This window comes from Maylandia zebra, linkage group LG9 (assembly GCF_041146795.1).
Source record: "Maylandia zebra isolate NMK-2024a linkage group LG9, Mzebra_GT3a, whole genome shotgun sequence".
NCBI classification, from domain to species: Eukaryota; Metazoa; Chordata; class Actinopteri; order Cichliformes; family Cichlidae; genus Maylandia; species Maylandia zebra.
Genome location: NC_135175.1, coordinates 13,378,219 through 13,666,576, shown reverse-complemented (window position 1 = coordinate 13,666,576; position 288,358 = coordinate 13,378,219). Strand labels below are relative to the sequence as shown.

Below are 288,358 nucleotides of genomic sequence, written 5' to 3'. Positions count from 1 at the left end.
GAACTTATAGAAGGGCTCTTTATTAAAGACTGCAGTTTTCCTTGAAGTGGACTCTTCAAGCAGTAACAGACACTTTATCCTTTCAGAAAAAATGCAAATAAATGAGAAGTGTGGTGATGCTGTGCAATTCATAGGCTTTTAGATCTATATTTTCAGAATACATAATAAAAATCTGTGTGTTTGATTTAATGTAGACTCACATTTCTGACCTCACTTTCTGTATCTGCCTTAGTTACTTGAAATGTGTTGTTGCAGTTCTTTAAACCAAAATACTATTACCAAGAATACTGCTAAGCATTTTTAATAATAAAAGCCACACCATGCATTTTTGTAGCTAATAAAACCAACTTAACATTCACCTATGTTGATGAATTGATTTTACACACTTTGGCATTGTCTTTGTTCATAATGGGCTACTTGGAAGGGTTGCATGTTTACTCAGCAAATGATTGGACGAGAAATTACTGTTAATGGAAACTATGGATCCTTCCCAACCTCATTCCTTGCATGCTCACAGTTTAAAGATCCACTTGTGTAGACAGTCACTGACAACAGCAGAATATGCAACATGTTGGAGTGTAGCCAAGGTGAGATTTGTGTAAAAGGATGAGTTTTGTGTGTGGATGTTCATGCAGCACTTTATACTGTAATACTACTGTCATTGATGTTTATGTGAATAATTTAGTAGTTATAACATTTTTTTACATTATTCACAAAGTAAAATGAAGCGCTGCTAACTTCAGAAGTGGACCAACATTGTCCTCTGCTTTCTAAATTCTTTCAGCTTGTTGCGGTGACAAGTGACAAAGATAAAGAACCCAGTACAACAGATTTGATTTTCTATGATCTTTAAATAATCCCAGAGAGCCTAATGATGCACAATGTGAAATTCTTTGTCTTTTAGAAAGCATTTAAACATTGGTTGTCGAACAGATGTGCAGACCATGTCTATATTGGGTCCATTGGACCGTCGCTCAATTCTGGACTTCTATACGACATCTGAACTTGATCCACAATTTGGACGTCCAACCATGACCAAACATGAACGTCAATATGATGATCGACATTTGAAATTCGGACTGGGTCTTTTTTTTATACATCATATGAACGTCTATGATAGGTGCAGGGAATTTACAGTGGGGCAAAAAAGTATTTAGTCAGCCACCAATTGTGCAAGTTCCCCCACTTAAAATGATGACAGAGGTCAGTAATTTGCACAGAGGTACACTTCAACTGTGAGAGACAGAATGTGAAAAAAAATCCATGAATCCACATGGTAGGATTTGTAAAGAATTTATTCGTAAATCAGGGTGGAAAATAAGTATTTGGTCACCTCAAACAAGGAAAATCTCTGGCTCTCACAGACCTGTAACGTCTTCCGTAAGAAGCTTTTCTGTCCCCCATTCGTTACCTGTATGAATGGCACCTGTTTGAACTCATCATCTGTATAAAAGACACCTGTCCACAGCCTCAAACAGTCAGACTCCAAACTCCGCCACGGCCAAGACCAAAGAGCTTTCGAAGGACACCAGGAAAAGTATTGTAGACCTGCACCAGACTGGGAAGAGTGAATCTACAATAGGCAAGCAGCTTGGTGTGAAAAAATCAACTGTGGGAGCAATCATCAGAAAATGGAAGACATACAAGACCACTGATAATCTCCCTCGATCTGGGGCTCCACGCAAGATCTCATCCCGTGGGGTCAAAATGATCATGAGAACGGTGAGCAAAGATCCCAGAACCACACAGGGGGACCTGGTGAATGACCTGCAGAGAGCTGGGACCAAAGTAACAAAGGTCACCATCAGTAACACACTACAACGGCAGGGAATCAAATCCCGCAGTGCCAGACGTGTTCCGCTGCTGAAGCCAGTGCATGTCCAGGCCCGTCTGAAGTTTGCCAGAGAGCACATGGATGATACGGCAGAGGATTGGGAGAATGTCATGTGGTCAGATGAAACCAAAGTAGAACCTTTTGGTATAAACTCAACTTGTCGTGTTTGGAGGAAGAAGAATACTGAGTTGCATCCCAAGAACACCATACCTACTGTGAAGCATGGGGGTGGAAACATCATGCTATGGGGCTGTTTTTCTGCCAAGGGGACAGGACGACTGATCCGTGTTAAGGACAGAATGAATGGGGCCATGTATCGTGAGATTTTGAGCCAAAACCTCCTTCCATCAGTGAGATGATTAATAAATCTGATATGTTTTAATCACAAATATCAACATTGTTGTTATCAACATTATACATATGAACAAGGATTATTTATAAACAAACTAATTATTATTTGCAACCAAGTTAAAACTATGATTTATTAAAATGTGTTGACATATTAAGAACGTTGAAATTCATGTTAAAATGTAAAATAATAATGGTTAAAGTATTTAGAAAAAATTGGGAATTCCCTTGTAGTGAGGCGTGGTCGGCGGTGCCGTGCAGACTCACGGGGACTCAGGGGTTGGTGATTGTGTTGTGGTGTGATGTGCGGCTGGCAGCTTGGGAGCTGCAGTCGATGTAATTAAATGGCTCATAATTACAACCTGTGGTCCCGCCGCACCTTATTCATACCACATCCTTTTAAAAGAAGTACAACGTGTTTAATAAGTTTAAAAGAGCATATGCTTTATATAGTTTAGCGAGGTTGGTATCCTGTTTTATTGCGTTGTAAGAGGATGCAAATGTGGTTGTGATCGTTAGCCTGCTATGAGAGAAGGTGGATGGAAAGTACGAGAAGTTTGTGCAAGTGTGAATGTATGAACTGGACTATCTGCTCGACAGCCTTTCTCAATGTGCACATTTTACAAACTGACTGTGAAAAGCTGGTGACATTTCTGCTCGAAATCCACCGTGCAGCTGCTCACTTTTGTTTTAGCATCAAGAGCCCACACCATCTTGAAGAAGTCGGCTGATCACTCTGCATTCCTTCACAGATAACTGTTTCTGTACAGAAAAGATGCCCTCCACCCTCTGGAAACATGGGACTACTGAGCCTATAGAAGCAGTATAAAAACAATGTCTATAATGAGTCTAAGTTTGACCTTGCAAAGACGTCCGCAACGTCCACATTTGGACTATAAAAAACCCGTACAGAGAAGTCGTACGGAGTCAACACTAGATGTTTAATAGAAGTTGAAAAAAAGACATTGCCTGGCGTTACAAAATCCCCTTCAGTGGAGCAAAATTATACAAAAATTACTTATAAAAGACGTCACCTTGTTACGTATGTAACGGCTAAGTTTCCGGTTGGGCCACAGATTAGTTTGTTTTAGATTTAAATAATAAATTCTGAGGTGTGTTTTATGGATACATAAGAATAGGAAATGAAAAATAAAACTCAACAACTTATTCATGTTGGAAAGATTCTTCATTTTGTTGACTCTTTTATTACATTACATCAAAAATATTAGGTAAGATTTTGAGTGATGACCTATTCTATGCAAGTTGTATGTTGCAGGTCTAAAGACATGTTCAGGCAACCTGGTGAAGTACAAACTAACACCTTCATGGAAGCTTGTTGTCTACACTAAATTTGAGTACAGTACGTCTGGTTTCAACACTCACTTATTATTTTCAGGGTCAGCATTTCACAGCATGAGTGAAAGAAAGGGAAAAACCCTTTACAAGTCCGCAGTCCATTGAAGCTCTAACACAGACATTCACATTCACACTCACATCCCCACCTAGGGGAAATTCACAGTTTCCAGTTCACCTAAGAAGACTGTAGCGCCCAGAGGATGCAAACACAAGATGCATAAATAAAAAATGCTGTGTGGCATTTCAGACAACGACAGAAATGCATCTTCCACAGGCAGGTAGATAGCAGATTACTCTCCACCCATGCTTCCCTTTGCATTATGTGAATGACTGTTTCTGGACAATTATGTCTAATTGCTGACTAAAAGAACACAGTTTAATGAGCAAGAGATAGTTGTGTGCAGCTGTTGCTGTTGGCCTTTAGTTAATATAGCAAGGGCTCACTGAAAAGCCTGTGAGAATGAAATGAGGGTGATTGCACCCTGCTGTATTGATGAAAAACATACACATTTGTATAGCCATATCTCAAGAACACTACAATGCATTATCTTTCAACAAGAGCGTATATTACCTCCTGACAGAATGTAACGTGTCACCTTTTAAAGCAGTGATAATTACTGGCTCAGTTATTCCTGGGTGACTGGTCAGTGTGCTTATAGGATGAAGAGAAGGCTCCTCATGAAGAATGTGAAAAAAAGCTTTTTTATTCATCCAGATACTCTGTAAAACATCAGATGGACTTTTAACAAATTGTCATTCTTTATGCAGCTCATATTAACTCAACTTTGTAAATGGGATGTCGTAATATAAATATGCTGCAGACAGTGCACAAACCAGAAAATAAATGTGTGAAACCTGAAAATGAAGAAGTGCCTGATGCTAACAAATTGGGCAGACTGTGAGACGTAACTGTCAGACTACTGAGAGGAAAAAATTTACACATACTGTTCACGGTAGTATAATAGCTTGTGCTGTTGGCCATGGTGTGATTCAGGATGTTGCAGTGGTGAGAAAGCATGGCGAGCACTGCTTGTAGTGATAGAATAGCACCACAGTAGTGTGGCTAACCAAGCTCTTTGAAAAGCTTGGTTAGCCACACTGTTGCTATAAACAAAGCTTTGATTTTATTGGTGGATTATCCTGGCACTATGTATGTTTTAAAGAAATGATAGGGTTACAACTATCACTCAGCGCCTTTACCGTCGCATCCAAATATGATACCGGCTACAAATCCAAACCAAATGTTGATGTCATGGTGTCTTCATTTACCTTATATAGTCTTTGGTTTACTCTCTTTTTCCCTTCTACTGTGCTTCAGTGTATCAGCAGAAATGCTGAAGGACAAACACCCATTTCAGAGATTTGAATTGCAAAAAACATGAATTGCAAAAGTTTTAATATACACTTGAAAAGTATGTTGCAACTTTAAAAGTTATTAGTCTCACAATTATTCAAAATCTCTTGTGCAATATTATTAAAAACTCAACTTAAGTATTCAGTCAGTGAGATATTAAGGTAGGATCAGTATAACACTATACAGGACACCTCTCTTGATGCACATTCAAGGAGAGTTGAAAGAACATGCCCATTTACTGACAGCAATTTAAGAAATACTAGCTTGTTGCAACAGCTGTCATTTTGTTCATTTTATTTTAACAATTATATCACCTGATTTTGCATGGTTATTGTAACTTATGTGGCTACTTTTTTGTTTTGTTTTGCTTTTGTTTCGTTTTTTTGTCTTTTTGGTAATTTGAAATTTCCATTAGATGTGAATGGTTGTCTGTTTCTCTTTGTTAGTCCTGTGTCAGATTGGAGACCTGTTCAGGGTGTACCTCCCACCCTTTAGAAGCTTCAGTCCTCCTGCAACAGTGATAAGGACAGAATGGCTGGATGTATCATTATTATTATCATCATCATCATCATTATTATTATTATTATTATTATTATTATTATTATTATTATTATTATTATTATTATTATTATTATTATTATTGCTCACTTGTGGGGTAATGGCTGAGGCAATGATGAGGGTGCAGCAGTAGTTCTGGTTGTGAATGGTTCCATTCAAGGCTGAAGAGGAAGTTTGGTGTGGATGTACAGAGCTAAGCATTCTCTAAAGGCGGAAGAAGTTACTCCAAGAGGAGGTTACAATAACAGGGTTACAATGGTATTAGCCAGGAGGGGTCTCGCCCCACCCACTCTGTGAAAAGAAGGCCACATGACGCTAGATATATTCATCATTTTCTTTCTGTTGAATTGACAGTTCAGTATATCACCTACATTTTGTACAATATTTGGATTTCTAAGAGTCAGGCAACCAGTACCAAATACTTGTTAAGAGGTAAAGACTGGGCTTTTAAAGGCCTCACAGTAAAACTTACCGATAATTTGGCACGTATCCATTCTCTTCCAATCTGGATTCCATTGGGAATACAAAGTAGGAAATTGGATTGCAGACAGCTTGAAGGCATTCAAATGGCACAATACGCATCTTGGAACTCTGGCATGAAAGGGTGAGATGATGGTGCACTCTGAGAGTGCCAGGTCTTGAAGGAGCCCTGTGTCTTGATCTAGCGCTAGAAGCAATGCCATGTGATGCCCTGTCTATAGTTTGAGACACTGTCTTGGTTTTGTCCTCCTTGTAAGTTATTTCCCATTGATTTAACATTACAAATGATACATTTTTTTTTGTCTTAGTTTGATTTGGCGCAGCCAGAACCTGTTCAATAGGTGTTGGGAGTGTCTTTACGAAATGAGAGGAATGCTCATTCTACTTAAATTAACAGCCTAAAATTTATAGCCTAAACAGACATAGAGTTGAAAGAGTGTTGATGGTCAATAACTCCAAAACTGACCGGGAGTCATTTTCCTTATGAAGTTCAAGTATCTTGAGGACTTGTTCATAAGTGAGGGTAAAGCAGATGGACAGGTGGACTGGTGCAGACTCATTAGTAATGTGAATGGTGTATAGGACTGTTTCGGGTAGAAGGAAGCTAAGCCAGAAGGCAGCGCTTTTGTTTTAGTAGTCGAGCCATTATCCAGTCCTCACGAATGGCTGTGGGCTTAGAGTAGAGATTTGAGCTTCCTCTATATAGTGGTTGTGCTTACTCTCAGAGGTGTGGTAAGAAGCTTAAACCTCTGGAGGAAGTTTGGAGAGGAGTCAGTGCTCCTTTCTATCTAAATAAGACAGTAGAAAGAAACTGGCATCTAAATAGACTGCCACATAGAAAATGCTGGTGAGAAAAGTCATATCTAGATAACTGAAAAGATTAATGGACAAAATAAATGATCAGAAGAGTCCAATATGACTGACAATCAAGGATGACATTGAATTAGTAATGTTAACTATTATTGCTGTTTAATCGTCCTTCTTTTAAATATTTTCTCTCCTTATTACTGGCAATAGTTTTCAATGTTTATTTCTTTGAACCATTGTATATTATTTTATCTTATGTTATATTATGTTATTTACCTAATTTTATACGTGTGCCTGCTATTATGTTTTTTTGTAGAACTAAATTCAGAATCAATGGAATTGAGCACTGTGATTGTTTTATCTCATTTGTTATATATCCATTAACTTTAGAAGACAAAATGATTACAAAAAACTAACAAATAAATTATAAGGCCAGGTGTCACGTGAAAAAAGATGTTGATAATCCTATTTTAATCTAATTAAAATAAAATACTTGGAGCAAGCACGTCAATCCCTTAAAGATTTTAAGACACTATTATGACTTTATTGAATGTAATATTTCCGTTTTTACATATTGTATGTGAAATCCAGCCATTTCCACTTGATGTGGTAAATTCAGTAGTCAATTTAAGAATGGAAGAAGACGTCTTTGTGGGTGAGACTTTCTTTCTCTCTGCCACTCCTCCACAGTTGTCACCATGAAGCTTTCCATCAGGCCCCTCTCTGTGGAAGCCAGAGATGAGAGCTGTTCAGAGGAACGGCCTCGGGCGCAAGGCTTTACGAATGCTCAGCTCAGCAACCATGGCTGCTTCAAGGGAGCATCTCTGTGCTTCAGAAGCTTTCTACGAATGGGAACCAAGTTGGCTTCCCATCATACGCAGCTTCCATAAAGACCTTTTCAGCTATTTGGCTTAAAATCAATATGAAAGGTTAGAACCACAAGCACACTTGGGATTAAGTGCAGAAAAGAAGTAGGATTTAAACTGACAAAAAGTGAAATTCCTCGATGCCTTTAACAACTGATATTTGGAATTGAATGAAGTTTGGGATTATATCGAATCTCCGGGGAGACCGAAAAAGCCCTATTGCATCAAATCAGAGCCTGACAGAAAGCAAACAGTTTGACAGAACGATACTGATCTCTGTGTGGCATTGTGCACTGAAACATGTGCTGTGCAGGATTTTTGCATCAACACAACCCAGAGAATTACCACAAAACAAATAACTTGGGGGGGAAATTAGAAAATTACATATAAATTTGCTGTATTTATGTGCTCGCTGTCAGTTGTGATTTGTCACTTTAATCACATAAATCATTGGACAATTTGAATTAGCCTGGAAACTGTCTAGAAATTTTATCCTGATGGATGATGGTGCTTAAATGTATGACAGGGTAATAACTTTGAGACAACTACGGCACACACAAAGGCACCACAACACACAGAGAAGCACATAAAAATTACAGGAGTATTATTTGTATCTAGCATAAAAATAGGAATTTACAAATGATTCAAATATTAGCGTTAGCTTAGGAACAATAACTAAAACAATGCCTTATTTTTCTACAGCAGTGCTCTAAGTGTACTCTCAGTGATACACACTGCACCTAAATAACATATTAAATTAGAATAATAAAGGTTGGTTTGTAACACAACCTCCTTTGCTCTCAGTTTCTTTAACTTGTTGGTTTTAATTTAGGAACAAACTAAAACCAGAATCCAGATATTTCTTTTTTTTTAATGTAAGCACTCAGACAAGTCAAAGACCACCTCTTATGGCAGACCAATGAACGACATTAGAGTTGACATAGTGTTTTATTACAGTCCTGGGCAATCGTCAGGATCATTCATCTGTACATTCAAACTCTTCACTCTTGCATTTTTCACCCAGTGGCCTGGCTCTGGGTTTGCTGGGTTATTGCAAGCTAGCATGTTGTTTGTGATCTATGGCACTATGATAAGCATCTGTGTACACAAAATATAGATCTCTCTTCAAGATATAATTTTAAATGTACACTGTTTGATGTGAATAGAAAAAAAAAACTGGTCATTCAACCAGTGAAAACCTAACAATTAAAATGTAAAGTTTATGTTATTGCATTTATATCACAAGTCTGTAAAGAAAATGTGTGGCTCGGGTTGAGAAAATGCTTTGAAGGAAACTTCAGTGTCTAAAAATGTTAGGTGTATGCTAAAACAGAAGCTCAACATTTCCCATGAAACTTCAGTGTGTTGTTGTTTATGTGAATGTAATTGTGTGTGTTCCTTCCCTATTGCACTTGAATTGGGGTAAAATGGCACTGATTGGAAGGCATAATCAAAAAAATCACCGAACTCTGGTGCAATTATTACTTATCGTGATTTTTTTAATACCATCGATGGGACAAAAATGATAGCTAAAAAAGGTTTCTACTGTAAAGCTAAAACAAGAGTGTGAAAAAGGTGAACGTATTGTGATTATCACTGGAGCACTTTAACATGCAAAAATTAGCCTTTAGGCCATGAGTCAGTGCAGTTTCACAGAACTCACACTACACTCTTAGTTTTGTTAGCTGTACATAATTTTAGGTTGTTGTGATGTGTTTAATGTGTACAACACAATATTGCCAGAGTTTCCTAAGAAACATATGGTAAGACCTTTAGATATGGCTTATATCAGATGGCAAAACTAATGTGACATTTAAGTCCATGCCTTAGAGTAGTATATATTGCAGGTACGACTAAACTATTATTATTGTTTGATGAAATGTATTTAAATTACCACCACATATCAAACTTTGCTGGCAGTGACATCTTTTTTATTCAGATATTTATACTAGAATGTGCACCACACAATATAAACACGATCCTTGAGAGAATCTCATAACTTTAGAGCAGTCCAAAAGCAGTTTAGCCAGTATTGAAGGTCAGTACAGTAATCTTTTTGCTATGAGCCAGTGAGAAACATTTTTAATATTTATGATAGAGGTTTAAAATGCCATATGAAGTTTTCCGAAGCTGAAATGATGGGAGTCATAAAATAAGTTTGTTGGTGTGTTGTTTTTTCTCACTAGTTACTGAATGTTAGCGGTGGTCATCCAGAAGAAGCCTTTGTCTTTTTGATAGCTTACTGGAGTTCAGGTTATGGAGTTTGAGGGAAGAGCAGGTTGACCACAGCCACCAGGAAGCATTATCAAGTGTAGAATATTCTGGTTTGTCCTACTTTAATGGAAGTTAGCTGCAATTCTCAATATATGATCTGCTCCTGCTGGCCATAAAATATTGATGGAAACCCTTCAGGTCTCAATAAAGTCCAAGGATCCACGAGGGTTTTTTTTATTATTATTATTATCACAATTTCTTCTTCTTCCTTTGCCTTTTTCAGCATGCTGCTTGTGTTAATGACGTCTTTTCACCTTTGGTCAAAAACAATGAAAAGCCTGGTTTCAAAAATAGTTCAATTTTTTTTGTGCAACACATTGACACAATGAAATGTGCTCTATATCTCTACAGAAATATTATGAAGTGTTTAGAAGTGAGTAAAAGTGGACTCTGACTAACGAGGTAATTACTACTGCCTTGACCAAGCCTTGTAAATCTGGCCCAGGGCATTGCCTTAAATCCCAAATCACAAACAGCCTGCTTATAAGGTAATATATCCGTGTAAGCAACAACTTAAAAGAAGGGTTTTATAAGAGGAGGAAATTATCTAATTAAATCTCCTTTTACAATAGAGATTTGCTTCTTTTGACACCTTCTCTATATCTCATAACACTTGCATTTCATTGCGTGTACAACATCAGGTTAAACTGGAAACAACTCACGCCACTAAGGTGGAACTGCTTGCATGGTATCCCTCACAAGTGTTTGTCTTTATTATGAACATGAAACTGAGTATGCACTGTCATACTCACAGTTATTTCGTAAATATTATGTGCCTCATTCACATTTAACTCGACTTTTGTTTCACCCATACTGTATGCCCTATCGGACCTCACCATGATCAGTCTGACGGGAACATATGCCCAGACAAATCCCCCGCAGCTTGACGGCGGGATATTCTCAATGTTGATGGAGGTATTGATCATGCTCACATTAAAATGATGTCGGAAGCAGTAAATGCAGATGGCGGAGAGGTCCATTAATCAGGAAATCAATGGGCTTGTCAATAAGCTACCCTGGCACTGACAATAGATGACAGCTTAGGGTTAGCTGTGCAGAAAGCTCCCCAGTTCTATTCTGGTCCAGTTTCACCACTAAAACTATCATTGTGTCCTTCATAACCCCCAGGCATGAGTTCATCATTTACTGAATCCTTTTAGGGACCGTTGAGCTCCACAGCTCATTCAAGGCCATGAGTTTGAGCGGGTCATGAGTCATGAACTGGTGGCATAAGAGTTCAGTGTCAGCCTTGCTATCACTTGTGCCCTAGAGAGAGTCACTTCCATGATTGATAGGCACACATAAGTGGAACGCCCCTTGCAGCTGTTAAAGTAAAACATCAGCCATGTAGTACAGGATAATATTATCACTAAATGTTCCAGCAGCAGTAAAAGGTTTCCATCTTTAAAAAAACACTAGCACGTGTTCTGTTTGACAGCATTTCTACTGGTCTGCATGGTACCTTTGTATTTGATATTTGGCACTCAAGACAATTACAGATTGCTTGTATTTATCATTGTCACACTGGTTGCTTGCAGGCTAATACAGAGTCCCTTATCGAGGATTCCCAATTCCTTTTCCCTGCTCCATGCAGTTTCACTGCTTTAATTTGTTGCACCAACAGGATTAGTTTCTATCCAACACAAGTACACCAATAATACAGATCCAGTTCTGGACACAGTAACATAATATTGGGCAGACATTGTTTAAAAGATATCTAACTTTTCCAAGTGATTTCCCAGGGATGGAATTTTGCATTAGATTCACGAATATTCACAGAATGACGTTCTGGAATAAAATTGCATCTATGACTAGCCGTAATCTGACCGTGTCCCTGGGCTGCTGAAAGAAAAACCCCATACCCTCCTAAGGTTGGGCGATGTGTAAAAATTTTCCAATCAACAATCATCAGTGCAATAACTGTCGCTGCCCGATCCGTGCCACGCATGCGCGAATCTTACTTCACTTCCTCTCTTTGCCAACATTGTGACAGTTAATATATTTGAATGACACAGTTAGCATCCACCTAGCATCTCTCGACAGCTCTGCCTCCTTCTCAACTGCCCGGGACATTTAAACAATGGTTACTTCCGTATACAAACCTATTGTCTATAAAAATAAAAGCTTGTAATATGTTTTTAAGTGTTTGCTGACAATTGATGGTGATAGCTGACATCATCATAACAATTCCAATAAATCCTTTTTTTTTAAATTAGTTTTCTTATTTATACAACATATACAACAAATTCAATTTAATCACCGTGAGGGGGAAAGCAAAACCAAATCGAACAACAACATAAGAGACAAACGGACCAAAACAAGACCAAACAAAACACAAGAACAAACAAACCAAGAAATACAATGACATTATACAAAATCGGGCCTCCCATTTTGTACATATTTCAACCATTTCAACCAATATTCATCAAATGCGTCCGCCTGGCATTTTAGCCTAAAAGTTATTCTTTCCATAACAAAAATATTATATATCACATCAATCCATTCATCTATGGTAGGAATATCCTCTTTAATCCAAAGGCGAGTTATGGCCTTTTTGCAAGCTACCGACAGCACACTGAACAAATATTTATCCGGTTTGCATAGATTAAGACTCTCTAAGTTGCCTAGGTACAATAATGCAAAATGAAATTGTATTTTCTTTTGAAAGATTGTTTCCATGACCTTATGTATTTCCTTCCAAAATGGAACCACACGGGGACATTCCCAAAAAATGTGAAAATGATTTGCTGTTGCATGTCCACAATGCCTCCAGCATGTTGTATTCTGAGAATAATTGAATTTTTTTGGGCTGGGGTAATAAAATAACGAATTACGTTCTTCCAGTTGAATTCCCTCCACGAGGGGGAGCTTGTTACTGACCACTGCTGCCTACAAATCCCATCCCATTCCTCTCCTGTTAAGAATAGATTGCTCTCTGTTTCCCATCTTCCTTTAACATATCTTGTATCATTACCCCGTAGATTGATCAGTGAACAATATAATTTGGAAATAATTTCTATATGCGTTCTCGAATATATTTATAATCTCTTCATTCCCAGTCGATAACTGAGAATTTTTTAGCTTTTTATTCAGGAAGTCCCTCAGTTGCAAATATCTAAAAAGATCTTGATTTTGCAACCCAAACTTTTTCTTAAGGTCTTGGAAACTCATCACTTTTCCATTTTTCAACAAGGTACTGTATGTGGTGAGACCTTTATTTGCCCATGTTTTGAATGTCGAGTCGAACTTACTAGGCAAAAATTCTGGGTCATATGCAAACCAATAAATCCTCTCCACACAGACAATCATAAACACACTCGACTATCGCTAAATTAAATTTAACACTCATACACAAACACGATTTGTAATGACGCTGGGGAGTAAACTGCCATTGAACGAAACAGAAGAAGAAGAGAACATCTGCACATGCGACCTGACCTGATCTGTACGGTCTGACTTTGCACATGCACAGTAAGGATCGGGGAGGTCTGATCCGCAACTCTTTCTTTATCCCCTTTCAGTTTTTAATCTCTAGATGTAAACCACCTTGTAAAAATGTGAAAAAAGTCTTTATTCACCACAACTTTCAATCCAGTATTTAAGCAGTTAAAGCATTTTTAATACACTAAGCCTGCTGGATACCTGGAATATCCTTTTCCAGTTGACCAATTGACAAATTAACAGCCATTTCTAAGTTTACAAGGTTAATATTAAATTCTTATTAAAATCCAATCTGGGTCATTAAATAAACACACAAATGTGCATAAAATGGAACTCCAGTGTGATATAATCACGCTGAGGAGAGAGACAGGTATTTAGCCTAATTTCAAACACTTTGAATGACACAAATGGAAAACACATTTAGACAACAGTCTATATCCGTCTGAAGTATTCAAAAGCAGCCTTGTAGTTTTCAAATAATTGCTGAAAAATATGTGGCTGTTCTTTTTTGAAACCATTCCTTTTGCCGTCAAGCATTACATGAATGGCAGTGAAAGAACTCTTCGCTCATGTCTAGACCAGAAATTGGCAGGCAATCTGGCATGAGTTTCACTCTTTGTGAATCCATCTTTTAACGAAAGCAGCAACTTGGAACATTCCTTTTTAGCAGCTTTTCCCCCTCCTCTTTTCGATAAGTGAATTGAATTGCAAAGACCTGGATATAATTTGACTTTAGACATAACCAATTTATCTCACACCCTAGTGCAATCCAGGACCCTGTAATGAAAAGCCAGGCTGAGAGTCTGGATTGGTGGAGAGTGACACCTGCTTCAGTTGGTTCAAATTAGAAATGCCAAAAGAAAGGAAGAAACTGTCAAATAGAAATGTGTCAGACATTTTACAGGTCTAATACTGTTGTAGGGAGAATGGCTGAGGTTTCAGTCGAAGGGTCTTTCAAAGGGTGTGATGTAAGGTGCACTGAGCACACAAACACGCAGAGATATACGACGCTTTTAAGGCCTGACAACCAAAAGTTAAAATATCCAACTTCCCGCCAGTAAAAAAAAGTAAAGAAATTCAATTTAAGTCAGTTTCATCAAATGAAAATAACTTTTAAACTGTGAACCATCTATAATGATATACTAAACACAGCCCCAAATTAAGTTTTAATGTTTCTTTTATCCTCACATTTTAATTGAATCAGGTTGTGCATTTTTGACTCAGTCATATCGATACTTTTTGCCTCAAAAACATTTTCACCCAGCTGTGTCTAATGTCTGGTGGAAAAATACAGCAGAGGTAAAAATCTATTTAAGTTTACCTTTCTGTTGTGTGTGGTTCTCTAGGGAGCTGGAAAAAAGTCCAGCTGGAGTGTTTGCTATTGCTTTTTTCTGTCAACTGTTACTAAAGGTCTCTGTCTCCAATCGACCAGTTTTAACTATTTAGCAGTTCAGTACAGGCCCCATCTGTCATCTAAGTGATTGAAAACCTCAAATTTGAGATGCATTAAGATTTCGTAGTGTGTTTAGATTTGTGTCTGGATTTAGAAGTACATACAGTTTGCTAACAACTCGAATAGTTTTATTTTCTAATTTAATGGGTGTGAATTTGTATCCGTGTCTCTTCTGACTGAGTTCACCTTCCGCTCACCAGCTCTCTCCACTTTTCAGATTCTCTCAAATTTAACCTCAAAACAGAAAGTTTTCCTGATTACACCAAATCACTGAAAGTTGTTATCGTTCGGGCCTCCCGGTGAGAGCAGCTGCTTGACTATCGCATTAATCCGTGTCGCTTATGCAAATATACACCCTTTTGAAAGGTTCTTCACAAATATGATGTTATTTAGGCTGCCAATCATTGTTTATATAATTGCGCCATTATATGTGCTCATGGAGTTTGATGAATGACACCTAGATCAACATCAGAAGGCTGTTGATCTGAGTGAGACTGACAGAGAGAGAAGATGTGCAAATGAAAAACTTTTTGTGCTTTGCCAAAAAATGTCAATACGTGGTATTAATAAACTGTAATTTAAGGTGTTAGCAGTAATGCATTCATGCCATCAATAAGACATGGATTCTACTGGCTGGGACAACATGCTGAGCAGACAAGTTGTAATTTGAATACCATCGCTCTTTGTTTTAAAACATGCAATTCTTATACCCCTATAATACTGGAAATACAGAATCAGGCCAGTTTAATGAAATGGTCCTACCTTTTAGGGGACTGTAATGTTAATAAAGCTCAGGTTTTTCAGAGGTAAATGAGCCGACAATCCAGCTTGGAGGAGAGGAGTTAACGTGAAGAGACAGGTGCCCCAGCATGCAGGTTCAATTGCTTTATTGATGAGGCAGGGGAAGCAGTCAACAGCTGATTGTGACTTTAATTAAGTGTACTTGTCAAGGACACAGCCTTCAGCGCTGCTGAGTCGAGAATATGTCCACTTCCTGAAAAGCCCATCGTGACAATGCTGCATTCTTATTGCTGCATGAATTCAGCACCAAGAAGAAGAGACATTTTTGGTATAGTCAGGCTTTAGCTTTCTTTCATTTCATCTTCCATTTCCTTCTTACTGTTTTTAAAGACCTGTTGGGGATCAGTTCTGCAGGCAGACTCTGAATTCCAGTTATATTAAGGCAATGTTTTTGTGCATGTGTGCATGTGTGTATTTTCTAGCATTATATTTAGACACAGTTAAGGGCATTTCTGATGTGTTCTGACTCTCGTTTGCATCATGTATGTCTGATAAATATATAATATTATAAAATCATTTCAAGTAAAGTGTTACAAAGCCCTATTGTTGTCACGTGTAGATTGTTATTTCTTAGCTTGCAAAGCCTTCTTACTGCTCGGCTTGACCAAGATTAGACTCATCTTGTTGTGGCCCCAGCAGAGATCAGAGCTATGTGTTTCACTTTCCTGCTGCATTCACTGAAGAAGTCTTGGTCTGGAGTCTGGCATATGTTCGAAGCATACTTCCTGCTAATGCCATGCAGATTCATCATGTGTATTTGGCAGGCTCTTGCACAGGCATTTATCTTGCATTTGGCACATTTGATAGATGACTTGCTATCTGTTTGGTTGTCTGAGTTTTGTCACGCACTATATATCCATGACTTCATTTATGCGTTGTATACCAGCTTTCCAGGTCACTGCTTGTGAGGGCTGTGAAAAGGCCTTAATTTTCAGAAGGCTTCACGCTGAACTATTGTGTTCAGCATCACAGTGGCTCTCTATTGAAATGAGGTTAACCTCACACTGTGGTGGATGTGTTTTTGTGGTGCAGCAGCGCCACAGCATCTAAGCCATAATAACTAAGCTAGTTTAAAATGTAAGTCAGTTTATATTTATCCATATTGAACTTCCTCCCATGTCTACTAGAGTCAGTTTGTTGTATTTGTCCACTTTCAGGCAGCTTGGGTGGAGATGCCGTGGATTAATGGCATTTATGTGCTGCAACTAATGGAGTGGGAGATCAGCGGTCAGTAAATGTGACTTACTCCAATCAAGTGTAACGCTTTCTAAGCTTTACCACTTCTTCCTCCAGAGCTATAAAAGCTGTTGTTTTATTTCGATCTCATCACCCAGTGACCTGCCTACACCGCCTGGTGTCAGCATTGGGCGTGGAGATTTACAGCAGAGGTCAGAGCACGGATGGATGTTCTGTAGACATGACAGACAGAGGATGGGAGGAAGGAAAGAAGGTAGATGATGTCGGGATTGTGGGGAAACAAGTGGAGACATAGAGCACCACTCGTTGTACGAATGCGTAACCATGAATTATTGAAGGCTTTCACCAGTGAAATTGTAATCACATGGGGGTCTTTTATCACCACTGGAAGGCAAGAGTCAAAACAGAGCAGTCTCATGCTGGGTGGAGGATGTGATACTGAGCCTGTGTTTATGTTTTATTTTCGAGAAAGATAAGGAGTGCTGGCTGAATGGAATATTTGGTGTTTATGCTGAGCTGTGTCTCCCAGCATGTGAATGGATCTGCCTATGGTGCACTACTTCCCTTTTATTAATCACTTCAAAATAAACAGCCCTTGATAGCAGTATCATTTACAAATTTAAGGCTGATTCACAGGCCCAGCATGCAGCCCCCCACCCCCCGAAGAATGAAAAGTGGTGTTATACAGAGATTGACTGTTGAACAACCAGAATAATTGTTACCTCTGTGGCAAGAACTGTCACCACTAATACTATTCAAAGTGCTCTGAGTGCTGTGTGCGTGCTCTTATTTGATCTAGTGCAAGAGGAGATTTTGAATGACCACAGGTTGCCATTAGAGCCATTGTTTGCCATGTTTCAGTGAATGTCAGTAAGCATGGTGGAAAATATGGGATTTTTGTGTACTTTTAACCAAGCATAAATCTTCCTGGCTTCCTTATGTAAGACCGTCTCAACAGCTTGTATTGTTAAGAAATCTATATTGAAATCAGTCAGGTGAGCAGAGTACGAGGCACATATCTAAGTGAAAGCTTTGTTTTGACTCAAAAAGCTGTAGACTGTGGACTGATACTGTAAATAAGAGGAAACATCTGTTTGTGAATCTTGGAATTCATCCTTGATTAATGTCCTTAAATTCTTCTTCTCTTGAGAAGCAGTTAAGTAGTTTACAGGTATTCTGTGATAGTTATTGATACAGTGAGTAATTAGGGAGAAGTACCTTTTAAGCATTCGTTCTAAATTGCATTAATATTCATTTGAACAGTACTTATCATCTGCCTTTGCTTTCAAGGCATGATCACATAGCTGAGGACGTCTTGCAACTTTAAGTTTTGGCCTTAAATTGAACTCAAGAAAATCCTTGCACGCACTTCTCCAGGCAACGTGTGCGTCAAGCTACTTCAGAACCTTAATTTCCCTGCCACCACTGTCATAGTTAAAGACAATGCAAATTCCTCCACTCTGACACTTGGGTTCTTTCAAAGCTTCGATACGTATTTTAATACCATTGCGGGCAAGGCGCCACAGATAAATCCGTTTGTATAAGTCTGATAAAGTATCTGCTCCAGCTGTCAACCTATTTCCATGACGGTCATGTCGTACCCAAGGCAAGCATTATATCATTCCAATCAATCAAATCTGACATGCTTTCACTCAAAATGAAGTCAAGTCCTTGAATGGCTTTAGTAATGTCATGGAAAACATGCAGGTTTAGAAGTTGAGTGCATGTTTAGCCCCTGAAGTGAAATCCTGCTTTCAGGAAACATTACATATTTCTCATTGTTGCTGATTTTCATTGTTTCCCCCATCCTTTATTTTCAGAGAAATCTTACAAAATAGATTGTTTAGCTGAGATGCAACCTCATCTTCAGCTTTAACTTGCTGCTTGATTGCATTTTCTATTTAGACCCAAGGTTTCCACGAAATACTTGTTTTCACTGTTGTCATAAACAATACACCACCGCTTTGTAGGGAAAAAATGTCCCATTCTGAGGCTTTTAACACATTGAAATCCTGGATTAGTTCAGGTGTGTCTGCATCTGCATTAATGCTCCTGTCCTCTTGAGAGATGAAGAAATTATTCATAAAGCCACGGGTGAGCTCGAGCTGTACTGCAAAAGTCAACAGATAAACTGATGTTAAACCGGGGGAGGTGCTGTTCCTGTTGACCTCCCAAGGCAGCAATTGATTGGCTGGGATTGTCACCAGACCTACACTCATCACAGCTTATACCTTGAAGTTGCACACGGGTAATTACCCAGGATCCTTAGTCATCAGGCTATGTAAATCTCTCACCAGCTCATTAGCGGGGTTTATTTGAAGAAGCCTTTTTTTCCCCATCTTCTATCTCCCAAGCCAAATTTTGCACCTTCGTGCTAAGCTCTGCTGAGCTGTTTATTTCCCATGTGTTTCACTGCAAAGCGCAAATGGTTAAGTCGCTGCAAAGGCCATAAAACACACAACATGTTTAAGGGGCAACAAACTCAGAATCAATTAAGATACGCCAAAAAAGAAAGATGCAAAACTAGCATTTCAAAAATAAAGACAATTCAATAATAATACTATGTATTTGCATTTTGAAGGGAATATTAAAAACATAATGATAATCCAAACTATTTTTGTCAGTTATTAAGCAATACCTTTCACTTTTCTCATTTCTGCATCATCTGCAGCACAACCGTCTTGTCAATATTATCAACCTCATATAATTATTCACCATTCTGTGTAACGAAAGCTGCTGCCCTGGTGGAAATGACTTTATTGATGAGCAGAGCAACACTATTGACTTTTCCAGTAAAGCATGAATTAAAAAGCAGCATTTCTCTTGTAGTCATGAGATCCGCCCCATCTCAATTTACCTCCAGTTTTAATATTGCACTGTAAATAAAGATCAAAATAAACAAATAAAAATGAATAAACCTTGAACTCATGCAGCTATAAGTTGTTAAAAACAAAACACTGAATACAAAGATCTTTTTAAAAAAGCAAAAAAACCCAACTATTCATCATAAGCATAGTGACACCTGTGTATGTGATGCCTGAGAAATGTCAGAAAAAATCTCTATAGATTAGAAAATGTAGTGCTAGATTTTTGAAGGCATTGTGCCCAGGTAAAAAAACAACTCTAAGTATTTACAAAGAGAGCAAGCATTGACATGATGGTGTGTGAGAGGTCAGAGTTTTGCAACTGACCCTGAAGTGTGTGTATTTTTGGGAGCTCCTTGTTTTCACAAAATATAAGAAGGAGAATATTTAAATCAAGCATGCTAATTAATTTATTTACATTTGCGACTGAAACTACTAATTACTGCAACAAACAGCAGAACTTTCCTTCATCACTCGTAACACTGAGAACACCTATGAGGGTTATTTGGGGATTGAGCTCACACTGCATGTTGTATCTGTAAAATAATAATAATAGAGCCAAGAGAGAAGATGAGCATGGACACTTAAGAATAAACAGAATTCTGTTAAAGTACGGAAATACTACGCTACATCTTAGCATATTTGCTAAATTAAGCATCACAGAAAATAGACATCTGATTTGAAATCAGCCCTAAACTCTCCCAAAACCAAACTTTCTATAACCAGAGAATAAGAGGACAAACTTTTCATGCTAGTCACCATCATTTAAATATTTCTGAAGACTCAAATAGCATCAAATCACTATTAACATAAATGGATCATGTGCTCTCATTCCACCCACAAATATTTTACATGTAAAACAGTTGTAGCATACGACACACCTCACCCAGTCAACTTGAAATCTGGACAGACAGGCGCCACGAATGTTGAATAAAGTTGCCCACCTGTCTGGCTCGGAGCTTTTGGGTTTAATGTCAGAACAGCAAGAGCTAGTGGACAGACAAACCCCCGAGAGTTCATGAAAGAGGCAGCCGGAGCAGCAGCTCATTTCACATGCAGTGCCTGCCGAGGGGAAGCTAACGCCCCATATGCACGCCAAGCCAGAGTCATTATGGAAATACATTTTGTCTGTGCTGGCTGCATTTTTATCTAGCAAGGCGAAAATTTACATTTTATATTCCTTCTTGCTTCCTCTCTGTTTAGAGGCCTCTAGAGATGATCTTTGTGCTGTGCGCGTGGTGTCTATGTGTCTTACGATGAGTGTGTTGCCATTATATCATCTCCTCAGCATGTTGGGACTGCATGCGCAAGTACATAGCCGCTGAGTGTTTTGCTTCAGTGAATGTGTGTCTTAATGTGGTGATGTGATTGTGCATGCACGTTTATGAATAAAGATATAATGGAGCGCCTTCACTTGAATAAAGCATTGTGTATGAATTTGCAGGTGTGCGTGTCCAGAGAATCTGGGTGTTTGTACTAAGATTGCTGTGTGAGTTCTTTCTTTTACTTAACGAAATAACTTATTTTTTACGCAGTGTGTTATGTTAAGAGTCAGATTTTGTACTGCTCTGGTGTCCTGCGCTGCCCTAAACAAACGATTTCAGCACACCTCTTCCTGCTCCACAGGGTTACATTTTCCTGTTAATAAAAATACACCAAAAATGTGGACTTGCAAACAATTCAAGACAAATAAATAAATGAATAACCCAAGAGACACAAAAGCAAAATAATAGAAATAATAAAGTGCAGAAAGTTCACATTTCCTCAGTTTCTTTTTTTTATTTTTGAGGGTTGGTTACACTGATCGTTCTGGGAAGTTAGGAGGACATGAAGGACATTTAAAGCTCTTCTTTGGACGTTGATTTCTTTTTGTTCTGCTCTCTGTCAAGATGATCCCACACTGCAGCAGTAATGTTGAAGTTCGGGCTCTGGGGAGGCCAATCCATGACCGACAGTGTTGATGAAGATCTGATGATACTTCTGCATTCATAATTCCATCAGTTTTGACAAGACCAACAGCCACCTCTGTATGGATCACTTCATGAGACCTGTTGCGGCTGATTTTCAGTTTCTGATAGCTGACACCTCGGCTCCTTTACTATCCATCCACTGTAGGATTTTGTAGTATTTTCACATGATTGTTACTGTCAGCAATACAATTTCATATATCAGTATTCAAGTCTGACAACAGAAAATATTTCAATTCAGCTTTTAGGATTTTCTTGTTTGTTTTTTTAGTTACATTTGAAAGCTCTTTGCATCACTGTTTACTGCCTGAGTAAAACAGCCACATATCACATATCATTAGTTAATATGTAATGACCAAAGTCAGAAAAACCTAGAAAATGCAAAAGAAAAACAAAGAACTTCAAGGAACAAAGCCTGAGGGAAGAAAAAGCATACACAAAATAACAAACAAAGCTCTTCTAGCTCTTCTTATTTTGGAATGATAATTATAGATCACATTTATGCTGAAAACTTTATGATGCCGCATTTCTTCGCCTTTTTTTCACAATGGACCAATCTGACCACATGCTGCTCCCTCTGAGTGAATTGTGAGGAACGGCTGTCCTTCAACAATTGGTTGCATCTGTGACTGAAAGCATTTATTTCCCCAGCCTATCAAGCATCCACTGGCCTCAGTCTGTTGTAATTGTGCTGACCGCAGGACATGTTGCCGAAAAATGCACAGGCTGCAAGAAAACAGGGCGAGAAAAAAAAGAAAAGAAAACCACATCGAGACACGTGAAGTTGGAAAAGGAATAAAGAGCTTCTATTCTGCTTCTTCTGTGTGAACTTCACAATGTGTTTGCTTCATTTTACTACACTGTGCAAGAAAATAGTCTTTTGACTCTATTAATTAAGAATATTAAAATTCCAGAGAGAGATGGGCAAACATCAGTAGCTCATCTTACTGCAATTTGATTCATCAACATGTTGCTTTTATTAAAAAAAATAAATAAATCAAAAAGAAATCTAATTACATAGAGAGGTATTGGGCTGCACGTCTTCATCTTTGAATTCAGGTGTTTTCAGGCCCATTATCATAGGTGTGTAAAATCAAGCACATAGACGTGCAGTCTACTCACTGGATCCCAGCATGGTACGGTAAAAGGATATCCGTGTTGCAACATGTAACCCCATATTTCCCCCTTCTTGGTATTCCATCAACTGTCAGTGGTGATTTTACAAAAGTAACAAGTAGCAGTTCATGTGACGATACAGAGTGGGTTGTACAAGCATAGAGCGTTGGTGTAAAAGTCACCAGCTAATAAAGTAGCTATTGCCGTTTTTGCCTTGCACAACATTGGTCAAAGGCTACAGCCAATGAAATGATTAGATTTAAATATTAAAATCTACTTAAAACACAAAAACAAACAAAAACACCAACTGAAAAATCAATAAGACAATAAGCTATATAGCACAGTCACCTCAAGGCTCTGTAAATGCCGAGTGTTAGTAGGGGGGAACATGCTAATGCAAATTATAGAAGAGTCACAATGTGGAGCAGTACCCCTTTCTGTGCACATCTTTGTGACTATAATCCCGGCACAAATCAAATTCCGCCACCATACTGAACCTGGATAATTGCAGACAGGGGTCTGATAAGCCCTTGTAATGGAACTCTGTCAATCAATTCATGCCATATACCCTCTCTCTCCTGGGTGTTTGCTCAAATTGAATGAAGAAATCCAGCAGCCACTGACATTTAGGTCTACTGCACTGCTGATTGTGGGAGGAATGTTCTGGTTTAATTTCATTAACTGAGAGAAAGTAAAAGCAAATTTGCCGTAAGAAAAGCAATTATGACGTTGCTGACTGGAGCTTTCATGCCGCGGAAAGGTCCTCCTCTCATTGTCTGCCAGAGTAGAGAAGACTTTGCATGATATAGTGCATGAAGTATTTATCATGCAAGCAAAACACAGGCCTCATAGTGGAAAATGATTTGGCCTCGGGGTCACTCTTATCCAAACGGAACACTGTCACGATGACTATCCAACTCAACTCATCCCCATTGTTGTTCATTTAGTGGAAATATAGATGATAGGATGCCTGTGACACTTACGTCAGGCTTTTACAAACTGAAAGAGCAAAAAAACAACCAAAAGAAATTCAGAGATCACTGTGTGTGCTACTTATAGTTTAACAGTAAGGATGTACAGATTGTAATACTGGCTGTTTAATACAACAGTAATATGTAAAAGTTCAGGTGTGATGGTTCAGTTGTAATTTTAGAAATAATTGTTTTATGCAATAGTTATTGGCATTTAAACTACTGTAAGATTTAGAGTAGTTCCTCCTTCAGTGAAACCTGCAGTTAATAGTCATTTATAACCATCATTTGTATTAATCAAAGAGAATTTATTGGCTAAATTGTCATCCATTCCCACAAGCTATTAAATAATTGAACATCTGCCATATACATGCATGTAGATGATTGAAGATGATTAAAGAAAGCTGACTGGGGAGAAAGAAAATGAGCCACGGGTGGAGGTTTGATATAACCAATAAGTTATTTCTTTAGATTTTTTTAAATAGCTGTGGATATTTTTAGATGGAGTAATTGGAAGACTCTGAATTGGTTACATCTTGTCTGTCGATTTTTCCGCTGTTAGCATCATTCTCAATCACAGATTACAGTATATACTGGCCAAAACACAAGAACTGGGAAAAGCAGCCTTTTGAACACTTTTGTTGAGCAACAGTATCCATTTCACATATTCTTATTATTGCAGAGAGGTGGGATACTCCACAATCAGAATGTGGATACTGGACTCTAATGCACATCATGTGTCCCCGCTTGGAGGAGTCTAAATGCTAATAGAAGCCAGAGGCAGAGACAGAAAACAGGTAGCGATCAGTGAGCATTTCATAATTGGGTTTGTTGGAAAGACGCTCTTAAATTATAAAGAACATCTGTTTGTCAGCCTCTTACTGGTGCAGACAGCTGGAGTCATTTTCTCCAAAAAGCAGCTCTGGCCATAGCTACAACATGGAGAAATTAGAATTTTAATTCACTCTGTACAGTGTTGGGAAGGTTACATTTTAAAATGTTTTCCATTACAGATTACAGAATACATGCCCCAAAATGTACTTAATGTATTACCATGCATTTACAACTACATGAATGCACTATTGCTGTGTGATTTAATAATATTAATGAAGGTTACTCGCCATACCAATACCAACTAGATTTTAAAATCTTAATATAAAATGAGTAACAGTAGGGTGGACATTAGGTAAGGCTGCACTTTTAGCAGTTATCTCATTTAGAAAACCATTTCTGTATCAGTAATATGTTTTCTTTTTGACTGTGCATGATTATTTGCAGCTAGCAGGTTGTTAATGCTATCATCAAGTCTAACAGTCGGCAGTCTATGAACTAACCTCAGCTAACGTCAGCTAACACGAGTAGCCTTTATTAAAAGTAATAAATCTCACAAATCACACAGTAATAGTACATCGAAGATACTGAAGTGGCACATAACCCAGGTAGCTACCACAACTAAAACAAGGTAGTTGCAGTAGGCTGACATTAGTTTTTTTTTAAAAAGAACTTACTTCCAGATGTTTCTTTAGGTTGGAGGTGGAGTCTATTGAAGCTGAGAGCAGCTTGGTTGCTGGCAAACAAAGTTTGCATTGCATGGTCAGATTTCGCCCATCCCTTTCTTCTTTAAATGTGAAGTGGTGTCAGAATTTCCAAGTAAGAAATGCATTCCTGCCCGTGCGCTGCTGGTTCTGTTGTGCTGGCTCCGGGTCCATTGTGTAACTGACGCCACCAACATTAACGGGACGCTTACATTAGATTACATTACATTACAATATAGTAATTTTCTATTCTATCAACCGAAAAAAATTTAAATATTTGGTAGACATGGTATGTAAGATTGTTTGTGGTTTTATTGTATTTATATGCAGAAATAGTTCCAGCCATGACATGAAGCATCTGACAATCTTAAAAAACTGTGTTGAATTTTTCAGTGTAGCCGAAAAGTTTTAAAGCGCAAGCTTACTTATCAGTGTGTGTTAGCTTTATAACACCGGGCTGTGCCTCTGGTGATGACAGGTGTATTTTGGTGGTGAGGACAAGCTGGGGCACACTCAATCTGTATTACTCAATTAAGTGTTTATAAACCCTGCTGTACTGAAAAGGTGCACAATGGATCACCTTGTGTTACATAACATGGTGTTAAAGTGCCATCAGTTCTGTTATAAAATGAATCTTCTGTCGCATTTTGTCATTGCTTATTGAAGCCTGATTTTTTTAATGATAGTGAGAAGAGTTGTGTGTCATTATACCCCGTGATCAGATGATGGAACAATGTCAAGAGGCAAAACAATAAGTAAAGATTTTCTGCATTAAATAGGAAGGGATCTTGCTAAAATCAATGACTTCAAGTTATGGGTTTTTTGTTTATTTACAAGCAAGATACAGCATATCTAAGTCTTTTGTGTATGCACATAATCTGGTGTCACTTTTGACTCTGTCACTTCTTTTCGCTTCTGCCCCAGTTAGTTTCAAGCTGATCATGTTTACAGCATCCCCTTATATGTCTCGCTAGACATCCCTGTCCGTGTCCAACACAGCTTTAATGTTGGATGTCTGCGTTACAGCGCTGTAACGCTGTCAGTTCTTCTTTTACTCTTTTACTCTTATGCTGTTTTGTGGATCACAAGGTTTAAAACTACTTATAAACACACACACAAAGTAACTCCACCAGAGTACCTATTTCGGGTCACTTTTGCCGGTCCAAGCCCGGGTAAAGGAGCAGGGTTGGAATTGTGACATTAAAAAAAAACAATAATTGCTAAAATAAATTTAATTTGTAGTTCTAAATAAACTCTAAATGCATTTAGGATGTTTGTTACTCACTTTATGTCTCTTCCACGATGTTATTTCTCTCTCCAACAAGGTAGGTTACAATTAGATTAGCATGACCAATTATGCAAATTAGGCAATGACATCATTTAGCGACTTCTAGCGACTTTTAGGACAACCAATAGCGATTTTCCTTACTGAGGAGTTGGCAACACTGCTCCAAACTATGTGAGTGTTTTACAAATGGCTGTAGACACTCACTGTTGTACTATATTACCTCTCTCTTGATCTCCTCCATACAGATTAATGATTATTTGAATCAAAAATGTAAAATGTAGCTCCATCGTTCCATAACACCTGCAGCCACTCATTTTCAGTCCGGTTCTTGTGAAATCTGGCATTCCTCCACTTTTTCTCTACGTCTCAAATCATTAAGAATGGCTCTTGATGGCCACCCTTCTACTGACACAGTTCTGATGAAGCTTTGTTGAACAGTAGATGGATCAGCTGAAGGGCCAGATGTGTCTCGCAGATGCTGTGATGGGTCTTTGCTGGAATTTTTCTTATTTCTTTAAGAAATGTTTTTGAGATATCGTTTATATGCTATAGATATTTTAGGCCTCTCCATTGGCCTCTTGTCCTTCAATTATCAGAATGAAATTCAAGGAATTGGAACAAATTATATTTTCCAACAGGTTAATAGTAACAAAGTGCTTAACCCTTTAAAGCCGGTCAGAGCGGGCAACTATTTTTAAATCCCTGTAGAACCGGAACCACGTAAGCTAGCGCAATAATTTTTTTTGCATAAGAAACCGGAGGAGTTGTACTTACATCTTATACCATCCGCTTGTCCTAGGTCACAGTTTCCTCCACATAAAGCTTTCCAAAAATTGCATAAAAAGTGCTTGCAGGAACAAAAACATAATATTCCAGAAACAGGCTTTGCCGATCTGATCAGCTGTTTGTAACACTTCCCACATTGAAACAGACGTCAGCGCGAACTATCGCATATCCGCCATTTCCTGCCTGAAACCGGAAGTGACGCGGAAAATGTAGTCTTTTACTTGTAGGCCTTAAAAGCCTATACTGGTGTTTTTATAAGTCATGTTTGACTTTATAGAATAGAATAAAATAGAATAGAATTCAACTTTATTGTCATTGCACATGCACAGGTACAGGGCAACGAAATGCAGTTTGCATCCATCCAGAAGTGCTTTAGTGATATAGATATATTACAATATATATTGGCAATAATATAGATATGTGAGTATATTACAGAAATGGGTCTATTATGGTATGTTATAATTAGAGATGGCACGATACCACTTTTTTATGTCCGATACCGATACCGATATCATAAATTTGGATATCTGCCGATACCGATATGAATCCGATATAGTGTTTTTTAATCAACAAAACCGTTTTTTTTTTAATATCTTGCTGCATTTTGTATAAGTTCATACTCAAGTTTAAAACAACAACTACACTAAAGCTATTCTGTTATACCTGTATGCAAAAAAAAAAAAATTTCATAGTTCAGCAATACTGATCAATCTAATAAACTTAAACCTACACCATCCTCCCTATTCTGGTATTTTAAAGAGTACTTAGCGTAAATATTAAGCAACCTAACTAATAGGGTTCCAACTCCCAGCAACAACAAAAATAAATAAATAAAAAATAGGGAACCACCCCTCACGCGCCACCTCATGATGCTTAATCGACGTAATCAACCTTCATTTGATGCAGTGTGAAAAAAAATGCACAGAAATCAATTATTTTTCAAGAAATATTAAATAGATTCAACATCTTTCTTCAACAAAATTGCAGACTGCACAGATGGTACCTTCCCAAAGGAAAAAGTACTATAGCTTACTAGGGTATATATATTAGACTTAATAGTCACTATATACAGTAATTGACTCCTATTCCTTTTACATCAAATTAAAACTTTGGGTGTCAGATAATTATTTATTAAAAGCTAGACATTTTAAATGAGAATAAGAAAGAAAAGTATGTCTTTGTGCCCCCTTTTCCCTGTTCATGCCCTATCGGCCCCCCTGGCTAAACTTTGCTAGATCCGCCCCTGCACAGTTACCAGCCGTCAGCTACGTAGAAAAAGATCCTTGAGTAGAAAGTAATATTAAATAAATTCTAACAACAGCTTATCAAGCTTAAACGTGCTGCTGTTGTTCAGCCGCTGGTTTCCTCTTTCTGGTGCAAAGTGGGCCAAAAACAAAGAAGAGAGACGGAGTCGCGACAGAAAAGCCGATCAGCTGATCATTAAGCAGTTTCACGATTGAAATAGCAGCCGGAGAGCGAGAGGCAGTCGCTTGTTAAGCTTAACGTGGGAATGCTTTACAAACATTCAGAGATGGACTTACACACTTGCTTTACTTCTCTCGGGGATAACTTTGTCGGAGATGAAATGCCGGGTTGCTAGCGAAGCTCCAAATGCTATCCAGACCACCGACAGGTCCCGCATGCCACAGCTGCTCTATCACGTGATGCATACTGCTCCGACGTGCTAACGTTCTGAGGCGAGTTACGGCGTGTTGCAAGTTTTGTGAGGTGCTTTCGTGATATTTAATGGATCGGATTACATTTTTTATTTTTCTCCGATATCCGATCCAGTAATTTAGGTCAGTATCGGACCGATACCGATACGTAATATCGGATCGGTCCATCTCTAGTTATAATGTACACTGTATGAAGTATGTTGTGAATATTCTATAACTATAAGTATGTACAGGCTGTAGTGAGTACAAGCTATGTACAGGATATGAACAGGATATAAATATGAAAAACTATACAGAATATGAAATAAATAACTTTACAGAAATCTGAGATATACAGCTATACAGAAATGGGAACTATGCAAGTTGTAAACAGTTGTAGGGTTAAAAATTATCGTATGTACAGAATGATTATTTACACAGAGCTATACAGTAGTGCAGTTAAGATAAGTGAGGGTGTGGATAGTTTCTACAGAGGCTATATAAAGTGCTAGTGGTTGTGAGTGGTGGTTCAGTCCATGTTATTATTGTGTGTTTGAGGGTACAGTTGTCCATTGTGTGTGTGTGTATGTTCAGTCCATGAGTTTAACGTGGGTCAGATGTCAGGAGGCAGAGTTCAGGAGTCTGATGGCTGTGGGGAAGTAGCTGTTCCGGTACCTGGTGGTCTTAGTCTCCTGTAGCGCCTCCCAGAGGGCAGGAGGGTGCAGAGTCCATGTGATGGGTGACTGGGATCTTTGATGATTTTCCCAGCCCTTTTCAGACACCGCTTCCTGTAGATGTCCTTTATGGCAGGAAGTGGTGCTCCGGCGATGCGCTGGGCAGTTTTCACGACCCTCTGCAACGCCTTCCGGTCCGAGGCAGAGCAGTTCCTGTACCAGACTGTTATACAGTTGGTCAGGATGCTCTCGATGGTGCAGCGATAGAAGTTCACCAGGATGTCTGAGGACAGGTGGTTCTTCCTCAGAGTCCTCAAGAAGAAGAGGCGCTGGTGAGCCTTCTTGACCAGCTTGGAGCAGTTGGTCGTCCAGATGAGATCCTCGGAGATGTGGACTCCCAGGAACTTGAAGCTGCTCACACGCTCCACAGCCGTCCCCTTAATGTGGATGGGTGGATGTGGGTCAGCATTCCTCCCATTCCTCCTCCTTTATGCTTTTCTGAATAGTTTCTGGGATGCTTAGAACTTGAATTGCACTGCTTTAAATTGTTTTTTTTTTGATGCACGTGCTGTTGTCTTTGCAAATTTGCATCATAGGATTGTTTTTCGTTTTTCCTGCAGTATATAAAAATTGGTGTATCTCTAAAATAAAACTATGAAGACACTCAAATTAAATTTCCTGTTGTTGTAAACTATTTTTTGGAACTTTTTTGTATTAAAGTTTTGAGGGATAAACCTCTTAATTTTAAATTTTTTTGTAGTTTATTGCACTTTTTTTGCAATTCATGTAGTTACTATGGACTTAATGCATACATATTATTAAAATATGGGCTATAACAGTTGTATTGATGTATAGCAACTTGAAATGCTCCCAAAAATGGCACTACAGCATGTAAAAATATAAAGTAAGCTCTGCCGGACTTGCTTCTATGGTAGGTCTTAAAGGGTTAAAGACTATTTAAAATTAGGTCTTTGTTAAGGTGTCTGTTATGTGTACACATAACACTCATCCATCCCTTTATTTAGGTGCTGTTTTTACATTTGAGTCTTTCTTAGTTACGTGGCTTAATTAAAAAAAAAAGCTAATCATCTGCAAACGGTCAGGTTCAAGGCCTCGACAGACAACGAGCTGAAAAAACATCCAAAGTCCAAAGCAAATGCGGCATTATAATGTTAGCACTGGGTATAAATGAACTTTGTAAGATATGTAGTTTAATTGTAATTTGAAGTTTTAACATCTGCAAGTCCTTTTCTGCCTCCATTGTCCTTGTGCCTAGGTGCATGCTCAATTTCCAACATTATGTCAAAACAATAGCTCTTCACCTCAAATTTCATTTTGTAGAAGTGGGAAAAGTCACTGGGTGGTAAATCTTGCTAGGGCAGGTGTTTTCAGTTTGCTGTGCGTGCACATGGTGCCAAGATTCACAATTCAGACCTTGTGAATATTAACAGAAAAAACCTAAAAACCATTTTTGGGCTTGGAAACTATGGAATCTAATGGGTCAAGCTGACGACCCAGTTCTCACAACAGTGATCCTCTCATTGGGTTTCAAGAAGCTTGATGTCCATGACCTGCAATGATGGACTTTAAAATAACAACTACAAATGGTGAAAGCAGTCCAGTGGTAGACAACAATAAGAGATTGAAGGAGAGTAGGGCCGAAGACCAATTCCCAGAGTTTTTTTTTCCCAGAACCTCAAAATCTGCTTTTAACAATCTGCCTACACAAACAAAAACCTGGATGGTGGACAGATTAAGTTTTTAAAAAGAAAGGTTTTTTTGTAGATATCATACGCTGACTCACAATCAGCTATGCACAGATAAGCAATACCGTTTCTGAGGAAAAATACCATGGTGATTAATATTCAAAGATAGCTCAGTGTACTTTCTCTGAGCTGCAGTGTCTTAATTGCAGGTGAATTAATTACGGTCACTCTGGCACAGCTGGCTGCCGGCTGAGCTCACGGGCACAACACTGCAACCCCCCCCCCGGCTTCTGCTCCGCGGCTGCTGAGTGACCCTTCATCTGGGACTCTCCTCAGCTCTTTCTGGGACAGTGGCGCTGCTGCCCCTCTGTTGGTCTTCCTTGGTCTCTTGAGTTCTGGGGGCCTCTGGATGTCTGGAGTTTTGATCTCCTCCATACCCGCTTCATGCCCTGGAGGACGGGGCTGTGGCTCCTCACACCTAGCAGATCATTACATGAAGGAACCTTTTAAATATAAGCGCGTTCATGCTCACACACGGGTGCTCACACACACAAACTACACCCTTTTTGGCTCCTACCTCAAAGCACACTGTGCGCTGTCGATCTTACGTGCTGCACAATAATGTTTAACACTTAGTATTTACTGTTATATTCCCATAGATCATCATGATGTTGTTTATCCCTTGTTAAATGCTTGTTTTCTTTTTTCTTTCTCAACAGGTGATCCAGGTGATTGATATATGTATTTTTGTCTGCTTATTTTGTTGGTTTTTGTTTTTTGCCCTTCTCTGCAGTTTTTTTCCTCTTTCTTTCTCCCTTTTCTTTTCCTCATTCAAGTCTGTCCCGTATCTTGCAAGTGAAAATAAAAAATAAAATAAACAATAAAAGGTGAATCAAATGACCATTACGGCAAGGGTGGGATGGTCAATTTGGTAAAGTAAATCCGTTGGGCATTTTTCTTTGCCTTTAGACAATAATTCTGATGGCAAAAGAGCCAAACGGGACAGGCAAAAAATAAAAAAATAAAAAAATAAATAAAATAAATAAATAAATAAATTACAGGTGAAACACTTATGAAACCAGACTACCAGCCCTCCATCACCACCTGCATCCACTGACTAAACACATACACACCTGCTTCTGAAAATATTAACAATGGTAGGAGAACGGGCCATTGCACTTTAAAAAGATCCACAACAAAGCTATGAAGTAAGATGAGAATTGAAAATTACAGAAAGACTGGAGAAAAATCAATTGTGGCCTTTATATCCACAGCTTCAACTCCAAAGTATCCTGCTGCTTGAGTGCCATGGGCTGTTTTCTTTTCTTTCGGTGAACATGCCCCCTCCGAAGTGGTAGAATGGCCTGACTGCATGGTAGAGGTCAAAACCTACCTACCGGTCTTTCTATTAGAGTCACAACAAGTCTGGCAACTCTCACTGTTACAGGAGAACATTGAGGGTTAAAATATGTTAGTCACACAGGTTGCTATCAGCACACGTAGGTGAAAGAGAGAGACCAGAAATCTCTAAATGGCTCCCTGTGGCTGCACTGTGTCCAGGGAAAATGTGTTGCCCTGAGCAGGCAATGTCAGAACACCAGGTGCAGAAATGCTTTTAGACTTCACAAAATGTCCTAAATAAAGCAAAGAATCAGGAGCAGACATGCCAACCTGGTTTCAGATACTGATAACAAGGTCATGGTGAATATCCTGTTTATTAACACAAGGGTTTTATTCCATGTCAGGATACAATGCACCAAATGCAGATGTTTTTAAGGTCTCTGCATTTCCTTCAGTACAGATTTTCTGAGTTGTGCCAGAAATATAAATTATAAAAGAAAATGTCTTCACCATCCAGTGGGTGAAAGGCAGAACCACACAAAGATTTCTAATTATACTTCACACACAATATAAGAGTCAAGACATTCTGAGCTGTCTAATTATCACCAGAGAAAAGATTCTTGCATGATATACATCCACTCGGTAGTATTTTGCATTGTAACCAAACAGAACAGAGAGGAAGTATATATTATTCAAAATTATCTTAAATTTCATCAATGTATGTCCATTTGTTGTTTAGTGATGCCCGTGGAGGTGAAGTGTAGCTACAGTCGACATCAAACACCCAAGTCTTTATACCACAATAACAACCCTCTCAACACTCTCAGCTCATCCACAGATTGTCTTAGTTGCTAAAGTCAACTCCTATTTAGAAATATGCAAACTGCTAACACTCACTAAGTTTTCAGAGCTAAGAGGCGTTATACTAGTAAAATGTATTCAGTCTTCAACTAACATAAAATCAATAGAGACATGTTGATTTTTTTTAAAAAGACCTAAGGTTTTACTAAATTATTCATTTTGTAGGTCTCCAACAGATCTTTATTGCTGATTTTTGTGTTGATTTTTAATCATTCTTCCAGTAACCTGCAGTGAGAGCAGTGAGGACTTTTAGTTTTATGTAATAAAACAGCAGCAGAATATTTCACAGGGATAAATGGGAATAAAGACCCAGTGAAAGGCCCCAGGGGCCAAACTCTGCCAGGTTGCTGGTGTCAGCACAGGCCTTCCTCGCCAAGCCTGTCTCATTAGTAAGGCAGGGAAATGTCACAGGATGGCTAGCTGAGTAAAAGAGGTTGACCCAGCGCACCAGTGGAACTGTTCTGGGAGTGTGCACCTAGAATAAAGTAATGGAGAAAGCTCTGAATATTGTTTCACACTTTATTCAAGCAGCCATGTGTGGGGCTTTGTCTAGTGATGTGCATGTGTGTCTGTGTGTGCGTGTGTGTGTACCTTGATAGAAGGCTGTGGTACTTCTGTGGCACTGGGAAGTGGAATAAGGAGGAAGTAAGGACTGGTAAAAAGTCCTTGAGAAAGATCGTAGAAATGTTGCATCACTATTTCTGTGTTTTAATAGTCCTTTGTGAAACATAATGAGGAGAGAAGAGAATTTAAAGGTGGCCATGATGAATGATGAGAGAGTGATAAAACATTCTGACAGAGGTCGAAATGAGATGCAGTGAGACCAGGACAAAGACAACCTCTAGGCAGACACAGCAAGACACTTTTTTGAGCCATTAATGTGACTTGCAGTCTTGTCTATCCAAAGGTTGAACTTTAATTACAATTAAACTTGACTGGATTGTGGATTGTAATGCTTTTTTTGGTAATGAACAATACATTGTATATTTAGCAATAATTAAGAACAATTAAATAACCTAACGTAGTGGTTTTAATAAAAAGTAGTACTAATATTTCATGTAAATATTTTAAACTGACAGGATATTTCATTTTGAAATTCTTCAGTTTTAAATTACGTGTGATTTCATTTTTGTTTTTTTTACATCTTAATGGTAATGAATCTGCTTGTGTTTCCCTTGTTTTCCCTTGTTTAATGATGAATTTCAAAATCCCCATCTTTAACAGTACTTAACAGTACTCATCACTGAGTTCTAAATGAGTTCATGAGTTCTAAATGCTGAACTCAGTACCATGTCTGGCCTTAACGTTTTTCTGCTAATGGTCTTCAGGTTAACTTTCAGTTACCAGTCTTGTGCCATTGCTAGCAGGCTGGAAGGAATGCTGCTGCCAAGTTTTTCCATCAGCCCTGACAAAGGCAATGGTCTTCTTCTCTGGGTGGAGGCAATTGGAGTGGCTAATGCCACTACACATTGTGTTTGCGTTCGCCTTCAAGATTGGTCATGGTGCCAGTGGTAGCATCCCACACCCAGGGCTTTCAAACAGCAGCTGAGGATGTGATCAAGAGTCCCTGTCTCTGAGCACAGCTGGCAAGCTCCTGACTCCACTTTCCCCCAGCAGAACAAATTGAATGGCCTTGGTAGAACATCGTAGACAGCCTGGATAAAGGATTTGATGCGCTGGGGCACAGCCTTCCACAGTGCAGTCTATGAGACCTTGTCTTCCACTGCTTGCTCCCATCTTGCCCAGGCTCCCTGCTTTCGCATTGCAACTGCCCTGCTGATTTGCTCATTTTCCACTGGTGCACACACCTGGAAACCCCCTTGTGTCTTGTTGTAGCAAGGTGATGTACTTGTGCCAATACCTGCTCTTCCTTGAGCTACCACTCCCATTAAGATTTGGTGCATCAGCCATGACTCCGCAGCATCACAGCCTCTGCTGCCTTCCACATATAGCCTGTCCTGACTTTGATGTCTGCCTGGAACAGTTTTTAGTCAGAAGATTCCTGGTACTTTAGTACCTCCCTTGTCAGGGCCATCCTGAACTCTTCATTCGGGCTGCTGAGGGGAAGCTTCACTTTGTTGCACTATCCATACAAGGCAATGTTAGTTAGGCTCTATGGCAGTCCCAGAAACCTGCTCACTCTTCTCTTGAAGCCCACAACTGTAGAGATCTTGTAGACTAAAAGAGGCCATAGAATTCTCAGGAGGATAGCATTTTGGTACAGCCAGGCCTTAAACCTACTAGGTAGGCCTGATTTATTGAATAGAGTTAGCCAGGTTTCCAGATCTTGGTTAGTGACTCAGATGGATGATGTGTCCCTCAGATTGCAGTTGAGTACCTTCCCGTGGCTCTTTACCAGTTTTTCTATGATTGGATGCACGCTACCAAGTGTGAAGCAGAACTTGTGGGAGGTTTTGCCTTTCTTTAGCACCAGAAATCTTGACTTTAATGGTTTGAAGCTCATGCAGGCCCAGGTAATTAGCTCCTTGAGGCCCTTCAGAATCCACCTACGTCCTGGGACACATGTTGTTGTCACCACTGGGTCCTGGTAAAGGATCCTCTACACTCAACCTCAGCAGCCTTTACCACCATGTTTATGGCAAGGGAGAAAAGTATTACAAACATGGTGCACACTGTGATGATCCCCTTCTCAAGCTTGCCATGCTGAGGTTGCTGTCCCAGACTGTCTGGCTTAAGTGGCGGTAATAGTTGAGAATGAGGTTTTTGCCTGTTATGTGGTAATAGATTACTACCTCTATGGGATATATCTTAAGCTAAATCCTTAGCTATGATTTAAATCCAGTGACAAAATTTAAATATGCAAAAACTGGTCCTACCAGTGGTCAAAACCAGTTCCATATTTATGGGACTGTTACAGTGGCCAAATGTTAGTTTTATCACAGATTCTGGTTTTATGACAGTTAAAATGTTTTTATTAAATAACCTGCAATGTTAGCATACACAAGGTTGATGTAGTATTCCAGAACTATTTTGGTGGAACACATAGAAAACCTAATCCAAAATCACTCCTTAAATTAAAAGTGAGATAAAAATATTTTAATGAAATAAGCAGGGGAATCAGCCACAACATGTATGATTAACAGTTAAGTGGAGATATCATCTGAATTTCAGGAGTGGGACCACTCCCCCTTCACGCCCCCTCTGGCCTCAGCCTATAAAAGCTCCCCTTCTCCAATACCCGCTGTTCTCATTTTCATGCGAACACTCCTCGTCGTCAGACACCTCACAAATTCTAGGAGCTTGATTCCTACTCACCCTTCGGCTCATCACCATGAATTCCCCGTCGCGCCGCCGTTCCCACGCTCTGGTGAGGTCTCCCGAAGCTTCTTTGCCCACGAATATCACCGACTTTACTGTCGCCCGTCTCCAACGAGCCCTGAAAGAGAGGGGCATTCACTTTCGTCGATCCGATAGCAAGGCTACATTATTCAGTTTCTTCTTAACTTCATAGTCATTCACCGAACGCAGTTAATTCTCTTCCGGACACAAACGAAGCTAGCGCTTCCATTAACAACGCTTCCTCGCTCCTTTCAGCCTCACCCAGCCAGCTACAGCCGCAGCTCGCCACCACTCCGCATGCTCCCTCCTCAGCTGCTCCTCCCACTCAGCGTGACACTCGTCTAGGGTTGCCAGTTCTGCGTGCCCCTATCCCCCCCTTCGCAGCTTGCCCCAACAAACCCTCTCAGCACCGAGTTGCCAGGCCCTCAGCCACACATTCCTCCATTGCTAAACTCTGCCACCAACCTCGGCACCGGGATGCCAAGTTTTCAGCCACCTTTTCCTCCTCTGCTAAACACCACAAGTAACGTCAGCACCGGGATGCTGGGTTCTCAGCCACTCATTCCTCCTCTTTTAAATGCCACAGCTAACACCTGCACAGTGTTGCCAGGTCCTCTCACCTCCGCTACTTCCCACTGTATTTCAGCTAACATTCCTACAACCAGCCGTCCGACTGCTCCTACCTCCTACCCAGCAGCTTTTCCTTCTCCCATCGGTGAAGTTCAGAGCTGCACCTGGCCTAGCCTTTTCGCCCAGGCTCCATTTCTCCAAGCTAACACCACCCAGTTTTCGATGGCCACAGCAATTCCTCCTCCCAACCCACTGGCCCCAAAGCCTTCTCCTGTATCTGCTAACCTTCGCCAGCTCATTCTTCCTCCTCCCACGCAACCTGCTCTTCCTAGGGTGCTAGATGGCCACGATGGTCCCATTATTATACATGGTGCAGCCCCTTCTCAGTTGAAAGAGCTCACCCCGGTCGAGATTGCTCTAGCCTTCTCGTTATACAGAGAGCTTCTCAGGCAGCTGCTCGCCTTCAGCAATTTAACCAAGACACCTTCTGGGGCAGTCTCGATCAGGAAATCTACTGCCACGTCTTCACTGCCCGTTCTTCCATCTCCTGCAAGTTGTGCGGCGCCCCGCCACATCCCGCTTCCGCCTGCATAGTCCCAGCCCAAAAGATTCGCAGCCCTTGTGCCGTCCTTCCGTTCCCTCCCGCTTGACCCCAGATCCCGTACCAGAACCTTCTAAACCCACAATCTTCACCCCCAGCATGCCTTTGCCTCACGATTCAGACAGGCGGGGCAGGCCCATCAAGCACCTTGGAGGCCGTACCATTTGCAATAACTTCAACGACTCCAGCTGTTCCTTGTCTCAACGCCGCTATCTTCACTGCTGCTCCTTTTGCGGCGGTAACCATTCCCGCCCCGCATGCCCCCACAACCCCACCAAGCCATGGCTAGCTCCGTCAGCCTCCACACCCATCCACATTCCAGCACTAAAAGTCGCCTTACAAAATCACCCTAACCCAGACTTCGTCAACTTCTTAATAAAAGGTTTCTCGGAGGGCTTCCACCCAGGGATCATCGCCCAGCCTTTGGTTTCTTGCACTTGCAATAACCTGCAGTCAGCACTCAAAGACCCAGAAACCGTCGACAGCCTGCTCGCCAAGGAAGTCAGGGAGGGTTTCATGATCGGACCCTTCCCCGAACCTCCCTTCCCTCTCTTTTGCATCAACCCTCTGGGCATCGCCACCAGGAAATATTCAGGAAAAAATCGCATAATCATCGATCTTTCTGCTTCCCATAGCAGTCAGATTCCAAGCATAAATAGCCTCATTCCCAGCGACGACTACTCTCTCAAGTACTCAACAGTGAACCATGCCATCTCTCTCATTAAACTCGCCGGCAGAGGCGCATGGCTCTCTAAAGCTGACATCACAAGGGCCTTCAAGGTCTTGCCGATTCACCCTGACTTCTGGCACCTGTTCGGAGTCAAGTGGAGGGATACCTACTATTTCGCCGTCAGACTGACCTTCGGTTGCAAAAGCAGCCCCAAGCTGTTTGATTCACTCTCCGAAGCTCTATGTTGGATCCTCTTTAACAACCATATGCTGCCTTTTTTGGTTCACCTCCTTGAACACTTCCTATTCATCTCCCCTCACCCGTCACCACCAGCTCACGGGTTATCCACTCTGAGGTTAGTCTTCTCCGAACTTGGCCTTCCTTTGTCGGAAGAGAAAACAGAGGGACCTTCGACATCCCTGGAGTTCCTCGGGATAACCCTCGACAGTGAACGTTTCCAGGCCTCCCTGCCCACCGAAAAGCTCAATCACATCACCCTTCTCCTCCAAAGCTTTCTCCTTGCTCCCACTTGCTCTAAATGACAGCTGCTCTCCCTGTTGGGACACTTAAACTTCGCTCTACGCATCATCCCTCAAGGCCGCTCCTTCATCTCTCACTTGCTTTCACTCGCTGCATCTAAACCGTCACTCCTCGACTCCATCACGCTGGACAGCTCTTCCAGGGCCGAACTGCATCTCTGGCAACTTCTGCTCGCCAACTGGAACGGCATCACCTTCTTCTACAATGATCGGCTGTCCCACCCCGATGGTGTTCAGCTCTTCACAGATGCCGCCCCTTCTGCCGGCTTTGGGGGCTATTATGGCCGAGGGTGGTTCTCTTCAGCTTGGCCACCCGAGTTCCGTAAATATATCCACGATCAGTTCCTGCCTTCATCAGCTGTTTACGAAATTTACCCGGTACTCATCGCAGCCTTACTGTGGGGCCACGAATGGTCAAAAAAAATCTATCCTCATTTGGTCCGACAACTTCGCTGTAGTCGACATTATCAACATCAGTATCAGTCACCCATCAGTTCCTATTCAGAGCGGAACACATTCCAGGCCACTTCAATTCCATTGCCGACTTCCTGTCTCATCTCTCCCTCCAGACATTCAGAGCCTTGGTTCCCCACGCAGAGGCAGCTCCAAACCCCTTTCCTTCATTTTCAGCCACGACGTTCGAGATCTAAACCCCAGCATCGCAGAACTTATCAGCATCTCCCAAGAAGCGATTTTAAATAGCCTCGTAGCAAGCTTCTGTTCATTGCATCAAAACTCCAACCTGCCCTTCTTGTCATTCGACATTGCAACAGTTTCCAGCTTCATATCCATGCCTTCGGGTTCCAGAGCATCACAATTCCCTCCATAAAGCGGCATCTATTTCCTTGCCAAACTGCTCACAGGTTCACCACGCCCAAACATTACTCATTGCTCTTGAAGACGTTATCATTGTCAAAGTCTCAGGAGATGCCTTGACTGTAAATACAGGTTGTACTCAAGAGCAGCAAGGCCAGATTAGACTTTGTTAGAAGACATCCAAATAAATAAATACATAATCTTGGACAGTTCAAACCAAGATTAACTTGTACTAGAATGACTGGAGGAGAAAAATATGGAAAAGGAAAGGAACGGCTCATTATCTGAAGCATACCGCATCATCTGCCAGACATGGAGACAGCGCTATGGCATTGGCATGCACAGCTGCCAATGGGATCAGGGCACTAGTGTTTATTGATGATGTGACTGCTAATACAAATAGCACAATGAATTCTGAAGTGTACAGGACTACACTCTCTTCTCAAATTAAGCCAAATACTACAAAAAAGATTAGATGGCGATACACAGTGCAAATCGATACTGACATAAAGCATAATATAAGAGCAACCAAAGAATTTCTCTAGACAATGAAACTGAATATTAGCAATATCAGTCTCCTGCTTTTCAGTTTAGACCATGCTTTTAGTTAACTCACTGTAACACAAAACTGAAGACAGAGAGACCCACAAACAAACACAAACACTACAGTACAGACCTAGCAGAGCATCTCAAGGGAGGAAATACAGCATTTGGTGTCCATGGGTTTTAGATTGCAGGTGGTCATTGAGTGCAACAGATTGCTTTGTAAGACAATTTTCAAACAGTAGCAATTATTTTCAAACATTATGCATCAAAGTATTACAAATAATTGGCATAATTATGAATATGTTATATTGTCCAGTTACCTTGCAGCCCAGGGAGATAATATATGTGTAAAAATTGACTTAAATAAACTCTTAATGTATTTTTTAATCAAATGTTATACCATATATTGTGCTCTTGGGGAAAAGTTGCCAGTGGCTTGCTGCACCAGAAATAGCAATAAGGTCAAGACAAGTGATTATTATGGAGATCTTGATGCCAGAATTGTGCTAAGTCTGATTGCTATCATTAGTGTTAATTACTCATTAGCCGTGAGAGCAACTGACAATAATATATGTTGATTTCTGACAATGACTCACTGGCGTTTTGAAAAGCAGTAAAGGCAGGTGGACAGAGAAACACTAACTTCCTAAATTTCACATTATTCAGATACAAGAAGTCTCTGAAATCTGTGCTGACTACTCATTGAATTATGTCGGATCTCCATCGAAGTCACAACTACAAGCAAACACGATTTGATTAAAGTGAAAACACACAAACAGTTGTACTTTTCAAGTCTTTATTGAACGCATTGAGTAAATGAATAAACATTTAAAATTCAGGCTGGAAGACGCAAATGTCCTCTGTGCTACTAAAACTTACTGAAGTCAGTTGTTGCATGTAAATTTAGGGTATATCTAAATACAAAAAATAATAAAACATAGTCATTCAGCATATTGAAATTCAAGACTAGACTAGTCTAGAATCTGTCTCTTCCTGATGAGCTGAGTAAAATTCGGTAGTATAAAAAGCTTTTCACCTGGAAAAAGAGTGCTAAAATGTCCTCGGAGACCAGAGGTCAGTGTGGTCCCATTTAAGGCCTTTATGAAGGCTTTAGACTAGAGCTTTCCCAAGCTGTAATTTATTAGTCATTCATAGCTGACTATTCATTAGTTCATGATAACAAAAATGGGGATAATACATTACTTTTGGCCGTCTCCATAGGAGAAATTGTGCAGAACTAAAAGAGCTGAAAAAGAGCTCAAGGTGAATGGTAATATAATTGCAGAGCTCGATAACCTCGTTTTTCTTTTCTTTTGTTTGTTTGTTTTTTTGAGCCCACTCTAAGAAAAGCATTGAATAAAAACTTGATGATACCATGAAAAAAAACTCACTAATCTCACCAAAATATTCTCCCAATATTCCATGGCCATATGAGGTACAAGCAGAAACTCCATGACAGAAATTCTCAATTTGAAGGAAAGAAAAGATACCACACACCAATTCCAAAAGATAATTTCAGCTGTGTGTGGAGGGAGGATGATGGTTTACGGGTTATTTGCTATCTCAGGGACTGGAAACCTTGCAGTCTTTAGTCAGCTAAAATGAGTTTAGTTGCTATGGGATAACCACAAGAGGGCTAATCAATCAAGAACCCTGTATTAAAGAGTTTTTTAGACGGGAATGGTATAAAATGACTCCTCAGTGGCTTTAGGAATAATATGAGGATGTCAGGGTCCTGGGACTGGGCGACCCAGGATCCCTGGGCAGTCATGGACCTGCGTATTATTATTATTATTATTATTATTATTATGTATTTTTGGTGTCGTTTCTCCTTCTCTGTGCGTGTACATATGTGTTTCTCTGTGCTGTGTTAGTCTGTGTCCCACTCATATGTTTAGGCGAGGTATGGGTGTGTATGTCTGCGGGTGTGCCTGGAGGATGGAGCTCGGCCACCTGCAGGCCTGAGGGGTGTGGCCCTGCGGAGGGACTGGCCACACCCGAAGCCACACACCTGCCGCTGATCAGGGCTCGTCGGGGGAGCTACTTAGGAGAGTCTTGGAGCTCCCACCGACGCGGGATCATTGAGTTATTTTACCAAGTCAGTGTGTGTTAGCGTAGGTCTGTGCTGTGCGTATATGTGCTGGTTAGTGTTGACGGCTGCGTCTCTGGTTTCCCTACAGGAGGAGGAGTGGTCCGGAGAGGCAGCACGCACGGGGGTGCGGAAACACAACAGCGGGGAGCACGAGCACAGATATCGGAGGGAAGCACGCGCACGGGGTTCGAGGGAGCAACGGGGAGTTATTGTGTTTACAGCTTTCCACTGTAAATAAAGAGCACTGTTTGCATCGCAGAGTCTGCGTTTTGGGTCCTCCTTTCCCCACATCCCCACGGTCTGCCAGCCAGACCGTGACAGAGGATGTTACCTCCAAAACTTTCACGGTTTACTAAATTCAGTGTTTTCAATTAGTATGTTAAAAGTACAGCTGTTCATTATTAGTGCATTATTAGTTTTGATATGTTGAGCCTCAGTATTCTTATGAAGATTGGATTTTATTTTATGGATACTAAATCAAGAAATCAATCTATTATTCAGAGATTAGCAAACTTTGACACACACACACAAAACTGCCATTTCTTTCTAATAGGGCAGCCTGAATAAAATTAGCCTTACATGCATGTGATTGTGACACCAGGTGAGAGTCATTGCTTTCTAGTTTATGTCAGCCAATGCAAGTCGAAGGTTTACATAGTGGACATGTAGAACATCTTCTCTAGCTTCGTGGAGAATTCAATAGCCTGCTACAATCAGCCATGTCAGCAGTTCGTACTTTTTTCTGAGGTTTTTGAACAGACGGGTGTTTAAAACAGAGTCAGTAGGTGTTCTAAAGTGTGTAAAACTTACGGCAACAGTTGTGAGCTGATCTCTATCTCCATTTTGCTCTTAAACTGGATGTTTTTGAAAATATATGCTACTCTAAAAGTCAGATATGGTTGGGACTGATACTTGTGTAAGACGTTGTATTAGTAGGGGCCAACTTGTCTGCGTGGAGTCTCAAAGGCAACAGCTGAGAAGAAGCCAGAAACAAGGCTAACTGACAGCAGGGAGTTTGAGGGCACATGTTTTACACTCATACAGCATGTGGAACAGCAAGTGGAAAAGATCAGGATCAGAGGAAAAAATAGAACAAGTACAAGTACATAACACAATCATGAGGGCAGATATATATGTGTGTATATATATATATATATATATATATATATATTTTTTTTTTTTTTTTCTCCATCTGTTTATCTGCTCATTTATCCTTAGAGATCATATCAGTCCTGTAGGGTTAAGGTTTTGTAACAGTTTCACAAAGTATTTTAAATGATTTCTCATGTTACTGTCATTAGTCAAGTCAAGTCAACGTTTATTTCCATAGCACATTTAAAAGACTAGTGTACATCAAAGTGCTTCACAATAAAACTCCAATGCTGGTTTTTATTATGTTACTGTTATTAGTTTAACCCAGAGGTGTGGACTCGAGTCACATGACTTGGACTCGAGTCAGACTCGAGTCATTAATTTTATGACTTTAGACTTGACTTGAAAAAATGTTGTAAGACTTGTGACTTGACTTGGACTTTTACACCAATGACTTGGGACTTGAATTGGACTTGAACCGGTTTACTTGAAAAGACTTGATATTTTACCCAAAATATAAAATTTAACATGCATATTATATAGAGATTGAAAATGTGACGTCATTCACGGGTAGAACCGCAAAGGATTCTGGGAACTCGTGGCAAGCGGTAGTAGCGCACGCAGGCTTTCAATTGAAATCAGTCACACAGCGATAAAAAGAAACACAAAAATGTCAAGAAGCTGTTGTATTATTAACTGCAATAGCCGGTCGCATGACAGCCACGGGAAGCCGACGGGTAAAGAGATCGGTTGTTATCGGATTACGTCGTTGAAGAGAAATTGTTCAAGCCATGTTTCCGAAGTAACAAAGACGCGACGGATGGCCTGGATTGCAGCCATTCAAAGATCAAATATAACGTCCCAGAACACTCCAGCTCACAGGTTAGTCTGCTCCAAGCATTTACACGAAGGTCAGTATTTTTTAGTAGTTAATACGTCATTTTCATAACATAATTGGTGATATAGGTTACAAGCAAGTCTGGCGCTGAACAGAAATTGTCGCTCCTTTGTTTATTGTGCATAAATAGTAAATTGTCCTGACACAATATTGCGTTTCGCTTCTGTTATTATGGTACATTGACAAAAACATATACTTTTATTCACAGGATAAAACAGGTTTTTTGTATCACTAATTGCCCAGTACGATTACAGCATACAGTATTGTTGTCACTGCTACATTTCTGTGATGCTACCAGAAATGATTTCCACTACTAATTAATTACCCTTGAGCTCAAAGGTCCTATTAATAAACGGTTAACGAATGTGTATTTATGACGACAATTTGTGAGACTGGTAAACTTATGATACGTACGATGGTCTTTACTTTCTACACGGTGCATTTCAAGGTCCTGCACCCATCCGTCGGTAAACTGTACCTGGGCTTGTTGCAGTGACCTGAAGTTACTAAACTTCATGAGTGTATGCACTCACTCCAAGAACCGTATGATTATAAATATGCATATAAATATGCTACGATGAGATAGCTGACTTCATCTAACTAGCAAATGTTTTCCAGGCTACGTTGGTGATGCAGTTCTTTTTAATGTGTATGATATTTTTGTCATGCGATTTTAAAGCCGGTCCTACAACCGCATCCAAGAATAACATGCAGCTTATCTCAGAACTGTCGGTGAAAATTATTCTTGGAGCTAGGTTTAATTGAGCTGCATTTTAAAGAGGTGCAATTTCACAATTTGTGTATATTTTCTAAGTTCACTATTTTGTCATGTGTTGAGAAAAACACAGATTTTAAAATTACATGGTCTAATATTTACATTTAGCATAACTGCAACATTATTTTTTCGTTGGTTTTTTTTTAAAGACTCGAAAGGACTTGAAATTCAAAGTTTCAGACTTGTGACTTGACTCGGACTTTTACACCAGTGACTTGAGACTCGACTCTGACTTGCCTGACATTACTTGAGACTTGACTTGAGACTTGAGGATAAAGACTTGAGACTTACTTGAGACTTGCAAAACAATGACTTGGTCCCACCTCTGGTTTAACCAATAGAGAACAAATGGTTAGAACTTTGTATGCGATGGCAGTTGACAGTGGTTTGGATGTGTGTGCATGTAAGTCTGTGTGTTTTCATGTGTCAAATGGATGCTGTGAGGATTATAAGCACAGTCTGTGTAAAACTCTAATGAGTAAAAATATCCCTTCTGCTAATCCAGTCATCTAATGTGGCCAGATGATGCAGTGTTGCAAAGTCACTTTAATCAGTTATAATGAAGTTTGAATAGAAATGATGCAGCCTGACCTCCCACCGCCTCTCCAGCTGTGCCTCCCAGCCTACATCAATAGGAACTCGATCATCTGTGGTGCTGATTCATCCAACGAGAGATGTAACTTTCACTTTGGTCACTTAGGTTAGTTTTCGTGTATGAATAGAGGCAATTAACGCTGTTTCTTCACAAGAAGATGCGGGTATCCTACCTTGAGCAGACATATTGCCGCTGGCTGTCTTCACCTAACACCTTCAACCGGATTAGGAGGAAATCATGATCAAAGGTGGGAAGATTATATTGGACGTTTGGGGCTGATTGGTCGGAGTAACATGTGGGCCACTGTGTACCTATGGTTCACAATAAGGGCTTGATCTAATTATAGAAGGTCGGATAAGGAGAGAGCTACTAGAAAAGTCAGAGAAAAGTAGTATTAATAGTATGTAGCTTTGGAAAAAAACCCAAACCCTTTGACACGACTTCACTGACATCAGTTTGATGTGCGAATATTACACAAAAAGGTCACCAGTCAAATAGTTCCAAATATACAGCTTATGGCCTATGATGCCAAATATTCAGATACATACAGAATAAGTGAAATGTGACCTTGAAAGACCTCCAGGGTTGTCCGAGGTACCTTTAAATAATGTGAATGGGTGACATGTCTGATCAGGATGACAAAATGTAATCGTCTTCAAAGTGGGATACAGGAAGAAGGCTTTTACTGTAATTCAAAATCAAAGGAATAGCTTTTTTTTGTGGCTGAAGCTTAGAGGAAGATTTTCCTGTAAAGCCCTGAAAACATTAAAACAATGTTGCTACTGTACCATCTCCAAATTAAAATGTTTCTGCCCTGACTATCCTCTCATCCGCCGAGAGAGATTAACTTAGCAGAGAAGAAATATGACCATAACTCACCTAAGCCAAACCCCATTTCATCACAGGACACGACACAGTTTTTCAGGATTGATAAAACTGTTTCTGAATAGAATCAAATAATGTATATTTTGAAGGCAATTTATTAGTAATTGCTTGAATTACATTGTTATCAATTGCCATTTGACTCAATGAAAATACTGCCTACACATTACAATAACAGCAAGATAAGGAAATCAGCACAATGGGTGTTTCTGGATTTTTGACAAAATCTGGAATGGAAAGTTGAAGAGAAAGTAGAATCTGCTGTTTTTCATGATGTAAGTTTTATTGTAAAAAACCTTAAGTGTAGCATAAAAACTGAAAAGCAATGTTAAACATTTAGACTACATTGCTTAAATGTTTGTTTGTTTGTTTGTTTTTAGTTTTTTTTTTACCATATTATACTTCTGTCACGTCTAGAGAGGCAGACGGCGGGGAGTGAGGAGAGTGTGGACCCAAAAGCAGACGCACAGAGCTGATGGATGCTAACAAAAAGTGAGACTTTTATTTGGATGAAAAAAAGGTATAAATAATTCTCTCCCCCTCCCTCTCCTGTTTCTACTTCAATCATGAAACTGATCAATGATCAGCTGATCGGCTTTTCTCTCTTGTTTATTTATCGCCTACTTTGCGCCAGAAAGAGGAAACCAGCGGATGTCGCATTAAACAGCAGCAGCACGTTCAAGCTTGATCAGCTGTTGTTAGAATTTTTTTAATATTACTTTCTAGTATCAGCTGATGTTTGCTGGAGCCACAGCTGTAAAAGCTGCTGGTCATGATATGGTTTGGTTATCTGGTGAGAGGGAAACATGAAGATGAAACCAGGAGATGTCCTTACTGGATCATCAGAACTGAACAGGTGATGGAGAAATAGGTTTACCTTTTAGGTGACATGAATGAGTTGAAGGGAAGTTATGAACTGTTTCTGAGAGACAAATAAAACCAGGATCCTTTTTCTACGTAGCTGACAGCTGGTAACTGTGCAGGGGCGGATCTAGCAAAGTTTTGCCAGGGGGGCAGGTAGGGCATTAACAGGTAAAGGGGGGCACAAAGAAATACTTTTCTTTCTTATTCTCATTTAAAATGTCTCACTTTTAAAAAAATAATTAACTGAATCTTACAACAAACGATTGATAGATCGATACATATATACCAGCAAAACAGTGTACATCACCGTCACAATAGTGTTTGTTTTCAACTTATATAGACTGTTGTAACTCTGACTCTGATCAGTCCTTACTTCATCACCTGCAAGATATTCAAAATGCAGCAGCTCGCCTTTAGACGCAAAAGAAATGGTACAATCACATTACAAGTAAACTGGCCTCCTTACACTGCCTTCTAGTCCATTTCAGGATTCTCTTTAAAATTTTATTGTCCGCTTTTAACAGTCTCAGTGGTTTGGTGTCACCTTACTTAACAAAACATTTTTTCAGAGATCTATGAAACAGCTGATAATGGAGATTCTGATATCCAGGTTTAAAAGCACAGTCGATAGAGCCTTTTCAGTGGCAGCTTCTAATCTTTGGAGCAACTTTTCACATAGGAGCTGCCCAGTTTTGCAATCATTTCAAAACAGTTTTCAAAAACTAGTTGTTCTTGTGTGTTTTCGTGTGTAGTTGAGCAGAATACCCTGTGTTTTTATTACGAAATCACTGTCCTATTTACTTGATTTAATTTTTAGTGTATATTTATTATTAATTTAAGTTTTGTATTATATAGTGGGCAGCACGGTGGCACGGTGGTTAGCACTGTTGCCGCACAGCAAGAAGGTCCTGAGTTCAATTCCAACATCAGGCCGGGGTCTTTCTGTGTGGAGTTTGTATGTTCTCCCCGTGTTTGCGTGGGTTCTCTCCGGGTACTCCGGGTTCCTCCCACTGTCCAAAGACATGCACTTAGTGGGGATAGGTTAATTGGTTAATCCAAATTGCCCATAGGTGTGAATGAGCGAGTGAATGTCAGTGTAAGTGGTTGTCTGTCTCTGTGTGTTGGCCCTGCGACAGACTGGCGACCTGTCCAGGGTGTACCCCATCTCTCGCCCTATGACGGCTGGGATAGGCTCCAGCGACCCTGAAAAGGATAAGCGGACCCGAATCGATGGATGGATATTATATAGTGTATATTTTGTATAACTTGTACAGCATGTTGGTCAATGGAGGTTGTTTTAAACCTGTTATATAAATAAACTTAACTTGACATTGCGTGCCACTGAAGAACTTACTAATTTAAGGTTACCCAGTGGGTAGGAGTTCTATTTGTTATAATGTATCAACAAAGCTAAATGACTAAACATTGGTAAATAACATTATCATTCCATTGTTTCCTAACAGTTGCTTAGGCTGCTGCCCCCGCGACCCGGCCCCGGACAAAGCGGATGAAGATGGATGGATGGATGTTTCCTAACAGTAATGTAATTATCTGCTAAAGCTGAATTCAGTTAGCAATTTATTAATGATGAAAATTGTAATGTGTTACCAATTTCAGAAAGCAGTGTTGTTCTGACATATGGACCTCTCACAACCACAATAGGAAAATGGATACAAAGTTGACTTCACATACTGATGGGATTTTGCATTCATGTCTGAGGGCAGCAGAATAGATTAATTCACAACTTAACCAGAATTGTGGCTGGTCCCTTGAATCATGGTGGCTGAAAAACGGTTGATCACAATGCAATATTAAACAGTCAACTGAGCACTGAAGTCTTTCTGTATCCAGAGAACTCACACAGGGCATTTGTCACAAAGCGTACCACCACATGATCAATAAAACATGGGCTGTGCATGAGATAGTGGCAGACTTACTCTGGAGGCTGCAATACTTTTGTCCGATGCTTTCGAAAATACTAAATTAACTGTTTTTGTTAAAGCTGAGATAAGGTGTACTTTGGAATACTCTTTTATTTAAGACAAAATTATACTTGACTTTTTTTCAAGGCCCCTGCCACTGAAACAATATTTTACTTCCAACAGCAAAACGACCAAAGAACTGCCATATGTATGTTCTTTTTTTTTATCTGTTCACAGAACAATGAAGGCCTGATTGATGAATTTCTGCATTGATGCTTGTTTTTGTTAAAGTCTTTTTTCATCTCTGCAGAGAAACAAGACTCTTAGTTCTTGGTTACCTCCCTCACAAGACCCGTGTTGCCTGGTTACAGAGTTTGACCAGACAGACAACTTTGAAAGTCTTGCTGTCTCTTAACATCAAACATTTCACAAAAATGTGCCTTGCTCAGTCCTATAAAACCTATCAGGTAAACAAAAGTACATTAGATTTATGCTGTTTTCTTACTTCTCTGTCTGTGAAGAGTTCATGTATATGATGTCTAAGCTATTTCATTTACATGAACTTTGTGAAACAGTTTTGATAACCTTTCTATTTACACTTGGCCTCCATTCCAGTCATGGAAAGCAACCTTGTGCCATAAAGTATATATGGCTTACATAAGAACATTATGTTTTGTTTAGATGGGAGGGTGGAGTTTTCAGCACAGACAGTATAAAACATTGATGTGATTTCTTAATCTGAAAAGTGAAGCTGGCACCTAAAGGGCCTTAAACATTTAACAGTTATTTTTAATTACAACCATGGCTGATAGTTATAGAATAAAACAGAATACAATAGAATTGCACTTTATGGTCATTGCACATGTACAACGAAATTCTAGGAGCTCCACACCAGCTGTGCCAGAATAAAATATAAATAGTAGACAGTAGGAATAAATAGCAAACATGAGAAATATATACAAAAATAAGACAAAGTCTTTTTCTATGTCTGCAAAAAGTCTGGTCCTATAGACATCTGTGAAAAATGTCTCTCTGACTTGACCCTTGACTTGACTTAAACACTTTCCTGGTGAGTTTATAGACTCAGTCACTCATTTTTGGTCATATTCAATAAAAGATGAGCAAGATTTTGTCGATGTGGCACACTATGCTCCTGGGCTCACCAAATGACTTGTGGTTACCAAGTTGTTATCCAATGAGTGTATGTATCACAGTTAGCTCAGTCAAAAGAACTATTACTTAATAAAAAAACATCTAATCAATGTATAATTATAGAAAGGCTGATTAATAAAAGAAATGTTAAAGGAAGAAATGGCTTTGAAAATTAAATGTGTTCTGTTAACACGTTTGTTTCTGTTGTAAAGTTGGACATTTTAACATGGTATATCTTCTCCCTCTCACATCTACTTGAGTTAATTGACATCAATAAAGCTCAATTTTAAGAATAACAACAATTCAGGCATTTGAATGGCCTCAGACAAACATCCTCGACAAAGCTGTCTATATTTGGAAGGATAAATAGAGTAGCAGTGCTACAAACGTCACTTTTCTGACTCTCCCTCTCTTTATCCGTTGCCCATCTTTTGTACGGCTATTTTGCAACTTGCACGTGATGCAATACTACACGTGTAAGTAAAAATGTCACTGGAGTGTCTGTTCTTCACCTCTCAGTTTACCAGCCTGCTGTCTTTAGGACAGTACACAGGAAAGCCATGGCAGATATAGGGGGGGGGGGAGCTCGGGAATGGAAGATTGAGTTTGCTTTCATCCCCAGTTACCCTTTTGTTTGCCTTCCATTCCTCAAAAGTCAGCGTAATATCCATCTGGCTCTCCCACCTCTGCTGCACCTTCTTCCATCTCACAGCTTAAAAGACAGAACAAGAAATGATTATCTTTGCCCAGAGATATCAGGCCCTGACTTCAGTGTAAACTCATTTGGAAAGCAGATGCTCATACATCATATTTCACTCACCAGAATACAAAACTGATTACCATGACACTAGCTGAACCGTGAGTGGCAAACTTAGTTTGAGGACTTCCTACTTTGTTGATGAACCGTCAGCCTGTAGTGTTTTCAGCTTAAAGTATTGTGCAATCTCAGCCCATCTGTGAGGGCAGTAGATTACTCTGGCATTCATAAATTCAACAGAAATATGAGTTTCTCAATTCAGAAAGTGTCTTTTTGGAGCTGCTGTTCCCACACACTGATGCCCTTCAAATAGTTCCCAAATATTGTATGCAAAACTGCCAACTATTATAATAATTATGTAGTAAAAAACATAACCAAACAAACAAATATTTCCATATTATTCTCTCTCTCTCTCTCTCTCTCTCTCTCTCTCTCTCTCTCACACACACACACACACACACACACACACACACACACACACACACACACACACACATTTCATTCTATATCTAAAATAACTGGAGTTAAATCTGTTTTCATCTGAGACTTTAATTTAGTTTGATTCCATTACTAACTGTGGACATGGCCACATGAATACTATCACACTGTTGTAGTGAGGGCATTGCTGATTGACTATGAAAGCACTCGTATCCTTAGGAAATATGTATCTACAAAGGGGACTTATTCAAAAGGCCAAACACAGACATGCTGACAAATACATTGGCATATTTTACTCTTGTGAAATGCAATAGAATGTCACTCATGAAGGCCGTAGGGTACACACGTGCTGTAGATAGCAGCACAATGTCACTAGACTGTGTGAAAATTCAAGGCTACAGTCCAGCCTTAGGCCGGAGTCCAACTTAATGGGAAGACCATGTCCATCGTCTACATGAAACATAATTCATAAAGGTCAAACTATATGGGAAAATGACTGCTAAATTATATATATTCTTAAACACCAACACAAGTGAACATGAAAAAGAGGTCTGTGCAACGCAACAACTAATCCATGAATAGGTCCACTGACGATAAGGCAGAGAAAAATTATGAACATTACATACGCAAATGTCCACATGGCAAATCGTTTTTTTTACAAATATAGCTAAACTGAACTGAGATTCACCTCACTTTTTACGTGACGAAATCTAAAAGAATATAATAATAAAGGTCATGTGCATATTCATTTTTTGCGGGAGTTTTCTTTTATGTGGAGCTTCACTAAAGGGCACACTGTTCTGTGGCTCATTAGCCGAATTACTGAATGGTATAGTCAGAGAATTATAAGCATGTTTCCCTCCTTTCATCAACATAATGTAACCATATAGTAGTTTGGTGCCAAGCACAGCATGCAGACAGTGTGATGCATTTGAGTGTCTCTATTCTTGCATATGTCATTAGCATCACCAAATAGTTTTTATTGAAAATGTTGACATCTATTAGAGGCCCAAACAAAAGACACAAGCCATTGAGCCAGTGGCCTTTGCTCAGAGTTTGAGATATGGACAAGCACTAAACACTGTAGTAGCTTTCCATTTGTTTCATAAAAACAAACATTAAAAAGTCAATAACTAACTGTGACAGGAGGAAAAGAGAAACAGCATAGCAAATGCGAATGATTTATGGTAATTAATTGAGTCAGTATGTTATTGCCACAAATGTGGCATGGGACTATGCACTTCCTCTTTAGTATGCTGGTATAATTCTGATCATCATTATCATGATGTTTCTGAGTTACCACTTTCTTCCCATGACACATTTCTCCACTAATTGCAATGTCTTCCTGGATGACAACACTTTTATCTACAAGGCGTAAGTGCAGTGAACTAAACAGCATAATAATGATGTTGAAAAATAAAATTTCCAATTTATCATCTATAACCAGGATTCCATACTGAGCAATAGCAGATATATTTCATCAGGGTTTAAAGGAGTTACTATAAGATTTTTTTCTTTTTACTAAGATGACTAATTTCTTAATTCTGTCAGCTGTGATAGGCAGTAAAGAGGCAACATGGTTTAAGGCAGGTAAACAGTGTCTTGTTAGACACCTTGACACGCTGCTGAAAAAATCTTTTGAACTTAAAAAAGAGACAACAATCGTCAAACATCAACAGCTAGCCTCTTTTTAGTGAAAAATATAATGTTATTATTAAAACACTGATTAACTTCTAATTATAACGTTATGTTAGCACATACATACATCAAAGCCAGAAGTAATTTGACTGTGTTCCCAACATTTTTCCTTCTCTCCACCAGATTTTTACATTTTTTGCACAAGAATGACTGGACGTCTACGCTGCACGCTGACATGGGGGACAATTTAAAAGATTGATTGCAAAACTAGCATCATTTGAAGTGATGGATGGGCTCAAGGTGGATGTAGGAGGTGGTGCCACTGTAGTAGGCTTGAACAGGAGGGAAGCAGCTCATAATGAGTGAGCTGTGAGTGAATGAATCAGAAGATGTTGAAGAATGGGCAAGCAGGTACTTGGAATGATGTGTGGCTCAACATGTTGGTGTGTGGTGAACGAAGCAAGCTGGCTACCACATGATGCAGAAAGAAAACAAAACAATAACACAAGCAGGTTCAGACCAAGTTAATATGAAGATTGTCCTGAAAGCTGCTAGCCACCACTTTAGGTGAGTGAATGATGTGGAGAAGACTGGTGGAAACCCTGGGGTTGTTTTACTGCAAGAGATGTCGAAATAATAACCAACAGGTGTGCCAGCTGCAGGTCGTGTGGGATCACAAGCAGAGACTACATCCAGGGAGAAGATCACGCACAGGAAAAAAAACAAACATGTTTTTATCCGAGGGTGTCAATTTTTTTAGTTCTGTCCAATACAGCTAGCGTCTCAGCGAAGTGACCAAGGTGTCACTGCTTTGACACTTGTGCTACTGCAATATTGGACATGGAAGATAACAGCCCTCTTTTATGAAAACAAAAGTCTGGGATCCAGGAGACTGTGGTTTGCTTTTGTGTCAGGAGCAGTAGAAGGAAAATTATGGTTTGGTTAAATTAAAAAAGAAAAATCTGTCTTAATGTGAAGGGTCAACCTCTTAAGCATCCACGCACCCAAAGATGGGCACAAAAGGGAGGAAATCATGTTTAAATATAACATGGGGTCAGAAATATAAATCCTGACGTGTAGTATCCAGAGAAACCTCTGAATCTCAGCTAAAATCTCATATAAACCATTTCTACAACCACCAAACAAAGTAGACACATCAAACAGTTAAAAGAGCAGTTACGTGGTTTTCTGGATTTAAATGTGTGCATTTTCAAAGGCATTATATGCTATAAAATACTTTTAAAAATTAGGCGAAGAAAATAAAAATTCTAATTTTTTCTATGTTTGAGTCACAGTAACTTTGACATAGTAACATTTAAAGTACTATTTACACCTCTGATGAAATCTCACAAGTGTTAGCTTTATCTTAATACCAAGATTTATACACAGAGTTTGTAATTGCACACAAATACTCGAGAAATACTCCATTTATTTTGGGCATTTCATTTTCGAGCAGGAAGTTCAGAAACCGCTGGGGGCTTAACAGGTTAAGTAACTCTTCACATTATAAAATTGATGCTGGCTACAGCTTGCAGGATAGAACTCGTATGACAATGAAGCAATAAAACTGAAGCAATGAAGCAAAAACAAATTTTTTTATTTTAAAAAAAAGTCTTTTTTGCAATAAAGTTTGCACAAGTTTAAAAATATCAGCATTCAGAAAGATGCAAACAGAAGTTTAGACTCTAAATATGTAAAAAATATAAAGAGACCACAAGGATCAGGAGAAATACCAATGAGAAATTAGTGCATGATGTGAAGCAAACCAGTTAGTTAATTTTAGTTTACTGACCAGTAATGTGAAGTTGGTTCTTCAGTTTTTGGAAATAACAAAAGTGTCCTTTACTGCTAAAATATTAATACCTAAGAAACCAGTAATAGAAACAAATGTGAGAATCAGCTGTTATTGAACACTTCTTTTTCTGAGATTTGGTACTCACTAATTTCCTAGTGAGTACCAAAGCACCAAAGAACGTGACCAAGCAGTGTATCTGCATCTGTTAGCAATCTAAAACTGCCAGTAATGTTTTATGTAGTTAAGAATAGGTGTAAGTTTGTATAGACTGTTTAATGTATGATTCGCTATACTCAGTATGCTGGTCTTACATCATAAATGCAGCAAAATATGACCTCCCCTCTCACCATACTCTACCTTGAAGAGCTAGCAGCGCAACAGTTACGAAGGTTGGGAGTGTTGTGGGTTCAAGACCCAAGGCTAAACTTTGTTTCTTCTGCTACCAACCTTGCTACCTTGTTGCTAGGCATTGAAATTAAAACTTAAGCAGCAAGCACGCTCCAAGCTGAAAGGTCTTTGCTTGACCAAAGTAGTGAGTCGTGATTCCCAGACTGATAAAGATACCATAGTAAGCTCAAAGGTGTCATATGGTAAGTGTCAGAAGTTGCCTAATTCTGAGCTGCCACCTGTTGAACATCTTCCTGGTCGTCCTAATGACCTGTAATGTGTCGGACTATATACAATCAGAGGCACCTGAAGAGTGCTTCAGTAATGCCTGCTAGCAGTCTCCAGTGTGCTCCATATGTGTTGGCTCAGAAAGCTCCTGAAACTGACAAGGGACTATTTTGATGGAACTGGATTTCTTTCAGTGTTTTGGACTCACTGAGAAGGTGTAGGCAAATTCCACAGGCTATACCTAATCATTACTTGGGTGTGTGGTGAGTAGCGTATTTAAAATATTTGATTAAAGCAAAGCAGTATTGCTCCCAGCAGCACCCATATGAAAAGGTATTCCTAAACATTCCTGAAATTCAGCCCTGGTTTCCCCCAAGAACTGAAGAGATCTTCAGGAATATAACCCTAATTTCTCAAATTAGTGCCAGACATTTTGGATGGAGTTTATGTCCCACAAATCTTAAGCATGTGAAACCACACAAGGGCTTACTACCACCTACTACTGCACAGAACACAAACAAAGTGCACACTTACTCATTAGAACTTTAGCATATATATCTCAAAAAACATACTGTCAAAAATCATAAATGAGCTTTTAAGATGTTCAGTTCCATGAAATACTATTTATGAATTAAAAGAAAAATATACCCTGCAGGTTGCAGTTTATATGTAACACCATGTGATCGTTTACAGGTGTGACAACTTGAAAAGCCATTATTGCCATGACACATCATAGTGTTACAACACTGAAATCAAATAATGCCATATGCCAGAAGCTTTAACAGAATGAACACACTGGAATGAGAGAGGTCTGGAGAAAGCCTGGGAGCATGCCAAAAATAACCACGACAAAAGACAGACAACCGTTTGAGTTCTTTTCCAATCATTTCTAAACATTAAGAAGAGTTTCTTTTGGGATGTGTATTTAGTGTCTTTGTGTCTGCAGTTAATGACAGGGACAATTTGACCACTACACCTCTGAAGAACGAATCTCTTCAGTGATTCAACGAGTGTATTTCTGTCACATGCACGAGTGAACTGCCCTGAGCAGCGAAATTGCAGTTAAGTGTCAGGAGTTGCTGCAAGGATGTTGTATTGCATCACATTGTTTACTCTGATTATACAGGGAGATGCTTGACACAGTGGCAAAGTCTAGGGTACAGACAATGGCAGTCTCCTCTGTTGTCCTTTCTCTGGTTTGGTACATTTAAAAACACAGATCTTTTGACCTGTTAGAAGTTTGGGGGAGACCTCTATCCATCTTTGGCTTTGGACAGATTAAGACCAATTTGATGTAATTACAGTAATGTAACTAGGTCTCGACAATGTCAGTAGTGCTCACTTTGCCTTTCTCTTTTTAACTCTGCTCTGTGTGTGCACCAGAGATGGGCAGTAACGCGTTACTGTAATCCGATTACTTTTTTCAAGTAACGAGTAAAGTAAGGGATTACTATTGCAAAAACGGTAATTAGATTACTGTTACTTTCCCGTAGGAACGCTGCGTTACTGCGTTACTGAAACCGTGATTTTTTTGCAAGAATGTCTCATGACAGTGACGTAAGCAAGTGCGACGTTCGTGACAACAGCTGTCTGCAGATCAACAATGGATAATATATCGAGTGCGGAGAGAGTATGAGCGTGCAGCGTTTAAAGCGTGGCAGTACTGACCTTATTTTGAGCTTGATTCCATAACAAGTGACAAAAGCATTAGTGTCCGTTGTGCGTGGGAAGAAAACTTCTTTTTACAGCGAAAAAAACCCCCTAAACTTCCAAGCAAGCACCGAGTGCGCTACCACGCAATGGGAAATTCACAGAGAAAATCGTGGATTCTTCAACTGACCGCCGCGGCACACCTGCACCAGGGAAAACCTCCGCCTACCCCACTCCTGCTTTACAGGTGAAAATAGAGCAAAAGGACCGCTAGTCTTTGATTTTATTTATTTTCTGCTGTGTTTTACTTGCATCTTTAAAAGAGTGAGTGTAAACACACACAAAAAAAATATTTTATGTGCTGGAATGTGTAGAAAATAGGTTTAAATATTAAACAAATTTCTTCCAGTCAGAGAATGTTGCATATAATTAAATGTTTGCTTGATGCATAAAGTTAAAAGATTAAAACTAATAAAACAAGTTTTAAAAAGAGACTTTTCCATTTGATTACATTTTGTATGATGGATTATGCAGAAAAAGTAGAATTGGGCTGAAAGATCTATTTTCACCTATTCAGGTTGTAAATTGTGTTTTTAAAATGTAACTAAGTAATTAATTACTTTTGAAAATAAGTAATCAGTAATTAGTTACTGATTACTTTTTTCAAGTAATTTGACCAGCACTGGTGTGCACACAGTGGGATTTCTGGAATAGACGTACAATAGAGGAATTGGTGAAACAGAGAGCTGAGGAGGCGAGGACAGTGCGACTGTAAATGACAACTACATTACACTGACTCTTACTGAGCTGAGTGATGTATTTTATTTTTAAGTACAGAAGAAACTACTGCTTAGAAGAAGTGAATTACTGCAAGTCAAAAGCATTGTGCATGCACTGCTGGCACGTAAACCAACATCCACAATTAGAAAATGATCAGAGCTGATAGTTTATTAAATTGAGTCCACAGTTTATTTAGACATATAACACAGGTCTTCATCATATTACACTGTCACTGTCTCTTTTTTTCATACTGCTCTCTTTAACAATACATGTGTTTTATGTATATTAGTAAAAGCAGACTCTTTGAAAAGGACAGTACTTTAGAAAACTTTGTCTTGCTCTAGTCTGTGCTCAGCTGGCTTTGTCACTTTTTGTCTCTCAGACTCTATTAAAGGGAATAAGAGGAATTAGGTCCCTTTGTAGTCATAGACTAACTTCTCCAATTTCAGAACCAAAGGTCAAGTTTGCCCCTGCCTGGTTTATGATTCCAGCAGCTGAAATAGGGTGCAAAACTCTGAAGAACAAAATAACAATAAGATAGCACTGTTTATAATGTTTACTTTATCTTCCTATTTAGAATGTGGAAATGACCTGTATGGCCAGAAACGTGAACCTAAAATTAGGTTAACAATTTAGCGTGGGTCATGATTCTTGATGAGCCGGTGCCATGTGTGGCATAACTTCCTCCTGCAGAGCTGAGGGATTTGACATTTTCACATAGATAATGAAAGACTGGGTAGCAAAGAGAGAGTGAGAATAAGTGAAAGGCCCACGCAGGGTGCAGCTCTCAATGCGGCAGTGCTTCACTCAGATGTTTTCAAAGGAGGAATTTAAAGCATTTGTTTGCATTCTGAAAAACACTGGTGAAGAAATATTTAGTGTTCGGTGACAGTCACGTGTGCCTTTGTGATCACGCTGGATATGTTTGGCCCTTACTGTCTTTTGCTAGAGGCTTGACTTCGAGGCGTCGCACAAGAAAGGAATCAATTTAACTGGGTGAAAGAGAGCTGTTTTTTTTTTAAGTTAAAACTAAATAAAATAAAAAGGGATAAGTCATTGACTCAAAGGGCAGAGAGTCTTGCAAACCTAAAATCAGCCCAGTCTCATAACAATTTGTGAAATAGTCATGAAAAACATCTTTTTTCTTCACATGTTTAAGGACACAGCAAAATTACTTTGTTTCATTATGTTCAAATCTGCAAGTAATGTATTTAATATATTGTGGCAAGCTAAAAAACCTTAACAACAAAGAACCCACACAAAGGTTGAGCTTGCTGTTCCACCCCAAGCAGAAAGGGGGAACTCTTCATTGAACACTTCAGCTGTACTATACTGTGCTTCAGAGTGTCAATAAATGATGTGTGACATGTTGGAGTTGATAATGTTTCCAGCACAAAACTGAATGCAACTTGTTCCTTTATGTAAATGTTGTTGGGGGATTCATGTTGAAGAACTAGAAGAAGTTGAACATTTCTGTATCCAGCTGCATGAATCAATAGATTATATCACAAACTGCCATATAGGCTGTTACACACTGTCGCTTGAAAATGTTATGAACCAGCAGTTTCTACTACTTTTTCGGATGGAGAAGACCTAGAAGTTCAGCCGGATTCGGACTCAGAGCTGTCTGATCAGTCTTCCGGTTAGTTTCATTTCATGTTATTTCCTTTTTCATTTCAAACAAGTAAGTGGATGTAGTTAGTAAGTAAGATATTTCAGACATTATTCTGATACAGAGGAGGAGATACTGGAATTATAATTAGTATCTATGCATGCATTTGTGATTTTGTTTGACCTTCCCATTTTGCTCACAATTTGAATTTGTTCACACTGCAGATGAGGAGACTGCTTCTCCACCGAAAAAGAGAGCTTGTTTGGGGACTGAGACAGCGAAAGATGGCACAGTGTGGCGTGAAGAACATGTGGGGACCTGTCTCCCTTTCACCCCAATAGAAGCGTACGCTGCAGATGGAGAGCCAACGGCTAAGGCCAGGAGAAGTATCTCGACTCGCCTTCAGAGCTTCCTGTGTTTCATCACTCTTGACATGCTTCATAGCATTCAAGAATGGACTATTCAACATGCACAGCAAACGGAGCATGTTCATTGGTTCATGGACCTCCCTGAACTAATGGCATTTATTGCAATTGTGATCTTGCGGGGGGTTTACAGGGTTCCATCTGTAAATGACTGCTGGTCAGCAAACCTGGGAAACCCACAGATAATTGGAACTATGGCACGAAACCGCTTCCAAGACATCATGCAACACCTACGCTTTGATGACAAGTCCACCCGCAGTGATCGAGCAAAGACTGACAAGTTTGCTGCAATTTCCAGTGTGTGGGTGTCAGAGTATTTTTGCTTTTAAAGGTTTTATTATTCATATAATAATCAGCTAAGAGTGTTTATATTTCTGTTCTGTACTCAACCAGCTGCATATTTTAATTGCTGGCTCCCTACTTTATAACGGAAACTGCTTGCCTTCACATTATCAGTCTTTGCCTTCACATTGTCACTGTTTGCCTTCACACTAGCAGGAAACCGCCACCCACGAGTAAGAAACAACCTTGTAGAGAACACAAAGTTTTTTGATAAACCACACCTGTTTTCTTGACAAGATAAGGATGATATTTCCTTTTTTGTATGCTTCATGATGTGTATAAATAAAGCCAGACTGCACCAAGGAGGTGTGTGAGTCTCTCCCTGAGTCTCTCACCCGTGCACGTTTAAAACTGCTCTAAGTGTCTGAGTGATATTTCATTGCATCTGAGTACTTTGATAATAGAATATCTTTAACATTTAATTGGTCCTTCGAGCCGGATTGGACATTGATATTTTTTCAATGCTCCAATAGGAGACCTTCGTCAAGTCCTGACGTCGTGAGAAGCCCACGCTGTCGACTCCTCTCCAGGCAGAGGATAAAGTCCAGAGACGTGACGTTCGGGTTCTGGCCAGCGTTCTTATAAGAGGTCCACGACTTCAGGGGTTGATGAAGGAAACCAAAGCAACCACACAATAACTCAGGTGAATATTTAGCACTCACTCACATCTTGCGCAAAACGACTGAGGCAACCTGTGGTCTATACATTAAATAGTTTCCCGTCAATGTATGACAGATTAATTAAGTAACATTCTCGTCTGAAAAAGGACTCGTAGAGGTTACGAAGCAGCTCGCCTGAAAGAGGGCTTGGAGCAATGTAGAAAGACACAGTGTTGCCCAGAATAAAAAACTCATTACGCGTATAATCTGTTGTTTTACTGTTTTGTTGGTGGAGTAAGTTGATTTTACAGCACATTAAGGAGGCTGAACTACTCCACCGAATTGTTTACCGTTGGTTGCTCGAGTTCTGGTGGAACGGGAAAAGGTTGTGTTTCATCACATAAAATTGACACCGCTTTCAAGGCTAGCTTGAAAGTAGAAGGCCGTGTCAATAGCCTCTCCCATTCCTCGTGCCAGAGAAAGCACCACGGGTGTGTATGTGTGTGTGTAAACGTAAATATATCTATGAGCTAATAAAAATAATAAGAAAGAAAAATGGGTAATAAATCAACAAAACTCACTGCTGACGAGCAGTGGCTAGAGAAAAATGTCCAGGCGCCGGACAAACTGCAGTGACTGATAAAACCCTTATTAAGTGAAAACTAGAGATCAAAGTAGTTTAAAAAGGTTGGAAACAGACCTCAACGAATAGATATAAATATAAGAAGTACAAAAATAAAATAAATAAAGACAAAATTACATTAGAACTTATTTTTAATGTATTGAAACTAATAATAGGAAGGATAACAACCTGTAAACTTATATTAACAATGAAACATAGTTGGCAAGACGTTCATGCCCAGAATGTATAAAATAAATAAAAGGAAATAATTCACACGAAAACCTTTTAAATAAAATAGAGAGATGCATAAGGTACATTAAGGCTGTGTCATTGGTCAGCCAAGGAAAGTGTGTGAAAAAGTAAATGTCTCCAGCTTGGGAAAAGGTGAAGCTGCAGATCACCCGAAGCCCTTGATGGACACAAAATAAAATATAAAATATATAATAATAAATTGCTTGGTTAGACATGCAACAGAAAGAATGAAAGTGACCGAAGGTTGGATCTGAGATGAGGCAAACAGAAGACCAGTCTAAAAAGTAGGCACAAACCTGTTCAGAGAAGAAGCAAATTTGTACAGATTGGATGAATTCTAAGTTATCTGTTTGCTGAGTAAGATGATCCCAACTATTAAATTGGCTCAGTAGTAGTATAGTAATATACACTTTTATATACACTGATAAAATGTTGTAATATACTGTTGTTATTATATGGAAAGAAAAAGATGATAATAATAAGAAGTAACCTAGTCAGTATGATGTGAGATGGACAATTGTTATGAAGTAGTCTGCATCAAGCTTAAGGTTTGCTCAAACTCAGTATAATGACATAGGAGATGAAGAAAATAAAGGAAATATCTAAACTACTTAGGTGCATAGAGGCACTTGACATGCTTGAAAACCTGGATAAAATATTACTGAGATATAGAGCACATCTATAGTAACAACTAATAAGCCAAACCCTGTAGACAACAGCTAAAGTTACAGGATTGTGAAGCTGAATTAAATATGTGGACACCGCTAAGTTGATGAGCATGTTACACATTTTCTTTTATTTTTTATTTATTTGTTTTTAGAGCAGAAGCTGCATAAAAGCCAACACATGCAGCTGTCTGTGAGCTCAGTTTTCCCTCACATGTCTGCTCTGTTTCAGTAGCAGCATTTTTCTTTTTGGGTCCTGACTCATGTATGTTTTCGGTTTTGTTTGATTATTTTATTTTGTTGATTTGGAAACAAATTCGTGACAATACTTGTTTAAAATATGTAAGATGTGTGAGATGTGTGAATTATTTGAAAAACTAGAAATTATCTAAAAATGCCTCAAGTGAGAATGTAATGTTCCATCTATAGAGAAGAAAAAAAAAATCTTGCTGGAAGTGATCACCTTGCCAAAACAATTGGCACTGTGCACATGTGGAGCACATCAAAAAGACAATTATATTGTCACAAAAGGAAATAATTTTGCAGAACAAGCAGCAAAACAGGCTGCAAACAATCGGCAGAGCTACTAGAAACCAACTACTGCCTACAAATACCACTTGATGTACTAAAAACCGAACAACAAGCTGCAACAATCACTGAACAAAACAAGTGGCTGAAATGTGGAGTAAACTGAAAGATGACTTAATGGTCTGTGATGGAAAACCTATATTAACAGAGTCATTACACAGGACAGCGGTTGTAGTGACACATGAGGTAAACACCTGTGTCAACAGGAGGGAGATATAGTATAGATAAACAATGCAATACACACTATAAATTTTGAAACTTTAGCGAATAATTTGTAAGAACATGCCTATTCTGTCAAAAAACAAAAAAAAACAACACAACTCACAAGGAAACCCACATGGATTTTATTGAACTTAACGAATGCCAAGCATCAAGATATGCTCTAGTAATTATAGATGTATTTTCAAAATGGCCAGAAATCTATCCAGTAAAAAGAGCAGATGCAATATCAGTGGCAAAGTGTTTATGCAATCACTTCATCCCCACATATGGCATTCCCAGTCTGATAAGGTCAGACAATGGAACACATTTTGTTAATGACATCATCAGCAAAGTCTCTGAAGCTCTAGGATTTAGCATCAAACATCACTGTGCATATCACCCACAAAGCGTAGGATTAGTGGAAAGAACTAACGGCACAATAAAACAGAGATTAAGAAAATGCATGGAAGAAACAGGAAGACCATGGCCTGAATGTCTAGGCCTAGTAAAGATGTGGATGAGAATAACACAAGGTTCTCAGAAACTTACACCTTTTGAAATCATCCACGGGAGAGCGTTTCCATTGCCAATTACCAGTGAACCTATTAATAAATCAATAAGGGAAACTACCCTAGCAGAATGGATGACTAAACTGTTTGAAAATAAAGAGATTGTGTTAAACAACCAACTGCCGAGTGATTTCTCTCCAGTGTCTTGCAGGTTACAACCAGGTGATTGGATCCTGATCAAAGTACTCCAGAGAAAGAATTGGAGTTCACCAAGGTGGGAGGGCCCATACCAAGTCCTACTTACCACACCCACCGCCTGCAAAATAGCAGAAAGACCATCTTGGATCCACCACAGCCACTGTAAAAAAGTGAGTGACAATCCAGACGCTTAGACGCCGGCTCCCCTGGCTTCTAGGTGATCTATTGGTGAAGGGAAGGGCTGATTGGGTATATCCCGCCCTTTTTTACTTCTCGCCAATAGTCTACTCACCAGAAGTCTAGGTGTGCCTGGTCATCATGAAGACACTTGTCCTCCTAGTGGCCAGCATTGCGCTCCTAGTGAGCCTACTAACACTCACCCAGATGAGAGGAAATAAACAACACCACCTGCAAAAAAGATGGACACATGATAATTCGCATCTGCGTGACCTGAACCAAGACCATAACCACCCATGGATGAACAACGCGTGGTATAGATATGTGTATGATAGAACACGCACCGACAACAGCACGGAATGCTATGTATGTTCACATATGCCAACAACAGCCGTACACGCAACAATATATGGAAAGGCACCTGAACTTGACGAAGCGATGTGTGTGTTCAACAAAGCAACAACTGGCAATTGCACACGCAGAGATTTGATGGCAACAGGACTGACCCTAAAAGGTCAAAGCACAAAGAAAGAAGACCTAATTCCATGGTGTAGTGACACAGACGTCAAACGTGTCACGAAACCACTTTCACAACGACGTATTCTAATTGAACAGAAAACCCCTTGTGCCTACAATCTGACGAACTGGAACTACACCTGCAACGAAAAACATTGGGTAAACGTCAAAGCCAACAACACAAAAAACAAATCATTCGCCATAGTTTTGCCGCCGGACATACAGCACCCAATGTGTTTCAACTTCTCCGATGGAAACAGGAAACTTGGACGAAACCGCAACTGCACACAGACACTTGACCTGACCCAATCCAAAGGAATACACACCTTCAAAAATGGAACTTTCTGGGTCCAGGGAGCCGCTTGGGCCTGCGGGCCTAAAACCTACTTCATGCTCCCACCGAACTCCACCGGTCTGTGTGCACCAGTACCACACCTTCAAGATCACAGCAGAGACACACACGTCAAGAGCAAAACGTGAAGTTGCTGAAGTCACTGAAGTAATGCCACATGACTCAATCTATGGATCAGATGTGCCCAAGAACTTCAAACTATGGACTGATGGTCAGAAAGTCCTCCACTCCTTGTTCCCTTGGGTAGGAGTTGGGAAAAACATGCTGAGGATCGAGACACTTGACTATCGATTTGGACTGTTCCTAAATGCTTCAATGAAAATCAACAAAGCGCAAAATGAAGAAATCGACGCAATACGCATTGTAGTGATGCAACACAGAGTCGCACTAGACATGATTCTAGCTGAAAAAGGAGGTTTGTGTGTATTGTTTGACACTACATGTTGTACATACATCCCAGACAACATACACTCACAAAACATGACCGACGCTTTGAACACCTTGAGAAAGATTAAAGATGCTGAACAACAAGACTATGTCACAAGCACTGATGATTGGTTGACATGGTTACTAGGTGGTTCATGAAAGTCCCTTCTGATTAAAGGACTTGTTGGAATAGCATTTTTGCTTTTACTGTTATGTGTTTTCACAACATGTGTAGTACCCTGTCTGAAGAAAATGGTATCAAACATGGTGACAACTTTTATCAATGCTTATGTGATGATGTCTCAAATGGAAGAAATTTTGAAAGATGATCCATACAGTAATGTTTAGTCTAATTGAACACAGGACTGTTTTATGACGTTCAAACCGAAAATGTTTAGACAAGAGGTTATGAACTGACAAAAATAACAGTACTGTCATGTGAGAAATCTAAACAACAGGAGGGAATGTCAGAGTATTTTTGCTTTTAAAGGTTTTATTATTCATATAATAATCAGCTAAGAGTGTTTATATTTCTGTTCTGTACTCAACCAGCTGCATATTTTAATTGCTGGCTCCCTACTTTATAACGGAAACTGCTTGCCTTCACATTATCAGTCTTTGCCTTCACATTGTCACTGTTTGCCTTCACACTAGCAGGAAACCGCCACCCACGAGTAAGAAACAACCTTGTAGAGAACACAAAGTTTTTTGATAAACCACACCTGTTTTCTTGACAAGATAAGGATGATATTTCCTTTTTTGTATGCTTCATGATGTGTATAAATAAAGCCAGACTGCACCAAGGAGGTGTGTGAGTCTCTCCCTGAGTCTCTCACCCGTGCACGTTTAAAACTGCTCTAAGTGTCTGAGTGATATTTCATTGCATCTGAGTACTTTGATAATAGAATATCTTTAACAGTGGGGATCATTTGTCACCAACTGCATCACGTGCTACAACCCTGGTCTACATATCACCGTTGATGAACAGCTTTTCCCATCAAAGACTCGGTGCTGTTTCCTGCAGTATATTGCAAGTAAACCTGACAAGTTTGGGATCAAGTTTTGGGTGGCTTGCGACCTAAAATCCAAGTACATTTGCAATGTCTTCCCATATCTTGGCAAGGACCCCAATCGTCCCACTGGGGAGAGACTTTCTGAAAATGTAGTAATGAGGCTGATGGAACCATTCCTAGACAAGGGCAGAAATGTTACCACGGACAATTTTTTCACATCGCTTTCACTTGCACAAAAACTTCTTAGACGGAAAACCACCATCCTCGGCACAGTCAACAGGATTCGCAGGGAAATTCCTCAATCCACTAGACAGACAGATCGCAATGAATTCACCACTCAGGTATGTTACAGGTCTTTTGTGGTTCTATGTTTATGTGTTTCATTGTGTGTAAAAGGGCTATGGAAATAACAATTTATCTTATTTCTTAGGTGTTTTCAACCTCTGCTGCCACGCTGACGGCGTATGCGGCCAAACGGAAGAAGACAGTCTATATTCTTAGCAGCATGCACAGCGTGGTTCAGACTAATAACACCACCAAAAGGAAGCCAAACACTGTCTCCCTTTACAACAAAACAAAGTGTGGCGTGGATGTGATGGACCAGATGGTTCGGGAGTACACTGTCCGCAGAGGAACACGGCGCTGGCCAGTCGCCGTGTTTTATAACATGATTCGTGCCATAGTTCCAATTATCTGTGGGTTTCCCAGGTTTGCCCACCAGCAGTCATTTAGAGATGGAACCCTGTTAATCCCCCGCAAGATGACAATTGCAATAAATGCCATTAGTTCAGGGAGGTCCATGAACCAATGAACATGCTCCATGCACCACTCAGCAGGCCATTTGTAAATATGTGTACAAATGGTTGGTTTTTTGTACTGTTTTTATCAATAAATCTCAGCAACAAAGGACATACACCCATGTGTGTTGATTTCTCCCTAAGATGGCAAACTGAAACACTCCAAGTTGGTGACTTTTGGAGATTTATTTCCCTGGATGATTGAGAATGCATCAAGATGAAACACAAAAGGAAGTGCACAGCTTTTAGCAGCTCCCCCACGCCCTCAATCACACACCTCCACTCCCCTCCCTCCAGAATTCCCAGATAACGACCCAATTTACATATGAATGACTAGCCAATTTAGCTTCCACTTGGCTGAAGCTAAAGCCTAGCTAAAAGCCATTTGGCTGCTCTCCGGGTTTTAAAGGTAGAAAACGCCAAATGGCGATCCGTGGGGGTTTAAGTGTTATGGAAGGCTAGTGTGGCGTGTTGTAGGAAAATCCAGTCAACAGCACCGGTGAGTAAGCTCTGCACTTTCAAACTTTACCTCCATCCACAAGGTCACACACCAAGGACCTCTCGCGTCAGTTGCAGATCCGTTAAAAAAAACGGTAGATAGAGAGTTGTAATGAATAAGACATGATAAATTCATGAAAGATTTAGCCCTGTCTATACTGAGATTTTAAGTTCTGACTTTGTGTCACTTGCGATGTACCGCTGCGCCAGTGATGACTTCAAGTTGGTGGCTGAGTACTTCCGACTTCTTTCTTTTTTGCGTGGTAAGCAAATGTCTTGTTACACCAGTGGGCGAGCATGACGACATGACAAGGTGAAGGTATGTCTGTCACTCACAGCTGCATTGTCTTTGTAAGCCCATTTCTTAAAAAGTCTGTAACTCATTTTTGGATTCTGACAGCTGTGTACCGTCTCATAATTAATATTTTGGGATCTTAAGTTGTAACTGACTAAGGTATGATTAATTTTCTTAAATCAGTCTATTAGAAAACTAGTCCTCTCATCAAACAATCAGCACTGCCAGAGGGTTGACCTAAGATAATGACTGGACATCAAATTAAGGTTAATTTATTTGTTCTTTTTTAACATTAAGTATTGTTTTAATTGTGTTTTACTAGTGAAACTTAAAACAAAGCATCAAAAAATCCTATTTTAGAGCTTTTTTTGATCACTAAAGCTGCTTGATGAAAAAATGTCCTCCTCATACTTAACGTTAAAAGGCAAAAATAACCTCTCAGAGCACTATTGCAAAAATTATCTCACGGTTTGGCCTGAAAACATAATCCACTGACATGTTTTCATGAATATGTGTTATGTGAGTGTGTGGGTACCTGTGTGTGCATTCATATGAACAACTCCTGTTACCCAGTTTGACAGTAGTTTGTGAAATTGTAACAATATTGTATCTATTGACCTGTGTTGTTTTTACAGTGCTTCCAGTTTAATGGAGCAATAAAGTTCTCATTAGGAGGGAAGAAGGTTGGCAGTGGTATAAATACCTGACTGTTTAATCCAGGTACTTAGAGAATAAAGCTCAAGAGACTAAACTTCAAATCCTACAAAAGGCTATTTTATTTGGCTACTTTTATCTTGGAGTTGTATTTTCATTACCTTTTACTTAAAAAGAGAATGGACTGGGTTAAGATAAACTTATTTCACAGGTGACACATTCCCTCAAAGAAGCATTTTTGTTGTTATTTTGTTGTTGAACTCTAATTCTATGATTTTTGATCATGAATAAAAAATATACTGTATTGGACTTATTTCAGTGTCTAGATCTTATTGATTTCCAATTACATTTTTCATAACCTGTACTATAGAATACATAAAATGCATATACTAGAGCTACAATCATGTAAATCCGGACTGTTTTACACTCTTACTGTTTATGAGGAATTAGGATTGTAAGTACCAGCCAGGTTCTGCGGTTTTAGAGTATTTGGGTGTGTGTTAGCACCATACAACGTTCTTCCCAGAAATGGATGTCCGAACAAATTCGTCTTCTGAACAAATTCGTCTTCTGAACAAAGCAGCCGTGCCATGCTTAGCATGTTAAATGTTAAAAGTTCATGACAGGGCAATTACACAAATTACTGAACAAATATGGCTTGTGTGGAACGTTTGTCAGGAGAAGGCCTCTTCTCTATAAAAAGAACATGACAGCTTGGTTTAGTTTTGTGAAGTTGCATCTTGCAACAAACCACAAGACTTCTGCAACCATGTCCTTTGAGCAGACAAGACCAAAACAGAGATGTTTGTCCAATAGCTTGATGTCATCACTGGAAACAGCACCAGGTTTGGCAAAAAAACAAACTGCATATCAACACAAACCTCAAATGGTTTCCAGCACCTTCAGTTAATGAGTGATTAAATCTGATAGGCAGGTTATTTCTTTTGAATAGGCAAATTTTTTCATATGCTGCAGCCTGGTGCTGCTTCCAGTGATGGCACGGAGTTATTTGCTCAGTAATAAGGAAATAATGACATCCCACAGCCACCTAAACAATTTCTTTCTTATTCCTGTGATGTGTTCATGGTGCAGACAGAAAGTTGTGGTTGCATTACTGCAGCACCTAGCTACCTGTCGAAGAAGAGCAAACATATTTATACATACATTTTTTAAGTGGTAGGTCATTTCAAATGAACCTTTTCAAAAAAGCTGAACAAATAATCACTAAACACGCAAAATACTTCTGTCCAGTTTGTCACAAAATGTGTCTGTAAGAGGAATATACCGTTTCTGTATTTCCCAGGGAGAGAAAAAAAGTCAATGTGCAACAGTGAGAAAGATGTAAGAAAAGCAAACTAAACTAGTTAGTTTTGAATTATGTCTTTTGTACTAGGGGGGTTGGAAATTTGCTATTTGTGTCTAAATCCACAAAAAGCAGTAACAATTGTATTTTACTGTATCCTGTAAACATCTCATACCAACTGTCATGCACATTGGTGGCGCAGTGATGATTTTGGTTAACTTACCAGTCAACCAATTCCATCTCCCTGACAGTTAAAACTTGGTTTAATTTGGATCATGCATCAGGCCAGTGGTTCCAAAGGTGTAGCAATGCTCCAGATCTTTGGCAGGACATTAAGAGATAATGTCCTGCAAAAAGCATAAAAATGATTTTATTGTTGAATATCCGTCTTAAGACATGTGCTTATGAAACCAGAGCACTTCCAAGGATACAGTATTGAAATGACTAAACATACTTTTGTGATTAAGATGCTGCTTTTCACTGTATATCAACATAATGGCTCCATAAGTATACCTTTACATTTACCACAGTTGATATACTAGTGCACACCTACATGGGGTTGCACTAATGACGGCACATTTCTGAGCCTTTACCTTCTAAGCAGGTGTTTATTTTCTTTAATTATAATCATGCGGATATGAAGTGAATAGAATTGAATAAACAAAGCCTTGAGCCAAAGCGTGGATTCTATTTACAGTGGATAATTGGTATGGGTATGTCTAGACTCTAGCCTATTAGACACAGCTTAGCCGACCACGCCACCGCTGATACCATTGCTCGTATTAATCTGAGCAAATAATGAAATGGAGAATGAAAAATGCACCTGAGGCAAATCTGTGGATTCTTTCTCTGAGAATAATAAGCGAAAAACAAAGATGACAAGCACACTGCAGTGATGTATCAAGGAAGGAGCGTGGGTCATGCACTGATATTCATCACATCTGTTAAAAGATAGATGGATCTCTCATCTTCTCCTTTCAGCTCTCTCTGTGTTTGTGAGAAGGACATGCAGAGCGTGGCATACATACACAAGTGTACGGGTGCTGTTATGTAAGGCAAGCTTTGCGACTGGGCGTATCTGTTCTGTTTACACCTGCATCTGCCCATAATCTTCCCATATGTTCTCAAGATTATTTTTGCCTTGTTCTGTACCAAGCCAGAACAGAAATGGGTGCAGCAGCGCTGAAAAGTTTCAGCTAGAAAACTTAGATACAACACTGTAACCCCTTCTATATGGGATGGAAAAAAGAAGCACCCTTGGTTTTACGAAACTCTTATAGACTCATTTGCATAAACGCAAAGATACAAAGTGTTCCAGCTGAAAGTCCAGGTTCTAAAGCTTCTGACGAGCTAAAATACTTCTAAGGTTTTCCTGTGAAAAATAAATATCAAGAGTTCAATCCAAGGTGATGACTAAAGAACAAATAAACATTATACAGATTATAAATAATTTATTTAGTATTTGAGAAAACACTGAAACAGTAATTAATTTATTTTTGTATATTTGTCACACATGTTTCAGATCATCAAATACAAACAAGGATGATGCAATAATTACCAAGGAGTCTTTCATATTGCTGTGGAAGAAATTTTGGCCCACTTTTCTTCATAGTATTATTTTAACTCGACTGAATGACCCGTTTAAGGTCATATCAAGTCCAGACTATCTTTTGTTTTTAGCCATCCAGAGATGGACTTGCTGGTGTGCTTTGAATCATGTTCCTGTTTCATAACCAAAGTGTGCTCGAGCTTCAGGGCACCAGCTGATGGACAGACATTGTCCTTTAGGATTTTCTGGCACAGTGCAAAGTTCAAGGTTCTATTGATTACGGCAAGTTGTCCAGGTCCTGCTGTAGACCCAGATCATTACACTGCCACCACCATGTTTAACTGTTGCATGAAATGCTGTGTTAGCTTCATGGCAGGTATATTGGGACTTAAACCTTCCCAAAAGTTATTTAGATGTTGTTTTGGACCTCCTGGATGAGTTGTCAGTGCTAATTGTCATTAGAGTCAGATGGGTTTGGATTGCTTTTTTCTTTTAAAAAACAAAATCCCCATTAAAAACGGCATTTTGTATTTTCTGTGGATCTCTTTGTCCAATATCAAAATTAGTTTGTTGATCTAAAACACGTAAGTGTGACAAATATGTAAAAAAAAAAAACGAGAACAAGGCGGCCAATATTTTTTCACAGAAGTCCATGTGATGTTCCCTATTTAAATAGTACAGCTCACACATTACTTTACTACTTTCATTACTTTAGTACTGAGTTCTTTCTTCTTCTTCTTTTTTCCATAGCTGGCGGTTGGCAGGGGAGGTCGTCCACGAAGCCAATACGTCTCTGTGGGTGCCGTGGGGTTTCCATCTTGGTGAACAAGAGAATAAGAATGCATTTCCAGGCCTTGCGATCTTTTGCCTTGACCTTTGCTTGCTCAAGGGTTAGATATCGTTGTTTAAGATCACCTTCAATTTGGTTGATCAAAGTCTTCTTGGGTGCTGCAGCAGAAGGCAATATGGCAGGCGATGGTTGCTCATGCGGCAGATGTCGCCAAACCATTGCAGCTTCTGAGTCAGCTCTTTCATCGAGGGCTGCTGGTAACATTGACAAGGTATCACGCCGTTGCTGAGACTGTCACAGAGGGACACTCGGACAATCTGACACAAAAAGGGCATTTGGAAGACCTCGAGCTTGTTGAGGTGGTACTTGAGGATGACCCAGGTCTCAGATCCTTAGAGAAGAATGGGCAATACCAGTGTGCAGTACAGGTGGATTTTGGTGACGAGGGTGACGTTTGTCTTCTTCCAGATGCACCATAGTACTGAGTTAACCCTCAGAACTAACAAGAAGTAAGATGTTCTTATTGGAGAATTATTATTATTATATACAGAATAATTATCAATTTAATTTTAAGCACCGTATAAAGCTGGTGTTAGTGAAACTAGCAAATGTTAAAATTTGCCAACAACAGTCTTTTAGTTAAATTTTTAAAACCAGCAAGCTTCTGTGCTGCACAAAAAATGTCACCATGAAAAGCTTGATATTAGCAACTGAAGGAGCAAATTGTCAATGAGATATTTCAGAATATTTATCAGTGACATCTGAATATGAGTTTTCTGCTCATTAAAGTTTAATTGGTCTTATATTTACCTTCCTGCATGTCATCAAAAGGGCTTGGTGAGAAGAGTTTACTGATGACACATCATATATATATATTTTTTTCTTTTTTTTGTCTCATGTCAGACCCTTTCCAGCAGTTTCTCTCTTGAAGGTGAGAAGTATGTAAAAACTTGAAGGCTGGCACAGCCTCCGCCTGGACCTCCCAAAGGGCAAACCGTGGTGCTGGGTGACGGAGCTTCACTGCCGCTGCAGTAAGTGCAGGAGTCCGCTTATTGACCCTGTATATCTCAGAGGGCTTTAACATGTTGATTTTGAACGGAGAGGCTTAAAGTCTCTCTGCCAGCAGACTGACTAAGTAAACACAAGCTTCTTCACATGTAGGAATGGTTTATGATGACTCATTTTTTAACGAGCCATATTTAGTTGCAGATGGATTATAACTTATCTATTTTATTTAAGGAATATTTGGATAAATAAACCTTACAATAAATATCTGCTTTTCTATGAAATATCAATGAATTCCCCATATTTTATACGGCCTCAAGCATTTATAGATATTTAAAAACAGCACTTTGATGCACCATACACTCCATTTCCCTCAAACTGGATAGCAGTGGTGACTGGTTTTGCTATTTCTCCAAGGGTCCAGTAACATAAGCAGTCACTTGGAGGGGATGAGGAAGCTCTTTTTAATGATCCCCAAAGACAGGCAGTATATTTACCATAATCCCAAGCCTGAGGGAGCATCAACTTCTAATCACCTTCATCTTCCCTCCCCACTGCAGATCGAGATCAGTGCCCATTATAAAGCTCATAAAGTACCAGGCTTTAAGAAGATTGTCTCCCTGTACAGAATGGTTTATACATATTATAGAAAACACTGCTTTGTGACTTGGGACCAGATTTCCTGACTGTCTGCGCCAGCACTAAAGCATCTTTAGGGGTTAAAAAAGACTACTGTTGACATTTACTAAAGATGCAAAATGTGAGTGTAATAACTGAAAGGCATGGACACAGGTATGTTTCTGGCTGGCCTTAATGTAATGGTAGCAACACTGCAAAACTGACGTGAATCATGTAATCTTGGCTCACTATGGTTTGCACATGCAGTTTACTGGAAATTGCACTGAATTGAAAAAAGCATGTCTTATTTTTTGGCTAATGTGGTTGTGATAGTTGCAGATAGGACTGTTGATTTATGTGGATGCCAGGAGAAGATGTCATCAGAATGAGTAGAAGAGGCTGGATGGCACAAAACTGATCACTGAGAAGATCAGCAGCACAATGGCCTACACAGAGAAGCTAAACAATGAGGTGTTATTAGGAGGGCGTGATCCATATGAACACAAACAACTGTCGCTTTACTCTCACAGGCATTGATGCTCCCTGAAGTTCCCTGACATTTTCTGAAAATATGATGGTGAGTATAAACAACTTGAAGCGTGCGTTCAGGCCTTCTGACTGGGACTCGGTCAGACATTCTGAGCCACTGAGCCATGTCTCTGTGATACGTGCAAATAAATAGTTTTGGCATCTCATCTTCTGCAAACAAACTTATAAAGCATGAAGTTTTGGTTAGTATTGAATATTGCACTGCAATAATATCCTTACATGTTCTATCTTGCAGTTTCACTAAACTCTGCATCTTAAAAATAAGTCATTTAGTCATTTCTGACTTGTTATCTATGATTGATTGCCAATTTTGCCAATTTAATAATTCATCACGACATTAGCTGCCATCTCTGATCAGTAGTAAGCGATCTACCTATCTCACTTACATCTTTTCAGTCCCAGTCTAATGGCGGTTCATAATGTAGTTTATTTTTTCCTGTTTATCAACATGAATTGAAAGTAATGCACCCACTGGTTTTTAATGTGCACATTTAACCAAGCGACATATTTATAATGAATAACATATATGTGAAAAACTGTGACATACATAACTCACACTTGGGTTTGTGTCAATAAAGTACTCTTTCGCTACCTCTCCAATCCCCTTATGCCGACTTCTATGCTTTTTAATCTGCAGCTTATATATCAGAATCAGAATCAGAATCAGAATACTTTATTGATCCCTGGGGGAAATTATTTTTTGTTACAGTGCTCCATTTTAAACCAACATTAAGACAAGACAGACAATACGCTAACTAAGAATAGTACAATATATACATATATATACATACATACATACATACATAAGTCACTTATAAATAAATATTTGGAAAAGAAACATGTGTAGTTGTAGCAGCAAACAGTGTGTTAAGTGGATGCGTTGTACAGGGAGATGGCCACAGGCAGGAATGATTTCCTGTGTCGTTCAGTGGTGCTTTTCGGTAATCTCAGTCTCTCACTGAACGAGCTCCTGTGACTGACCAACATGTCATGGAGTGGGTGGGAGGTGTTATCCAACATTGTCTTTATCTTGGACAGCATCCGCCTCTCCGACACCACCTTGAGGGAGTCCAGCTCCATCCCCACAACATTGCTGGCCTTACGGATCAGTTTATTAAGTCTGTTGGCATCTGCGATGAGAGTAGACTGATGAAATATTGCATCCAGCAACACAAATCAAAAGATTGAAGTTTGGGACTATATCACAAATTGCTGAGAAACTGGGCTGTACTGGCAGGAGCATGAATATAAGCCAGTCAGGTTGTTATTGTTGTAGCGGCCTTTGTTGCCATTCATATTCTTCTCTGACGTTCTCGTCCCATCAATGGCACTATTATTAGTTGTAATTATTCCCAAAGTTATTGCTCTGCTCTCTGGGAGATCTACTGTAAGCTTGAGAGGCACTTCAACCAGAACCTGCCGCAGGAGGATGACTGGTTCATGTTCTGCTAAATTCACAGAAACCTCACAAAAGCTGCAGAGGAGAAGAAATATGCCATAAAATCTGCATGTGATGACAGCTTCAGTCCAAGAGAGGCCTGCAGGTAGAGAAACACATGACAAGACCAGCTGTGCCTAGCTGATTAGATAAAAATTTATGTTCAAAACGAGATAATTACATGTGGCTGTTTGCACTTCTACACACAGCTTACTTATGATCTTGCATTCAGGTTTTCTGCCGTTATGGTAAAAATCCCATATCACTAACTGCTGTGATGGATCACTGGGTTGTACTTACACATAATTACATATCCACATAAATAGTGTGTCACTCAGTTCACTGATTAATACTAACTTACTGTACTTGTGTTTTGTAAACTGTTCTGTATCACATGACCACAGTATATCTTATGTGAATATTGTATTGGAATATTACCAGGTTACGAGGTCCAGTTATGAAAATCTGATGTGTCCAAATTAAGTTTCTTCAGAGAATAGTAACTGGGTTATACTTAGGTTTGTACAAGGGGAGAACATATCACTTCCTGGGGCGGGATCGGGGGGGAATTGTTGGTCCACCATATTGGCAGATCAAGCGAATTAATCCCTTCTTTATTCTTAATCCCTTTCCTTATCATACGATTATGAAAATCCAGATCCCTCCCTCCTCTCAGATATTAAATTGCACCCATAATATTACTCCTGGCTTAAAGAGAAAGAGGACAAAAAAAAACAGCCAGGGCCTTCAGCCCTTGTAGATCGTGGCTGAAGTGCTCTTTGTATAGAATTTCTTTCAGTATTTTCTAATTCCTGCAGTCTTTGAGTCTGGTCCACTGCTCTATGAATAATGTCAGGGGCAGCCAGGCTTTGGTATTCAGCAGTTGACAATCTGCTTAAACAGAAGCAAATTGGGAAAAAATAGCTTTCAACTACACTTTCATTCCTGTGTGTGAGGAGAGGTTCAAGCAGGGTTATTTTCTCAGCAGAGGGCATTTTGCTCTGACAACACATCAGCCTCTCTCACTTTTGCCACAATGTGTGTTCTGTGCATCAGACTCAAAGAGAAGCACTTCTAATGATTACAACGGCACACGGTGAAAATATTAATTTTTGGCACAAAAAATCCTTTTTTTAGTTTTTATTTATAATTAAATGTACTGTCGTTGTTCATCACACTCAGACTGATTCTGTCTTGTATTACACGTCATAAAAGGGCTGCAACTGGCAATTTCCTGCTTTTTTAAAAATTTTGTAACAAGCCAGTGCTCTGCTGTGATGGCCGAGTGGTTAAGGTGTTGGGCTTGAAATCCAATAGGGTTTCCCCGCGCAGGTTCAAACCCTGCTCGCAGTGCATGTGAAGCTTTTTTTCTTTACAGAATTTCCCGGAGGAACCTGCCCGAGGGATTAATAAAGTTTTATCTAATCTAATCTAAATACAAGGCCTCCAAAAAGGAGTAAAAGTTAAGTTAACATACATTTAATTCAAGCTGATATAAAACACAAATCCATCAGAAGGAAAGTAAATCAAATGCACTGAGTTTGTAGAAACAGGCTGGAAACACACAAGATAAGCTAACAAAGCTAACAGGCCTAAGAGGGTCTATAAATACCCCCACACACACAAAATAATGAAGGGAAGTGGACACAGCTGGAGGACATGAAGCACAGCTGAAATAAATAAAGACAAATGAGTACCAAACCAAAACAGGAAGTGAGGAACAATGACTGAAAAACATAAAGGCATGAGCTTTACACAGAGAGAACAAACAGATGGATACTCCATCACTTTGGCATATGTTGCTTAACGGTAACATGCACAGTGGCCTTGTTGTTGACTTTGAGTGTTGATTTCTGTATAACGTTCTTTTGAGGCCTTGTACACCACCATGTACTATAGTGTATGTGCCACAGAATTATAGCCTTTCTTCTAGTGAATTCCTACAGTGGACAGGTTGTACTGTCTAGTCTTAAATAGTTGTGTGATTGCTCTATAAACCAGCAGCTGGTGCTTTGACTCCAGTGTGGTTTTCAGTATTTGCTCATGTGTTCCTTCATTTGCCTTTTAACTGTCTGTAATTTGAAGATACATACTCTTCTGAGAATCTAAATATAAAATATATAGGGTAAACATTTTCAGTAGGCTAACTCAAAACCCAAGCATGTAAAAGTCGGAATGATAATCATTATCTTTCACTGGCAATGAAGTCAGGATTTCTCAGTAAAATGGATGTACCATTTAGTTGCTTCTTCAGTCAGTCGTTTGGCACCATAGTGACAAGAGGAACGCGCTGTATATCAAATCAAATGAGCACATCCTCTGTCACCTTTTGTCTCAGGTTAAATTAGACATTAATTAAGTGTTTGACTCTTTCAGAGGGCAAACAAGAGAAAGCTGCAGTACCTGGTGACATGGGGCAGCTCTGTGAAAATACTGCATCATTAGCACATTATTAGTGTTTCTAAATGTCACACAGCCACGAAGGGGACACTGAACTATAGGGAAAAAGCCTTCATGTACAAGCCAAACTCTTATTTTGTTCAGAGTCCATTGTGACCTCTCAGAAAGTCACACAGGAGATCATTATTAACCTTCTGCAAAAGGATGGCAGGCTGTGGAGTGTGCATTTTTCCCTGTTTGCATGTGTGCTCTCATATTTCTGATTTTGTGTTGCTCATGTGTATGCACAATGAGATAGGAAGCGGGTGAAGGGGAACACCCAGAAAGAGAGAGAGATGGAGAGACAGAAATAAAAAGAAATAGAGTACGCTCATAAATCAAGTCAAGGTCCAGCCAGTTGCTGGTGCCACCGCAATTTTTTTTTTCCACTACCATGTTTCCCGACATTTGACGCTTCCATCTTCTCCCCTTTTAATCTCATCAACCTCAACAAGTGCAGGAGGAGGGGGCAGGGAGGGTTGCTGTCCGCTGTGTCAGATGAGGTCTGTCGATATCTCTCATCAAACAGGAGCTGATCAAAGGCCTGTCTGTGCCCATGCAGGCAGAAGGATTAAGCCACATCATGCACAACCTCCTTGACAAAAAAAAGCCTCTCCACACAAATAAAGAGATTAAGTCAAGAGTGAAATCTAATTCGAGGGGAATTGTTAAAATGAGGCCTCTACATTGTGCTCTATACCTGACAAGATCTGTGAGTGTGCAGCGTTTGTAAGCTTTGTTGCACATTAATAGTAGCAAGCTGGTGTTTTCTCAGTGAATGAACCAACTCACTACATACAGCTGGATAAGACTGATTTATTTTCAGCTGCTGGAGTGATTTAACAATATCGTCATGAGGCTTGTTACCGACTGCACTGCACCAGCTCTGATGTGTGGCTTTCAACTCTGTTTTTCTTTGTCCAATTTCACATGCAATATGAATATAGGTAAAAAATAGCATGATAGTATTACAGTGTTACAAATATGAATTTGTTATTTGAAAATAGAATTTTCAAGATTATAACAAAAAAAAATTTCACTCTTATTCACAGATGTTTTTAAACAAATAACAAGAAACCACAGTAATACTGTAAAAAAAAGTGAGTGAGGAGAAAAGCGGGCAGATGAGCTCTTCACACCAACAGTAGATTATTTTTTTCTTGATAAGAGCCAGTGTATATTTAAGGTGCATCAGGACTTACCCATCCAATAAGGGCAGATAATTTGTCACTGAGGGCCATTCAAATTATTATCATTAGCAGTCCAATCTGCGGGTGGGATTAGTGTGCCTCTGATCTGATGGTTGGGCTTTGCTTCTTCTGATCCACTCCTTGTAAATCACTTATAGGCTCTGAAATGTTCCTGTACAATGTTAACCCGATGTTGTTCTACTGCCTTTCATGGTGTAACTGCAACATGTGAGTGTTTCAGTACCACGCCAATATGCTAGACACCCCTCACTGATTAGATATCTCCAAATATAAAATCTATGTAACCGTTGAACTGAATTGTTGTTCATTCATATCGGCTCAGGCTATAGTTAGGAATCCAGTAAGGAAAGCAAATAAGCAAAGTAAGTAAATATTACTCTGGGCCAGGGGTGTCCAACTCCAGGCCTCAGGGGCTGGTGTCCTGCAGGTTTTAGATGTGTCCTTGATCCAACACAGCTGATTTAAATGGCTAGATTACCTCCTCAGTATGTCTTGAAGTTCACCAGAGGCCTGATGATGAACTGATCATTTGATTCAGGTGTGTTGACCCAGGGTGATATCTAAAACCTGGAGGACACTGGCCCTTGAGGCGTGGAGTTGGACACCCCTGCTCTGGGCTCTCTTATGCAGTTTTCTATTTCGGTTTTCATTGCATACATTCAAATTTACAGTGAAGGTGTACATTTCTGGAGAGAGAACCAAAATTATTAGAATTTCACTCTCTGTAGTTAGCGGTTGGCTGTGTTACACCAGTTAACCATTTGCATTTGACTAATCTAATTTAATTCTAACATCTGAAAGATAGCCAGCATCATGATTTTTCTCAGACAATGACCATGCCCATTATGGAGGGGCGATGGCTTTGAAGCTGTCTCTCAAAGCCAGTCTCTTTGATGTCCACAAAATCCAAAGCAAACTACTTTAAATAGGTTAATGGAGCGCCAATAGACCTCATTTGCCTTTACTGACTGATATGATACATGTTACCATCTTTACTTAACAGGTCAACATAAGCAGTGCAGCTTTATATTCTCCCTTCAACTCATTGCTGAAGGGAAACTATAACTATTTAACACTGGATACTGTTAAAAAGTAAGATTGTGTATTTTGATTGGCATTTAAAAAAAAGTCTTCAAAATGTAAAACTCTGTTGCTCTTTACTGCATCAGTAAACAGGCTAAGGTCATTTAATTCTTTGACAGACAGATCCAAGAGAAAAGAAAGGAAGATATTTTGTTAAAATTACTTTTCACTACATGACAAAGTTAAATAACTGACAAGACTTGAGGAGAATCAGATTTTCTTAAACTGCCCTTTCTCACAAGTGCAGAGCAGGGGATGGTCCCCTTCAAAGGCGTCCTCGCTACTGGAAACGATCTGTCTGATTTTGGCACGGGCGGCGTCTAGGAGAGCGCGCAGGAGGCAGGACACAGGACAACCCATCACTCACTGTGAGTTCACACCTGCAGTATTCTCACATCAATGCAATCTGTTATCACACAAGCTTTGTGGTAGGGAGCTGGCAGATGATGATGTTTAATATTCAGTCCCACTGGGTCAGTATGCTGTTGCTAACAACTAGGAAACACAGTTAGCATACCCATAGTGCCCAAAACAAAACAAACAAACAAAAAAATGTTCATAAAAACAAAAACATCTCATCTTATTACAGCAGATAATGAAAAGTCAGGGTATAGTCACCAGTCATGGTTTTACTCTCTTTGTCATAGACTTATGAGTAAAAATGCACAATTATGGTGTAGTGTAGCTTACTGCCTCGTTGTATTCTGAACAGTGTTGGTCAAGTCACTTGAAAAAAGTAATCAGTAACTAATTACTGATTACTTCCCAAAAAAGTAATCCCGTTACTTTACTGATTACTTATTTTTAAAAGTAATTAATTACTTAGTTACTTAGTTACTTTTTAAAAACACAATTTACAACCTGAATAGGTGATAAAGCGATAGATCTTTCAGCCCAATTCTACTTTTTCTGCATAATCCATCATACAAAATGTAATCAAATGGAAAAGTCTGTTTTTAAAACTTGTTTTATTAGTTTTAGTCTTTTAACTTTATGCATCAAGCAAACATTTAATTATATGCAACATTCTCTGACTGGAAGAAATTTGTTTAATACTTAAAACTATTTTCTGCACATTCCAGCACATAAAATATTATTTTTTGTGTTTACACTCACTCTTTCAAATAGATGCAAGTAAAACACAGCAGAAAATAAATAAAGTCAGACTAGCGGTCCTTTTGCTCTAGTTTCACCTGTAAAGCAGGAGTGGGGTAGGCGGAGGTTTTCCCTGGTGCAGGTGTGCCGCTGCGGTCAGTGGAAGAATCCGCAAGTTTCTCTGTGAATTTCCCATTACGTCGTAGCGCACTCGGTGCTTGCTTGGAAGTTTAGGGGGGTTTTTTTGCTGTAAAAGAAAAGTTTTCTTCCCACGCACAACGGACGCTAATGTTTTTGTCACTTTTTACGGAATCAAACTTAAAGTAAGGTCAGTACTGCCACGCTTTAAACGCTGCACGCTCATACTCTCTCCGCACTCGATATATGATCCACTGTTGATCTGCAGACAGCTGTTGTCACGAACATCGCACTCGCTTACGTCATTGTCATGAGACATTCTCGCAAAAAAATCACGGTTTTAGTAACGCAGTAATGCAGCGTTCCTACGGGAAAGTAACGGTAATCTAATTACCGTTTTTGCAATAGTAATCCCTTACTTTACTCAAAAAAAGTAATCGGATTACAGTAACGCGTTACTGCCCATCTCTGATTCTGAAGCTATTGGATCTTCACACACAACTGAAGGATTTGCAAGTTTGTGATCTTTGACTTTGGTTATGGTAAATGGACTGGTTCTTATATAGTGCTTTTATACTCTTCTGAGCACTCAACGCGCTTTACACAACTTGTGCACATTGTTCTAAGTAGCATTCACACACATTCATACTCCGATGAATGCATCGGTTAATATCTTGCCCAAGGATATTTGGCATGCAGACTAGGGGAAGCCAGGAATCGAACCACCAACCTTCCGATCAGTAGATGACCTGCTCTACCGCCTGAGCTACAGCCAACCTGTTAATCACCAATCAGTGTACATAACACTTCTGGGGCTAATATTACTCCTGGCTTAAAGAGAAAAAAAGGGGAAAAAAACTGAAGTGCTCATTGTCACCATAAAGACATTGGAGCAAGTGATAGCAAAATTGCAGATGTGTAATCGAACAACAGCACAGAACTATTCTTCTCAAAATGCTGCTGTGGATAAATTGCCATGGATAGATTGTCAAGGCTGCAATTTATCCAACATTTTGTGCTGAAATGTATTCAGGTTCTCCTTAAGTATCTTTTACAGCAGCACTTTACTTTTTTTCTGATTTTATCTTTTTTCACTCAACTTTCTATTTTGGCCTTGCCGTGCAATTACAGCACCCATTAATGTCTCCATTCTCTCCTGTGCTCTTGGAAAAACGCCCCAGATCAGTGTCAAATGGGGAGGACTAAAATAACCTCTGTAACATGCGTGTAATATACCAGCATTGAAAGATGATTCAATATTTATTTACTAATGTTGGAAAGCAAATGGCTTTTAGACAAACAATGTTTCGAATGTGTTCTTTGGTTACCTGCAGGCCAAGCTTACTTGCACTGTAACTACACTTTATATGATACCGGTAATAGATATTCAGATAGTCATACAGAATTTTTTGGCACGCAGGTCAAATATTTTATCAATGTGGATACAATTCTCCACCATTAATTGTACAAGGACAAAGTATGTCAAACATAGCCACGAGCTTGATTTTGAACCACCTTTACATCTTTATTCTGTGCTAGTACAAAATATTGTGTGGCAGTGCTTTCATTCTCAATATCATGCTTTATTTTGTGACCTTCAAAGGTGTTTTGGCATAAAGAATGTGTACATGAAGGCGTGTTTACTGGAGATGACAGAACATGCTGAGCTGTTTGCACAGTATTGCCATGGAAGTGATCATGCTGTTGTGATGTGTGGGCGCCAAAACACCGGCGGGCAGTTGCCAAAGGAACTGAGTCTGTGATAGTGATGCATCACACCAATACTAGACATGGGATATAAAAAGGACTCTGCACTGCTGGCAATACATCAAACTTGCACCACTAGACACAACCTGGGGTTTTGATCCATTCAGACCACAGTACAGACTTGGCTCTCAGCTGAATGGATTTTGCAAATGCTGTCACATAAGGCTATGATAATGGTCTTTCATGTCAGCCCAAGGGAGAATAGTGTGAAAATCAAATCCTAAAGGGGAGACATACTAACTAACATGAAAAATGGAAACAACACACTGTTATTTCCTTTTTACAGTACAGAGTATGATAAAATCTGATTACTCAATAGACTGTCCATGGAATACCTACATGAATACCAAACAAGCTTGCCTGATTTAAGGCTGGAAGGATAAAAACATCACAAATCAGCTGTAATGACCTCAGAAGCTACAGGATTAGAAATTACAGCCATATCAATTAAGATACATAGAGCACAACCTCACCTACTTACATACAGTCATATGTGAAAGTTTGGGAACCCCTGAGCAAATGACATGACAGGAGAAGCACATTCAACTAGTTTATAAATGCTTTAGATAAGACCATCAACTAAGATCCAGAAATATAATGTTCAGCCTGTCAGAAAGCTTCTTCTGCATGTAAAAGACTCATCATGTCAGCCCAACCTTTCAGAGGGTGGCTGACACTAATGAGCAGTCATTCATCACTGTAAGAAAGCCAGCAGGATGATTATTCCTGCAAGTTGGTTTGCTGCTGGTGGATGACCGCTCATCAGCATGAGCTATGGATGAATCTCAGGTGTTACGGGCTGAATTCTGTTCTTATTGGCTCTATTTAAATCACGAGGTCCAGCAATTTGGTCTTTAACTTCAGGGAAGTTATTTGGGGTTTTTTTAATCATTTAAAGTATCCTTCTAAGATAAGATAATATGTGCCTTTTATTTAGACCTCAGTATAGCACTTGTTATTGTTGACCGCAATATTTCACTACAGAGATTAGAACATACATGTAGGTAATAAAGAAACTGTGCTTTGAATCACATCTCTCTAACAGACTTTAATTTGTTCATGAAAACAGAACTACAGTTCTAAGCCAGGTGACACAAATCTACTACTTAAACTACAGGCGTGTCTTAAAGACACAAAGGCCTGGATGACCTCTAATTTCAGGCTTCTAAATGTAGACGAATTGAGGTAATTGTTCCTGGCCTTAAACATTTTAGAAATATGGTGTCATGGTACTTCAAGTTAAGGGTTTGTGAAGACGGTTTGTTCAGTTTGGCTACCACAGGTTTGTAGAGCTTGTAAGAGTAGAATGGGAAGCAGAGCCTTCAGTCCCATCTTCTGTGGAACCAGCTCCCAGTTTGGCTTTTGGAAACAGAAACCCTCTCTACTTTTAAGATTAGGCTTACAACTTCCCCAGTCAGGGATGGATCAGGTGACCCTGAAACAATGCTTAGTTCAGTTCAGCCCTAGACTGGTGGGAGCTTCCCATGATACACACTCAGTGTCACGGTCTGGCTGGCAGACCGTGGGGATGTGGGGAAAGGAGGACCCAAAACGCAGACTCTGCGATGCAAACAGTGCTCTTTATTCACAGTGAAAAACTGTAAACACAATAACTCCCCGTTGCTCCCTTGAACCCCGTGTGCGTGCTTCCCTCCGACGTCTGTGCTCGTGCTCGTGCTCCCCGCTGTTGTGTTTCCGCACACCCCGTGCGTGCTGCCTTTCTGGACCACTCTTCCTCCTGCAGGGAAACCATAGAGGCAGTCGTCAACACTAACCCTCGGCGGGCATATACGAACAACACAGACATATGCTGACACACTAACTTGGTACGATAACTCAATGATCCCGCGCCGGTGGGAGCTCCAACACTCTCCTAAGTAGCTCCCCCGACGAGCCCTGATCACCAACAGGTGTGGCAGGAACTTCAGGTGTGGCCAGTCCTTCGCAGGGCCACACCCATCAGGCCTGCAGGTGGCTGTGCTCCATCCTCCAGCCACACCCGCAGACATACACACGTATACACCCACACCCTGCCTATACATACGATTGGGACACAGACTAACACAGCATTGTGGAGAAAACACACATCACCAAATGATAATAATACTAACAACAATAACAACAGTCAAAACTGGTCACGGACCCCCGAGTCCTCCAGAGCCGGGTCCGTGACACTCAGTGCTTTTTCTTCGGTCATAAACTCTTTAAACTGTGTCTTTTGTCCAGTTTCTCTCTGCTCTCTTCTCTTTCCCCTTCAGAGCTTGGTTCAGAGGTTTCTTCCTGTTCTTGTTTTTCTTCACACTTTTACCAAGTGCTTGATCATAAGGGTTCATCTAATTGTTGATGTTTTCTCTTTATTATTATAGGGGTCTTTGTTCTAGCACCTTGAGGCGACAGTTGTTGTAATGATAACTCTGACATCATTGGCCATTTCCACGTCAAGCTATTCTTCAGTTTCCAAACTCAGTGTGTGTGGCTGCTCTCCCAGGTGTTACAATAACATTTAACACCTATTCATTCATGAAAAAGAGGATTTATGAAGTTAGCTTTCTAGTTTCCATGTAGAGATGATACACCATGTTCTGACTGAGGGAATTCTAAAAAGCTGAAACAGTTCTACTATCACTTTGGGCATAAATAAAGACAGAAAACAGCATCAGTGTTTGTAACGTTAGTGAAGTTGGGCTAGATGGCATATAATGGTGTGGTACCTGGTGGCTAGCTACAGAGCTATGGCTAGGATAATACAAAACACTGGCACAGCAGGATGGAGGATGAGTATTAAATTTTTTCCTCAAAAAAATCTTAGTTAACCTCAGAGTGGTTTATTTCTGATGCGTCCTAAAGCTTAACAATGTCCTGCACATTAACAATGCTAATAAAAAGCTACAAAGGCTGATAATAACCCCAGAGTATTTTGAGAGCTGTTTACATTAAATAAAACCCAATACAACACTTAAAAAAGTCCACAGCCTTAATTAACACAGTAGGAGCTTGGATCCCGAGGCAGGGTTAATATGTAATCACCTACCAAGGACTGAACTGAACTGAATTACAAAAGGGTGTTAAGATTTTTATTGTTTCTGTAAACAAAATTATTTATATCTATATAGCTTGTCCCAAACAGGAAGTGGCCAAAATTGTAGTTCCAATCACTGCTTGCATATGACATGGCTTTTTGAGTATTTTTTAAAGAATTATATGGTCAGTATTATGGCAGAACATCCCAGAAGTTTTTGCTTAAGTTTTGTGGAGTTATAGTCTAGTTTACTGTTAGTTTCTTAGCATTAATTAGCTGATATGTATAGCTCTACATTGCGGCTATACAGTTTATGAACAATCAGGCTTGTTAACCAACTTAGCCATTTAATGAATTAGCGCTCCACCCAGGTGATTAATGACTTCAAAAAAGCAACATGGTGGCAACCAAATTTTTGATATTGCACTTTCTATCTCCATCTTTGCTATTGTGAGTTCGAGATTCTTTATTTGCCATTTCTGTTCTTCATCCAGATAATGTCTCTGTTTCCTCCTACATATAGAGTGTCTGTTATAACCTATTTATTACCACAGGTAATCAGTATTATTATGTGAAAATGCTGAAAGACAGATCAGGGGTTGATCATACAAAACAACTTTGATTCTGAAAAGGGGGAAACTAAAAGGAGATTGCTTGCTATTTCATATTAGGGTTGTGAAAACTGGGCAAATATAATGTTCCAGTATTCATTCAAAAAGACCCAGGCAGAATCCAACCATTGGAAATTGGAATATAAACTAATATTTCCTCTATGTTTGCCTTTAGTTGCTGAGCTGATACTTGATGACATGTTCTTCAGTTATGGTCGACTAAATCGTAAACTTCTCTTTCTTTCTCCTTGCACTGCCAGCAGTATATATAAAGTCTGAAGCAGAGAGCGCTGCACCTAGTCCTATGTCAAACAGCTGTTCTGACTTTGACACAAGTGGGTGCTTTGAGACTTCTAGCAGGTGATGCTCCATTAACCCCTCTAGCAGCTTTTCTCTAGTGTCTAACAACTTCTTGTGCATTCTGTCCCACTTGGTAGACAACAGACATGCTTTTCTTCTCTAGAATTAATGATTAATTTCTGCACTTGGTAACAATTTTATTATATGTTTCATTTTATTAGTAACATTGGTTGACAGACCCATTTTAAATGGAATTGTAAAGTTTACCTGGGCCCTGATATATAAAACTGAATCATAAGATCATCGCAAATGATTCTAAAATGGTCTGATGATAATGGCTCATTCATAAAGGATGCTGATCTTTCATTAGCAGAATGCAGGTATCCTATTTGTTACACAAAGCTCAAATCAAATCGGCTTAAACTGATTACACCTGTCTTGTGACTTTCCTTCATGTCACACAAATGCAGATTTACTGAGCAATAGTCATGGACCAAACATTTTTTTCAGTCAGTTAAATGGGGGCTTGACAAGCCAAGCCAGAGAGGAAGCTCAGGAGTGTGTCACTACTCCAGTAAACAGAGCAGCTGCTCTGCAATTATCTATTTGTTCTTTTTAAGTACCAACCAGTTACAACACACACGTGTCATTATCACAGTATATGAAGGTTCACAGTACATGAATGTAAGTGAAAGGTTTTCATCAGCATTCCCACGCACTCCTATTCAAACATCAGAAAACGAAGCAGATGGTTAGCATTCACCACAGAACCGATCTTTCAATGACAGCCTGTTTAGAAATGTGCATCCTCAGACTGACATATTCTATGTGCATGCACACAAACATTCAATTGTGATTCTACTGCCTCTGAGCACCCACCTAGACAGGAAAGCATTTCTCATCAAAGTCACTCCTCGCTACACTTCTTTAAAGGTAACCTATTGGGATCCTGGGAGAAAGTAACGGCAGGGCTCTCAAATGAAAGTTTGTGTTGCTGCCTGGCTGTAAAAACCAAACATCTGGACAGTGGCTTTCTCACTGTTTTATTGAAATTCCATTTTGTTTTAAGGTCTTTGTCCTGAATAAACAAAAAGGGACTTAGATGGAATGAGAATTTAAGATAAATGGTGGGAGCTATTCACTGTGCCTCAGGGAGTTTTTTCAATAGCAAACCTGGTGAAATAAATGCCGTTTTTAAGTTTTTACCACCTTATTTGAAGAACAAACCATTCCCTGATGAGCCCATTAAAACATGTGTTTTCTCATGTAAAGCTGATCCTAAAGGCTTATTGTTGTCAATAACTTTTTGTTCTGTTGTTCCTGTTGCCTTCCTTTTGAAGTTCAGAAGCTGCTGAGAAATGGGAACAATTTCTTCAAATAGTTCCTGTAATAAAACCACTGTGTGGAGGAAGTGCTTTTTTTTCTTTCATCAATCTGCTTTCTGATCTTTTTGCATCTGGGCCAGTGAATCCAATCAGAATACAAGCCTTAAGCCCCTTGATTCCACCATCTAAAGTTGATGGTCTCCCACCTTGTAAGCTGCCTATCAGATAATAAGCAGGACTTGAATACCAGCCGGTATGCTGCAATGAGGGTGGTCCTGGTGTTTTCACCTGACGTCCAACGTGTCTTTGCTGGCCCTGTCTCACTGTTCTCCCCGGGGAAATCTCCCAAGAACAGCTGTCCTTATCAATGTGCCGGCTTCCCGCTCACTGCCTGCCTGGGCCGCATTCTCCATGACAGCAGCACCGAGGTAGCGGTAATCTGCCAAGACTTCAACAAAATTAAACCGCCAACCAGGCCACCAGGGGAGAGGCAATAGGGAAAGATTTCCTGCTCACTGTGATATGGCAACATAGGCCAAAGACATTAATACGGCATTGCATCTGCGAGAAATAAGCATTGCTAAGCATACAAATCTGGAGCTCCTAGTGCTTCTGTTATTGCTTTCCTCTGAAAGGGTAGTTCACGAAAAATGTGATTTAAGAAAAAACAATATTTTTCACACATCTGTTATTTGTCCCCCCACATGATTTGGCTGGCTTTGTCAGATGTCACGTCCATAATAGATGCAGTTTTGTTTTGTTGTGCTTAAACTGACAAAACTCACAAAAACTTGTGACTTCATGCACTCAGATCATCAACAGGACTGACAGTTACCAAAGGCAAATCTTGAGCATAGCTACAATATAAAATAATAACTTAAGAATCAATAAAGCTATTTTAATCCCTTCACTTTTTTATTGGCCATGAATTTACTAGGCACAATATTTAACATCCATCATATCAAAGATTCCTCTGGTGTGTTGAAACTTCCACAACTTTGAACGTACACCACCTTGAGAGCATTATTCTTATTTTCCTAATATTGTCGCTTGAAAACATGATGCTTACATTTCTTTTTCTGTTTGATTATGCTTCAATTTGCTATTTCTCTACCTCTTGTCAAGTTAAATTGTCTGGAGAAAGTACAGGAGAAGCTGTTGTCAGCAGATGAAGGACATTTGAGAAAAGAAATTCAGATTATGATTTCTGAATTGCTATATGAATCATATTGAGTCACATGACTTCATGTTATCGTTGCAGTCTCTGTCAGTTTTTCTGATTTTTGTTTATCAAGCTTGTAACATGACTTTTAATAAAGTAGATTGTATTTCCACGTGGTACATCAAAACAATATTTATTGGAGACCTGAAACATTTAAGACAAATATTCTTCTATTATTGGGAATTTTACAAGAATACCTACCAAACAGTGGTTTAATAACATTCACACGACTATAAAAGTTCCTGAAAGCAGAAAATTGGCAACCAGCAGGGTACTAATTTGCCATCACACACAGTATAGCACCGGTCTTTGATATCTTTTATCACTTCATTGCAATAGCTGATAAATTTGCTGGCAAGAATTGCTTCACCTAATCAGGAAACTGGCAAAGCAATTAGCCCACCAATATTGAGAGGTGATTAAGGAGATTTTTCTGTCCATTGTCACTTCATATTTTTAAGAATAAAAGTAATCACGAGAAGCAGGATTATGGATCGACTCCACCATAACAGTGTGGAGAAATTTCTCAACTCGTGGATACGAAACACATAGTGTTTCCGGACAGCGACGATACCGTCTGATAATACTTGCCTGCAACATGATGGATCTTTCTAAAACATTCTCTTGGACTCTTACCCTGTTAAACCCCCACAAAATGGCGTAAAGCGTGTTGTGGTTCAGGGTAAAATACACTCAGTTATTGCATATAAAACCAACTTTTCTTCCTCCATATTTGAGGTGTCATGAGAAAACAGCACCGCTCATTGAGGGCTAAAACAAGGAAAGAGAAGAGAGGCACGAGGATTAGATAAAGTCTGGCACATACTGAGATGATAATAAGCAAGGCTGGAAAGTGAGGGGAGAGAGCGAGAATGGAGAGAGAAAAAGAGAGAGACAAAAACAGATGAAAACAGAGAGGGGGCGGTTATAAAATGATTAAGGGACATGCTATATAGAATTTCCTGATTTGAAAAACACAAACAGGTCTGTCAGATGGCTCTGCCTCACCATCTGTTCTCTCCTGCCAAAATGTACAAGCGATGCTTCACCTTTTTGAACATAAATAGATTTCTGATCCAGAAATATTATTGGCCTTAGAAAGTTTGGTGGTAGCTGCACATGTGGAAACAAACATGTCCGGGCACATCAAGTAAAATCAATTGTGTGAAAAAAAAATATGTATTTGAACAATATTTTTCTGTGTAACCCTTTTTGATGTGATGTAGTTAGGAAACATTGTTGCAGTGTTTATGTTCTTAAAATGAGTACATAACCCTACCATCTGAACATCCCTAGACAGATTCAATATTTGGTAATGCTTTTAAATATAAGTCAGTCTGGTACACAAACACTAACTACATCAATAAATATAAAGTACAATTTTCCATTTTTGACAATGCCAAAAAAAGAAAAGAAAGGAAATAGAGATATTCTTTGAAAGTGGAATTAATAGCATAGCAGACTGCCAACACATGGAAAACTGCTTGGAAGTCTAATTCGCTTTGGAAAATTTGGTGTTAAAGATAATTACACTCCAAAAATGATTTCCCTTCTTTGGACTTTGAGACTGTTGGCTGTTCCACAGCAAAGACTGCTGTTTGGTTTCTGGGTTATAGTTGTTGACCCAGCTGTGACTACCACTGAAACCTCCAGATGATGGTTGGGTCATCCCAGGTTTGCACACTTCATTACAGACTTGCTTTTCATCTATGAGATCACAACTGAGCAAGATTTAGACGCGCTGAAGTTACAGCGATCACCTGTTGCAAAGATAATTGTCACACAGCAGGAAGAGTGTCTGAACGTATAAATAGCACATGTTAGCATCAGAAGCTATGGTGTCTGTGTCAAGTGATTCCCCCTTTAAAACAGTCTTACAACTACTTGTCCTGTTCTCCAGTTTGAATCATTTTCTACGGCTTCGTTTTAATAATCCCTCACTGTTCCTGAACCTTTCTTACATATTAAAGACCATACCTTAAAATGCATTGCTTTGTTTCCCAATGTCTACTTTGGGCTAGTCTCTGTGCTGCGGACCTAGCCACTAGCAAAACCAGCCCTTAAGCAGTTAGCATCACCTTAGAAACAGTCAAAATAGCTTAATAACTGTTTTGTGGTGATGGCCTGTGCTGCTTTTTTTGCAGGTCTGCTATCTAGAGCTGTTACAGATTATTAAAGCATGTCATAGATGATGTAGACAGCAAGCTTTAAGTGTATGTCACTGTAATAACTTGCATTCTTCATACATTCTTAGTATAATAGGGACACTGGCTATGGATGTCTATAGAGAGAGAAAATAGATGACTGTGATGTTTATTGCAACGTCAACTGCATTGGCTCCTAGCGACTTTATCCTAAGAGTTAAATCAGGGAATACATAGGCTGTATTTTTATTTAAACCTTGACAGTTCTGTGTTTCACATGCTGTATTATTACCATTGAGTAAAGGGTTAACAGTGCATGCTCTCTAAATACTTTGCTGGTATTTTTGCATCATACACCCTCCGGCCCCTTCTTGTCCGGAGCCTGTGAGTCTGGACACAGAGACTGAAGCCCAAAGTGCTACTGGCTGGCTAATGCTGCTTGGACACACATGTGTGCACACCTACACACACATACACACCTTCTCTCTCTAAAAGAGACATTTCTTTCGCAAAACCCTGTGGCACGTAAAGTGCACTCGGATTTGGTCACATACACTGTGTAGAGTACAGTGGGAGAACCCGATATCTCTCACAGTATCATTCAAAAACTATTGATTTTTAACGTTTCATAAAAGGAAGGTGCATTATAGTAATATGATGCCTGCTAATCTGAGCACTATAATAAATGGTTGCAGAGAACTCTGTAATCATTTAAGTTTCTGCTTACTCTGAGCGTACAACTTCAAAGGTAATTATTTCAAGGGTTTTATTTAAGGTTCTACATGTAGCTTTGGAAGTATGAATGAATAACAGCAAATGCATATTTTTTTGGCATTTTAATTTGTTCGCATGCACGAGGAGAAGCAACAGGTTTCAGAACGTCTGCCATAAGTAACACCCCATTCTGGTTTTAATCCAAATGCAGATATTTTAGTGAAATCAACAAGTGCATGCAGTTTTTGAAATACTAAAATATTAAGCTCCCCACGACTTCTAAGGCAGAAAATGCACTTGACACTTTTATTAAGCCTCAAGGGGAAAAAAAACATTGCAGTTCATTGAAAAGCACTAACATAACTTTTGTTTGCCAGAAAAGCTTTGCCAAAAGATGAAACTTCATTCATGTGTCAGAGTGGGTCAGAATTTCTGCAGTTCTGCTTAAAAGAAAAAAAGCAGCACAGCATTTTATCATCCATATAATTCCACTTCAATGCCACATTTTTAATTAAGGATACTGTATGGTTCCCCAGTAAAGATAAATTAAACATTGTACACATTTACAAATCTGCAATCACAGCAGTGCTAAGCATTTACACAATCAGAGAAAATGCTCTTACTAAGCAGTATTAATTTATAAGACATTACAATAGCTGACATAAAACTAGAAGGGAAATGAGAGTCCTCATCATATTACAAGAGCTATTCCGATGGTGTTTTACCTCTGTAGTCCTCCTGGATGATTACAATAGTGCCACAGTGGGAGGTGAAATAAAGCTGTACAGCTGGATATAGCTAGCATCAGATGACTTAATCAGGCCATAAAGAAAGCCTCACTTACAGATGCTGTGTTGCCCCTGTGCTCCGCATTTCATCAGCCCCAGGGAAAGGTGAAATATGCTTCCTCTGAAGGTAATGTGCCCTATCTCCGTCCAAGCGGTGACAAATTTATCGCCCCCTCGACTATTTACAATCCGTCTGAGCCATGATGATTTGGCTTGTGTTATTTAAGCTGCAGAAGTAAAGCCATGTTACTGCTGTTCTGAGGTGCCAACAAAGGGGAACAGCAAGAAAAGGGGGAAAGTAAAAAAAAAAAAGGTACCACTTTACAATAAGGCTCCCCTTATAGATGCTAATAAATAGTTTATAGCTATATTATTAATTAATTTGTAAATGCTTTATAAACCATTATTAATGGTTTATTATGCATTAGTTAAGGGTGAGAAAGAGGAAAAAAACTGACCGGTTTCTTGCCAAATAGTGAGCCAAATGTGTTCACCTATATATTTCATCTAGAGTTGCTATATTAAACATTTCAGACTAAGTTACTATCCTGTAAGCACAATCAGCATTTGTAAACAACTATCAATCGGAGCTTTGTTGTAAAGTGTAAAGCATAAAACCATTTATTAATGAATAATAAATATTTATAAATGCCAAATGGGAGCCTTATTGTAAAGTGTAAAGCATGACACCATTTATTTATGACTAATAAACATTTATAAATGCCAAATGGGAGCCTTATTGTAAAGTGTAAAGCATAACACCATTTATTAATGACTACTAAACATAAATGACAAAAGAGAGTTTTGTTGTAAAGTTTAAAACATGTCAACATTTATTAAGGACTAATAAACATTTATAAATGCCAAATGGGAGCCTTATTGTAAAGTGTAAAGCATAACACCATTTATTTATGACTAATAAACATTTATAAATGCCAAATGGGAGCCTTATTGTAAAGTGTAAAGCATAACACCATTTATTAATGACTACTAAACATTATAAATGACAAAAGAGAGTTTTGTTGTAAAGTTTAAAACATGTCAACATTTATTAAGGACTAATAAACATTTATAAATGCGAAATGGGAGCCTTATTGTAAAGTGTAAAGCATAACACCATTTATTAATGACTACTAAACATTATAAATGACAAAAGAGAGTTTTGTTGTAAAGTTTAAAACATGTCAACATTTATTAAGGACTAATAAACATTTATAAATGCCAAATGGGAGCCTTATTGTAAAGTGTAAAGCATAACACCATTTATTAATCACTAATAAACATTTATAAATGACAAAAGATAGCTTTGTCGTAAAGTTTAAAACATGTCAACATTTATTAATCACTAATAAACATTTATAATTGCCAAAAGTGAGTCTTAAATGTATAATGTCACCATTTATAACACTTAGACCTAAATTACAATCAGTGCTTGAAATAACATTTAACTACTGTCAAAAATGGCAATGTATTGTAAGAGTAACACATGTAACATTAAATGTGTTTTTTAAAACACCAAACAGTCACCCACTCCAAAAAAAGTTCATGCCAGACTGGTTCAAACTGGAAATATTTTTTGTATGTCCTTAAATAAGCGTCCCAGTGGTCCATCAGGGTGTCGCGCTCCAGTTCCTCCTTAAGAAAAGTCCGTTTCTCTCGCTCCTTGTTAAGAAGGGCAGTTGCAGTAGGGGCAGGATTAGAAGAAGAATCTAAAGAACAAACAATTATTAAATTACAATACTAAAATAATTTATACGGTAATCTAAACTTGGGAAACTCAAATAAAATATTGATTAAAAACGGTTACAGCAGTCCGAACAACATTCCAATGTCATTGCTGTATAGCCTGGTAGTGTGGATCAGTGAATCGATGTCTCGTTCACTCTTGGCATACAGCTTGATGTCATCCATGTACAGGAGGTGGCTGACAACTGCTCCGTTCCGTAGTCGGTATCCGTAGCCAGTCTTGTTAATGATCTCACTGAGGGGGTTCAGGCCTATGCAGAACAGCAGTGGGGACAGAGCATCTCCTTGGTAGATCCCGCACTTGATGGTGACTTGTGCTATGGGCTTGGAGTTGGCCTCTAGTGTTGTACGCCACATCCCCATTGAGTTCCTGATGAAGGCTCTTAGGGTCCCATTGATCTTGTACAATTCTAGGCATTCCAGTATCCAGCTGTGGGGCATTGAGTCATAGGCCTTCTTGTAATCAATCCAGGCAGTGCACAGGTTGGTCAGTCTGGTCTTGCAGTCTCGGCTGATTGTTCTGTCTACCAGTAGCTGGTGTTTTGCGCCTCTGGTATTCTTGCCAATTCCTTTCTGTGTCCCGCTCATGTATTGACCCATATGCCTGTTCATCTTAGCCGATATGATGCCTGACAGGAGCTTCCATGTAGTACTGAGGCAGGTTATTGGTCGGTAGTTGGAGGGGACCGGTCCCTTCTTGGGGTCCTTGGGGATCAGGACCGTCCGGCCTTCAGTTAGCCATTCCGGGTGTCTCTCGTTAACTAGCAGCTGGTTCATTTGTGCTGCCAGACGCTCGTGGAGTGCAGTCAGCTTCTTCAGCCAGTATATATATATATATATATATATATATATATATATATATATATATATATATATATCGTGCAACCATTGCAGCTTGAATCACAAATATATATATATATATATATATATATATATATATATATATATATATATATTCATTCTAGTGTATTCAAGTACTGAAGGTGGAACATTCAGTGTTTATGCCACATCACAGAGACAAATTCTTCCATGGCAACACTGGAAAAACAAACCTTCAATAATACTGACAGTATTTCAAGGGCTAACTTGTGACTACATCATGGTCAGGTAGCCCAAGTTTTCAAAAAGCAATTAAACCAAAAAGAAGTGATATTTCTCTCAAACCCACCCTGAACTTCTCTCAGAAAGCTAATTAGCTAGTCACATTTAATGAACTTAATTAGCCACATTTTAAACTACTATCCACAACAGTATTAAGATATTGATTAACTAATACGTCCGACATGTATACAGCCATAATCAATAAAAGTTCATTTGCACTCTCTAAATTATGAATGATCTGTGCCTGCCTCAATAATTATCCAGTAATATTTTTGTATAATTAAATACACCTCATAAGCTTGAGTTACACCACACATCTTACATTCTGAACTGCTCAGTCAGCTTCATTTTAGCTCTATTTGTTTATAAAAATTTGTAGAAAAAAGAAACTTAAAGCACTAAGATATGAATACTTGAAATTAGTTTTGCATGCTCTTAATAAAAGAACATTTCAAAAGGACCATCTTTCAGATATATATACAGTTCTACATATACACACAAAAAGCCTCCGTTCCAATTATTCACCTCAGCTACTCTGTAGATTCATTGTTAACTGTGCTTATTATGCTGAGCGGCCACAGTTTGCATGCTACTGTATGAGCCAAGCTGCTGGACAGATCAAGACCAACTTCAGGTGCTCAAATAGCCGTTTGACCAGCTCTGCTTTACATTTATCATGAGCTCAGTGTCTAAATGTGACATAGTCACAAACTCTATTGAACCTATTTAGGATTTATTGGCCTAAGATTTTTAAGATTGTATTCCATTTTTTTCTACTTTATTAAGCATATTATAGAAGAAATGTAGTTCTGCAAAGTTTCTAAATTTTTCTATTAAAAGACAGCATTAATAGCTGCTATGCTCTGGCATATTTCTTCCTCTGTTTAATGCCTATGTAAGATAGCATTTTATAATGATCATTCGAAATAAAAGCCAGCACTGACAAAATATTTACCACAACCCTAATAATTTCTTTTTAGCACTTAATAAAAAGTACACAGTAATTATAGATTGGAATACTGAGATTACCTTTTGTTATAATCTATCCAACAAATGTTGAAATATTTCAGTTTGACGGTGTAACTAACTGACTGGCATTGCCCTACCTTTAACCATATTATATATACTATGCCAATAGCACTAGAAAATCATTAAATATTTACTAAGTTACTTTTAATAGTAATGACCAGATGCAGTTTTTAAAATAAACTACAAAACATCCGACACCACAAATCTTGGTAATATGAGGAAAGCTGCTATGGTGAATGTGAAGTCTGACAAAATGAACCTCTTGTACAACAGCAGTCTTAAAGAATACTGGAATCTGTTGAAAGCTGCTTCATAGATGTATCATCAGCTCTGTATATTCTAAACTGTATTCTCAGGAAATTTAAAGCTGACTTATCTGTAAACCCTCATTTTTTATGTAACATGATGCAGCTAGATTCTGACGATGGGGTAATAATGTTGCTCTTGAATGTCAGAACACTGCGGTGTTAGCACAATTAGAAGCAATAATGTTACAGTTCTAAAGGGCAATATAGTAGCAGAGGAGACCTCATGCCTTCATAACAGCTGAGATGTGATAGTGTGTGCTTCTCCAGATATGTTTATGGCACATTTAGAAAGTATTTTAAGTATTTTTAAAAAGCATTATATTTGGATTGTCTTGAGCCCAACAATGACTGATTAGTGTGATTAGCAAAGGTCATTAACCTCCTAGGACCTGGCGTCCACATATGTGGACATCACGTTTTGGGTTATTTAGCCCAAAATACTCAATTATGCTCTACAAGGGCCTGATATCCACTTACGAGGACATTATACTGCTACTGTTCTATCAAAATTTTAAACGAATATCCTCATATGTGGCTCTTATTTGTCTTACAAACAAAAACAATGTAAAAAAAAAATCTGGTAATTCTTTGTTTTTACATTCATCGGGCCCCAATCAGCCCAAATATCAAAGAGAAATTAAAAATGCATGCTGTGGAAGAGTTCGGGTCTTAGGAGGTTAAATAGGATGACAAATTTAGCTAACTTAAAGAAGCTTAAAATATAACACATACACACCTGTAAGACTGAAGAGCTGAGTCCTTAGGGTGTTATTCTGGACAAACACTTTTAACAAGACAAAAGAACCACACACCGGTCACTCAAAGCTATTTAAAGTTATTTAATTTATATTAAAAAACTGAAGTCTTAAAATAATTTGAATTAAAACAAACTGTAGTTTCCATAAATAACTGTAGAAATAGCTGTTGTTACATAAAAGAACTCAAAGTTGTTTTCTTATGTGACTATATTGAGACAAAATTAGAGATGTATCTGCCTAATCATGAATGTGTTTATCATTCAAGGGAGGTGTCGTTGTCATTTGTCTTCTTTGGATATACATGGCTATGAAGAGTTTATAGGTTATTTGCAAAAAATTGGCTTTGGGGGTGATTTTGAATACAACTGTAAAGAGGTTAAATCTTGGTTCAAACAACCTCAGTCATATTCAGTTTGGATGCTTCATCACAAGGATTCTTATGATGACAGGAAACATCACGTTTATATTTTGGAGGTATCACGGTAAAACTAAATGACTGTAGCACATATTATGAAACTCAATTACAAATAATCTATACTTCTGTTTGCATACTAAATATACCAATTTACTAATTCTGGGTTACATTCAGTGTCCAGCCAGGACATCACAGATTTGAAATTATAGATTTGAAGATACCACACGACGGCCATTTAACTGCAAATTAAAGGCATTAACCAGCCTTGGGTTTATATAGGAATATAGCTGAGTTAAGTCTCCGAAAGTGATGCATCACAGATGAGTTGCACTAATCATCGCAAAGTTCTAATAATCTGTCTTGTTTTATAAATTAGATGGTACATCTTCGCCAATGTGTCTGAGAGTATTTGCAGTCAGTCAGCACATGACCCTTTGGATGTGTTGCCTCCCACCAGGTGACCTTGCCATCAAAACAAGTTATTGCAACCACTTGCAATTAGTCCCCAAATTGGAAATCTTTTGAAGTTGCAAGGAGTCGGCGCCCACTGAAAACACTACATCCAGATGAACAGAATCAACTTTTTTGGATTTCCTTAGGTGGATGATTGAGCATGAATCAAGACAGTGGTGGTCAGTGGTGTATCCAGTCCCAAAGTAACTATTGACCATGTTTGGGGCCTTTATAGTTTGCTGGTGTTTTTAACATCCTTTCTTGAGTTCGCAGCCTCTCTCAGCACATATGTTCCCAACATTCTTTGCCTCAGCCCTGTGTCAATAAGATTTCCTTCCACTTGTCCTGCTCTCCAGCTTCTCTCACTAGTGGCTTAGAAATTATGATTGCCTGTTGTACTATGACTTTGCCAGCCACTGCCTTTCAGTCACCTACACACACTTCTATTTTAGCATCAGGTCCCTTGCCTCCTTTGCTTTGTCTGTCTATACCCCACAGTTTTCTGCTTCCTCTTGCTCTTCCCCTCGTTCCTCCACTCACTTCAGTGCTCTTTACAATATGTCAGTGCAGATCTGCCTCACCTTTGATATTTCAATATAATGTCGATGAAGGGTGGTGGACCCAGCGGATACAATGACAGAAGTCTCTTCTGACTTTCTCTCCATTTCTGGGTCTCCATTTTCAGGCAAGACAAGAGGCCGAACAAATAACCACAACTAGTATTTTTTGCAGACACCATAGAGGATTACAAAAGTTACAGTGTGCCACTTGAGTAGTAGTAGTAGTAGAAGAAACTAAAAAATAACAAATGCATAAAAATGTATTTTGCAACTTCAGTAAAGTCATATCCACTGTGACTAGAATGCTAAATTGATATATAACAAAAACATTGTACTCACTGTCACATCTTTTGCAACAATATAATGGAATTGGTCAGTGGCTCTAGCACTTGCAAAGCTCAGCAATTTTAATATTTACAATTGTATGTGTGTAACATTTATGACCCTATGAATAAATAAACCCTAATGACTTTCCTGTTTTCAAAATAATACTGACCATATGGAATGTTTATCACGAGGTATATTAACACAAAGACATTTGTGGTTCCCAGATGACAAATTTTTATAACTGAGTAGATGCCCCAACTAAACCTGCACAAGCGCGAGCTGGTTGACTGATTGGTGTAGAATAAAATGTCGAGATGTAATGGAAGGTGATTAAATATGGTGCAAACATACATATTTTAGAAGGTAATTTCTAATGACTGCTAATGCCCTTGGTAAAAATTCTCCATCGCTTTGGTTTATGACAAAAACCAAAATATAATGACATTCCCTTTCACCTCAGTGATCTTGTGCATACCCCTATTTAATAAGTCTAGCCTGCTAATATGCTAACCTAAATACAAGTTAACAGAGAAAACAATATACTTTATAAACATCAGCGTGTTAAGCTGGTTTTAAAATCCTGCAATTGTGTCTTTCCACGTACAGAATTCCGTTCGTTAAGATGCACAGTCAGAAGCTTGGACTGTGGACCTGTGTGTCTGGGGTGGAAGTGGATGATCTAAGCAACTGTCAAATGACAGTTGGAGTTCACCAGAACAGAAGAACCACGAAAAAAACTTCAGAGATAAAAAAAAAAAAAAAAAACACCGCATGAAGACCACAGAGAGTCGTTGCAGTGAACATTTTTCATTGTTTTTAGCACTCGGTTTGACTTCAGCTCTTTGTGTGTTAGAATGTCACTTTTCTCTGCAGCTGACTGAACAACAACAGTATAAGCAGCAGTGGTCCACAGACTGAGTGTAGTGCTGTGGCCATCCCTGGATTGGAGCGGACAGTAAACGTGCTATCGCTGCTTGGCCACAACACCAGCTTTAGCCTTATCATTGCTAGCACGTTAGCTTGCTAATATGATGTTCATTAAATTCAGAGTTGCTAACATAGTTGAAAACATCATTCACCATTGACCAGGAGTATAGGTGAAGAACTGTTCACATCACAACAGTTCTTCACAGTTCTTCACACAAAAATGGCAAAACTCACAACAATTATTGAACCTTATAGATTTTCTAAATATCCCCAATGGAACAGAAAAGCATCAGAAAAGCATTAGGCATTAGGGCAGCATTCTCCATTTTCCTCTCAATAACCTCCATATTTTACATATCTATGAATAAATGCCAATTATGAAGCAAAACTGATATTTGTCAGACTAATCTGAGACATCTTTGAGATAACCATGGTTAAATCTTATTGAATACCCTTCTGATAATACAGGATATCTACAATAGATTACTAAGCACCATGACTAAAGAGCATATTTTTCTTTTCCATCATTATCGTCTATCAACTTGTCTCTTTAAAAGGCTAGTGTAAAAATCAAATAATATCAGGGTTTAAACTTATTTTTATAGTAGATTTGCTAGCAGTACAGTATAGTATTATAACTAGATTTCCAGAATACTGCTATAAGATTTTCTGAGTTAGTTTGCAGTTATGATTAGGTCTCAATATCCTTACAGAGATGCAGTAGATGTATGCATATGTCTATGTACAAGAGATAAAGGGAAATAGACAGAAAGGCAGAATATTTGAGTAAAACTATTTTTCAGTGTCCAATATTAGAACATGGCCCGGGGATAATGGTTAGCGCTACGGCCTTTGGATTCCTAATCCAGAAGACAAGGTGTGCAGATTAATCATGGAGGGAATCTATCTTAGCGACAGGTCACATATGTTTGGTAGGCATTAGCAGGGTGTAGAGGGTTAATACACAAGGCCAAAGAAACTGTGATCACTTCAGCAGATGTCCTTCTGTAGGTTTGGAGTATTAAAGGCAAACAAACATTATTTTTCACGAGAAATGTAGCTGTGTTTTTCAGCCTTAGTGTTTACTGTTTACAATTCTTAATGCCACTTAAGAGCTGCATAAAGTCACTGCATCAGAATTTCCTGATACTATTAAAGTATACAGTAGAGTTCAGCTGCTGAAGCATGTGGTGTTTGGTGTTTTCATGCAGCAGATGAAGGGAACTGTGCTGGGTAGGATCTTTACCATTAGCCAGCCCCCTTGCTGTTAGGACCTTGCAGCTACAGACAGCAACGAGTCTAGAGTCTATGTCTAACTCTGGAGAAGAAAGGCGATACCTCTGTCGCCTTCCCTTCACTTCATTCAGACATGAGCTTGATCAATGCCTTGGCTCTGTATAGACTGGAAGTGGTGTACTTAGGCGTCACTGCACTCGTTTGTGTAGTCTATCCTGCCAGCTCTCCTAACCCGCACCAGTCCAATCACAGTTGTGAGGCTTTTAAATGAAGAGTTAAAAGACTCACTTGTTAGTTATTCTAAGTGGTTGCTCTATCCTTTGTCTTGATTTTTTCCCCCACAATCCATTCAAACAGTGTTGCACTTTCTGTTCCATTGCATGTGACCTCAATGGAAAGATAAACAGCAACTACTTGTTAAGTGATCAACAATGGGGATGACATCATTATGGGCTGAAATATTAGCCGAGTCTTCGCTATCTGTACATTCCTACATTCCTGTCGCTTTTCCCTGGACCCTGTTTGCATATTCATTGATGGTTTAATCTCCTTGACGTGTACCCAAGGGAATCAGGAGGATAACCTGGAGAGTTCATCTGTGCCTGTGTTTATCTCGGCCGCTGCATGGGGGGTTGGTGTTAGGGTGCAGTGCAGGTGAGCCAGGGCTCAACTGGGTGTGTGCATACATGATTTATGTGGCTTATACACAGAAAGGGGAGATAGCGACGACCTTCTTTGCAGTCAGAGCCAAAGCTCTTTCCTTACATGTTGGAATGCACTTGATTACTTGCAGGCATGAAAATACTATAGAAAAAAAATGTCACTTTAGAGCATACAGCTTTAGTTGTTGAGTGTGTTACCTTTAAAAATGCAGCGTTTCTTTTTTATAGTCTTGCATTTTTAGCCTGTACTTGAAAGCAGCTCCGCATTGAGAAAAGGTCTGCATTTTTTATCTTCAGAAATGTTCATTTTTCTGCCACTTGTTGTTGACCGACACAACAGGAATTCAGTTCACAACCAGTTCATGACCAGTTTTACTTTTGCTTGTAAACCTCAGCTGCCAAGGATGCTAGACATTTTTTTTTTCATTTGAGGATGTAACATCATCAAGTCAGGAACTATGAAAGCATGAGGTGACACTGAAGACCGCATTAATAGAACATGAAGTGCCAGTGCTGAAGTGCAAAGCAAAATAACAAAGCTTCAAACATTTGCAATGAATTTGCTTCAGAAAAGAAAGGGGAAAAATCAACAGGTTCATAAATCACATGGTTTAAATGGAAAGTGTTTTATGAGATTTGTTGGAGGACGTCTGCAAGAGCAGAACAGTAATTATGTGTCTTCTATAGTTGCTTTAGAATACCCTCTAACCAGATTTAATATACTTCACATGAGCTTGTAATGGGGCTGCTGGTGCCCACAGCGCTCACATGTGGTTTTACAAAATGAACATGTTTCCCGTTGCTCCCTTTGCCCTTTGGTTCACTTTGACAATTCAGCATAAAATGAATCGGGTGCTTAACTGTGAGCGCTTTCTAATCCGTGGAAAAACAAGACAATGTGTAGCAAAGGTTGCATTCAGCTGTTTTGTTTGAAACCTTGCTCATAAGTTCAGTTGTTATGATTGATTCTGTGTTTTCAATGGCATACAGGTGACTGTAAAACATTCTGAACCTGTCGCCTTACAGCTTTGATACTCCTCTGTGTCTCTGAGCAGATGCGTTGTAAAGTATGTACTAGAGACACATGAAGAAGTTGGAGTATTGCAACTGGTCACTTTATGCTTTTAAATGTGCTCAAATCAATGTTCAATTCACTCTGCTAGGATCATAGTTCCTTTACATTTCACTCACCTTTAGCTTGAATCTTATTAAGTATATTAAGCCCTACAATGACTTGTTGAGATGAATGCGGATGACAGCTAATTAGTGCAGATTAAAGCCCTCCTGCTTCTTGACTGCACATTCTATGAGAAATGAAAAGAAGAAATCATTTACCTGTCCTTAATAAGACTGAAGTAATCACCCACTGGCTATAAAACACATTGGTTCCACTATATCATATAGAGTTGTTTATATGACAGGTCTGTCACAGCTGTCAAATATAGGCCGTGGAAAGCCTCGAAAACATGACTACAGAAGCAGCATGTTTCCTTAGACGAGATTGCTCTGTGGAGGTGGCGAGTGACATGTTTATCCTTAATTTATTGGCAAATGTGTCTGTGTATATTCATTTACATTCCCTGCTGGGAAACAGCTGCTGTTAGTAGTGGTATACTATAAATGGACAGTCTGTGATCTTATTTCTTCAAAGGATTGGCATAGTAGTAATTTACCACATGTTTTTAAGGTCCAAAGATTACAAACTGTGCATACATGATACAAACATAAACCGACACAGCTTCACTCTGTCAGTCTGTTGTGATTACAGCCTAATCAAGAAGGACAGTTCAACCACCTCGAACACCTAAACATTATTTGCCAATCAGGTGTCAGAAAAATGAGCTACTCTGCTGTCAAGTTTATTTTCTTTAGTCACGGTGCTGATGAAGTGCAGTGATGTTTGCGGCACGTTAATCTAGTTTATTGATGATCCTGCACCCAGAACTGTAGTGACCACACATGAGAGGTGAGCAAATAAAAAGCAGGAACTATCAGAGCTGAAGAAGTGGTTTCTGGAAAGAACAGCATGTAGTGACAGTTTTATGTTGTATTGTTAGGATGCCATGTTGCCCGCTGCATTCGACAATAGAGAGTTGTCAGAGCAGGCGATTGTTGCTCAAGAGTTGGCAGTTTGTCTTATGATTGAAAGGTTGCCGGTTCGAGCCCCGGCTCGGACAGTCTCGGTCGTTGTGTCCTTGGGCAAGACACTTCACCTGCCGCCTACTGGTGTTGGCCAGAGGGGCCGATGGTGCGATATGGCAGCCTCACTTCTGTCAGTCTGCCCCAGGGCAGCTGTGGCTACAACTGTAGCTTGCCTCCGCCACTGTGTGAATGAATAGTGGAATTGTAAAGCGCTTTGAGGGTCTCAAAAGCACTATATAAATGCAATCCATTATTATTGTCAGAGCAGGTGACAGTGACACTCCTGAGGACGTAAACTTTATAATGCTCAGAAACAATGTGCAGATTCAATACCCAGGCAAAATTTAAAATGCATAACTTCATAAGAATTTCTGAAATTTGATGAAAAGTATCGAAGCACCCTCAAACGCTGTGCTCTGTTTGGGTCTAGCTTTTTCTGACATTAACATCATATGAATGAACATGAGTTGAACCAGTAAATTAGATTCTGAATTTTCTTTTCTTTTTCTTTTTGATAGAATATGTAAAGACTGGGTTGCTCTTACTGACATTTATTTTGTAAAACTACTTGTCAGTGGAAAAGGTCTAAAACTCCTGCCCTAGTATGTCAGTGCTTATGTTAACATACACACTTGTTGCCTTGTTATAGTCTTATCTTGGTTATATCCAGGCGATATGCTGGGATTTGTAATGTGGGGGTCCTCTGAGGAATCGGGGTTGCCATGATCAGGAACAGTGACAGTTCCTACATTTGAAACAATTTATATATAGATATTAAAGATCAGGCTTATGATTGATATCCTTTGACAAACTGTACAGGAGCAGATTTGTGCTGACAACCCTCTGCTCTGAATATGAAGTGTGAAAAACAAGCAGCTGATGAAAATAAAACCTTTCTGTAATTTCTCTTCCCGAGTCATCCATATCACATATACAGAAAATAGGAGTGAATTAACAGCATAAACCAGACTTTATAGTAATTCAAAAGGGATTCGTTTCGCTTTTTGCACTATCAACACAAATACAAAGAAAAAACAATGAGGAAATGATTAAACTAGCCGGCCAGATGTAATTCAACTTATATTCTTTTCAGGCCAAGGCAGCTGGATTGCCACCTTTAACATATTGAAACATTGTGTCTCGAGTAGACCCACATTACATTTTGTAAATAGTGTTTAGTTTTTAAAAAAATGAACCATAGGGTGTTTAAGCAGAATATCGGCCCTATTTAGGTTCAGTTCTAAAACAAAAATGTGTAGGTTTCTGGCCTTTTTCACCTTGTGCCTTGCCATCTCTCTGTTCACCCCGTCTGCATCTGACTGATAAAGGGTCTGCTTTTAGGAAAACCCATTATCGTTTGAAGGGAAAGACAGCGAAACATCCGGTACTGGCAAGTTCCTGAATTTTTACTCCTCTGCTGCAATTAGTCTAAAGATGTATTTTAGACAGCGTTTTAATTATTAAGACTGCAAGTTGTACATACACTGTATATATACATGGGTAAAGAAGGATGGAGTGAGGCTGGTCATGCTGATTTTAAAGAGTCCCACTATCTTTAAAGTGGTATATCTAACTTTTTTTTACTGGGGTGCGAGTAGAATTGTATCTGATATTGTGTTATTTGAGAATGTCCATGTTTTATATATATATATTTTTTTATTTTTTAATATAATTAAAATCAAGGAAGCAGTTTGCTTTTAGGAGTACTGGCAATATTGTCTGTAATATACATGCCTTTACAAAATCAGTTGCAAAACAAGTGGAAAAAGTACTGATGATGTTAGGAGGAGTGAAACGAGACAAATAAGTATTCAGACACAAACCCACTTCAAGATACTTCTGGTTTGCAATGTATTATTAGATGGAGATTCCTAACAGGAGAATTTAATGTGATGCCAAGTCATGTTCCTGAGACCTTTTTGCCATTCTGAATGGCTTCTCTTCCTACACGCTCGTCCCGCTGGCAGCACCTGCCTATGTCCACACACCATGTCAATTTAATAAGGGACGCATAAACAGCCTGCTACTATTCAGCAGCATGAGACTGACTTCATGTAAGCATGTTCTTGATTTATATTCACAGTCACACTCAGGCCCACAGGCTTTTTTGTATAATTTCAGTCAAATTGGTTGGCAAAGTGAACTTGCATTTACCGAAGCTGTTATTTAGCCACGAGGTCAGAGCTTTGATCACTGCAAGTGTTTCTGTTGACAATTCACTATAAGTCACTTTGTTTGGATGCGTCGACTACACCCATGGGATTTCAATATTTGAAGTGTGCTCATGTTAAGCTACACCTCGGCTTAAATTCCACATCATTCTCTAATGTTTGTAGAATTCCCTGTTCAATCACCAATCTGTGCACGTGGTTACAGCTTTATGAGGGAAACTGGAGTTCAAACACCAGAAACTCTTTAAACTGAAGCTTTTGTAAAACAGTTAGTTGTTATTTGTTAGCCAAAAAACTGGCAGTTGCTTTCAAGGACTCTCCCTCCCTGATTTCTATTCTTGGCATTCTTAAAAAGCCTCTAAGACAGCATGTAGACCAAGATGTGACAGTCAAATTCTCCACTGAAACTAATTAAATTCTTCTTTGGTTGTTCCTTAATGGACAGTTCTGCCCATTTTCAGTACTAAAATCTATCTTCCTCTGCCCCTTAAGGGAAAACTCTGATCATAGGCCAAAAGTCTGACTGAGTCCCAAAGCCCGCCGGCTTGCTGGACCCAGCAGAATCAGATCATAATAGCAGCTTTAAGTGCCTCGGACGCTGATTCTTCATGTTCCCCGTCTGAGGCACTTGGCTTCCAAGATTTAAACTTTTTTTTTTAAACAAAATGATTACTTTCTTGACTGTTCCCAAGTACATTCTGCAAGTGTGAAGATGCTTTAGCTCTTTGTGGCGATTTCATTTCTACACTGCAATGTACAATAAATGCAGAAGAAGAAAAAATCCACACTTTAAAAAATGCCAGAGGTGAAGGAATTTTATTGTATCATATTATACAGAATTAAAAGTCCTTGTTGAGGATGAAAGGTGCCTGCAATGATCTGTCTCCTCACAGCATAGCATTGAAATCTTGAAGTCTTGAAGCAGAGAGTATTGTTCCAGACCTTGCTGAGGAAATCACAACACATACTGCAGCTATCAGGTCATGAGCATAAATATGCTGTCACATTTTAGAGATGTACGTTTTTTGAACTGTGATGGAGAGCATCGGAGAGGTCATATGTGACCCAGCCCAGTGGGATGCTGCAGTTCATGCTGTGGCTGAAATCTTTGGCCTGTTATCTCAGCAATCCCCCAGGGGACAGACAGGGACATGTTTACTATTGACAATCCTGGAGCTGCTGAGGAAAATCAGAAACTCACCTTCGTCATATTTGATGATCACCGACTGATATCCAGTATTTATTTTATGTTTATTTTTTTCCCGTGTACAGCACTAAGCCATCACATACATATCCTTCCATTTAAAGTGTTTTGAGTGTATTCGCTTCTCAAGAACCACTGATGAAATAAATATATTAGCTTCAACGCCTCACTGATAGGAGAAAAAATCCATACTAAAGCCCCTTTTTCTGTTGCCACTAGACTGACTCTTCCAACAGAAGTCCACCCCTCTAACAGCTGAGCGAATGAAGGCTAAGAGCATAAAAAAATACAGAGAAGCTACTGATGCATGTGAGCGAGGGAGGATTATCCATAAACACTCACTTTCTTCAGGTCTTATTAAATCACCTGGCGTTCTGTGGCAACTGGGTTAAGCCATTCACAGGGCCATGGGCAACTCATAATGGTATGAGCTCTCTGGCTGAAACCTCCAGTCTGACAGTGCTTTAATAAGCTGCCGACTGACACTCCCAGGGACTTGAGCGCAACTCTTTGGGAAGAACCTCACTCACCTTGACAAGTAGGTGTGCTAGGTGGTTCTGAAAAAAGCAGCAGAAACAGCGCAGCTAAAGTGAAATCACAAGATTTTAAATTAGATGTCAAAGTTCCTGCAGATGACAGCTGAGTTAAGAGAGCCAGTGTTCTGTGGAATGTAATATGCAGCTACAAACAATAAATGCGGGCTTTCGATTAACAGCTCTGTTACGCTTTAAATTATCAGGCTGTGTGGTAAATCTTAAACTAGTTTATTTGAGTGAAGGATAGCCTCAACGTTTTATATCGGTGTTCACGCACAGTGATAATAGCCTCAAGCAAAACCAATCTCGTGATGGGGGGCGATAAATAAAATAGTAAATCTACATTTAAGTCAGCTGAAAGTATCAGAAAGCCCTTTATTACTTGAGTCAGGGCAATAAGAGTGCAGCGGCACTGTTAAAGGCGCTGCAACTAACATTAAGGGAGATGGAAGAAATCAAGCGGTAGCTCACCTAATTGCATGCAGAGATAGGCTGGATGCGTAGAAGCAAGGACTGCAAATCCTGCAAGGAAATTACCTGGTGCTATGCATCTCATGAGTGGGACACATTAGATACATTAGATATCTCCGTGTGGAGAGAGCATTTGAAGTATTCAGGTTTATCAGCAACTGTGCTTCTATTCACTCAACTTTTACGGCCCATTTCCATTTCGTGTTGTTGGGAAACTTTTTACTTTTGCTAAAGGCCACCCCCCAGAACGCTGGAGGTATTCTTCTGTACATCAATGAAACAAGCAACAGCAACTGCATCAGATTTTTAAATATGCTGGTAAGCAGTCTGATATGTTGAGTCTCCAGGCAAGTAGTGTCCTGAGACTTGCTGGTCCTTTCATGCACAGTGACCTAATGGTCTGCAGACCTGTATAACAGGAGCAAAGATATTGTTTTCAGTTTGCCTTTCCTAACCCGTGTCGACCCTCTAAAATTGGTTCACCGCCCCTTGCTGCTGCCTCTTTATCACTATCCAGATGAACAACTGTTGCAGCTGTGGCCAGTGGAGCTTGGAAATAAATGCCCCCCATTAAAGATTATGGCTATCAGCGCATCCCTGTATTGACTCAGCTCCTCGCCATGTAAAAGAATGCCACTGCCTGTCCCCGATTAGAGCCCTATCGCTCCCTGTTTCCACTGCCCGGTCATAAAATATAATGTACTTAGCTGTCACTCACAGGTTTTGTCCTGCTAAGAGAATATGCTACTGGCAGTTTAAAGGCAGATAGATACACAAGCTTTAATATTATAGGTGCAGCTGGAACACTGGCCTGTGTGGTAAACCTCTCCCTTGTAAAGGATTTATGCATTTAGTGTGGCAACAAATCTTACTAGAACTTTCCACTTAGGACTACGGATAAAGCCATGCAATCAAGAACTCCAATGTCCATGCATGACTAGACACTTGGATGTCTCACATGTCCCTGTGGTAGGTAGTCCGGGTGCTCAGTTTTCATTCTATCACTTTCACTGATGTTCTTAATTTCTCTAAACATTTAGATCAAAGTAATTAACTCATCATTGGGTGGAGTTATGCTCAGAGTTACATAATGTCACTCAGAATTAGAGTATTTCCATTTTGCATTTATAGTTGACTAAGCTGCGAAAGTTCAGAGAGTTGACAGTGTAAAAAACTGATCAAAACTGAACAAGACAAATAAAAGTTATTTAAATTCCTACAGCTTTTTGCAGGTATAGTAACAAAGCAAATCTTCTGTTCTTCGCATTGAATTTTCACACGATTCAAGTTTAAAGTTTCAATCTTTATGGAGACTAAATTCACGTCAGCAGATAACTGTTACGCCTACATTTAAAGCCTACAGGGATGGAGTACCTGATCTTAAAAAGAATACGACACTGGAAGAAAATATTAGGAGACAGTGCATATTACAATAATGAGACATCCAACATTTTACCATGAGACATAACTGTCTCATCCGGCATGGATTTAGACCAAGTCATATTCCAGACAGTAAACAATGGCTTTCCCCCAATTAAATAGTTTGACAGCTCAACCAAGCTGGTTGTGAATAACTGTAATTAGTTACATTTGTGTAGATTAAAAAAATGCAAACTGTTTTAAAACTTACCTCTCCTCTGCACAAATCATACACAAAATAACTGGCCCAAATAATTATCCAAATAAACTATACTGTCAAAACAAATGGCCCATTAGCTGTAATACACAGCGAAAGATGATTTAGCTTTTGACATGCATAGAAGTACCATTTAAAACTCTGCAATCATACTTCCAGAGGATTTGCTGGATTTGCAATTTAATACTAGTGTTTCCATTATGTCAACAGTCTTTACTTCCATCTATTTCCATTTTAGTTAAAGTAATGTTGGTTCACTTGGAGCAGATTGTATTATTCTGTCTTAAATCCTTAAAGATGTCAATGACAACGTACCATTACAATATATGGGACATACTACATTTACAGACTCATGATGCTATGCAGCGCATGAGGGAAAATATAAAACTGAAGCAACTTGGCACCAATGAGCTAAAGCCCAGCAAATAGTAACATCTGTCACTATTATCTGTTGTGGATTCAGATCAGTAAAAAAGGCAGATAGAAGTACATATGGATATAGTTTAGAGTTTTATATGAAGGCTGTCAGACATTAAAATCCCAATCCTTTCCGAATGCAAAAAAATAAGCTTGCTTGCCATGCAGACCATTGTCACAAACAGACCTTTTGTTAAAGACCCCCTTCCCTTGGGTAGTACACTTAAACAAGGCCCGAAGGAATCTTACTGAATGCAAAGGAAAGTGCAACAAAGAACTGTAAGCTGCCATTTTTCTTTGTTAATAAGCCTCTTTTGCATTCGCAAGATTCCTGTGAAAAATAAATAAATAACAGCTTTCAGGAATTTAATATTGCCTTTGTGAGTGACTGCTCACTTACTCCAGTACCAAGTTACAGAAGTATCATCGTATGCTTTATATAATTATGAGGTTACACAAAATGGGAACAAAGGGTTTGAAATGGCCTACTACTTAGTGAGATCACATAACCCCTGGTTGATTCAATAGCCAACTGATTAGGGAGCATACCATGAGGGTATGTATCAAATAAAGGCTCAAAATACCAAAAAAGCTGATCTTCAAATAGCAACTGTGGAATGGCTGCAATGTAATCCCACAAGGAAATTATCTTCATAAAAGTGCTTGTTTTTGCCTCTCGTGGGCTCAGATTATTATAAGTGTCTGATAGCTTCATGAAAAGGATCCCTGCAGAGATAGAGTTGTCTAACATGTAACAGAAGTCTCCCTCAAAGAGAGGTTTGGCTCTGAAATCATGCTGGGAGTGAGTTTATTGCAGGAAAACATCGGTGTAAACATGAATGAAAAGTTGAATAAAGCTGTCTGGGGAGGAGTGGAGTCGATGGAGTACGGGAAGTTTACCTGAAAGATCAAAAAACCAGCGGTTTGTTGTCATGCGTTTCTGAATTGTGGCAACACAATGGCAAATGGCACGCTTCACTTCACAAAGTGAAGGAGCAGGGACACAATAAAGTCGTGGCTAATTGTGCTCTGAATGGATGGAAGCACTCCTGTCCATGTGCAGTGCCCAGTAGCCCATTGTGTTTGCAATGACCATGCTGACTGCATGCCATAGCAGCTATTTATGGCTGTCAAAAGTGGGAAGAAATCTGATAGCACAGAGCTTTTTTTTCTAGAAAATAGAAGAAGTACTTCAAATGTGTCTGCAGACAGAATGGAGTTCCTCTTTGGCTAAAATTATTTGTCGACCTGATGTCAGTGCACCCAGAAGCTGAGTATGATAACATTAAACAAAGATCCCAAGAAATTATCAAAAGAAAAATTGTTTTAGCTTGTATGTGGCAAAAACTTTGACCCCAACATTTGCCCCATGGGACTACTTTGCAGCCACTTCTTGGTTACTGGTTATAGCTTTCTGACTCCGTAACTCCTTTTCATTAACAATCTGAAATAAGGGTGGTGCTGGTTATCTGTATACTGCTTACATTCAACAGTACTGACAGACTGTATAGGTAAGATGAGGTTAGATGAAGTGCACAATGCATGCAGGACATCGGTCTAATTTTTATTTCAGTGTGTAATTGCTTGACTTCTCATTTTGAAGCCACACACTGAAGAATTTAGATATCCATAATTCTTAAATATACTTTAGTTGTGCCTGACGCTGGTTTCTAATTTTTTCTGTCACACTTTTTTCAAACAAAATCAAGAATTACCCTTTTAATACATCTCTTAAAGTTTTTATTATCTCTGTAAAATTTCACACAATTACCAAACCCATTGACACAAGCAATTTGCGGCAGTTTAATGTATTGTCTCAAAAGCTATTTAGCTTCACTTGTTTCTGCATATTGACCCTCAGTCCCACACAAGGATCTCTTTACAGCTCACTTCACATTTAATCCGAGAGCCAGGAACATAAACCAGACTGTTACACTTGCTCTGTTTGCTGCAGCAACCGAAGCAAAGGGACAGGAAATCATTGCCATCAAAACAACTCTGGCAAAGGTCAGTCAAATCAGGGAAATTAAATTAGTCACCTTGAAGAAAAGCAGAGACCCTTGAACAGATGTGTTGTGTAGTACAGGAGGAGGAGGTGCTTAATTGCTAATTAAGAAGTGTAATTAGGCCATGACAATAAAAAGGATTAAAATGATTAATACAGGCTTTGGTTTACATTTAGAAGTAGACAACAAAACAGCGGGGAACTTAAAGAAAATGTAACTACTCTTTTGTTCCATTTCACACATCACTGTCAAGCGCTGCAGGAAATTCTGCGGAGCCTGTGATCCTTCATACTTTCTACACAGTGAAGAGAATGCAAAGTATGAGTCTGGCACTTTTTGAGATTGGATCATTTTGAACATCTTTTAATAGCGATAGCATTCAATTTGCAGACAATCCTGTGCAATCTCATCTTAAAGGTCTTGTCTATGGTATTGTAGAAAAAATATACAGAGGGGAAATATATATGTGAGGGGTTGAAAAGGTCACGTCTGGTATATTTGTTCCTATTGTAGGTGCCGCTGGGTCTTTTCAGTTTCACGATTCATTAGATGAGCACTTCATTCGGTTTTTAGTGAGGTTTCATTATGTCAGGTAACAAGGGACGCTTTACTGATGAAGGCGCCCATTGTGTTTGCACTTGTCGCACACTGCAGGGGGGTTGAAATAACACATAATAAATAAAGAGCTGATCTAACATCTGCAAAAAAATCTTTATCTGCAACTTGTGGAAACAGAGTGTCTTTTTGTGAATGGAAAAATTGTAATTTGAACTAAAATTTATTAACAATATTGAGTTCCTCAAAATTGTACATTGATTTTCTTTGAAAATGTAAAGTTTTTACAATAATGCAACTTACTAATGTGATATAAAGTATTTGTTGAGGTTTGGATGTAACATTGTTTGTATTTTCTGGTGTATTTGAGGTGAAAATTTGAGCTTTTCTCATTAAAAACTGAGAGGATTCCATCACAAAAATCTAAAGATATTATTATCATGAAATTTGCAGTTGATGACTTATATTATAAATATCATTTTTGTGCTACAAGTTTTAAATATGGAAATGAGTCATTATCTGTAATTTGAATACAGCTCTGAATATTGGATGACAACAGATCTAAAATTCTCGTTTCATTCAGTTGATATATTGGAGTGAAAGTTTTTGGCTGTTTTGGATGAAGCAGGCTTTGAGTTATGTACAAACCTGTTTGTTATTAACATTTAACAACAACAAATTATTTTTTGTTGTAGGTTTTTTAAATGTGTAAATATTCAAATGATGTGACATCTCATTAAATGCCATAATAGATGTTATTTAATCAAATAAATAACACTTGAATGTGTACTGACATGACATTTTCTTTCCACTAGTCTGAAAAAGATGTGTTGTGGAAGTAAAGCAGCCCCAAATCATGAAATTGTTTTTCCTAAAAAGAATTCAAATGATAACTTCCACTTGTTATTCCTTCCAGGATCATGATGAGCCACTATGCTTACCCTCTGTGTTTTTTGTTTATTGTCTGAGCTCCATAGTCTTTAGCTTTAGGCCCTCCCTCCTCACTAATGCAGGCGATCACCCTCCAGCTTGTGATTTCTAAGGTCCCTGTTTCCACCCTGTGTACTGTTTTGTGAGTTAATTAGCTGGGACCCATTATTCACTGGTGCTGCCTTCCCTTTTCCTGTTTTTCCTATATTATAATTGTATCTCTTGAACTCTTACCTCCTTCATATTTTTGTTTTTAGCCTTTACCATTTGTAGAGGGAAATGTCAAAATATATGATCATTGCTAAATGCCCTCTGCATTTATCAACTAGTTGTTGTTTTTTTTATTCGAATTCATACTGAAGTCATCCTGCACAGTGTGAGCAAATGAAACCATCACATTGGTGACTGTAAAGTTAACCCTGTGCTAAAGGAAGCCCAAAATGCTCTATATAGTGAAAGAAAACTGCAATTTTGGGGGAACTATTTTCTTCTAATTTCCCATAATAAGCGGCTGCTGTGATAATATTATCAAATAATTTTGCATCTTTAAATGCCACAAACTCGTTCTACTTGTGACCACATAATCTTAGCGTCCACCCCAAAACTTCTAGATGCTGGTGCAGAGATTTGTCCACTTCTTGTTGCACACTTAAACCAAAGAGCATGGAGTCTTAGTCCCTACTGGACACTGTTTCCCTTAATGGTCTAGCAGCATTTATCTGACCATGTTTAAATGGATAGACATATTGACACATCATGTTCTCCTATGAAAAACATAGTTGGGTTTTTGGCTGCATTACAGTATTAGGCTACTTTAATGTTATAGTATCACAATTAGTCAAACACAACCAGTGGTTCCAGTGTCCGGCAGAGCAAAGATAACAGGAAAATCAGGAGTCACATGCCGATGTCAGTTGTAAACTTTGATGAAATCTGTTGTGGTAAGGAAGAAAAAGTACAATAAACAATTAAAAAACTGTTTTATTTCTATATCTCTGCCTTTCGTTCAACCTGTGCATGCTAAAAAATCACCCAGTGAGAGCATGCAAACTGGAAAACAAAAGACAAATGAGACTGAAATCAAATAAGTGTTTATGAGAATTATTAACTTTTGCTATCCTTTTCATCTGTAAAGAGAATAACACAAGAATTAATAGCACAAAGGTTACAGTGATACACTAGGGTAAGGCATTTTATGGTGAATATTCAAAGGAGAAGCCCAAAGAGAATCAACTTCTCAACTAAAGGAAAATAAATGTCCCATTTTTGACAGGGATAAAAGTCTTTCCTTTTCCGGAGCCACTGTGTGATGTCTGTATGTGACATTTCATTCCCAGAATAACTCCCATAAGATAAATGCAGCTACACCTTCTGCAACTCACACAACCCCGTCTAGCGTGATCATGATGCAGCTTGTTTGTCCAGATCCATAACTGCTGAATATGAATATCAAAACTAGAAAGTTTTTTAGCCATGAGTCCCGAAAAGTTAGGGTTAAGTTACCAGCTACTAAACTGCTTTTAATGACCCAGGCCAGTAGATGTTTGCATATGGTGTGAGCATTTTAAATCAAACACCATTGGCTCCTATCCCCACTCTACAGTGCACAATAATTATCTTAAAAACATAGTGAAGACAACAAAAGCTTTAGCCTGTGGTGTTTAATTTAGGAAATGCTTCACATTTCTGTTTTCAACAAACACTTTGCACTTATAACAGGCTACAGTCCCTCTACCATACTAGTGAGACTGACAAAGAAGGCCATTATCACTGATTAACACTTTTTTTTTCCCTTTTAATTCTTAATATTTTTTGGTTTGGCTTTCCTTGTACCCGTTTCAGGACAATAACATTGAAAACACAATGCGTTCCCTGTTATTAAAGCCTCTTTTTTTCCCCACATATTGAATGAAATAATTGAATGAAAATATTCTATATGGACTTGCATCATAGGCAAGGCAGGAAGATGGAAAAAAATCCAATTACAATGTTTTTGAAAAGAAAATGCCAGCATGAGTTCACATTGATGTCTTGCATAAAACAAAGGTTCATAGGGAGTGTGTTCGAGTCCTGTCTGTAAATTGCATCCATGTTTTGCCAAGGTAATGCTGGAAAACAAGGGATACTCCAGAGGGAACCGTTTCCCAGTGCCTTTAAAAAAAGCTTGATCCAACTGAATGTGTTCTTGTTATATTAGAAAGAATACAGATAAAAAAAAAAGAGCAGAGTGAGACTCAGATGGTTATTTACAGCTTATTAGCCAGATACAGTGGGGCATTACTTAGTTCCATGCTGTGTGGCCTGCCAACTTGACTCCTATCTGGGGATCCCACAGCAGAAACCTGTCATCTACAGCACATTGTATGTCTTTGCACTTTTCTTCCAGGCAATGTGGCAAACTCTTTACTGGCTCTCAAGGGATGGAGAATGACCAACTTTAACTAAATGTCCTGTTCAGTGGCCCAGTGTAGCCATTTAGGAATGCAGTGGAACGCTCCCTCTGGCACATACTACCTCCCCAATTAGAGGTCAGAATAGAGAATAGAGGTACTTGGACAGAGCATTGCTTTAGATATATGATGTCATTGTTTGGGGATGAGCACAGACCACAATGATGAGGTATGGCTCAGTGGAAGTGCAAGGTAAAAACAAATACCTATATCTATATATATCTACATATATATATATCTACATATATGTGTATATAAAAAACACCCAGCACGCCCCTGCGGGCGGTTTATCCTTCAAGCTCGGGTCCTATACCAGAGGCCTGGGAGCTTGAGGGTCCTGCGCAGTATCTTAGCTGTTCCCAGGACTGCGCTCTTCTGGACAGAGATCTCCGATGTTGTTCCCGGGATCTGCTGGAGCCACTCGCCTAGCTTGGGAGTCACCGCACCTAGTGCTCCGATTACCACGGGGACCACCGTTACCTTCACCCTCCACATCCTCTCGAGCTCTTCTCTGAGCCCTTGGTATTTCTCCAGCTTCTCGTGTTCCTTCTTCCTGATATTGCTGTCATTCGGAACCGCTACATCGATCACTACGGCCATCTTCTTCTGTTTGTCTACTACCACTATGTTCGGTTGGTTAGCCACCACCATTTTGTCCGTCTGTATCTGAAAGTCCCACAGGATCTTAGCTCGGTCATTCTCCACCACCCTTGGGGGCATCTCCCATTTTGACCTCGGGACTTCCAGGTTATACTCGGCACAGATGTTCCTGTACACTATGCCGGCCACTTGGTTATGGCGTTCCATGTATGCCTTGCCTGCTAGCATCTTGCACCCTGCGGTTATGTGCTGGATTGTCTCTGGGGCATCTTTACACAGCCTGCACCTGGGGTCTTGCCTGGTGTGATAGACCCCAGCCTCTATGGATCTTGTACTCAGAGCTTGTTCTTGTGCTGCCATGATTAGTGCCTCTGTGCTGTCTTTCAGTCCAGCTTTGTCCAGCCACTGGTAGGATTTCTGGATATCAGCCACCTCCTCTATCTGCCGGTGGTACATACCGTGCAGGGCTCTGTCCTTCCATGATGGTTCCTCGTCTCCCTCCTCTTTCTTGGGTTTCTGCTGCCTGAGGTATTCACTGAGCACTCGGTCAGTTGGGGCCATCTTCCCAATGTATTCTTGGATGTTCGTTGTCTCATCCTGGACTGTGGTGCTGACACTCACCAGTCCCCGGCCCCCTTCCTTCCGCTTAGCGTACAGCCTCAGGGTGCTGGACTTGGGGTGAAACCCTCCATGCATGGTAAGGAGCTTTCTTGTCTTTATGTCAGTGGCTTCTATCTCCTCCTTTGGCCAGCCTATTACCCCAGCAGGGTACCTGATCACGGGTACGTGTTGATGGCCCGGATCTTGTTCTTACCATTCAGCTGACTCCTCAGGACTTGCCTGACCCTCTGCAGGTACTTGGTGGTTGCAGCCTTTCTAGCGGCCTCTTCATGGTTCCCATTTGCCTGCGGGATCCCCAGGTACTTGTAACTGTCCTCTATGTCTGCAATGTTGCCTTCTGGTAGTTCAATCCCCTCAGTTCTGACTACCTTCCCTCTCTTTTTTACCATCCGACTACACTTCTCCAGTCCGAACGACATTCCAATGTCATTGCTGTATATCCTGGTAGTGTGGATCAGTGAATCGATGTCTCGTTCACTCTTGGCATACAGCTTGATGTCATCCATGTACAGGAGGTGGCTGACAACTGCTCCTATATATATATATATATATATATATATATATATATATATATATATATATTGTTTCCCTTGGGGCCTACACAGTTGCCATGATTAGCTTAAAAGGGACATCTACAGAACCTAAGGCAAGACTGTACATCTTACTGTGGGTCATCTTTGTCTAACGATAAAGCTTATGAGTGCCAATGTGCAGCAATGCAGCAATGCTGCTGGTGTAACTTCCAAAATGATTTGACTCTCATTTGATAATACTGTTTGATTCAGCAGAGTGATGCTGTGGTGGTTTTGCATTTTCATTCATAAATTGTATTTCTTGTGTATTGTTCATTTTTGTTGAGTTTTTATTCCTTTAAAGGGGTTTGTTTTTTAAATGTACGCTTTTACTCTCTATTTCAGCTTCATGCTTGAGGTTGAAATGTGTCCTGTAGTCAAACTATCTGCTAAAATCAAATATGATGACTGACTTCTCACATGCTGATTAAATTTGTAGTTTTGGTGTCACTGGACACACTCACTGACGGGACATTCACCGAGCTGACTGGACTTGTTTAGGCAGTGCAGTGATATAGCAACATTTACCATACATTTCCAAACAGTTTGTGCTGAATTTGAAAAGCAAATGTAAAAAGGGGATCAGTCATGCTGAATTAACTGATTTGTTCCAGGTTATTTTGGGCTTGTGGACAGTGGCTTCTACTTTATTTCAGCAAGGTTACAGAACAGGATGTTCAAAATACCACTTGCATATTGCATTACTTATTATGTTTGCTGTGCAGTGTTTTGTGCGGGCATAATAAAGTCTTAGACGTGTCATTCTCAGCTAAAGAAGCCTGAACGCAGCTGCTCCAATCCACCACTGTACATGCACAAAACATACTCATAACAAACACTTTTATCCAAAATATCTGAATCATATGTCTGAATGTGGCGCACAGTGCTTTCTGTCCACTTAAGGTCTTTAATTTCACAATTCCATTTCAACTGAGGGAGGTTGCGAACAGATCAATGTGTGCAATTAGACACACACAGCCCAGCAATTAGCAGTAGTGCTAATGTGCTTGAATGGATTTTCCGATTTGGTTGGAGGAAAGCAATACGGTACAGCTAAATCTTTGGCTATCTGTCCCCAGTCAGCATGCCCCTGACAGTATACAGTCAGAGAAGAGTGAAGCACCTGTACCTCTTACCTCTCTCCAGAAATGATTGTATCTCTAAACGCAAAGGTGGATTTTACATTTTTCACAGCATTTTAATGGAAAAACTATTTTTGCAGTGAAGGCTGAATTCCTCAAATAGTGTTCCCGAGTCTTTTTTGTATCGTTCATGCGTCAGTCATCAAGCTGCATATAACACACTTGTGTCCACTAACAGTACCACTTTGTGATTACCGATTACCGCACAATACAAAAGGCACAACAGAGACAAATACACTGCTGGGATGGGAGTATAGTTTAATGCTTTGCTTCCTGAAAGCATACAGATGGTCAACGGAATTATATTTGAGGTACCAGAGTCATTTACGGTGAGCGTACAGACGGTGTGTCACGTCCTGATTTAGGACGGCTATAGCAGGTCAAGTGATGCATTTTTCTAGAACTTTTGAGAGGATCATGACAAAAACAGAACATTCAGCATTTATCAGTTACTGTATTATTAATCACAACAAGAATAACAACACAACGAAAGTTTCCTTTTAGAAGTATCTGTGTAGCTCTCCAGTGCGGTTGATACAGCTCCTTCTGTCATGATACTGCATAAAAAAGAAAGATGAAAGCACATTTTTTTACTTCTGCTTGCAGAGAAATGTTTATCATTTAATTAAAATCATTAGTCAATTTAATACCATGCATATTTGATCATATGATCATTAGTATTATAAGAATATCAATTTTAGCAGCTTTAAAAGTGTGCTATGAAAGGAATTTCATATGTGTGAGTGGCTTCTGGAGGCTGATTTGATATAATGTAAACCTAATACGCCGCTATTGGTGACTTATAGTCTTACCTTATCGCTTAATACCTATACTACCGTGTGTGTGTGTGCATGCATGTGTGTGTGCATCTGCCTGTTTAAATAAACACTCCACACTCTTGCACTGACTAACAGGTTCTCTCGTCCACTGTTTGGTCTTGCATGGAAGATGCACAGTACCTTACCAGAAAGTGAATACTGCCTTCTGTCCTTCTGAAAAAAAAAAGCATTGATTTTTACTTTGCGGCACCCAAGGTCAGCGTGAAGAACAAGCTGGGAGGATCTTATCACCTTAGAAGTACAGGCCTTCCTCTCGGTCTATTTATTGAAGGGAAAATGCACACAAATGAAGTTGAGAACACAGCTGGCTGACTTACTTTGACCTTGCATGTACAAATACAGCAATGTTTCAACTTTGAGGTGTTTAAAGTTCGAAGTGTTGGAACATTTCAGATCTTGCTCTGTGTCTTTAGCATTTTCTTGGTTGTTTGGGATATTTAACTGCAAAAGACAAGACATGCGTAGCCTCGGAGGCAGAAAACAAGTAATGGGACTAATCATTGCAGATGACGGCGCTTTCAAATTAATTCTTTCCCAGTGAATGACTTAAACCTGGCTCAAAATGCATGAGAAGAACTAGACCTGACAGCACAACACCGCAGGTATGGCTCCATCAAAGACTAAATGAAGAAGGCACATTTTCCAAACACAAACACTCTCATTCCAGGGCTGGGTTGGGTTTTTTTTGGAAATCCCCCATGACACATCCAAATGCGTCTTTATTACTATCAATCAGCTTTATTCTTTCATTTCAGTAAGTCAAGTTATTAATGTGCTCGTGGTGCGTGAGTAGAATCCCCAAAATCCATGTTATGGTTTTTTTTCCACACACATAGTAAATGATGGAGGAATTAAATAAATCTAAACTGGAGATACACTCTACAGTACTTTGTTGCAAAGTACATCTAGAGTAGGTCATAAAAGTAATAGTTGGTGTTTTGTAAAATATGCCTAGTTGCTTTTTTGCAGATGCGTGATACCAGTATGGTGTGTGTACTGCAGGCAGCAGCCAGCTTAGTTTAGCATATAAACACAATCAAGGGGGAAAAGCTGGTCTGGATATACTTAAAAGCAGAGGTGGGACCAAGTCATTGTTTTGCAAGTCTCAAGTAAGTCTCAAGTCTTTATCCTCAAGTCTCAAGTCAAGTCTCAAGTAATGTCAGGCAAGTCAGAGTCGAGTCTCAAGTCACTGGTGTAAAAGTCCGAGTCAAGTCACAAGTCTGAAATTTAGAATTTCAAGTCCTTTCGAGTCTTTAAAAAAACGAAAAAAAGCATGTTGCAGTTATGCTAAATGTAAATATTAGACCATGTAATTTTAAAATCTGTGTTTTTCTCAACACATGACAAAATAGTGAACTTAGAAAATATACACAAATTGTAAAATTGCACCTCTTTAAAATGCAGCTCAATTAAACCTAGCTCCAAGAATAATTTTCACCGACAGTTCTGAGATACGCTGCATGTTATTTTTGGATGCGGTTGTAGGACCGGCTTTAAAATCGCATGACAAAAATATCATACACATTAAAAAAACTGCATCACCAACGTAGCCTGGACAACATTTGCTTGTTAGATGAAGTCAGCTATCTCATCTTAGCATATTTATATGCATATTTATAATTATACGGTTCTTGGAGTGAGTGCATACACTCATGAAAGTTTAGTAACTTCCGGTCACTGCAACAAGCCCAGGTACAGTTTACCGACGGATGGGTGCAGGACCTTGAAATGCACCGTGTAGAACGAAAGACCATCGTACGTATCATAAGTTTACCAGTCTCACAAATCGTCATCATAAATACACATTCCTTAACCGTTTATTAATAGGACCTTTGAGCTCAACGGTAATTAATTAGTAGTGGAAATAATTTCTGGTAGCATCACAGAAATGTAGCAGTGACAATAATATTGTATGCTGTAATCGTACTGGGCAATTAGTGATACAAAAAACCTGTTTTATCCTGTGAATAAAAGTATATGTTCTTGTCAATGTACCATAATAACAGAAGCGAAACGCAATATTGTGTCAGGACAATTCACTATTTATGCACAATAAACAAAGGAGCATAGCGCGACAATTTCTGTTCAGCGCCAGACTTGCTTGTAACCTATATCACTAATTATGTTATGAAAATGAGGTATTAACTACTAAAAAACACTGACCTTCGTGTAAATGCTTGGAGCAGACTAACCTGTGAGCTGGAGTGTTCTGGGACGTTATATTTGGTCTTAGAATGGCTGCAATCCAGGACACCCGTCGCCTCTTTGTTACTTCGGAAACATGGCTCGAACAATTTCTCTTCAACGACGTAATCCGATAACAACCGATCTCTTTACCCGTCGGCTTCCCGTGGCTGTCATGCGACCGGCTATTGCAGTTAATAATACAACAGCTTCTTGACATTTTTGTGTTTCTTTTTATTGCTGTATAACTGATTTTAATTGAAAGCCTGCGTGCGCTAGTACCGCTTGCCACGAGTTCCCAGAATCCTTTGCGGTTCTACCCGTGAATGACGTCACATTTTCAATCTCTATATAATATGTATGTTAAATTTTATATTTGGGGTAAAATATCAAGTCTTTTCAAGTAAACAGGTTCAAGTCCAATTTCAGTCCCAAGTCATTGGTGTAAAAGTCCAAGTCAAGTCACAAGTCTTAGAACATTTTTTCAAGTCAAGTCTAAAGTCATAAAATTAATGACTCGAGTCTGACTCGAGTCCAAGTCATGTGACTCGAGTCCACACCTCTGCTTAAAAGTAATGTAATGTTCTTTTATCACTGCAACGACAATCCAAGATGTCACTGCACAGAGCTCGGCTTTGCTAATATACCTCACTCTTTCAAATTGTTAACAGAGGCTTTGTGTTTTCTGTACTCACATTGTCTCATCAAAATCAGTGAGGCAGCTAAAAGAAGGCATTCATAATTTGTCAAACTATTTCTCTAATGGAGTTACTGGTAAAAATCTCTTAATAGCCATAACTGTTAATCCCCCTGGGAGTTTGACACTATTGGGTGTTTTCATCTGCTCTCACCACTGTGACAACAAAGGGCCTTTACAACTTGAAATTTTTCATATCATGTGTAATCATGTGAAAGCAGCTAGCATTATGCAGTATGTCATCCGCTCTTCCCAAGTGGGTTGATCCTATCATGGCAAACGCAGCATGCATTTGCATGTAGTTAACAGTATTCTCAACTCTTCCTCTACCCTTTGCCTCGCGTGCTTGTTTTGCATCACAAGTGAATTATAGGCTTCTTGGCAAAGGAGTGAAGGCTGAATTGATTTTTCGTGGTTTGTATATGGTTTGGGATCAGTGGTGATTTATAGTGCTGGTCCTGATGTTACTGTGGCAGTATAACATCAAACTCCACGTCTCATGTGTAAGGCAAGGTTATCGGGTAACCCTGCTGTTCACAGAACACTAGTTGCAGTTTAGCAATGGCCCCACATTTAACCACAAACCTGTGTGAATGCATTAGTCCCACCAGAGTCTCATTTGTCTATTTTTGGCCTCATATCGGATTATAATTCACTTCAAATGAAAAAGTTGTAAAAGTGATGACTCAGGAGATTTGTATGAGCAGAGATTTTTGTTGTTACTACTGAATTTATAAACTTACTTCAGTTGATTATTGTCCTTAAAGGAGGCATAATTGCCATGACAGGCTTTCATGACTGAACCATACAGATTTTCCCTGATAATTCTCGTGACACCATCAGGTGAAAATTTTTGTCTGTACTTTGTTTAAATGCACGAGTTATTGAGAATCTTTACAATTATAACGAGTGACTGCAGCATCACGGTAGTTGCTGTAGTTGTCTTAAAACCTGGAAAAAGCAGATAAATCATGAAAAATTCCACAATTCCTTCTAAGATATTGCTTTTCAAGCACTATTTATAGTACTAGACTATAAAACTATAGATTACCTCCCAATCTACTCACAGATTGGGAAGTAATATTGTTAGCATACCATACCAGCCTAATGTGTAAAACACTTTAAAAACAACCACAATGAACCAATGAGCTGCACAGAAGAATAAATATGTAAAAACAAATTTAAATGAAAAAAATTACAGAAAATTAAAAACAAAAAATAGAAAATGAACATGATTAAAAATTTGAAAAGAAAAAGTGAAGCTGGCTATCAAATGATAGATTATTATAAAGACTGGAAGCAGGTGATATATCTAACTTGGCTGTTTCCATTGTTTTTACATTATTATCAGCCACCTACTCTGTGTATCCATGTAAGGAAATTAAGACTTTTAACTCTCTTACTGTAATTTATCCATAGAAGTATTCATTTTCTTGATTTATTGTCAAACATAACATTTTATGTTGATGTTTAGTTCTTTCTGTTATCTTGCCAGACACTGATATGTCAGTAAGTCTTATTGGTATATAAAAATGTAACATTTAGTCTAAGTTTTGTCTTTTTCCCCCGGTGTGTGTAGATTCAACACACATACATGTGATCTGTGTTATATTTCATATATTAATAGTCATAATACATCCAACACATCCAAAGTGTTTCAGTGCATTTTCCTAAATGTCAAACTCTTGAACTATTGACTATCAGCACAGTTTTTTAATGTAGACTATTGAAAAAAAAATCATATTTTTAAGTGGTATAATCTCTGAATGTTTTGAAGAGTACTAACAGGACTAATGCAGTGCTTCCTCATTTTCTTATCAAATAACCCCCATTAACAAACAGACAATATTTCCATTTTCCAAATTGCACAGAGGGTTTGTCTTGGAGTCAGCATAATTTAGCCATAACAGCTGTCGCATGCAGATTGTGCTTAGTAATTCAATATAATTGCAGTGTAATGTAACTGATACCAGTGTGGCACAAAGGAAGTGAGTCTCCACAAAACACGGACGTAATTAATGAGTTGATTACCGGTGTTCTGTGTTGACAGGCCGAGGTCCTGCAAAGTGATTGGTTGGAGGTATAGAAAGGAGGCAAGCTGGGGAATCGTGTGTGTACGTGTGATGATTTGTGGACTGTACAAACACGAGGAATGAAAATGCCTGGGGTGGAAATTTTGCTCTAGCCACTGTTATAACTTTTCCACTGATAAGTACTGGCGCACTGTGTCCGTATAGGGAGATGTCAAAGCATGGAACTAGATAACACACACTTGGAAAAGGCATCCAGAAGGATTCATGCGTGAAACAGTCTTTTGGGTGAGATGAATTATGTTTGCTGTAAGAAACGGGTGAATAAAGAGTTGAAGAAGAGATGTGTTATGACACACCAGCATTTACAGATGGTGGGGCTCTTTCTCTGAGAGTGAGATATCAAAGTAGCTTGGTATTGATTCCTGGGAACAATCAATATGAAGCCATTGCACCTTAGTATTTGTTGCTCAGCAGTCTGCCTTCCTCTAAAATCTGTGATCATGACACCACAACTGATGGCTGTGTGTGGATGCTTGTATATATTCAGTGTTCATGTGTACAAGTTTACTGTGGGATAGTTTTAAAGCAGCTTTGTTATGCTTTCTGTGTATGAGTGTGTACATACCTGGATGTGGCATGTTGTTTCATTGCACGTGTGTGTTTACTGCAGAAGCTGACAGGTCCTGTAATAGTGACAGGATGCAGGCAACTCCCACGAGGCCGTGCATGCTGACAGCAGCTGGTCGAGAAAAAGAACAGCTGCTGATGAGCTTCCAGTACAAAGAGCCCACACTGAGCCTCGCCTTTTATCTCTCCATCCTTCTTTATTTATATGTTCACTTACTCTTTTACTAATTGTTTATTTGAATTTCATTAAAAAGCAAAATGGTAGTTTGCTTTTTCTTGATGTAAAAACATTCTGTCTATAAACTGAAGTGACACACACTCATACACATGCAATGAATTCTGTGATTCTCCACACACAACAACACACAGCTGAAGCCTGAGGAAGGAGAAGAACAGGGGAGACAGAAAGCCAGTTATTGATTTTTCCACGACACCCCTCATTGTCCAAAGTGATCTGCCATTGGCACCACCATGCTTGACCAACTCGGTCTTTCCCAGCATCTCCTCCCTGGATTTTCTGAAAATGTTTAAGTCACAAAGAGTGCATACAATATAAATGCTCTGCCTTTTCTTACACCTGCTCAGTCAGTTGTATGTGGGACTAGGTGTGCAAACAGGACTTGGCCCAGTTTAATTAAGAGGATAATGTTGCATGTCTCTGCAAATATGTGTGTTTTTAGGATGCTGCACTCATTTGAGAAAAGAAGTGAATGCTAGGCAGAATGGTTTTATAGTTAGAGTTTAAAACTGATCAGTAGTATAAGGTTTACATGCATCTGTGAAAGTGTGTGTCCATATTTGAGTTGTTTTTCAAGTGTATAACTCATAAATGGTCAAATGCAAATGAACAGTGTATTACAGCCAGTGAAGAGATACAACATTGGTGAGGTTTTGTTTTGAAGCATCAGGTTTTTGGAGCCAGACATTAAGATTTCTGCATGAAAAGCTAAATTGCTAATTCATCAGCTAATGCTAGCAAGCTTCGTTATCAAGCTGCATTCATGGACCGTTTGGCTGTATTGCACAGAGTGACTGACGTCTTGACTGACTGCCAGTGTTAGACACAAATAGCCTTGATTTAGAAGATTTGACTTGGGTTTGAATTAAGGTAAGAGTGAAGGGTTTGTAATAGAGTGATCCAGCTTGCTAGCTAATATATGAAGAGTAAAATGCACAGACTTTCTGAACAGTCTGCTGTTGTAATTATTTGGTTTCATTTATCAACCCAGACTGTTGCATCTTGGCTATTTAATTTGTAATTGCTTTAATGGGAAGCAATATTTTTTTTAAGGTGTCTACAGTGGACATAATCCAAGGTTTGTAAAATCATGACTTTCATTCTACTGTCAAAATGTAAATCAGTGACATTACAAAGGATTTATTTTGCTGTTCTCATGTAATAATGCATTTTGCTGGACCTTTTTCATTATAATATGAAAAAAATAAAATTAATACATAAACTGAATCTTATATAGCGCATCTATTCTACTTGACCATTAAAAGCGCTTTATACACGTCTCATTCACCCATTTGCCCACGGATACTTTGTGATGCAGACTGGGTCAGCCAGGGATTGAACCACCAACCTTCCAATTAACAGACCTGTTTTACTTCCTGAGCTGCTACCCCAGGTATTTTAGCCTTTGAAAATTTCAAATTTTGAAAAATTCTGAAATAAAGATCTACTGAAAATGCTTAACTCAGCATACCGTAATTGTGCTTCATAACTTTATCAGAAATTGTATCAGATCAAACATTATTCAGAAACAGTCAGTTTCATCTTTATTCACTATGTTGCCATAAGTATTTGCTCGTCTACCTTCACACTCATATGAACTTGAGTGACAGCTTCAGCTAGAGTACTTTAAACCACTGCCTCTGATGCTTTGCATTGTGCTTGGTGATGTAAGGCTCAGATGCAGCTGCTTGGCCGTGGAAATCCATTCCATGAAGCTCTCGACACACTGTTCTTGGGCTAATCTCTAATATCTTTATCCTTCAAGAGAGGCCTGGGAGGGTGCTGCACAATATCTCTGTTGTTCCTAGGACTGTGCTCTTCTGGACAGAGATCTCTGATGATATTCCTAGGCTGCAGCCACTCCCCCAGTGCTCTGATTAGCACTGGGAACACTGTTGCCTTCACCCTCCACTCCAGCTTCATCCAGCCACTGGTAGGACTGGCCTGTGTATGTCTATGTGTTTGCAAATTTGTATTTCTTAATATAGCCTATACATTATCTGAACTCTTCATTCCTGTCAGTTCAGCATGAAAGTCATAGGTTGTTGAATATTGATGTTTTTTACAGTAATACTAGTTTCTCTCCTCCTCTCAGTCTTAGTGGATCTCCTTTTATTGCTCCCCATACACAGTTGTATGTGGAGCTGAAGGCTCCATGATTATTAACATTTATCTGTTTTGAAAGAAGATTTATTATAAATCTGAATTCTTCTGATTTTCATATTTCTCATCTTCCTGTGAATGCGATGTTACATTTTCCATTAGTATTTATTTCACTTGTCATGCTCATCCCACATTGTGCGTACATAACTTCGCAGTCACCAAAATTCGTATCAGTGAAGGAATTTTTATCATATCACCACTAAATACAGGATAAAGAAGCTGAAAAAGCGCCACAGTCCTGGTGTTTGCTAGTATTAATAATAATGGAGGTGGCATTATATTACACATTGTCACCAAGCAACCAGGAGCATGCTGGTCATTTCTTTGTACATTCACAAGGTCTTTGCACTGGGAATGTAAAGTTCAGACTGTCAGTTTTACAGTGTAATGCTCTGTGGCATCTGAGGGAGAACATTCAACAGAAATAGCCAAACTGCTGCTCATGCCAGTGTGCAAATGCATGCTTGCACACAGCACATTCAAAAGGCAGCAGGCATACCAACATAATTGTTGCTCACCACCCACCCTACTTCCCAGATTTGTCTTTTCCAACTTGGTCTGCTTCCCCAACATTCACGTTCAATTTTCCCTGTTTTGACACAATGGAGGTGATCTAGCATGCATCAAGAAGGCACCAACACAAGGGGATGGAGTGGGACTTGCATGGAAGAATCTAAAAATCATCTCAGTGTAGAGGTCCAGAGATAACTTTAAAGGGTGAGGAAGAAGTTAAATCAGTTCAAGTTTTTGATTTTTCTTCCGTGGATATGATCACACCATAGATGAAAGACATAACAAGCCTGCTTGTAATTAAAACAATTTGTTGGCCGATACAAATGACTCCTAACCAGATTTACCTTTACTTAATATGGTGTCATTTGATTGTTTAAAAAATGTAAATCAAAATGTATTTATTTTTTTCTCATTAAAACTAAATGCTTTTGCAGGCCCAAAACATACATACTAGTAAGCAGAGCAGTAGGCAAAAGAAATGGAAAAAGCATATATATTCTTAATACAGAAACTGGATGGGAAAAAAAAAGACATATTAATGTGGTTTCTCACAGTGTATGATCTTACAAGGTGGCTCTAACACAGTCACAGTACGACCTTACCATTTGTGACCCAAATACTGAGACGGCAACAAACTTCTGTGGGCCTGAATACATCCTGCACAATATAGACACTTACTTTAAGGATAAAGGTAAACCACGGTAGCCATTTCCTTGGGCGCTAGGTGTTGGCTGTGTCTGGACCTGGCAGTGCTTCTACCTAAAGCTTGAGAGCAGAACACATCCAGCAGCTGCTTGTCTGTCTGTTCTGTCTACCGGCGACAACGCATGCAAACTTGCCTGCCAAGTATGTAGAATCACAGTCTGAATGCTTCAGTCTGTATTTCACGGTCCAGTAATCTATCCTATTGTTTACTGCCATTCCTCCTTTGCGCCTCGTCCAACTTTGAATCTGACCAGTCAGATGTGGGAGGCCAGCCTCTATAGTTGGATTAGTTAAGGCTTACACTACAAGTAAATATTTAGTGTTAATTTTGTTTGTGATTTATCATAAAGGCACCCACGAAGACGAACTGCAGCTCTGAATATAAAATCAGTGTTTACTCCAAAGATGGGTCTTACTTCCCCTTGATATAAGCTGCAAACATATAATTTAATGTAGAATCCTTTCCTTGATTTATTCTTCATATACTTTTGAAAAGATTGAATAATTAAATGCACACATTTCCCCATGAGCATCTGTGCTTTAAAAACAGCACTGGATATAAATTTAGAAGAAGCTTTTAAATGTGCCTGCACGCACAAACACCCACCGATCTACCCACACGCATGCACACACAAATTCCCATATAATGTATTTTTTTCTTATGTTGCGATGCTATTATTTCCCCATTCCTGCATTACAATGTGCTGTCTTGAAAACAACAAACTACCCGACATTATGCTGTGCACAAACCACAGCTTCCTTCTCTTGCTTTTCATCTTTGTGAAATGGGATACAGCTCCTGCTCATTTGTCCAGCATCTTTTTGCCAAAGATCTCTGAAACAGAGTGGAGAGGGTCCCACAGGACTGTCTAGAAGAGAGAAGAGCTCAGCCAAAAGCAGGTATACTCTGCCTGCCATAACTTTGGGGAAGGCTCTGAAGTGGTAATGGCCACGCTGTATTCTGCAGACACTGTAGATGTGCTATAGAAGATTAGGCTCTGTACTAATTATAAACAGTGAAATGCTGCCAGCAATTTATTGCTTTGATTGTAAAACCCTGCAAAGGCAATATGACGAGAAGAAGCTACCTAAAGAATGTTATCATGCTTCTTAGACGTCTTGCGGCGTACTGTGTTTATATGGTCTCTCCAACCTTAAAGCTACACAGCCTGATACACATAAAAGTAGTTTGTGTATCGGTAAGCCCAAATTATTAGGTTATTGCTAGGCTTCACATGACTTCAGCTTCCTGAACAGAAATGCTTGTAATTAATAATTACAAACAACCATCTATGTTATGACTGAAAACATGTGGTGGCTTATACTAACTGAAACCACTGTATCATAAGGGGGCTTGCCATCAAGCAAACCCCTTTGTAGGATTTCTGAACAGACTGAGGAGGACTTATCTGCTGTAATCCTGACCGAGGCACCATGATGATGATGGTACCAAAATAAAGCTACCCTTAATTTGACAAAGTGTAAAATAAATTATAAGAATTTTACACTTTTGTTTCAGGAACATGAGAGTCCAGATTGATACAGCACGGTCAAATGATGTGTTGAATAATGCTAGTCATTTGTCACATGATTTATGTGATGATGATGGTGATGAGATGGTAAATACTTTATCATCCCATATTTAGGAGGCTCTTTTGTCACAGCTGTTGAAATGATGATGAAATAATAATAATATGTGGCAGAGGCCTTTCTACTAGATACATAATAGTTTAGCAAAAGATAGTATTTGGTATGAAAGATTTCCTCTTTCTGTTCTTGTACAGCTGAGCTGAATCAGTCTTTTTGAGAAGGTGCTCCACTACCTGTCCGGTAAGTGGTATAGAGGGTGGTCAGGATTATTCATGATGCATAACATTTTGTTCAGTGACTTTCTCTTCACCAAAACTTCAAATGTGTCCCGTCTGCAGCCAATCACAGAGCCAGCCTTCATTTTATTCAGTCTGTTGGTGTCACAACACACTGCTGCTCCCCCAGCAGACCCAGCAAAGCACACTGCACTCACAAATGACCACTAGAAAACGTTTAACATTTAACTGCAAACACACTGAAGTATTCCATCTTCTTTAGTAAAAAAGAGAATCTGCCCATCCTCTTCTTGTATGTTGATCTCTCAGTTCAGCCTGCTGTGCAGACAACCAGGTATTTGTACTCCACCACCACATCAACATCCTAGCTCAGCATGTAGCCGTCCTCTTCCTTCTCAACTCGATCAACATCTCTCTGGTTTTAAGAAACAGAGGAGTTCTTCCAGACCGCTCCACAAAATCATCCAGTAGTGCTCCGTCCTCCTCCTGCAAATACATCTAACTAAACTATTAGTTGTACTGAAATCAGCAGCATTTTTTTTTTTCATTTGAAATGTAGTATTACAGTCATACTACTGTTACTTTTACTGTATCGAAGCATTTTCATAATCCAAACAGTAACGTTTTAACTGACACAGTAAATAGTTTTATCAAAAAACTGCAACATCTATATAAGTATCCACTGTCAGGTATCACCTGGACTGGAGTTATTCCTTATGTCTTTATCTTGTCCTTTATAAGAAAGGAAAAACTAACATTTTCTCCAGAAATAATCATACAGTCAAAATGAAGCAGTTAATTGTATGTTGCACATGGTTAAAATGTTGATAACCCTCATAATTATTATACTAGTCAGTGCCATGGAAATATCACTAACGCGTGCAGATATGACAGTGCAGAAGGCGCTGTTTCTCTCTCCGACACTTTAGTTTTTAGAAGCTCACGTGTACCACCTTTCACCTGACAGCGAAGGCAACACGGCATGGCCGAGGTTTGCTTGTGGGAATTGTAGTCTGATTTGCTTGAGCCCTTCGTTGTGACGTGCCAGGCGAAACTACAAGTCCCAGATTGTTTAAGGCGGAAATAGCGAGACAAAACACGGCTAGGCTACAGCACAACACGGCAGAGAAGATGTCGCGTGTTGTTAAAAAGAGAAAACTGGACGAAATCCGACAGGATAGGCTTTATTTTGACAGCTATTCCGATGTGACTATCCACGAGGAAATGATAGCAGACCACGTCCGAACCAACACGTACCGGACGGCGATACTGAAGAACAGTGAGTCAGTTCGGGGTAAAGTTGTTCTGGACGTCGGGGCAGGAACCGGCGTTTTGAGCATCTTCTGTGCTCAGGCTGGAGCTAAAAAGGTGTACGCCGTGGAGGCCTGCTCAATAGCGGAGCAAGCCCAGATAACAGTCAAACACAACAACATGGAGGACAGAATTGAAGTCATTCGAGGAACAGTGGAGACGGTGGACCTGCCGGAGACCGTGGACGTGATAGTGAGCGAGTGGATGGGTTATGCCCTTCTGCACGAGTCCATGCTCAACTCGGTCCTCTATGCACGCGACAAGTGGCTGAAGCCGGGCGGCATCATTCTGCCGAGCAAAGCCGAACTCTACATCACACCTGTTATTGACCCGGTGGTGGAGGACCGCCTGCACTTCTGGTACACAGTCAAAGACCAGTATGGAGTGGACATGTCCTGCATGTCCGGCTTCGCCCGGAAATGTATCATGAACTCAGACATCACCGTTAGCTCTGTGACCTGCGAGGATGTACTCTCCCACCCGGCCCGCTTCGCCGAGCTCGACCTGCACTCGGTCACCCCGGAGGAGCTGCGGTCCGTGAAGGGCCAGTTCAGGTGCGAGTCGTTCGGCTCGTCGGCAGTGAACGCATTCTGTGTTTATTTCACGGTGACTTTCCCGTGCCCGGATAGCACGGCTCCCCTCGTTCTCTCCACGTCTCCGTGCAAACCAGAGACACACTGGAAGCAAGCGGTGCTGTACCTGGACGCTCCGGTGGAAGTGGTGCAGGACACACCGATTACTGGAGAAGTTAGAATGTATCCCTCAGAGGAAAACGCCAGGCATATATGTATCCACGTGGACTACTCTATAGGAGAGCAGAAGCGACAGTCCAAGACTTTTTCCATCCCTGATTGGAGCTCTGAGGCTCAGCCATAGCGTGCCATCAACACCAAAATGCACTTCATTCACCATGTGTCACACCTGTATGCCCGAGTCCTCTTATTGTGTCATGGTTATCCATGGATCTTAAAATTCCTGGGAAAATGAGGCAGTGGTGTCACTTTATAATATATTGGCAAAAATATAATATCACAGTAGGCCTCCCCAGCAAATGAATGGACAGCTGCAGATTAAGACACAGAATAAAGATTGGCCAAGGAATTTAACCTTTTTGTGCATGTGCATGTCTAAAAAGTAAAAGCACATTTTCTTTATTTAGTGTTTGGGTTTTAATTTTGTATGTTTGATTAGTTCTTTTACAATTCATTAATTGATTGAATCATTCATGAAATAGCCCCTGAAATACAAAAGGAAAACAGCCTGTTTATGCCCACATCTTCAAATGTCTTGTTTTTCTTGTCTTAGTAGAAAACACCTTCAAAAATTAGTTGTTTATCAATATGTTTAAGATGATTTAAAAGTTTTGATACATCAGTGTGTACTAGGAAGAAACCTTCAGAAAGTCTGGCTAAAAGAAGAGTTTGAGGTGAATTTGTAGCTGCTTGTAATCAGTCGCTCTGAGGCAGGTTTATAAAATGTTAAATAAATTCAACACCATGCTGCAGGCATCTGATATTCTGATAAACTCGGCCATTTATATTGTGTGGAATCTCATCAAAATTCTGCATTCAAATGAGCATCAGACCAATATATTGACTTGGACTAGCTGCAGTCAGGCAGGAGGCTGCATCCTACATGACTTTGGCTGCTGTTCAGTTACTTTTTAATGAAGTACCAAATTGGCTCATTATTTTGGTTTAAAACTAGGCTGCACTGTCATCTGTTGATAGAAAACACCAGCCTAATAAAAACTTATAATTCTACTAAAGCATTCTACATAAAAAAGCACAAGATATCTTGCCAGTATACCTGTTTTTGAACAGTTTGAAATGATAGTTTTATAAACTTTACCAGGCAGGAGTTTCAAAAAGTAACTTATTTATTGACTGAAGAAAGAAAAAAGTCATCTGTTTATGTCGGAGTTTGCAGTGCTTGTTTTCAGGTATAATGCAAAACTTTGATTAGTGGGCCAGAATCAGATTTAGAGAAAAGATTCATTTGTTCTTAATTTGTGGGTCTCAGTCCTTTTTCAAAAACTTTATTGCATTCAATCACGACACACACCACTCACCTTAACACTGCTGAACAACGGCAGTTCTTAGCAACGACACTCCAGAATGGGGTAGCTCCCTTCAGCAGAACAAAGTGCCCCGCTGCTGTGCTAAAGAGAAAAAATACCTCCTCGCGAGACACGACAAAGACCCCAAAGCATTGGCTTGACTTTTAAACCTCCCGTATCCCCATCCGATCAGAACTCTACAGGAGATGCTGGGACATGTTGCATCCATATCCCAAAGTTCCCAAATGAATGCAGACTGCTCCATGCCAGACACCAGTGGACACAGGCAGAGGTTCTGTGCCCAAGGAGCAGGAATGACACCTACTCATTATTGGAAAGGCGAGCTGCTGTTTCTGTAGGTGCTTTGAATCAGAGACAATGTGTTGATTAAACCTTTTGTAAAGACTTGTGGAGTAAGAGCATGCAGCCTCTCTGATGCAACAGTTAAATACAGATTCCTGACAGTGTTCACTGATGATTGTTCTTTCAGGCCCTATTATCACCTGGCATTCATGTGTTTCTGCATCATCAATACAAACATTACCCATTGTCTAATGAGCGTATGTAAAATTAATCATGAGCTGTAGTGTCTGCAAATCAATCCCATTGTGTATCAATTCAAAAAGAAGTGAAAAGGCCGAATCGCTGTAGCTAAATACCTGCTGTCCTTTTGTATTTATATTTTAATATCTTGTATATATTGCTATATGCAGTTCTTCTTTGCAACCCATTTTGGGCCAAACTTATATGCAGTTTTATAACAATGGAAAAATCTTCTGTCTGACAACTTACTGACATTCAATCATTTCTCCAATCGACTGCTTAGTGTGTTTTACAAAAGGAGAAGCAGATGCAGAAACATCATTTATAATATCCAGTTACTGATATGAGCAGCTTGAAATGTAACTAAGGTAACATACTGAGCTTATGGTCAGTTAGATGTACGAGCTTTATAAAAACAAGCCGTGTCAGTTAAAGTCTAAAGATGAAGTGTGCAATGGCACTTTAATAAATAGATATCCAGAATTAGAATTAATATTTGTATTTACTGCCAAATGTGCTTTACAAGCAGAACCAGGCAAAGAAATAGTTTTTATACTGTAGTTGTAAATTGATGTCTGTGGATAGGAGCTGGGCCAAACCTGGTTAAGCTCTTTTATCAGTCATTTGCTTTACTGGCAAACTTTTATATTACTGCTATAAAAGGGTCACAAAAGGGTTGTTTGCAATCAGAAACAAAACACGGTGAAATGCGATGGGCAGTGGTGCAATTTTTAAAAGAATTGTTCAAGAAGATGGATGGATGGATACTATCTCAAGTTTGTACACTTTGTTGTCTTGTATAGTCTCTTTAAATTAAAATTCAGCCTAATCTGATTCTGTTAATTTATAGAATTTTAAGTATAAAATGTAATATTTTATACTTAAATTGGTTTCAGAAAATGCGGGCTTAGTTATGACCACATCAGGTCATTGTAGTCAAATGTCAGATGGGGTTTCCACTGTGACGGGCTGTGTTCTACCACAGGTAGCGAGCTGGGTGGGTCTTTGTGAGTCGTTTTGCAGCACAAAAACTACATTTGTGTCCATACACTTTCCACACAAATTTAATTCTTCTTTTGCACCTGTCCTAATGCACACCCACAGAGACTCACTCTCTTCTTGACTTCCACAGGTAGCTGAAAAAAAAGCCCTGAGGCAGAACAAAGGAGGGTGTCCAGAGAATAGAAATGTCAAATGCAGCGCAGGCAGCCGCCGTTAAGCCCAGAATCGCACTCTTGCATGCACGGCCACTCTCGGCTGCTAAATGCTAAACTAATTGTGATCCATTCCTGCCTGAAATGATTTGGAAACCATTAGAAACAAGTGTTGAAACTCGAAATGGGATTATTTGGGTTGCATCGCACAGCAATTTAGGAGCCAATCAATAGACAATGTGCTTAATCTAACAGATTTCAAGACTCATTGTTCACTGGAGGTCTGGCGAGTGAGACGGAGACAGGACAGAGTGGGACTTGCTGAACTGGAATCACAACATGAAGCCATCTTTAGATTTAATTTTATCTAACTATAAATGTGATGTTATTAGCGTATAGCATTATATTACTGTGTATTCAAAATTATTTGTGTTGAAATGAAAATGTTTACTTTTGTAGCAAAATCATCAGTACTACTAAAATGCAGGATACAGTTATTCACTGTAAAGATGAGCAAATGAAAATGCAGGAATCTAGTACAGATTTATTTCTTGTAATAATAAAATTTCACAGTATAAAAATTCTGTCTTTATTTTAATCTAAAAGACTTAAACCATGTTGAATCACTGTGCAGAGTTCAAACAGTGAGGTCATAATATTGAAATGTACTGCTTTAAACAAAATGTCCCAACACAAAACTGTAAGAACGCTCACAGCCTTTTACATATGGATTCAAAAAAGACCAGAAATATATTTTATTAACTCACTGGCTCTATTAGAAGCCAAATTTAATAGTTTGGCACACAGATTAGAAATTTTGGGATTTTCTCCCAACCCTGCAATTGGATTGGCTCGAGCCTCTTTAAGTTGGACAGAAAACATCTGTGATCAACAACAATTTATCACGGCTAATCTTTCTGTATGATTCAAGCAAGATATCCTCATTCTTGTTTTGTAGCTTTTCCAAAGCTGATTTGGCCGGCCTCTATGCCCCAGGTCGTGTTCTAACACCCAGTCTGAGCTTTTTGGCATTCTCCAGCAGCTTCAGTTCCTTCTTTCCTCTGTTGCCAAAACTCTCCCAGTTCATGCCAAAGAGCTGTCCTGTGTCGTGCTATGATGCCGCCGACACTGAAACTTGCAAGTCTATTTTTGATTTCATCTCTCCATAAAATTAGATGAAAATTGTGTTTCCTCTATCTGCCTTTTAACAAACTCTGACTGTTGTCAGCAAATGGTCCTTTATTGAATCTTTCCTGACTGTGTCTACAGTTTGCAAAGAAACCCTCAGTGTATTAATGTCAAAGCCAACTGTGTTCCTACAGACTATGAATATACAGTTTTCAAATGTCTCTATAGTTTGGGGGTGAGGGTAGAAAGAGACGGGGAAAGGACGTACAATTAGACTTATACTCTGTAATTAGTGCAACAAATGTATGATATTAGTTAAAAACATATATAGTGCATCATCAAAAAGGGAATTCTGGAAATATTTGATGATTTAAACACCTTTAAACTAGTAATACTTTTTAATAGACTCCAGTAGCCACTACCGTTGAGGACATGTCATGAATTGATTCATGATGCAGAGCACTCATGCAGTATACCATCTTGTATAAGTGGAACTATTATGCCTTTCTACTGTCTAACAGTGCCAAAATCTCAGGCTTCAGACTGCTTTAAAAATGCAAGTTCTAAAGTTGTTGTTTTTTTCTATCTTTGCCTCTTTCTGATGTCATACAGAGAGGATATCCTTTACGATGGTCCTCAGGTACAGAGTTGTGGTTGTGAGCTCAGCAGGCCCTCGGACCAGCTGTTTGTGAGGGGCAGCCAATCGCACAAAAATGGACCTATTTGGAGCTGTAACCTTAAAGGGAGAGGCAATAAACTGAGGTTCCACTAAGGTCCAACACATGATGCATTATTACATTTTTGAACAGTGAATCATGCAAAACTACCCTGCTAGATTGTAAGTTTAAAATATATAGAGGTAGAAGAGAGCATAGTAGGCTATATATATATATATATATATATATATATATATATATATATATATATATATATATATATATATATATATATATATATATATATATGAACCCATTATATATAACGGGTTTTCATGTTACATGTTATTATGGTGATATGGTGGCTTTGTCCTTGAGTTGTCAGCCTGTAGAAAGAACACAGTGTACAGTTCCTCACATCTGAGCCACTCAGCTCAGTTTACAATGCTCTTATTACCCTGAAAATTAATATATTTTGTTTGACATCTGTATTAACAGCAATCCAGCTGAAGAAAGAAACCTAACCTAACCGTACAGAATAACTTTGATAAAAAAAGGCTTTTCACCAGAACCCGCAATGGAAATCTGTAAAACCAGTTCACACTTTATAAAATACTATTCGAAATGTGATGGATCTTAAGCTAGGCAATAGCTCACCTCCATATTCAACATTTCACTGCGACTCTGAGAGATCAACAAGTATGAATTATGCATTTTGAAACTTAAATAGAAAAATGTAAATCTGCGTAAAGTAATCTGGTTTGATTCGAGATAATTGTCAGTGTTGGAAGAAAGTAATTTTTCCCTGTTGATGTTTTTAATGATCAGATTAACATGCATATCAAAACACTCTTTATAGTTCAGCGTGGATCCTACATTTAATCCTATAAAAAGTGGAAAATCACTGACTGTGTATTTCAGAGCTGGATTCTGGTGGCACACGATATCTTATTGTAGCTGCTCATTCATCCTGATATGCTAATGACACCGTGAATAAGCCAATGGGATTCAATTCCCACAGTCGGTTACTGTAACCAATATTTCTGTCAGCATATCCTGTGAGGACAAATTGGGAGCATGGTATTGACGAAAGCTAATTTGGTGCAAGAGCCCTCAGAGTGGTGGACTTCATTTCTCTGGGGCCCAGCAGGCCAGACCATTTGTCATCATTATCATTAGCAACAGGAACTGAATAGAATAGAATAGAATAGAATAGAATAGAATAGAATAGAATAGAATAGAATAGCCTTTATTGTCATTGTACAGAGTACAACGAAATTGGAGTGCCACTCCCTTGGTGCAAGTTTCAATAATAAATATAAATGTAAAATATAAAAAGTACAAAAAAAACAATCGTAAGTACTCAAACAATAGTATGTACAATATATACAGGATAGCAGCATTAATATAATGACAGTATGAATAGCAGCATAATATAATGACAGTGACGGTATGGAATAGGTTCAATTGTTTTTGTGCTTATTTACTACGGTGATAGCTCTGGGAAAGAAGCTATCCCTGAATCTGTTTGTCCTGGTTTTATGTGACCTGTACCGTCGGCCTGACGGTAATAGTTCAAACAGTTGGTTGCTGGGGTGAGAGTGGTCCTTGATGATATTGCCAGCTCTGCTGAGGTACCGAGAGTTTGCAGTGACCTCCAGGCTGGGCAGAGAGCAGCCAGTGATCTTCTGGGCTGTGTTGATGACCCTCTGCAGTACTTTCCTGTCTGCAGCTGAGCACCCTGCATACCATGTTGTTATGCCGTACGTTAGGATGCTCTCTATGGTGGCTCTGTAAAATGTCACCAGCAGCCTCTCCTCCAGGTTGTTCCTCCTGAGCACTGTCAGAAAGTGGAGACGCTGCTGGGCCTTTTTAACCACCGCTGTAGTATTTGCAGTCCAGGAGAGGTCATCAGATATCTGCACGCCCAGAAACCTCATGGAGTGTACCCTCTCCACACAGCTCCCGTGAATGTAAAGTGGGGCCGGGTCTGCTCTGCACTTCCTGAAGTCCAAGATAAGTTCTTTAGTTTTCGTGGTGTTCAGTTGGAGGTTGTTAACTGAACACCACTCAGTCAGTCTGTTGACCTCATCTCTGTAGTCCGACTCATCCCCCCTTGAGATGAGTCCAACCACTGTGGTGTCATCCGCGAACTTTATGATGGTGTTTGAGAGATGGGTAGGGGAGCAGTCGGATGTGTAGAGCGTAAACAGGAGGGGACTCAAAACACATCCTTGTGGAGACCCGGTGCTGAGTGTGATGGTGCTGGACCGGTGGGGGCCGAGTCTGACAGACTGTGGTCTATTTGTCAGGAAGTCCTTGATCCAGAGGCAGATGGGGGTGGAGAGTCCCAGGTGAGACAGTTTCTGGACCAGGATCTCCGGGATGATATGATTGAATGCTGAGCTGAAGTCCAGAAAGAGCATTCTCACATAGCTTCCTCGGTGCTCCAGGTGACTCAGCGCAGTGTGGAGCGCTATGGTGATAGCGTCCTCGGTGGAACGATTTGTCCTGTAGGCAAATTGGTGGGGGTCCAGAGTGGGAGGCAGACCGGCCCTGATGTGCTGACAGACCAGTCTCTCAAAGCACTTCATCACTACAGGCGTAAGTGCAACAGGCCTGTAGTCATTTGGGCTGACCACAGCTGTCTTCTTGGCGATGGGGATGATGGTGGAGGTTTTGAGGCAGGGCGGGACGGTGTTTGATGACAAGGAAAGGTTGAAGATTTTAGTGAAGACTCCGGTCAGTTCGTCAGCACATGCTCTGAGAACCTTTCCATGTATTCCATCAGGACCTGCCGCCTTCCTGGGATTCACTGACCTTAGAACACACCTCACTTGGTGCTCCCTAAGTGTTAGTGTGCCAGTGCTGGGGGCGGGTGGAAGTGGTGTGGCAGCTGAGGGCTTGGTCGTCTCAAAGCGGGCGAAGAAACGGTTTAGATCCTCAGCCAGTGAGGCATCAGTCCTAGATGTTGCCTGGTTATTGCTTCTGTAGTTGGTAATGTGATTGATCCCCTGCCACATTTTTCTGGGGTCGTTGACCCATGTGCCTACTGCTAAACCCCAAAATAACTGTGCTGTTCCACGTCCACATATTTTTTTCCTCAACAGTAATAAAACCGTAGACTTATTTAAATGAGAAACAGTATTTATTCTGCCCCTGAGCTGCAAATCTCAGCAGAGAAAGCGACTGCCTATCAGAAAAGCATCCAGCTGTAGGCACTGAGGCATGACTTCATGGACGGACACACACCGCACAACAAGGACAGATCTGGATGGCGCCTGTTAAGAAAGTAAATCCCAAATCACTCGCAGGGGCACGTAAATCTGAACGGGATGGCCCTGATTCACAATCAGCCCGAGGCAGGCGGCTCTTTGCCTGTGAGCAAAGTACAAATCCACCAAACTGTGTGGCCACATCCTCCTCCCCCTCTTGTTCCCCACTAATCCGTTTTCAATCATGCACTTTTTGGATTATGCTTTTCTGTAATTCTTCTCAGGTATTGTTTTATAACTTAATATGATATTTCAATTTGGGTGAGTTGGGTTATGGGTTTAGGACACCGTGCAGGATTGGATAAGCAGCAGAGGTCTGCAGGCAGCAGATTGGAGCGGAGGGTTAGTGCCCGACTGAAAGGAGCACGATAAACGTTTGACACAAAGTCCGAATGGAGCAGGTGCATAATAGTGGTGAGGCTGACCTGATTCAGTCTTTTCCAAACGCATCCCACCCGGTGACGTGAGCCCTGTGTTGGTCCTGACACTTACTCACTGTCTCACCTCCAAAGAGACACATAGATGCTTTACATAGCAAGCTATGACTCCCTGTCATCACTAAAAGGTGATTAAAACTTGAATAATAGTGATTAAAATGAGATTCCCTAAATTTCCTTCCTCAACTTTTTGAATGTTTTATAACCAAACAATATGAACTCACCCAGTCTCCACACAACTCTGAAGGAATGTGGAGATTTGTGATATTTAAAGCAATGCAACAGTGTTGTGTTGAGTTAAACATTAATCAGCTTTGGTACTTTACCCACTGCCGTTATTGCATTTAAAAACATTGTAGCGCCTCATGTATTTGTCAGTGGCACAATCTACGACAGCGCTTTCAGTGTCTGTAAGTATGAATTGCAGAAAAGTGTGTAAGATGTTTTCATTCTTGTTCATGTTCAGAATACTTCTGCCACTATCTTTCTGACACAATTTGACTGGTTTGTGTCATTTTGAAGATTTTGTATTCTAAATTAATTTTTAGTCTTGTTTTTATTAGTTGCAGTTTTATGTGTCTGCTCTGTCTCATCTGTTAGCATTGTTCCACTGTCTCTGTCATATGTAGCGCAAGTCTTTTTGCTTCTGTGTTAACCATTTGCATTTGGTTTGTTTCCTGTTTTACTTTGAAGGTGTGATTTCTTTCACATCTTGTGTTAGTTTTACTTGCTGCTGTGTGATTATCCTGATTGTTTTCACCTGTGTGTAATTTCATTGCACCTGTGTCTCATTCCCCCCTCTTTTGTGCTCCCAACCTGCCCAGTGTGTTTAAATAGTCCCTTCTTCCTCTTTGTCCTTGTCAGACTGTTTGTCAGCTGCATTGTTATGTTTCTGTTTGGCCTCCCTGTGCATACCCTCTGTGATCTCCTTGTGCTTCTGGGTTACTGATTATTTAACCCTTTGGTTTACTTTCTGCCCTAGCATGCCCTCTCTTTAACTTTTACTATTACTTGCACTATTCCTGTATTAATAACCTGCCTTCCTCTCCTCCTTCCACCCCATTGACTAACGGACAGACTCTTCTGGATACCGGCAACATTACCGTCCATTCAACAGGTGCAAAAAATTCAATACATCCGTCCCTGGCATCCGCCAGACAGGGATGTGCAAAAACAGCGTAACTCATCAATTTACTAATAACCATCATGATGAAGAAGAAGAGGAAAAGGAAAACAAAACTTAACAGCACATAAGTGAAGTGGTGAGATACTGGAAGAGTGGGCCTCGTGATTATTGGTCTCTTAAGTAAAGAGCCATCTATTGAACCCACTGATGGATTTGATGGCACATGGTCATTTTGTCCTTGAATAATAATACTCCTCCACATTCAAACACACCCTCCTTTCATTTCCCTTGCTGACCTTTAGTGCGTCTTGTTCGTCACAGCCTTACCTTAACATGTTAACATACACGGGGTTATCTCTTAGTATTCAGGTACTTTAGCCTTTTATTGGCGAATGGCTTCATTTACAGAATCCCTGTTCAAACCCAGTCTGCGTGAGCTTAGTGTTTTTAGGCCTTGAATAAAAGACAGAATAGGGCTTAACAGTCTGTAGATGAGCTTCAGAAATGTATTGTGAGTCCACATTTTATATGGTGTCTTTGTATTGAGTCAATAAGTGGGAATTTAATGTGCTCTTTGGTAGCTTTCCTCTGCGCTCTCCTCTTTCTTGTCGCTGAGTGAATTAGAAAAAGAGGTTCATGTCAGACAAGTTGCCCTTGGGCTCACAGAAGAGAGGGAAAAAGAGAGAGGCAGCTGCATGAAGAGCTGTCTTCTCAGGTCAGATGGTCAACACTGTATCCTTAACCTTTCCACAGTGACACGAGTAAAGTGAGAGATGAATTAATTGACACTGGAACGGTCCCATGAAACAAAATGTTTCGTGGGCCATGTTAGAGTACTGGATTTGATAGGGTTTATTGATTAGTGACTCAACTGACTTATTGTTGAGATTTCTAGCCTTGAAAACTCTGTTTCTGACTCATATGCTGCCTTGGAAGCCCACTCCCTCAGCTGTAACTGCTAAAGATGCAAGACAAGTGAGCAAATAATGCAATATTCTCCAATTTGAAAAGTAAAAAAAACAAATCAGGCAAGAGTTGTTTCACGGCATGCTTCTGTTTGATTTATCAGTTGATTGACTTGCTTAACCCCTCTAGTGTTGCAATATGTTGTCATTCACAGCTTATATAATCCATTGTTCCAGCTCTTTGCATAGCAGTATAAGTTTTACATGTTTGTCTACTCAGACGGTACACCTTTGACTTTTAACAACGTGACTTTAAGCAAACAAAACACCTCTCTGGAAGCAGCTGCTCGAAATGAAGACTAACAGAATTACTGCCAGCCGTTTTTCCATAGAGCTTTTTTCTTTTCCCACTCAGTAGCGATGCTCCTGTTTCCAAAGTTTTAATGCTGTCACATATTTAGACAGTGCATTTCCTACTTAAAGCCATATAATTGTAAAAAAAAAAAAAAAAAAAAATTTAAAAGAAAATTAAAAATTAAAGAATATGTATATTTCTGTTCATGGTTGCACTCAGTAGAATTAAACTTCAGGTGAAAGCCAGTTGTCAAAGCCTCACCACCTCATTGTGTCTGAGAGCAGTGGGTCTGGCCACTCTGCCGTCTCCGAGGATCTTCTTTTTTTTTCTTTCTTTTTTTAAGGGGCCACTCGAGGTATCTCTGTGTCTCTCCTTTTTTTTTTTTTTAATCTTTCTTTCTTTCTTTTTCTTTTTTTTAATAACCAAACGATTTAAAGATACAATTACTTTGTGGGATTTTCTCCTGGAAAAATCTCCACCTGTGTGTCCAGGTCTAAGTGACGTTGCGTCGGTGCAGGGAGCTCCTCTCCATTCCCCGGGAGCGGCAGAGACAAGCGGGTCGCGGAGTGTGCCGTTCTCGCGCCGTGATAAGATGTCCCGTTTTAAAGCGGATTTATTTGTCTGCAACAGGCTACATTACCGGCTGCTACCGACGGAATGAACCACCGAAGCCCAAGGTGAGAGGCTCAGGCAGCCGATTTATTTCTTTAATTGATGTCCAGCTGGATGGAGGGGCGCATAAACTTTTGAAGCTTCGCTACGACGCGCGCCAAGTGGGCAACCAAAAGGTGCGTCGTGATAAGAGAAAGTAAGGCGACTATTTTGAGATCACATGCTATTTTTTTTTTTACCTTTCAGGTTCTCTTTGCTGTGCTTTCATTCGGCACCACACTCTCCCGTGCGGAGAGATGCTCTAATAAAAAGCGGTACCTTTTCTGTGGTACATCCAGTATGAGATCAGGTGTAGCCTGAATGCCGCTGTCCTACTAAGAAAGTGCTGTTTCACACTTTCTTTGAACAGAAAGATTTATCTTAAAATCTTGCTCCAAATCACTTGTATACGTTGTTTAAAGGACACGTGGATGCGCTGTAGGTGCACAGAACCAAAGCAGGAAGCATTTCCACGTCTAACTCGAAACGAATCAGCACTGCTGCGTGCCGATATTCCCACTTTAAAGTCAAACTAAAAATTACAATAACGCTTGGCAGACACTTGTCATCAAATACTTTTTTTTTTCTCTCAGGCTCTTTGATCGATATTTTAAAAAAGAAGAAAAAAGCCCAACGAACGTTTTCTATGAAGTCTGTGTGTCTGTTCTTTCCTTTTAACCACATCCTTGAACATCACCAGCCTTAACACAGGTTGGTTTCGGGTAGGGGGTGACTAGGGGCCTGTCTTGGCCTTTAGAGACTAGATAGACTGTAGACACTCGTTCAACTGTAAGGCTGTCAAGCTACTGTGAGGTTAACCTGCGCGCCAAGTGTCATGACCTGACTCCTTAACATCCCGTCTTCTCTTGCTCCTTGTGTTAAGGGGTGATAATACAGAACACACTGGGCGCTAACTAAATAATAATTATTATTATTATAATTTTTTTTAAAAAGTAGGTTATGAGATCCTTAAATTAATATAAACAACGTTGCTTCTTCACCCACAGGTGTTAAACTTCGAATGTTAAACTCTGATAAACAGATTTTTGTATTATTTATATCTAAGTAATCCCACGGACGTATTCACCCACAGTAACTGAGTTTTAAAATTTTAAAATAGACACTTTCAGTGGAGCCTTCGCCCTTATTTGTTCATTTCCATTTTTTTTCAGTCTTGGTTATATTATGCTAATCTGTCCCAATTTACACGTATTTGGAATTAAAACAGCCCGTTTAACGAGGCGGGACCAGTGAACGTATGGTACCACTGTTTTTATTTGCGTCAGAGGGATTTTGGAGCAATTACGCACCATTTTGAATAGTTACAACACACATTAAATTCGCTTTACTAGAACTATAGCTAATAAATCTAATTATAAATAAGATCCTGGCATTTCAACACGTTCACACTTCACAATGGCTTTGCATGTGAAATCAAAAGCACAAATATTGTTTTTTTCTTCTATTTTTTTCCTCTCACATGCTCGGATGGCTGTTAAGTAGTAATCACCAAGAGTATGATCCCCCCCTCTATTTTGCCCGGATGCAATCATTCCTTTGAGACTATATTCACGCCCACATTTGTTGGATAATTTAACTCGATCAGCCGACTCGTGTGAACTCAACCAAACAAGGTTCAACTACAGACAATCCCCCTCCCTTCTGAGTTTCTAACGGGTCCCGAAAGAGGATTGTGCGTGTTGATGTCTGTGAAGAAGGGGTGTGGGTGGGGGGTGGAGGAGTATGTCGAAGTGGAGAAGGGCTGGAGGGGTGTGGAGAAAAACCATAGGTATGCGTGTGTGTGGGGGGGAAACACGCTGAGTGTGCGTCTCATCTAATAGAGCCTCGGAACGCATTATCTTCCCCGTCATCTCCGTCTGTGCGGTTGGTGCTGCGCCTTGCTGGGGAAACGGCCAGGAGAAGATGCGTTGATGCGAGCGGATATTCTCAGCAGCCGAGACTAATTGTCTGTGATTCATGTCCCTGTTGAGTGGCTGAAACCTATTCATAGCCAGGGAGAAGGAGAGAAAGGGGAGAGTGGGGACGGGATCCGCGCAGAGATCCGCTCTCAGCAGTCTTTGGAAATATAGGAAGCAGATCGCAGAGAGGAGGAAAGCGCGCCAGCAGGTCAAAGTTTCTTTCGCGGTACTGCGTGTGTGTGCGTTTGTGTGTATGGGATGGGGTGGGGGGTTCCCTTTTCCGTGGACATCATTGTGCTTCAGGTTTGACACCGTGATGGAATGACACCAGAAAAGAGGATGATGGACACTTTGGCACCGGAGTCTTGCTCAGAGATCCCCCGCGTTTCCAGCAGGCGCGGTGCTGACCGAGCCCTCAGGACGGTGATCAGTCATTTGTTTTGAAGTGGCAGGAAAATCCTCCTCTTGATTGAAACAAGAGCGAGAGATGGTGCGCGCAGCGATTCCTCGGAGACTGACGTGCGTACTCATCACGTTCCCGTTAAGGAGCGCGTCTTAAAGAGCTTCATTCTTCGTTCATGTTCATTCTGCTGCTCTGAACTTGTTGAGCGGCGTTAAAGAGCAGCGGGACTCCCAGAGAGGCACTCAAAGAAATGTGAGTTTTCCATTTGCTTGTGAAGTTTACTTTTTCTTTTGTGCGTTGAGGAATAATTTTTACACTCCGGTTAATAAATTCTAACATTGCTGGAAGTTGGTGAGTCTGGTTTATGCATTTATCTCCAGCAATAAACAGCTAAGGATGGGGCAGGCAGCTGTTGGGCTTTGGTTTCTGGACAGCTTGACAAAGTTTAAAGCAAAGAAGACGTGTTAACATGTAGAAATAAGGTGCCCTTGAATTCATCCAAAAACATGACACAATTTCCTCAGGTCATTTTTTAGAGGCGCCCCCTTGTGGAACTTATTACAACGTCCTTGCTTCACTGCCATGTATAATTATATTAGTGTCACGCTGCAAGCAGTTACTCCACCTTTAATGCATCCTTTGTTGTCTCTTGCATTTAGAAGCTTTTTTGGTATATTTGGTTTAGGTGTTGGTCACTTTTGCACATTTGGTAGCTCCTGGTGTGATTTAAAGATGCTTCCTAGCCCAATGAGTGACACCAGGTCTGTCACAAAGCAGTATGTGGCAGTACAGTTATGCTATTTTTTTTAAAATAATAGTTATAATCTTCAAGACTAGAATGGCTTCACCTTGAATTAGTCTAAAAAAAAACCCTTGCTGTTTTAAGCAGATGCCTTTAACCATTATCATTAAACATGAGCGCTCTTTGGTTCAGGCTCCATCCAAATTCTGACTGGAGGATCACAGTGTGCATTGGAGGGTTTCTGGATTTAGTTTACACTTCATACACAGCATCAGCTACACTTGTTTTTGGCATAAATGAGTGACTGATATCAGATTTGAAGTCACTTTGTGCTTTATGTGCTTTGTCATTTATATCTAATGCTATCAAAAACTCGTAGGTAACACTGAGCCATCATTTGTGTGCTCCAAGCGTCTGTCGCTTTAAACTGTGTGACTATTCCAACCTTTTCACAATACTGTCAGCTTGAGAGAGCTACCTGGGTGAGCACATTCTTCAGAGCTAAAGTGGACATTTTGAGCATCGAGACATGTCACTGTGGTTGCAGAATAATGTGCTAGCAGCCTTTTTAGGAAAAGTGTCTTTAATAATGCATAAGGTGTTCCTGTGTCGCAAAGAGAAGCATGCTCGGTGGCGAGGGGAAGCAGAGAAAAGGAGGAGGGAGGGAGGGAGCAAGTAGGAGTGATCTTGTCTCACTGTCTCATCGGGTGCCCCACGCGCTGCTCTATATGTGCAGCTGGAGTAACTGACGCCCGAGGGCGTTCAGCTCGACTTGGGTCAGCATCGCCACAGTCACCCTGTCAAAAGTGCTGCTCCCGCACACACAGAGCACACAAGGCAGCTTGAGCAGCTCAGAGGAAGGGGTGGGGGTGGATGGAAAGAGGGAGTGATGGAGGACGGTGGCGGATACAGCTGGTGGAGGCAAGTGAAGCACGTCTTCTTTGGCCGTCAGGGATTTGTGCGCCTTCAGAGGCCTGACCTGTCTGGCTCCAGTAGATGCTTGATTCAAAGACAGACTGCAGCCACATCCTGTTTAAGGAATGATTACCTTAGAGTTCCAGCATGGCTTTTTGATAGCCAGCACTATCCAGTTTTCACTGCCTATTATCTTGTCCATTTTTCACTTTTTTTATCCTGAGGGTGGGAAAGCTTCTCGGAGAAGAGCAACTGAAATTCTTAACGAATGAACATCAGGTTGACAGAACTCGTGGCTCTGTTCTTTTATTGCATCTGGTTCCGTCAGACATTTATCACACCAGGAGAGGAAAACAAGGGCCAGTGCAAGCCCAGTTAACAAAAACAGGCAAATTATTTGTCTAACCCGCAGCGGAGCTTTAACTCTGAGCTCTTGTGAGTCAGCCCACTCATCTCCACCACACAGTCTCTTCATAGCTTTCAGCACTCCACCCATTTGCTACCTGTCATCATTATTAAAAGATCATAAGCCTGCCAATTGAAGGTGGCGACATTTTCAGAAGTGGAAAAAAAGTGCTAAGTGATGGACTGAGTCGCAGGCAAGCTCACTCGCATTATAGGCGTGCTCACATGAGCGCTGGTTGTCATGTTTTCAGGGCCATGCTCCACTCTCCGTATGTTTATTCATGAGGACAGCGGCCCTATTGGCAGGTTGTTAACAGGCAAGATTAGGGATTCTGAAAAAAAGCAGGCAGAGAAATCTGGTGAGCGGCGCGCAGAGAGCAGGCAGGAGGGTTTTTTCTTTCCTGAAGCCTAGCCAGCTTCTATCTTTATCTATCTTTCATCTGTTTCCGACTGTCTGCCATCCTGTCTTTCTCCCCTTCTCACTCCTGCGTTCTTGTTTCTCTTATAGTAAGGCACTGGTAGGGAATATGAAACAGGTGGAGTCAGAAAAGATGAAAGCAGGTAGCGACAGGACAGAAGCAGGGTCAGAAATTGCCCTTGAAAGTGCATAAAATGTGTGAAATTAAAAATGAAAGGCAGGAAAATAGCTCAAATATCAGCTGTAAGCTCGTAATTTTTCCACCGCACCTTGTCCTGAGTGCACCCTTTAGAGCTAAAGTGGACACTTTTTACATTTTGGGACATTATTACTCATCAAATTGCTTTATAATGTGGCAGGTGTGTAAGTACTGCCCCCTGTGGGCCATTGTAGATGGTTTGGAAGCGATTATGACCTGATAGTTCTTTTTGGTTGGGTGACAAAATGGCCTCTTTTGTTCACAGGCGGACTAAAAAAAATAAAAGAAATGCTGTCCGAAGCAGTGGAGAATGTTGGCAGTCAATCGCAGGAGAAAATGCTGAACCCACACAAACCACTGGTCAACAGAAATGAATTTTCAATATAAACAGAAATTAGAAAGCGGAAGAATGGGGAATTAAAGTGGGACAAAAGCACTGGATTTAGATTCAGACGTACACATTTAGGGCTAGAGTGAGAAAAAAGGAAGAACTACAAACTGATAAGGAGTCGTCCTTTCATTAGTTTATTTGACAATGTGCATGGTTTACAAGTTACTCCCACTAGTAGTGAAGTGCAGCTCTGGGGACATGCACGTAACTTTTTCCTTGTGATGAGGATAAACAGTCAGTGCTCGTGTGCTCCTCTGGGATGAAATGGAAGAGGACGCAGAGGGCCGTTTCTCAGCCCCAGAGAGAGGTGTTCAGTTGGGTGAAAAGGCTGCTTTTGATGGGTGGTGACCTCACCAACCGAACAACCCCATCCCAGTTCTACGGGGCCTTGTGAAAGATTCATGTGTCTAAATATAAAAGCTTGCAGGTTGCAGCCTGGCGGGTTGATGTCTACAGTCCCCTGATGTTTCAGACAGGCTGTGAGGAACTGCTCTACTGTATGTGGTTTATGACACTGCCTGAACAAGGCTCTTGAATACGTTGCTATTTTCCCCGGAGTGACTAACACTTTTTGTTTCTAAGATTTTTTTTTAATCACACTCACACTTCTGTAAAGACCTTTAATAGAAGTTAAAGCTGCTTTTTATTTCCTCTGCCCCACCTTAAAATCACTGCTTTAACGTCTTGAAGTAATTTTTCTTTACAATCCAGTAGTAAGCATCTGTTGTTCTCCAGGCTCTGTGTTCAACCCATTCAGGTTGACATATAGTAACTGTGCATTAAAGCACCAACACCTTAAATATGTTTAATTTCATCGGGTTTGTGTCATTATGGAAACAACTGAGTGGAGACACAGCGCAGGGATTCATTTGGACAAAGCAAATCCTCACATATAACATTTTGGTGAAAACTTTTGCAGTAAATGATGGCCTGAAGTCTTTGTCTCGCAGATATCAGCAGATGCTTGATGCTCTCTCCGGGCTTCACTGTAATCTCCTTGAGCTCGTGGGTTCTGTGGGGTGTCTGCTCTCAGCCAGTGGAGGAAATACCTCGTCTTTACTCTAAAATGTTCTTTGGTTGTTTAGGAAAACAGTCTTGCTGGATGATGACAAATTTTCCAGTTAGGTTTAACCCATCAGTTGAATTTGTGCACCTCTGCATCGTGTCATGTGTGAAACAATCAGTTCCACCGGAAGCATTTTAAGACAAAATAGCTGCAACTTCCATGTTTGATGCTCTGGGTGGAGCTGCTTATTTTTTTAGTTTTCCTGTCTTTCTTCTTTCTACGTTTAGACAAAACTTGCTCCCTCATTTCATACGCTTGTGCTCCAAAACTTTCTTTTTGGATGTTTATGTGAGCTGCAGGTGGCCTTTCTGCTTTTGAGGCTTACCGTGGTTTTGCATCTTGCAGCAGGTCCTCTGAGCATCTGCAAGAAGTCTTCTCTTGATTGTTGACACTGCAACCTGTGCACACACATGCTGGAGTACCTTCTTGACTAACTGCACAGTCATAAAGGGTTTTTCTTCAGCATGCAAATTAAGATCTGTTCAGCTCCCAGACTTGTGCTCTCCAGTCTACTGGGGTCTTTGCGTCATTCTCCCGTACAAATCTGCTTTTCAGAAAATGAAAACTTCTTTAAATCCTTATGTAAGATTTTTGAGACTTATTATTTTGCACGGTCTGCCCTAAACCCCTCATGTTCACTAAAAAGTCTACCTTCAGTCTAAATGGCAACTCCACTCCGACCCACACAGTAGGTCTTTTGCACATACAGTCATATTGAAACAACGTCCCTGCTGAAGAAACAAAGAAACAGTTATTTTAACTTAACAAAACAGAGCAGAAGCAAAATAATGTATGGCTGTATGTGTAAAAATCTTAATAATTCAATTTCTCAATCTAATGTTCATGTTTTTAAGCTTACTGCTATTCAAAACGTGCTCCATTTGTCACTGCTTTACTAGGATGTTTGGCCTTCAGTATATTTCACAGTGCGTGCGTGTGTGTGTGTGTGTGTGCTGTTTATATTTTTACCTTTTGAAAGTTTCTTTATGCTCATTTCAACTCGGTTTAACCCATTTATGTTGATGCTGGAATTTGATCAATTCTTTCACACTGATGAAAAGTGCGAGGCTACAGTGGCAGGGTTTCTTAACTTTAAAAAAGCAAAAGCACTCGTGGAAATATGGTTTCCTATGATTAAAGTTTTAAAAATGTATGCTCTTAATGACCAGAACGATGAAAGGACAATACATTCTAAAAAAAAGGTTTTCCAGAGCAGAAAGAAATAATGAGAGATGTAGATGGAGTTTGGGTTTGCGTAGAATTGTATTCCGATCAGCTAATAATGTGTTTAAAATGATAATGTGACACAAATCTAGACGAAAAAAAGAAATGTGCGATACAAGTATGTGCAACTACGTAACTGTCAGACTTGTCAGCCCAAATCTGTTTCTCGCCATATCGAGATTTTATTTTATTTGGATTGATTTTAGGAATTGTGGAAAAAAATAAAAAAAATTATGAGAAATGTAAGTTTGAGTGTAATTCATGCTGCCACTTGCAGAGCGCTATAGAGAGCAACATGGAGAATAACAGATGCCAAAGCAAATTATATGCTGCTACTTTGTTAGGGAAGGCTTCTTAGAAAGCTGCGTCACAAGTGGAGCAATGCAGTTACTGACACTTGTGTTGTTACCGCAGCAGCTCATGCAGATTGGTTCTGGTACTGTCTGGATACGCAAATCTGATCCGATCACTGGCAAATACGAAAGTCAGCAGTCTGCCCTTAAGACCTGATCTGAGAAACAAATCCGATTTGCCTTCAGTCACAACAATGCCAGAGTCAAGGATCTGGAGGTAAAGCTAATTAGTGCGATTGTTTAAATGTTTAAAACTCCAAAACCAATTCACTCTGTGAATTCAGCATTGCCTCTCAAGCCTAGAAAAGAACATGATGCACATATTTGGTGTCGCACATCTACAGCGTGTGAAGGTGCTCTGTTGGTAGCTTTGTATCCCTACAGCCAGTGTGCACTGGTTTATTTTCAGTACTTGTCCAAACTTACCTGAAGTGCCTGTTATTCCATTTTTTTGGTTGTAATCTTTCCCTTTTTATCTTTTCAGTTGATTTTTTGTTTGTAAACTCCCATCGCAGACTGTGGAGATTTTTTTATCTTATTTTGGTAAACATCAGCATCCACTTGACATTTTTGAATAGAAAATATGATATTTGTTTTTATGACACAGAATAGACATAAAATACATGTCAAAGATAATAATATAAAAATAGGCATACCCATAAATACCATAGCAACCTGAGGGGCACCCACAGACATGGAGCTGTAGTTCTTACCATTTTTCCATGAAGCTGCATTTAAAGGTTTTATAATACTCTAATAATTAGAAATATCATAATTAAATCAATAAAAAATTAAAGCAACTCTTTCTTCCCAATATGAGATCATAGGAATTTATATTTCCATGACTGTATTTTTTGTGACTGAAAATAAAAAGTAACGATTAATGACTGAAAACCTTAAAAATGATCATTGTTTCAGACATTTGTTAACAGGATAAAGATGTGAGATCCAAACTTTTATTAGTTATAGCCTCATTTATAACATATCTGTTTGTGTTTCCACGTCTAACAGAAGAAATGCTGTGGGGCTTTTCTTTATCATACTGAATATATTTTTTCATCAACTGGGACAGGTCTTGTGACGTATTTAAACTTTTTCTAATGACTTGATTGTTTTTTTAACGTACATTACAACTTAATACATCAGTGTAATAACATTTTTAAAAAGTAGTTAAATCCCATATTTCTGAATGACTAGGCAATTGAGCAATATGCAGTTCTGTTGAAAGAGAAAAGCTATTTTTAAAGAGTTTTAAAATAATACTTTTTTTTTCTACGTCCGCTCCTCTCTCATATTCAGCGACCTCCCACTGTTACTTGCCGTGTGCATACGATGCAGTATATATTCCTATACGTGGAAGAATTTTCAGGCTTCCTCCGAGCGCACCTCCTCTGATGTCCTTAGACCTTGATCGATGGTTGGAGGAAGCAGCCTGCCCTAAAATAAACCATTTTCTCACTTAAGATGCACATCCACACTTCTTCCATCTGCTCTCCTTTTCTCGCTCTCACCTCGTCTGCTTGGAGCGACAGAGGGTTATAAGCAGGGAGTAATGAGAGGAAGGGGCTGCTGTGTCCAGGCTAGTGGAGTAATAATGACCCAGCTTTTGTGATCTCTATTGCTTGTTATCGAAGCCCTCGCCCGTGCTTGTTGTCTCATTACCCATGACTCGAACCACTTTTTATCCAGAGGTTGCACGTGAGGCGTGCGCACACGCTATTACACACACGCTATTACACACACGCTATTACACACACGGACACTTTCCAGCCATCTCTTTAGTCTCCTTCTTAACACGGTAATATTATGTCTCTTAATGGGAACAGGGAGCTCTGTGCCAAGAGTTCGTCTGGATAATTGGCTGCTTCCTCACCTGCTGACATCTCCCCCATTGACATTCTTACATTTTACATTTAAGGTGCTTCAGTTCTGCCCCCCCCCCCCGCCCCCAAATCTCTTCCTCCCTCCTCTGCCCACTGACCTGCAATACTTTACTCTATATTTCACATTGTATTTCTCGCTTATTTTACCTGCAAAATTAAATTCTTTCCACTAATTCTTGGATTCTTGAATGGATTTTTTTTTAGAATGAATGCTAAAGCTCGGGATATGTGCTTTAGTGATCAATTGGAGTTATTTTTTTCATCTTATCTTGCCCTGTTTTTAGGTACCTTGCATTTCTGCTTATATCATCTGGCTTCCAACATTATTAATGGATGTTTTCCCACTTTGTGCCTCTGCTGCTTTGCACAGTGTATTTATATGCTACTGAGTCTTTGCCCCTGACCTTGACTGTTTCTAAAAATTATGATTTACATTCAGTCGGATTGAAATGACTCCAAATCCCACAGTGTGAAACACAGAAGCATCACATATCTACCCTACTTTGGTACAATGCGTCCAATTTACATTTTAAGAGGCAAATAAAAATAGCCTTATTGCTACATTTGCATGTGAAATAGAACTAAATATGTCTTTACATTGTCCTTAGTGGACTCCCTTCATCTGGGCATTCATCTCCGTCTCTATTATGCTTATGCTCATCTACTCATTTGAACACATCTTTAGGCTTCAGGTAGACCATTAAATGTGACTTCAGCTTCTATAGAAGTGTATTATTTCTTTCCACATACTGACTTTCTCATACTCTCACACTACACTTCCTTTTATAATCCTGTCACAGCTTGTGCTCAGCTGCTTCTTAGCACATTTTGATAATTCTGAGCTTTAGTTTTTATTCAACTTCTCCTTAAATAAATAAATAAATATATATGTGTATCTATATGTGTGTGTGTGTGTCTGTAGTATGATAACATGATCCAATTTTACCCATAGTATTGCCCTTAGGGTTTATTAAACATGGCTGTGTTAATTGCAATTAATTGCAATTAAAGTTAGCAATTAAAACAATACTACACCATCAGTGAACATCAGAGATCGCTTAGACCTAATTTAGTGTCTGTTAGGTGAAAGTGATCAGGCATGACTACAAACTGTGTTTTGTTGCTGCACACATACTGCAAAAAAGCAGCACAACAGAGACCAGAGAAGGAGCCTTCAGTCTCCAAGTCTGCTCTCCATCAATCACTCTCAGTTGGGCTGCTGCTTGAAGGCAGGAAGCAGGAAATGTTCACATAACCTACGACCTTGGTCATCTGGCTTGCTTTTTGAAATATAAAGATAAATGTGGGTCGGAGACATCTTTACTTCAAAGATGTTTTAAATAAGTAAAAAAGAAACCTAAATTCACAAAAACTGGAATAAAAAGCGTATGTGGAAAAAAATAAATAAGAGAAGGCTGAAGACAGAAGAAAAAACGAGGCCATAGCCCACAATGGTTGGCAGTTATAAATGGATCCTATAGACGCTATGAAGTAAATCACTGTATATGATATAGGACTGTGGCTCCTGCAATGGACAATCCACCATCTGCGAGACTCCTTTAAAACTTGTGAACAGTCATGAACTAGTAATGCTGAAATGTGGGACAATCTCAAAAGTGGCCACTTCATTTTTGTGGAGTACGGTTCACTCCGTCCTTCATTTAAGGCAGCTTTAATCACTTGGTTTATATCAGTATGGATCAGATAACTGTTACATTTATTTGTAATATTCTGGTTGCATAGACAAACCCATAGAAAGGAATTTGGAGTACACATGAGTATTTCACTGTCTTTCCGCTCATTGTCTTGATTTCACTGCTTTGATTCATTCTCACAAATCTCATGAGTATCTCTTCATCTCATCTTTTCATCTGTGCACTTGTTACATAAAGATTTAGCAACCCTGTTTCTGGGTCAAAGCCTCTACTACCTGGCTGAGGATGTTGTCTTGATTAAGTGTGATATGTCATGAATACAGTATTTTGGAGCTCCATGACTCATTATCCAGTCATCATTAATTACTAACCTGTAATGTTGAAAACAGTTTTGTCTCTTTATTCTTGCCATAGGATGTTTGGAATTATTGGATCACACACACAGGGGCTGCACCTTTACTGAGAACATTTTAACTTCCTATAGTGTTTTTGTATTGCGGTGGCTTCTAATGATCGGTCACAAGTTGGTATATCTGCTAACAAACTTCCACAAACAAAAAACGTAGTAACAGAGAGTGCAATGTTCTGCGTACAAATTACCCAGAATTCTTACATATACAGTAGTATACTTAGACTTAGCACTAGCTAGAAAGCGTACCGTTTTACCTCTAACTCTGCTGCATCAGCCAGATGAGCTTACAGGGTGGTGAGATGTCTGTCGTCTGCCCATCTCTCCATAATTTGAAAGAATTGCTGCTCCAATCAGAATTTAATCAAAGTTACACACAATGGGTCTTCATCCAAATTGTGCTCAAGGTCAAGGTCACTTTTACCTTTTTTCAGTGGATTTTTAATTCTCATTCGTTTGTGCAGTGCAGCCAGCTATTGTCAAGAAAATGTTCCCACGTACTTCACACATTACACTAAACTTTGAATAGTGATGGATGGTGGGCCGGACGAGCTAGCTTTTTATGGACCCCCGGATGCTATGCTCGATTGTAACAACTAGGAGAGCTCTCCCAGGTGAAGATAGTGGAGCATTTAATGGAGCATTTGATGGGGCTCTTTGTTTTTTCTTTAATGGATTTTCATTAATCAGGTAGATAATAAATAATATTACCTCTTTATTCTCTGTGTCCTTCACACCCTTCACAGTTTCTACAAATGTTACATCAGCTTTATCAGGGAGTCAAAATGTGTCTTACCATTGCCTGCAAGTGAAAAAAAAAATCAATCAATCTCTGTTTGAGTACATTTAATCAAGAACTTAAACTTGAACTGGAAAAAAACAATATTTATATATTATTAATGACAACACGGACATAAAAGCCTCCCATGACTCCCTGTTGGATCATCGACTCCAGTGCTCATGATAGCTGTTAAAGTATCATAATACTCCCGATGTTGCCAACTTTTATTTTTGAACTACTTCAGGGTTTTTCACTACACAATTGATTTCAACTGTACAATATCATTTTTTCCATCCCCCTGTGCAGCTGACACAGTACAAGTCCTTGATACCTCGGACAAAATGTTTTATCTGTAAGATCAAATTTAGCATCAATACACTGAACCGATTGGTACTTATTGGTATTTTTGTTTTCATATGAACTTTGGTGTGTTTGCACATGTATATGCACCAATACAAAAGTGCACACGCATGTCTGTGTTTTATAGATGTGAGGTTTTTGCACATTTTCCCTGCTGTAACTTGATTTTTTGCTGTATTATCCCATAAAGCACTGATACAAAGTGGCGCTAACCAAAAAGAGAAGCTGAAATTTGCATTTAGCTTAAACCATTAAGCAGCCATTTAGAGTACTGTCCAGTATTTATGATTAAAGCAGCACTGAGGTGAATGGTTTCCATGAATGAACAACACATGAAATTTTGTTATGTTCTGCATGCTATTTGTCCTTTTTTCCCATGCATTGTATGGTGTTTGAGTTGACTGAGGTGTAAGGTGAGTGTGGTTGTGGGAAAGCTGTAACACTGTAGGCTTAATACCGCTGAGTGTGATGAGGGTTTGGCGTGAAAGCAGCAGGATCCAGTTTACCCCGGTGGCCTCGCTTACTGATTTTCTGTGTTTTGATCGACAACCAACACCAGCACGGCACCTTTTTCTCGCACCCATCCAACTTTCTTTTCACACGTACACCTTTTACTCATGACGTGGCCCCAGCTAATGTTCTCTCACTGTCAAATTCTATTCCCATAAGTGAGGTATATTCACCCCGCCTCTTCTTCTCCTTCTCCTGTTTCTCTGCAGTGCCAGATCGTCACGCAGGACGAGTACCATGATTGACAGCCAGGCAAGCTGAGGAGACCCGTCACTCATCTTCCTATCAGCGTGTCAGAGGGCTATCTCCGTCTTGCCTCCCCCCTCTTCCTCTTCCTTCTCTCCTCCACCATCCTCCTCCCTCCCTCGGTCCTGTCTTATCTTCTCAATGGGCTGGTAGCCTCACCATCCCTCAAATCATCCACCGCCCCTCGAAAACCTGAAAGAGACAGAAATTGTACTGAAAAACACTCGTAAAGCAACCCGTGCTCCACCGAAAGGGAGTTTGGCATGCCTCCTCACTCTTCTTGAGTGAAGTTTAGTAAGTGGAAGTCGAAGAGCGATCCCTTGTTTGTACACCCTTCAGAAGGAGATACGGCTCCTTAACAAGGAGCTGAGAAAGGGCCAGTCATGCGTTTCCACTTTGCGCTGACGCTGCAGGCACTGTGGACTGGTGTTTGCCAGGCAGCCATGCAGCACTACCCTGCTGCAGCATGGGGACATTACGATGTGTGCAAGTCCCAGGTTTATTCAGATGAAGGCTTAACCTGGGACTACATGGCCTGCCAACCCGAGGCAGCAGATATGACCCAGTACCTAAAGGTGACTCTAGATCCTCCCAACATCACTTGTGGAGACCCTCCAGAGACGTACTGTGCCCTGGTGAGTACGCTGAAAAGTGAAACTTTTTTTTTTAAGTTGTACACCTAGTAGGGGAAAAAAAGACAACCTAAGGCGTCTTTCTTATCTGTTCCTGTGTATCAAGTTGCTTCTCGGCTTGTTCAACCCCACAGCCATGACAGACACTTTCAAAAGCCTGTGTGACTCAGATACCTTACTGTGGCTGAAGAAATAGAGGCTTGTGCCCATTGACGTCATGTTCTGCTGTTTAGAGAGCTGCTTCTTGGTGTGCACTGCAAACACTGTCTGATGTGCTGTTGACACGGCAGAAAACACAGTATAATGTGACTTTTCAATGAAAACACAAGCGCTCACCTCTTTCTCTGCACACACAAAAGCCTCATATAGAAATACAGCTTCCTCAGTCGTTCTGCTTTCAGAGTAAAGAGACGTCCCAGCACAGCTTTGCTGTTGCACCCATGTTTGTGGATGAGTGAGTGGCTTAAAAATTCAAACAGTTTCTGGGTGGGTGAAATAGTGCACAGGTGGACTAAAAATATAACAGTGTGGTGCATGATGGTATATGCACAATGTTTTTACCCATGCAGTGTTCAGACATATTAATCAGTCACACAGCATTCCTTATTATTCTTTTGTTATTTTTTTGGGAAGCTCTGAAAAAAGATGTTAGATGTTCTTCTGTGAGGAAAATGTTTTCTCATATATAAACATTTTAATGCTGTGACCTGCAGGGCCAAACTGTACGCATCAGCAGGATTTCTTACTGTATTTATTTTCAGTTTTATGATCAAAAAACACTTTAAAGTGGAGTTGGAATAAATAAAATAATTAAACACATTTTAGAAAATTATCCAACGAGCATTTAATATCACAACAAATTCAACAGGGAACTACCCAGCAAATGATGGGGATGTTTTGCGGGATCTGACTGATTTAAAAAAGCAAAATTCAAAGCAGCGACTGGTTGATTGGTTTACCCTTTCAAGTGTCAGCGATGGTGTTGATTCTGCAAATTATATCGCAATCATGAAAATTACAAATTCCTGATGGAGCTGAAAGTGAAATGAGCAAAAGATGCATATTAGGTCAAGTATTTAATTAGCAAAACACCCTCCTCCTTATTTCAGGTCCTTTTAGCTCTGAAGCTCACAGCTGGTCGCCTCAGATTAGCGCTGAATGATGAATCCATTTTGGGCCACCGTGTGTTACCAAATCATCAAAGATTCTCTCAGAACAAATGTACTCCTCAACGGCTTCAAGAGCTCTTTAGATAAATAGTGAGATGTTCCAGGAAAAGTAGTAACTTTGGGAGTATAAATAGACACTCGCCATCAGCAGAACGTCAGCTGAGGGGAGAGACAGAGAAACAGAGAGGGATTAACAAAACACAGATGACAAAGGCAGTGAGAATGATCAACGGAGAGGTGAGAAGGAGTGAACGTGAGGGAGACAGAGACTCCGAGGACCGTGTGCGAAGCATATGATGACTGAAGAACTAATATCTCGAGTGTAGGGAGGCAAGGAGGCTCTGAAATGTGAATAATTCAGCATGTTTTGTAGCTAATGTGTTTTATTCATAGGACACATTATTCAGCCCGACATCTCTGAGGCACTTTTGAAAAATGCTGACTCCTGTGATTGGCTGACTCCAAGGTTGGTTGAAGGCAAAGTGAGTTAGAGGGCATGGGATTCCATATCTGCGAGGTCATTGTCAAAATGCAGTCACCCTCTGCTTTTCTTTCCCCTCCGGGTGACTCCCTGACCTCCGAGCGATCCACATCTGAGTCTGAAGCGCGTCGTAGTATCTGTGCGGCCTGCCGCGGCTATGCTGTGGATAAACTGGCTGAATCCTGGACGAGCAGCCATCCGTTTTTGATCTATGTTCTATTTCTAGACTCACTGAGAGGGAGTTTGTGATTATTAATGCCAGCCTCTTAACAACAGTGTGATTATTGCTTATTGAATTAGCACGAGTTTGTGCCGCGCTGTCGCCCTCGTGTCTCCGGCAGTCGATGTGATAGGAGTGCTTCAATTAAACAGGCAGCGGTTAGCTCCCACATAACCATTTCCTCTCTCTTGCTCCACTGTGCTGATCGCAAATCACACAAACATCAATGAAATATGACCCCTGCTGCTTACCATGGAGTCCAATTCTGTGCAATTGGTTTATGTTTACCCCAGGCAGTAACGTGGCTCCGAATCAACATTGGAACAATTATCATTGATATTTCAGCTACTCTGGCTGCCAATACGCTGCTACAATGCCAATAGTGGTTTGTATCATAAGTCAAATCACGGCAGATCCAGGGCAATTATCATTATGCTGCATTATCGGAGAATTCCATCTCTCTGGTAATTGATTTTGCGCTCGTAGAGGCGGGTGTATTTTAAAGCGTTGTGTCTGCTTCCTGGAGTGCTGAAGGTAACAGACACCGAAGCCTGACGAGAGGAGACCGAGACGGAAAGAGATGCAGTAGCTTGAGGGCGTGCTGCTTATATGAGCGTGGTTATCTCGGGTTGCGGCCTTCATCCCAGGGTCACAGATAAGGGAAGACAACATCACACACACCACCCTCCCCAGTAAAGACTTTTTAATTCTCCTTCTAGCCCAGTGACCTTTTCCTTAGCAATAAGCTGGCATTCACTGAACTCCAGCACATGAATCTGCCATCATATGAGTTTTCACGGTCCCCTCCAGTTAGACTCAGACTGGCCTTTAAAAGCCTGGACGGCTCCCACAGCCTCAGCCTGATGGTCGGGTTTGTGCAGCGTTCACGAGGGCATCTTTGAGCTCATACAAAATTAATGTGCAATCTCCAAAAAAGCCAGTTCTTGTGCAAAACAATTAACTTTGATGATTGTGTATTTGGAAAACCTTAAAAACATAAAAAAGCTGCATATTTATAAAACCAATGGAAGTAATTATGTTGCATTTAGACACGTCTTTGTTTCCCAGTACAGGTTGATTAAACCGAGAAGTAGCTGCGTTTCCTCTATGTCTAGCCGCCGCATCACAGTCAAGAGCACTCAAGGGAATTATCAGCGTTTCATTTACCTCGCCGCAGAGCTTTTTGGGCTATAAAATGATCGTTCAGCGTAACGCACAGTTTTGTTCTTCTTTGATGCACGTGGCATTAAACATAAATGAGTCTACTCAGTAGGTGTGGATATATAAATTAAACTGTGTTTGGAAACCATGCTCTTGCATGCATTGATGTCCTTCTGCATTCCCGTGCAAGTACTGGATGCTTCTCTCGGTGCCATCAATTTACAACCAGGAAGTGCTGATGAATGCTGAAACCTGAGTCCTGCAGGCCAGTACATTTCATAGCCAATCACATCTAAATGAGGAAGCTATGGGGATTGTTAGGAGGTGGTGCAGTGTGTGCCTTTTTACCCTATTTCAGCCTCAATCAAAGGACTGTAATGCTGTGTCAGAGGACAGTATACCACACATGGCGTTGTAACTAATTTGGATAATTCATTAGAAACTGATATAGGCTTTAAAATGTGAACTTTGTTAACCATTGCCATTTCTAAGCCTGCAAACATACCCATATCAAGCTTTTCATAGCATGTCGTATTTTATTTTTTCCCCCTTAAGCTGCAAATATGCAAGATATATATTTATTTTTTTTAATCAAAGTTTGACTTATTGTGTACATGTTTAAATCCCAGTAAAAAAAAGAGCATATATAAACACATAATTCAACCCGGTTAGTAGGCTTACTCTCAAGGACATAAAATACAAGACTTTACTAGTACTTTAATCAGTCTCTGTTGTAGGATTATATTGCTATACAAAGACCTACAGAACAATGAAAAAGCAATTCCCTCTGCTGAGAATCTATAGCTCTCTTATTGATGCTCATCAGGGAAAGCCAGAGGGTTTAGACCTTCTCTGAACACTCTTGCCCTCCTAAGAGACCCTCATGATCCGAACACCGAGCGTTGCAACATCTTCTACAAATGGCGCTGCCAATTTCCAAGAGAATTGATTGGTCAGTAGTTGGTGCTTTTATACTTATTGATTTGTTATCTTGAACAAAACCTGCTTAGGAGTATTTGTTTGTGCTTATAGCCAGTACTAGGAAGGCTTTGGAATGCACAAGTAGAGAAGGAAGCAACAACATGAGAAATATAATATGAGTTATATACTACATAACGTCTTTATACAGAAAATAATATCTAGATGTAGCCTTGTTTGTAATTGTCAACATTTTCATTTGCAACTTTAATTTACTAAAGTGTTTTTTCCACTGGTAATAGTTCCATTATTTGGTCATTAAGGTATGTTACTCCCTAACACAGACATAGTGTTCCTTTTTATTTTTCAGTGTGCAGACTGTGAGCACCTGCACCCCTGTGCTTACCAGACAAGATGGTACATTCCAGTTAACCTCTGGCTGAGATGAACCGTGCATCTCTTGCTTGATTTTACTACAGATTTAAGATGTTTTCCTTGAACCTTGCCAGGATTGATGTTTTTTTTTAAATCTTTTTTCATTTTTCTGTAACAACGACTCTTTTTTTCCCATTATAACCTGCTATTCGATGTTGCATCTTGGTCATCCTTTTAGATGAGGTTTTCTAGATGTATTAACCAGTGAATGGGAGGCAAGGTTGTTGTGAGCCCCCATAGATTTACTCAGAGGTATACAAATCTCCCCTCTTCCTAAGCTGATCCCGATTAAAGGTTTGAGACAGCCAAAGCGTTTTAACTCTCCCATGCCTCAACCATCCCACTCCGCCAACGGGCTCCACGTTGACATTTCCTTGAGAAAACGAGTGCGCTGTCAGCAGCAATATGTCTCATTTCATACTGCAACGCTCAATGCAAGGGTTAGAGGAGGATGATATCGAGAGAAAAGAGACAGCTGCTTTTTCACAGGGCTACAGTGTTGTCTGTGTCTGTCTCATAAACAGTTTATATTGGATTTTTTTGTGAGGTGAGATTGCAAAAACAAGCACAAAGATGGAATTTCAGATGCACTGATTGGTATAAAAAAGGTCAGATATCAGGAACATTGTTACAATTAAACACCAATAAAAAACATTTTCTATTCAGTAGAACTGTTTAACACTGGAGGACTAAATCAGTGTGATCCACTTTATGTATTGTCTTTCATCTTTGCCAAACAGGGGCAAACATTTATTGCATTTTTTGAATTTTTTGCCAAAACAAGCTAATAGGAGTAAAAAAAAATCTGTGGATAATCCACAGATTCTTTCAGCATAGCTTTTTGTTTCATTGTTTGATTACTGATAGCTATCTGGAGTGGCAAACAAAGCCTGAGTTATTATTTTTGTATAATTACCCAGCAGGCGATGTTTAAGCAGAATTTTTCACAGCTGATTTTAATCTGCGCTCAAGGGAATTCTGTCTCTTTTCTGTGATTTAATTAGCCTAATCAACCCTCAGCAAACAAGTTGAGGCGAAGGTTGTACTCAGTATAGTGCGTATTCATTTTTTTTCTTAACGTGACACACTTCAAACACTCTCCTTTATGGGCAGAGCGGTTTTCATCACATAAGAGCCATAAAATTTACTTTATTGTTTCAACAAGCTACAAGCTGAAGCCACATTCCCACAGACATGCCTGCTAAATACACTGTGCTTTAATTAGTCCATTTGCATCAATTTTGATGCTTAGATTTATTGCTTTAATGAAATATGATGAACTGATGCATTGTAAACTGAAAATCACCAGATTCGATATTTTTTCAATTTAGTTTTTTGTTTTATCTGCAACTAAAAAAATAGATGAAATTCTCTATATAATCAGTAGGTAAAGTAATACTTATGTATGTAAGTATGTACTCGATATATCCTCCATAACAAGTGGGCCAGGCTTCCAAAAGTTACTATAAAAATATTTTACACTCATAACATGAGGTCATTCATTATTTTAAAAAAACTGAATTATTCTATCAGCAACATAATGTCATGCACACTGATTTTAACAACACCGGGCTACTGTTTAACACTGTAACTTTAATGACACAGCTTGATTACTCTTTGGCAGACATGTGTTTAACAAAACACATATTTATTTGAATATATAATTTCATACATTGTATATTGAAACTGTCAAACCCAGAATAACTCAAACAAACCATCAAGCTACTACTGTGTTAAATACATTTGTTTGTTTAGTTCCCTACTTTTTGTTCCCTTCTTAAAGCTTTTGGACTGTCAGCATCTCTGCTTTGTGTGATTTCACATTGTCTGAGCATAGAAAAAGACAAAGTTGCTAATTTCTCCAATTATGCAGAGAAATCAGGAAATTTTAAATTTTACTGTATTTTATTTTTGTGAGAAAATTATTTTGTTTTCCTTTTTTAAGGATTTGAGCCGCCACTGTGACCAGAGTGCAAAATCGCTGCACGGTCCAGACTCTCTGGCAACAATAATTAAAAAATAAATAAATAAATAATGAAAAATACAAATTGGATTTACTAATGAAGAAGCTGCTTTTGGCTGCTTCCTTATTTACAAAGGGTGATATTAAGTAAACAGAACTGTTTAGTTATTATACAGACTAACAGATGGGTTTCTATAATGTCAGTCATGTAGTGTTAACATTCATATTTAATGAGTTGAAACCTACAGCCTGCACACTTTTCCCCCGTGTTCTCCAAATATGAACCTTTCAATCTTTAATTTTGTAGCTTGATGAATTCAACTGCCGGCACGGCGAGAATAGATCTAATATTGTCTAAGACAGCAGATAACTGTTAGACACCCACACTGTAGCTGACCAGTGTGAAGGTTACAGATACCGCAGTGAGGGGAGGATCTCATCATATTCTGTCCGACACATCCTGTGCTATAAACTTTGCATGAGCGTCGGGCACCGGCTGAATTTTTATCATTTTCTTATTTCCAAGCGCTCCTTCTCCCGAGCCTTCGAGCACCAATATGAACATGGGCTTGTCAGCCAGCCCAGACCAGGCTCAAGAGAAGTCCATTAAACAGGTGTTGGCAGAAAATCCCACTTCCTGTTATGGGCATGTTGTGGCTCAGCCTTGTATAGCAGTACTTTTGTTTTAAATTTCAGTTTCTGATATGAATTCATGGAGTTTTGAGTGTATGGTTGCCACATCATCTTTGTGCTATGATCAAGGATCCAGACACAAAGACACAACAGCAAAGTGTGTTTCCTCTCATGTAAGTAGCAATTACTAGAGTCAGGAAACAGCAGGCTAGCAAAAGAATAAGAACAGCTAATTTTCTGATGTAACCAGTTAACCGCAGTGCGAACCTTGTATTCACACTGGATACAGAGCCTAAATTCACTTACTTTGTTGTGCTATGCATTTGTTTGAGTTTGTTGCCAAGTGAAACCGCACATACAACACAAACAGTACCTTCTGTAATATTTCCAAATCAATTGGATTAGCGTTGATTTTATTATGCTGTAATTCCCTGAAGAGGTGCATTTCCAGCCGTTCTGCAAACTGAGTTGACATGTTTGAAATGGGAGATACTGTTGATAGCAGAAATTCAGAGTTGCTATGGAAAAACATCTTTGGAGTTTTCAAACCTAGTTTTAAGTTATTATAGTTATTATATATTCTTTCATTGTGAATATTTTCATGTACTTTCTAGCAGACACTAAAACACAATGGAAGGTGCACCAGGTTTGATTATGGATACAGTCTTTGATCAGACTCTCAAATTGTTTCACAGTCATTCACTTGGAAATATTAAATGGGACCTATTATCCTCATTTCTACTAACATATTTTTGATCTGGAGCTCTGCTAGAGGAGCTTTGCATGATTCACACTTGAAAATAATTCTGGCCCTCAGTGCAGCTGCTCAGTTCATCCTCCATCTAAAATAAGCTTCTTCCTCCTCCCTCTAAGCCCACATTTTTCTGATTGGCTGCCTCTAACGAACAGAAGGTGGGGACAGCAGGTGGGCAAGGCTCCTGAGCTCACAGCCAGAGCTGTGAGCATGACATGACCATAATAGGGAGATCTGCTCTTGTTGACATCATCAAAGCCAAGAGTATAAAAAAAAAGCTATTTGAAACTGAGTATTTAGAGCAAACAGAAGCCAGAGCGTTTGGATTGCACGTACACGCACCCATTACTCAAAAACTTTTGCGATGTTTACTATGAGCGTCTACTACTGCAGAATAATTCATGTGACAGAAAATAATGATTTTTTTTTCCTTTTAATGAGTCCGCTGGATACTGCGTTGTAAACCACCTCATGGTATGCGGAAAATATTTTTACTTTCAGCAGGCATAACAACGGCCACCCGCAATAAATGAAAGACTTTGTTTTGTTTACCAAGAATTTTAAGTAGCAGAGCTGCAAATATTATTACAAACTGAGCATGTGTCATGGGAAAATGGAAAACTTTGCAGATGTAGCAACACTTGAGGGGGTGTGGTTTAGTGATCAATGTGAGCAATGGCATATTACACCACCTCCTATCATTACAATGTGTCATTGTTTATTTTTGTTTTTGTTTCTTTTGGTTGTACATGAATGAAATGGGAGGACTTTTTGAAAGTGTGAAGAGGAGGAAATGTCTACTCCCAGAGAGGGGGGGAAAAAGTTTGGCAAAGTGAAGTTAGCGAAAAGTTGGTATGCAGAAAACATCAGGTGTTGCCCTGTGATGTTGTGCTGTGTGAGTGTATGACTTGTAAATCTGGGCTCCATCAAGGCATTCGGTGTTGCTTCACCATTTACACTGCCATCACAGGATGACGGGGGGCCCCCTCGGCTCCAGCCTCCCACAGGGTTTTCTGTAGATTTTTTTATTTTAAATTTGAAGCAGAACATTTCCTCCTTCACCATAAACTATGGCAAGGAACCTCGGAGAAGCTGAAGGATCGTTAATTTGTTTAAATGTGAACTCACATGTTGGACTGTGAAAGAGCAAATCAGAACATATTCCCTTACATGTATAAAACAAAGTCAATAGGAAAAGGGCTAACGTTTCATCCCGGGAAGCAAAAACATTATATTTCCCTCTCGTTCAGCTTTGGTTTCCAGATACTGAAATGATATATTCCGAGAAAATTGCTATTGAATATAAGTCAAGGAAGGGATGATCTCTCATAGCTCAGATTTAGCCTCTGAATATCTTTAAAAGTTCTTGCTATTGACTACAAGTCACCCAGAAATATCACGTTTTCTCACAGTTAAGTGGTCACCATACTCTAGGGACCGGAGACCTCACAAATAATATATACCAACCATGTTGGCCCTCACAGTCTGATTTCTGCTACACGGGAACGTTTTTCTTTTCTTTCTCCGTGTATTTTATTTAACAAAGGCATTTTTTTTAACCCTCTTTTCTCTCCTATAGCTCCATGGACTCAAAATCCCTCTTGTGGTAATGGGGGCTTTTGTTGCATTTCACAGTTCATCAGTTGAGGAAAATTATGGTCTGGAACACCCACACACCCCCTCCTGTCCTATAGCCGTCCCTGTTCTTCCTCCTCCTTTGTGCGCGAGGGGTTGGAGAATATATATGGAGATACAGTGGTTGGCTTCTGCAGAGATCCGTTGACTTTAAATGACTCTTTGACCCTCTAGTGTGGCTTTCCCCTCGGAGCTCACTTGGTTGAACACTGATTTTCTAAATATCCCCCTTCCCTCTTTGGGAACTGAATAACAAATGGCATTCATGAGCACAGGCCGATAGAGAGAAGTTTACAGAGCCCCGAGCATGGCATATGGTAGCATTCATATTTTGAGGCACTCATGTTTTCATTTAGCTGTGTTCGGGGGGGTTTTAATGTTAATTGCAGCAGATAAGGGGGTGTGTTCTGAATAGAGCAGTCCCAGTGATCCCATCCCTCATTTTTACCCGTCGTGGGGGGTCAGATCTTCCTACAGTTGTGGCAGACGCTCTCCCTCCTCTACTCAGCATTTCAAAGCAGCAGGGCCTCCCATCCCTTATCAGCACAATGAATACCTTGTGTTGTGTGACTAGTGTATGTGTGTGTGTGCCACTTTGCTTCTATTTGTGTCTGTACGTACAGACACACTTTGCTAAATTTTGAACTGCAGTTCACATTGTACTATTTCAGAAGGCTTTTCTATCTATTTTGGGATGTATGCTGCTGTATACTATACTAATGCAAAGTGATATGTGTTTTAAAAAAGCAGCACAACATGTCTGCAACATGTCAGAAATGATTAATTTCCACCTATATGCAACATAATTTTGTCCCTCAGCCAAATTCCTATGCTATCATTGCACTAACACCATTAGCATCATCATAGCAACACTGATTGTAGTTTAGTTGCACAATCTAAAAGTTATATCCTCAGTTATGTAGGTGTTTATTTAACCTTTATTGGCTTGTAATGTCTTTTCTATAATGCACTACTGTGTATTAGGACATGTCTCAGAGTCATTTGGAGGTGGATGGAGTTGATGGAGGGCATACTGTCACCACACCTTAGTAAACCACACTGTTTCATTCTTAATTGGACTAATGACTGGTGAAAAGATGGGGATTAACGTTTTCTCGCTGTGTTAACACAAAAATGAAATTGAGGTGCAATGTCCTGTATTTGGTGTCACGGTTTATTTTAATGGAAATGTAATATAAGAGATGCACATCTGAAATAATACAGGTCACTCATTCATTCTGAAAACTTAACTCTCAATAATTTCCTTATGATACAAGAAGGAAATGGATGGATGGATGGATGGATGGATGGGGATAGAAACCATGCAAAGTGTAGCTGTAGTATAAACACATGCAATAAGGAGTTGTAAAGCATATTGAAGCCGAGTCATCTGCTAACACAAGGGGCTGATATAACATCATCTAGTCAAAATGCATTAAAGAGAATTCGTTATTGTTTAACTCAGAAAAAAGAAGGGGGATATATTTTATGCACTTTCACAGTTCTACTTGCTTGTTTAGACTCGCCCTATGAAACACTTCTCTCTTCTCAGACAGCTTTTAGGCCAACAGTGTCATTCTCCTTGTTCGAGGGAAATGTGAGTCGGTGCACTTCACCCTGGACAGGCTTTGAAAAAGACCCCTGGATTACATTGAGTGACAGATCCCAAACCATAAAATCTGTTATGTCTGGCCCGCACTGAGCACAGGGCAAACTCTAGATCAATAGCAACACTATCAGTGATGGAAATTGAATGCGGAATCTGAACGATGAGTAACCCTCATGAACTGCATGAGAGCATTTTTCCAGTGCTCGTCTCAGTTATATTTCTCCCTGGCAGATGTGAGCACAGTCGCAGCTAAGAGAAAGTGTAAAGGTTGTTGGAACATATATTAAGAGTGGAGCATAAAGATAGAACTCAGAGAGATGAGCAGCAATGGATGGAATTGTTTTCAAAGTACAGAGTCGGCAGTCTTTTAAAGTGTTATTCCACTCACCTTATTTTCTTGTGCACTCAGCTTGATCTGACTCCGAAAAGTAATTTGACAGTTACCGCCATGTATCATTTTGGATAACTACCCATTGGTAGTTTCAATCAGGCTGGAGTACTAGTTCGAAACCACGACAGAGAACAAAGTAAGAAACATGAAGTGACGACTGGGCTATGAACTCTCTTATCAGACCCATAAAAGCACATATATAAGAATGATAAAAAAAATACCAAAAAAGAAACTATATGAGCTGTCATGGAGTTTTTAGCCATTTGAACTTTTGGGAGCACATTATAATGGCTTGTCTGTGCACTCTCCTACACATGACCGAGTTGCTTTGTAAGCTAGCATCTGCCCCGCAGAGGGAACTGGAGTGGTCAGCGCACAAGACAAAGACCTGGAAAATGTGCTTGCTTAATTAAAGAAGGGGAATAACCAGTGCAGCTATTTACACCTAATTCTGACATAAATCTGCAGTTATCGCACTGGCGAGACTGTTCTCTCCCCAATTTAGGAAGTACCCGAGAGCTTTTCCTTAATAAGCAATCCTCCTGATTAAGCCCAGGCAGGAGTATATTTCTGTGGGAGAGAAAAGGACAAGAGAGGCTGAATTTAACTAGAGGGGACGTAGTTAGCAAAATGTCGTCACGGATATTGAGATGGTTAGCATTTTATTAACCCGAGTCAGGACAGAGAGAGCAAGTGGTAAATTGGGTGTAGACTTGCGCTGTCTCTAGGACTTTGGCCTAAAGGTGCTGGGATATAGACACTTGGTATTTCACCCTATCCATCTCCCAAGCCATCTCAAACTCAGGCAATACCGTCTGCCTCAGTCCATTGCTCCTCTAATTAGCAAGTTGTTTTATTTCCTGTGGCTACCAAACTAGTTTCCTGACTTTTTTCAGGCCTTGCCATCTGCATTGCGAGGACATGCATTCAAAGCATCTCCCTCAAGGTGTCAGACACTTGTCACAGAGGCATGATGTGACAAGGGTGCAAACGGTAATCTGTTCATTATGTTCACAAGGATAGTGAGCGATTGAGTGGCTGGCATGGAAATGCATTTTACATCCCCTCTGTCTGCACATCAGAGGCTCTAAATGAAATGATTCAGTTAGAGGTGCCAGCCATTAACTGTTACTCTGGGACACACATTGTTGTCACATTGAAGGCTCTCTTTCAACGACAGTCAGCGCCGCTTCAGATTATTCCCCCACCGTAAACACGAGGGCAATACGCCAAGCTGCAAACACAGTGGCGGGGCGCATTGGTGTTTGATATGACTGCAGTACCCCTCCTTGCCTGAATTCCCTTGGATTTCATCAAGGGTTTTCTTCTACCTGTATTATTAGCTGGCTTTCTGGCTTGCCATCACCATTGTCACTTTAGAGAGTAAAAAGATACTGAGAAGTAGACAATTACAAATTAGTTTTCAGTACATTAATATTTTTTTTCTATGTAGTTACAAGATCTGTTTTCCTTCTTACGTTACTGCATTGCTGACTGTATGCTAACTCTAGCGTCACTGAGTTAGCATACATGCATATTTGCCTTTTCTGATCCTAGAGAATTTTAATTGAACAATGTCTTCATAAACTGCTTGAGCCAAATGACAACTTTGATTAAACTCTACATTTCATGATAGATAAGAATGAAACCTCCCATATCTGTGTGCTTAACTTCCACAGCTCTACATAGGTTAGCTTAGCTTAGCTTAAAAACTGGAAACCGGTCAGTAGAAACTGGACTTGGAAAGGGAGAGGAGTTACAACAGCTCATTTCAGATGGTGGATGAATTGTGAGGTCAGTTTAAGTTAAATAAGGGCGACACTAGTGGAGTCCCACAAAATGTTTTATTCATTGGAAGATCATTGTTTTTCATGTTAGAGCTGCTGACTAGACTTCATAACAGTCACTTTGACTAACACATGGCATCGCTAGTGTCACCGATTCCCACGATGTCAGGCGTGTAGCAACATTGTGTCTCACACTGTGGCTTTCCCCCCCTCTTTTTCTAAAAATTGAGTGTGCACTTTGGCTGTCAGTAATTCTGAAGTCATTTTCAATTTAGCTCTGCAACGACTGAGCAATTTGTTTTAGTCCCAGCTGAATAAAATACGTCCGTGCTAATAATCCTAATTAGCTCCCCTAATGTACCCCCGCCCACCCTACACACTCCTCTAAATACTCCCTCTGGTGTGCAATTGAGGTTGGAACCTATTCAGCCACTACCTCTAATCTGTCTGCCTGATGAAGAGTTTCAGCCACTACAAGAGGTAAAAGTGTTGCTGTTGAAACTCGTATTTAGCACAATAAGAACTTTATAACCTTATTTTACCTCACAAAATGAGATATAGTTTTACCGTTTATTATTATATTATGTTTGTGAACAGTAAATATGCACTTGCAGAAATGCTGTGTGACTTTAGTTTGCCTTGATGGATTGCCTTGAGTTAGAGCTGCACCACAATAGTTTGCAGCAGAGGAAAGTGATATTGGTGAACCTTTGACTTCTTGTGTTGTGCAGAGTTGTGAAACTCATAGCTCATGGGAGACGTACAGCTCAAATTGATCTCAGACAGGCTGGACCAGTAAATCTATGGTGTAATAAACTGTGTGAAAAGTAGCATTTAACTTAACCTGTTTACAAACCAGATGATGAACAGCATGAGATATCTTGCAATTTTGACAAACAGCAAATGTAACATTTTTATAAGTAAACAACTTACATTGTATGATTATAAAAATGTATCCAGATATTTTATATTTAGTAATAATAATTACTTTTCACATTTTGCACTGCCAAACGGTGGGCAGCCTAACTCGCCCCTCTGGCATGCATGTTCTGCAGGCCGTACCTGTGATCTGGTGCCACCATGCGATTTGGAGGTTTGTGGTTGTGACTTAATTCTCTTCTATATACTACTAATACTATAACTACTATATTAATTTGTGGATAATGTGGTGCATCTATTCAGGTCCATAATGAAAAACTGAAAGAGTGTATTGATTGATCTTTTAGTTTTAAAAAAAACGTTATCAGTATTTTTGGTTTCTGGAAAAATACATGCAAATACATGTAATTCCACCAGACTTTGTGCTTATCAATAACTAGCAAATATTACATGATAACCATACAGGATTTTACATTCTGTTGTTGGTATTTTATCATCCTTAAGTAGTCTAACCCAAACCAGTTTAAGACCAAGCAGTTTTTGCTTGATTATTGGAGACAAGGTATTAATAGCCGTTAACCCTTAAGAGAATATTGCTTACATTTTAGATTTTAGATGCCAAATTTCCTAAACAGCAAACATTTGATTTATAATCAGGATCGGTATCAGGCAGTGTATGGAAGATTGGCCGTGAGTATGGGTTCCTGTATTTTGAGCTTTGCCCAAGAATTCTTCTGCAACATTATTGTTGCCAAATTTTAGCAGCTGTCGTGAGAAATTAAATCCATCATAGTACTTCATTGTCTTAAGTCTGAGCTAGAAATAGAATAATGATTAAGTTGAGGAAGTATCAAAATGATCCTCACAAAGAAGAAGCACAACTGATGGTGAAACAAAAAACCAAGACATCCATATTTACAGCTTTTCTCCTCATGTTAATGATTTAACTAAGCAAAACCTGGCTCAAGCTCCTGATTTATTGCTAGCGATGCTTTTGAACCTGCGGAAGTGCTTTGGGGGAATAGATCATAAAAGCCAACGTGTGTTTGTGTGTTTGTTGATGTGTGTGGCTGCGTCTCACTGTGTATCCGGGTGCCATGTGGCACTGAGCGACTCGGCTTTGCTCTGCCAAGAGATAAGAACACAGGGTAAGCTGCTCGCTGCGCCAGCCTACTGGATTTCACCTCTGAATCTTCTTTGTTGGAAGTTGTAGGGCTGCTCTATTTCTAATGTGACAGTTCTTGCAGAGTGCCATATTGACTTTATGTACTGTATATGTTCAGCGCAAGAAGCTATTTGAAATACATTATCAATGACAAAGCACTTGAGAGCAGTTAAAAAAGCAGTTAAATCCTGCCATGGCAAGAAATGGTAGGGTTGTTAAATCATTGTGCATCGAGGACAGCTTCACATGGCGGTTTGGGATATTAGCGTGTAATAGGTAGGTCTAATTGTTTTAATTATGAAAGTACTTTAAACCTAAGCACCTTATTTCATTCCAGCTCGGCCGTGTGATAGATACTGTTTAATCTGTTATTTTAGATCAGTACAGAGAGGGGAAAAAAGGGGGAGACTGGCTCCTGAAGTAAAGGTGTTAGACTGTTGTGCTGACTGGATGCATGCCTTGCAGAAGATTTCTGCCAGTGAAATGTTGGCAGCAGTCAGCAAACGGGTCGGCAACAAGAGGGGAGTGCCTGCTGGGAAGTGGAGGTGGAAGCTGGCATATGGTTGATGGTGCTCACCAGTGCTTACCCTTGTTAGGCCGCCTTTTTAGCTTGTTTCGTGTGTGCAGAACTGAGATAATTTTCAGGTTCTTATATTGTTAGGCAGCAGGGTCAGTGAGCACGCAGTGTCATGCCAGTCATTTACCAAAATTATCCAGCAATTAATTCCAATATTTTTAGACTAATCTTTCATTTGCTAAATATAGACTTCTTCTATATTAAGGGTTACCAGCTGGATTAATGGGTGTATCTGGATATAGCTGGAGAAAAGGAGGAGCTGTCTAATTGAAGAAAAGGGGTGATTGGTTAACAGGAAATGTTGCCTTTATGTGATTTAGTGCAGTCTTGTCTGCGTTTTGGTGTCTTTGCCTTTGCACTGCTACAAGATCAGACTCTTAATCAAGGCTAAATCTTGACCTTTTTGTGGACCTATTTACTCTTCATTTGTGCATTTGAAGGTGTACATTTCACTGGCTATGGAGAGGGAAGTTGTGTCTGCCTTAGCTTTCAAAATCCTTATTTTGTTGTCTTCACTTTTATAGAAGATGGGGACCTGTGCTGTGACCACCTGCAATCAGCTGCTATCTTCATTTTGACACGCTTTGAAGTGTGTTGCTACACGACGGCGATTGAAGTGCAAAATGACCTTGCCTTTATGTGGGAATATAGGCAGGATATAATCAATTGAAATCCATTTGAGTCAAGTATCCTGTTACAAAGAAGCGTATCATAAATGAATTTCGCTCTTCTGCACAGACCAACTCCATCTGACTCCATGTTGGCAGTCTGTCTGCATTTATAAATTAGACAGGAGTTATTTACAAACTTCACTCATCTGTGTGAGAGTGATTGCAGTCACTCTAAGTCCAGCTGCAATTGTTTGCAGACAGGTTGCCTCCCACCAGGTGAACTGTGCAATCACCTTGTTTTCTTACTGTTGTGTGAATGAGCAATAATTTGCTGATAAGACCTACTCAGGGTGAAAGAAGGTAAAGAGAAAACATTAAAAACACATTTAAACACAGAGCGCTTTGTTTTAAATATGATATGAAAGATTCCAGAAAAAATAGTTTTGTTCCATGCTTGCATCCGAGTTGCTAACTTTTATGTGTCTTTTATATTTGGGAAGCTTAAGCAGCAGCCAATGGTTGAGAATGTACTACTGCAACTTTGTGAAGAAAGCCAACACAGAACATGCTGATTAAAAATGGAACAGTGACAACGTAAAGGAAAAAATTTATAAATGTTTTTATTTTTTTCTATTAAAGGAAAAATCTGAGCCCTTGACCCCTACAGTGGGACTGTCTTATGTTGTATATTTAAGACTTGAGGAGTCGCTGAATTATGAAGTGTGAAAATTATGTAACCCATATGCTGGGGTTTCCAGAGCTCTTCACAACCATCATCAAAACACCAAATAAGGGAATGTTGTTTTGGCGGCATGATGTCTCAACCAGGAGAGCCTTAGACTCACTGCCAGCACACTGAAGCTACTCCAGCAGTGTGCAGCAGCCCCGCAGCTACTCACATACTCCTTAGTGGTTTTTATTTTTCATCACTTTGTCCAAATGTTGCTACAGCACACCTTTCTAACTGCTAGTTCCACTTAAAAACAACACTTTTTGGTGCTATGGGTAGAGGATCCCAGTTGTCGCCTTTACACTTTAACATGTTAAACTAACATAACAAATCTAGTTAACCCTCTGTGACCACCATGAATGCTACCTGAAAGAATTACAGTACACATGAAAACTAAACTTTACTCTATTTTTGGCTAGTTTTCACCAATCCAGTGTTGACTTTGTTGTAGCATGGTTTTTGTGTTTTCTTTAGCAGTTTTGATGGATGATAAAATAATTTTTTTATGAATATTCAGAAGAGAAACTTTTACTTGAAGGGCTAGTAGAAGTATGATATAGGTTTGAGTGACAGCCACTAAACACCCCAAACAAATCCCTTCTGGACACCGCCTGGCTGCCTCCAGCACAACAATTTAAATCCCACCTGATAATACCTCTTGTCGTGCTGACAGCTGTCATCAAGTCAGCCATGTTCACTGTTTAGTTCGCTTTTTAAATTAGCAAGTGGATATTCTCACAATGGTCTTTGTTTTTCCTCTGCTGAAAAAGAAAAAAGTACACCCTGAGGGAATGCAGCCAGGCATGGCGCGAGTTGTGTTCGCGTTGCTGAAAATTGACAGGCAGTTTGATTTGACACTTGCAGCAGTTTACTGCCACCATTAACAAAGTTCTGAGTATTTCGGTTTGGATTTGCTGCGTATGAACAGTGCTTAATCTCTTTCTTTTGTACTGTATATGGTGCAAACTGTCTTCTACCATATGTGCTTTAATCTTCTTCATTATAGAAATGATGAAGCCTTGATCTCCCGCATAAGCACTGCCCACTTAGTAGTCAGGACAAGCTAGATGAGTACAGGGGACAAAAACTTTGAAAAAACACTCCAGATAAAGTTATATTTTTGAACCGTTTGACAGCTCAGTGAAATATCTAACAAAGGAAAGTTTGATTTGTAGCTTTGCAGTCATTTAAATGACTAACAGGTGTGGTTTTGCATTCAGAGTTTAAAAAAAGGCGAAGACAACTATGCAGTAATTTGGACTTAGTTGAGCTGTCAGCATAGCTGCTGGGTGTCATATCAATTTCTGTTAAGCATCAAAACGCTTGTAGACCTCAGCTGCATGCAAAATAGCAAAAGAATCATTATGTTAAATCACACCAGCATTACGGCAGTGATTTAGGCTCATTGTTGGCCATAAAACGCAGCGTAAGTGGAGCCTGTGGAGTTATCAGCTAATGTTCTGAAACAGACAAACAGTAATATTTTATTCTGCTGAAAGACGTGGAGGGCTGAGGCAGACCAACCTGTAAACACTGGACTCTCCCATTAGCCATAGACCATACCTGCAGGAGATGAACCAGTGTTCGTGACCTGTGCCTTGTGTTTTGGATGTGTGCAGAGGTCCTGTGCTGAGGGCTAAATAGATGTACTCAATTTCACAGAGTCTCTTGAAGGTAGAGATCTAAAGCTGAGATCTGGATGTGAGTTGGCTCGTGTGAAGCACGCTGAGGTGAGGAGCAGACTACCCTGAATTATTGACAGCCAGCCTGGCTGCTGATCACACCCTTCCTACTCCCCTGGTAGAGAGATCCTGCTGTGAGGAGCTACAGGTTTGGGTAAAAACACCAGGATTTCTCTGTAGCGCTCCTCTTCGTCGCTCTCTTTCACTGTGTCGTTTTTGTTCACTGGTTCGTCTTTCCTTAATAAAGCTGTTAGAGTCTTTTGATTTTATTCACAATTTTAATATTTTTCTTTTTTCTTGCAAACATCTGCTTTACAAAACATTTTTTTCTCTTCCTTGACTGATTTACAATGGAGTCTATGCTTCCAGCTCATTTAATGCAGCCTCACATATGTCTGAATCAAGGCTGTGATGTACAAACTGCAAACCTTTAGTAACAGAATTCACAAAATAAAGCCACAAGTCTTTATTTTTTTACTCCACATCTGAATATCTGGATGAATAACTCAGCATCCCTCGCAGGAGAGCGAGGGTTAAGAATCAGGCCATCTGTCCGGTCTCTCCAGCTTGTGTCAGCATCACTGAGGAAAACAAAAAGAAAGAACAAAATTATCAACATTTTGTATTGTCATATGCATTGTCTGCATTGCTAACTGTATGTCTTGTCATTAAACTGATCATATTTTAGGATTAGATTTTAGATTTATTTTTGTGGCAATAAATGTGTATTACACGTCCTGCAAATGAAAAAAGTGTGTTTCCCAATTGTCTTTGATTTTGGTTTATTAAAAAAAGCTTGTTTCTAATCTGAAAATACACAAAAATCCAACAAAAAAGGCAGCACTTAGCATACACATAGATCTGTGTGGAGACTGCACATTAAGCTTTTTGTAAATGGCACTGACTGTGTATTATATATGGACTGCACACCACTTCTATAGAGCATCCTTTGCATGCCTGCTTTCTATGTTTCTGCACAGCTCAGCATAGTTTTCTATCTTCTAGTCTGTTAAGCATCAGAATAAACTCTTACACTTAAAACATCCAATTCATGAACCTGTAAAGTGTAAAAACGTCACCAAGTGTTTGAGTTTTTGAAAGTTTACAATCCAAAAATATCAGACTTGAAATTTGTATGTTTTTATTTGATAATTCTTTGGTCATTCAGTGTAAATAAAGGGTTTCATTGTTGGGAGAAAGTTGGATCTATGGAAAACTGTGTTGCCCACTTGGAGATCCTACAGTATGCGTTGACGTCCCCTGCCAGAACATGAACAGTTCAGTTTTCATTTCTTTCCACGTGCCACGGCTAATTTTCAAGACTTTCTTGATATTTGGGAGATTTATTAATTCACATAGATTGGCTGCCACGTTCCTATTAAGAAGTTAAATTTGGGAGGAGGTTTGGCTTGGCCGTTCATTCTAGCTGCCAACAGACTCTCTCCAAGGGTTTCAGTCTGGAACTGCAGGCAGACACACACACTGAAACACAGTGCAGAGCCAGTGAAACGAAACAGCTTTCAGTGTGCGTGTCAGTGCAAGTAGCCTCGTGTGCTGTGGCTTCTTTTTGTGGATTAAGTAATATATGAAAACACCAAGATTTCTGCTAGCTGTCAGTGATTTGTTTTTTGTTATTTTGTATCTTCATCCAAATGCTACAAGACAAATTTGATTTTGTGCTCCACAGTCACTGAGTTTACATAATACTGAAAACCTGTTTGGCAATGATAACGTGCCTAAAATGAGAAGGTCTGGGTGTTGGCTTTGGAAGCTTCTATGTAAATGTCACCAAATGCTCAAAGTATTTTGATGTGTGTAAACTTCCCTAAGAAAATTGAAATGAAACATTTTTTATTTTTATTAGTATTATTATTATTATTTCACTGAGTGTTCAGTTTGCCCCTGTAGGTTTGAAGGCCACAGGTTACCTTTGTTCATGTTTGACTGAGGAGATTTTATTAGCGTGCCTGTGGGAATAGTGAAACACACTGTCCAAAAATATGTCACATTATCCCACTGCAAAGCAGCAACCTGTCAGCTTGCATGCAGGGTTGTGCGGATCAGAACAGAGCATCACATGTGATAGGCCTAAAGGTCTGATATGTGATCAGACCTTTAGGCCTAACTCTGCCAGATGATTCTCCACTGGAGAGAAATGCCTTTGTGGCCCTTACTTTGAGCAGAGTGTCACTGTCTGGTTGAAAGAAGAAAAAAAAGGCTTTCTTATAGTTGAGTGCATATTTTTTTCCTTCATAACATTCTATTACACTCAAATTAACTGTGAAATATTGAACTAATTAGACTGTTATAGTTTCAGGACCATGGACAGAGCATGTGGGTTTCATTGTGATGCCATGAGTTGTGCTGTAGCACATAACAGGTTTCAACTGGTGGACCTACACATATTCAGCTGCATGCAGTATGTTAGATCACACACACACACACACACACACACACACACACACACACACACACACACACACACACACACACACACACACACACACACACACACACACTGTTAACACCACCAGCCGCAGAGTGTAGAAATATACTTTTGTCAATCAGGCATGTATGTTTTGTTTCTGTTTTTTCCCCTTAAAGGGATATAGTTGTCTTAATACAAGACTGCTACAGACTCTGCATGGTTCACAGTCAGACGTAGATCAGAGGCTGTTAATTACTGAAGCCTGTTTTCATTATAACTACTCTGTCTGTCACTGCCACATGACTACATTTAACATATACATCTATGGCCTACATTTTTATGCTTTTCTAATTATAATTCACACTGTGCCTATCCTGTTAGCATACCTTAAAAAAACAACAGCTGAATATCATCTTTGATATTCCACCAAGGGGAGGGCCAGAGGGGGCACTGGCCCTCTGGCCCTCCCCCCAACAAGACTGTCCTATGTTGGAAATAATCCAAATAGATGTGAGCACAAGACTGTGGAAGGCATCGAGTTGAAACACAAACTTGATATTTATTCCTGCTTAAAACAGATTATTATGGATTTCAAAATGTATTTGGTTTTCATATGTACCTATTTTCAGTGATATTAACTAGCAGGGAATTATTTAGACATATAATTCTTTTCTCTCTTTCTTTTTGACATATTTTTCAAGTAATCTATATTTGACAACAGCACAATAAAAGAAAAAATTCTGTTTTTGTTCTGTTGGTGTGTCACCCCAATATTTTCAGTAGTTCCCATATGGCCACCCATATGAAAAAATTCTGGAGGCACCACCGCTTACTCTGTGACCTTGCTCAAAATTGCATAACTGTTGGCAGGTTGGACTCGTGACATTGAAATGAACTGACTGCACCTTTGTTTAAAAAACAGCAAAATATTTGTTAGTCACCTGTAATCAGCAAGATTGTACCCACATGCTAATTTGCCCTGTTTAGTAAATCCAGCCAAAAGATTTCTCCATATATATATATATATATATGACCATATGGACATTAACATCATATGTCCACATACAAATGTGTGTAAAGGTTTTACACTAGCCCCAGCTGATGATAATGTGATATAATAGGAACTTACATATCATCATCAGTATCACCAAATCTGACTCATTATTGATGTGAGTACACACAGTACACCAAATCTACAAACCCACACATCCAGGCAGTGGGATGACAGCGCCCAAGAGATTAAATCCATACGGAAGGCTGAATTACAGCCAGCGCTCATTCCCATCAATACTGTTGAGTCAGAGGAAAGCTTGAAGTTTGATCTTCCTTCGTGATATACATTATCTTCTGTTTTGCACTGCACCACTGACACCTTGTTTATGTTGAAAGAAATGCCAGGTTGAGTGGTGTTGACACTGTCAATCCCCCCTCTCTCATAAAAAATCTGCTGTTATTTGCTTTGCTCTGCACACTGCATCCGATAATGTGTCTTAATTGTCGATGGTGTTTTAGTACAAACATTGTTTCAAACATTCAAATAGTCTGTTCAGCCTAATAGTAAACTATGTTTACTTCTTGTATGCATCATTTGAACTAGGAATTTTTCCCTTCGGCATCCATTGCCTTTTTCATTGCCACCTCTTCCCTGCCAGCATGTTCTCCCTCGCCAGTAACAAAACTAGGCCAGCCGAAGAGAGTAGGCACAGAGCAGTTTGCCGGTGTAGTTGAAATGAGAGATAAAGGCTGAAGTCAAACAGGCGGTGGCAAGGCAGAGCATCGTCGCTTGTTTCCCAAGTTGCATCCGAGAGCTGTCGAGGCGTTCGCTTCCTGCCATGTTTAGCGTTGTGACAGAGCATTTGTAACACCTCCGCCCATGGCTTCCACAACTCTGTCACGTCAGATGAAATCAACTTTCAGAGAGGAGAGAGGTAAAAGAAGAGGTGGTGGAGGAGGGAAAGGGAGGAGGCACATAGAGGAGTCAGAGCAGGATATTTTTCTGCTTAGCGAGGAGATGCTGGCGATGAAAACACTGCACCCCAGTTTCACTATGTATTATTATTGTTGTCAGTCACAAGCAAAAAATAAAATAAAATCTTACTTGTGCCCCGGGTGTGTGTGGACGTGGAGGGAAGTGCAGAATACCTGAACAGGAATCCAAGGGTGAGAATAAACAGGAAAAGCACACTGAGAAGGGAAACGGTGGTTGTGCGTTAAGTGCATGGGAATTAAACAACCACGGTGTTTATAGATACTGTCCTGAATGAAAATAGCAGACCACTGAGGTGTGTTACAAAAGTTTGCTGTCTGTGTGCTGGAAATGCACAGTTATTGTTAAAACAGGTAAACAGCAAAAACAGAGGAAAAGGACTTTGTTAGCCCTTATTGCTCAAAAGGAGAAAAATCCCCCAACTAGAATGCCTTGCAGTCGGTTCCCACAAAGACCACATATATTTGTCTCCATCCTGGCTTCTTTGGAGAACAGAGAAAAATAAGGAAGCATAGAGCCTGTGGGCTGAAGTAGAACATTGATTCTGAAAATCTACTTCTCCCCATGATGAGCAAGAGGATTTCAGCATTGAAGCACGCCTATATTTGATAGTTTTGTAGTATTTATCAAAATAAACCTCACCTGTTCATCTCACCATCCATGTTATTCTACACAGACAGCCTCATTTACACATAGAACACCACAGATGGTAATATATGGTCAGTAGCTGAGACCTGGAGATCATCACTGTATTGGGATTTCATTCTAGTGACAGTCAAGTCATAGACACCGGGCACACAATCTGTCAAGTGTAGCTCATAAAATACAAATTAGCTTTTTAATTAAGCATAGCAAAATATTCGTGTGTGACTTAACTCGACAGAACAATACAATGAACCTTTATTAGAATTTGAAAGTCATTTACAGATCCTCTTGATCTTTTACTTGTAGCTACAGGTGTTCAGTTATGCAGTTAATCGAGGGCTTATTTTGTTTGGAGAGAAAGGGTTTGGGGTGTTCTGTGTTACCTGTGATTACACCTGTGCACCACCAGGGTTTGTTGGTGTACACACACTGTGACGCACAGGAGACATGTATAAATCAAAGCCCATGCTAGAAGTAATTGCGCACATGAATTATATGTGAGGTTCGAGGCTGTCATTCACATACGCTTGATTTCATTAATTAATGACCCTCTTTGTGGCTGTGCCTAGTAATTTATGAGTCACTTGCAAATGCACACGTGTGGTGCTTTGGGTAAAATGCCATATTGTGCATGTAGGAATCCAACTTCTTAACATCAACATATGTGTTTCTAACCCAAGTAAAGAAATATTCCTCCAGCACAAATATTTCCTCGGCATCTTCTTTAATGGGCATCCTCAGAATTTAAAAATATACGTTGAAATCTGTCTGTGGTTGCACAAATGCAGTTTTGATTGCTTACATTTCTGTAGGATTTCATAAATAGTCAAGGACCAAAATAGGGCATGGGAGCCTGCAGTCAGCACTGTTCTTTCATATTACAACCCCAGTCTACAAAAACCTGCTTCTAACACCTTTACAAACAAGGAACGGTAGAGCTGGGGGAGATTACTTTATTCTATGTCCCAGATCAGATTGTACACTGTAAGAATTTAGTAGTTACTGTATTTAAAAGAGCTAAAGAAATGGACTAAAAGCTGATGGTGACAGATTCCCAGGACAGTTAGTGAAAATCTGAATGGTGTTTGTTACACAATTCCCACAGAGTTAGGGATTATATTAAAACACATGCACACACAGACAGACACACACACGTACTAAATAAATACACATACTTTGACTTTGTTCTAGCATCTGTCAGACAGTAGACTTGTCTGAAGTCTACCAATCAGCTCTAACTTAGTTTGACTCTTCCCCTGTAGGGCTGCCAATCAGAGAAGCAGCTCATTAGCGGAGAAGCTGCTTATACTCCACTTGTGCTAAGTTTAAAAAAGCACCTCAGAAGAAGCAGAAGCAAAACGCCTGTCAATGTTCAGTTTTAACTTTTTGATATTTAAATGAATACGAATACGTTATTTGGACATCAACACCTACAGATGGTAAAGTTTTTTTCCGATTTTTACATTTTTTTAGACGAGAGATCAGAAAAAAACCATTAAATTTAACACTCAGACTTTTGTGGAGGTCATTATGGATCATTGATTTGATGGGCAGCGGGGGTTTAAGCCTGAGCTGTTTTGCAAAGGTGTTTTTTTTTTCCATTTACTTATCCTCCCTTAATCTAGGACTTGACAGCAAATGAGAAACTAATGAGCTGAAGTTAGATACTGTCGCATAAGTTTATGCATAATTGCTAAATTTACTTAACCACTAGAAGGATTGCATTACACCCCAAATGTGCGTTTAGTATTTAACATTTTTATCATGTAATGCAAGAAATGCCATCAATATAAAAGCTTTCCCATCAATTCACATAAAAAAATGAAATTGCCCCTTCTGCTAACCACATAATTTACTCTTCAATCAAATCTCTTTCCTTTTTTAGGGACAACATGAACAGTAAATATTTGCGTTTATGAGGAATCTTTTGTTAAAATACAGCAGATTTACATTTTAATGTCCTCTGAGTGTAAACAAAGAGTTTCTCCTCCCTGAAGCCCAAACACTACTTGCAGATATCCCTTTCTCTCAGATATTTCTAAGCCTGTTTTTTGGCTACTTAATGAGCACACCCTGTGTGCAGCGATCACAAGATCAGCCACTGCAGCTAATCCCTCTTCAAAGTGGGTTGCAGCCTGAAACCTGTGTGCTTCTGCAGTGTTTGGTACCAGAAATGTACACAAGAAAATTTAACAGCCCCCCCCCCCCTCACCCAGCCATACCACCAGTTACAGACACACAAGCATGCATGCAGCACACCCATATCTCTGTATGGTCTCATTAGTTTGAATCTCTTGGTTTAATTAATCACTAGTAGAGAGCTTAATTCATCTATAATTTCAGCAGAGTGGAGTTGATTAGTGTAGTATTTCCCTCTGGCCCTGTCAAGTTTTTGATTTCCTTTTCTGATTTTTTTTCTTACCCTGCTACCCTCCACCCACTGCAGCGTCTCTCTCATCTTTTATAATGGCAGCTCATCAGGAGCTCAGAGACAATCAGCAGGCAGAGCACCCTTGACTCCTTTTTGATGGTTGTGATTACAATGGCGATGGGTGCTTGAAGTTGCGGTCGTGGAATTAAGTGGATACACTCGTGTTTCATTGTTGCTGGCTGCACGCCTTCACATTTCTCCTTCAACTTTTTAAATGTATTTATTTTATGGACTGCTGCCTTTTATTAGCTCATATGGTGATGAGGGAGCCATACTTCTGTATGGCAAAGTTTCTAGAGACTTGATCCTTTTGCATGGGTGCACTGCTGCTTGTAGTACTGAAGGGTTCTTTTAATTTTGTTTTAATGATGTATGATGATGGACAACTACATGTTTTGGTGTTTGATTTGTTATTTATGGGGTTTCTGGTGGCTGTCTTTTTTATTGTTGACAGTTCACAGCTGTTTTCTATAGTTGTGAAAGAGGAATTTGTCATGATAGCATACTACTGAGACCACATCTACAAAAACAGCCCCATGGCAAAAGTTGAAAGTGCTGACTACAAAGGGGCACGGACATTTTTAGTGGTTACAACTGCTCACACTAATTTGTGATTAAGGATAAAAATGATTTGTCCAGAAATATTAATTCTTAGTCTAGTGTAAGACTTTCTTTCATATTTGCAAATATCCTAAGCTGTCAAAGATCATAGGAATAGTGCCAAGTCAATTCCACTGTGTGCTTATGTGTGTCACTACTTTTTTCTGCAATGTTCTGTGTGACTTGCCTTCAAAAAGAGCGCGTTTGTGTGTGCGCGCGCGCATGTGTGTGTGTGTACGCACTTTGCCTGTCAGTGCGTTTGAGTGTCGTGATCCTGTGAGCCGTGAGAGAGGAAAAGGCCCAAGTTCTTTTTCCCAAGAGTCATCTGCCAATCATTTTCTGAGATTCTGCGGTAAGAAAAAAAATGGCGGGAAGGGTAAGAGACTGAGAAAGGAGAATAAAGGGGGAAAAGAAAAAGAAGAAAGTATCCCCGTAGAATGACTAAATAGACCTTCAGTGATCTGACACACAGGCCTGGAGCTGCATCCCAACTACGCTCTGCTCTGCACAGTTAAATATCCGCGCTGGGAATGCTGAGCTTTACCACGCTATTGATTTTAATCATCCTTTTAAAAGCTCAGACTTTTAAGAAATAAATAAAATAGGAGACCCTAAAGGCCTGAGCAAAAAAAGAAAGAAATGGAAAAGAGATCTTGTGAATCCGTAAGATGATGACTGACTGAAATATTTTTGACATCTCGAACATTCTCAGACCACTTTTGAGATAATTATAAGGATCTAAATTTACCTCCTGCTCTGGCCGCTGCTGACCAAGTCACAGAAGTGCTCATTAAGGGGAATAGATTCTTGACGTTCTCGTGGCTGTCTGTAGAGCCACTAATGAGGGGTGAAGCTTTTTTTTTTTTTTTTCTTTTTTTTTTTTTTAAATGACATCAGAAACAGCAGTATGCGACATTACGTGATGGCAGAGCTTCAGTTCATCCTTTGTCATTTTTTTTTTTTTTTTTTTTTTTAATAAATAGGACAGGGGGAATGAATGAGAGAAAGAGGGGGAGAGAAAGAAAGAAAACCAAAGGGGAGAAGAGACGGTGAGAAGGGGGGGAAGAGAGAGAAAAAAAAAAAGAACTCCTGGGTCACCTGTATGGAGAAAAAAAAAACAAACAAACAAAAAAAACAAACAGAGGAGACAGCAAACAACAAAGAGTAACATAATAATAGAGAAAACAAAGCACCATCACAATAAACTAGCTAGTCATAGATATCAATATTTACTAAATAATAAACGATATTGTGCAGCACGCAAGATAGACAGCGCACAGTGTGCTTTGAGGCAGCAGCCAAGAAAGCTTTAGTCCGCGTCTGTGAATACCCATGTGTGCATACCTGTGTGGATCAGCATGCTTGCATTCCAAAGGTTTCTCCATGTAATGATCTGCTAGGGAGTGTGGGGGGGCCACAGCCCCGTCTTGAGGGGTGAAGCTTGATTGAAAAGCCTCCACTAGAAGTGAAATGTGATGGCACTTATACGACTGTAAGAGCTTTCAGAGCAGAACTGGGGGGGGGGGAACTCTGGCATATATCCAAGAGCCAATATCTCGTTTTTGGTCTGAGGGTCAGAGCAGCCATTTGCAGGGGAATCAAATATCAATTAATTGAAAACACTCCAAACCCTGATTTTCTTACAGTCTTTTAACCCAACGTCACGAGGTGTGTCAGTGAAAAACCTCTGTATGCCACACAAGACTCCAAACCTCTTAATAGACTAAAAACAATGCTAACATGTTAATAACTCATATCATTTACATTATCATAACTTATTTCTATCCATAACCAATGTGACTTTACAATACCTTACACTTACAGACACAGGGACTTGCTTGGCTAATAGAAAATTAATGTAAAATAAATCAGAAGCAGCCGAACAGTTAATGAGTCATTTATCAGAAACTAATATTAAAGTATGTGTCACAGTGAGTTTTATATATTTACTAGGTATTTACTAGGTATGTGTGTTTTTAAAGGGATGTCAAATGCTGTCATTTTTCTGTAAAGCAAATTTACCTTGCCTTTAGGTATAAATAAAGTTACCTTACCTTACCTTACCTTAATAATTACTCATCCAGGACATTATTAATGGTAAGCAATAGCAAAGTATCAATATGCTTAAAAGGAGCTACTGAGCAAATAGCGGTTTTGATGGTTTACTTTACTTGATTGGACACAGACGCAGTAGTGAATGGTGACGTGATCCTAAAGTTAAAGGGAAAGCAACTACAGGGTAAGTAATCAGTAATTGATTAGAAGTTACTGATTTGTGTCACTCAGTGTTTGGATCAGAGTTTATCTGCACTCATTAAACAGTGAGCTATTAATTCCATTAGAGACGATTATGAACTGCCCAATGATTTGCTAAAATATGTTGGTAGCTTTTGTGTAAACAATCATGATCTATCAGATAGCCATGATTTTAACCTTGTTAAAGCCTCGTAAATTAGTCGGTACAGCCAAGGGGCAGGTCGTTACAACAAATGACTTATTCTCAGTAACTCTTTAATAAATTAGCTTAGCTTACTATAAGGTTCACACGACTCTGTATTACTGGTTGAGTCAGCTAAGAAACATTAAGAAGCATGTGTATGTAACATCATGTAAACACTTCACGTTAAAATTCTACCTCTCCATTTGCCACATCTGGAAGCAAGTCACACGCCGTGACAAGAAAAATATAAGGAAATACTCTCACCAAATATATACCAATGTGCTATGGTATGTACAGTTGTGGTCAAAAGTTTACATACACTTGTAAAGAATATAATATAATGGCTCTACCGAGTGTCCCGTTATTTCTAAAACTCTGATTTTTCTCTGATAGAGTGATTGGAACAGATACTTCTTTGTCACAAAAAACATTCATGAAGTTTGGTTCTTTAATGACTTTATTATGGGTTAACAGAAAAAAGTGATCACATTTGCTGGGTCAAAAATATACATACAGCAACATGAATTAGCAATTTTGGTGACTTACAAAGTTGTCAGTGAACTGAGCTTCATAGCATGGCCTCTTAACTTCTTGTGAGTGATTATGAGTGACTACAGCTGCTGACTTCTCTTAGGCCAGTTAAATAGGGCTCATTGGATACAAACGCCCACAAACGCTACAATGGGAAAGTCAAAGGAGCTTAGCATGGATCTGAAAAAGCGAATTATTAACTTGAACAAGTCAGGAAAGTCACTTGGGGCCATTTCAAAGCAGCTGCATGTCCCAAGAGCAACAGTGCAAACAATTGTTTGTAAGTATAAAGTGCATGGCACTGTTTCGTCACTGCCAAGATCAGGAAGAAAACGCAAGCTATCACCTGCTGCTGAGAGAAAATTGGTCAGGAGGGTGAAGAGTCAACCAAGAATCACCAAAAAGCAGATCTGCCAAGAATTAGAAGCTGCTGGAACACAGGTGTTATTGTCCACAGTCATACGTGTTTTGCATCTCCATGGACTGAGAGGCTGCCGTGCAAGAAGGAAGCCCTAGTTCCAAAAGCGGCACCTTAAGGTTCGACTGAAGTTTGCTGCTGATCACATGGACAAAGATAAGACCTTCTGGAGGAAAGTTCTGTGGTCAGACGAAACAAAAATCGAGCTTTTTGGCCACAATGCCCAGCGATATGTTTGGAGGAGAAAAGGTGAGGCCTTTAACCCCAAGAACACCATGCCTACAATCAAGCATGGTGGTGGGAGTATTATGCTGTGGGGCTGTTTTGCTGCCAATGGAACTGGTGCTTTACAGAGAGTAAATGGGACAATGAAGAAGGAGGATTACCTTCACATTCTTCAACATAACCTAAAATCATCAGCACGAAGGTTGGGTCTTGGGCACAGTTGGGTGTTCCAACAGGACAATGATCCCAAACACACATCAAAAGTGGTAAAGGAATGGCTAAGTCAGGCTAGAATAAGGGTTTTAGAATGGCCTTCCCAAAGTCCTGACTTAAACCCCATTGAAAACATGTGGACAATGCTGAAGAAACAAGTCCATGTCAGAAAGCCATCAAATTTAACTGAACTGCACTAATTCTGTCAAGAGGAGTGGTCAAAGATTCAACCAGAAGCTTGTGGATGGCTACCAAAAGCGCCTAATTGAAGTGAAAATGGCTAAGGGACATGTAACCAAATATTAGCACTGCTGTATGTATATTTTTGACCCAGCAGATGTGATCACTTTTTTCTGTTAACCCATAATAAAGTCATAAAAGAACCAAACTTCATGAATGTTTTTTGTGACAAAGAAGTATCTGTTCCAATCACTCTATCAGAGAAAAATTAGAGTTTTAGAAATAACGGGACACTCGGTAGAGCCATTATATTATATTCTTTACAAGTGTATGTAAACTTTTGACCACAACTGTATATGTTATGCTTAAATATTTCCTTGCACAAATACGGTGAAACAGTAAACACAAATTTTCAAAGCAGAGATCAAAAAGGTTATCCTGACATACACATCTGTGTCGGTACAAAATTTTCCAAAGGTCATTGACTCAAATGTCACCAGAGGAAAACATGGGCTGCTCCAAATTCATAATCTAGTAACTGCAAATGTATGTTTGTAGCAGTCTGTCTAGTCGAGGTGGACATATTTTTACTGGATAAGTGAAAGAAAATAAATAGTGATGCTGGATGCAAAAGTCAGAGATCGGCCTATAGCCATTAGGCATCCATCATCATATGAAGGTCACAACTGGCCACAGTGTCGTGACCTTTCATTTAGGAGTTGTGGAAATATTTTATGCTGAACTAAAGTGGTAGAAATCAGTGATAGCATGAATGAACTATAAAGGTAAAATAAATATAGCGATGTAAACACAATAGCCTGGTCATTTTTAATCACATGATAGAACAGTAAACATTTGTTCTACAACATTTATACTCAATGGGAGAAAAAAGCACACGCACACGCTGTGGTCAGAAGTTTTCATACCTTGTTATCAGCGTGATGTCACCGTGATTTTGGGCTTTTAATCATTTCTTTGAATTTTTTTATTGAAGAATGACTGTACAGCAAACTTCTTTAATGGCTTTAAAAAGCAAGAATTTGGTTAATTTTCTCTAATGGCTCAGATATGTATATATACACCCCACTATTGTTTTCTTAAATGTCTTTTAGCAGATTTGCACTTCGACCACACATTTTGATATCCATCAACAAGATTCTGGCATGATTCTGGGTGGATACAGTGGGGCAAAAAAGTATTTAGTCAGCCACCGATTGTGCAAGTTCCCCCACCTAAAATGATGACAGAGGTCAGTAATTTGCACCAGAGGTACACTTCAACTGTGAGAGACAGAATGTGAAAAAAAAATCCATGAATCCACATGGTAGGATTTGTAAAGAATTTATTCGTAAATCAGGGTGGAAAATAAGTATTTGGTCAATAACAAAAATACAACTCAATACTTTGTAACATAACCTTTGTTGGCAATAACAGAGGTCAAACGTTTACTATAGGTCTTTACCAGGTTTGCACACACAGTAGCTGGTATTTTGGCCCATTCCTCCATGCAGATCTTCTCGAGAGCAGTGATGTTTTGGGGCTGTCGCCGAGCAACACGGACTTTCAACTCCCGCCACAGATTTTCTATGGGGTTGAGGTCTGGAGACTGGCTAGGCCACTCCAGGACTTTCAAATGCTTCTTACGGAGCCACTCCTTTGTTGCCCGGGCGGTGTGTTTTGGATCATTGTCATGTTGGAAGACCCAGCCTCGTTTCATCTTCAAAGTTCTCACTGATGGAAGGAGGTTTTGGCTCAAAATCTCACGATACATGGCCCCATTCATTCTGTCCTTAACACGGATCAGTCGTCCTGTCCCCTTGGCAGAAAAACAGCCCCATAGCATGATGTTTCCACGCCCATGCTTCACAGTAGGTATGGTGTTCTTGGGATGCAACTCAGTATTCTTCTTCCTCCAAACACGACGAGTTGAGTTTATACCAAAAAGTTCTACTTTGGTTTCATCTGACCACATGACATTCTCCCAATCCTCTGCTGTATCATCCATGTGCTCTCTGGCAAACTTCAGACGGGCCTGGACATGCACTGGCTTCAGCAGCGGAACACGTCTGGCACTGCGGGATTTGATTCCCTGCCGTTGTAGTGTGTTACTGATGGTGACCTTTGTTACTTTGGCCCCAGCTCTCTGCAGGTCATTCACCAGGTCCCCCCGTGTGGTTCTGGGATCTTTGCTCACCGTTCTCATGATCATTTTGACCCCACGGGATGAGATCTTGCGTGGAGCCCCAGATCGAGGGAGATTATCAGTGGTCTTGTATGTCTTCCATTTTCTGATGATTGCTCCCACAGTTGATTTTTTCACACCAAGCTGCTTGCCTATTGTAGATTCACTCTTCCCAGTCTGGTGCAGGTCTACAATACTTTTCCTGGTGTCCTTCGAAAGCTCTTTGGTCTTGGCCATGGCGGAGTTTGGAGTCTGACTGTTTGAGGCTGTGGACAGGTGTCTTTTATACAGATGATGAGTTCAAACAGGTGCCATTCATACAGGTAACGAGTGGGGGACAGAAAAGCTTCTTACAGAAGACGTTACAGGTCTGTGAGAGCCAGAGATTTTCCTTGTTTGAGGTGACCAAATACTTATTTTCCACCCTGATTTACGAATAAATTCTTTACAAATCCTACCATGTGGATTCATGGATTTTTTTTTTTCACATTCTGTCTCTCACAGTTGAAGTGTACCTCTGGTGCAAATTACTGACCTCTGTCATCATTTTAAGTGGGGGAACTTGCACAATCGGTGGCTGACTAAATACTTTTTTGCCCCACTGTATTTGACCACTTTTCTTGACAAAACAGACAAAGTTTATTTAAATTTCTTGTTATCTTATCACAAACCGGCCTTTTAAACATAGACCACAAGTTCTCAACAGGGTTGAGGTCAGGAAGGTCATTCCAGAAGCTTAAAGCGATATTGCACTTTTTCAATTTTTAAGTACTGATCAATCCAATGCGTGCTATCAGACAAATCCTATATGTACCAGTTGATCATGATCATGACTGAGAAGTTCATAAGTTGAGTCTTGTCAATTTAAAACACATTATAGAACCTTAAGCACTACTTATTAAAAGATTAACTTGTGAAGTAGCTGTTAAAGATGTATCCTGTGCAATCATCCCACCTTACAAAAGAACAAAGAATTAATTAAAAGCCCCAAATTACAGTGACATTCATCTCCATGATGAGTGTATGTAAACTTCTGACCACAACTGTGATCGTATTGCTCTGGTAACCTTTTTTCTGCTCCATTTTATTGCTAATAATTGTGCGACTTTGCTGGCAAAAGGGCTTGACCAGGTCGTTTTGCAGGTCTTACAATCAACCAAGCAACCACACAAAAACACACAGGATGGTTCCCCCAACACAGGCAAGAGAAACCAAACAAGCGTAACGCTTCACTTAATTTGATGTTAAAAAAGGGAAATGAAACCATAAATTGTCTACATGAAAAAAACTTAAAGGACAGAAGTAAAATATATGAACGAAAAACATCGAGAATTGTACTGAAAGTGAACTGAAAACAAGAACTACAGTAGATTACAATGATATTGTGTAAATAGCACCTCCCGGTTAGTAATTACACAGTAATTAAGAATTACAGACGCAACCAACTTAGTGTCAAAGAGTAACGTGGGAGTAGCGACAAAAACACTATGTAGCACAATAAAACTGAGAGAAAACTGAATGACAGGCTAACAAAGCAGCAAAGGAAATCTCTTCCATAAAAGGACCGGCTACGGTTGTCACATTTTTTTCTAACAATATTAAGTCAACTCTCGTAAAGAGGATACCTTGAGAGCCCCAAACGCTCACACAATCTTGTGTGAGTGTTCTGGCTTGGCAGGGACTGTTCCGAAATTACACAGTGATTATCTCCAGCAGGAAACTTGCTTCAAACAGCAATGTCACCCACCAGCTTCTGTACCTTTAAGCTTCCTCTGAGGGCATATTAACAGAGCAGCAGGGGAGCAGGCGGAAAGCATTGGTCTGAAATGTATTTAAAAGTCTGCAATCTGGATGGGCAAACAAAGCAACAGCATTAAGCTGCAACCCACGCAACACACCTCGACCGGGGACTGAGCAGGAGCGCCACAGCAGCAGTGGTGGAGGAAGATCAGAGCTTGCGTGAGGTTTTTATTTCCTGTCGTGGCGCGTCAGTTAATTGAATTGGCCACACTGTGCACACGAGGCCCTGATGTGAGGCTTTACGTCTCTTTAACCTCCTGGTTCTGAGTGGATTTTACCTATATGTGCTCTGTTTGTTGTCTAAATTCTGCTACAATTTATCGATAAGATGAAAGAATTACTTCATCTTATCACGTCGTAGCACATCCTACTAAACTTTCTCCATGGCTGTAAAAGCTCTGTGTACTTTAAAATAATGCACTTAAAGCACACATTGTGATACAATTTGCTGATGCAAAAACTAAATTCCCATGCTTTTCTTTGCCATACCAATAGTAACTGACGTCAGTGCCTTTCTATATAGCTCAAATATTCCTTTGTGTTTTCCACTCATTCGCCTTTGGCAAATGATCTGGAATTAATTTGTAAGGTAGGCTTATTGTTGCAGTCAGGCAGGGTTCGTGTCCACGGGGAGGAAGCCAGGGCAGCTCCCTGTGCTGGGCTTTAGACTCTTAGCTTGGTCAAGGTGACAGTGATCCATGTCTCTCTGGAGGGCCTCCATGTAGGATGTGTAGCACTATTATAACACTAAAAATACCAGTAGATTGAGAGATGGCAAGAGAGAAAGAATGGCGACAGGCGATGGAGTGGGGTAGACAGCTTTTGATGTAGCCTCAGCTTCGTGTTGTCAAGCCGTGAGGGATTTCACAGCTAGAAGTTAAGGGGTGATCATGTCTACAGGTTTCTGGTCCTAATGTGTCGTGAAAAATTCCAAAGTCTTTGTTTTATCTGACAAGACAGTTTGATTGAGAGATGTAGCACTGCAGCAGCCAGTGGATCGATTATACCCTCGTGTATTAGTTCACTGCAGAAATGTCATCTTAATGAAAGAAGAGACGAGAATGACAGTGAAAAATAACCTTCCTCCATTTGCGATTTGGTGCAGGCAGCAATGCAGTCATCCAAAACATTTTTTTAGTAGTTTTTTACTACAAAAGAACCAAATCTACAGCACTGTATAGAGTTTTCCCTCCATGAGCCACACTTTGATATGCCAGGAATAATATATAATCTATAAAATCTAACCAGCTCCAGACAGAAGTTAAACAGAAAAAGTTTGAAACTTATTTTTGGTTAAGTTACTTGTGCATTATTAATGCTCCATTACACTTTATAGACTTGGGGGGAAAAGGCTTAGGCTTTGAAATGATGCATACTTTTTTCTTTTTACATTTCAGCACACAGCCGTTACCACTGGGTCCTCTTTGAAAAGACCTCACAGATATGTAATTATTCTAAAAGTCTTCTACATAAGTGGTTTCCTGCTGGAGCAACTGTTGGCTACTCCTGGGGTAACCTCGTGTGCACTGGAGACAAACTGTCTTTGCAACATGCAAACTGGTTTTTGCATGTTGCACAACTTCTTAATTTCCTCAAATGCATGTTCACTGTACAGGAAGGAAGCAGTGAACTATACATTCATGTGCTGCATGAATAAATTTTCTTAATTTGGTGTTAAATGTGCCAGAATACAATGCCAATATACTGTAGCGGGCCATTAACCTGTCTCTGTTAAAGGTACACCTACAGCCATCAAACACTCCTTGGCTCTTGCTCTCAATGGGTGTACTTACCTCGCTCTCACAAATATAACATCTTTTAAGCAGGAGGTGTTGTCCTGTCCTCCAAACCATATCGCAGTGGCACCCTGTAGGGCCCGCATTGCCATATAAAAGATAATGGAATATAAAATTGTTTTTATATCCTCTGAATGTGCAGAGGCCGCATACTGAAGGCTTTCCCCGCTATTGTTTTAAGGCTCATGAATCTTCTAAATCGCTGCCAGTGATCACGATGAATGAAACAGGAGAACATTTACACATCGTCTCACCTCATAACCCCTCCACAGTCGACTGGACGGCCCATGCTGTGGTGCTTAAGGTGGCTGAATGGTGCAGCTCACTGCCTTTTGGATCACTATTGGATTTCCCCCAGTGGTGCTACAAAACAGCACATTTCATCTATCGGACCCTTTGAGCTGGTGGTCTGCAGTCAGTGCTTGTGTAGGGCTTCAGCACATTTCATGCTGAGTCTAAGCTCAGTATGCTGGTATATGATGGTTGTATATGATAGTCACATACAGGTTAGTGGTTCATATAGACACATTTTGACAGTCTTTACGGTCAACTTAGCTAACCGGCGGCTAGCTCCAACTCCAAAAAGTGTCTCAGCAAAAAGAGCAAATAAGCGAGAAGTGTATTGACTATTATTGCTTTGATATATTATTCTAAAACTTTATGATGTATTATTTTATTTTCCTTAATTGTTCCAGAGTTTAAGGCCTTCATCTTCCTTGTTTTGCATGATTAATGACCAGTAGCTGCACTGGTTTAGTAAAAAGTGTTTATATTAACATCAGAGCTAACATTATATGCAAAACCATGCTTTACACACACAATTGGCAGAGGAACCTGTCTCAGCATGTGTAAGTGTGGGATTTTAGGGCTCCCTCTGGGTTGTTGACCACAGTCCAGGCTGGACGACCTCCGGCCGACCCTGAGCCATTTGAAAATATGATTGTAATCCTTGTGAGGATTTGACCAGGGTGTCTATTACCACTGTAATCTGTCACACTGGCATCCAATATTCATTCCACGTCCAGGTTAAGCTCCTCTTTCTGTCTGCACCACCCATCACCATGGGAGACGGGGAGAGGGAGAGGAGGGATCCACTGAAGGTGTTGGCATGACTAGAGAGAGCGAGAGAAAGCGAGAGAGAGCGAGCGAAAGAGACTGAAATTGAGAGAGCAATGCTTCAATCAAGCCACTGGGTTGGGGTGAAGAAATCTATTGTGGAACACAAGGTCTCATTAATGCAGCAGGGATAGCTTTAACCCCCAACCCCCACATCCTACACACATGCACATACACACTTATACACACACCTGGCTGAGGAGAGAGAGGTACAAACATGGAAGAGAAATAGATTTTTATATATATAAGGAAGGGATTATAGATTTCTGCAGCGGAGGTGGGAGGAATTCTACACTGTCAACAAAAAAAAAAAGATTTCCACAAATGGTACAAAGTTAGAGACATTTAACACAGAAATCACAGGAGCTTCTTGATTCATGTAAAACTGATGCCCCACTCTACTTGTTTTATTGTAGATTTATTGCCACATACAGAATGATGGTGCATCTTTTCCATTTCCGCATGATTTTTTGCAGAATATGCAGAAGAACAATGTTTAGATTCCTTGAAAAATGGCAGTACAACCACACCAATGCTGTTTTTGACTATCCCGTTGCTATATAATATCCTGTTTTCTAATACAAACCACAGATGGATGGTTAATGTCCAGAAATGTTTCAAATCATTTTTGGTTCCTTTGATCAAATCTGCAGAGGCTGGAGGGCGGGTCAGTGAAATAAACAGGCGTTCTGAAGATGTGGTATTGATGTGTGCTTAGTGATAAACTGTAGCCACTCATCATCTGTCTTTGTCTCTGTTGTTTGTTACAAGAACCCGCAAGGAAGGATTGCTCGTGTGTTTTGGTTAGATAGATGTCTGCCATATCTGCCATCATCTATAACACTAAATTACACATGGATATTACACTGATATGATGCGTGAAGTCTGTGACACAGTATCCACACCAGAGCATGGTTTCAGAGTGGAGTGATTTCATCAGCAAGGTCACTGGAGGTGTACCGCCTAAACTGTAAGATATTCACTGATTAATAACACTGATATGCAGTGATCACCTGATGAAAAGTCCCCCCATCGATTTAATATGCTTTATTTTTCTGTACTACTTCATTAGAAGTAGTACAGGTCCTGCTCCAGTAAGTTCCTCTTAAAAGAGTAAGAAAAAAAAGATCAGGCCACATATTAAAATTGATTTATTTCTCTTATATTTAAACACTGATCCCACTCTGAAATGAGATTTCTTAGAACATGAAACAAAGAACAGGAAGCAAAAGAAAAAGGGAGCGAGTTAGAAAGACGAATCGATGGAGTGTGAATTCAATTTGCTATCTGGGTTCCACGTCCAAGACATCTGTCACACAAGCGGATTGGTTTGATTGGTGTGAGCCCATCTATCAAGATGGCTTGTCTGCAGTTAGTAAATTTATATTCCCTCAGGTCCCATCCTCCATCAGTGGTTACTGTGTGGCCAGGCCAAGGCTGTCAGCCAGCATGGTCATATCTTATTTTAAACCTCAGTAACTTATCTGCTCTTCTCTTCTTTTGTGTATGAATTCGCCCGTCTGCTCATCATGCATCCGCTGAAGCCTCCGTATCCAACTGTTTGGGTCAAAGATCCCTTTGAAATAAGGTTAATGCGACCCTTTGTTGTACAGGTGATGAGAAAATGCTAACAGGAGATCATAACAGCATGCTGTTTTTTCCACTATAGTACAGCATAGATACACATGGAGAATTTGCATAAAAGTAAGAATATATTTATTTTTTCTAGGATAATTGGTTTTGTTAAGTTTAATAGGACGTTTTAACTGCAGCTGCTTAAATTCCTGATGATTGTTCACTAAATCGTAGCAGTTACCGAGTCACAATAAAAGATCCAGGATCTGTAATTTGAAGCCAAAATGGTGTCTTGTGTTACTTCTGTGAGTACAACAGGCAAATTGCTTAAACATATCTAAAAGCCTTTAGCCTGTAAACAAATAGGCAAACACTTCCCTGTGACCTAAACGCTACAAATAACGCTGGTCTGTTGAGTGCAGCTGAATGAGATGAGTCTAATTCATTACCCACTGTGTTGCAGCACTGCTGATTTTTATTCCTCTAGCCGGTTGGTTAAATTAGCCTGAACAGTTTGACTATAATGGGGACAACACCAAAGGAATTTAGAGCAGCTTCCTGATATTATCCACCCACAACCACATACTTGGTGGTATATGAACACCCACCTGCAAACACAAACACACTCACATGCACACCACTGCTCTCTCACACTATATCACTGCATCACAGTGCTAATAATCCAGTGTGTTTTGGGTGGGTTGACTGCATCTCTATTAGTGCCAATTTGGCATGACCTTTCCGCTCTTGCTATCTCAGCGCTGGCTTTGTAATCTCCGCTGGCTGCCCCCCATCTTGGCCACTTATCATCACACTGGGATTAATAGAAACATCTTTTGTAATTACAAAAATGCTGCTGTTGTCGTGCCGGGTCCTGTCAGATGGTTAAACGCGTGCCAAACCATTAATTCACTAGTAAAGGCCTTAGCACTACCCCACAGTAAAACACAGAAATCTAGTATTGATCTTCATAAAGGCGTATACTCAGCATTTTATCTCCTTGCTCTTCTCTGGCAGACCAGTGTGGTTATTGATCTTCATAAAGGCAGTATTTTGTCGTTAGGCGAGAAGCGGAGGAGACAGTAATGAAAGGTTTTTAACCTGCGTGTTCAGGGGATCGCAGGACCACTGGTCAGGGCTGCAAGGTGCTACATGCAGCAGATTTTCAGCTGCACGGCCACAGGGATCGATAGGGATACATCTTTGTCTGATTACTGTGATGTACCGGCACTTTGTGTGAGTAGCCTGGGTGTGTGTGTGTTTGGATGTTACAGTAATAGCTGATCATTGGATCAGCATTATTTAGACTTAAAGGAATAAATAGGGTTGACCTCAGAGATGATATAGTTGCTCCCACAGAGACATCCTAAGACTGTTTACTTCAGCCACTGGCCTAAGCAAGTAAGTCACAGATGTGACCCCAAAACAAGTGCCTTTCAACTTTGTATAGCATGGCATACTATAAGCTGATGGGCATTCATGAGAAATTTGCTTCTTCAGACGTATTAAAGCCAAATCCTGCTCTAGCCATTTTGGTACACTAGGGAAGATCAACTGGCAGCTTTGGGGCTGAAAAACACCCCCAAAAACATCAAACTCCAATGTAAAAGTGCCAAAGCCAGAGTTCATTACTGAGCAGATGCCAGAAATGAACAAATTCACAGCCAACCAGCATTTTTGGTCTCTATAGCTGTTTGATCTCCACTAACACTCAAATATAACCATTGTTACTGGGTGGTCGCAATGAGCCACACAATTCATCTAAGTTGACTTGAGTCACTGATTAGTCATGATGGCTTGCTTCATACTTAATTTTGCTAACAGACCATCCAAGAAGTCTATGCTCAGGTCTTTTCTAGTGTCCAGACCACCATAGTGTCTGGAGATCCACCGTGCTGAACACTTCACCCTCATATCTACATAGATTCAATTCAAATTAATTCATTATTATTTATGTGAGCACTTAGAAAAAAGGAGAAAGGATTGGCTATAAGGTAATGTCAATGTGAAAGGTTTAAAAAGTGACGTAGCGTGGATGAGATTCAGTACAAAATCCTGCTGATAATATGTCTTTACTTGACTGATGTGTTGAATTCGGTTCAGAATGACATTCACGTCTGATGGAGTCTATTTACTACAATGAGCTAATTACAAAACTAAATTCTGCAGGAAAGCAAGTAGATAATGACTCAGTGTAAGAATGCATAGTATGATGTCAACAGCAGCATTCATTATAACTAAAAACATAATTTAATAGGAAATAGCATAAATAGTTTAGTTGCTATGTTAGAAACAGCGGGAAAATCTACAACAATAAATTCAAATTTTCTTCCTTCTTGAATCTTATATGAGCTCAGTTTTAGGTCTCTCTCAATAAATACACATTCCCAACAAGCCATAGAAACACAACTATTCTGCATGCCAAGTATGTTTTTAGAGACTTCCCCCACCCCCTAATCATGCATAACTGTCACATGTGACTTATTACACATCTGTCTGTGGCTGCACGGTGCACCAGATGCTGCAGTTAATGCCACACCTAACCTTCCGCCATTAAGTCGGTATAATAAAACCCAAGTGGAATTTTCCACTGCCAGCCTGCCTTCCTCTGTCACCGCTGTCCAGTACTGGGAGAAGCCTGTAGGGGATAGCCCAGACAGGATATTAATGGGTCCCTCCAAAAGTCAGAAGGCCTGACAGAGCCCTGTTTCATTGTCACCTTGCCTTGGAGGACGAGGAAAAACTTGCAAAGCTTATTAGGTGAATAGAGCTGTTTCTCACTCTAACTTACTCGATCTCTGCCTCGCCGCTTCATTAGACTGTCTTACATCAGAGACCCGCTCCTGTCCCTGTTTCCTCACCACATCGCCACACTCACTTCCACACGCACTCACACACACAGGGTGACATCTCCCACCTAATCAAGTAGTGGATTATCTTGTCCTGATAAATTGGAGCTTGTAACACTTGAAAGGTCCTCTTGGAAGAGTGCCTCCTCCCCCTGACAGCTAGATCGAGCCCCCAGGGAGCAAGGAGAGAGAACATTGCCTGGTAATGATTTGTGGTAAATCGGACAAATGTTTTTGGAGAGACCTCTTTCAAGCAAGGAGCTTGATGAATTTAAAGAATGTGAAGAAACTCTGGAAACCTCAAGAGAAATTTCTGATGTGAAAATTATATGTTATGTGTGCATAATTATTTTTTTTTTGAATGAAGTTGATAAAAGTGATTCAACTGCCCACAAGATTTTAATGAATCTTTTAAAGAAAATGAAAAATAAAGTCAGACAAATATGAAGGCCAAAGGAAACTGAAAAGAAAGTCACTTTTTAGGAGATATTTCTTTTATCATATAATTTTGTTATCTTTACATAAACTCTTATATGTTAAAAACAGAACAAGATCATTTTCCCCACATGTCACTACAGACTGAAGAATAATTTTTCATGGCCCAGCTTATCATTAGCTTATCCAGGCATGGCTGCCATATATAAGCAGGGGTTAAAGTGGCATTTGCCAGGGAGAATCCTAAGATCTGCTATAGCCATGTGGTGGTGCAGCACAGGGAAAAGAATCACATAGGGAATAAAAATGCAAATTTGCATAGTGAACTCCAAGTAGATTTGTTTTCTTTGCATACAGGATGTGATCAGCTGACCTTGGATGCTGCTGCTCTAAAGTCTCCTGCTTCTTGTAGATTTAATTGAATTAACTGACATATATAAGCAGCCCAATCAGATCAAACTTAAATGTCTGCTGCTTTCAATATAACATAACATTGACCATGAACACCACAGCCTGCTCTGCACCACTCCAACCCAGCATTGTAAACCTTACACAGTACTGAAAACGAATTAATTTAGCCTCCATCAAGGAGTACTCAAGGACCCTTCAATTTATCTTTCAAGTTTTTTCAGAATGTAAAAAAATATAACTTCTGCAAAACATCATAGACGCTGTCTGACTTATCAAATGTCACTGTGCTGTTTTTATCTTTGAAAATAATCTCTTCTTCCTCTCCTGTCCTCTCTTACTGACGTCTTTCTCCATCTCTTAGACTGAACTGATCACACATTGTTATTTTGTTTTCTCCCTGGGAAATACAGTGTTTGCAGACACACTGTGGTCCAGACTGCACAGAAACATTTGGTGTTTAGAAGTATTTGTTGAGTTGTTTGAAAAATTTATAGTTACCTGCCAATTTAAATGTTTCTCAGATATGCTTGCTGATCTAGTGTTAGCCAAAGCCCTCAGCTAAAGGACAAAGTTCCACAAGTACAACTTTATTGACATGAAATCATGAAATCATAGTGACAAAAAAAACAAAAACAAAAGAAAAGCATGGGTTGTCATACTTAGTACTATGCAAGTATCTCCATGACATCAACTGGAAACAATGCCAGACAGCAGCACTCAAAAAATGAACTCTCTTTACAGTACTATGTATTAAGCTAGGTTAGCTAGCTTAATGAAATTTTGTTACCAATTAATCAAAGGTGCTGTTCTGGATAATTCTGGTCCACATTAACCAACCCAGTATCACAACATACTGTGTACAGATGTGTATAGACACGCCAGTCCACCGTGTTCATGTCACTTGTCCATTTGGCTATTCAAAATTTGAAATGTACACCCACGCAGAAGTTGCATTACCGGCAGAAGGAGATAATATATTTAAAGCCAAGAAGCTGAAGTGCAGAAAATGTATGAAATACATTGCAGGGTCCTTAATTGCTGGAAACGATTAAGCTAGGCAGGCTAGGCATATATATATATATATATATATATATATATATATATATATATATATATATATATACTAGGGGTGCAACGATACACAAAATTCACGGTTCGGTTCGATACTTTGGTGTCACGGTTCGATATTTTTTCGATACAAAAAAAAATGTTCATACCTTTTTAATTTGTCATTTATTAAAATTATAAATATATATTTTAACTCAAAAGTACAGTTTTTAAATTTAACCCTAACCCTTGTGCGTGTTTTTTATTTTGACAGCGAATGCGCACCTGCGGACCACTTATGTGCAGCCCTGGTTATTTAGCTCGTCATATTGCAGCCACAGAAATTCTTTTGTCCATGAAACCATAAAGCTGCACTTTCTTTTTGCCTTATAGTCTGATTTGTCATAACTTCTCCGTTTTGTGGTAAGCTTTTCTTTGGCTGTCACTTCTTCACCCTGACCCGTCTTATTTGGCTCAGCAGAACAAAAATATATATCTGTCTGTGAAGGTTCTCAGTCATCCAGGTCATCGTAGTCAAATATATATGCTGCTGCTTTTACACACGCACTCACATAAGCTCAGCGATTCTCTGCGCGATCAACCTCTCACATGTTTAAGCTTGCTGCGGGAGATTTCACTTGTCATGTTTGCATAGTAAGCTAACGATTGATAAGACGATGTCAGAGGAATTGGTGCGCAAATTATCATCACTCACCAATCAGTGCTGTCGCTCTCTATACACAGTTCGCGCTATTGCAAAGTGAAAGCAAAAAACAAGCGCAAATTCAAACACGATTTCAATATGCCACATATTGACAGTGGCTCACCGATGCCAATGACATAATTACCCAGCTACATTTCCGAAAGAATGCAAAAGCATTGACATATATTTTTCCTTCCTACAATAGCCCGAAGGGCAGGGCAGAGATAGATTTTGGTAGCCCGACTGGAAAAATCGCTATCCCCAGGACGTCGGGCTAGCGATATTGCGAGCCCTGTATCTGATTGAGGAATCACTCATCTTTGGAAAAGAGAGTTTATTACAGAGAAATGTCTCTTTCCAAAATAAAAGCTATACTATACGCTTCTTCTGGGCTATATTCTCAGCAGCATATTAAACATATCAGGTCCCCATAAGGAGAATCATGTGCTAACGGCTGTCTAAATGACTCGGGTAAAGTTTGTAGCATGCTTGTCGTTTTTGTCTGCTTCCACTTGTCTTTGCACTAGGATGATGTCGGCGTAAATGTGCAGTCATATTCGTTGTGTTCCCACTAGTGCTTTCAGGTTAATCTCGTTGAAATGACCTTAACGCCACAACACGGCAAATCTCCATTAACGAGCTACCCCTGATCGCCCCGTGCATGGGGCTAGACGGCCAACACATTAACGATCTAACTGCGCTAACACACTAGTTCCCACCCATGTAATTGAGCATTGCGTGGCACATCCAACATACTGTTTTACTTTTGTCCATGACGCGCTTACCTTCAGGGTCATACGTCACATGAAAACCAAAATAGTTCCAAACGCCACATCTGAATGAGGGTGGGGGAGGTTCAATTTGCCATGTTGCAAGGAGAGCTTAACTTCTGTCTCGCTAGCTTGCCCTGCGCTCTTCCTTCTGACTATGCTGTCTGTGTTGAGCGCTCAGTGGATCTGCGCTCGACAGTGCAGCCTAGGCGGAGTAGTCGAACGCAGATTCACTGAGCGCTCAACACAGACAGCATCGTCAGAAGGAAAGTTGATAAAATAAATTACAAATTTTGTATTGTTCGATACATATGCATACCGAACCGAAAGCACTGTATCGAACGGTTCAATATCGATACGAATATCGTTGCACCCCTAATATATACATATATATACATGTAATGTCTGTTTAAATGCTTTCCTTTGATTATTTTCGTGTTGGCTTGAATTAAAATATTTCCCTCTGCTGTTACTGCACCTTACTGCAACTTCTGCAAGCGGGACATTTCACGTTTTGTAGAGGCATAGCGTGATGGACACGGTGGACCAGCGTGCCTGTTATACACTTTGCATGATATCGGGTTGCTTTAACCCCTGATAAGCATGCTTCAGGGACTTAAATCCTTATTTGAGGAAAATAGTCTAGAATCCTTGCTATAGTTTTTGTTTTTGCCCATAATGTCATTAAAGGGATGTGTTTTTTTAATGTTTAAATATTTGTGTGGGAACAATGGCCATAGTAAGGGTTCAGTGAGAAAAATAGTAGTTACTTGATGCACCTAATTATTTACACAAGCTTCACAATTTGGTTTGCCAAGTGATCAAATTTTAGTGGCCACCTCTTTGTTCCACCTGGCAATAGGTTGTTGGCAGACTCTTAAATGATAAATGTGCAACACAAATCAGTGTGTCTTTGACTGCTTCTAATTGTATGCCCACTACTGAGACAACCTCACTCTTTTCCTGCTTGCCTTTCATGAATAGCTCATGTCTTCAAAAATCGCCAAATATCTTGGTGTTGCATGACATTTACAATTCAACTATTATATAAAGTTTTCTGAATAATCAACTCTGACAATGGCCTGATTTGTTCTTGTTAGTTGTTGTTGTGAGCAACATTTTTATTGCTTTCTCTTCTGCTCTTTGTTTCCTCTGTTCCCCTTATGTAGGAAAACCCTTACATGTGTAACAATGAATGTGACGCCACCACTGAAGAGCTCGCCCACCCCCCAGGGCTGATGTTCGACACTGAGGGCCGCAACCCCACAACCTTCTGGCAGTCCACCTCCTGGAAGAAGTACCCAAAACCCCTACTGGTCAACATCACTCTATCTTGGAACAAAACCATTGAGCTGACTGAAGACATTGTCCTCACCTTTGAGTCAGGCCGACCCGAACAGATGGTCCTAGAAAAATCACTAGATTATGGAAAAACCTGGCAGCCCTACCAGTTCTACGCCACTGATTGCTTGGACGCCTTCACCATGGAGCCCAAGACGGTACAAGACCTAACTCAGCATACCCTGCTGGACATTATCTGCACCGAGGACTACTCACGAGGGTACGTGTGGAAGAACGACAAAACTGTACGCTTTGAGATCAAGGACCGATTTGCACTGTTTGCTGGACCCCGGCTCCACAACATGGCCTCACTTTACGGCCAGCTAGACACGACCAAGAAGCTGAGGGACTTCTTTACCATTACTGATCTGAGAATCCGCCTGCTCCGGCCTGCCACAGGAGCAACGATGGTGGACGAGAACAACCTGTCCAGATACTTCTATGCCATTTCTGACATCAAAGTTCAGGGCAGGTAAGACATAAAATAATCTGTACAAATACTGTTTGATGGACTCAAGGCTGGATTACCAAAAACGAAAAGGGGGTTCCAACCCATGAGCCTCAGACTGCAAGGGACTTTAAAAAAGCTAGGTCCAGTGTTTGTCTTAACTTTGATAAGTGAGTCAGTTCAAATTTTCATATAAATTGGCAGTGAATCAGTTATCGGCCAGCAGGGGCGTAACAAAAAAGGTGCCCATATAGGTTAATCTAACAATGAGTTGACTCATTCATTGTAAGGATCCTTTTAGAATCGACTGTTTCATTTTTTTTCTATATTTTCTATATTCATTATTACAACTACAGTGCAGCTGCCAAGAAGTGAAGAAAATGTGTTGACTGTTGTCCATTCTTTCCAATTAGGCAGTGGATCTATAATGTTGTGCAGAGTTCACCAGTTGTCAGCATGTCTTAATTAACCAAGCAGCTTACAGTTTGCTGAAGCACTCTACTTTAGACAAGAATTCACTCAGCTGTCTTTTAGCCCACGGAGCACATCAGATGTAACGTTTCAGCCATCAGGTCACTGTACGCTGTAATTAGTGTTTGATTTACAAAGTCTCTGGAGGGTCATATAACATCAAAACAAGACTCCGCTGTAGTGTTAGCGCAAAGGTTAACGAAAGCTTCCCCCGCTTCGTGACGCTATACTACAAGAGTCAGTGAGGCGTCAACTTAAGTGGATCTGTTTTACACCGTGTAGTTTTTCAATTTAACAGACGTGAATGCGGTAGTGTGGGTGGAGGAATGAAGATTTAATTACTCATGTTTTGCTCTTCACATGTGAGAGACTCAGCTGTACAGAAGCACAGTGTGCAGAACGTCACAACAATTCGAGGAAATATGTGGAAGTGTTGAAGTCGGGCTGGCACACAGCAGTGCGTGTGTTGCAGCTTTTCTCAGCCTCAAGACAGACTTGGAAAGAGGACTAGAAATATAAACATCAGCAGTGTCCTGTTCAGTCTCATCAAATAATTGTTTGAGCCAGTGTAGTTGTTGGGGAAAAGTAAATCAAAAGTTCTGAATATGAGCATCAACACTTGATAGGAATTTAGAAATGGCGTCATTCTCATCATACTCGTGGCATTGCATGTTTGTGTGGCTCTGATAGTATTCACGTTATATTGCCAAATGCCTTATGATTCTCTAATTTGTTGATTTGCTTAATATGCTATTGAAATTGCCTACAAATATACTATGGATCGCTCTAATGCACAGTAAATGGGCAGGTACCCTTCAGCACAAAGGCTATGATAATGAATGCTTCTCTCAGAAATTGAATTTTTGACTTTTCTCGTGATTGAGAAGGTCATTCAGCAAAAATAACTGGAGGGAATTTACTAACACAAAAGAGTTGGACGTGGCATCCATTTAACACACGGTGAAATGAAGAGGGCTGTCATAAGAGCAGATTATTTATTCTATCTGACTAATCATGACCGAACTCATACATCGCTATGGGGCTGTATATTTGAGCAATGGCATTGCGGCACCGTTGGGCTGTGGTCGTTTAGCAGCCTGCTGCTTTTAGAGTGACGCTCGACTAAGAAATATTCCCCACTGTTTACCAAAGGTAACACACAGTTCAGCCATAATGAGATACACTCTACACAGAGAGGCTTCACTCTGCTCGCCCCCCCCCCCCCCCCCCCCCCCATGGCGAATCACTGCTCAGCTCCTTTCTCCATGCGCCGTAAACTAGACATAAGCTCCTTAACCCCCAGAATACAGTTCTGTGAGACGCGCCAGGAAAGTTTTCGCTGGGGCAGTGAGGTTGAATCTGGCATATTTTACTGTGCTGGACTCATCTACCATCCGCCTGGATCAGAAGCAGGAGTGGGTGTGGAGGAAAATACAGTAGGAGAGTTTGCAGATTTTCTGCCCTTGCCACAACAGTGCGAGAAACAAAGGAAGGAACCTAAGCTCTTTGCCAAAGTAGGTCAACCTAAAAATGAGAGAAGAAGCGCAGTTTTGCAGAAGCAGTCCTCTTTGCATCTTTAACATATAGCTAAAGTTGGTACAGGGAAGCCAGGAGTGTCATGCATGACCATTCTATTATAGCTGATTACAAGAAAGAAACAGACCAAAGGCACAAGGGACCGAAAAATCAATGCTGAGAATTTCAAATCAAACCAAGCATGAAGCTGCGAGATGGATGTGAACAATGCATTTTGGCTGGTGACTTAAATGAATTTGACACCCTCACTGTTTCATTGTATCAGCTAAGCTAAATGGATGTATGCAGAGAGACACTGTGGTGGGTTAGGGGGAATTTTCTAATTATCTACTGTATGACTTTGGAGTAATTGCTCAAACACCCTGCCCCCCTCCTTTTTTTTACAAGCTTTACAGTAACTACAGCCGTAGCCAGAGAGACAGTTTCACCAACTGTCACTCGATCTCCCCTTCGTTTTCCTTCCTCCTGCTTCTGATCAATATAGTGTAATTAAAGCTGGAGAAGATTCAGGCTACTAAAAGATCTCTTTCTGGCTATCGGTTTTTCTGTTTCAGGCCTGTATACATCAAACAGTTTTATATATATTTGTGTGTGTTTGTGTGTGTGTGCCAATCACATACCCACAAAAGCACTTCCCACTATCAAATCAAGAAAAATACAGCTAATAGGAAGAACTGTAGGTGGGATTTCTGGCACTTCTCTTTTTAATCACCGTCACGGTTTTTAATTGCCAAAATCTACCAGGACAATCCTTTTAGGCCAGAGATTTAAATAACCTCCCAATCTGGCAACAGATTGTTACAAACCTTTTTCCCACTGTCAGTGCATAAAATATCATTTAAGAACCATCATGAACTACTTTTCCAGCCTGTTTCCAACCTGCTTGTGTTAAGCAAATGATTTGATAAGTGAAGAGAAAGTTTGTTTTAACAATTTATCCCTCTGCCTGGAAGTTGTGATTCAATTTCCAGAGCATACAGGGCTCTAGAGTGCGACCAATTTGGTCGCAAATGCGACCAAATTTTTCAGTGGTGCGACTAAAAATAAATATTTGGTCGCACAGGTGCGACCAACTGTTCCGGTAACAAAAAAAAAATCTCTGTAACTCTCCGTGTGGTCAACAACAGACACACATTATGCCCCTATCGTGGACTAAACCAATCAGAGATAGTCAGGGGCGGGACCTCTCTGATTGGCCGTGGTCCAGTTGAAAGTGCAGGTGGAAGAGAGAGGTGAGTAGCTTGAATAAAGCGATATCAATTCATTAACGGATTCCACACAAAGACCTAAACACGGAGCGGACCCAACACATCAGAATCAGCTTCGTCTTTCTCGGCTTTCTCACCCGACGGCCTGAACACGGACACGCTGTCGGAGCTTAGCGATTCTTCGGGTCCGCGCTGTGTTTACGTCTTTTTGCGCTGATTCTGCGCTGCAGGTTTTGCCTCTCTCCAACCAAAATTCACCGAGCCTGCAGCAAAAGAAGCAGCAAACTGCGCTTCACATTTGATCAATGTCGTCATGAATTCCCTGTGACTTTTGCTGTTTTTCTTCCACCACGATAAAAATCCCACTTCCTGCACAGCTCTCTCTCTCTCTGTACTTCAGGAACAGTTTCCCGTCTCAAATCTGTTTTCTGCATTATTCATTCGCTTATTACCCACCAGTCTAGCGTTGTTTACAGCGCTTTTTCTTTTTTCACTTAAATGACCTCGGACAAGAAAGCCTAATTTCTGCTGTTCAATACTGAAGAAATTTAAATTTCTTAAAATTATGCAAAATTGCAGAATATTTTTAAGGTTATCTGCTATAAAAAGCCAGACCAGGAAAATCTCCTTCATGTTTTCCTGTGTTTTATTCTCAGTTACTTTCACACAAAGGCATCTGCTGTGATTTTCACAATTCTGATGAAGTCTCATGTGTATCAGTACTGATAAATGATCAGAATTATAATATTTCTGACTGTCTGAGGCTAAATTGAATCAAATCAGGACTTTGAGAACCGGAATTGAATGGATTATAGAAATCAGTGATGATACTCAGCCCTAGTGAGCAGCCTAGGCCTGAGAGAAGTGGATGTACTGTAGCTGTGGGTAATAAGAAAAGATGAAAAGAACTATTGATAACTTTTTTGTTAAGTTAAGGCCTGATCTGTCTGAAATATGCTGCAGTAAATGCACTGCCCAAGTGTCCCCTCTCCCCACGGCCTTTCAGCAGCAGACAGCAGCAAACAGGTCGTCAGAGGAGGCCAAGATGATGATTAAGTTTTTAACATTTTCTACAATATTGACAAAGCACTTTAAGCACAAGTTTGTTAGTTAATAATTTAGAAATTAATATTGTCTGTATGGACTTCCCCCCCCCCCCCAAAGAAAGTGCACATGTAAAACTGCGGTGTTAAGCGATGCGGTTGAAAAATTTGAGTGCGCCTAACTTTTGTGCCGGTACGCCTAAATTTTTAAAGTTAGGCGTACCGGTGCGCCCATGTCAAAAAGTTAGTCTAGAGCCCTGGCATATATGTGCAGAAATGGAAATATCATGGATCATTGGATTTTTTACATTTTTAATATATTTGTTTTTACTTTTTAAACCATTTAACATATGACCCTAAACTATGTATTACCTAAAAATCATTTTCATTGTACACTTATTGATGAATATGTTCAGTTAAAATAAGGACAAAAGGATTTTTTAACAGTAGAACCTTGAATTTTTAAACATATTAGTTTAGTTTTCTTTACAAATCATTCATTATTCAGAATTAATTAAGGAAAAAAAAACGCGGGGTCAATATTATTAGCTTACTGAAAATCTGATATTTTTCAGTGACCCATAGCACAAACCACTCCTGTGCAATGACCTGCTTTAACTTGTTCAAAGCTTGTAAAATCGCACCAAAAGTGAGGTTTATCTTCTAATTTACACACTATAAATAAATTGGCTTAGGCTTTGAGTTGTCACTTAAGAAGGGATCAAGCTAAAAACTAAAGAAATCAGTTTTGATGCTCATAAAGCAGGACATGGATATATAAATTTATTACAGCTTTTCAGATGTCACAGTGTCATCAACAGGACTGAAGTATTATCAAGAATTATAAAGAGAGCACCACCGTCCAGAACAAATCTGACAGTGGTAGAAAGCAAAAGACTTTAAAAATAAATTAGTGAGAGGTGTGTCTAATGACCACTGAACAACTGCCAAGACACGAATGAATGGCTTATCCAAGTCTAGAACTGTAGTCTCAAAGATGACAGGCCCAGAAGCCTGCACAGGAATGGACTGCCGGGCTGTGGAACAAGAAAAACTCCTCTTCTGCAGAAGACATGACTTCAGGCCACAGTGAGGTATGGTGAGGGAAGTGCATCCTTAGAATAGATGAGACTAAACTAAAACTCTATAGCCACAGAGATGCTGTTTGGAGAGACACAGGAGAGGCATACAACCCAGAAAACACCGCCTCGTAAAACATGGTGGTGGGAGTATTATGCTTCATGACGTCTGGAACTGGGAATCTCGTCAAGATGGAAGGAATCACCAAAGGAAGAAGGATATGGGAAGATATTAAAAGTAAACCTCAAGCAGTCAGCAACAACACTGGATCCAGGTCATCCTGAGTCTCCCAACACTACAGCGAACCAAAACACACATCATTCCTGGTGAAGAACTACCTCCAAAAGACCAAACATGACTGACCTGCACGGAGCCCTCACTTAAATCACAATGAAATTCTGTGAAGTGAACTGAGGACCAGGATTTCACGCCAGAAGATCATCAACTCTGAAAGACCTTGAGAGATTCACCTGGGAAGAATTGGGTGGGATTGCTCAGGGGACGGACCAATAGTTTGGACAACCAACATTTGGTTTCGGTGTCCAAAATTAAACATCCATCCATCCATTCTCTTCCACTTATCCTTGTCAGAGTTGCGAGGGGGCTATAGCCTATCCCAGCTGTCTTAGGGCGATTAGGCAGAGTACACCCTGGACAGGTCGCCAGTCTGCCGCAGGGCTAATACATAGAGACAGGCAACCATTCACACTCACATTCACACCTATGGGCAATTTAGAGTAACCAATTACCCTATCCCCACTAACTGCATGTCTTTGGACTGTGGGAGGAAGCCGGAGTAGATCCTTCTCTCTCTTCTCTCTCCAAAATTAAGCAGCATTTGGGAAATAGTTAGATTTTACTGCAGTGAGTCATTCAATTTGAATAAATCACTACAACGAGCAAACTGATAGCCGTGCGGTACTGTTGATGAACAAACCACATGACCACATCAAATACATGCTGCAGTTTGAAATTCACCTGCCATCTTACACTGTCACCATGTAATAAAGGTAACAAGTAAACAATCAGTGAATAAGTAAGTGAGTATACTAATTTACATAGTGCTATTCAAAACAAATACTGCATAAACTAAGTCTACTGAAGATATTTTTGATAAAGATTATTTCTTGTGATGCAATGATCCAACTTTTAGCTTCAACACAATATTGATATTATTGTTTTGGGTGTCTGCCGACATTAATTACAGATCCAAACTTTGTAAAATAACAGCACAGTCTCATTTCAGCTCTGTGTATGAGTCATTAGGCTAATGTATACTGTGTCCTTTACACTTGTGCTATTTTCTCATTTCATTTACCTGGGTTAAAAAAATAGGTTGTTCATTCTTAAGTTTACATTAATAAGCAAAGAATACACTCCACTCCAAATAAAGAAAATTTGGATTATAATCATTTCTGATCTTATATTAAATCATATCTGAAAATTGATTTTTTTTTTAACAAAACTGGCATGAAATTGATCTGTAGCAATCGTATTACTGTGCCCATTCTCACTGCCCACAGAATATAATCACGTCATCATGCCTTCACAATTTAGTCTTCATTCCCACCCACCCAAAGGAATATGTGTGTGTTTTTGGCATTGTTTGTGTTTGATGAATTGCTTTGAAACCACTGTAAATCTGCATTGCTGCACGTTTTGCAATAATTGTACATCACTTAGAGTGAGTTGTCGCTGCTATAGCGGTGTCATTACTGTATTATCTTTTTGGCTCAAATCCACAATACTACAAAAAAAATGGCAATGAAAGGAAAGCTTTTCATCTGTGGAATGCAGAAACACACCATCTGTAAGGGATTAAACACTTCATCTCTCCTACAGACCATAGGTCGCACTATTGCTGCATTATAATTGCAGTATAGTTCAGCCCGTGTGTGCTATGGATACAGCTGTTCCAACTACAGATCAGCAATTTGGTGAGTGATGGCTCCATCGAAACTCCCCTGAGGCAGGAATAAACAAGAAGTCGATCTGCTTTTTTTTTTTTTCGCTCTCTCTCTCGCTCCTTCTCCCTCCACAGTGCTTGGCTTGCTCTTAGGCCTGCCTGTAGTCGACAGATAATCTATTTGTGCTAATTTCATGTTTCTTACTGCCCACTTCCCCCTTGAATAAGTCATTTCACTTGTCTACCCTCTTTAGTCTCTCTCTGTCTCTTTTCCTCACTCTCTGCCGCCATGAGCATCTATTTACATCTAGCTGTGCTCTGCATTTCATCCATTTTTTTTTTTACCAGCATTCTACATTAGTCACTGTGTGGGAGAATGCCATGTTTGTAGGACAGGCCAAGAGACTGGACCAGATAACTTTGCACCATCTGTTAAAAAATCACACCACATGTTAGTTTGATGGCTGCAATCAAATGACCCAACGGCCTTTTGTTGGTTGAGAACGATGTGTTAAGTGAGCCATTTCAAGAGGTAATGAGGCTGTAAGACAAAATATCTAGTGTACGAGTATGTCTCTGTCCATGACGGTGGAGGGAGACTCATCAAAGAGAGACAAAGGAAGTATGATGTGGCTGTCACTCAAAGGCCAGAGCTGAGAAAATAGTGTAATCATAGACCCAATTCAGTTACATTTACAAGATACTGTGGTGTCTAAATTTAAATTATTTCCACATATAGGCCCATCTCATTCATTCCAAGCTATTGATTATTTTTATTTTCAACTAATCTGCAGCATATTAATGCAGACTCTTGCAGCAGCTTGGGATGCGGCTCAGTTTAACTGTTTCATATACAGTGTTGTACTCACAAGATACATTTGAGGTGTTTCGATTTAATCTGAAATAAAAAAGAAGCAGAATAAAGGAAACAAAGAAGAAGAGTTTTTGGAAGAAGTCTCATTTTTATTGTTAAATACACAAAAGTAAATAAATAGCACACAAAAAACACATTCAGAAAAAATTGACACATCTCAGGTTCATCAATTTATTGCAACCATGTTAACAACAAACATGTCCTATTGACCTTCATCAAGGCATGAGAGAAAAATATTTTTTTATCAGAAAAAAAAACTTTAATAGTTGGGGGCATTTTGAAAGAAAGATTTAACAAAGTAAGCATTAAAGATGAGGCATTAGTGGTTTTATTAGTCCTACAAATAACTTAGATATTTTCATTGTTCATTGTAAAGGTAAAATATATTTTAAAATACACTAATAAACAATGGGTAGAACGATACAAGAGAGCACAACACATTGTAATAATTTAATTATTGTAGAAGACCTGCAGTCTCTCTCATCCACCGTCCACACTGCCCTGCCTCAGTCTCCAGCCCTCCACCTCCTCTGCTCCTCACGCCTGAAATACTGTAAAATCTGGCTACTCTGCTTCAGATTTCACTCTTTATTTGTTCACCACACTCTGGACTCTGTGTTCAGTTCAGCTACACTTCCTGTGCCAACAACACAGCCAGCAACACGCCAGTTCTCCACACCTTCCATCACACACTGACCCACCCTGACCCACAACATCCATCCATGACCCACTCAGCCCTGCAGTAATTATTCATTTTTTTATCTAACTGCAGTCTCCTATATATTCATCTACCAATCGCACCTCCCTAGCTGTGGCACACTACATAATAAAAATGTGTATAACAGATACATGTTGCTAGGAAACCAAGCATGCCACAGATTTTTTTATCCCACACACTGGAGAATTCCTTATATGATGAATAAACACATTATAGGAAAAGTTCAATAGAATTCAGTTAAATTAGGTTTGATTTATCAAACAACATATCACAACAACAGTCACCTCAAGGTGCTTTATATGTAAGTTAGAGACGGTACAATAATATGGAGAAAACCCCAACAATCAGATGACCTTTAAGCAAGCACTTGGTGACAGTGGGAAGGAAAAAACTCCCTTTTACCAGGAAGAAACCTCTGACAAAACCAGATGCAACTGGCTGAGGGTGAAGGGAGGAGACAGCACAAAAAAGTAATGACTTATGAGATGGTTTATTTTAACAGAGTTAAGGGGTCGAAATAATCTGAAAAGTAACTAGTAAAATATTGACCTACTGACCCCAAGTTTTCAGATGAACTCATACCTCTTCTCGATAGTTCATAGTCACCACTCTGGAGACGTTTTTGTTTTTTCTATTTGGCCCAGCTTTAGCCTGCTTTAAATGGCTCTACAGTACAACGAGTTTACTTCTGGTGTGAGGACTGAGATCCACTTCATAGCTTAAAGGAAAATAGATATTGACATCTTGGTTGACAGCCATGAGGAAATGCTATGCTTTTGATGGGCCTTCATTTATCTCAGAAAGCCTCTTTCGCTCACATTATTATCTCGCATCTGTGTTCCCTCAGCTAGCTACCACACAGCCGCCGTTGCCTCTTTATGTCTCTCGCTTCCTCCGTCCATCAACACCAAATCACCTGTTGCTCCAGACTTCATGTCTTAGCCATTTCTTTACCTCCGTGTCTTTGATCCTCCTCCTTTAGTTCATCTCTAGCTGACACCCTCCCAGCTTGAGATTGCCAGGTTGAGGAGCTCAAAAGAAATTTTTATCAGTTGGAGCAGAAACTTTACTGTGCTGGAAGAATCTGCTTCAGAAGGCTGTAAGAGCTTTGAAAATTGTGCATACTAGATGTAAGGTTGTTTGGACAAGAGCATCTGAGTCTTTGGTACCAACCTGCAGCTGCAGAGAGGTGGAGGCAAGCAGGCAAACACTCACATACGCCTGCACAAACTAAATCCTGGTATGATTTATTAGCGCCACCTGTCCCTGTAAAGTATTTAAAAACTCAACAGATTCCTCGTCTTCTTCTCTTGCAGCTCATGCTGTGACATCTCCATTTTTAAACCTCTTGTTAACGTCAGTAATGAAAGCAATACTACTTGAGTGGAGCATTTAGTATTGACGGTCCAGTACCTAACATGTACCAGTCTGAAGCCAGCTGTCGTTGGTGTGTTCCCCTGTGAGCACTATTAATATAGAAAGTTACCTCCCATCCAATTAATCTGATATTCCCAAATGCAAAAACTTGCCCAAACACTACACATATGAACCGTGAAGGTAAAACAGAGAAGGGAAAGAGCAAGTTTGAAGGATTCGGCAGTGCACAGGCCACAGGAAGAAAACATATCGCGGCAGCAACAGCAGAGCATAGTGCATCGTATTTAGAGGCCACAGCTGTGTGAAGTCATCTGTATACAGCTAGTGGCAAAGTGTCACCACATCTGTGTTCTCTGTGACAGTGGACAAAAATGGAGATTATTCTTGGATGGTGAGACCAAAGTGTTGTGAGCAGTAATGTACCCCGTCAATCAAGGCTGCCTTAATTAACTGCTATAAAAGGCACTTGGTACATTTTTCATTTTTATTCTTTTTTATTTTAACTTATTTTCAGTTTTTTTTAAGGAATTCATTCCTGGTTGATTTGTTGACACCTGTAGTTACTGTTAGTGAGAGCAAGGATGGATGATTACTGCAAGTCACAGAACTCTGGAGGCGACAAAGGAAGCTGCTGCCTTTACAATAAAGACGTCAGTTACAATGTAACAAGTGTAACAATATAACAGTTACAAGGTAAATGTAATTATTAAAAAATACATTTTTCTAATGAGAGTAATGTCATGTTATCTGAACTATAGCGCAGCATTTAATGAAACACCTTGTCTCTACCAAAGCAGTCATTTTTCCCATGAATAAAACCTTTAGCATTACATGCTCATTCCATTCATATTCACCTATTTAAGACGTTTAGGATGTAACCTAAAACCACCGAAACCCCCAATTCTGAGATAACAGGTATCAAAACAGTGGTTATTAACTTCATGTGAACTCGGGCTTTCTGCTGCAGGATCACTGCACACTTACGCAAAAGGGGGGATTTGACATCTTTTGAGTCTTTTCTTTCAGCACAAAATGATTCAACTGACCACCGAATCTTGAGAGTCTGCCTTCAAAAGGAGAAAAATAAATACCCTAACTCATATTCACAGATTTATTTCAGTGCATTTCTAACATGACAGGTGCACACAGCCCTGTATCCTTGTCCTGATATGTTAAAGGTTAGACACAATGTTCAGCTCTGACACTGCCCCACAGAGTAACGAAGGAGGCGCGGGAATCGCTTTAGGTTGTCACGAGATCAAAGTGGAATTAATTTTATTGATTGACGAGGTATTCTCAGTGATAAATAGCAGAGAAATGTAGCTGATCAATTTTCTAATCTGTGTCCATGTAGCTGCAATACCAGCAGTGTGAAAAAAAAGTATTTAAAGCAGATTAGAAATAAGCAAGATGACATTTTTACATTTCTTACACAATCAGCTGAGTGCAAATTCCAGTGACAATGCACTACATGCATTTTATGCTGTTGTAATTTTAGAGCTGATGTACAGCTTAATAAGTTACCTAGATAAACCTAGATATGTTTATATAGATTTGGTTCATACAAATTTCCTAAATGGTGAACTTGAAGTGGGCTGTAAATAAAGATGACAGCGAAGTGAAAAGATGACTCTTCCATCCAACTTAAAAATTACAAATTAAAAATGAGGGGGCACCTTTATAACACTGCACACTCTTAGACTCAGTATCTCTCACTAAAGCTCATGCTACACCCCTCAGGAGAGGACAGACTGAGGATTAGACTGCAGACCAATGTCAAAGCACACAGGGAGGAAAAACTCAACAACAACACAGATCACCAGATTTACTATTTGAGTAACAAAGAGATCAAATCACGAATACAGTCCTCCAATGAAACACTAGATTTAAAAAAGGATCAACACTGGCACAGGCTCCACACACTCTGATAAACACACCGAGCAGTAAGGTTTTACATTATGCAGGCACCAAGTGTTTGAGCTGTCCACCCAGGGACCGATGGTGAGTATGAAGGCCATATCCATATAATTTTCATACTCATCAAACCATTCAGTGCCCTGAGGACAGGGGCTTTGTCGTCCTCCAAAAAGGTGATCTTTCTAATGATTTACAGCTGTCATTCCTTTAAACCATGCTAGTAAGATGCCCCACCCTGAATACCACCATATCACCTTACTGAAGCAGTTACTGGTTTTCTTTCTATATATATATTTTTTTTTTTTTTTTTTTTTTTTTGCTGGATCCCTTAGTCCAGAAAAATCACATCAGTTACAAAGACCTTGAAAAGTGAAAAAAGGAAAAACTGTATCTATTGTGTGTATGTACACTTTTGGGGTTAAAAGCAGCATTCGGGCAAAATTTGAAAACACTTTAATACAGTTTTGTTTGTGAATGAAAGGAGGGTGGTATGGGGAAGCCTAGAGCTCACAGGTTGAGACAGGACACGGGGAACACTGGGAGACTGGGCATACAGCACATGTAAGCACAGCATAGCTTAAACAATCTGAGGCGAGACTGAACAAAAGTCACAGTTTGGCCATTAGGAACACGTGGACGATTGAACAATGGGGTGGAAAATAGAGTGTGGAGTTGTGATATATGTACTGCAGGAGCCTGACTGGTAGATGAGTCACAGGTGTGCAGGTGAGTCGGGAGCAGGAGAGAAATGGGGGGCCGTGAGAGAGCGGACAAACGGGCGACCGAGAAGAAACACAGTGAAAGGTAAAACCGCAGAAACACTGGGACATCAGGAGCACAGGTGGGACCACAACATTTCCACGTGTAAAGTGTCTTTTACCAAGTACAGCTTCTTTTCACTCCCTTTCAAACCTCCTCTGTCTTCTCCCTTCAGTGCCTACCACTTGCACATACAAATAACTGGATGAAAGAAGGATGGATTTTGACTGCTTAGTCTCTGTTTGCTGAATAGCCCCTTTCCAAAGACAATCCAGCTTAAACCTATTGTACTGGACTTTCATAAGACCCCTTTTTTATTTTATTTTTTTAATAACACAAACAGCAAAGTGTTTGCCTTCTGTTGTTCCCCATCTGAAGTTGTTGCAGCTTAAGCAGAATTTAAAAAGAGGGCAGCCTATAGAAATCTCTGTAGGTGTAGTTTGTGTGAGGAGAGTCAGTCAGGTGAAAGTGCAATCTTTGCTTTTGAGATAGTGCTTTCAAATTATTGCTGATGTTTGAAGCGGATTGCTATAATGAAAAAATCTTTCCCGGGTCAGCTGGTAGTGACATACATAAAATACACAAGCATAAAATGTAATTCAGGTTTTAAACAAACTACAAAGGACATCATTCAAACCTCTGAACAGTCATGGGGAGTGCATTACTTTTGCAAAACAGTTTCTTATGATAATTATATTTCATTTTAGTCAAGTCAGCTTTTAGCTTATTTAGCTTCCACAGTGGTCAGAATTAGAACATATGCACAATGACCACTTCATTAGGTACACGTGTCCGACCACTCATTAATATGAATTTCTTACCAGCCAATCACATGGCAGCAAGTCAGTTCATTTAGTCATGTAGACATGATCAGTGCAACCTCTGTGCTCATTTCAGTCAGTATGGACCAAAATCTCTCATTGTTTCCAGGACTTTGTTCAATCTGTTTGCCATGAAGCAAAAGGGGGTCCATCCCCTTTTAGCATGGTGCACTTAATGAATTGTCCCGTGAGTGTATATCAACATATTCTCTTTCTTACTAAAAACAGCTGATGCTCATATTTACTATATGCATACCAAAACAAATTGTAGAAACAACGGATTTAATAGCAGAGCACAGTTCTGTCCAACTACAGGATGAAGTACACTCAAAGCTTCTTGCACAAAAAAATCAAGAGCTAAGCCACCGTTTCACTGACACTGAACCCACAGAAGGTGCACGAGCCAATCCGTTCTTTTTATCACAGGCCAGAGAAATCAACCAAGTCCACAGATATGAGGAGCAAAGCGACAAGTGACATGAAAGATTATATCAGCAGAACAGAGGACAGGAGGCACCTCGCCTCGACAAATCCTTTTCTCGTTCTCAGGGATGCAGCCACATTCATTTTTTTACTTTGAAAGATGACATTAACACGTCATACAAAATGGATCGTGTGTTAATTTCCGTGCGTATATATAAAACTGATTTTTTTTGACTGAAAAATATATGTCTTTACAAATAGTGTACTCTTTATATTGCAGCACTTGCAGGATTTCTACTATTAAGACCAGGTGTGTCTTTCATACATATGCGTGTGCATTTGTGTGAGCAAATGTGCCAGGCAATAGCTCTCCGTTATTGTTCTGCGTAAATCCAAATCTAGTTCAATGGGAATTTTACCTAATTCGCACACATACACACACGCACACATATCAAGAGAGATAATGCAGTCATTTTTTAATTCCAGCCTGATGAATAAATATAAATACTCCCATACAGATGATAAACTCAAAGGGTTTACGGGCGTTACATTAAAATCTCGACACTGTCATTGAGTGTGCAGTCAGACATTTTTCAATCTGATTTCTCATAAAACCATCTTATCCTCAAGCCAGGTTTTTTTTCCTAGAAAAGGGATCTTAGTGCAGAAACCAGGCATATCAGAGACATTTTTCTCTTCCACACCGTCCACCGAGCGCATTCAACATTCATGCGGTGACCCATTTCATTAATGGAGAGAGCCTTTTTCACCATGTCTCCTCCCCTTCTTCTTCGGCTGCAGTCGTCCTCATAATCGGCCCTCCTGTCGGGGTTTCATGACTAATCTGCTCATTGACCTCTCGTTCACTCGCAGCCACCTCCACCACACTGATGATTCAGTAACCGCTTTGAAGCTATTGACAGGGCAGTTATTGACACTTGCATCAGGAAAAACATTCGGAAAAAAATAAAGGGCAAGTTTAAATACACTTCTGTGTTTAACTGTAAATCATCATGCAGGCATGTGCAGAAAATGTAGTTGTGTTAGATGGTTTAAAAAATTAATTTAGATTTGATGTGACCAGATTTTATGTGTTATAAAGGCCTGTGCTGGGCCATCAAGTCTAAAACTTAAAACCACAGCCCTTGACCGTTTGTGCTTCGTAACACTCACTGTGTTGCTTTAACGTGAATGTGTTAGAGGTTATTTTTTATGCCATTCCTCCCACTATCTGCAAGCGACTCTGCAAAAATTAATTTCATTGGCACTGAATTAAATTCACCCTGTTTCCATTTATCCCCGTCCCCATCTCAGTTTATCCCCATATCTCTAGGAAATACATTCATATCGACTCGATGCGTTACCTGAGTTGCTGCTCAACAGTAATGTTTAGTGCGTGATTGGCCAAGCAGCAGGGATGCCGCATGCATGCAGTGGCAGCATGTATTGAATTTTAAAATCCTTCCAGAAGACATTAAAAAAATAAAGTATTTCAAAAAACATTTTTTTCAGGGTGTAGTGGATGGACTAAGATACTGTTTTGTCTGGTAGGGTTGGCTCACAAAGCAGCACTTTTAAACAGTATCCACACATCATTGTAAGACAGCGCCTACTTACAGCTACATGACAGTCCCAAATAGTCTCTCAGAGTTATTCTTATAATGACTTTCTGACTTGAAAATAGCAAATGTGAGACTTTGCAACAAACATGCTAATAAACTAAGAACTTAAAGGCGACTGAGACGCTCATTATGACCTCATTGAAAGAATGTGATGATTAGTTCTACAGTGGTACATAATCTGAAATAGCAAAAAGAGTTTTGCTTCATTTTATCAGTCAGACCTCCCACCGAGCTAGCCATATCGGCATAGGCGACATGAGAAGAGAGCCTCGTCAGTGAAGAAAACACCATATGGCTGTATTTCCCCCACACAAGCTGGAGCAGATACAGCATTTCTAACAGAGGGAGAACTGTTGACAGCGTCGTCATACTGTTTCTGTTTGTCAAAATCACCTCGATCGCAAATAAATACACACAGCAACAGCGGCGTGTGCATTTCTGTGGTAAGATCCAAAACCTCCCCGAGCAAGATATTTGATTCTGATCTGAAGACGACAGGGAGTGATGAATAAAAACTGCCTGATAATGGGATCATTGAAACATGAAAAGCCATTCTGAGCGAGTTATCTTTTGCGGAGGCCAGTGAATGTAGGTGCTCATTATGTATTGCCATCTGATGGTGCTTTAGCCTTCAAGCAGAATGGGAATGCACAATAGAGCTGCAACTAACAAAGGAGGAGGAGAATGCATTCAAACAAAGAAAAAGTGTCATATGGAAAGTTCCAGATTTCAGTTCTTTAGGAAGGTACTGTAACTTTTTGCAAGGTAATGACTGAGTGATGGTTTGGGCTAACAGCTGTGATTGAAGGTGACTGTGATGTTAGGTGATGGGGGTTAGAGACAAAGCATATTTTATATTTTATTTCTCAGCTGATTACCACCATGGCAGCATAAATATTCTTTTATCTCTGGTAAATGATTTCGCTTTTAGAGCAGTTGAGATAATTTGGAAATGAATAATAATTAACACTTTGCAATATGCTGTTTAAAGTTATAAACATATACTGTATTTATTGTGTGTGTTTAAGAACTGGTTGATTGGATATCTGAATGTGAAAACCATTTATAGATTTCAAATATAACAGAATTAAAGAAAACCAAGATTGCTACTGTAGTTAATAGATAGTTCAAGTAGTCCAAGTTCCAGCAGGTCTCTTATATCAGTGCCAGCCCACACCAGCAAGTACACCATTGGCAAACCAATAGCTGTTTAAGCTACATTAGACTGCCCACAGTGTCAACACATCTACAAGCCACTTTGCAACCCACTTCCATTCTAGCTTTTTCAATCATGTCTGGCTTAATAGATGCCCTATCTATTGTCACTGGTGCCGAATCTGTTCCGTGCTGGGGTTTGTGGCTGCTTTCCCCACTTCCAACTCTGCACGCACACACATGGAAGTGTGGACAGCACACAGTGGGAAGGTGTACTAGCCACACCATGCCTCCCAAATAAAAAAGAAGGTCAGACCACACCAATGCAATCAACGTCCTTCATGTGGTAGGTGTATCAAGCGATTTCTTCATGAATGTAAATACTGTACAGATGGTTTACAACAAGGTGGAGACCAGTGGTTACACTCAAGGTTCGACACCTAAAAGAGCCTCCACAGCTCTGAGAAAGATTCTTTGGACATATGAAACCTAGATGAACCTGGTTGATGGGAATGATGGAAAGAATAAAGTATGGAGAAGGAGAGAAACAGCTCACAATTCCAAGTGCAATGTACAGAGGCAAAATGACAAAAAAAAAGGTGTTGTTGTTTTTTTACTTTTGGATCTAATTTTATACATTTCTGCACATTTTTTCCATGTAAATTAATTATTATCAGAAAAAAAAATCCTAAATAAATAAATAAATACTAATAGTTATAACAATAATATTGTGCAAGATTTTTGTGAATATTCTGAGTATTTTTTTCGAGTCCGACTTTGGCATGATTTCCACTGACCAAAGAGCGATTACAGATTTCAGCTCATGTTGTCATTGGTTGTGTGTCTGTGGTGCTGAACGGACAGCTCCCATAAAGTGATCCTAATAGCATTTTGCTTGTGCTGTTCAGCTGTTGTTTGTAAAAATGTCCCTTTCTACTTTCATTTCTTTTTTAGTTTTATCTAGAAATACCTTCTAATACAGTGTCCTTGTGTGTAGATTTGCAATCACAAAGCAGAGTCAGTCAGATAGTTATATTTTGATGTATGGCTCAAATTATCTCCTCCTCACACCCACTTTGTTCTTATACTTCCGGCTCATTCGGGAAGCCCTGCGATCCCTCATTTCGCTCACTGTAGATGATTGCGCTACAGGTCTTTCAGGGGATTTTCTTTTTTAAGAAGCGAACATAGTAACCACCTGAGCTACTAATGACCCTCACCCCGGATAAGGAGCAAAGTGTACTAAGACTTAACCCCTCTGGAAAACTGTCAACATTTTCTGTAATTACACCTGCTCTTTGGGTCTTACCCTGGTTTCAGATTATGGCCCCTAGTGGGTGTAGCCGTGTGAAGTGTCTGCTCCAGACACCGGGATTAAATAACAAAGAAGAGTGTTGCCAAAGTTTAATGGATAGTGATGTTAGTAGGAAGCAGTGAGATAAGACTAAACAAGGAAAAGTGGGGTGTTTTATTATTTTTTGATGCTTTTTTTTTTAGTTGTATGGTTGCAGATTGACTCTATATCACTACAAATCATCGTTACAAATGCTTGCTTCCTCTCTGTCTCTCTCTTTCTCTCTCTCTGACACACACACACACACAAACAAAAGCAGTCACCACTCGCAGTCTGCGGACCCAAACTGATCAATGCTGCAGCGTCTTTAGGGAGTTACTTCTGTCCAGGGCTTCAATGTCTCCAATGAAATGATAGGATCAGCTAATGTCGCTTCTCCACCTGGCCTCACCTCAAACTGTGTGTCTTCCCTATGATGGAGCTTTCTCATGCCTCTGCGGTGCGTTTGCTGTCGCTGGGTCCACAGCCAGTAGTCTTTAGCTGAGCGCAGTATCACTGAGGCCCAGCATGTCGATTCTATTGAACTGGCCTGGCGTGTCACAGGCAGTAAAGACCTCTTGATTGACTCCTGCTTGGATAGCATGTCCAACCCCATACATTAGTAATGCTGAGGATTCGATAGATGGATGACTCGGGCTGATTGATGCAGGCAGGCTCCGCATTTACACTTTTCTGCATTTTCAGTGGATGAGACAAAAGGAGAACCACGTTTGCACAGCAATTGTAAAATATACTGTAAAGTTTTCTAGGCATCATATGGATTGTAATAGATTGAGTGGTTTAAAGAAGTATTTATTGTCAAGGTTATGTTAGTCTGGCAAGATCTTGTTGTTTTTTCATATTTAGAGTGAATAATGTTGAGAGTATTACGCAACAGAAAGCAAGAGTTGCTCATCCACTCACCAAAACAAGCACTGAAATAATTAAAAGTCCTGCAAATTTTAAGTTCACAGGCTCCCCACTGTGTGTGCCACTTCAAGACTTAATTGCCTCCTTAAGCGTATCACTTGTCCAGTATTTATTATCGTAAGGCGCGCAGCCAGCCAGTGCAACTCGCTGTTATGACTGTAGCTTGCACTGCCCGTTCTGGCCTCACATCATTTTCTGAAACTGATATTTTGTCTCCTGCTCTCTCCTGCTGCCAGCTGTGCGAATAAATTAAAAGCAGACTAGAAGGTAACAGAAATAAATGTTTAATATGTTAGAAAATAAGAATAAAAAGATTTCCACCAAATCGAAAGGTGGAGGTCACAAGCACTCGGGTTGTTTAAAGCTGGGTATTGTGTTGAGGAATTCAAATCGACGTGTGAAGGCATTTTATGTTCAGCATCGCTCCTGTAAGGTTAAACTGCGAACGTATTCACTTAACAGATCTGTAAGGTCTGCTCGTTCATCGGCTGTGTAAATGTATTCTCTCGTGCAAGTTAAACCCGAAAGAGGTGAGGAGTTCGGTGAATCTGCCGTGATTTTTCTCACAGCCTGCACTTTTCTCTAACCGTCTGCTTTCTAGTGAGAAGAGAGGGAGCGATGGGGAAGGCGGATATAATTAGGGGGGAGGTTGGGGGCTGAGGTCCATCCCAGGAGAGCTGTTGCTGAAATCTCACTTCTTCCACTTCCCACAATGCACCGCAGGCCGGGAACAGGGGGGCAAGAGGTAGAAGAGGCAATTAGTAGGTAACACGTTAGCAGGCAGGCTGATCCATTTTAACTTACTACAGACAGCAGCTGCAAGCTTACATGTCAATGCAGGATATTACGATAGATGCACGTGTGTGTGTGTGTGTGTGTGTGTGTGTGTGTGTGTGTGTGTGTGTGTGTGTGTGTGTGTGTGTGTGTGTGTGGGATGAGATCATGCGGGACAAATATATTGTACAATTTACCAATCACACTTAAGCACACACCCCAAGACCTTTTCTCCCAGCCATTCCTGTTTTTCAATTCCATTCTGATCACACATCATTAAGCTGTACTGTTCTCTGATCCAGCTGCCCCTCACCCTATCCCCTCCCCCCCTACGACCCCTGGTGTGTTGTCGCTCATGTACAGCAGACACTGAATGCAGACGCGCTAAAAGAAGCATTTATTAACCGAGCATTTGACCCAGTTGGCTTGAGTATGAAAACACCTGGCCGTTTGATTGAAATTTAATTGCTTCACTTAGTTAACCCACTTAAGGACCGTGTTGAGTTTAGTCTGCTCAATTTGTTGGGATCAGCAGCTTTGTGCATCAGGGATGTTGTTGCTTGGATTGTGGATAATTACTATTAATTAGTGGCTGATACTTTTGGCTTTGATGCCGCAACGAGCAAAATGGAGCGATGGCTGGGAATGAACTCGGCTAAAAGGAATTACGCGGATAGTGGCTGAACCAATGGAAGGGATAAGGGTGTTTTTCCTGAAAACAACAGCTTTGTGTTGCCTTGTTTATGTTTGTTGTTGCTGCTGTCATCAATGGAAAGGCTCCAATATGTCGTCGGCACCCCCAGTGTCAATCAGAATCCCATTACTGCAGAGGTCATGGACAAGCTGCTGCAGGTAAGTTAAGTCTCAGCGGGCTGCTCTGCTGCACCGGAATAAAGGGGAAAAAATACATTTGTGCCCAACAGTATCTTCTATTTCCAACATTTCAAGGAAAACTTTAAACCCTGCTCAGATAGAATATGCTCGCTCCTTTCTCTTGGACAAAATGGAATCAAAACTTCAAAGTTTTTTTCCATCCTGTTTTTTTTTTCTTCTTCTTTTTTGCCAGTCCAGCAATTTGAGCTCACAGCCTCATGGGTTATTTCGTGAATACATATCAGGACCTTTAGCTCACAGGTGGCTGGTACACTCAATAATGCCTTGAGCAATATCACTTTGAGAGCACCACACAAAAACAAAGATGCCTTAGGTCCATGAATATTTATTATTGGGGGAGACTGGAGCTAAGTAAAAAAATGACAGACTAATAGGTGGAGGGAGGAGAGAGAAATGAGGAGAATGATAAGGTAGGAGAAAACATGCCACAGAGCTTTCAAAGTAAAGCGGGGCCAACAGGAAACGAAGACACAACATCGAACTCGTGGGAAACCCTGGAGGAGATTTGCTATTAAATTGCTGTTAAATACAATTTTACTTGGCTCTTTCTCTGAAGATGTTGTTGCTAGTGCAGCAGTGAGGGAGAGTCCCCTGGTGTTCGCATTCAGGAGTCGATGTTGATTGGAAGCACAACAGCACTGGCGGGTATGAGGCCCTGCGGGCCTCACTGGCGGCCTCCATCATTATGCCGACGGCACTATCACTTCTGGACGCTGATTAAAATGTTGCAGATGTTAAAAGAAGCTGAAGGTTAAACCGCAAAGGGCTCTGTGTGAAGTCATTTCACACCACATTGCCTATCCACTCCACATACACGCACTGTAAAAATCAGATTTTTATAACAGAGTGGGGAGCAGCTGCGCTGAGCGACACTCCGTGAGACCCGATTCTGATCTTGTCTTGATTTTTAGCTGCGCGTGCACGTCAACTCAACTCGAGGCACTTTTTCTCAATCAATTTTGCTACGTCTCAGTGTCGACCGGGTAACGCTGTGATACGTTTAAGCCAGTGTAACAAAAGAATTTCCCAGTCAAGCTCAAAGCTCAAAGTGGACTCTTAGACGGGCCTCACATGGTGACTGTGAAATGACAGAGTTTCTGCTCTTATTTCTTTTTTAACGCTTTTTTAATCTGTAACACAGAACCGAGACAACAGAAAGCTTTCTGACAGATGCATTGCATGAGTAAAAATTCAGGAAAATATCACAAAAACTAAGAAACGCGTGCCAACACCAAGCCATTGTTTCCCAGTCCACAAAGCAATAGACCCCCACTGTTCCTCATGCAGCTTATTCCCCACTGGGGCTCTAAATGCATTGAGGAGTTTGGTATCACTGCTCGTGGTGAGTTAGCTGGATATCTTATTTACTTTTTCCTGACTCGATAGTCCTTTCACCTCCATCATTGTGTGGTCATGATTTTGGAGACATGATGAGGAGCTTAGTTTTTCCAGAAAAGGTCAGAATGAAGCCACCACTCCTCTGGATTGAAAGTAAAGTCGAGAAGGTTTATATTAGGCACACCAGTAGGGGTGACTCCTGGGTTAATAGCATTAATAGTATTGTGCACCCATTTATCAGGCGGAAATAAATAGACTCATTTCACGTGGTTGTAATGCATGTCAGATCTGAATGCTTCCAGTTAATCATATCCATTTTGGATGAGCTTTCACATTTGTAGTTTAAAAAAAAGTATAGGGAGATCCATGAAATAAGCTTTTGTTGTCTTAGAAACACTAAAGTTGTAGGTGTCAGCCTAATTATTATGCACAGCCTTTTGCTACAGTGTAACCTGAAAATGAGACAACCAGCATAAGGTAGCAGCGGCTTATTAAAAATATGCCTGACATCACGAGAAATAAAAGCCGTAGCATTACTTATCGAGAAAGCTTTTTCACACCTTTTAGTTTCTGTGCCACTTGCTCAAAACAACAGATGTCCCACATCAGAACTTTTGTGTGATTTAAAATGATACGATATGCATGGAATATTTGAAATGAATGTGACTACGCTAGTGTTGCTAAATTACAAAAGCACACAGTGTGCTCCTCGTGTTCTTGGAATGGTGTTAAAAAGTGAAGCGAGCTAGCCACAAAAAACCCCCAAAAAAACAAAATAGCCAAATAACAATGCTGGCTTATTATTTACAGACTTCATGGTAATTAGCTGTAAATGATATAATTTGCAGCTGGTGACATTTATAAGTGAAACGCGGGGTTCTTGGCAGTTTGTCTTAAATACCTTCATTAGCTCTGCAGCATTTCATTTAGGGGTGTGAACAGCAGGTTGGTGTATTTCCAGAGTCAGAGACAGTGTGTGATTTAAAACTTTTAGGAGTTATTGTGTTTATTTATGAGTCATGATGTGGCAAAGCAGGATGGGCAGGGTGAGAGAGGCCAGCTGGTACTGACGTTTCTCACTAACAGATAAAAGGCCAGTTTATTTCCCCTTAAATTTTGCCACATTTGTAAGGAAAATGTTTTAGTATGTTGAGCAGCAGAGTTGAGTCGATGAGTGGTACCCATTAAAAAACATGCTAGATCTTCTCTGCCAATGCCAAACAGCTTATTGTGTGACCAACACAACCACATCACTTGCAACAAATGCTGGTTGAAGAATGTAATGCCACCGCCAGTGTTGGGGAGTAACGGAATACATGTACCGCCGTTATGTATTTAAAATACAAAATATGAATAACTGTATTCCGTTACAGTTACCATTTAAAAAGGTGGTCTTCAGAATACAGTTACTTTGTTGAAATAAATGGATTACACTGCGGTACTTTCCTGTTTCATATTGTCACGGGTCAGGACTGTTTGGGTTTTGTTCGACAGCTACGTTCTTTTGTTCCAGGCGGCAGCGTTACGGTTGCCATGGTTACAGGGCGACTCTCTCTCTCTCTGCAACTGTGTGTTTCCTGGGTGAGAGAGCGCCTTTTCGTTGTTGTTGTTGTTGTTGTGCTAAGCTAACAGGCAGAATGCTACAAGCATAGCTCTAAAGAATGTAGCATCATGGGCAGTGTAGTCCGTGTTGCAGGGAGAATGGACTGCCATACACGTTATGGGTCTGTGAGCGCGAGGAGGGAGAAAAAGGGGAGTGGAAAGGTACGAGTTGTCGTCGAGGAAAAACGGGAGCTGGAAGCATGTAAATATAATAATAACCACTGCAGCCAAGAAGAGTGCCTGACGAGCCCAGTTGTAAGTAAGCTATTAAGACTCGACTGTACACCGTGTTCGTGTTTTCCTCCGAAAACAATAAGTTCCGTTGGAGCAGCCTTTCAACGCCTCTCTCTGTCTCTCGCAAGAAAAGTTGACCCACACAACAAAGTAAAGCTATTTTTCGACTACGAGCTGACAGGGACCCCGCCGTATTAGTCAGAGGTCCCTTTACTACAGTTCGGAGTCGCGGACCTTCAGTAATAGTAATAAATCACAGCAATAGTACATTCACGTTGTTGTAAAAAGCATGATAATATTGCAACGTTCACAAGAACCAGACGGTTGGGGTCTCAGTTTGTCCGTTTATTCGGCACATAAGCCAGCGGGTTATTAACTCAGGGGGAAGCGCTCTCGAACTACACCTCTCTTCAGCCTGGCACACACACAGAACAACCAGGTCCCCCCACCCCTTCCTGTACACCACCCTCACTACTTCCTGCAGCCCAACCAAACATGAATCTTAAAGGAACAACAACAGTGTGCAGAGAAAACCAACATGTCACTGTCCAGTAACACTTAACCATCGTTACACTGCCCCCCCAGCAATAAGTTCCTCGTCCCTGAGGGAACGACACAGTCTCTGAGGCGGGGCGGTAGCCTACGTTCCCTCCTTGACCTCCTGAGCCCCTGAGGAGGACGCGGAGCTTCGGGGCTTTGGGGTGAAGAGTCCGAGGGGGGGGAACGCAGCCCCGGTCGGGGGCCCCTCTGAGCAGGGTCATGGACGCTCTGTACACGTCCCTCTGGAAAGGAGGGGAGGGACTGTCCTCTGTAGGGGGCCATCCGGTCTCTGTGCAGCGCTACTATCCTCCCCCTAGGAGGCAACTGCACCCTGTAAACAACCTCCCCCACTCGCTCTAGGACGCTGCAAGGCCCCACCCAGCTGCTATCCAGTTTAGGACACCGTCCCTTCTTCCTCTTTGGGCTGTAGACCCACACCAGCTCCCCAGCACGGAAGTGCCTCCCTTTAGTGGTGATGTCGTAATTCCTCTTTTGGCGCAGGCCTGCCTTCGCCAGCTGCTCTCGGGCGTAGGAATGTGCAGAATCCAGCCGGTCCTGCAGCTTCCTTGCGTAGTCCCGGCCCGGTGGTGCCTCTGGCGCGTCCGGGGGTTTCCCAAAAGCCAACTCTGCAGGAGTTCTCAGCTCTCTCCCTAACATGAGCAGGGCAGGCGTACATTGGGTGGAGTCCTGCACTGCCGACCTGTAGGCCATGAGGGTAAGGGGAAGATGGTAATCCCAGTCCCGTTGGTGTTCTGAGGTAAGGATGGCTAGCTGCTGGGCCAGCGTCCTGTTAAACCTTTCCACCAGCCCATCGCTTTGGGGGTGAAGTGGGGTGGTGCGGGTTTTCTTAGTCCCAAGGCGTTCACACATGGCAGCAAATACCTTGGACTCAAAGTTACGCCCCTGGTCACTGTGGAGGGTCTCTGCTGTTCCAAAGCGGCTGAACATCCCCTCCACTAATACATCAGCGACCGTCTCAGCCTCCTGATCTGGGATGACGTATGCTTCCGGCCACTTGGTAAAATAGTCCATGGCCACAAGAACATAGCGGTTTCCTCTGTCTGTGCGAGGAAATGGGCCCATGACGTCCACAGCTACTCGCTCCATTGGGGCTCCTGCTGGTTGCTGCTGAAGCTGAGCCCGGGACTGGTCCTGTGGCCCTTTGTGTGAGGAACATGCATCACAGCTGCGGCAAAAGTCCTCCACATCCCTCCGCTGTTGACCCCAGTAATAGCCCTGGCGGAGGCGGCGAAGAGTCTTGGAGACCCCAAAGTGGCCAGAGCCAGTGCTCCCATGGCAGGCTCCCAGCACAGCTGACCTCAGCGACCTTGGCACCACAACCTGCCACCTCTCCTCCCCCGTGGCAGGATCCTTCCAGGCACGCTCCAACACCCCCTCCTTCAGCCTGAGAGCTGCAAACTTGGCCCACAGCCCCCTGGTACAGATGGAAAACCCAGTGACCTCATCCCAAAGGGGTTGCTCCCCCTTCTCCAGCCACTGCAGGACCGGCAGCAGGTCTGTGTCTTGTTCCTGCCGTGCCCTCCACTCCGCTGCATCCACCACCAGAAGAACCCTGCAGGCGAGCTGTGCTGCTCCGTCTATTGTCGTGAGTTCCCGCTCTATTTCCTCTCGCTTCTCACAGTAACGGCAGCCAGCTGCAGCACATGGGCGGCGAGAGAGGGCGTCTGCGTTAGAATGGTGCGTCCCTGCTCTGTGCTCCACGGTGAAATTGAAGGCTTGGAGCTCCTCCAGCCAGCGAGCCACCTGTCCCTCTGGCTCCCTGAAAGACATCAGCCACTGAAGGGCAGCATGATCAGTTCTGACAACAAATGCTGTGCCGCACAGGTAGTATTTAAAGTGTCTCACCCCCGCCACCACAGCCAACAGCTCTCGTCGTGTGACACAGTAGCGCCGCTCGCTCCTGTTCAGGACCCGGCTGAAGTACGCCACCACCACCTCCCCTTCCGGTCCAACCTGCGACAACACCGCTCCCAGCCCCACATTACTTGCGTCAGTGTCCAGGACAAAAGGCAGGGCGGGGTCAGGGGGGGCAAGGACTGGGGACTCTGTCAGCGATCTGCGGAGGGTGTCGAACGCCTGCTGACAGTCCTGGGTCCAGATGAAGTCACGGTCCTTCTGCAGCAGGTGGAAGAGTGGTGCGGCTATGGAGGAAAAGCCCTTCACAAACCTCCTGTAATAAGACGCCAGTCCTAGGAAGCTTTTGAGCTGTTTCTGGTCTGCTGGTGTGGGCCACTCGGTAATGGTGTGAATTTTTTCCTCCAAAGTGCTGATGCCCTCACGACCCAGCTTGTGGCCCAGAAACTCCACCTCCCTCCTCATGAAGTGGCACTTGTCGGGATGCAGCTTCAGGCCTGCAGCCGCCACCCTCTCCAACACTTGTCTCAGGGCATCCAGGGCAGCATCAAAGGAGCTCCCGTGCACTAGAAGATCATCCAGGTAAACCAGACACCGTTGCCGTGGGACGCCAGCCAGCACACTGTCCATGAGCCTCTCGAAGGTCGCAGGAGCGTTGCAAAGGCCAAAACTCAGGACTTTGAACTGCCATAGTCCCCTGTTAGTGCAGAAGGCTGTCTTCGGTCTGGATTCCGGGGACAGTGGCACCTGCCAGTAGCCACTCCGCAGGTCCAGGGTGGAAAACCAGGAGGACCCGGCTACTAAGTCGAGGGACTCATCAATCCTGGGAAGGGGGTAAGAGTCTTTCTTCGTCACTTTGTTGAGTGGTCTGTAGTCCACACAGAAACGCATCCTAGGACTTTTTTTCTTAGGCACCATCACCACCGCGGAGGCCCACGGGCTATCAGATGGTTCTATGATGCCCGCCTTCATCATTTCACACAGCTCCCTGTCTGCAGCCTCCTGATGAGCCAGGGGCAGGCGGCGGGGGCGCACTTTAATAGGCTGGGCATCCCCGGTCTCAATGACGTGCTCTACCAAGTGTGTCAAGCCAACATCACTTTCTTTCAGGGCAAAAATGTCACTAAACTCTTTTAGTACCTGCCATAGACTCTCTTGCTGCTGTGGAGTCAGCCCCTCACAGTTCTTTGACCAGATACTCCTCACTGCTGAGAGCCTCTCCTCCTCCTCCTCCGCTCGCTGTTCTGCTGGCGGGTCTGCAGGGGTCTCTGCGGTGGAGGTGGACGCCGCGGCAGATGCTGTGCAGACCGGGGGAGGAATAAGCGGCACCTTCTTCCCATCAGGGAGTACGAGGAGGCCTTTGCCTAAGTCCAGTACACCACCAATGGCTCGTAAAAAATCCAGCCCAAGGATGCAGGCGTCCTGCACGTCAGCCACCCAGGCAGCATAAGACACACCGAGGTCCCCCACCTTGAACTGGAACACTCCCTTCCCTCTCATTGGGGCCAGATCACCGGTCACAGTCTTAAGTTGCACGTTAGTCGGTTGTACAGCAGCTCCGGTTGGGACAATATCGGGTCGGACCAGCGTTGCATTGGATCCCGTGTCCAGCAGGGCCGTACAGGACACCCCCGCAATCGTCACTGGAACATGGCAAAAGCCGCCAACCTGGGTCCAGCCCACAGTGATGGCCGCACCGGGTGGAGGTGGCGGTGGTGTGGGGATGTCGTTCTCCCAGGCCCGTGTACTCCCGCCTACACGGGCCCGTGGGCGTTTCCCTGAACCGCTGCAAGCTTGGGGCACTGCCTGATGAGGTGTCCGACTTGTCCACATCCCCAGCAGCTCTGAGGTCGGCGGTGTGGGCCAGCCCGAGGGGAAGGCGACTGCAGCGAAGCTGTCTGCACCAAACTGCACAGGCCCGCTGGCGTCTCCATCTGTTCCACAGGTGCTGACACAGCCCTCACCACGTGTGCGTCGTCAGCGCCCCCAGAGGATCCTGCAAGCATCTCCCTCTCCAACGCTAGCTCCAGGGCTGCACTGAGTGTGGCCGGCCGAGCAAGCTGAGTTTGCATGCGGAGCTCTTTAGGGCTCAGGGCCTGCAGGAACTGGTCCCGAGCTAACTCCGCCTGCACTGATGGTGGCATGCTGTCATACGCCCTCCGGCAAAGGCACTCGACTTCATGGGCCAAAATGCGGAGGGGCTCACCTGGCAATCTGCGTCTGTTGTGGAACTCCGACCTCAGCAGCACTGGTTGGTTATACTGCCCGAAGCGCCTCTGAAGTGCTCCGACCAGAGCATTATAATCTCCCCTCTGCTCCTCGGTCAGCAGCAGCAGGCATGCAGCTGCATCCTCACACAGGCACAAAGCCAATTGGAGAGCTTTATGTTCCTCAGACCAGCCAGCTGCAACAGCTAACAGCTCGAACTGTGCGATAAACACTTCCCATGGCGTCTTGCCGCTGAACTTAGGCGTTTTTATATTCGCTGCAGCTTGCTGGGCGCCGCCATGTTTGTTTACATCACGTGACGGCGCGCCAAGCGAGGTCGACTCCTTCCCGCCGGAATCGCGGCCGCTGTGCGAACAGTTCCCGAGCCTAGTCAAACCTGGAGAAAATCCAGCCTCTGCAGACAGCCGCAGCGCCGTTTCCCTCACTCCATGGGCGGGCGAGCGCGGACGAACCTCCCTCTCCTCCGTCTCCTTCTTAATCCCGCCCGGCAACATCCTCGTCTCGTAACGGCAAGCGTCGCCGGCAACAGGGTCTCGGGCGTTCTGGGGTTCTTTTTTCTTTCTTCACTTCTGACACCAATGCAACGTTCACAAGAACCAGACGGTTGGGGTCTCAGTTTGTCCGTTTATCCGGCACATAAGCCAGCGGGTTATTAACTCAGGGGGAAGCGCTCTCGAACTACACCTCTCTTCAGCCTGGCACACACACAGAACAACCAGGTCCCCCCACCCCTTCCTGTACACCACCCTCACTACTTCCTGCAGCCCAACCAAACATGAATCTTAAAGGAACAACAACAGTGTGCAGAGAAAACCAACATGTCACTGTCCAGTAACACTTAACCATCGTTACAATATATTAAGTAATCCAAAGTATTCAGAATACGTTACTGTCATTGAGTAACGTAACGGAATACGTTACAGAATACATTTTGGGGCATATATTCTGTAATCTGTAATGGAATACATTTTAAAAGTAACCTTCCCAACACTGGCCACCGCACAGCAATGTGTGACCAGCATGCAGAGGAGGTGCCAGGCTGTTGTGGGCATTTAGTGGTTCTTCCACATGTTACTGAGGCCCCTCTTTATTAAATGAGTAAGCTGTTAAACTGCCACTCTGTTTCATCAGCTTTCAATCATCCAGACATCCAATAAATGACACCAAACAAGCATCTACATCAGAATAAGTTGTTTGGCATTGACAGAGAAGATTTTGCAAGTTTTTCATGGGTACAACTCATCGACTCAACTCTGTTGCTCAACCCACAAATGCATTTTCCTTACAAATGTGATAACATGTAAAGGGCAATTGTGTCGGGCAGGGCCTGCGGTACCGTGCAGGGAAGGCGGACGCACCTGTACGGCATCTGCAATCACGCCCCGTCGACTTAAATATTGTACTGTCTCCTGTGGTTGGGGTTGTTGTGGTAATGTTGAGCAGCGGGAGAGCTGCAGCACTGTGTGCATTGTGAACAGCAACCGTGTGTGCTAATAAAGAATGCTGCAAAGCATGTTGATGTCACCGGGTCTGCTGTGGTCATTCACAGCAATAAATAGGCTTTCCAACAGTAAAAGATTGATTACCAAGAAGCGTTCTTACAACAAAGGAATAATCGACCAAACACAAATTTTCTTTCTTTTTGTGTACATTTCCTTTGATTTAAGAAGAAAGAAAAGACATTTGTAAGGCACTCCCAGTATGCTGAATGAAACTGCACTTTAAAATGATTGAGACAGGCTTGAACAGTGGCATTTTACCTGACTCTCAGCATTTTTCCTCCTCTCTCAAACTAAACAAATACAACACCATTAATCTATGGTGAGTCATGCCTGTTTCAGCCAGTGCAGGCAGTGGCTCGGGATCATGGCAGGTACTCTTTAAAAACAACACGGTTATCCTTGACGGTGATGATTTTGGGGAGTGTGTCGCGCCACCTTTTTCAGCATTAGCTGTCAAAATAAAAGTAGTGATTCTATAAAGAAAATGGACAAAATAACAAAACAACCGACATAACACTGGCGGAACCTGAAAGTAGAAATGTAGACAGCCATTGAGTATAACAGATTTTTTTTAATCCTTTAATCTACTTGTGGGCAGGGAATATTCTCCTACTCCTACTTCATGTTTAAATCAGACTATGTTAGAATGCATTGTCACCAAATTTTCACAGCTCATCTCTGAGAAATGTGGAAACATTCAGTCATGTTGTTGTCTGCAGCAAAGGTCTAAAAATTCAAAGTGCTTGACTGAAGCTCATAAATGAAATTAACAGATACCCCCCCCCCCCCCCCCCCCCCCCCCCCCCCCAATACTCATCTAGCCACAGCAGAAAATGAATCTGCTGAGTTTATTGTTAAATGGATGTTCTAGTGAGCAGGATGTGAGTGAGGATTTAGTGCACCTTGAGGGAGTCCCTCTTTCCAAACTGAAAATGTGCTTCTGAGATCTCATCTCATATTAATTTGTCATGGAGAAGGTAGTCATACTGTTGCTCCACGCCGCCCTCTGGCTAACTCCTCGGTATTCGTCATCTTTCGGAGCTGTGAGCCTTTCGACGTCTTCAATCTCCAAGTGCTTGTTTCGCAATTTAACTTAGCTTGTTTTCCTCGGCCCTCCCTGCACCTCTTTGTCCCCCTCTCCCTCTCGATCTTCTCGTGTCCATCAGCTGTGACCTTACAACAATTACGCATCCTCCAGTGGGACAATTAAAACCGGGCTACCTTCCCGAGTGGAGAGGGGGAGAAAAAAAGCGGAGGAAATAATGATGCCGGATTCATTCGTGCAGTCGCCTGCCTTCTTTGAACTAGCAGTTCTTGAAGTTGAGAAGGCGACTGTTTTAGCAGCTCTGCCTGTGTTCCAGTGCCACTGCTATTCAAGGACACGCTGCCCTTCAGCAGCATTGTCCAACAAAATAAAAGCCGTCTGTTCTCTATTCAGCACCGGAAAATTCACTCATGTTGACGTGCCTGTCCTCTTTCAACCCTGCCCCTCCTCTGCTTTGACAGGTGCAAGTGCAATCTTCACGCCAACAGCTGCGTGTATGACAAAGAGAAGTTGAGCTGTGAGTGTGAACACAACACCACTGGGCCCGACTGCGGCCGCTGTAAGAGGAACTACCAGGGGCGAGCGTGGAGTGCTGGCTCATACCTGCCCATACCCAAGGGCACCGCAAATATCTGTGAGTACACGCACACTCGAACACAAGCACACCTCTGACGTGTTGGCTAATTAAAAAGATGGATGACATGGCAGTGTAGGACTTTCAGGAGGTCTTATAGATCTCAACAAAATAATGGAAAATTTGTTGAATTTGTTTTTTAAAAAAATGCATCTACAGCGACAAGTGATAAAAGTCCAGTCCTAATTATCAGTATCCTGTGTGTCCTTTTAGAGAGTTCAGACGGTCGTTGCATTCAGAGATGCTGAGCTGTGGCGTTTCAAAGCAAAGTGAAGCAATTAACAGCATGCAAAAAAGATGTGTGTATGATTAGTGATGTTATGTTGAAGCAAATGTTTCCAGACCAGAGTGCAGTCTAGTTAAAAGACCACAGTGTAAATAGGATGTTGTTCTCTCTTCTACAGCTCTGTATTCTAGAAAATGTCCTTTTCTCGACCACTCTAATTAGAGTGAAGTGAAAGAACCTGCACTACGTCCTCTGGAAGCTCGTTATACGCTGATGCAGCCTGTGCAAAAAAAGAATCATTTTTCTCCCTTTTTTTAGAGAAACGTGGGTAGCACTTTAGCAAACTAGTGTAAGTCCCCTGTAATTAACACTTGAAATTACAATGTAATTTTAGTTACCTACAGATATTTAAAGCTAGGTACATTAGAACAAGGGAATAATAAGTCAGGTTTTTACAGGAAACAAAGAAATAATTATACTGTAGGTAAATATAAGTAGTGTGTAACTTTAGGTATTTTACAGGAAAGGAGTATTTAAGTATTTAAGTATTTATTTATTTATTGTCATTGTCAAGAACAATGAAATTGCGTTTGGGGCTTCCATACAACCCAAAAAAAAGAAGAAAATAATAAATACCCCTTAAAACCCAAGTGTACATATTTAACCCAGTGTGACTCCAATGCAATAAGACAATCCTTAGCAATAATGTTCGTAGAAATTCAGACAAAGACCTGAGAAACATGACAAAATACAACAATGCAACCCATTCAATATTATTGTACTGTGAGATATGATATCAGATATGATAGTTATCTATTTAAGAAAGGGGGGGGGGGGGGGGGGGGGGGGCAGGAGGGGGAAGAGAATAAAGATATGATGCACCAATGCAGACCAGTTCATTGCTATTAAGAAGTTGGATATGGTTATTGTCCGTGAGAGGGGGGCAGAGAGTTCAGGAGCCTCACAGCCTGTGGATACAGGATGTTCTGGCCTGTATAGACCTGTACCTTCTCCCTGAGGGCAGCAGATGGAAAAGGTGGCGCGCAGGGTGATGTTGGTCCCGCAGGATACTGTGCACCCTCCTCAGACAGCGAGTGGGGAAGATATTACTGATCTCTGGCAGACTTGTTCCAATAATTCTGCCAGCTTCACAGGAGACACAAATAATACTGTTTAACTACTGCTTAAGTAAATTGAAGTACTGTGTAGTTTCTTGGTAATTTTGCAGAGAAACAAACAGTATTTCTCCAGCTTATATTGCAAGCACACTCAACACTTAACAAGTATGTTTTTTGAATATGTATACATCTTTATATAATATTCATTATGCATGATGGTGCTCTATTATTTAACTTGTATTTTACCACATAAATGTGATAAGGGCCGTTTTCCCTTACTAACTTACAAGAAAAAGAAAGCAACAACAAACAGACTTTGCAGGACTGTGTGATCTTTAAATGATGGAGTCAACTTTGTTGTCTTTTATCATCACTGTCCAAGCATAACTTTGAAAAGCAGTGTTGAGGGAAGTATTGTCTGCTTTCCTGTAAAATACCTGGAAGTTTAAGCAAAGTTAAGTCACTCCAAACAAATTATGCAGCACTTAAAATTACTTATAGAGTAATTTGTGTCTCCTTTTTTGTAAAAAACAAAAACAAAAACAAAACAAAACAAAAAAACAACCCCCCCAAAAAACTTGAAGTTCCAGTACTTAAAACTACTCATGCACTACCTAAAATTACTAATAAAATATTAACAGTGCAATTATTTCTTATTATCTCCTTATTCTAGTGTGCCTACCTTTAACTATCCACGCGTAAATTAATTACAATGTAATTTCCAATAAAATACATTGAAATTTCATGTAATTACAGCACTCTTAGTCGTGGGCCATATTATTAAGTACTACTGGACAACATTAGTGGAATTTATTTAAAGGATGTTAAATCTTCTATGTTGTTCCAAAAGAGGATCCCAGGTTTAACTGTGGTATCATCTGGTATCTGTGAACCTTTCTTAACCTGTCCACAGGTGACAGCCCTTTGACACTTGGATTAGTTTAGTAGCTCTTGTGTAAACTCGTTTTCTATCACTTTTTTTGCTTTAATTTAAGAACGAAACTAAACTAGCAACCAGCCCAGGGCGGTAAGTAAAAAACCTGTCACTTTCAGAGACACTTAAATCACCTTTCTTCAATATTCCCAATGCTCAGTTTGATATTTGACCATGTCTGCTTGCACTCAATCGCTACCATGTGATTGGCTAATTAGAGATTTACTGTCAGGTAAACAGGTGTACCTAAGAAACTAAATGCACCTGCTCGCTGATGAAATTCTACGTGGCGCATTGTCAACAATAAAGGTACTGATGAGGTTTTGCATCGCCTCTGTAGATGTCAGACTTACGGGCCTGTAGTTTTCCCGTTAACAGTGTGTGCCCTTTTTCATACTTCTTTCCATCCTTCAGGCAAAATTGATTTTTCTTGATTATATAAATCTGTGGGAGGTTCAGCAACCACATGATTATTTTGCTTAAAATTCTAAACTGCATTACAACTTTATTAGTTATAAACTTTTATTTCTACTAAACAGGAATTTCGAGAAGTTGCAATAGAACAGGCTGCTTACAAAGTTATGTAACGTTAGGCTAAATACAAACCAACACACACGTGTGCTCCTTTACTTTTTCATGCTTTTGAAAAATTACATCTTGGCTGCGTTGTGTTGTTCAGTCCTGCTCAAAAGATGCAAGGAGTTCATAGTGGTCAGTAGGACCGCATTAGTTTGGCCCTTTAACCAGGACTGTAGGGCCCAGTTGGACCTGACAGCACAGCTCCTGGGATCACTCAGGCATACAGACCTCTTCACCATTGTAAGGTAGGAATTTTTGGAGATTGGATGAGGAGCTTAGTCATTCATGGGGAGCTCAGAGTAAAGCCGCTGCTGCTCTGCATTAAAAGTAGCCAATGGGGTAGCCACTGGCTACTTTTAATGCGTCTCGCTAGGGATGCCTCCTGGGCGTCTCAAAGGTGAGATGTTTTGAGCAGACTGAGGATACGCTGGAGAGACTGTGACTCTCAAACGGGTTGGGAAAACCTCGCTATCCACCGGAAGCGCTGGAGGCGTTGGTCAGGGGGACGAAGGTTGGGGCGGCTCTCTGCGATTTTGAAATGCGCATTTAGCAGAAGGCTTCTCTACTTTTGATCCCGAGGTGTTTTCGGAAACACAAAGGAATGTCACAATTAAAAAGTAGAATGCTAACAAATGTCGCCAATGGGGAAATTGTGCATCCAGACTGCATAATTTCATATTGTTATATTTTGAAGTGGGCTCGAGCTTTCCACTAATAAACAACACAGATTACAGTTAATAAATAATGTTGTTAAGCTGCAGCTGCGATGCTAATGTAGAACAGAGGCAATTACTCCTGCTCGAGCTGAAGTAAGTGGGCCAACCTCCTTTTGTCTAATGCGTTGGCATGACGTCACATCACATCTTCTTCTCACAGAGCCTGAAGAACATTTGCTGGTGTGGACCCATGTTTTATATCTGACTTAATGCAAGGACAACAAGGAATTCTTTGTTTTACACTTTTGAATACTTTTTGTTTTGCTTTTCAAATGCAGTTTTGTGGATGAACCAACTAGTGAACTGACATCAAACCTCGGCAGTTGGTAACAAACCACAGTGCAGACAAGGGAAGAAAATAACAATGAGGAGTGAAAATTAGTCCTGGGTTCACCAGGTGGCCAGAGTCATGACTTCATTTGAAAGCTCTCCTTGCTGTGTAAGGTGATGAAATGAAAATGCTTTGTTCTCAGCTTGCTCCCGCTGCCCCCCAGCAGCCAAATGATCATCATCACCTTCATCACATTAATCATAATTAATTGATTTTAAAAATGTGAGTTTAAGAAAGTTTGTTGAATCTCACTTGCAGCCCTGAGCAAACCTCAGGGAAAGAAGTATACAACTGCATGAAGGCAACTGTTTGTAATATTGGAATTTACAGTAAAACTTCCCTTGCCAAGAAGGAGAAATACAGCAGTCTATGAGCTTGAGAAATATGGAATATATTATCATTTCATGGCCTCTTTCCCCCCAGACTTTTACTGCTCGCTGTTTATTTTGTTCCTAAACTGAAAGGCAGGAATGTGTGTTCTTCCTGGGGTACACACACAATATGGGAAGTACTCTGTTCATACAGCAGTTTAGTGTCATTGAAATGAGGGGCTGGGAGATGATCCGGGTACTGCGTCTCACCTTTAGACTTTCTGCTGTTAGCAGACTTCAGTGTGTAAATAGGCGATGGATCTGTGAGTGTATTTAACAAAACAATTAGCACAAAAACAGTGAGTATCAACTGCCCCTCGTGAACACAGGCTCCAGAGCAGCCACTACTACTCCCTTACATCATTTCCAGAAAGAGTGATGAGCAGCAGGGCTATAACTTTGAGTGCCGTGGCATTAATATGAAAGCCCAACTTTTATTCCACCCTGTCTCCTTATTGCATCCGCTGTGATTTCTGCCTTTCTCTGCGGCGCTCGAGGGCTCCCGGCCGCCGGCCACTGATGACTTATTCTACCTCCCAGAGGATCCACGTTATGAGACTTAGGGAGGGTTAGTGAAATGCCCATTCCCAGAGCCCAGATTGACAGCACATTATTAAAAAAGGTGACACTCACACACACACAGGTGATCATCCAGGCCTGCATGCACACAAACATACACACATTCATAACTACACAAGGACACACTCACGCACACATGCTCCCCTTGCCCTGCAAGTGATGAAAAACAGTCCGAGTATAAAGTGCGTTATTATACTTTGTCTTGGAGGAAGAAAAATCCATAATGTAATAACGCTGTGAAAAATCTATAGGAATGCAAGGTTATCCCTCCTGAATAGAAAAGAAAATGCTCAAGGCTGACAGAAAAATGCACCTTGTGCTGTTTTGTAATTTTCAAGCCCATTCAACACCAATTCCAAAAGTCTCCTTCCCTCTCAATGTTTTCCCCCAAACCCAGCGAGCATATGGCAGCTCTGCAGAGACAAATTTGTCAAAGATGAAAATTTAATTAAGATTTAATTTCTTTTTACTATGCCCATCAAGTAGTCTGATGCGATAAGGAGCTCGATGAATCATCATTCAGAGAGGGTGTGGAGTCTGGGTGTGGGGAGGGGTGCAGTGTGTGTGTGGGTGGTGGGGTTGGGGGGTCGTTGATATGTCGTCTTACAATGGCTCTGTGTTGAGAGCGCAGAAGAAGAGCGGGATTTAGAAAGTGATGAAAAAAGGAATGGCAAGGATAGAAGGAGGGGAAGTGGGCATCGCTCTCTGTCACAGCTAACTCAGCCTTCTGGGGTGGCTCTGTCTTTCTCGCTCTTTTCATCTGCGTCTCTCACCCCCTCAGCCCCTCACACACACCCACCCACCCAGCCACCCCACCCATGCTTCTCTCATCCTCACTCATTCTTGCTTCCTTCCTCTGTGGAGACAGAAGGAGAGAGATCAGTTGGAGAATTAACCATGGCAGTTCATTTCACTGTAGGGCTGAGGACACTGAGGGAAATAGAAGCTGGCGGTGGAGGGGGCAGAAAACTGGTGGCCTCTGAAAAGTTGAATTCAGATTGTAAAAATATATCCTCTGTGTTATATTAAACCCAGAATCTGTGTATGCACTTCAAATGGATGACTTGATTTAGAGAACCCATGTTTCTCTGTGCAGTTTGTGTGCTAAAGAAATGAGTTAGTTCAAGTACTGCATGTGTATGATGTCAGTATGCAAAGATCCATTCATTCAATTTCAATTCGGTTCAATAAAAAAAAATGATACAGCGCCAAATCACAACAACAGTTGCCTCAGAGCGCTTTATATTGTAAGGTAGAGCCTACAATAATACATACAGAGAAAAACCCAACAATCACATGACCCCCCTATGAGGAAGCACTTTGGCAACAGTGGGAAGGAAAAGCTCTCTTTAAACAGGAAGAAACCTCCGGCAGAACCAGGATCAGGAAGGGACGGGGCCATCTGCCAAGACTGGCTGGGGTTTGAGAAGGAAGACAGGATAAACACATGCTGTGGAAGAGAGCGTGTGATTCAGTGCAGAGGTCTATTAACACATAGTGAGTGAGAAAGGTGACTGAAAAGGAAAAACTCAATGCATCATGGCAATCGCCCAGCAGCCTACACCTATTGCAGCATAACTAAGGGAGGATTCAGGGTCACCTGATCCAGCCCTAACTATATGCTTTAGTGCATGTGAGAGCGAAGTGCTCTCATGGGGTGATATGGTTCTATGCTCATGAAGCATCATCTTCTTCAAAACTCTTCACATTTTGTTGTCACTTTACAGACTGGATCTCTTGATTTAGAGAACGTATGATACAGAGTATGTACAATATTGGGAAACAGTGAGAAAGTACATGCATCTAAGATAAACTTGAGAAGTCAAAAATACAAGTTTTTCGAATTTTTTTTGAAAGAAACACATAAACCTGATAACTTCTTTTCACACATGGAATACAGATGGATAGAATTATTAGCCTCCCTGATGTTAATAGTAAACTGTGTATCCTGTTTGCTGGATAGCAGCCTGCAGTCATTGTTGCAGACTTCGGTAAGTCTCACACACGTCTCCTGAGCAACCTCAGCCCTTTCTTCTCTGGCAAATCTCTTAATCTCCCTCAGATTTGATGGTCTTCTGGCTTGGATCTTGGCCTACAGTTCACCCCAAAGATTTTCATTGTGATTCAAGTCAGGGTTTTGGGAGGCCAGTCAATAATGTTTGCTTTGGTCTTCTGAAGGTAGTACTTTGCCAGGACCGATCTATGTTTTGGGTCGCTGTCGCATTGGAAGTGATGAGACAGAACCATTTTGCTGTTGAGTGCTTGAGGTTTCCTTTCAAAATGTTCACATATTCTTTTTTGTAATTTCTTCGGTCTTGATGATTCCCAGTTCCAGATATACTGAAGCATCCCCACAGCAAAATACTCCCACCACCATGCTTCACTGTGGGTATGTTGTTCTTTGGGTTGTATGCCTCTCCCTTCTTTCTCCAAACGGTTTCATCTCAGTATGCATAATCTGTCTGCAGGTTGTCATTAGCTTGCTTGAGTCTGGCTTGAAGGCAACTTTTCTGCAGAGGTGAAGTTTTTCTTGGTCTGCAACCTCGCAGTTCATTCCCGTGCAGGGTCCCAGTGACTGTCTTCTTTGAGACTACAATTCCCAACTTTAGTTATTGGCATAATGCTTTCTCAGTGACAGTGTCAGCTCAAACCCCTGCTTAAGTTTTTGTACTGTATGTAAATGGGAAGATAACCCTCAGTTTTACCAGCTTCAAGCATTACAAAGTTAAAACACATGTTTTCACAGCACTGGTTTGTGCTATCGGTCTACAAAAAGATCTGTTTTCAGTAGGCTAATAACATCGAACCTGGTCAATTTTTTTTATTATTCTGTTATTGTGTGCGAATTTTATGATATGATTTATGATCTCTAAAGGAAATTGGCATGTTTAGAACTTCTATGTTGAAAATACCTTGCTCTGTTTAAAAAATACTTTCAGGGTTTCAGGGTCATCTGTAGGTAACATTCCTGACTTCATCAGTCTGTTAAAGTGGCAGCAGTCTGTTATTCTGATGTAACTCACTTTTCAGTTAATGCTCCTCAGCACTTCATTCAGACGCACCCACAGCAGTGATGGAGAGATCCATGGTGCACATGTGACTTTTACCATATGTGTAAAGCACTTCTTGCACGTCAGCTTTAGCGAAGTGTAATCGCACTTTTGAACATTTAGTTCACTCTACCGATGTCGCTAAGAGCACGGCTTCTCTGTGTGCAAGTGTGCTGCACAGTGAGAAAGACAGCTGCCCCCACCCATCACACATAGGCACAAAGTGGGAGAGAAGGAGCGATCTCATTTGCAAAAATGCATAATTGAGCAATTTCTTCAGTACATCCGTCCCTTTCGGTGAGCTAAGCAACTCACAAAGACACATGAGAGAAATGTGCAGTAGTCACCTTCTGTCTACCCTAATGGGGCTGGGTGCACTCTGCATGCTGTAGGTCCAACCTAGTAAGACTGCTTGTTGACCTGACTTTTTAAAAGTAACTAACATGAAGCTCACATATCCATATATGTGGTTAGATTAAAACAAAGCTGTGCATGTGTGAAAAGAAAGTTAAGAGAAACTGAGTTAATATGTTTAGTGATCAATATTTTCTTCTCAGTAGCTAAACTAACACCTAAACACTCATTTATACTCCAAATCAGTTCAATTCATTTTTATTTATATAGCGCCAAATTTTCTATTCTAAGTTAAAGCCCCAACAGTAACACGACCCTCTATGAGCAAGCACATGGTGAATGTGGGAAGGAAAAACTCCCTTTTAACAGGAAGGAAGTTCTGGCAGCTGTGAGTTTTGTATTTGTCTCCTTATATTGTTTGTGTCTGTATCTGTAAAAAAATATTTTCTGCTCTCTTGGTCAGGTCACGCTTGGAAAAAGAGATGTTTTAATCTCAGTTTTAACTTGGAGAGAAACAACATACGAGCTGGGATAGGCTGCAGTGCTGACCTGTTTTAGGATATTACTAAACCACTTTTAAAAATAAAAGCATACATCCTTAGCTGCTACATGTTCAGCAGTGAATGAGCTGTTGCAGACAGTATGGGGAAGTAGAACAATAGGAAGCGGGTAGTCTGTGAAGTCGCACAAACAAATATGAATTTCCTTAAGATTTAAAATAAGACCAGCTTTGTACTTGTGCGTCACTACTCACACTGCCTTCAAATCCATTTCAAATTGCTTTCATATCTCCTTACAGTATATGCACTCATGCATGTATAGGTGTATTCTGTCTTCATCGAATGCAGATGGAAGAAACGATGAACATCACCAGTGAAAGACAAGCTGGTGGGACAGGAAAGAGAAAGGCTTTTGAAGGTTGTGACCAGTGTCAGCACGGGGATGTAAGCAGTGAAGTTATGAGGGGAGCATGGCTCTGCTGCACTGTGACAGCCTTGTAAAAGTTCAGTCATTGAGTTTGATGATAGCTGTTATGGCAGCCATAATAACATATCCTACCAGTCACCTGTAGCTATTACCTTTTTATGACGATCACACTGTTGCACGGCACACATGTATGCTTTGGTTTATCGAGGGGCCGGCGTGCAGGTTTTTCATCGTGTGATGTGTTTGACTGACACTGCTAATTGAAAGTCTTTGGTGCGAGTGTCTAGACATTTTAATGGCCGTATTAAGGAGGAAATGATATCGTTTTTCTTCTTTTCTTTTAAACTTTTGCAACTTCCTTGCACTCAGAGAATGTCATTTTCATCCAACGACGCCTAACGTTCAGATTAATTAAGTCCCGATTTGTTCATTCTGCATCTTGATAAAATGAATAGATTGGCTTATCAGAGAAGGATTAAGAGGCACTTGTTCAGATTTAGCTAAAGCCAGCCTCGGAGTTTATGGATCCCCTTTGATCAAAGCAGTGAAAGGCGCGAACATGCAGTGGATTTCTCCAGCAGGATTCATTCCCCACCCCCAGCTGGAAGAGAAGATCCACCCCCAACCCTCAGCATCCCACTCACGCAGAACACCTTGCCTCTCCCACGTTCCACATTAGCATGATGAGAAGCGCTGTGATATCTGGAGCCGGCAGTGACAATATCAAGTATTATTTCATTGGACTTACACATAGCATGTAAATTTTTTCCTTGTGTGGTTTTTCTATAATGAGTGCCAACTTGAGGGAGCTGATCATAGGAATGTGAACAAACACACACACGCGCACACACATATTTAGGTTGCCTGATCGATCTTCCTCCTTTTGTGAGATTTATGTGTTTCAGCAGCAAGACCAAATCCCTCAGGAACTGATGGTGCCACCGTGGAATAAAGCTCACTCTTTCTTACAATTACTGTACTTGGGCAGATTTGGGCAGATATAAACACCCGTCTTAAAAAATGGTTCTTTTGCAAAAAGCATTAAAATGAATCCTGTGTGATGTTTTACCAACTGCAGTAGTAAGACTTTGCTTTACTAACCAATCCACACAGTACATTTGTTAAAGATATCATTTAAAGAAAATTAGCGCTTAGTGTTTTCTTCTTTTGTTTAGCTTCGTGGCTCGATAAAAAGGAAGGTCTGTCATTTCCTTTTGAATTTAAGTGAGGTCCAATAAATGTTTTAAATGTGGGTTTTTCATCATCTCTGAGCTCTACTGTGATTTCAATTAGTGTCATATGTTTATGCATCTACACACATTCATTCAGGAGCTTTGCTCTCATGTATAACACCCACTCATTTGAATTTTCATTTTACCCCCATTCTCCTTCTTTGTTCTCTATAAAACTTATTGGCTGTTGTTTTGCATCCTGTCATTCTGCTTCTCCTGCTGCCCATCTTCCCCGCTACCTTTTTCTCTCCTCCTTCTTCTTCTTGCCTCTGCCTGTGCTCGCTCCATCTCTTTCTTTTGTTTCATGCTCACTCTGTCTTTCTCCCTCTCTTTCTTTTTCTCCCCCACAACACCCCCAACCACCCCAGAGACCAAGCTTGTTTACTCTGTCTTTTCCACATCTCGGCTCTGTGCAGCTGTGACGGTAATCTTTCTTTCAAATATTTGTTTCTTCCATCTCCAGATTTCCCCCCCTCCTTCTCACTTTTCGTGCTGCCACTGATGCACACCTCGTTCCATCCCTGAAATCTTAACTGTGCTTTGTCCATCTTGGCTCTTGGGGACTTCAAGGCTTTAAGACGTAGCAGGGAAGCCGAGCAAGACGTAATTTTGCTCCTGAAGAATTCAATCAGCTTGCATGCTGTATGCTTGTGTTTTGGCAGTCTTTCCGCTGCTAACCAGTTAGCAATGCCTGTCACCACCACTGAGCTCTATATAGCCAAAGAGCTCTAGATGATGATGGATTGCTATAAAACGATGGCAGCCTCGGAAAGTAATTACCAACTTTGCCTGCGGTGGAAATTCAGCTGATAAGCGCCTTTCCAGGGAAGTCCAGGTATTGCCAAAGCAAACAGGTGAGACACATTGAAGGTCAGAACAGAAGTGATACAGACAGAAACAACACAGCGACACGCACGGTCATACACGCGCAAGCACACACCAGCTGAGCCCCATGCTAACGAACGCTCTTGACAGTAAAATCTAGAAAGCATGCAGAAATTTTCCCAAGATGAGTGCCCTTTCTGCACATGTGCAGACACACTGAATAAATGACAGACGAGCCAGTTCAGTGATGCAACAGAATGCATGCCAAAGATTTAAAGGCTGAATATCCATGGGAGAACATTTTATTATGGGTTTCTGATAATCCATTAGTGAGATCTTGGATGCTTGACAGCATAGCTGGAAACCATCCGATAGAGTAAACATCAAGCAATGAGACTTCTAACCACACTGTGAAGTGAGATTTGTTGCAAATCGGTTGATGCCCCACATGAGTCGGCCTGCACTGTATTGTAATGCACCGATCTGCACATGCGTCATATGTGCTGACCCCAAATGTGCGGTGAATCACACGGCCCGAGGAGATCATGTTCACCAGCCTAGCAGCTCAGAACTGCGATCTCTGCGCAACACATAAAAATCAATGGAGTCAACAAATGCGGCTCCTAATGCTCTTCCTGTGCGATAAGACAAAATTAGATTGGAGCCAGTGGCCCATAATGGCGAGGCCGGGCAGGTGAAGGGGAATTGGAAACGATGGCGGTTAAAAATCATTTCAGTGACCTGACTTCAGATCCATGGATCTGCTAGGACCCCACAGGCTGTGCCTAAAGCACTGAATAATTGTAATGACGGGCCACTGGTGTCTGAGATTATGACCTGAGAGAAAAAGTTCTATGGCCTTGAGCCCAGTGAAGTGGCAAAGTGTAATTTGTCAAATGAGTGATCACTGTGAACCACGTCTTTGTACGAAACATGATTTATACAGTTTTTATAGATACATTTAACCTGAGGATGGGTGGAGGACAGACCACGCTGCATAATGAACACATGGCTTTTAGACCGCTGTGATCTGTTTGGCATTTGTGTAGCTGGTACAGTGGAGCTCATAGTGAATATTTTCTCTGTTATGAAGAATATCTCTACTTAAATTGTAAACTTTCTGTGGTGCACTCTAATGAAAGTCTGTACAGTAATAACAAGACCTAGTGATCTCTCTCTCTCTCACACACACACACACACACACACACACACACACACACACACACACACCAGCTCTGCTTCTTTATTTATATCCTTTTCCATTAAACATAGTGGGTCCCCCTGCTAATCTTTCACACTAGATGCAGATAACGTTTGTGTATTATTGCTCTGTCAGCTACTTAACCAGCCCCCCCCCCCCCCCCCCCTTTTTTTTTTTTTTTTTACAGTTCAGTTAAGGACCTAAAATTCTTCGTGAATATCCGGTCTCATTACATGCACATTTATTTCACAGGGGCAGTGGATTTTAATGGATATCTCTATGTACAAAAAAATATGATAACTTCATTGTGATGCTCTCTGTTCATGCACTGCACATTAGGTATCATGAACATATGTGCAGCATATCTGTTGCTCTCTGTGGCTTTGATTAGCGATCAACCAGGACCTGTGTGAAAAGAAGACTAATGAAACACTGCCTCTGGCATGCCCGTCTCCCAACAATTTTTTCATACTTGTTGGCCTCTATTTAGGAAAAACAAAAACAAAAACAAAAAAAAACTATTTTTTTCTGTTGCACTGTGTTTTGTGAGGTGGCAGCTTTCATTTGCAAATGATTATATCCAGCCCAACTTCCCAAATCCGAGTGTGACAATGAAAATGACTGGGATCCTGATGGTTTCTGCCTCATCCTTCCTGTCTCAGGGTTAGCATCTGTCCACCCCCTTGAGGTCTGACACCCATTACACTCTGTCTCCATGTGTCAGCATAGACTTTTGTACTTCACGGTTATCAAGCAGGTCATAGCTTTGGCTCCTAAATACAACCGGCAGGCAGAGATCAGAGGAAGCGTGATTGAATGACAGCAGTTTGATCAAAGTGCACGAACACAAACACACACACTCGGGAAACCCTCGTTTCCCCTGAGTACTTGGAGATATTTCGTGACGGCTCCATTAGATGAAAGACCCCACCAAAAATCCTGCACATGTGCCTTCTCAGCTTCTTCAGCAGCAGGTGTGATAGCGAGCGAATGATAGGAGAGATGTGAGCTGGAGGGAGAGTGAGATCTCTTCTTATTTCATTTCTGTTTCTACTGTTTAGAAGAAGTATGGGTACTCTTGCACAGCATGCTTCTCTTTTCATGGCGAGCAGGTTGTTTGTTTTGGTGGGTAGACTGCCTTAATGAGGGCAGGGGGTAGAGCGAATGGGAGGGAGGGCCTCGCCTTAAAGGGATGATTAGAAAAAGTAGAGTTGAGAGCAAATTCCTCTGAAGACAAACGCTGACCAAAAATACACAGCCGGTGCATTCACGTGCCTTTGAGGAATACCGATGCAAACTGAGAAACGTGGCAGAGTCCTCGGCACTTTGTCTGACATCATCTTTGCTTCGTGCTGTCTGATGCGGCCACAAATGTGCGTCACTCGGTCCTGAGGTCCTAATTAAAACCCAAACCAAGATGATAGCGGCTGGTTCGGCGGAAGAAGCCTGTGAACGTCTTAGCGTGCTCAGATCCACAGCCAGCCAGTGTCCTGGTGTGGGAGAGATCTGGTCACCGTGGGCATGAGACAGACTGTATTATCTGCTCAGCGGCCGCCTGGCTCAAGAGATTGCTCGGCGGAGGGATGGGCGGTTAGGCAACAGGATAAGATATGTCCTCCTTTGGTGTCAGAGACTGAGTTGATGCCATTTGATATTTGCGTGTGTTGGAATACGTGCTGACAACTTAATTCTCATGAAAACAGGCACTGTTCACTAATCACAAAAGTATCCCATGACTGTCATGAGCCTGACATGAGTTTTCCAGTGATTTTTGTGACATTTAGGGGTGTGCACCTTTAGCTGTGGGAGAGGGCAGCAGTGACCTTATCTGACACTGCCAACAGCAGAAGACATCAAAAGACAAATAACAGAGGAAAACCACGAGACACCAAGCAGACGTAAGGATAAACGGGTACGGGCAATGCCGTTAAATCACGGTGCACACTGCTGGCATTGCTTTAGATGTCGTGGTTTCAGGGGTAGAGTTCAGCAGCATGAATCACGGATGTTGCTGCTGGAAGTCAGTCCCCCGTGAGGACGGATGGCAAAAGTAACTTTTTCTAATGTCTGTGTTATGTGCCTTAATATTCATTGTTGTTTTCTCTTCCTCTCTTGCAGGTATTCCTAGTAACATTGGTCCAGTTAGTAAGTAAACAGTTACAAGTAAACAATATGACTGCTAGATGCTTTGCTTTGCCTACTGTCCCACTCTTCACCGTACACCCCTAAACCCATTGCCAGGTGTTCATTTCTGATTCCAATCTTATGAAAAATCACTCAGCAATTGTCGACTAACCTTTTTTTTTTGGTTAGGGGGAGGGATAAGCCATAGCTGGGGGCTATATTGTCATAATGTGGGCATATTAATTTACTTTATCCTGATTCAACTCGACCAGATAATACTTGCCTGGCTCTGCATGGCAAATGTCATTTGTTTTTTTTCCCCCCTCCTTCTCTCCCATGCATTATAAATAAATGGCATCTAGACTTTATTAAAGTGCCAAGACCTCTCTGACAGTGTAATGTCACAGGAGGTCATTTTAATATAAGCCGCAAGCGCCTCGGCTGGTATTATCTTCGTCAAACAGTAGCCCCTCAGGAGGAGGAGGAGGAGGAAGAGAGGTGCCATGTCTCAAGTTACCGCTGCCTGGAAGGCTGTGTGATGCAGGAAACATAGGACTGTATTGAACAAGTCAAAGTGCATTCACAGCCTGGCTCAGTTCGCCTTAATCTTTTTTCTTTTTTTTCCCCATCGCCCTGTTCTTCATGAGTATCCTCTATTCCCGGGGCAGTGGATCGATTAATAAATTGCTTCCTCCTGATGAAGTTACCTGTTAAATTAAGATCAACAGCATTTTTCAATATTTCCAATTATTTGTGAGCTCTTTTTAAGCTCAGTAGTAAATTGTTTTCATTTAATATCCAATTGTGTGCTCAAGCCAACCCAAGGTTCCCCAAAGGACACATGCGTGCTTGTCTTGTTTTTATCATTTAAAGGCTAAGACGACTTCTGGGCAAGTTTCCTAAAACGTGCTGCGAGCGACGTAGGGATTGTTCCCGGGTGGTTATTAATCAGGCTTTAGTGTGGTAGCTTACTCAGTAAGTGAACACTTGTTATAAAGTCTGATGCTATGACGTCATGAGTCAGAAATGGACATGTGGCCAAGACGACCAATTTCACCCCCCCCCCCTAACCCAACTACAGTCTTCCACTGCTTGCCTCCGAATTGTGCTTCGTCTTCATGCACGGCATTATTAGTGCTTAGTGTGTGTGGGCATGCTCTTCATACATGCTGTGTACACGTACATATTCACTGCTGCACATCCATCCTCTCCGTCCCTTCCAAAATGCCAGGCCAGACCATGTCCAACGGCTGTCCTCAAATCCTTTACAGGGCGGGTGTGCATGCTGATAAGTGCGTGTGTGTGTACGTGTGTGTGTTTTGGGGAGGGAGGATGGGCGATGTAGAAAGGACACTCTGACAAACCAAAGTCTTCGTTTCTCATCCAGATTGGCCCACGGGGATTTAGATTTCTCACGAGTGGCTGTCTTGTTGCAGCAGCCTTCCACAGAACCAACAAAACACAAAAAAATGAAACATGCTGACTGTCTTATTTTTTAAGCACACTGAAGAGGATGAGGCCATTTTCAGCGCAAACACAAACCAACGTTAAGTCGCATTATTAATAAAGTAAGAACAGGCTAAGGGGGGAAAAGGTTATGATGTCCTTGAGGTTTGTTTTTTTAAGGATTGGAAACAAAGCTACTGTTTGGGGGAGAAAAAACAAAGCCCTGCACTTTTTATGTTGTTTTTTGAAGGTAATTGAATTCCTTATTGACTTTCCTCAATTCTATTTCAAGTTTATTAAGCCAGGCAGAATTGCCTAATGCAGACCATTAAAGTGAAATTAATATTTTAAAAAACAATTCTGGCTCTGCAAGATTGCATTTCATTATAAGTATGGCATTGATTAAAATCCATCACCACTCATTTCACTCCTGAATATTCCCCATAACAAAATAATTAATGGAACCTAGATGTGCATTACATCCCGTCAGTTGCCAACACAGAAACCCTGTTTCCAAAAGAATGCAAGTTTGGGAAATGTGTAAAATGAAAATAAAATTATTGTTATGATTTGAAACTGTATTTCACTGAAAGTGGTACAAAGACAATACATTGAGACTTTCTGCAGCTGTATTACCTTCATGAAATGAGCAAAACCTTCTCTAAAGAAAAAAAAATGCCAGCATTGTTGCTTAAGAACCTATATGTATTGTTTAACATTTATAGCATTACTTTATAAATTTGCAAAGTACCCAGTGTACACCAAAGCAGCCATTTACCAGCATGAAGGCTGGATTTTGGACTGTGCACAGATAACATTAAATGCCTGACCGCAGCTCATCTTAAATGAGCTCAGGTTCAGAAAAGGGCAGTTTTCTTTACTTCTTGTTGTCTTCTCCTTTAGCGTGGCTCTTTTGTATTTGCAGCTTTGAACTGTGTTTGCTGAGTGTTCCTGAGCTCATGCAGTGATTTCCAGAACCAAATGTGCCGTTCGAAGGCCCAAGAAGATCGCAGCCTTGTTCATTATGTAAAGAGATGTCTCAATATTCTCTGAATCTACTGATGATATTATGTACCGTGTATTATTAAATCCCTTTCAAATTTAGCACAGAGAATCGTTGTTGAACTGTTTGCACACCCAGTAATACACAGAGGAGCAGACGCCTCTCCATCGCTACCTCTGAGAGGCTTTCTTGCTCTTTTTGATAATCGGTCGTGTTACTGACCTTATGCTAATATAACCAATTAGTTAGGAGATGTTTCAACAGTTGTTTAATATTTTTGTCTTACTTTGTTTTATTTTTGATGCTACACAGGTTCCAGGCTTTTGTTTACTCAGCCTTCTTTACTTGATGCTGGCAGCAAATTTAAAATGATCAAACCTGGATTTTTTTTTAATGTCTTTGTGCCGTTTTCAGGTAAACGATTTGACAAGGATTGTGCTTTATGTTGAAACACATTTCACACAGCACCACAACTTTTTTTGGAAACAGGTTGTGATTAAATATCATCATACTTTAGCAATTAGATCAGCTGTTCGACAGATCTAGACAGTGCAGCGTTCTCACCTTTTTTCCCCTCCAAATGTTCCTGGCAGAGCCTTTTTTTTTGCAGCTGTTTTGACCAAACGGTTTCACTGCTAAGTGATTATCACACGAACAAAGTATTTCAAAGTAGATTTCAAAAAAGAGCTTTTTTTTAAAAGCTCTTTATTTGTTAATATCTCATTTTCAAACAGCATTTCATTCTGTGACTCGTGTGACTCAGACCCAGCGGAGACGTCAAAGTCGTCACCGATGCCAGAATCCCCACGAAGAATCAAATTCTTCTTTTGTTCGAGCAGTTTTGAAATCAGCACTGAGGGTATTTAAAGCGACTGTCACTCTGTAAAGACATACAAACCTCAAAACTAATGTTTTATTGAAATCCAGCCCACTTACAAAAAAAAAGAAAAAAGATTCGAAACCATTATTTCACAAGGGAAAAAAGTCATTATTTAAAAGATTGCACTTGGTGAACAGCAGTCATATTCTCTATTCACACATAGTTAGAGTAAGTGGCTTCTTGCCAAGACACCGCTGGATGTTAATTACCCAAGATTGCATGATTCATGGAGTCAATAGCGAAAGGACAGAAAGATCAAGTGAAGAGATGAAGGGGCACGATGAGGAAACTTATCCGTATTCCTCCCTTTGCTTGAGTCCTCTCCATTTCCAACCGCAAAGTATTTCCCTGACACGGAAATACTGACTTGTATGTAATTATGAGGTTATGCTACCCACAGCAGTCCGTCATTCCAAGTCCCAACACCTGCCATTATTTATTCATTGTTATTCCTCCACCAGAAATACACTGTAATTAGATATTGATTACTCAGTCAATGTGATGAATTAAACAAAATGCCCCCTAACGTCTTCATTTGCTATACATAGAGTCCCTTGCATAAATCATGAGCTAAATACTAAGTTTAACTGAGTTTGGGTTTTTTTCTTGATCTTTTGTCTTCAGTTTTTTTTCCCACTCATCATTGCCATTGCCATAAACATACAGTTGCTCAGCAAGGTAATGGACGTCACACAAATTACATACAACGTCTCTCCGACGTCCTTTTAATGGCTCTTTGGATGCATTCTCTGCCCGTCCATGTCAGCCCTGCCCCATCGTGCTGTTTCCTGATTTACAGATCTGAGTCATGCTGGACATGTTCATATCTCCAGTTGTCTGTGTCCACTACCACATAGTCTCCCCTCTTTAGATGATCTGTAAAGTGCATCCCACGAGGACACATCATTAACTCCTGATTTCTCTCAATTGCACGCAGTTCGGCCGAATGTGTCATCCCTAGGTGTCGCTAACCGAAAAGAAGGTAGGCATCTAAGATTATGCAACAATTATGTTTTTGTTTTGCAGATTCATTTACTTCAGGTGTTTGTATAGTTGTCAAAAATGACTCTTTGGTAGCCCAAACTATCCTTCCCTTTTTCCTGGCTTCTTGAAAAGCCCAAAAACATTATAAGTCAGCCTGTCGCACCCTGGAGGCTCAAGAGGTTGCTGCAGCTCTGATTTATACATTAACACTGTTTCAGTTAGGTGCTCAGCTCTCAGCACCGTGTTAGCTCATTAGATAGAAAAGCAGGAGAGGTTTCACTTTTGTCTTTTTTTGAAAGTGTTGGGCTCAACTTAGCTTAATCCACCTCACAACTAGCGCACAACCGCTCAGCTCTGTGTTTCCATGACTGCAGCCAAGCGCTCACAATGTATGTGGCAAGGGCTTATGTCACCTGGTACAATGGCAGAGGCCGGGCCCATTATTTCCTTTTCCCCACTGTTTGCTTTATAGCCGTAAAAGAATGGAGGGATTGATGTGTTCACTGCTAGCCAGTTTCCTTACCCACGCAGCTGTGCACAAATTTATAGTGTGAAAATTCTTGGCTGGCCTCCACCGAGGTGGAGAGTAGTTTGTCAGGGTATAGTTTCTGTCTGGGGAAACATACACAGACAGTTTTGAATTATACTAAGCACTTGTTAATGAAATGAAGCGTAAAAGAGGGTCCATAATATTTGAATTGTTGAATCGAAGGCATTTGTAACAGATGCTGCTACACGCAGCCAGCTTCACTTGGCAATGTCACTCCTTATTTCTCAATGCCATCATTCATCTTTATTGCGTATGTTTCCTTTCTTTTCTTTTTTTTTTATTGTTATATTTTTATTAGGCGTGATGCTTGGTATCCTTAATTCTCTGGCATTACATGTGTTATGTTGAATTGCAATATCATGGGTTTTTTTTGTTTGTTTGTTTGTTTGTTTCTTTTAATTTGTCTAGTAGCTCCTCAAGTTGCATTGTCCACTGCCCCTTCTGTCCACGTTGCAAACAGCAAGCGAGGTAGGAGCTCTGGAATTCCCACATTGTCCCCACCCAATCCCAGATGACACCCAAAGCCTTCTTCCTGTATGAACTGATGTTTCTGTTAACCTGTGAGCTACCCCCCCCCCCCCCCCCCCCCCCCCCGCCAACCCTCCCCAACCCTTGTGACACTACCCCAGTGCTAGAGCACTCTGTATCCGTATCTCCAGCTCAGAGCTAGACTGATGGCTTTCACTGGACGACTCATTCATCTATGGAATCGTATTCTAAACACTATAAAAGTCCCTTGGAATCATTTCTTTTTTCACTGAAAATAAAGTGGGTGTTTGAGGCCACAACTATTTTGAGGGGGAACATGTACCTGAGACTTTTTATTCCCTGTGCGCGCCGTGCATGATTTATAACCTTAGCCTATTTCTAGAAAGGAGAGATTATTTGTCTTCTGAGAGTATGCCTGCAAGAGGGAGGCATCTAACGTAGAGGACCTTAGCTTACATTTGGATAAGACTTGCTGATTTAGGTGAAAGGTAGTGTGAACTGGACTTGCTGTACCTTCGTTTCCGAGACGTGCCGAGTTTATTAGTGTCTGGACAGAGAGAACTGACCTCAATACAGATTCTTAATAAACACAATCCCTTGGACGAAAGCCTCCTGCACTAACCACTTTATCGTGGAGCTGTGAGTGGGCATTCTGTCCAAGCAGCTGCCAGTGTGGCTTAAGGGTCACATCTGTCTGTGCTGTGACACATGGTGTCAGTGGTCACTCGGAGTGATGGGCTGATCCTCACTGGAACAGAGCTGGGGCCGGACACGCCCCATCCTGCAAGCCTTAGGGCAGGACTGCCAGTGAGTATCATGGATTGTAGCAGCTTCGACTCAATATAGCTTTATCTAATTAAGCATGACTGCATAGTAGGCAATGTCACTTTCCCACCCAGCTACAATTCACCACACACTCACTTGCCTCGCTGATTGCTTGTTGAAAACTCAGTTGGGTCGGACTAAAAAACAACTAAAGAAATGTTTGTTGGATGAATTAAGGGTTTTAAAGATAAGTAATACATCAGTCATTGCAAAGGGTTTTAAAAGAAAACACAAAGGTTTCATCTCATCCTCTCTTCAGACCAGATAACCGCTGACATTAAGACTTACACAAAAACCTCTAAATTCCCTCACACGCCATTCTCAGCGGCTGAGACATCCATTTCATTCATGGTTTGACCTGCCTCATGCTGCGCGGTGCTCCTGATGTGATCGTGTCTCTGTGCTGTCATTTCAGAGCCTTTGTCGCCTCGTGCTGTGGTGTGCTTGAAGTGATGTGACCTCTCTACTAACGCCGTGGTGTTTTATGTGAAACTTCTGTTTTTTTCTAACTCTGGCCATGCCCATGCGAGACTAATCACGACCAACCTTACCTGTCATTCCCCCCAACATCTTCTCCTCAAACCATCTCCATTTTTAACCTCGCATGCCACGGAGCCTCCATCAGACTTGCTAACCCCACCGCCGTAGCACTCGCTGCAAAAGCAACAATTCCAACGCTCTCGCCCGCGTCTCTTTCTCCTTCTTTTCTCTCCTCCTCCCCTCTCCTCACTTCACACTTGCTCTCTCTTTGCAAGACTGCGAATGCTTCGGCCACTCCAACCGATGCAGCTATATCGAGCTGCTAAACACCGTCATTTGCGTGAGCTGTAAGCACAACACTAGGGGCCAGCACTGCCAGCTATGCAAGCTGGGCTACTACCGCAATGCCTCAGCAGAACTGGACGATGAAAATGTGTGCATAGGTCAGTCCCCCATCCGGGCCCCTTCACCACCACCACGCTTTCACACTCTCTTCACCTCACCTCCTGTCTCTGACTCCTCATTAGAGAAATTGTCAGTTTCATCCCCAACACGTCATCACTTATACACTCTCCTGTTTCCATGTCCAGTCATCTTCCTCTTTTGCTTCTTCTGCTTTCACACAAGGTTGTTGCTCATAAATCTCCTTGTTAGCCTGGGTGTTAGCAGGTGATGCTTAAGGGAGTCTTTAGCATCATATTAAAATTAGCAGTTTACCATTTATTAAATATACCTTTATTTTTACCTACTAGCTCTCATATATTGTGTTTTATTGTAATCTCTTGCTGCTAGCTAGGTTTTATTTGAAAGGTGTATATTGAAGCCAAAATGATCCTATTCTCAAGGTTTAGCATGTGGGCGAGGTGAGAAAACTATAATTTGAGGAATAAATGTCCTCCTGAATAGCTGCATGGTGATTAGAAACTGGTTAGTGTGAAATGGTCACAACAGCTACATCTGAAACGTTAGCAGGTTTGTGCCTTGTCACAATTTTCTGTACAAATTCTGTCATTAAGGAGAAACAGTTCAAATGTTAGGATATAGCTGAGTTAGATAAGAAAACTGAGAGCACTGTTATGTCTTTATGTTTATTATTAAGGTACAGACAGAAGCATGTTGCCTTAGCTTAGGACATTATAGATTAAGGATAACATTTAGTCTTGCTTTGTCCAAAGGTAACCTTCGAAACCTTGTATGACATGACATATAGACCACAAAGTGTTGAGTGACCCCTCATTTTTTAATATTTTGCTTCCCAGGAGTCAGATTTTCTTATGTTTAAAGTGGTCTTGAGCAATAGTGAGCAAAACGCAGGAGTGTTTTTTTGTTAAGCCACTTAACACATGTGAATCACTCAAAGGCACCTAACCTACGGGATGAATCACTGTTGTGTCCAACATTACAGACAAATGGGAAAGAACCAAATTTAAATTGTGTTTTAGGCACTTTCTTAGTAGATGCCAGTTGTGGAATCTACAAAAAAATAAAATAAAATGCCAAGGACAACATAATTTAACAGATATCAAATAGTATTTTTGCACCAACAGGTAGATTCTCAAAGAGCTATTAGCTAAAAGCTTGGCATGTCTGTGCATCATGTGTACCCTTATAAAATCTTAGGAAAGCAGGACAATATAAGAAGCGGCAGAACTTACAAAAAAACTATTTGCAGCAGATGAACAGTATCTGAAAGTCATGTCCTTAGGAAATAAGAAACAATTCCAGCAAACACCTGACACAGGACCTGAGAGATAGATTTGGCTCTTTAGTTGATCTGCTGATGACCAAACCCGCAACTTGTCTTAGTCGAAAAGTGGCTGTCAACAAGTCATTATCAAGCAAGGTCAATAATAAGGGGGGAGCTGAGGTTCTGCCAAATTATACAAGAACTGGACGGAAAATCAGTGGCTACAGGTTGGATGCAGTCTTGAATCCAAATTAAAAATTTTGGACATCATCAATATGTATGAAGGAGGCCAGGAGTGTGGTACAAAATTGAATGTCTACAGCCATCTGTGAACATGGTAGAAGCTCTGTCGTGGTTTGGAGCTGCATTTCAGCCAGTGGTGTTTGGGATCTTGAAAAAATTGCAGAAAAGTTCCAGCAGATTTTGATCCATCATGCAATAGCATCTGGAAAGAAAGAATTTCCAGCATGACAATGATCCCAAACACACTGACAGCATGCCTGGATAGAAAAAGCACGCAGTGGGAGGCTATCAGTCATGGATTGGCCTCCCCGGACGTCAACATTATTGAAGCAGCGTGGGATCATCTTGACAGAGAAGGAAATAGAAGTTAGCAAACTTCCAAAGAAGAGCTTTGAATTTCCTTCAGGAAGTCTGGAGAACTATTGCTGAACAGAGTTCAGGCTGTGTTGAAGAATAAAGATGGTTATACCATATACTCATTCCCATGTATGATTACATGTTTGAATAATCACTGCACCTATTCTCCATTTTCCTAGCAAAATATTAAAAAAATTTGGAGGTGACTTGTGACTTTCGCACAGTACTGTAGGCTACATAAAATTGGTGGTGGAACTTACAAGCAAATGTATTCAGTATTGCCAAAATACTTGCTGGTGAAGCAAATGCCACCTTTATGGTTATGTCTGAGGTAAAAGGCCATTTCCACTTGGTGTTCCTGTTATTTTGTTCATGACTTTTACGCAGGCATTCATAAAATGCATTATCTACTTTGTCTATGTGTAAAAATTGCGTTTCCTACGGTTCCTAGGGCAGTATCTCGGTTCCCCGTTGAATTTTTTAGCTAGCACATGTAGTGTGAATTCACAGCGCTCAGTGCCAGGTGCATTTGTGAGTCCTGAGGGGGGATTCTGACAAGCAACAAGAGTTCTGAGAGAAATGTTGCAGCGAAGTCACACCGCCAGTCAGAGGTGCCACACAAGTGCATATGTCATATACATGAAATGGCCTCAGGAGCAGCAGCTGAAACCTGTCACAAGGCATTAAAAGTCGCCGAGGCGTTACTGCGTGCCAAACTCGCCGTCACCCTGCCTCTCTCTCGCTGACCCCCCACTTTGTCACTTGCTGTCACCTCTCTCCTCTTGCCTGACCCTTGGATGTCACTCAGGCGCAGCCGCGTGCAGCCAGCACAGACACAGAAGGTGCAATGTGATGGTCAGGGACTGTCAAAATAAGTGTCACTTTGACTGCAGAGTGTTCCAGGTGCTCTGAAAAGTGGGAAGGTCAGTTGAGTGTGAGGCACTAGAGACTGGGCGTGTTGCTTTCATGAAGCGCTTTATGTTCAAATTGCAGCCAGAGCACCGCTGTCTTCTGTTTGTAATAGGCAATTAAAGATGAAGCCAAATTCTTATCAAAGGATAACAATAAGTCTACAGAGCCATTTAAAAATTAGAGGGAATTAAAGAACATATTACTACAATGCCCATTTCAATGTACTCTCTCATTCCTCTGGAACATTCAGTCTTTATCTTTGTTTCATATCATTATCCATCTCTACCTTCTCATCACATTTCCTGTCTTCTCTTGCCATCTTTTGCTACCTCTACCTGTTTGAATGACTCAGATTTTGGAAGAGCATGTTCAGATAGGCTCACTTTGTCCATCTAAAAAGAAAAAATCAAAGCTACTGATAGTGCTTTGCATATCTGCTCATTGCACGCTGTGTTCTTTAAAACAGCCAAATTAATGCTATATTAATTACAAGTATGTTGTAATGAATAGAAAATGTTCATGTATCTAGAGCCAGCTTCATTCTCACTCATTCTGTCTCCATTACAGTTGAAATGGTAGCATTTTTCCCTGTATGAGTCTTTAAATCTATTCCCATTCTTTTACCAGTTATAATAATCAAGCACCTTCTTAAGCTAGAGCTCGAGGACCGCAGACCACGCTGTGAAAATCCTAGACTTGTGCTGGGAAGTCAAAGCACTACCCTTTTTTTCTCCAGCCTGTGTGTGTATGTGTGTTTTGTTTTTCCAGAATGTAATTGTAATCCCTATGGCTCAGTCAATGATCGCTGTAATGGCACAGGATTTTGTATATGTAAGGAGGGCACTACAGGGCCTAAGTGTCAGGAGTGTCTGCCCGGCTATTTGTGGGACAATGGCTGCAAATGTAAGTAGAACCGTAACCCTCCCCGTGCAGCTCCTGACTGTTCTCCCCCTCAGCTGTGTCTTTCTCTTCTATTCTCTCTCTGATGTCTTTTCTCTCTGCGTGATTCCTGAAGCTTTGGCTGGAAGAAAAAGAAACAAAAAAAAAAACACTGCACACGTGCAAGACTGCCCAGCTGCCTTGACAAACACAGAGCTAACACATAACACCACCTAACCCGATATATACGAAGCCATTCCTTTCATAGCCTGTACCTGCATTTCACACTCGCTGTGGCTGCATTACCAGCGTCGAATCAGCAGGCGCCGTTTATGGCTCAAATAGAGAGAAAGCAGTGGAATGACGGGATGCATGCTGCTCGGTAACTCAGTTATTCAGGCGTGTCGCACACCAGCAACACAACAGCTGAGTCAATATTGACTGCTTGACAGGCTGCCTGTGATCTGTTTGAGTAGCCATCACCCCTTCACAGTCCACAACAGGACAATGTCATCCAACATCAACATTTTCTTTTAAAGGGGAATGCAGGTCGTTTTGAGTTCCAGCCCATTTATTACTGTCTACACTTTATATTTCCCCTGCTCATTTTGCAGTGCATGCCCTATGTATTTTTTTTTTTTTTCAAATGTCACCAATTTTTCATAGTTTCCTTCAAGTCAAATCTCAGTGACAAACCTGCAAGAGGTAGACAAAATAGAGTAAACACTTCAGGATGATGGATTTTAACTCTCTGACAAAGAACTTTAAAGACTGAAAACATCATTGCTAACACTGTTTATGCTCCAGGCACGCATTACTAGGCCTCTTTGGATCTATCTGACTAGTCGAGCGCTGGTTTAAAAAGGCTCGCGTCAATTTTTTTTGTCAGAACAGGTGATAATTGCTTCTAATTGGCGCTCACCCACCGCGACCCATCTTTGTATCAAGTTACCTCAGATTAATAGGCCTTTTCAACACGACAGTGACATCTATTTGCCCGCCTCCTGCAGCTCAACATTAATCTCTGTCCCGACTAACAAAGGCGTCCTAAACGAGGCACTTCAATAGAGTACGAGGACGTGATTTTGAGATTAAACAGCGACTCCACACTTTTATTACATCCTACAGAAAAGCCAAAAAAAGGGAAAATTTTAATTTAAAGAATTAATTTTTGGTAGTGTAATTTATTCTAGCTTTCTTTTTTAGACAAGTTTGATCGCTAGATATTAATTCTGTGAATTACATTGCCACTGTTTGCTTCAGGTTTCAACATCATTCTCGTGTATCCGAAATATTTGGACTAGGATTGGCTGATGTCTGAGTTTTACTGACTGGAGAGAAAAATATAAGAAACTATAGTTTCACTATTTTAGAAAGTTTAAGTGTCAATCTCTCAATATATATCATTCTAAAACATTAAAGTGCAGGGAAAAAAAACATTTATGACCTGAAGCTGATTCCTGTGCTTCTTCATGTGGATATTAAGTGATCATCGGCATAAGTAGAGTGTAATCTCGTGTTATCAATTAGTGAATTTATTGGGAAACACCCAATAAATAAACAGTGTAAACTTTGTGAAAAAACAAAAGAAGGTATATCATTGTGAACATGTTTAAAACACATGGCTTAATATTCACATTACAACAACAGTTACCTCAAGGTGCTTCATATTGTAAAGTAAAGACCCTACAATATTGTTAGAGTAACTGAAACAGCACAGAGAAAAATCGATTCCATATAAGGAAAAGTATCACTTTTTTCACAACAGCAAACTCAACATGCAAGGCAGGCAATGTGCGCTCAGTATGTTCTGTTTTATCTGTGGTGCTGTGGACGGAGATGAGATTGGTTAAAGTAAAGGGCTTCACCGAAGGAGCCACTTACAGCACTCGTCACGACTTTCTGAGATGCACTAAGTTTCACGATTTCATTATGCGAACTGTATCAATACAACACGAGCAGATAGAAGCGTTTCCCATTGAGTATACAGCGAATTAGCGACATCCCCGCTGCTTATACTGTGTTTGTTAGCGTCCAACTTAAGAAAACGAATGCTTTAAAGTCTGCTGCATTGTGATTTAAATTCAGTGTAAAATGAGTCACTTGCTTTTTTTAGTAGTTCTCGACACAGAAAGACATTCATTAAAATTCGCTGTTTTTTGTGACTGTACTAATATATTCTGTGTGTACAGCGCAAAGGCACTGTCAGCATGAAAAAATCTGCTTCAAACAAAAGGTGAGAGACAGGCGTCCTAGCATGACCTGCAACGTGAGGCGCACAACCCGAACCTAATGATGTACCGAGAACGCTGAGTGGTACAAAAGCAGAAAAAAGCAATTAACGTGAAAATGTTTAAAACGGCGAAAGAATGTTTTTCGTAGAGAGGCGGCGCCAAGGTAAACAGATGGGAAGCCACACACAGCGGGAGTGAGCACGGAGCAGATCAGTTTGTATTTGTCAGATGAAGCAGTGATCAGAAAATCCACAAACATTACTGTTTGAAGTGTTTGTATGCTCTCAAAACTTCAAACTCTATATCCAAGAGGTCTGAGTAATACTTCACTTAAAAAGCTGCTAAAGTTAAAGATCCGCTCCAGACACGATGAAAGGTATAACACTGGGATTTGCATAGTAATGTGGGTCTGAAAAGAAGTTCAATTACATCTACACCTTCTCCCTGATTAAAATAGTAACACAAACAAATCCAGAATGTCTTAACATGTAAATATTTTTTGGTCTTTAAGATTTAACTACTTGGTATAAAATTTCTCCTACATCACTCAAACAACAGCTCAGAGACATTCTCATCACATGAATTTGAAGAAAGTCTCCGAAAAGGTCAAATATCTCAATGTTTTCAGCACAAACATACTTTGATTGCTTTAATATCTTTTGCCTACAAATAAAAGGCAAAGAGGTTCCTTTGTATTGAGGTTGTAATTTACTGCTTGTGCACTGACTTTTCTACATTGATCAAAGTATTGGTGGCATTTCAAAGAATGCAACATCCAAAGAAGGGGGATCTTTTAGCTGTAAATGTCATAGAGGCTGTATTAGTATGCTCATATCGAGAAAAAGAATAGCATAGTATTGCTATATTCCTGACTACAGATTTTTTCCCCTAGAGATTGATTTTTCTTCTTCTTCTTCTTCTTCTTCTTTGGTTTGTTTGTTTGTTTGTTTGTTTGTTTGTTTGTTTGTTTGTTTGTTTGTTTGTTTGTTTGTTTGTTTGTTTGTTTGTTTGTTTGTTTGTTTGTTTGTTTGTTTGGTCACTGAAAAAAATTCCAGGCTCTGCTGCTCTGGCAGTAACACAAATGTGAAGTTTTTCACTGGAGTTTGATTCATCGCCCCAACAACAAATGAGCCACAAAAGCACCCATAGCAGTGCTTTCACTTCACAAAATGTCCTCTAAAGTAGGAAAGAGAACGAGAAACCCCCAGAATAATGTCAGTCCAAAACCACTGAGTGATTCTATGGCTGAAATGGGAAAACTCGACCTTCTTCTGCATCCCCGCTGCTGCTGCAGGAGTTCTGTGCGTTGACGAGACGCTGTCTGCATGCAGAGCGGGGAAAAAAATGCAATTAAAACTTAAATCTCTCGTCAAACACATCACTTTCCCAGACAGGCGCACCTAGTTCAGCGGCCCCTTCTCTAAATATTATCACTCATATCAAAAGCAAACACAACAAATCTTGTCTTTTACTGCCTGTGCCGGCTCTGTTTATGTGCAGTAATGCAAAATGGTTAATGTGAGAAAATGAAATCAGATAAAGGTGCGGGACAAGAAGTTCCTACTTCTGCTGTGTTTTCAATCTTACAACACTGAACGTGATCGTTCTTGTTTGTCATTATTTTTTTTATATCTTGATGATTTTATTGATCTTTTTTCCTTTTTTTGTTTTTTTTTTAAGTCATCACTATCTATTTGTCTTTATAGTCCCTTCAGCTGATGAATCACTCTGCTTCCAGGGAATAGCCATGACCTAAAATTTCCTTTAGAATGAACTAAAATTTCCTTTGAACAGAAAGATTCTTAAAATTATTTTAATGGGATTATTCTGAAAATAAGAAAAAAAACACTTAGCAACCACCAGTCACTATGGAGAAATTTGTGGTTGCTGGAGGTTGGTGGTAGTTGCTGTAAAAAACCCCATTCAGGCAGGCCTCCCCCTCTGTACCCAGCTGGTTGCTAGGCAACAATATGTATTTGTCAGCCTGTTGGTGAGGGAGGTTGCTGGCTGTCGCAAATCAGTCACAAAGAGGTATACAGTGCTGCACTTCTATATGATATTTTCAGTTTTGGATTCAATTTTTCAATCACAACAACAGTCGCCTCAAAGCGCTTTATATTGTAAGGTAGAATCTACAATAATGCATCCAGAGAAAAAAACAACAATCCAATCACATGACCCCCTATGAGCAAGCACTTTGGCGACAGTGGGAAGGAAAAACTCCCTTTTAACAGGAAGAAACCTCCAGAAGAACCAGGCTCAGGAAGGGGTGGGGCCATCTGCCGCAACCGGTTGGGGTGAGAGAAGGAAGACATGAGACAGGATAAAGACAAGCTGTGGAAGAGAGCCAGAGATTAATAACAAGTACAATTCAATGCAGAGAGGTCTATTAACACATGAGTGAGAAAGGTGTCTGCAAACACTTGCCAGCTTCTTGCTAAGCAGTCTTTCTGCTGTCCTCCTTTCCATTCACCCCCAGCTGGCAGCTGCAGATGACTTCCCATCCTTGAGCCTGGGAATGTTTCCTTCCCACTGTCACCTTGCTCATGGGCGATCATCTGATTTTGGGGGCTTTCTCTATATGGTGATAGGGTCTTTTCCTTACAATATAAAGCACCTTGAGGTAACTGCTGTTGTGATTTGAAGCTATAAAAATACAACTGAATTACACTGAATTGAAACAGTGAAATCAGAGACTATTTGTCTTAGTAAGTAAACGCTGTATGTTTTCAAACATGTTGATTGGAGCAGGGATACACATTTTTCCAATGGGGGTCACTGACTAGTCTAAAGTCCAGTGTGACTGAAGCCTAACCTATCAACAACCAATCAAATTGCTGAAAATGTAGTTTTTACCTCAAATTTAGACAAATTAATCGAATCTCACCTTCAAAATGTTCCAAGCTTTAATCAACAAGTTAGGAAGTGGTTGTCTGTAAGTATGGATTACTTTCCTGAACATAGACTAAATCCGACGTTGCTTATATCAAATAGCAAGTCTGATTTGGCCTTAAAGATGTGCCTTTTTAAAGACGTGATCATATCTTATCAGACTAGGATCGTTTGAGATTTTTAGTCCAAAAAAGTGGGCATTCACAACCGTGTCCGACGTCTTTTTTCCAATTATTTTTCTAATTCTGAATAAAAGCCAGTCTGAATATTCTTAGAAATTCACGTTATCATTCTATTGTGACAGCAAGGAAGGATAAGATAGACGAGACGAAAGGTTATTGTCTAATTAAAGGAGTCTCTCCTGTGTACTGATCATATCAAGGCCTCATGATTCTTTAATTAATACATTTGATCGCTCTTCCTTGTCATCTCGAGGAGACAATCTAATTACCAAGTTTAGCCGCTGCCTCATCACAGAGAGCAATCAAAGTGAACAAAGGCTTTCCATAGAGTCTGTTTTGCAGTCTCATATTGACTCATTACTGTAGTTTCTCCTGAGTGGTTGAGGTGGTCATGCAATTGATATGTCAGATGAAAAAAACAAAACAGGGGGAACAAAGATAGAGTTCAGATGTCTTATTTGGATGTAGTTGTGCATGGTAATTGGTGAGCTGTGGCCTGGAGCGAAACTTACTGAGCCAAACAGCAGCTCTCTTTTCTCCCACGAAACACAAATAGGATTCGCACAGTCAATGTTTCTTAACAAGGCTCCCATCAAAGCTCTATTTGGCTATTCCTGTGAGACAGCATGCATCCAATCCTGATTATTAGGAGAGAGGTCTTATATTTGTTTGTGATATTTATGTCCCATAGAGTTCATAGATTGCTCACCGCATTGTTTTCCACTCCTATAAAGGACTGAAATGGGCAGAAGTGGCCCCTGTGTTTATCAGTGTTTATTTGTCTCTGTTGGTTTATTAGTTTGTGCAGCGCAGCTTTGTTTGCCTCCAGCTTGTTTGACAGCTTGCCTCCGCTGGGAATAGAGTGGCCTCGGTGTCCCAGCTCTAAATATACACCAATTTTCACCTGACGTTCAGTTTGTCTAAAGTCAGTGGTGTTTGGGGAAAGCCTCGCAGGCTTTGAGGAAAGTGTGGATTTCTGTGCTGTAACGTAGCTGATTTGATGGGGCTTGAATAAGGTTTTGGTATTAAACAAATAGACGCGTCTTTTTAGATGCTGAAAAAATGTCCTGAAATCTGAAATTTGGTGTTATTTAAAGATTAGAGGCTGTAAAGTTAAACTGATGGGGAATATATGAAATGTTTCAGAGTCATTTAAGTAATAATGATGAAAAAAGACTGTGAAATTAATTTCGAGTGGCATTATACTCTTTAAGAGGTGATTAAAAGATAAAGCCAGTGTTCACCACCTTTTAATTACATGTGTATATATTCATTAGAGTTTAATAGCACTTGTATAGCGCCTAAGATTAATCTCAGCCTCTGTGTACAGTACATCTTTACCACAGCTCGAAGCAACAACATTACACAACATTTTCGCTGTCTTACAAACGTGTTTTGTTCAAATTTTACATCACATTTAATTATTTTCCTATATAAAATAGTCAATTTCATTTAATACTTTAATTTAATTTTATAATTTTACTAGATTTAATTATTAGATATGACATATAATCTATATTTCATGCATTTTACAATCCAAAATGTGCCAAATGTTGAAGCAATACTTGAACATGTTGGAAAATATGCTTATTTGATTTCTTGAGTTTATTAAGAGATCTAAGCCTCTGCACATTAAATAGATCAAAACCAGGCTGTGCCAGCTAATCTGAATGTGCTCAAAGGTTTCAAAGACAAAGAGCATTGCCCACCAGCACCCATGAAACTTACTTATTAAGGGGTGATGTTACAACTTAAAATTATTATGCATTTCAGTTGTTATAGAAGCCATTTCCCTAAAACTACACGCTTTGCCAGTGTGGGGTCGTGTAGTGTCAGGATTTGGTACATGCAAATGTAGATGGAGGCCATTGTGAGAGATGTTTAGTGTCTGAGTGGCCATAGTGGAAGAAATCTGACTCTTTTGCTTGAGTCGACCCACAATTCATTAAGGGAAGTTATGTTGCCCTACTTCATTTAGTACGCAGTTAGCTTAAAAACTATTTGGTTGCACAGATTGTCAGTAGTTTCTCTTATGCAAAGACTTGAGGGGATGTTGATGAGTTAGTGATTAATTCAGCAGTGTACTGATTGTAAATTCTGTTAGGTTGCTTTTAGACTTGTTTTTGTTGTCAAGAACAGTGATGAGTTTTAGCCGTGCAGTAGCCACCAGCACAGCAGCTAGCATGGTTCTCAAAATGCTTAATACGGCAGCGTTCCCGTATAAAACAAGAACTTAAATGTGGGTTAGATATGTGAGGCTATAAAGACCAAGCCCCTCATGAGGAATGCAGTTTCATATAGGTACACTGTTGTAGATCACGCTAGCTACATGGAAGATTAATGGTTTTAGGCTACCGAATCTAACTACATTTACTTTACTGTAATTTAATGGCAGCATGTGTTGGTGTATAGATTATGGGCAAATAACCACCCATGAAATTATAGACTACACAATTAGGACAGTATAACCCAATTCCCAGTCTTTGGGCTAAGCCTTGTCTCCATATTTACTGTACTGTAACTATCAAGACCATAAATAAGCATATTTTCAAATTTAAGATTTCATAGACATCAAAAATGGAATAAAATGTGGCAACGCTTTACTTGAAGAACACTTTTTGTCAGTCTTTGATTCCATAATTGGCCATCTTTAAAGCTTCTGCTGTGATGTTTGATAATGGGAGCTAATGAGAAGAGAATCTCCTTCATGCACCAGAACACACTTCAAGTAAAGTGTCACCCAAACACGTGTTTGTGTGTTAAATTCTCACACGTCTTTCCTGTCTTTACATTGCTTCCACCGCAGCCCGGGTGTGTGACAACGAACTCCTGCGCTGCCAAAATGGTGGGACGTGTATCAGCAACGTCCGCTGCAGCTGTCCAACGGGCTATACGGGTTTGCTGTGTGAGAAGCGCCGCTGCGAGTCAGAGCTGGGAGGCTGTAGGGGCCCAGATTCAGGCCAGGCTCACCTGACACCTCCATCCACCTCCAGGCTGCTGCTGCTCCTGCTGCTAGGCTCGGTTCTGCTGAGAGGGGTCTCCTGCCGGCCCGCTGTGCTCTAAAGTGACCCATTACCTGGTGGGAGTCGCACACTTCCCACCTTCTCCACCTTAACCCAAGCTCATCCCCCTCCCCTTTCAGATAATCAACAACCATTTAAAAAAGAACAACCATGAGCTTTCTGGACTGTAATGTTCTGAGCTTCTCCGCCTCCAGACTCAATGGACACTCGCACTGACAATAAAGGGAATGTGCCAGTCAAATGAGTGCAGAAGCTTTTCATTTAATTTCAAAGAATATATAGAAATAATTAAAAAGAAAAACTATACTTCTAAAAAAAAATACAGATATTATTAGAAATATGAGTAACTGAGGGTTTGCCTAACAAAAGTAAAATGAGCAGAGAATGGTGAGTCCCACCCCGACCCCTACCCTACCTCTCTCCCTCCCCCCAAAAGCCATACCAGGTACAGTACACGAGCCCCCTTCGATTTTGAGAGGAGATAACTAAAGATGACAGACTCGTTCACTTCTTCTCATATTGCCACGGCAACAACAGCTGCGACCAATCAGCTCTCGCACAAGCCGACGGTGGCCGCCGACCCCTTTGGGATGCTTCTGTGCGTTGTTAATGTTGGCTGGACTGATGCCGAAGAAAAAAAAAACAACAACAACAACAAAAAAAAGCAAACTTGTCCCCGCTGAATGGCAAAGACTGGCCTCAGAAACAAACCCGTTACACTTCAGCGTGATAACAAACAGAAAGAGGTGAAAAACCCCAGGACGCATTCTTTGCTGTCAGTGCATTGTGGATAGAAGGAAATCTGTCCGGACTGCCACATTGTGACACAAAACCTTGCCCTCGTTGATCCCTCTCTGTCTCTATCTTTCTGTCTCTCCTTCGAGCTCGGCCTCATCCTCTCGTTCATCCCCCTCCCTTCCCTCCGATCCTAGTTCCACCCCCAGACGCCGCCACTGACCTGTGCTTTCGTGAACGTTACTCTGTAAAACCCTTGTTGGTTGAAAGATTCTTTTGTCCAATGTTAGTGATGCACATGTAAGAATCCCCCGTCCCATCCCTCGTCCCCCTTTCCTCTCTTCCGAAAAGATACTCCAGTGAAGCTGTCTGATTCTTTTTTTATCTTAGAGCCACCACTCTCCCTACTGTCATGGTCAGGGGATAGTATTCACCTGAGCAGACGAGAAGTGCATAGAAAACCATCAGTGTATTTGCAAGTTCTTTTCTCGACAGATCAAACAAAACAACAAAAAAACAACAAAAAAAGAGAGTCATGTAGTCCTTTTGTATCTTTGCCGAACTGTGATTGAAAAAAAGGCAACCTGTATCTATTTAAGTCATTCAAATGCAGAAGCAGTTGGGTTGTTTTTTCTCTCTCTTTCTCTTTTATTTTCACTTCCTTTTTCACCTTTTCTGTTTATTACTTTTCGTTGTGCAGTTGATTTTCCTTTGTATTGGCAACGTGCTGGCATCAAAGAATATCAGTTTACATATACAGTATTAATAAAGTGTAATAAAATCCCACCAAAGGACATTATAAATGTTTTGTTCTTGCTTTAACACTTGAGAATTTAAATGAATAAAAGGTTAAAAAATTAAGCCCGTGTTGATCTTTTGTTCATGCTAAGAAAGAAAAGATGCGATCGCTGTTTTTTCCACATCATAAGAGCATCGCTGCAGAAATCATCCATTCAAATTTAGTAGCTGTTTGGAAATTGAAATAATGACAATTAACCACATTGTAGAAATATCGGCAAACAAACACAACAATTTTAGCTTTAAGGACTTTATCAAAGTGACAAATGGAATATGCAAGTTTTCTTATTTTTTCGCTATAAATGATGTCTGTATATATTAAAAAGAAGGTCTTTAGAAAACACAATTTCTATTATAGCTGGAAAAATCATACTGAGACTACATTAACATTTCAATAAAATGCAGTAAAGTCATTTCAGTCCAGACTGCAAGAGAGCACAGCCTGCATAGAATAACTGTATAATAATCTGCACAGAGACATGTTTGTGTGGATGTGTACATATAGCATACATAGTAATATTGTGTAGTTCTGCTTTTTCACAAAAGCAGCTGTTCGATTAGAACCTATTCATGCACAAATGCCTTATAATCCAAAAAGATATCATGACAATAGATCATGCCTTTCACTTAAAGCTTTCATGTACTTTATAATGGCTGCTTTTATAATCCATGCATTCACAGTCTCGCACTAATCTGCCTTTTTTAAAGTCAAACTTAACCACTAGAAATATGTGTTTATGATGTCCATGAATGCATTCCCATCTTAATTAGAACTGCACACGCAGTATAAAGGGGCACGCAGCTTCTGTTACTTCTTAAAATTGCTGACACTTCAAATAAATTAATATGCGATACGTGAAGCGAAAGCCCCAAAGAGGCAAACCTGACAAAATGATAGCATAAAAGTCTGTGTATCAGCTTTTGCGATATTTCCGTGCTATTTATCTTGAATTCAATCTGGTAAAGATTTGTTTCAGTGGGCATGCATTGTCGGAGGCACCAAATTAAATATTTACAACTATCGATGTGTCCCGGAGAGCCTGTGTTCAAAGTTTATATAGTGGGTCTTGTCAGACACTCGACAGTTCATCCATAACCTAAAATATTCAAGCCATTGCTCCAGCTTTTTTTTTTTTTTTTTTGCTTTCCTTTTCTTTTCCAAGTTTAACTCAAAGGGAGGAAAAGAACTTAGGGCCACTGATTGTTCTGCTAATGCATCAATAACAAAAACAACAGATACTTGCTTCCTGGCAAGTTGGCTCGTATATGCCCGATTAATTGATTCCGATTTTGCTCACAGCCACCAACTCACATCCAAATCCCAAGAATAAATTCCATTCACAACCTTTTATTCTGCGAAACGTGGTTTTATCTAGTGAAATGAAAAAGTGAAGCCTTTTATGCCTTTTTTAACTTTTACGTTCGGGTGCTGGGATTTCTTTGTGAAAATATAATAAAAAAGACACTATTTAAGCTGTGATATTTTACTTTTCCAAAGCATGAATTTTTAAAAACACTGAGCTCCTTCCAGACACAGACAAATCTAGCTCAGTTTAACACATTAGAGACAATGACGCTACCATAAAATACGCTATAGATGGCACAATATGTGACAATGAGGAAGACCATTTTAGGGAAATCTGAAAAACTGAAATAAGGCCATATGGACAATTAAAACTAATACAACTTTCCTAAAACACTTTTGTGACTCCAGGGATGCCCTGATGAATTCAGTCAAAGTCACTTGTTTGTCAAGGTCTCCTACAGCGGCCCTAATTTTAACCATGTGTTCAGCCCAGGTGTCAATGCACCATGCTGCGTGGAGAATTAAAATAGAGTTGATGTCGTTTGGGGAGAGGACTTCATCCTAGATATCTCACCTCCAGCAGCTGTTGCCTGACCCAACCATGAAGCATCGCCGAAATACCTCGAAGCGAGCCATCTACCGCCACTGGATTATCTCCCCCTGTAACGTGCTTTGTGGAAACGACTGGTAAAACGTGTTTAAAGGGGCCACGGGTGTGTTATTTTTTTTATTTCTGCCCTGTAGCAAAAACAGCGTGGAATTTATCTATGGGGAATCTGTGACTCAGCGAAGGCATTTCAGCTGCAACGGCAATAGATGTCTTTGAAAGTGCTGTAATTAGGTAGAATTCTCCTGTCATATAACATCCACTGGTGTCACTCACAGGCCACCGACGCTCAGGGGGGACGAGCCTTTTTGTCACATTTTCGAAGATAAAAAGGTGAGTGTCAAATCAAAACTTCAAGGACTTTTCAAGGTGTCTCGGTGCAACAAGGCAGACTCAAAGAAATCAGATATTCTTCAGTGCCTTAGTCTCTGATCTCAACCCAGTAAAGTAAAACCAAATGCAGAGAGAGCCCCACACAAGCAGCACCTGAAGGTAGAAGTAAAGCCCAGGCCGAGCATCTCAATAGCTAACTAACAAAAGATTTTAATGTATTAAAAACGATTTATATATATATTTGAAATTACAGAAAGTGTGTCCAAGTACCTTTGATCCTCTGAAAAAAATGTATTTTCAGAAAACTTGAACTCTGACTTCTGGCCTTGCAGTCAATGTCACAGACTTTTAAACTAATCTGAGATTTTGGTATCAACTTGAAAATCCTAGGTGACTTCATCCTCAAGTTATTGCATTCACACGATTTTCAGAAAACTTGACTTCTGACCTCTGACCTTGACCTTGAGGTGTAAATCACAAAGCTTCAAACTCATCCGAGAGTTTTAGTAAACACCACACCGTTGCATTGATTACATCATAATATATATCAGTTTGAAAATCAAATCCTATGTTGTCTTTTCTTTAAAACCTCTGAAAATTGTCCAGATAATTATGCATTTAACTGTATTTCCTGTACAACCATACTACTCCTTTTAAAACAATACAGCAAACATTATAAATTTACTGGTTCTTATACAGCACTTTTCTACACTACTGGAGCACTCAATGCACTTTATACAACATGTCTGATTCACCCATGCACTTTTTTATCTAACATTTGCACATATTCACCCTCCATTGGATGCATCGGGGAGCAACTTGGGGGTTCCTTTGGCATGCAACTGGAGTAACGAAGAATCAAACTGCCAGCCTCCAAATTAGCAGATAACCCGCTCGTCCTCCCGAGCTGCAGCAAGCCATAGCTTGTAGCTTTGAACATCCATTCATAAAGTAGCATGTGGCCAGAAAAAAATGCTGTTTTCCTTTGGATTTTGGCCCAATTCTTCAGGAAAATGCATTAAATCCTAAAAGCTTTGCAATGTTTTAAAGCTAGTTGTTAACTTCTCTGCTGTTTGGAGTTGGATAAGCAGTACAGCCTACAGTCAGTTTTTAGAAATGCAAAGCTGCAAACTGCAGAGCAGTAAGACTGAACAAAACCAAAGCTGAAGGCCGAGCCAAGATAATGAGCAAAAAGTGTTGCTCAGGTCTGAGAGAAACATTTGGGTGGGGCAATAAACCTTGTATTCATTCATATTTAGACAATAATCATAGAGACTACTGCACTGTGCATGTTTCTCTAGCTAGCAGACTTCTAACAGTAAAAGAAAAAATACTGCATCGTGACATTGTTTAAGATAAAAGAATAGTACCTGCAGGCATCAACAGAAACATCACACATGTCAAACTGGTTTCTTTTCAGTGTATTTTAGCATCAGTGTCTGTACTTCAAATGTTCATTGACTGATGCTTGGAGGGCGGGTGAACACAAGCCTAAGTACACTCACATTAGGTCGGGCTGAAAAGAATTTACTTTGCCCCAGCACTATTATTCCCGCTATGGTTGTGATGTGTTTGTTTGCGCGATGATCAATGCACTTATCGAACCGCACGCAGCACTTATTGATCAGTGTTTCTTTTTTCTACAGTGTGGGTGCTGAGTGGCCGCTGCTTTTTTTCCATTGCCCGGTTTTCTCCACAGTGAGACCATTAATGGATACTAAGCTGCTACTCAGCTGGAGGCCTTTGCAGAACGGGACTGAAAGTCTTCCATACCCATATTTTCCTTTAGAAATAATTCTTTTGAACAGCTGAAAACTTTTTTTCTTTGTCCCACATCTTTTTTTTAAATTTATTTCTGAATCACACTGGCATTAGCAGGGTAATCTCACTGCTTGGCTGACTAATGAATACTTTCAAGGCTCCATTTTTCAAAGCTACAGATGCCTTTGGAGGCCAGGGCACCTGAGAGTTTCCACGGTGATGTTACCACAGCAATATGTCTCCCTTCTGGTGATTAAGTGTTACACATCTAGGATTTTTAATAGCTGCAGTGTATTAGTGTTGTGTCCATTTTTTTCTTCGGGGAAATGTTTTACTGTCATAATTCCATTCAATTCAATTTTATTGATATATCACCAAATCATAACGAGAGTTGTCTCGACGTGCTTTATATTGCAAGCTGAAGACCCAGATACAAACAGGCAAAACCCCAACAGTCAACTTACCCCTTTGAGCAAGCGCCTTGGTGACAGTGAAGGAAAAACTCCCTTTTAACAGGAAAAACCTCTGACCAAACCAAGCTTAGGAAGTGGAAGCCATCTGCCACAACCAGTTGGGGGAAGACAGGTCAAAGACACACTGTGGAAGAGTGCCAGAGATTGAGGAACGACACATTCAGTGATATTTTTGAACCAGTGCAACCAGCAGTACCAAAAGCCTGGTTTTGAATTAGTATAGTCTTAGTATCTGTGGTATTGTGCTTTACTGATTTTTATCCCTTGCTACAATAGGAACACAACTAAGTCACTTTGCACTTCTAAAAAAGAAAGTTATTCACTTCATTGTCTTGTGAATTATATGCAGTCAGTCCACTCAGTTAATTTAGTTTGGGCCCCTCATTGTGAAAGGGACACAGCACATGTTACACAAAGTCACTGAGAAGTGAGATTGCGACTTGCAGTGAGAATTTTGCATGGAGAAAAGCCATCGGGGTTGGAACTTTTTATTTTTTCATACTTTTTCCCACAACTTTAAAATTCTTGACACCCCTGATGTGTTTTCGCGGGGAAGTGTTTGAAATGTAAAGAGTGAATTCCCATTGTGGCTCAACACAGTTGATGGATGTCAAATACGGCTCTAATGGCAGGGAGAGTCTGGAGTGAAGGGGAAGTGACACAAGCCACCATCACATGGTTAGAGCAGGTTTGATGTTGCAGTGACAGGCTTCTTCTGCACTGTGAATGGTTGCACCTGGAAATGGAAACCACAGCCAGATATAGCTTGGGATTCCATGAATGGAATTCCAATACACCTAAGGAATAATCGTCTGTATGTACCCGGATCTGCCGGAAATGCCTCGCTAATGTTATGGGTGCATATACAAATATCAGAGGGTGCGTTGGTGGTTCTTTGTGTCCGGGGATGGGCGTCCAGGTACACACCGGCTCACTCCTTGGCGGCCGCTTATCGGGGCCTGGAGCCTGGGGCTCGCTCGGGCCACTTCGGAGGTGGGGGTGCCCCCGGCCTCTCGGCCTGGGGCTTGGTCACTCAGGCACAGCTGGCTGCCGGCGGAGCTCACGGGCGCGTCACTGCAACTCCCCCTGGCTTCTGCTCCGCGGCTGCTGAGTGAGCCCTCATCTGGGACTCTCCTCAGCTCTTTCTGGGACAGTGGCGCGGCTGCCCCTCTGTTGGTCTTCCTTGGTCTCTTGTGTTCTGGGGGCCTCTGGATGTCTGGAGTTTTGATCTCCTCCATACCTGCTTCATGCCCTGGAGGACGGGGCTGTGGCCCCCCCACACCCTCTAGCAGATCATTACATGAAGGAACCTTTTAAAAAAACAAGCGCGTCCATGCTCACAGGTGTACACACGGGTGATCACACCCACAAACTACACCCTTTTTGGCTCCTACCTCAAAGCACACTGTGTTCTGTTGATCTTATGTGCTGCACAATAATGTTTAATATTTAGTATTTACTGTCATATTCCCATATATCATTGTGATGTTGTTTATTCTATTACTCTTGTTCTCTTCTGCTTGTTTTCTTTTTTCTTTCTCAGCAGGTGATCCAGGTGATTGATATGCATTTTTTATTTCTTTTTTTTTTCTGCCCATTCTGTTGGTTTTTGTCTTTTGCCCTTCTCCCCCGTCCCTCTTCTCAGCTGTTTCTCTTTCCCTCTTTCTTTCTCCCCTTCTTTCCCCCAGTCAAGTCTGTCCCGTATTCAGTAAGTGAAAATAAAATAAACAATAAAAGGTGAATCAAATGGACCATTACGGCAAGGCTGGGATGGTCAGTTTGGTAAAGTAAATCCGTTGGGCATCTTTCTTTGCCTTTAGACAACAATTCTGATGGCAAAAGAGCCAAACGGGACAGGCCAAAAAAAAAAAAAAATCAGAGGGCAACACAGAATGCCTGGGGCTCATTTTAAATGAATATTAATGAAGACTGGAGTATTATGGTAAATGCGGTTCAATTTCTAGAAACCAATAATTCTAAAGTACACGTACACATTATGATGAGAGGAGACACAAAAATCCAAATCACAGTAATGTGTAATTTTTTCTGCATATTAGTTGTACATTAAAAAAGACACAAGAAGGACTTTATTTTACGCACACTGAGGCTGTTTATGTCATTTCGACACCTTGGGCATGAATGGAAATAAAGGTAGAGTAGGCAGTGCTGCAGACACCTATACATTGTCTGTGCTTGTTATCTCTTAGTAGAGATGTAGTGACTGCTCTTAGGGTGCGGTCGAACAGTCACACTTGTTTAGGATGGTTCACAACTAAGTGAAGTGACTCAGAAGTACGTGGATACAGACAAAAGTACTGGGCCACTACACATTACAACTACAGGAGGTGCTCAGCCATTAAAAACAGTGCCATGACGCTCCTGGCACACAGTGCTGTGCTGATGTTAATGCCAGAGGAGGTTTGCTCTGCACATTTTGAGTCACTGGTGACTTTTTTTGCACTCTGTGAATTTGCTTTCTAACTTTAAATGATCGCTTCCACTTTTCAGTACAATGACTTGAAGCAGCAATTACAGTCGGTTACAGCCTGGTGCTGGAACTCGTGGAACTCTTCAGAGCGACCCATTCTGTCACGAATATTTGCATCTTTCTTCATATAGTGTATCAGTGAGACAGCTGTAATAAGACCATCCTTTATCAAAGGAGAAGAGACGAGGAAAGAACTATGATATCCAGGCGTCATTGAAAACAATCAACAAAGCGCATGTGAATATTCATTAATGAGTGTCTCATTTGATGACACAACCTGCTGATATGCTTTGAATCTTCAACAACAGGCTTTGTTAGAGTAAATCCTCAGCTGAGCAGTGAAGGTTAGGCTGCTGTGATAAAATCTGCTTCTTGTTAAGGTGTTGGGTTTTGTAAAAACTTAAAAAAAGATTTAACGATCAAAGTTGACCATGATTCAGCTTGCAATCATTATGTCTGTCATGGTAGTTTTAGTATTTATTGGTATCGTTTCTGCATCCAGGGGTATGGAGTTTTCGATACAGCAAATACCCACAGTCACAATTCACCTTGTAAAAATCTCTTTCACAAATTTCCTTAAATTAAATACATTTTCCATTCATGTCAAGTTAAAGGAAGCTTGGGAAACAGTGGCTTTTCAGTTGGACCCACAGCCTTTTTTTGGTTTGGACACAGGAAGTGCCAGACCAGTCCAGGCCATTTTGGACTCCTTTTATAGCTCAGTTCCTGGGGGGATGTACCAAGTGTGGTATGAAGGATGGGGACTTTTTTCTGATGTTTGGAGAGTGTGCTGATTGTAAACTGTTTGAGATCAAGTTCACTGTCTTTTCTGTTGTTATCGTTGTCTTTGGAGTAAAATACTATGGATTGCTGTAAATCACTTTAGTGCTTAATTGTTGTTTCCTGTAGTGTAAGGAGCAACTGACTCTGGGCAGCAGCTGCAGCTCTTTTGAAGTTTCACTGTGTTTTGGGCAACACAATGAAACGCAGGCTAAGCTAGCTGTATTGCCAGGGGCCAAACTAAAATAGGGTATAGCCCAGTGCAGCGATGTTTCCGCAAATATGAAGGTTAGTTTGATATTCCCAGTTATTTTTATTATTTTTCACCTAGATTCTTAGCTTGACTCTTTCTTCAGTTGTGACCACTGTGAATACTGTCCCAACCCACTGCAATAAAAGAAAAAAATAAAATAAAACAGACGTTTGTCCTGTGAATGTTTTTTGAAAAACATTACATTTCTTCAGCCATACTGAGAGAAGCACGCGTCATTATCACTGTATGTTTTTAGGAGTCGTACAACTCCCCTACAAATACTTACATAAGGTCTTTTGAGCGCAAAGTCTCACATCCCACTTCACTAAGCTGTATCCTCGTGTCAAAGTCAAAAATAAAGCACATGACTGAATACAGAAGTGCGGAGATTTGACGTAACAGATTGTGTTTGTTTTCTGTGTCATGCTCTTCCCTGCAGTGTGTATAGTATCAACCTGAGTACACACTGGCTGTTTTCCACAGATGTAGTGTGTGCCGTGGATAAACAAGTGGTCGCAAGTGCGACCACTGCATCAACACTATATATGTATACTGATAGACTGAACAAATGCGGGGTCAAACAGAAAGTCACAAAGCCCACATGCCGGTTTGTATTTTTTTTATCTTTGTCTCGATACGTACGAAGAAGAATCGTTGGGTGTAATAGCTAACTAAGTAAATGAATCAGAGATGTAAGTGAAAAGCCATTTGTCATATTACTGTCACTCAGTGTGGGTTTGTTTTGACAGTAATTTGTCAGTGCAACCGGCATTATTCACATGTCTTCTCTTAAAGCCAGTTATGTCAGAGTTCTGTGTTGTCTGTGTCACACTAATAAGATCAGAGACATCTGTCTCATCAGAAATAGAACTGATTCGGCGCCATGCTCATGGCAAGACACCTGATGTGCAGACACTTTGAGACATGTGAGACTCACAGCTTTGGCTTTAACATCCCACAGTGGGAAAGAGAAAACTGGCTGGGAAAAAGAAAGAAGTGTCGGAACCGGCTATTTGTTTTTGTGGGGGGGTTTGTTTGTTTGCTTCTTAGTTTGTTTCAATTTGTGAATGAAATTGTCAGCCATGGCTTGATGTTTTCATGCCTTATGTAAGTTCATGCTTGCTCAGTTATCTCCTCTCTGGCACCTGAGAAAAATGAGGCCATGCTTGACAGATCCTGATATTTCTATCTGAAGTTTCTTTCACTTTAAAGAGAAGAGACAGGGGTAGGAGAATTAACATGACTGTAGTATTGTTCGCCTTCAAAGAGGCGGGCTAATTCCAGCTATCTTTGATGTTCCTGCAGGTACACCATGTAGTGGAAGATGGGAGTAAAAAGGTAACGATCTGAGGGAGAGATTGTTGCCTCATGGAGCTTGATAACCATAAATAAGGGCCAAGATGGTCATCTGTGCCATCATTAGGCAACATTTCTGTATCCTCTTTTTACTGGGAGAGCAAAATAGCATCTCTGAGGCTGTAAATACAGTTTGCTCCACCGTCGGCATCCCTGCAGCTTTAATAAGGATGGCATAATCATCTGTATTGTGGTCCAGCATTACAGATGGGAGTATCCGTGCAAAGGTTCTGGCAATGAAACAAACAAAATCAGGTTATTGGATGGTAAAGACACAAACATAGCTAAAGGTCCCTTGGCCTGGCAACTGGACTGCTGGGCAACCTCCAGGGTTTGGATAGTACAGTGTGTTATTTGGCAGCTCAGCTGCTACAACCAGGGAAAGTAAATGAAAACATCCCTCTCTGCTTCACATCCACTGGAATTAAAGTGCCCTTGAGCAACCCACTAACCTTAGTGGATCTGCTCTGTGTTCACATGACGGACTAGGCTGTGCAGCTCAAAATAAAGTCAGGACACTTCTGCAAAAATATGAGATAAATGTTTCCATGAATGCAGGTTGTAGGTGGTGAAAACTGAAAGGTTTAGGCGGGTGACAGAGAAGCATGAATAAGAGGGACACTGTGATCTTTAAAATTCATATAAAGTTCATGGAAAACATCTTACTTGCTTCCTTTTCTTGCAGTTACCTAAAAGTTGTGTCCAGCCAGCTGAGAATCTTTCCTTTGTCAAGTTTCACTGATGAGCAAATGCACTCAGTAACTGAGATTGTTGCCTAGGAAGAGCTTCATTAGCAAGCAACAGAACATACCTTTTTCCTGTTTTCTATCCCCAAGGACACAAACATATGAGTGAAATAATGGCACACATGGCAAGTTTGCACTGAAGTCTTCCCTGTTTGGTATGACATTAGTGCCCTGCTGAAAAACAAAACATGCCCAAAAGCTGCCCCCAAGGGTGGTGGTGCTAAGATCCTGTGGGACTTCCAGATACAGACAAAATGGTGGTGGCTAACCAACCGGACATACTGGTGGTAGACAAACAGAGGAAGACGGCCGTAGTGATCGATGTAGCGGTTCGGAATGACAGCAACATCAGGAACACAAGAAGCTCGAGAAATACCAAGGGCTCAGAGAAGAGCTCGAGAAGATGTGGAGGGTGAAGGTAACGGTGGTCCCAGTGGTAATCGGAGCACCAGGTGCAGTGACTCCCAAGCTAGGCGAGTGGCTCCAGCAGATCCCGGGAACAACATCGGAGATCTCTGTCCAGAAGAGCGCAGTCCTGGGAACAGCTAAGATACTGCGCAGGACCCTCAAGCTCCCAGGCCTCTGGTAGAGGATTGACCGCCCACAGGGGCGAGCGGGGAAATTGTTCATATATATATATATATATATATATATATATATATATATCTATATATATGTATATGTATATATATATATATATATATATATATATATATATATATATATATATATATATATATACAGTGTTGGTCAAGTTACTTGAAAAAAGTAATCAGTAACTAATTACTGATTACTTGTAATCCCGTTACTTTACTGATTACTTATTTTCAAAAGCAATTAATTACTTAGTTACTTAGTTACTTTTTAAAAACACGATTTACAATCTGAATAGGTGATAAAGTGATAGCTCTTTCAGCCCAATTCTACTTTTTTCTACATACTCCATCATACAAAATGTAATCAAATGGAAAAGTCTCTTTTTTTAACTTGTTTTATCAGTTTTAATCTTTTAACTTTATGCATCAAGCAAAAGTTTAATTATATGCAACATTCTCTGACTTGAATAAATTAGTTTAACATTTAAAGCTATTTTCTGCACATTCCAGCACATAAAATAAAATATATTTTGTGTTTACACTCACTCTTTCAAATAGATGCAAGTAAAACACAGCAGAAAATAAATAAAGTCAAAGACTCAACGGTCCTGTTGCTCTATTTTCACCTGTAAAGCAGGACTGGGGGTAGGCGGAGGTTTACCCTGGTGCAGGTGTGCCGCGGTCAGTTGAAGAATCCGCGACTTTCTCTGTGAATTTCCCATTACGTCGTTGCGCACTCGGTGCTTGCTTGGAAGTTTAGGGGGTTTTTTTCGCTGTAAAAAGAAGTTTTCTTCCCACGCACAATGGACACTAATGTTTTTGTCACTTTTTATGGAATCAAACTCAAAGTAAGGTCAGTACTTCCACGCTTTAAACACTGCACGCTCATACTCTCTCCCACAATCGATATGTGATCCATTGTTGATCTGCAGACAGCTGTTGTCACTAACAGCGCACTCGCTTACGTCACTGTCGTGAGACATTCTCGCAAAAAAAATCACGGTTTTAGTAACGCAGTAATGCAGCGTTCCTACGGGAAAGTAACGGTAATCTAATTACCGTTTTTGCAATAGTAATCCCTTACTTTACTCGTTACTTGAAAAAAGTAATCGGATTACAGTAACGCGTTACAAGTAACGCGTTACTGCCCATCTCTGTATATATATATGGGTATAGTTTGACTAGTCAAACTATACCTTATTACTAGGGGTGCAACGATACTCGTATCGATATTGAACCGTTCGATGCAGTGCTTTCGGTTCGGTACGCATATGTATCGAACAATACAAAATTTTTAATTTATTTTATCAACTTTCCTTCTGACGATGCTGTCTGTGTTGAGCGCTCAGTGGATCTGCGCTCGACAGTGCAGCCTAGGCGGAGTAGTCGAACGCAGATTCACTGAGCGCAGGGCAAGCTAGCGAGACAGAAGTTAAGCTCTCTTTGCAACATGGCAAATTGAACCTCCCCCACCCTCATTCAGATCTGGCGTTTGGAACTATTTTGGTTTTCATGTGACGTATGACCCTGAAGGTAAGCGCGTCATGGACTAAAGTAAAATAGTATGTCGGATGTCCCACTCAATGCTCAATTACATTGGTGGGAACTAGTGCATTAGCGCAGTTAGCTCGTTAATGTGTTGATGCCGTCCAGCCCCACGCACGGGGCGATCCGCAGTAGCTCATTAACGGAGATTTGCCGTGTTGTGGCGTTAACGTCATTTCAACGAGATTAACGCTGACAGCACTAGTGGGAACACGACGAATATGACTGCACATTTACGCCGACATCATCCTAGTGCAAAGACAAGTGGAAGCAGACAAAAACAACAAGCACGCATGCTACAAACTTTACCCGAGTCATTTAGACAGCCGTTAGCACATGATTCTCCTTATGGGGACCTGATATGTTTAATATGCTGCTGAGAATATAGCCCAGAAGAAGCGGATAGTATAGCTTTTATTTTGGAAAGAGCCATTTCTCTGTAATAAACTCTCTTTTC

General features: G+C 40.5%; 2 protein-coding genes, 1 long non-coding RNA gene and 1 other non-coding gene across 10 annotated transcripts; all 4 read left to right on the top strand.

The window, feature by feature from the left end:
• Positions 1 to 60,869: 60,869 nt before the first annotated feature.
• Positions 60,870 to 66,860, top strand: LOC143420276 (uncharacterized). Its single transcript, XR_013100083.1, has 2 exons — positions 60,870 to 61,542; positions 64,537 to 66,860. It is a non-coding gene; the product is annotated as an uncharacterized LOC143420276 (long non-coding RNA).
• A 10,924-nt stretch (positions 66,861 to 77,784) lies between these two features.
• trnas-uga (transfer RNA serine (anticodon UGA)) lies at positions 77,785 to 77,866 on the top strand. The gene has a single exon. It is a non-coding gene; the product is annotated as a tRNA-Ser (tRNA).
• A 56,319-nt stretch (positions 77,867 to 134,185) lies between these two features.
• prmt6 (protein arginine methyltransferase 6) lies at positions 134,186 to 136,442 on the top strand. The gene has a single exon (XM_004569514.6). It carries the CDS (start codon positions 134,301 to 134,303, stop codon positions 135,354 to 135,356), a length of 1,056 nt encoding a protein of 351 aa, XP_004569571.1. The 5' UTR covers positions 134,186 to 134,300; the 3' UTR covers positions 135,357 to 136,442.
• A 10,005-nt stretch (positions 136,443 to 146,447) lies between these two features.
• ntng1a (netrin g1a) lies at positions 146,448 to 275,720 on the top strand. 7 transcript variants are annotated; one of them, XM_012924215.4, is made up of 8 exons: positions 146,448 to 146,795; positions 160,612 to 161,283; positions 208,032 to 208,675; positions 240,319 to 240,491; positions 255,053 to 255,079; positions 261,991 to 262,158; positions 265,683 to 265,817; positions 273,908 to 275,720. In XM_012924215.4, the coding sequence occupies exons 2-8, from the start codon at positions 161,032 to 161,034 to the stop codon at positions 274,162 to 274,164; spliced, it is 1,656 nt and encodes a 551-aa protein (XP_012779669.3). In that variant the 5' UTR covers positions 146,448 to 146,795; positions 160,612 to 161,031; the 3' UTR covers positions 274,165 to 275,720. The 7 variants fall into 7 exon arrangements, with proteins under 7 accessions (XP_012779669.3, XP_004569566.3, XP_004569567.3 ...); XM_004569509.5 differs by lacking the exon at positions 146,448 to 146,795 and adding an exon at positions 148,507 to 149,343; XM_023154040.3 differs by lacking the exons at positions 146,448 to 146,795; positions 261,991 to 262,158; positions 265,683 to 265,817 and adding exons at positions 148,510 to 149,343; positions 259,325 to 259,369; positions 260,333 to 260,389.
• Positions 275,721 to 288,358: the final 12,638 nt, after the last annotated feature.

What these genes read in the sequence shown, in the direction of transcription:
- prmt6 (XM_004569514.6), top strand. Translation starts at nt 134,301, where the DNA reads ATGTCGCGTGTTGTTAAAAAGAGAAAACTGGACGAAATCCGACAGGAT.
- ntng1a (XM_012924215.4), top strand. Translation starts at nt 161,032, where the DNA reads ATGCGTTTCCACTTTGCGCTGACGCTGCAGGCACTGTGGACTGGTGTT. An exon ending in CAGAGACGTACTGTGCCCTG is followed by an intron (nt 161,284 to 208,031) that starts GTGAGTACGCTG and finishes CCCCTTATGTAG; the next exon opens with GAAAACCCTTACATGTGTAA. An exon ending in GTGGGACAATGGCTGCAAAT is followed by an intron (nt 265,818 to 273,907) that starts GTAAGTAGAACC and finishes CTTCCACCGCAG; the next exon opens with CCCGGGTGTGTGACAACGAA.